The following is a 288,358-nucleotide window of genomic DNA, read 5'->3' on the forward strand; positions in this document are numbered from 1 at the left end:
CCAATTTATTTATCTCGCTAACTAACTCACCTCAGGTTACTTACGCTCCCGTTAAAGCTGTGAATTATGTTAGAAAAATATACATGAGCTTGTCTGTACTTTTTAAAGTTAGTCTTTGAACTACCTTGAAAAGATGAATACCCTGAGGTATTTCAGGGTATTAGTCAGCAATGTCAGGTTACCTTTACGGGTAGGCTATATGATTATGATTTCATTTTTCAGCTCGATTCTTTGCTTCAAGAGCAACTGAAACTAAGTAACATCCATGACGCACGCCTGAAAGTCTACAGAAAGCCTTTACTTTGTGCTGTCACTGTAGATAGTGCTCTCACTGCCACCTCTCTGGGGGTAAATTTTGATTTATAATTTAAGTCCTATCGGTTAAGGTAGGCTATACGTGTTGCCAGCGTAATCAACACGTAATTATTCTTAAAGCAGAGTATCATTTGAAGCCATTTTCGAGATTTCATTTATCGTCTTTTGTAGAGATCTATATTTTAAATGGCGAGCAAAATTCATCAGTTCCCCTAAGTCCTCTCGTCAGAAAAAAACCCCCTCCACGAAGCTGGCTATGAGCCTGTATCAGGTCAGTTTGAAAATGGGTATAATCGTTCCTAAACAACAAGGGAAAAGACATTTTCACAAATGTTGACTTTATAGTTTTTCACTAAATGTTACATATAGACAGGTTATTCATCAGTTCCACGTAAAGCTGTTATTTTGACACAGGTTACCAACTTGCTGTAACCAAACACTGAAAACTATTTATTTGAACTGTGAAATGTTTGAAATTATATGACGTAGAGCCTTGGTTGAACCTGGTTGCGAGACAACTATAAGTAGCCAACACTAATGTATGGCAGTGGAATCTCCACTTCGTACTGAATCGCAAAATTCACCAAATTCTGATCACTACAAAAAACTAGACAGTAAGAAATCAGATAATCAGATTCTGTTGCGGCATCCTGCCAGAATAACACAGAGTTAATAAGAATATTCAGATACGGGGTGAGGAATAACCATGGGGAGTTACTCAGATATTTCAGAGGTATACAATCGTATTATCAAAACGAAAGAAACCCGACCACTTCATAATCGTATTGTAATTTTCATATTCTAATAAAAAAGTAATTGTCCACTTGAGCAAAGTTCAAGTTGTATGGAATGCCATTTAAACGCGCTATTAAAACAGCGTGTTCTCATAAAGCTTTATGTTGACTTTGAGTTAATCCGTGACAATAAAGGCGCTTGACCTAGTTATACGGTAGCTGTGTTGCTGGCCATGGAGCAATGCACTGTAGACGCCACAATAACATTCTCCCTGTGGAGAACGAATAATCTAAAAAACTGCCACAGTGAGAAACGGCGACTGACAAACTATCTCGACGCCTCCTTTCCTCTCATGTATATGCTTCCTTGCTATTGGACCGCAGCCCGGCCTCACTTAATGCCGGTGTCTCATCGTTTCCACCAGCAGACTTGTGGTCCTCTGAATAACATCAGTGCTCTCCCTGCAGGTCCGTTTACAGACCGCCCTATCTCACAGCGACGTCATTGCTTTTATCTTGTAAGCGACGAATTCAAACACTGTAAAGAACGTCTTCCTGCAGCACTGAGACCGACAAGGTCAATCAACAAGGACCACATTTGGAGACACGGTGTTTAACATTCGCTAAGGTAATCAGTGGTTTATTGAAAGGGGTTGTTAATGGGAGTCACAATATTGATTTCACCCTGTTAGTCTGGGTGTCATTTTTTGGACGATTGGTTATATAGACACCCTTCTGTGATAGACAATGCCTCGGCATTTTGGTGGACATAAAACGACCCGAAAGTTTGGCTACATCAATCTCATTGTAAAATCGCATCGAATTCATTTCCAAAACCTTATTGTAAAGTACGCTTGTATAAAACCATGGCAGAGCCATTGCACCGTTACTTTTCGACCTTGACCTCGTCGTACCCGCTATTACGCGACAATTTAAACGAGAATATCCAGCATCCATACATAAATCACTAATCGAATTGGCTAGTTCCATCCGGTTTGTATCAGCCGCCGGTATTTGACTACAGTATCACGCTACAGCGATGGAGAGCAGCATGGGCGTATTGCATCATAGTTTAAGGCTGCTCCACATCCCCCAGTCTTCTCAGCGTTTCCCTAACACCCGTTACCTATGTCGTCTTTGGATTCGCACAGCGGAGCGCAGTTGCTAACTAAATTGAACGAATGGCTACGGAGTTACACTGTGCATTCTATAATTATCTAAGGATTTGATCAAGAGGTTTTTCCGTAAGCAGGTTTAGCAAGGGCGGAGGATGTTCCATTCTAGGTCAGCTGGTGTACTTAAATTATTACAAATGTCATGTGACATTCCTCTTGCCAAAATTGAGGCTGAACAGATGCTCATGTTATAGACTGAAAAATCTCTATATTTATTCATAAATATGAATATATAAATATTTATGTTGCAGTGTCTGAATGTGTTATTAAATAAATTTGTAAATAAATGTGTAATGACACCTTCTCTTCAAATTAGCCTAAACTTACATTCAGGAGAATGCAAAAAGCTGGCATCAATCACAGGATTAAAAAAGTAATTCCGTTTGCTCATGCCATGGCATAAATGCCAGTATGTAGATTCCTTACTTTCATTAAAGAGTGAGAAATGCTCAAACAAAGTGGATTTGAGTATTTTTCAGCAGGAGTATTTAAGATGTTGGGGAGTCAGATTGCCCATATTTGAATGTTCTTCAGTTCAACAGGAGCTCCTACTGCAAAAAAAAAAAAAATTATGATGCAACTGGGATTTAGTAATCTTATAACGCTCTTCTCTGTAACTGCCTTTTCTGTCAGGTTTAGTTAAGCAGAACAAGATATCACTCTGAATATGTTTAATCCCCCGTAATTGATTTGTTATAGACACAGCAAGCCCTACCATAATATTGAATGACTGTCAAGCTGCGTAGTGAAATTCATCCTTCATAGCACCTTGAGTGGACATGTTTGCACGTACAGCAACAGTTAGAGCATACGGGCCAAAAACTGGGGCCTGGGGCCATTAAACAACTTCTGTTTTGCCAGCTTTTGGTCATGAAGCTAAAGGGCACTGTGGAACACTTGCATTCACATATCAGTCTCCAAAAGTCACAATAAGTGTGAAACACTTAAGTGTTCAGATTAGTACAGTAAGCACAGAAAGAGTTGTCAACATTTTGCATATTATGTGGGAACAATCGCGAAGGTGATTCAAACAAATCTGACAATATCTTTTTTACTATAACAAAAATGGAGAAACCGAAAGGTGACCAGTCAGATTAAACAAGCAACAGACCTGAATACTAGAACTCTACTAAGCCACAGATATGTCATGTGATTGAATGTAGTGTCAGGTTGGTTCAATAGATAGTAATGGGAAGCTTAGATTTTAATCTGCTATGAGGAAGGAAACTGACATACCAAATGTTTTTACAGAGTCACAATACAAAGTCCAGGAAGATACAAGATGCAAGTTGCAAATGGCTTTTCTCTTTTCTGTGAAAGATAATTATGGGTATAGCATAGCAATTTTACACTGGCCCTGTTTACACTTTGCATTAGATCCAATTTTGGTGATCCAATCACAAGTGGACAGCTCTAAAGTGTGAGATGATACTTTACTGTAAGAATGGCAATGTTATGCCAGCATTCCACAGAAGACATTTACTTTATTACAAACCATACATTGTGCAGAGGCCAGTAATCTCTGTAGCATGTATGCCTGATTGAGCAGGGTTATTTATAATTTTGAAAACTATTACACGGGGATTTTATGAATAAATATTTACCAAAAGAAGTAGATGCTACAGGGAGGGAAAACTTCTGTTCTATGCATGTCTTTAACATGTTTGTGCTCGGTGCTTTACTATAAAAACATTTTTTTTCAGTATTTTTTTATACATGGAACATAAGGTTCCACTAATAACTTGCCCATTCTTCAGACAATCAGATAATATTGACATTATTTACCAATTATTTACCTTGTAACAGAATGGTCAAAGGTACAATGATTATACTGAAGAAAGTTTCTGATGTAATGCTTCTTAGTGTGTTGTTTTTCTTCTTGATAACTCATTGAACTCCATTGTTCCTCTGGGAAGTTGTGTGGTGGTGAGGTGATAGCACTAATACACAAGCCATCAAATACACCTGAGAACTCCTGGCCAGATTGTGTTTCTGTTGGTGATTTCGATAGCATGACCCTGGGAACAGAAAACAGAAACTTTTGTTTCAAACTAACATGTCAATATTGACCTGGCAAGGTTTCAGAAAGAGACCTTATTTGTTTTGCTATAGTAATTATAAACAGTTAATGATAAACTATCAACCAAAGGCTCTAAATTCAATAAAAGCTTTCTCAAGTTGTTTTTATGAAGTTAGCAACCTCTACCACAACTAGCTCCTGACTGCCCATGCTTTTATTGGTTTTTAAGAAACAGTACAACAGAGAATTTTAGTATCTGGTTTATTGATGTGAGTGCTGCCATGCTGAGTTAGGAGCCTAAAAGGTGACCTAATGGTATTTAAATCCCTCTCAGCCATGTTTTTTGACCTTTGACCCAAAATGCATTCCTGTTTTAGGAGCCCATGTGCAGACCAGGTGACATATGACTACACTGAACAAACTGTTGTGCTGATTTCCAGAGAACCATTATGTTGCTGAATTTGGTATCAGTGACAGAATAGCACCACATTGTTATCGAACACATAACTGCATAACTTGACAAACTTACATAATATGACACAGTATATCTCATTTTTCAAAATCTTGAGTTTCGTTTGTTTAAGACCCCCTCCCCTTGCTGTCTCACAGGCTTTCACTCGCTTTTCCTCTCCCTCTCATAGAGAGAAACCGGAACCTAATATGTTTTGGGTTGTCTCAGTTGTATTGCTCTTGGCAGTCTCCCTACCAAGGTGACCCTGGCTGTCCTGAGATACAGGCTACACATTGTAGTTTTCCTTGATCATGCAGGTATGCAAAGTAGGCTGTGGAGACCTTGAAGAGGCACTCATATTTAACATACCTCCTAAACAGACTTCTAACACTGGGCTGTTGTGACTGGAGTGTGGGTATGTCAGTGCACACAGCGTGACTGGACTAGAGCCACAAGTCCAGAGGTGCCCAAATCCTGTCTTGCAGGGCCAAAGTCCTGCTGCTTTTCTTTGTGACCAACTAAACATGGTCTGTCATTGGCTGAAGAGCACACTCACTTGTTTTTAAGCTAAAAATCAGCCTCTAATTAAGAGGTGAGATCAAAAAGCAGCAGGCTTTTGGCCCTCAAGGACTGGATTTAGGCACCTCTTCACTGGTCAAATTCTATCTCTCCTGCTCTTCAAAGCCTAACTGGTACAACAGTGTTATTGGGGGAATAAATAGGGCTATTTACAGAGTTATACACTTGCTATTCTAAACTGCTGACTGCCACAGTGTACCAGACTTGAACCTTTTGCAACTTAATGATGCAAGTCCGTTTGCAAACGACTCTATCAAATATGATGATAAGATATGTAGTCCACAGATGGTTAAGATATGTAGTCCACACATTGTGACATGGTTCACATTCTTTTGCAGGTTCAGAAAAATAGCAATCAGTAATTATCAGCATAAGCAGTGTATTACTATAGAAATTCCAGTGTGATAAAATATCTGTATGTCATATAAGATGGGGTTTCAGTGTCTTGTAGTTAAAAACATTGATTCAAAATACTAATGTCTGACTGGTAATGCTGTTGACAGTGTTCACCTTTAAAATGTTAAGAGTTTGGTGGAATACACTTGTATTAGCGGCTATCCCTAAGCTCCATGATTGTGTATCAGATCCTTGCCATCACCATTATGGAAATGTCAGTCTGTACTTAAGAGTAACCTTTTATAATGAGGGTTTAAAAAGTCTTTCGGAGTCAGTATTATAACACTAATGTAGAAAGTGCAAATTTGTCTGTATCTGTCCTGTGTAAAGTAAATGGTGTGGAAATCAAGGCATCAGTGTAATATGGAGTGTAAGTTAAATATTCATGATGTACAATGGCTGCACTGACTAATGGTTTGATTCCAAGGAGCTTTGTGTGTTTGACCTTGAGGAGGTGAGTGAATCAAGCAAGTGAGCCACCACCCTGCTCAAACAGATGGACTTACATGCACACATACACACACACACACACACACACACACACACACACACACACACACACACACACTTTCCATTGTTATGGACTGATAAATTGTGGGGCAGATATGAAGGTGAAGGCTTGTTTAATCTTGAGTACTGAAGTGATCAGGTATCAAGTGATCATGTGGAGTCACCTGAGCCTCTCTACAAACACTGCAATTGTTGGTTCAACAATTGGTCTAGGCTTACACTTAGTTTGACTTTGTGATTGGCTGAGGCTTTACACACCCCTACAATGGAGGGAAATCTGAGATGTATTCTGAGAAATATGGCCAAACATTTCTACAGGAATACCTGCTGTCAGAGGTCATTTAGAGAGACACAGAAATGGACAAAATGTCAGAGGATCATCATAAGCTGGAGATCCTGAATCAAGTTTTGCTGTCAGCTGATAATGTTGATTATGTGATTAAGCAAATACTGCATTCCTGTGGAATACCATAGAATATGTATTGCAGTAATGCACGGCTAATGGCTGTGATTCACAGGTCCAAAATAGACTTAAATATGCAGTGCGTTTGGTTCATGGCTCAATTTGAATCTTGAATGCTATTTGCAGGATCTAAACTTCAATACAAGACTTGTGAACTTTGTGAACTTTGGCTTGCCAATCACAAAATAATGACCTGGCCAAAGTGACTTGTAACTTAAAATATGGACGCGTTCAAGTCTTCACACTGTGCATGTAACTATGAAGCTTTAGCCATTGTTCAAGGATTTAAAGCTCCTGTTATTTCTTCTAAGCAGCTTATAGCTCCAGAGACCCCTGTCTGCTGACATGTTTAATCAGTTTCTCATACATGAGGAGAAGCATGTTCATGCTTTAATCAGATTATTGTCTCTTTTAATGTAACTGTTTCTTCAGGAGTATATGACTTAAAAGTAGCAATGTAAAGTTGTTTATTTTAAAGATTTCATGTAACACATTTTAAGAATATTTCTAATAACCCAAATTCTTATTTCAAGAGCATCTGTGATGAAGGAAACTTTGTCCCTAATGGGAAACTAGTTGATATCCTGCATCCTGCTTCTATAGAATGTACCAGCATACAGTTAACCAAAAACTTGAAAACTTGAATTTTGTTTTATAGCTAATAGCCTGTAATTCTGATTTAAAAAATTGTGATAAAGTTTTATTGATGAGAGAAGGCATTTTATGGAGAGAAAACAACTTTACCTCATGTCAGAGCTTGAATTATCACAGGAAATCATAGCAGACACTGAATGATGCTCAGTATAGTTGAACTACACTGTGTGCGTATGCTTGTTAACACACTCACGCTTACAGGTGCAGTGTGCCTGCTGATTCTCTTGTGAGCAAAGAAATAGATAGGTATAGCTACGTCTGTGTTGATGACAGAATTTGAGAACTTTTTCAACCCTTTTATTTGATCTAACAGGAAATGAAAAGTAGTTGAATGTCTGTGTAAACTGTCAAGTGCCTCCCTCCGTGTGCATGTGTGTTTGTGTGTGTGTACTGACAAATCTACACAGTGTTGCTGGGCTCAGTTGAGTGATACTCTATATAGAATATTCACTTTCTGCTTGTGATATTAATGGCAAGGTATGATTGTGATATTGTGCGTCAGATTAAAATTCACAAAAGTATTTCTGAATGTCCTCATTTTCCCATTATTGATCTGTAAAGGACAACTTAAAAAAAATGCATAGAGTGAAATAATAGAGTGCATAGAGTGAAATAATGCATAAATGCACAATCAGCATGTGAATCTCAAAGGTTTTCTTTTCTAGCTTCAGCCAATCTGTGGACAGTCTGTTCCTAAGACTGGCTACAGCTGAGTCTGAAGACTGGCTGTGGTCTAAGATATTCAAATGAATGAGAGACTCATGAAAGAGACTCACAAAATTTGACAGAAGCCATTTCAATATGCGTTCTTCTCTGTATTTGTGTTCTCGTGGACTTGTGAAACGTCATCAGTCATAGCCGAAGTACTGTTCCATCTAGCCAAGAACAGATCATATACCTGGATGTGTTCTTGATTCATGGGTTTTATCAAGGATGCATCAGGAGGTGACTTGTGTGGACTTGGGGAGTCAAGTTTCTAGGAATGTATTTCACCCCAAATTTCACAAAAAATGGTGGCAATGGCAGGAGACGAGCTACCACATAACTGTAAATTTTGTCTTATGACTGTTGTTCTGTCACCAAATGTAGTGTTAAACATCAGCCAAGAAATTAATGTTTCAGAATTTGAATATGAGTTGGTAGCGCCTCATTAAAAGTCCTAAATGTTCGGAGATGTGACATCTACTAGCAGATAGAGCTAGCTAGCTCCAGCCAGCAAGAACGTTGCTGTTTCAAATGCAGTTCTCAAGAATAATGTATTTTTGTTTAAAGATGCACTCCATTGCTATACCCTTTAGGTCAAAGGTACAGCAATGGATGCTTGTTTTGCTCTTAATTATGTGAACTTGTTCCTGAGCTGGGCGGCACGGTGGTGCAGTGGGTAGCGCTATCACCTCACAGCAAGAAGGTCTTGGGTTCGATTCCTGGCAGGCAGCCGGGGTCCCTTCTGTGTGGAGTTTGCATGTTCTCCCTGTGTCTGCATGGGTTTTCTCCCACAGTCCAAAGACATGCAGGTTAGGTGAATTGGAGCCACTAAATTGCCCCTGGGTATGAATGTATGAGTGTGTTTGTCTGTGTGTCTGCCCTGCAATGGTGACCTGTCCAGGGTGTTTCCCCACCGTTTGCCCTATGAATGCTGGGATAGGCTCCAGCACCCCCTGTGACCCTAATCAGGATAAGCGGCTTAGATAGTGAGTGAGTGTTCCTGGGCTTGTGGGAAGAGACATTTGTATATTCTATCTCTAACTATCTTGTGTATTCTATCTCTAACCCTTTTCGTGATAAAATTCTATGGTGGGCCATGTTCATTGACAATATATTTATGATTTGGTCAGGTTCTAAAGGGGAACTTCATATTTTTCATAATTTTATTAATGATACGCATAATAATTTGAAGTCGACTTTGGACTATTCTCCATACACTTTCTTGATTTGCAAAGAACCAAAAACCCTGGTGGTAATCTTCACACCTCTCTTTTTAGAAAAGTAACAGACCGCAACACCATTTTTAGAGCAGTTCCAATGGCTTAAAAGAATTTGTGACTCAGAGAAGGATTTCAAAAATCAGTTGGCTGATATGTGCCACAAATTTCACCAGAGAGGATATGACCCACAGATTCTCTTGAAAGCTATTTCAAAAGTGAATTCCAATAGTAGAGAACAATTATTCAAGAAAAAATTAAGGCAACGGCAAACAAAGAAAGTACATTTCATCGCCACCTGCAGCCGTGAAGCAGATAATAATTAAGCAAATAATAAAACGCAATTGGCATATTGTTAATGGTGACTATAATACTATTCTGTGTTCAGTGATGCCATCAGTGAGCTATAGACAAGCACCTACACTTAGGGATAAATCGGTTCGTACTTACCTCCCAGCCCCTGGAAAAAGAACATGGCTCAGTAACCATGCGGGCAATTGCAGTTGTGGAAACTGCAACCTTTGCAGTAATATGGTTAGGACTAATGCATTTTTGGATGTTTTCTCAGGTAAAGTTTTTCAGATGAAATCTTTTATTAATAGCAGCTCCTCTTATGTTGTCTACAGATTGGAATGTGAGTGTGGCTATTTCTATATTGGACGAACAAAAAGAAAGCTGAAAACAACAGTGGCAGAACATAAATATGCAACTAGAACTGCTAACTTACAGTATCCCATGGCAAGGCATTATAAGGAAGCTAACCATGGCAGTGAGAGTTCCCTTAGAGTGGTAGGTATTGAAGTCATCTCTGACTGAAGCAGTTATTACAACATGAGACTTACTGGATTTACTCTCTTCAAAGCACGATTACACCGATTATATATATATATGGACATTGATGTATGCATTATTTGTTTCTTTTTTTGGATCGGTGTCACTCATGTATTTTTGTTTGTTCTTTGGGTTTCCTGTTCTGGTGGTTTGTTGGTGGACTTGGGGCTGTGGTGCTGATCGGCTGGGGATCTGCAGAGAAGCTAATCAGCCATTAGACAGCTGGTTAACCATTTGCACAACAATTGATTAGCCATTAGACAGCTGATTCATAGTCACATGCTTTACTTAGCTGTTTTACTGGTTGCAGCCATAGTGTTGTGTATGTCATAGAGAAAGCACCCTGTTGAAGGCTCAGAGTAGCCAAAATGCATAGGTGCATTTTTAAATGTTTTGAGCTCATCAGAATAAAGACTTTTAGGCTTTTCTCTTCTATTTTTGACAGCAGATCATTTTCCATAAATATTTATTTAATAGACTACTGTTAATAATTGACTGAACAGTACGGACACTACAGCAAGCTGTAACCTAAACCAGTAGCATTATTTAACCATATAAAACATACAGCTTTCTTTTTGATGAGTGTGCAGTAGCACTATTTTACACTATTTCAATATGTTGTGTTTTGTATGGTTTGCTCTTGCTGGTGAATGTTTCCAAGTTCTTCCTCTGGTAACAGTCAGTCAGAGAGGAGTGCACTGCTGATTTTGCGAGTGTTTGCGTATGTTACAATTTAATCAAGACAGTGAAGTCAAGTTTTATTAATATATGAGAGGAAACTTTCACTATAGAAATTTTGCAAGTATGAATCAAGGAGAAAGTAAAGGTTGAGCAGTTTATTGGAACATTTAACCTTGAAGTTCAGCCAGGCTTTTAATTAATCATTTCTTATGGATGACTTTGTTTTTCAACCACATATATTTTAATACTGCTTTCCAGAGTTTCAATTGCCATATAGCCCAATATTTGGTTATGTATATATGTCTATATACATAACATGAATTGGATGACAAGATGGTGAGGGGTTTGACTGATCATCAGTTTGAATTTTGTCACAGTTTTTATGTTTTCAAAACAATCGTAGTTTTTATTTCAGTAAGAATAGTATCGTTCCAAAAGATTGTAGGACTTTTCCCAATATTCAAACAAAGCCTAGCAGACATTGTGATAGTTGCAATACTGTTCTGGAGGAAATGGTGTGGATTTTCAGCACACAAACAAAGCTTTGTCTTTATAGAGCCTTTGTTCTAGATTTTTTGAAGTTGCTCAATATCAGAGGTGGCGTTTGGTTGTTTGTGTGTGAGTTTGTTATTCACTATGATGCGTGTACGTGTGCGCGCACACACACACACACACACACACACACACACACACATACATACACACAAGCATGCATGGATGCATGCCCATACACACACATAGTCCTCAAGAGCACAAGCATCAGTTTCACATGATAAGAATCTTAAGAGGTGTGTTTGGTTTGTAAATACGACGTGACTTGGATACCAGTACTTGCTCAACTGTTTTTTCCATTACTCCACAGCAAGGGGTGGTGCCCAAGGTTAATTGTGGGAAGGGCCTAAACGATCATAGATAGCATGAGTACACACTGTTACCATGGTCATAATACTTCCCTGTATGACCTTGCTAGTTTGGCTCAGTGTATCAAACCATGCCATGTGAAGTGTTGTGTGATAACATACAAAGCTTAAAATGATATCGGCGGCATTTTCTCAACCCCATATACCTCTATACTGTATTTTCATTAAGTGTTGCACTGGGGGCTCCATACTTGCATGTAAATTTTAAGTTTAGTTTAACAGTTGAAAAGTAGTTGCAAGGTTAACCTTTTGCTTTTTTAGTAGTCATCACAGTCTTGAAAAGCCCCTTATTTGAATTGTTGAAGAGAGGTATATCTATACCCTCAGTGCACTATACAGATAAAACTGGTCCATTGTGTCCGCTGTGCTCACTGTAAATTTTTGGAGCATGTTCCATTATTACTAACACTTGTATTGCAGAAATAAAAATAGATGTTGCATTGGATCTGTTTAAAAACTCAGTGTTAATACTTAAATTCAGACTGTCATTTCTCTTCCCCTCCAGTGATACCAGGGTGAAGATGCCGCCCCCAGTTGGTCCACCTACTGTGCCCCCACCTGATGGAGGCTGGGGCTGGGCTGTAGTGGGTGGAGCCTTTATCTCTATTGGCTTTTCCTATGCCTTTCCCAAAGCCACCACTGTCTTTTTCAAGGACATCCAGAGGATCTTTGACGCTTCCTACAGCCAGGTGGCCTGGATCTCCTCCATAATGCTAGCAGTCATGTATGCTGCAGGTAAACAGCATTAGTCATAATTCAATCTTTTGACCTATTAATTTAATAAACATGAGGGCACTGGACTGACTGTGACACAACCTTTGCCTGTTTGTTTATGATCTATCACCCTGAAAGATGATGTTGTAAAACAGTGTTCTGTATTATCTTGTGCAGGCAGGGGATTGCTGTTAGTTTCCCATGCTTATTGTGGATGTGGATGAGGTAGTCAGCGCGTGGGGCAGTGATTTTACAAAATATGAAACCTTCAATGATCCTCACATTGCATGAGTCATTCAAAGAAATTCATCACTTACTATTTCTTAGGGATTGCGTCCCCTAATTTCCATACACTTACTTTTTTTGGTCAAGAGAATAACTTGTATTTATAATATTGTCAAGCGAGTGTATATTTGAACTTTCATGAACAGGGCTTTAAATTAACACCCACATGCCTGCACGCCAAACGCGGGTAAAATTTGACAGAGGCCAAATTAATGAAGGAGTCAATCACCTCGAAAGCACATAAACATCTTCTATAATCAGGTTGACTGGTTGACTGATGGTTTATCTCTGCTCTCACCTCATGGGAAATTTAGGCAAAACGTAGTAAAGCATAGTCTGAAAAGATGTGGTTGAACAGTGGCTGAACACAATACATGCAAGACTTTAAAAGATTGTGAGGAGGAAAAGGAGGAGGAAGGGACAAAAAAAAGTAGATGCTTCAATGAAAAGTGGCAGACAGGTCTAAGCTGATGGAACTGATAAAGTTAAAAACGCATCGATTTGTGAACTTTTTGAACTTGTGCCTTTAAAATGCCCCTGCTCCTGCTCCTTACAGTAATGAAATCACACACACACACACACACACACACAGTCATTATAGTAATGAATTGTCATGTATCTCAACAAAGCAATCAATTAATACTTATACAAATAATTAATAGATTTTCTTGATGCATTTGAATTTTATAAACTACAAATTGACAGTGTGTGGAGTTACATACAGTCATGTTTTGGGGCAAGTGAAAATTCTGGCAAAAAGAAAGGGATGGTCAGACTAGCCTTCATTCACAGTATACTTTATCTAGCAGAGAGTTCCATTAGTAAACTATTAGTTAAAGTTAAACAAATCTAAGTGCCAATTTATGCCAAATCAAAAGGAATCTCTTAACCTTATCCTATGATATTTTTTTTTCTTTGTTACTGTGTTTAGTTGCTATGTTATGTCACCTGATCAGCTCTCTGACTCAAACTGCCATCTTTGCCATCTGTCCCCTCCCCCTTCACTGTCAGCAGATGATCAGTGTCACAAATCCACCAATCCCCTGAGAGAGAATAGTGCTAGAGTAAGAGAGAGGGGGAGTGTATAGGGAAATGTGAACTTGAGTAGCAGCACAGAGGACGGTTTGTAGGTGCGAGTCCAGTATAATAATGATATAGCTGTGGTGTTGAAACTTTATCAGAGCTGTGAGTTATATATTAAAATGACCTTAGTTTCTATTTGTCTACATTTTTGATAAACAGTCAGTTCAGTTCAGTTTTATTTGTTAGTGGTACAATGAAATATGTTGTATGAGAGAAAAGGGTCAACTCAGCAATAAGAGCACTAGTCATACAAAATATAAATTTAAAAAAGATTTAAATAAAAAAATGGTATGAGCGGAGAGTACAATATAACACCATATACATGTATGAAAAAGAGGATTAGTGTGCAAAAAGTAAAGTGGCGAGTATATGCAACAGTATTGCACACAGGGTATGTGAGAGTCCTGGTTCAACAGCAGCAGTCATGAAAAGGAAAAGTAATATGACAAATGTGTACAATAGTATTGCATAGGGCTGTTGTGGTATAGAAATTTCCTTACCGTGGTATTCGAAGAATGCCACCTTTGCGGTTAGCGGTAATACCACAACCAAACCCCCCTGTGTTTAATTATTCATTCATTTGACTTTATTTGTCCCACGTTCCATTGCAGCAAATTTCACTTAGCTCTCATTCAGGTTGTATGAGTGTGAAATTCACTCTGACTGGGCAAAGTAGGAGCGAATCGGTGAAGCAAGTGAAATTGAGATGGCGAATCCCCAACTTTATGCAAATAAAAACCATGCGAGAACCAATCATTTGTGTCTACATCAACAGGGGTTGTTGTTTAAATGTTACATGAGCATAGTCAGGGCCAGAGCGGTAGAAAAAAACTCTCTCAGCAGCTCTGATGGGGGCAAATAGACCACTGTAGACCTTCTTTTAAGCACTCGAAACTGTTCTGTTGAGCTGAAAGGAGTTAAAAATAAATATAATTAAAAAGACTATTTCTGCATGCCATGTCTGTCTTGTCTGTGCAGTCATGAGGATTTGTTGCAATCACTAGCGACACAGCCACTTATGGTTACATGTTACGTGACACATTCATATTTATTTGAATTGAATATTTACGTATACTTAACAAACATAGTATAGACAGGAGTTATCATACACTGAATGTTTTCCTCCATAACATTATTTGTTGACAGTTGCAATTGCTCTCTAGTTTTCAACACCAGACTCGTAAACCACTTCTCCTCAGAGTCAGTCCTCTCGTTGATAGTGCATTAATAGTGCATTAAACAGTAACCGGTGCAGACAAGCAGGTAAGCAATAGGGCTGGGCTGTATCAAGGTATTACGGTATGCCAGGGTATTTAGAAATACTGAAGGTATGAGTTTCAATACCGTCAAAAATACAAAGATGGCGACTGCGAGTGGTGGAGATAATGTAGAGCTAGTAAAAAAGAAAAATGTTTCTGCCTCTGTCTGGTTTTGGGTTTTGGGTTTTGTCCCAATGATAAAGGTGAGCCAGCCAATCCGGAGCAAAGCTGTGTGTACTATTTCCTATTTTTATAAAGATATAAAATGAAATGATTTTATTACAACAGGGAACTTAGTCATTATTATTATTATTAGTTATTATTTGTGGTGACCACTCGCACACAGGACTGATATTTAATATAAGTCACAGCGATCTCGCCCATGATTTTATGTGTTTACATTCACGCTACTGTTAGTAGATATGTTACCTGCGTTTGCCATACACCCTAGGGGGCGATTACATTGTGTGTTCTGCGGCAACGAGGATGTGGAGTGGTGTTGAAATAAACAATGGGTGATCGTTCTAATTCTTCAAAAAGGAGTTGTCTCCGCATTTCCGTAATGCTGAACTTTCACACTGGTGACCCTGTTTACGCTCAGATGATTCCTGAGTTAACAGTGCATGATGGCTAATGCAAGCTCGCTTAAATTTCTCCTAGCTTATCAATTAAATATGACTAGACAAATAATCATGAAAATATTGAAGAGGGTCCAAGGTGTGAGGAAGGGAGGAACAGATGTGGGTTTTGACTAGTCGCTTGAAGGACTTCATGATGACTGATGTCAGTGCGACAGGGCGGTAGTCATTTAAACAGAAGACCACTGGTTTCTTGGGGACAGGAACGATGGTGGATGCCTTGAGGGAGATGGGGACCACAGACTGACTCAGGGAGAGGTTGAAGATGTTGGCCAACACCTCTGCCAGTTGGTCAGAGCACGCCCTGAGAGCCCGGCCTGGGATACCATCTAGCCCCAGAGTTTCGCGGGGGTTGACCCTTTTGAAGGACCGTCTCACATCGGCCGTTTCTAGGGTCAATGTGGCGGCCTCCCTGCCCACATGAGGACACATGGCTGGCGCTGTGTCGTCCGCATCAAACTGAGCATAAAAGGTGTTGAGCTCATCCGGGAGCGATGTGATGGGCTGGACGATGTCCCTGTTTTTCCCCTCATAGTCTGTGATGCAGCACAGTCCACTCCACATGCTCCTGGGGTCAGAGCTGTAGTAGTTGGACTCCACTTTGTCCCTGTAGTTCCTTTTGGCATCCCTGATGGACTTACGGAGGTCATATCTGGCTGCCTTGTAGGTGTCAGGGTCCCCTGAGTTGAGGGTGGTGGTCCACGCTTTGAGTTTAGCACAAACCCCCCAGTTGACCCAGAGTGTCTGATTGGGGTAGGTGTGGATGGTAGCTTTTGGAACAACATTGTTGATGCACTTACTTGTGTAGCCTATGACAGAGACTGTGTATTCACTAATGTTGCCATCGGCTACGTACTGAAACACCTGCCAGTCAGTTGTCTCAAAGCAGTCCTGTAAGACCCCCTCAGCCTCTTTGTCCTATTTGTAAATGACCCTGAAAACTGGTTTTTCCTGTTTCAGTTTCTGCCTATATGCAGGCAGCAGCAGGATGGAACAGTGGTCCACCTTTCCAAAAGTAGGGCAAGGGGAGGGGTTTGTAGCAGTCATGCTAATGGGGTATAACAGTGATCCAGGATCTGTTCTCCCCTGGTGGGAAAAGTCATATGTTGATAGTATTTTGGGAGAACCATCTTCATGTTGACTCTGTTGAAGTCTCCCAAAACAATGAGTGCAGCCTCTGGGTGTAATAATAATAATAATAATAATAATATTTATTTAGAGCCCAATATCACTATTTATAGTCTCAAAGGGCTTTACATGTCTATAACAAAGTCAAATCAAAATTATATCATGCATAAGTTCGAGAAAATAGATAAGTCTTTAGTTTTGTTTTAAAGGAATTGAGAGAGTTTGCCTCTCTAACTTCTTTAGGTAAACCATTCCAAAGGAAGGGAGAGCGGTAGGAAAAGGCTCGGTTGCCAGCGGACTTCTTTTTAACTCTTGGAATGACTAACAATCCAGAATCTTGAGAGCACAGGGTGCGAGGTGGGTTATAGGGTGTAATTAAGCCAGACAGGTAGGAGGGTGCAAGCCCATGTAAAATTTTATATGTTAATAAGAGGACCTTAAAATCTGCCCTTGCATGAATTGGGAGCCAATGAAGGGAAGCCAGGACAGGGCTAATGTGATCAAACTTCTTTGTTCGGGTCAGAATTCTAGCAGCAGCATTCTGGACCAGCTGAAGACTATTGGTACTAGAGGCAGGCAGGCCAGAGTAAAGAACATTGCAGTAATCAAGGCGAGACGTGACGAATGCGTGAACAATGGTTTCTGCATCAGCCATACTTAGAAAGGGCCTAATTTTAGCAGTGTTACGGAGGTGATAAAAGGCAGTTTTGGTTGTGTTCTTGATATGAGTGACTAGCGAGAGACTAGAGTCAAAAATCACACCAAGGTTCTTAGCTGAAGAGTTTTGACAGATGATGCAGTTGTCAAAATCTAGAGTTAGATCACTAAAAAGATGCTTATGCGTAGGGGGACCAATGACCAGCATTTCAAACACAATAGTTAACAAACTATAGTTAAAAAATAGTTTCAAACAGTCAATAGTTAACTTAAAATGACAACAATATACAGAAGAAATTGTCTGTTGTGTTTCATGGTGTCTGTATTTTTCCTGGTAATTGACGAATATTGGAATACAGTAGCCCTAAGCTAAGATTTACTCACTAAACATAACGCTCAATTTATGCAGGGCACGAAGTCTCAAACATATCACGTGACCAGTTCTCCATGAGGGCAGCTGTCAGAGGCCAAGCTTTGTCCTTCAAATATGAGATTGACAAAACATATTGGGGAAAAAAAACTTGCGTGAGCAGTGTGATGAAGGAAAGCCAATAGTATTCTTATATATTCTTATTGTTTAACATAATGTCATTATCATGTTTCCTAACACCTATTAATTGGCATGATAACAACTACAATGTGAAATGCAAGCCTGGCAGTAATACAGAACATTATTCTAGTTACATACTTGCCCTACTCGAAAAGATATACACATTTCAATTATCGTTCTAGACCTAAAAAAAGATATATTTCAGCCGTTGTGTTGTGATGCGTTGTGTGTGCAAATTAGTTAAATATATGGGAGTTCACAGCAGCTATGAAAAGCTATCGTCATATACAGAGACACAACTTAGCAATGCAGATTCAGTTTAAGTAATACCACTTTTATATGTAAAGCCCAGTGGCAACACGGGTGCTGTATGTTTAGCTCTAGCTGATCATATTTAGAGGTTAGGCGGCAGGCCACCTTTATTAATGCCGTTCTTCACACTCAAAAGCACTTTGACTTTATAAGCCTTTTAAAGCATAGATCATTTGCAGACTCACTTGTTCTTGTTACCAGTACAGTCAAGTTTTCACTATGCCCCAGAGAACAGCCCTTTCTGTTCTGTATGCAAATAAGGAATTCCTGCCAGCGTATGGTCGAGAAAGGGTTATATGGGACAAATTCGATGTCTTACCTTGCCTTGTTTTAAGTAGCACAACAGATACTGTTCTATAAAAATAACACTTTCATATTTAAATGGGGGCAGTTTTTTTTTTACTTACACAAGAATTCTCAATTTATATCTGAAGACTGATTGTGTGCCTGTACCAACACCAGATATGGTTAGGATTGTTTGTGTATATGTGTCTTTGTGCATGAATATAGACCATGTGCAGTTTTGCAAAGACCAATATCACTGATATGTTCGCATAACCATGGTCAAATATGAAGTGAATAAGTGAATCAACTTACGCCTTAAAAGTGTAGTAGTATTTCACTTCTTTCTTGGAGACGCAGCACTACTTATTACAGATGTAAAATGAAGATTATTATAAATAATTTTTTTCTCGCCATAGAACAGTGGTAAATGGATGTTACTTTGACCTGACAGTATGTAATACGCTGGCAGAGACTGCATTCAGAGGCATAGCTGCCTGCTATTCCTTGCTGCTAATTGGCTTAAGTCATTAAGACAGCTTTATCTCCACTCCTTGTTTCTAAGACAGAGTGTTTGACTTCCCAAAAACTGATTTCATTTTGAACTTTTGCCTCTATTTTAGGTCCCATAAGTAGCATTCTTGTCAACACATATGGCTGCCGACCAATAGTTATTATGGGTGGTGTCCTTTGTTCAATTGGAATGATAGCTGCATCCTTTTGCAACAGTGTTCTGCAACTCTACATCTGCATTGGTGTAATCGGGGGTAAGTTGAAAGCAATCACTCGAGGATAATACAGTAAGAGCCATCATCTTCAATCAAGTGAAGAAAACAATGCTATCATGTTAAAAAAAAAAGCATGTATGTGTGTATGTATGTATTTGTGTATGTATTCATTTAGTTAACTAGCTAGCTATATAAAGCACATTTAGGTAGGATTACAATACTTTATGTTGTTAAAAATTTGAACTGCTTGTTTTTATTTATATGCGTATGTTCTTCATATTATTTCTGTAAGATTTATGTTCAAGAGTGCAATAAATACCCACTGAAAGTCTGTTGTTTGACTTAAGGTTTGGGCCTAGCATTCAATCTCCAGCCAGCTCTGACCATGATTGGAAAGTACTTCTACAAGAAACGTCCCATTGCAAATGGCCTGGCTATGGCTGGCAGTCCAGTATTCCTTAGTACTCTTGCTCCCCTAAACCAGTACCTCATCAACTCCTTTGGCTGGAGAGGCAGCTTTCTCATCCTTGGGGGCCTTCTCCTCAACTGCTGTGTTGCTGGCTCCCTGATGAGGCCCCTGGGTCCACCTCCAGGCAAGGTCCAGAAAGAGGAAGAGACTCCAGCTATTGCTTCGAAGAAAGAGAAGGCCACTGCTTGGCAAATTATCAACAAGTACCTGGATCTTTCACTTTTTAAGCACCGTGGCTTCCTTATCTACCTATCAGGCAATGTAATCATGTTTGTTGGGTTCTTTGCTCCTATTGTATTCCTATCCCCTTATGCCAAGGATAATGGTGTTGATGAGTACTCAGCCGCCTTCCTGCTCTCCATCCTGGCCTTTGTGGACATGTTTGCCAGGCCCTCTATGGGACTCCTGGCCAATTCACGTTGGGTGCGTCCCAGGATTCAGTATTTCTTTAGCTTTGCAGTGCTCTACAATGGTGTATGCCATGTCTTGTGTCCACTGGCTGAGAGCTATACGGGCATGGTGGTATATGCAGTGTTCTTTGGCTTTGCTTTTGGCATGGTGAGTGCTGTGCTTTTTGAGACACTCATGGATCTGGTGGGGGCTCAGCGGTTCTCCAGTGCTGTGGGACTCACCACTATTGTAGAATGTTGCCCTGTCCTTATAGGACCTCCACTTGCAGGTAAATGATTTTAAGTTAAGTTTAAGTTTTTATTTTTCCTTTTTTTTTTTTTTTTGGAGATCTACAGTCTTCAATAACGTTACTGTTCTTGTGGATTTCAGAACACTATAGCAGTCTATGTTACACTGACTGACCTAATGGATTTTTTTGTTGAATTGCAGGGAAATTGGTCGATGTCACCAAAAACTACAAATATATGTACATTTGCTGCGGCTCGGTAGTAATCTTGGCCAGCATCTGGCTCTTCATCGGAAACTTCATCAACTATCGGTTGCTGGATCGTGAACGCAAGCAGGAAGAGATGTACAAGCAGACTGGGACAGAGGACCCTGACCGGGACCAAGACCAAAAGGAAAGTGATGCCCAAGCCTCGCAAGAGCTTTGTGGGAATGAGGAAAATGCAGTGCAGAGAGAGACCAACATTTAGATATTTCAAACAGCATCGTCTACCTACCTCACTCAGTGGAAGGTTTCGATGTTGAAGACAGACCAATACACAACTGCCAAAGCAGCATGGCTTCAAAAAGCCTTTTCAAAAATGCTGTGAGATGATGTGTTTCAAGACAAGGGACATATATAACATGGTGAAGTTAAAAAAAAATTAATCAAATATATGCTCGGGGAATATTTAAGACCTCCAAAAGGCAGGAACTGATGAAAAAATCTGGAGGAGCATCTCTTGGCCAACAATAGAATTTCCCACATATTAGCCTTCACCTCTGTGTTCTCGAGCCAGCAATCAAATACTACCAAATTCATTTACTGTAGATGAGCTTGTTTCTGTCATTAGAACTGTACCATTTCTCTCTGCTTTACTGTTCTTGGCTCAGGATATACAAAGTTACTGGCATCAGTAAAATACACCCAAAAAGTACACTGAAGCTGATATATATTTTATGTATTATGCTGGCAATGTATCACTGTGTATATTACTTCAGCTGTTACAATCATCACCCAAAATCTACCAGCAAACACCAGCTGTCCACTGTTATGATTTGCACATCTATACACTGTATGCTGCAGTTCTTTATTCTATTGTCTGTTCAGCTAAAACTATTCAGGACAGTTTAATATGGTTGAATGTAAATAACCCTGCATTTGTGATATTTCTGTGGGCCTTAGAAGTGCTTTCCTGACCAAAATTATTTTGTGGAAAAGGGTATATTGCTGGTGATCACCAAATGCTGAAGCCACAAGCAATATTGTACACACTTTTGTCATGTTGCAAATCTATTTTTAGAGACAGGGGTACTAATGTCATCATTAATGGGAAATGGTCATTTCTGAGAGTATGGGTGTAACACTAAACTTTCACCAATGATTCATTGCCTTAAATGTATAGAAAACAACTGGTAAGTTGTTAAACAGTATTTGCTATGTATTAACATGATTATCTATGGTATTTTATGAAGATTAATTAATATTGCTAATTATGAAATGATAAAACGGCTGACAAAGAGACCTTAATATTTTTAATATATATTTCCCTTTATGGATAAGCATGCAAAGACACTACACAGATTTTATTTGTCTATTTTTTAATGTAGACTTCTTCCTGGTGGGATGCATAGTGAACATGATACTTGAATGACATCATTAATTTAATATATGAAATATGAACTTCACATAGACATTTATTGTTCAGTATTTCTGTCCCATGTTATAATAATTTTAAAGGATTGAATTTACACCAAAAAGGGATTTTTTTCATATGCACCACGTTTGTTTCCAAGGAAATTATAAGTGTTTTGGTTTCTTTTGTCACATGCAAATATTTCAAAGAATATTTAGCAAACATATAGTCATATATAAAAAGTGTTGTACTCTAACTGGTCTTAATATGCATAGCCTTCATTGTGCAAAATACTACTCGAAAAATGTAATCTCCAGCTAACCACTAGATTATAGAATACTGGACTCAAGTATATGTACAATTTGTACATAACGTTATTGCCCCTCAAAGATGTGCTGCATTTTTTCCTGTAATAATTACACAACAAAGCTGTACATGCAAGGCATTTTATGAGTATCAGTAGTCATACTGCACAACAGTTGTGTGTCTAGCTTTTTTAGCCTGAGGAAACAGTATTTTAAAAAGTATGAAAATGGTATTAGTAGCTTCTGATTTTTGTTATTGGTTGGTAAATGGTGGTCCTTACCTGTATGTATGTGGGAACTATGTTTTGTTGACTCTTTTTTTGTGTCAAAGAACACTGCCTCCTACAGACTGATTTTAAACAAGACCAAATAGACATTCTTTCCCTGCTGTTTAGCCATCACGAGCCAGTTAATACACAATGGCTACTTTTTGTGATGTCAAAGGAATATACGTATTATTTTATAATATTTTTATTTGTCTTTTTTTGGATTGTTTTGTGTTTTTGCTCATGAGCAGTAACATTTTATGAATAGTTTTCCATTTTCACCAATAATTCCAATACATTAAACACTATAATCAAAAGTAAAAGAATCTGGAAAAAAAATAGAAATGTTGTCGTGATTTCACTATATTGGCAACACTGCACCACAACTCTGTGTATGTGTTAGACATTAGAGAACACACAGAGTGTGTTTTCATGTATGGAGTCAATCACTAGGTTATTTCCCTTGGAATAAAGCCGTGAATAAAATATAACATTGTTATATATCTCAGTGTAATTACTAACCTGACTGTTATTGTCTATCTTGGTGACAAGAGCAGATGTGGAAGCCAAATGTAAGACTTTCCAAAGGCAGGAAAAACTTACTAACTTTCTGAAAAATTTGCTAATACACACACACACACACATGCATATATATCCATATCTATTAGTATCTATTTTTACTAATTTCCACAGAACTGCATCTAGTTTCATATCATAACATATTTTGCCATACCTTGTCACCTGAAAAAAACAAACAAAAATACAGCTCATTTTGTTGCATCTTTTTCACTTTTCAAAACACTAATACTTAGTCATACCAGTAATCATATCAGTTATAACGTAGAAAACTTGATTTTATTTCTGTAGATTCTGTAGTTTATTTCCGTGTTGTGTTGATATTCAGATATATTTGGCTGAAATAGTTTTGTTCCTGTGTTTACAGCTATGGTTCGAATTACGGGGGGATTGGGGGGGTCTGACCCCCCCAATGAAGACTTGGACCCCCCCCCCAAAGAGGAAAAAAAACAACAGTTTGGGGGGGTCGAAACATTTATATATCCTATGCTATATAGCCCTGGAGAAAAGGTTGACCCCCGGACTGTCATTGTATAATTTGCATTCTGTTTGCAGCCAATAAATTATTTCGCACCATGATAATAATCTAAAACAGACAATGTTCTTAAATTAAATCTCATCAATGTGACATTAGATCACTCAATTTTCACAGATTTTGCGTATTTAAAAACCACTAGCCTTAGTTAACAACACCAAGATTCATCATTTGATATTTAGCATCTCTGATGATTGCTGATTATTTGTCCCTAGCATTTAAATGGAAAATTAATTTATGAAAAGGGTTATAACATATTGCATTCCATTATGTTGTGGAAGGCATGAATAAAAAATTGCCTAGCAGCAATATAGAAAATCTAGCCCTACCCCTACTCTAGCATTTAGAGTGTCAGGCGTGGAGTGGTGGTGGACCCAAGCGCAAGACACAGTGATGGTGGTGACAAAAAAGGAGGACTTTACTTACAAAATGTTGATAAACAAACAGGAACAAAAACCAGTAACAAAAGGTGCAGCTGAACAGAGTGTATACAAACACAAACAACGATAGACAAAGGACGAGTCAAACACAAGGGCTTAAATACAGAGGAGAACTAAACAGGGGAAACATGATTGAAATTAACAAGGGGAAACCAGGTTAATAAATGGGACAAACAGGATCAGGTGAGGGGTGGAAACACACACGGAACAGGAGTACAAGACATTTCAAACTAAAAGTCCAAAGATGAGGTGCAGGCTGTGACATAGAGCAATTCTCTCACTATCAGGAACTAATCCTGCTCCTTTTGAACTGAATGTTGGATAAACACATACTTAAGAGTGTAATTATAAATAAGCAATGTAAAAATCAGCAAGCCCTAAGTAAATGAGTTAGCATGCATATGTGCCTTAACAAATGTCATTAACTATATTTATATTTCACCATACTTATGTCACACTATTCAAATTTATTTTCAAGATGTCTTGACACTTATGCAGCAGACATCATAGGTGCACTTTAGTCCTCACAAAAGTAAATGTCTGAAAACTAAAAGTTAGTTCTGTTTTGTTTTCATTTGTTAACAACAAAATTCTAAACCCAAACCAAAAATACTTTTGAGTTTTCCTCTAAAATATTGCTTCAGTGTTCCATGAAAATATTGTCAAATAATAGAAACAGCAACAGCACCTCAACAACAATGATTGCATTGGCAAACAATGAAACGCCATGTTCAGGTTTACGATTTCATCCATGCTTTTTAAGCGAACAGATTCATTGCCTGTTGCTCGAATCTTTGCTGCTTTTGACCAACTTTATAAATCTTATGCTATAAAAATAATAATTTCATAGTATTGATTTTGGTAGTATTGTTAGGTATTTCACTTCATTTGCAGAGATATGTGTCTAAGCTGTTATGATTAACAGTAATCCATTGTCAAAAACAAACAAACAAACAAACAAAAAACAGACAAACAAAAAAAAACCATGTAGAAATATAAATTTTAGCAACTGTCAAGAAAGTGTAACGGTATGACGGTGTCCACATCCAGGTGCACACTGGACATTCATGGAGACTAAGATGTGAAATATATTGTGTCAGTGTCAAGGCACCATTGCTGTACTTATACTTTCACTACCTTTGTAAATTTTAATCTGGATGGAGAGAAAATACAAAAGTACCACTGTTTGTAAGTGCAGGAGCTTCAGTAAAGTCTTACCAATAAAAAAAACCCTCTTAGTTTCAATCCCCTGTTTACTTTTTATTTACAATTATTTTAGAAGCATGATTTATTCCTGTAAGAGATTTAGTTATTAAATGACTAATAGTTTTGTGATTTACTGGTATTTTAGGAGAACACTTTCATCATCCTTTTTTAATAAAAGCCATTAACATGACTTAGATCCTTTGCTCATAATTTCAGTCAGATTTTAAGTCATCAGCCTGTGTCCCTGAGATGAGAAAAGAGTACAGTAGTGCCCACTGGGGGGTAGACCTTATTTATATGCCATGGTATTTAACTAATGCACAGATGTGTGGCTACAGTGGCTGTCCCCCTCAAGCAGAGTTTCAGGCTACATTTTAATGAGTATTGAGGGTCAACTCAGGGCATGGACAGTTGTAGTTCTAAGGTGACCTGTGACATCTGGCTAGGCTTTGGGTAACACTGAGTTAACATGGACACAACATGGGCACTTCATATTTCCCATTCAGTTGCAAACAATTAAACACATGTATTCATGGTGCGAAGCATGCTAGAAATGGATCTAAGCCAAAACCAAATTGTTTGAGTTATTTGCAAAATGACAGAAACCTCTCATATACATCTAATTATTCACAGTTTTCACAGAGAATCCTACATAGAAAGCGTCTTACAAAAATCTAACCAGTCTTACGCATGGTTTTTATTGTCCCTGAGTGTGTTTCATTAGTCAATACAATGTTGCTGTCACAACATTCAGTCATACATGGTTTTTGTGGAGAATGCACTGTAAATGCATGGAGGCGAAGAGAGTGTTTCAGCAGCACTGCCAAGGTACCTTTTTTTGTTTCTCAGCTGACACCACTTTTCACACAGACTTCATATAAGGCTGAATTGAAAATGACAAAGAAAACTGAAAAATATTCTCATGGTCATTGCTCCTTCCACAAAACATACAATATTTGAGAACCTAAATAACTTTCATCAGACAAGGCTGTGTTTGTAAAATTTGTGGTGCACCCTATAAGCTACAGCAGACGCTCCATCAGCATTCAGGCAGCACACTGCTAAACCACAAAGAGGATTTCTGTGGCCAGGCCTTGAGGCAACTGAGGTGCACTCTTGCCCTTGGGCGGCTGAGCCCAAAGCAACAAGCTGCTCGAACGCCCCGACAAGCCTCACATTAACCTTTTTCATTTGTCTAGAGTGATTGTCCGCTTTGAAATGATTCCATTTAACCTTCATTTCACTTTCCAGTCACAGAAGTCCCAAGCGCTCTGCTCTGACAACGGAAGCCTTTAGAACTTGTGAACCTGCCTTGGGGCAGGCCAAGGCATATTCCAGCACACATCTGCCTATCCTTGCTGATATCCAACCAGCCCAACTGTAGGCTGTATATCAGTTTTTAGGCATGATGTAAAATCTCTCTGCTATTTAAAATCAGCTGTCTTCAAATGCAGATGTCTGCATTTTACCTGCACGTAGTCTCAATCTGAATCAATTATTCTGATATGCTTTACAAACCTTTTTGTTTAATCTACATAATTAAACTAAATATCTATATTAAAGTAAATTCCATAATATCAAAAACAGACATATATGGCAAAACGGTTGACTTCATAAGACTGAAATCAGTCAATACTTTCGTCAGTGAGCACGCAGTATTTTTGAAATAACCATTTCTATAAGTTTTAAACATCTACACCCCAGATACTGCACCTGTATGGCATAAGAACTTACACTGTTCATTTTCAAGGCTTTGGGTGAAGTCTCATTAAATATAGATCACACTGGTGTTTGGATTCCACACTCTTGCTTTGTGTTTGTAACTTCAGTTGAGTCATTTTTATTATGCCGTTTAGACATCTACTGGTGATTATTTACTCAGTGATGAAGCACAGCTAGTTTTTAACAGGAGAGTGTGTGTATCCATGTTCATTTTTAACTGATCTTGTGGCTTATGCATGTATTGTTCATATTACAGTATGTTCCCTGAAAGGCAGTAAGTGACTCTGAATACTAATTACCCAAACATGTTAAAGTAAAATCAAGGCAAAGGATAGAAATGTATTTTGGAAAAGGATAAAATAAAAAATCTGAAAATAATGTATTTATTCTGGACTTGTTGTATATGAATATATATAACATACCAAAAGAGTAAGACTTCTGTCCTCTGATGTTACTGGCTCTCAAGATACTTTGTGAAATAAATTATTCATAGAGTAAATCCGTGAGAGATTCCAAGATCCACTGGCAGGGGGCACTCTTTTCCCTCCAATCATCAGTACTCTGTCATGCAATATACAGGAACATCAGCAAAGTTTTCAGTCTTTCATTTTTTCATAGCTTATAAATGAGAACCCCACCACCATTTCTCTCTCTCTCTCTCTCTCTCTCTCTCTCTCTCTCTCTCTCTCTCTCTGTATCGCCTTTGCCACCACTTCCTCCAAGCCTATACTCAATAAAAAAATATCAGCTTCACAGTAAACTATCATAAATAGTATCCAGTCAACAGAGGATGGTGTTTGTTCTTTCCAGAAGAAAAAAAGGATCTGAACTGTTTGAAGTTTTTGAGGAAAGGAAATTAAAAAAAAAAAAACTTTAATTGGTGGAGATATTTTGCCTTTCACTGAGTGATCAATGAGAACGTCTGATGTCAAAACATGCTCAGAAGGCAACACTCATGAATTAGGCATTATCACTCAGTTGCACTGAATAGATTGTTCTCAATACTGTTAGAAAAAAAGACAGTGTGAGCAGCTTTCATATACCATATCACAGTAATAAAATTATGAAACATGTAGAGGCCTAAATATACATTGATATAGTGAAAAACAAGTAAATACCTGAGAAAGTACTCTAAATATAAATATACCTTGACAGCAGCCTCTGTTGTTTGCACAAAAAACTGATATACACTTTCCTTTTCTATATGCCTCTTTCATGTTTTATTACGTATATTCTAATCATCGAAGAGACAAGCCCTTGTCTGTTTAATATTGCCTAGAACAAATCGGCTCGATTTGGTTTTATAACTTAAAAACAGAGCACTGATATTTGGAAAACAATAACTATTTGAGGCTTCTCATTTGAAGACTAGAAGCTCCGGATGAGTGATCAATCACTGATTATATTTTACACAGCTCAAAGTTATTCAAATGTTTTTGTAGAATCTTGTTTGCTCTTCCTATCTTGGTTGATACTGTCCCCTGTTAGCATGATGTTGTGGAAGATTCACACACAGGAACATATCCAATCAATTCTAGATCTAATGCAAATAGCAATATTAGCAAAAAGATGTGAAGCCTGTATCCACTATTGAACCAAAACATTTTGTTGTATGGTTGAATCCTGATGGAGGAGGATAACTAAAACTAAAAAGCAAAAACACTTTGCTTTATATCTAAACAAACATCATTTGCCTTGCATCTCAAATACTGAACCGCAATAAGTGCCCTCTGACCATAGCATTTCTAATCACTTTCACAAAAACAGTTACATATGTAACATCACTCACCGCAGGTGTAATGTGTGATTTTATTTTAATATTAACATGTAGCTTGATTTGGGAGCTCCGAAAACAGTTCACACACTGAAATCTTGTATCATCTGGCACTGAGCAAAGGAGAAACGTATGAGATGGCAAGAAGCTGGACCTCAGTGTGTCATCACCACAGGGCAGGGTCAGACAGAATCCAAAAGGCAGCAGGTTGTCACTCCCTCTCCACCTAATGCAAGAAAAACTTTTTTTTTCCTTGCAGTGCTGATTCTGATTATGAATGGTGGTGGTACTTTTGAGGAGAGGAGAGTGAAGCCTAATGGCTGCAGCAAAGATTAGAGCACAAGGGTTTGCATCAAGGAGTGTAAAACTTACAACACTGTGTGCATATTGCATGGACCAGCATTCTCTTCATACTTAAAGAAATATAAAGAAATGGCTCTACAGTTAATTTGACAATGTTCAGCGCACTCTTGTTGCCTTATATCCCTAATTTGTTGAATGTTGACCTTCTGTGCATATGCAGATTTATTTGAACAAAAAAGGCTATTTTGAATTTTGTTTAAGCATTATTTTTCCTACATGGTCCTGTGGTTTCTTGTCTGAGGTCTTCATTTATTAAGCAGTATTTTTTTTTTTTTTTTACATATCTGACCGCTGTGTATAAATGTGTTGCTCTGAGGAGACTGGGGTTGACAGCGAGGTAAATGTAGTGTGATGAGATGACATAGTTGGCACTGTTACCTTAGGACACAGGAAACACTCAAAGGACAGGCAAACAGGAAGGTGTAGAGAGGAAGAAAAAAGATGTTTAATCTATGCTGTTTGATTTTCTTTCTTTCTTTCTTTCTTTCTTTCTTTCTTTCTTTCTTTCTTTCTGCACCAACCTGATATATCTACAGGCGAGAACAGTACAGCACTACAAAGAGGTTCCCAGGAGAACCAAGAGCCAGGATAGAAACATAAGCCTAAATCTGAAACAAAAGAGCAAGTTTCCTCTTCAGAAAACCTCCAACGTGGACTGGAGACTACCTCACCCTCTTATTGTGCAGTAAACTTAAAGTTTATAGTATGAATCCCAAATTTCTACCCTTTGCACCCAAACTAACATATGCATCTCAAGTATGAATCTCTGTCTAATATCTCTCACCAAAGCTGTAAGGTCAACCTCTAATATATATTATGTGTGGTATTGTTTTTGTGCTTTTCACATTCTAATATCACATGATAACATTTCCAGATACAAAGGAGATGCTGTCAGATGTATGAGATGAGCAACATACAACATACTGGCAACTGATTTGAGAGGCTCTGGTAATGGCATCGCTTCTTTGGTGAAATTTAATCAGTGTGCACCATTGCCACTTTTTGAAGGAGAGTCCTCTCACGTTTAGAGATATCAGGGACTCCAAATCCATGAAAGAAGGAGGAAAATTAAAAACAAAACTTAACAGACATGACAAGTCAATAACACCGCATGTCCACTTATTCTCAACTTCATTAAAAGAAAAAAATCCCATCAATTTTTGAACACTGGACTGGAGTGTTTTGTGGAGAATGAATGATCCAAGTCCTCATCTTTTCGTCTTCGTGCTCCCTTAGGAAGGCACACTCTCACCATCACATAATTATGGCCAGCTCTTCTCAGAGTAGGTAGTACATATAAATCAGTCCAAAAGTGAATTTTTCTCCCTTACATTCTTTAACACCACTCATCTAGTAATGATGTGCTATTCCTGACTATGCATAAACTTCTAGTAATTAGTCATAATTACAGTGTCTTCGGAAACTGTTTATTACCCCTTCATTTTTCCAGATTTTTTTTGTATTATTGATTTAATTTGAAAGGGATTTTTTTGCTGTCAGTCAACACATACACCATACCCATAAACACATTTTTGCAAATTTATTTAAAACAAAAAACTGAACCTTCTTATTTTCATTGGGATTCAGACCCCTTTGTTCAGTAGTCTGTAAGACTGTCTTTGGTAGTGATTACAGATGCCAATCTTCTTGGGTATGCCTCTGCCGACTTTGCACACCTGGATCTGAGCAATTTATCCCACTCTTCCTTGCAGATTCTCTCAGGCTCTGTCAGATTGTATAGGGAGTATCAGTGAATTGCAATCTTCAGATCTCATGTCAGATTTTCTGTTAGGCTCAATGCTGGGCTTGGGCTGGGCCAATCTAAAACATTCAGAGACTTGCATCAAAGCTACTCTGGCATTGTCTTGGCTGTGTGTGTTGGGTTATTTTCATGCTGAAAGGTGAATCTTCACCCTAGTCTGAGGTTGTGTGTGCTATAGGGCAGGTTTTCTTCATAGACCTCTGTAATTGGTTCTGTTCATCTTTCCTTCAATCCTGACCAGTCTCTCAGTCCCTGCAACTGGGAAACATTGCCACAGCACAATGCTCCCACCACCATGCTTCACTGTAGCAATGGTATTAGCCAGGTGATGAGCAGTGCCTGGTTTTCACCAGTGAGCAGTGCTTGGTGTTCAGGCCAAAGAGTTCAGTTTTGTCTCATTAGACCAGATAATCTTTTTTGTCATGCTCTCAGAATCATTTAAGTGTCATTTGGCAAGCTCCAAGCAGGCTGCCGTGTTTTTACTCAGGAGTGGCTTCTGTCTGTCTACTCTACCATGGAGAACTGATTGATACAGTGCTGCAGAGATCGTTGTCCTATCAGCAGTTTCTTCATTCTCTGCACAGGAACTCTGAACTTTTGTTAGAGTCGCCAGTGGGCTCATGGTTACATCCCTGACCAAGGCCTCCCTTGCCCTAATACGGAATTTGGCTGTACAGAGAGGAAGAGTCTAAATCATCTCCAAACAAATGAATTTGCCATAGGTGGACTACAATCGAGTTCTAGAGACATCTCAATGGTGGCCAAGAAAATGGGTGCAACTATGCTCAATTTGGAGTGCTATAGTAGAGGGTCTGGAAAAAGGGTATAAAAATTTATTTTTGATAAGTTTGAAAAAAATGTACAAAAATGTGTTTTCCCTTTGTCATTATGGGATATTGTGACTTATGGAAAAATATAAGTTTTAACCATTTTGAATTAAGGTGATAATACAAAAAGTTGCTGGAAAAAATGAGGGGTTTGAATATGTACTGAAGGCGTTGTAAGTGGACAAAATCCCACATTGAGGACAACCAAATCTCAATTTTGGTTCAAAAATACATTTTGTGATGTGAAATTACTTCAAATGTAACCTTAAAATAAATAAATAAATAAATAACTGACCTCCAGTGTTTTATAAAAAATTTGTACATTTGTTGTCAGTTGCCCACACTATAAGACAAAAATGAGAAGCTACGAATCAACATCAATTTTCCAGCTTTTGGTTTTGCCAGAGGGTAAAGCAGGGAATTTTGATGATAATTTGTCCTCCAATAACCTGCAAGGTTGATATTGATGAGAAATTAATGGAGAAGACATTACTGGAGCTCGGTGCCTCATACCTAGACTGTCAGCCATATTTCAAGGTTACACTTGACATGTTAATCATGTAAATTGAGTGACTATGAAAGCAACATTGCATATTTTAATTGTGCTGATGCTACCAATAATCCATCAATGTAGAACAAAAAAAGTGTAAACCCTTATTAAATATGCAGGCATGTAATTTCTGAAATGAAGTCTTGTGTAACTCAAACAACTGATTGAATGAATGCACGTCTGTCCACCTCAAAGAGTTTGAGGTTGTAAACATTTTAAATTTAGTCCAGCTCCTCAGTCACACCTGATTCAACTCAAGTGGTCCTTAAGTCCTTGATTAATTGAATAAGGGTATGATGTTTAATACAACAGTGTATTATGTAGCCGTATGTATCAGATAAAACAGGCAGGCAAGATATCTCGCTATTATCTGTGGCTATCTGTCTTGTGTTGATAATAACTAGGGTGCAGTGGCAGTCGCTGACAGCAAAGCAAAGGTCTCCTATTGCACTGCAGTATACCACAGACCACATCTTAGTGGTGCAGTAGTGATAACAGGGCTTCAGATAGGACATACACTGATGACATAGTGAGATATGCTACTTCAGAGGCTTCAAATATCACTCACTGGATATCAACTGATTTTTTTTCCCTAGCTCTCGTTTTATCGCAAGGGCTGAACAATGTATGTTAAGTTATCTCCTTTGATAAAAAAAAGAAAGAAAAATACTATAGGAAAGAACTTGAGGGGCTGACAGAGGCTGGGGACAGTGAGATTGAAGGGGTCTAATGCACACCCTTTAAATATTAGATGAGGTTGAGCATTTAATGGATGTTAAAAGCTCATAAGTACTATTGCTTTTGGGACAGATATCTGAGAGGGTATGAATACACTTCATAATCATATTCTGTAGAAAGGTAGCCACACAAGATCACCAGTGTACTACAGTGCCTCTGCATTTCTACTGTGTAGATCTGGTGATATGCAAGATCTACACTAAGTACCCGGTTGTCTCTTCCTCCAAGCACATTCTTTCTTTCACAAAGTGTTTTCCCACATCAGGTATGACTTTCATTGACCAATAACCTTTAGCTCACCAAGGTATGCTCATTGACTACTCTGAGAAGAATTTAGAAATGGAACAATCTACTTGCAAACTGTCATTAAACACCAACTAATGTTCCAAATAAATAAATAAATAAATGAATAAAAGAAAGGAGAAACCTCATAACCTTTCCAGAACCTCGGGGAGGAACTCCATATGATCTTTTGCTTGGCATTAATGTGGGGGTCAGCGGAAAAACGTCTCATTTTAAAATGAAATTCAAGATCCCATTAAAATGCATAGTACTTCACTCATTCCAATGGCCATTAATCAAATATTAGGGCCTGGATCCATTGACTAGCACATAATGAGCCCAGAGACAGAGAAGTTAGATAGATGTGCAGAATACTTTGTCCATCTCCTCCATGTCCAGGACCTCATTAAAACTCCTTCTGCAGTTTGGTTTCAGTTTAAATCTCTGCAATTTGATTTCCGTATTTCAATGTGCCATAAGCCCATTATAAAAAGTGTTAAACAGACTAAATAGATGGTTTGAATAAAAGCGGCGGATTTATGGTAGATATTTAATTACGCTGGGAACACTAATTTTCTAAATGTTATGTAAAATTAAGGAGGGGAAAAGACAGCAACCCTTGACTTTGATGAGTGTGAAAGTTGAAAAAGGGTAACTTTTCTACTGCAAAAGTCAAATTAATTCAGACATCATGACTCATGTGTTTATGATACATTATGAACACTTTGAACTCCTAATTTGTTTGTCTGAATTCACATTGTCTAAATATAAACAGATGGACAGCCTACACAAATGCACATGCTTAATATGGAGATTCCATTAAATGCATGGCCTATATTAATGATACATCATTCCCTTTAATTGTATTCAGTGAGCATCACACAAGTTAATGTATGATGTTGACATTCTTTGCCAGAAGAAATATGATTATGGAAATGCATATACAGCACATAAATAAATAACAAACAAATTGCTGCACCACAGCTGTACTCCACTAAACGTTATGAACACATAACTGAGAAGGTACATAGCTTTCACAGTATAGAACTGGCTTTAAGCATATTAGAAAGGACCATCAAAATGTCCATAAACTCAGAACAGTGAGAAAAGGGAAGAGCGTGTGTGGTATGCTTATAAAGGATGATACTTCTCACATACTCTTTCTCTCATTAACACAAAACAGTCAGAGCACACACAGTTTAATTGCGTCCATTTAGTGCAGTTTACTGTGCTTTCCTTTTTAATATTTGCACATTTCTGACACCCCCCCCCCCAACACCGTGGCGCTCTCTCTCCCTCGATTGCTAAATCAGGCATCAATCAATGCAAACTCCGATCTGCTGCTACAAGGTTCAGGCCCTTCTTAATGAAGGGGTGCAACAGAAAACCATGCAGATTGATTTGATCTGAAGCCTAAGCCAAGCAATGAGATGAGCAAGGTGACTTGCAATTTCTGTAGCTTTGTTCTTCTTTTTCTTGTCACACTGCTTGTGTTGTTCAGGCAAAAGGTTTATAATAACTGCTATGATGAGATGATTTACTATAAAAAATTAAAAAAGCAGAACAGTTTCGCCATGTACGTTTCATTAATTACAGTTTATAATTCCCTCTGGTATGGTTATGCAATGGCTGAGGTATATGGTGTTAGATACAATGATGAAAATGTGGCTTGGTGTAGCCAACTGCTTCCAAACACCACAGCCAAACTTGACCACAATGTGCAAATCAATACTGTTTAGTACCCTCCTAAGTCTGGTGACATGATTGGAGGTTGCAACAGTGTTCACTAATTTTAGATCTGTTTTTGCTGTTTTGTGTTTTTGTTGTTTTGTGATCAACCGAGTCAGGTATTAATCTAAAATTAAAACCAGTTCATCTCCATATTTCTTCTCACAATAAGCAGAATGGTCAATACAGGCAGGTTACAGTGGTTTGAAACAACTTATGATTTCACAATAAACAGCAAAACAAAACAAAAGAAGTAGTGTGGCAATGGCGAGTAAAACAGAAACTTACATTTGTTGCATACTGCAGATGCCCTTGACAAAGCTTGTTTGAGGGAACAGCTTTAAAAACCACAAGAGGAGAGCACTTTGGGCACCTGGTCAGGGGCATTTGGATGTGGCCATTCAAATGGACAGCTGGTAGAGGATCAGTTTGGCCACATTTAAGAGCCAGGTGGGTACCTGAATGCTCTGATGAAAGTATCATTGAAAACAGATGCTGAATAAATGGAATAAGTAGTTACTGCCAATCAGTGTTCTAAATTGTGATTTGAATACGATTTCAGACCATCCAGAGCATATTTCCAAATAATTCAATGCAAGAAATTGCATTTCATTATTAAACAAAAATGTTAAATGCAAGAAATTGAAAGTGAATGTGAACTTTTAAATTTTTAACACATATATGACACTTTCTATCACTGCCCTAAAAAACCTTTCCATCTATAAAAAGACATGATAATTACATCTTAATAATATTCACTCTAATGTATCTTGGCTCATATCCAAAAATGGGGCCACACAATTAGTAAGGCACAAAGTATACCTTGAGGTGTCAGATTTATGTGTGCTCCACCTCAGAACATGCCAATTAACATGTACGTCTTTAGGTAATGTGATAATGTCATTGCTTCTCTCTGTCAAGGTGGCCTGACATTTCCTGACGAGCAGAGACAGCGTTTAAGTGCTTGTCAAGAGTGAATGAAGAGTGAGCAGTTTCAGTGAAAGCTGAGAAGTTGACAGGAAGATCAGGGGAAAAAAGAAACTGAATCACAATGCTAAAAAAAAATAAAATATGAAGAACTTTACTTGAAAAACATAGGATCTGGCTATTGAACGTTCGCCTGCAGTAAGAGGAGAATAACAAGAAGTACTGATCAAGCATATTTTTCTCTCTTGTAGTGAAGGTCAGGATTTGAGTAGAGCTAGGTCAGTGCAGTTGCCAAACCTTCTGCCTTTTCCATGAGGCAGACCATTAAGAGTAAAAAGTAAAGAACTGCTTGACTCCTCCCATTGAAAAGCTGGATCAGTTTTGGTAAGTTCCACGTGTGACATTCGACATCTCAAAAAGTCAACTATATTAGGACATAACGGCACATTAGATGATTGACAGATCGGTCAAATGACTGACAGAGTACAGACTTCAGTCTTCAAGACATATTTTGAACATGTGAAGACATAGTGGTTCCACAGATTTAGGTGACAGAACCAAAACCATAATCTTGGTTCTTTTACTTATGTTCAATCATGACTACTCTCTTTACATTCATAAAATTCTCCAGTGAATTCTGCTCCTATTGATTTATTGTGGAGTGGATTTCACATATACCTAGAGAGGTTAATAGAACCATTTTGAAGTGTATCTGGGTATGTACACTTTTCATGGAAACAGAGGTAATTTATCCAGGTCACTCGACTCAGCTCGGATTATGTTCAATGGATAACATACAAAAGAAGAGTTCAAACTGGTAAAAGTGCAAATGTCTTCTCTTTATCACATCACCTGAGCCATTAGACTGAACAAAGAAGACAAGAACCTTAAGCTGGCATTGATGTGCATCCCACAGTCTCATGTCTCCGAAACTAATGCCAGCAGCTCAGACCCTTTCCTGTGGGATTTGCTGTCTACCTCAGATGGTGCCCTCTGACCTCTTTCCCACAGTCTTTCTCTTTCTCTTGCCTTCTCTCCTCCCCCCTCCCCCGCATCTGTGTCTGGAAGAGGGCAGGAAAAGATTCTCATTATCTCCCTGTCACATTAAAGCACATAGGAGACGCACATCAAGAGTTCCTCAAGGTGACAGAGGCCGACTCCCCCACTAGTGTTTCATATGCCTTATTGTCCCCCCCCCCTCACACACACACTCCCACATACACAGACAGACACACACACACACACACACACACACACACACACACTCAAAGTCTATCAGTCATTTCAGACAACATGTAAATTTGTTCTCAGTTTTACTGTGAAAAATTACCTGCGTGTTGGGAGTTTCAGTGCTCTTATTATATCATTTGACCTCAAGACCCTTAGCGTCTTTCATGATCTGTTTCTTAACAGCGCATCACACTGACAGAATAGTAAAGAGCGAACACACACACACAAAATATATGACAAACACTAGGATAATTTTTATACCAGTTTGATTTGATGTCATTGCAGAGCAAGAAAGTAAACAAACTAATCTCATAATCTGCCATTAGAAAAGAGATACATTTCAAGTAGCTGACAGTTACCACACTTGACTGCACACGTGATCCACTAGAATTTAATGAATCACATCAGTCATTTGTATGTATATAAAGATATACAAGTTACATATAACAAATCATGGTTATAAAGAGACTAATTAAAAAAAGAAATTAAATGATGTTTATGAGCTATTCAAAAAGTATTTTTTCATTGCAATGACATTTGTATATGGCTACACAGCTGTTTTCTTTATCTAAGACAGACCTGCATGTCTTTTTTTTAAGAGCTGATTAATGATGAACACCAAAGCTATGATCTGTCCTCATCAATCAAGTATTGAATGAGTTAAAAATATCAAAGCTGATAGGACAAAAAGTTTCATCAGCTTTAAATCCACTGAAATGATGGAAATCCAGAGCCAACCGTAAGTGAATTCACACACCACATTACTGTCATGTTTCAATCTCTACCTCTACCTCATAAAGCCAATCAGAGTCCTGTTTTACAGATTATCAATCAATCACCTCATGATCTGATCATCCTGTTCGCCTCTCTCTTGTTCACTTATCCATCTGTCCTTTCTATATATAGTCCTGGTTTTTCTCTGTCTGAAGTGTGACGTCTCTCAACCCTTCGAGTGTTCTTCACTGTGTTGATCCTGACAGTGTACTTACCTGTTTGTTTTCCATGTTCCACATTCCATGTTTGTTTTTCTCGTTCCTTCTTAAGACCTGTTTTTGATTTCCTACCTTGGCTTCACTTACCTGCGTGCTGAACTCAGCCTGTTTTGTGACCTTAGATTTTGGATTGTGTTTTAGAAATAAAGACTGCCCAGCACATGCACAGTTTGTCTCAGAATATTTGTAACAATTATATACCAGATTCTTCTCTTTCAACACCTTTAACACGTTGGTGAGAAACCACTCATCACTTGTGTTATCACCATTTATCTTTATTTACAGCAATTTATGATAGTCCACAATATCATGTAGCAACATCGTGTATAAAATTAAAAGATGTTTGATAAGATTTTCCATGAATGGAAAAAAATGTCCATCTGTTTTGAAGCAGGCCTAAACACGTGAGTCAAATCATGTTTATAACTGATATTTGGCCACAGGCATACCTAAGATTGTACAAGCAGGATAGTTCTTCTGTAATAGCAAATTCATTGTCTGCAGATGACATCAATTAAATGCAGCACAAAGTATGAGCAACCATTTGCATCACAGTGTAGGTGCTCTGTGTTAAAGGACTCACCGGTTTTCATCACACCATGACTCTGGCGGTGATATTGTATACAATTACAGCTGTGTCTAATTATTATCAATGGAAATTTTTTATCTGTTTCCTCTTTCATAAAAAATGCATAAAAAAATCTTAACCGAGGGTCTTGCCGTATGTTCCATAGAACTTACTGCATTTGTTCACATTAAATGAACATTAAATCTCTTGAGTAGATCTTCAGATTATTCGTGAACAGTGAGCTTGGTTATTTCCATTATGAGTGTTTTTAGACACACTGTAAGGATGCAGGTAGTGCCAAAGCAACTAAGGTACATGATGCCTGTTTATTTAACAGTCTTGAACATTCAGCACGGACACTTCCTGAGATACTGCTTTACTCTGAATTTCTATGAATGTACTATTTATAGCCAACTGCAAAAGAATTGATCTCCCCAAGTCTTACTGCTCCACCCTGTTCATTCTATCATCTTGAATTCATTTGTTTTGATACCACTTTGGGTCTTACAGTAAGGCAAATATTATATGTATACTTCCTGTGTTATTTTTTGCATGCAAGACTTGGGCTGCTTAGGAAAATTAACATGGTACACAATCAAAAGCCATAATGTCAATGTCAAGAACTGCTGACATTTCCTACAAATTCAACATAAGAATTGCGGCATGAGGCATATGCACAAACAAAAACATATATATATATATAACGTATATATATATATATGTATATATAACATATATATGTTATATAATATATATATACATATATTATATAACATAGTAATTCCACACATCTCTATTTATAAATTATTTTTTGTTGTCATGAGTTCATCCAAATCTTGTTTTTAATACTGTCTTGAAGAAGTTGTTCACTCATAAGAATGTATTTCAAAATAGCTGGAGTTTTTTTTTATATATATGTAATGTGAATATATGTAATGCTCCTTGTATGTTACTTGTCTACAATTGAGTCATGAGATAGGAGTTACAGGACAAGATGCATGGATAAAAAGGGAGAAAAATGCAGAAATCAACATAAGTATCTGAGTCGGGGCCCAAGAGGAATCCATCTCAGCTTTGAAGTATAAAACTAATCTCTTGGACCTAAATTTAACAACCAAATTCTTTTTGCTTAGTAAGCGAACAAGGATTACCACAAATGTATGCTTTGTGTTAAATTAGATCATTGCAGAAAGGACTATATTGGGCTAAAATATTCCACTGTAGAAAAGAAGATTTCAATAACAAAAAGGATAATAATACAGTTTAATAAATCATTAATTCTTATCTTTCCTGGGTAAGTCTACAATCTTGTTGTGGAATATTGCATGACACTGGATTGGTGAGGCCCTCTGATTTTGTAGCTGTTGCTGAAATCCTTAAAATGGGGTGATTAGTGGCAACTTAAAGAAAAACAAAAATTTCTATCCCTGACCCCAGGATTATATCTAGGTAAATGAAAATTTACTCAGTACTAGTAAGGGAAGCTGTCTAGCAAGCAAATGGATTTGGTGCAGAATTCCATAAAACCCAAGCATGACAGCTCATTGATGATGTGCCCCTGACCAAATCGAATAATCTCACATTTGCTCCAGAGATGTCTGACCATTGACTTGGAGAGTTGTAATTGTGAGTAGCTCTACATAAATATACTTCAAATAAAAAACGTACTTTCAATTAGACAGTCAGCGTTTCACCTCCTTTAGAGAGAGTTCCCTCCTCAGTGTTTCAGATCAAACTCCATAGAAACTTACAGATGAAATATACATGTAGCTTGCATCTAGGAATTATGGTTCTTGCTTTCCATGCTCAGATACAAAATGACAGTCGATGCCTGGCAAAGTTTGCATGTTTGGAGTTTGTAAGTATGGAAATCTTTAACAGCATACATTCAGACATATTTTTGGCTTGAATGTGAAACCAGTCACATTAGAGTGAGTCTGTGAGGACAAAGAAGGGACATCTTTTGTTCTTTAACTGCTCAGCCTTGTGGATAATTGTACATTCATCCATTTCCAAGGACAGCAAAAGTACACAAAAGAAAAAATCTGAAGAAATGACTAAAGTGAGCTTCCGATTCTGATATACTTGATCCTATTTATAGTCTCTCAGATTGCTATCTGAGACCAGAATCATATGAGTTAAACAGATGGGCTCAGATTGGAATTATCTTAAATGTCAGCCTCTATAAATGTTGCCAAATGTCAGTGTGCTTAGGTAGATTTAATTTATAAAGGGGGAAATGTCATGAACCTGACATAACACCTTTCCTTTAATAAAGTGTGTGGGAGTGGCTTTATCCGTCCCTTGGAACTGTCTCAGATTGTCTCTTTACTAATGAAATGGTTCGGGTGACTTCAAGACCAGAGCCATACAAACAAACCCCAGTGCTGAAGGAGTATTCTGTCTTGCCTTTAAAGCAACTAATTTTTCATGGAGAAAGATTATAAGCTTAGCTGAATTACAGATGTCAATATGACTAAAAAGCAAGGCTGTCTTGCTTTGTGCCAGACACACATTCAAATACATATTAAGCTGTTTCTTATGGGTACCTTCTCTAGTAATTGTTGTACTACATCAGAGTCCACGTTGCATGACAGACAACAATAAACCCATATTAAGTTCTGAAAGAGAACTACTCTCTCTAGAGGAACTCTAACAGACTCTCTCACAGCTCAGTTTCAATACAAATTCAAATTTAAAAACAAATTGCACAGACATCTCAGTTAGTTGCTGATATATTTTGTGTGTGGTAATTCCATAAAAATTTTATTCACTGAAAGTTTGAGATAATCTTGATATCTCACCCATCTTATATTAGAAAAATTTGATCATGCTTTTCTCCGTTCCTTCCACAAAACCTCATAGTCTGAGTCATTCCTTCCCAAAACCAGCAAACTTTACTCAGCCTATGAAGGCTATTCGAAATGAAATGCTTGCAGGATAATCACAATGAAAACATGCATGGCTCGAGGTTGCACGGAATATTGAAAAACACTAGTTTTAGAGTTTAGCGCTCATGTTGACCAAATTACACTGATTTTTTTTAATCAAAACAAAGAAGGGCATATTCTCCAATTCACTAGTATCATTATACTTTGTAGCCAGAACTTCTGAATTTTGTCTGGCCTTGAATCCAAAGTCATCTGCATAAAACTGCCTACATGTCCACTTTAGTCAGCTTTACTGCACAAGTTCCCTATTCAATGGGATAAAGGTCATTGCAAGGTAAAGGTGTGGCTCAGACAGTCTCACCTCCCCAACAATTGTCACAGTTCCTTGGTGAACCCAGGCAGTAATAGTGTTTGACTCAAACTGTTTGCCCCATTGCCTCCAGGGGATGTATTAAAAAGCCATTGTGCCGATTGTTGACAGAAATACATTTATCGGAATTGGGTTGCATTTCAAGCGACAGCTGGGGACCTGCACTGCTGCGAGTCACCTCACCCACACCAGTATTCCATATCCCAGCACTTCTGTGGCCACACCATAACACAGCCAAGCTGCTCGTTCTTCTTGGAGTCACTGGGCGTTTACTGTAGCGTACCCTCTTTGTTTTTGGTTTGTATTGAGTTTATATTCTTTTATCTTTGATTCATTATTTTCTTCTGGAGTTTTCATGGTGATACATACAACTTTTAAATACTACTTTATAATTTAATAAATTAATTTAAAATAAATTAATTTAAAAATTCAAAATGTAGGGCTGACCTCACAAAAACCAAATCTGACATTTTATTGCTGTATTATTGAGAACAAAGTTTGCCATCAATATATTTCAGCAGCCAGAGGCTGGATATGATGTGATGTGATTCAGTATGGTGCAAACTGTTCTATTGTAATTGTACCATTTACTGACACTGGTTGCAAGAAAATATATAATATGAAATTACCAACATGACCAAGTTATAGGAGAGAAAGAGAGAGAAATGTAGGGTTCATTACTCCTTCATGCTTTGATGACTGTGATAACATCCTGTGTGGAACCATATTTGTTACAAAGTATGTTTCTTATCAGATGGTAAAAATCAGTCATTTAAAAATAATTCTTTCAAACTAGCCAATTTCATTAATGAATAACTGGTGCATCATAAATTTGTCCTCCTTTATTCAACATTTGACAAGACATTATCCATTTGACAAGTTCAACAATAGAAGAAAAAGTGTTTTGTGTTGAGGAGAGGGAGGACATGCCTTCTTCATGGGGATAGACAGGCAAAGAGAAGCATGAACTGGGAGAGAGAAAGAAGCCAAGAGAGAAAAAACGCTAGAGTGAAAAAATGCAAAGTGCAAAAGAAAGTTAACTTGATAATATTTTAAACAACAACAATAACAACAACGCTAATAATAATAATAATAATAATAACAACAATAATGATAATAATAATAATAATAATAATAATAATAATAATAATAATAATAATAATAATAATATTGCCATACCAGACTTTACCAAACAGAGAAATCCATAAAATAATCAACTTTGGCCTGGCACACGTATGAGTCACTGCAGTAGTATGGGCAACATTTAGCTCAGTGCACTGGTACAAATGCGTAAATCTTTACACCCCTGGTCTTAAATAGATCAGTATTAGTATTAGAGATTCTTAAATAGATCAATATAAATGTTTCTAATACCTGCTTATTCCTCACATCTCAGAACATAGCACTGGCTTGTGCAATACAAATCATAATATAAGTTCAGGCCATATAAGCCTGTGAAAGATAAAATCCAACATGTTATCGTTAATAGAAAACATTATTAGGCTTATAGCTCTGAAAACATTACACAATCAGTTATGCAGACATATTTTCATCTTCACAGTAATTCACAAGCAAACTTCAAAAATTTTGCTGAGCACTACAACTCATGGTAGCTTAGTGACATGTACTTGCCATCTACTGCCAAGAAACAGCATATGTAGGATTTTTATCTCTGTGCATTATTCAAAATATACACAATGAAGAATATACACACTGAAGGATATACACATACTTATTGTGTGTGTGCATGACAGAGAGATGGAGCACAACACATGTGTGATAGTGCTGTATCTGTGACTTTTAGTGGAGTGGAGTGGAGTGGAGTGGTGACTATCTTAGACGTCCACAAGTTGGCAGGTTTTTGTTGTTTCCAAGTAACATTTATTATTCAACCAATGAGATACAACAGTTAAACTCCTGAGTGATGAAAATCGTGTCAGTGCTCTTCTGCAAGAATGCGTAGCCAAGTTGTTCCAGAAACAACACAATTTGGTGTTCAGTTTTGTAGCCTATAAACAGACAATTCAAATGTTGTCTGTGAACATGAGGAGTTAGGGCTGGTAAGCCGTACTTGATTTTTTTTTGTTTGGTTTTTTTTTTTTTGTAGTTTTAGCTTTAGGAGTTAGAATATCCCTACATACATGATCATGTGTTTCATTCATCACTGGTGTCCTGTTTGCAGATCAGCATTCATATCATGAGTGCTGATGTAATTGACTTAGAAAAAGGCATAGTTATTCATGAGTTGGTTGGTGAGTGGGTTGTCAGTTTTTTTCCCCACTCTCTTTCTCACACACACACACACACACACACACACTAGAGACCGAAGATAACCCCATTAGGCAAATATATTATTTACTGCTTAGAGATTTAACCTGGTGTACCTGAACTATTACATTACTGATTTCATTTATGTTGATGTCACAAACAATTTTTACAATCAAAACCCTTCTGTGTGACCTGAGTTTGTAGTGTCCCCCAAGTTGCAGCAGCTGGTTATTGGTTAAATTATCTTAGTGGAAGTCATCAACTTGACTCAATCTCATGGCTATTAACTCTTCACAAAATCCCATTAACAATGTCCAAACTATCAGGACACATCAGAAAGGTTGGTAAGTTATTGTCTTTGTTAATCGACTTACCAACTTAATGTAAATGCTAGTTTTTGGTCAACTTTAAAAATCAGACTACATACAGCATATCTGATAATAAGAAAAGTTGCTAATTAGATTGTTCTTGTTATCTGAAGTGAAACTTACCTACTCGGAAAAGTTGTAAGTTTACCCAACCACAATGTGCACCAAAAGATCTGACGCTAAATTCTTGAAGGCACTTATTTCCATTCCCCACAATAAACAAAGTAATTAATAAGAACCATGAAGTCCTACCCCAGCGCTGTTTAGACCTGATTTGTAGTTTTTAAAGTACAAAATATAAAGCACAAAGTGTATCGTGTAAAGTGTAAAGTGCAGACTGTATAGTGTAAAGTGCAGAGTGTAAAGTATAATGTATAAAATGTAAAGTGTAAAGAATAATGTATGAAGTATAAAGTAAAAGTTGCAGAAATTACTGTCAGAGTATCAACCTGGTCACTCAAGTGCAGTAAAAAAGTACAGATAATTCATTACTTACCACCTGTACAGACTAGGGCAGAGTGAAAGGGTCTTCATGGTACCGCTAATTTTTTTGTCCCAGACAGCCAATCAGTCAATGATTACGTGTCCAATTTCAACACCAGCATGTTATGATTTAATAGTTGATCATCAAATCCTTGATTACTTGGTTCAGGCTTTCAGGTGGTAGAGAAGGAACACATATGTGAAATTTGCTTGAGGTCTCTGAGAATTTCTTTGGTGGTAAGCAGTGATACAGCTGATTAATGGATGCCCCATAAAACATAATGCAGCACCTCTGTCACTAGAGACAGATTAGGAATGAGGTAGATTACAGCACTTTGCCTCCAGTTCATGGTGAAGCGGTTGAATTTTAGGCAACTCTGGTTTTAAACTGAATTTGAAAGTAGGCGGGAGAAAAAGAATTTTTAGAACCAAATTATTCTCACTTCACCTGGTGCCATGGAACATTTTTGCATGTATCATAGAAGTTCATCAGTTTGATGCATTTACAGCAATTCTCTGTCTACTAAGGTCATGTTGTCCTTTTGTGTATTACCTTTTTCGCTAACTTTATCTGTTTACGTAACAAGGGAAGTAGGACAGAAATAAATGAGGAGGGTTTTTTTTTTCTTGCTGAGGCTTGAGTCTCCAATACCTCAACCCTGCTGCTAAGCTTGACTGCATCAACCTGATTTAGACTTATTGCTTCGGCACCCCACATTGTACTGCACAGTAGCAGCAGTCTCACTCTGCAAGCTCAATTCATCTCTGAGTATCCTGCTGTCTAATGAATGGTCAGAGTGTGTGTGTGTGTGTGTGTGTGTATTTTGCATGTGGTATTAGTACAAAGCAGAGCTGTAGTTTACACAGAACCTAGAACCTAATATTATCTAACTGCTGTGCTTTTTTTTCTCACTGAATTTAATTATATACCAGTTATCTCTAAAATTGGTTTTGTCATGTAAAGTACAAAACTACTCATGATTAATATCTCTCGGTAAGATAGGGTGTCCATAGTTCCAAGCTTGAATGGTGCTGCATTGCATACTTATCAGAGTGTGCTTTATTTTATTTTTTTATTTTTTTTGGAGTTATTATTAACAATTAATGAGGTTGTGAAGGAAAGATCATCCCAGCTCCTGCATGATCTCAGTCAGCATGGAAATCGATAGAACAAGCTCGTTACTGTGATTAATATCCCCTTCTCCGTCCTGATATCGTTTCACCAACTTCACCCCATCAGTGAGAACTCTCCAGCTCCCAACGTTCAGATCATTTCTAATTACAGCTAAAAGGGTTATTTTGATAGATATTAATTACATCCCATGACACCCTCCTCTTTGCCCTTCCCCAGTTCCATCACTTCTTGGTCCCATGAGTATCAGTTTAACCCAGTAAAAGGCAGTCAGAGCCATGAGTCATAGTTAAGGAAATACAAACTTGTCCTGTGAATGAGAATATGGGAAAGGGAAATTACGTGTGTGTGTGTGTGTGTGTGTGTGTGCATGCGTGTGTTTGTGCATTCATATAAGTGTGTTCCCCTCTCCTTCCTCTGCCTGAGTGGCTGCCAGATCTGACAGCCAAGCTTCCCAGAATTCCCCAGTGACCAGCCTCCTGAGGATGGAGGTTTTGGTTGCTATGTGAACCGCACGGAGAGCTCTGTGCCATACAATGGGCTGTTTTTCATCTCACCCTGGTGTCTGTTTCAGGGCAAATAATTTAGGCACTGCACCCTTTAATACGTTGCCAATTGCTCAAAACAGCTTCCACAACAAGGACCCTGGGACTGGATCAATCTCACTAGGCAGGTCACTGTGACCAGAGCCCTTTAGATCTTACAAAGACCCAACACACAGGTCTTTTGTTGAGCACATGAGTGAGCAATTACACGTGAGAGAATAGGTCCACACATGCTTCAGATTCTCAGTGAGCATTTAGGTTAAACACTGTCTTAATTTTAAACAGGTAGTTGTACAGCATACACTGTATGTGTACACTCATTTTACACAGATTCATGATGTATTAACTCTGTATAATGCAATAGAAAATAAAATAAAGACCTACAAACTCAACACAACACAACAAAATGCTAATATTTGTGGGTGTATTGCTTTTTATTCACCAAAGGTCACTGAGATGAAACTGTGGATACCATAAACTAGCTAACCAGCTTCACTGTTTAATACTTCACTGTTTGTTTATATTGCATGATATTCATGGACACATATTTGAGAGATAAATATTGACAGTCATAGAATTTTAATAGTTATTTTGACTGTAGATAGCAGATATCTGAACAGCGTTTCAGGATTTAAGATGTTAAATATTACATGGCCCATTTAGTCAACACAGATTTCCACCAGTTATTAAAAAATTCAAAGCTCTCTTTCAGTAGTTCTGAAAAAAAAATCAACTGTTGTCTTTGTTCAATGCAGTCAGAAAAACTTGCACCAAACATGCCTGCAAGAACATACCTTGTTTGATTCAGTAAATACCTACATTTAAGCAGTTTGAAAGGTAGTTAAGAGTCAGGGCAAGAACATATTTAATGCTATGGCTTTAGGCTGGTGTATGATGTTTATGTTTTATTCTTAAATATATATATTTTTCAACTATTTATACTTCCTTTTGTCGCCTGCCACCACCCCCCTCATTGGAAAACAACTTTATTTTTATTTATTTATTTATTTTTCCTAGTGGAAATTCAATACCTTCAGTGAAGCCTCTCCGTACCCACCCACCCACCCTCCTAGCCTAACCCCATGTTGATACCCGAATAGACAGACAAACATATAGGCAGAGACATGACGTGACATGACAAGAACAGGCAGAAGGACAGACAGGAACTCAAACACACAAACATGACAGGACATGACGAGACATGACAAGGCCGTGCAGATGGACGAGCAGACAGGCAAACAAACTGACATGACAGGACATATAGGAAATATTAGTACAGAAATCTTTATATATCCTGATTTGAATGCTATTCCTACGACAGATTGTTAGTACTATCCAGTGCTACCATTGAGGCTGTTTTAGGCTGGAAATCACCACATGAACTTTGAAAAGCTGGTTCACTAATAGGTCAGTGCTCCATTTTGTTCCTAATGTCACCAAGGGGCCAGTCTCAGAATTCAAAACTTGACTATTTCTGACTCACAGGTCTCAAAAGATCTTTCATTTTCCTGCCGCTTATGAGCCGGTTTGCAACCACAGGGTCATAAAGACCGTTTTAATACTGGATCTCTTAATTGCTGATTGAAGCCCGAGTTTGTTTGTTTTTTGCCTTGGAGATTGATGATTAGAGGTCATGAAAGATACATTAATTAAGTAAATAGTCCTATTAATAATAATTTCATGAATAATAAGTTGTGCTACGATTTATATGATATGGGTCAACATTAATATCGAATGGGTCCTGTATTCTACCACACAAAGAGGAGCAGATGTTATGTACTCACTTGTTCATTTGTCTGTCTGTGAACAGTTTCACATGCTTAATCCACATGTGACAGCTTTAGCTTGTGCAGGATTTGTGTCAAATGTTAGGGTCAGAGCAAGGCCACCTAAAACTAAGATTTCTTTTTTTTCTCAAATGCTCTCAGAGTGGTTTTCAGTAGTGAATGAATCATATGTATGCCTCAACTTTAGGAGTTTGGTTTGCTGTATTTTGTCATTTGAATAGATCTACATTTTAAACCATCAAACATTTCATATGCATTAAAAACAATTCAAATGTGATATCAGTATTTCAAGAAAACTGGCACTGAGGAAGTTACATTGTTTAGTCATAAATGTTGCTAACTGGCTTATATTGTAATAAGCAGCATCTAATGTAATAACTTACATTAGGAGCAAAAAGATATTACGTTCTGTGCTGAACATTTTTTACTACCTTTTTAGCAAAATATTACATTAGTAATACTAAGTAAGCGTTTTATGTACTTTCATTACATTGTGCTAAAGTAAATTATGTGTATTTATTACGTTATGACTTGCTACATAAAACAACAGGCACTGACAGACTTAATGCCCTTCACATTTTTACTTTCTGTGTTCTTACACTTGTCTCGCACCTACCTACAAGGTGATGGAAAGCTTTAAATGCAGTAATGACCATAGGAAGGCCAATTCTGGTCACATGACCACTTAATATATGAGACTTTCATACATCTGAGAGAGTACGCTTCATGCCTCAGCAACCCCTTCTGCACAGTAGCCTTTAGTCAACACGTTAATAAATATGCATTCATTATCATACGTCGTCTGTGAACGAAAACCGCTCACCTGTATAATTGTATTGCTCCTTATGGCTCTACAAACAGAACTGACTGTTTATTTTGTATTAATCAATATGCTTTATCTGTTATCTGTTGTTGCAGGATATCTGTGTTCTCTTTTGATGCTTTGTGCTGTTACAGAAGGTAGTTTAAGCTACTTTCAGTGAACAGAGCCTCAGTTTCTCTCTACTCTTTCTCTGTAGACTGGGTGAAGATGGAAACGAAGACACATCAACACGATTGTGACACACATGCACATAAGTTACAGGGACCATGTCATCTATTACTGTGCCAGCGACCTTCAGCATGGTCACAGCAGCATGATCGACCTTTATGAAGCAGTCATGTTCTCTCTGACTTCACAAATACTTCCCCTGCCCGGGGTTCTGCTAACAAGCAAACAGAACTCCATCTTAGTAAGTACATGCCGGGTTGACGCTCATATTCCCTTCTTTGTATTCCTTTTTTCATTTAAGAAGGCTTCTGTGTATGCTTCATTATGCAGCTGGATCTCTCTCACAGCAGTTAATGTGATTCATTGAAGAATATTAAACATGGGGTTGAAGAGGTTTGATATATGAATGCTAATATTGTCTATGTCCATAGACTTTTGTTGCCACAACAGACTGCTAAGTAGGTGGCTATTAGACTAAGAACCAGGAGGAAATAACACAGACACATTTGAAACAGAACTTTAAATGAGGGAATTTCAATTTGATTCTTTCTTAACAATGGACATACAGAATTTATACTTTGAATTCAACACTTTGACCAGACATTCGTTTGGTCAATTAATAGTTACATTCTGTGTACAAGAAATGTATCAGTAGAGATGTTGTAGCCAATATTCTGAATACTCTAATGTTTTATGCATTCATGAAATTTCATAGTGGAGAGTAATTAATCTTTCCCTTTTTTTTTCTCCAGATGAAATTTGTATTGCATTCATTTATTGTGGTCAGACAAGCTCTTTATCCCTTACCAGTGTTTTTCTGAAAATTATTGAGAGCAGAGAAAAATGCCTCTAATAAATTCAGTGTGCAATGATTAAATTTAAATACTGGGGTCAAGAGCCCTCATTATTCTCTCTGAAATATTAAAAACCTGTTAATATTTTATGAGCCCAGATGTAGTGGTGAATTAATTCCAAAAAAGGAAAAATGTTTGCACAGAAATAAATGCAGTATTACAAGAAATGAGCCAGGGTGTTTTATTTGAGAACAGCCGCTTGTCTTAAGCATTCAGCTCTGTGGTGTATTGCAGGTGTTTCTCTAGGCACAGGCACCCAACCAAGCAGACCGGATGAGACATTGCAGAGAACATCTGGACTGCTTGCAGTCATGTTTACTATGGCTTGTCAAAGCCATTTTTACCACTGCAATTACAGACCCAAATGGGCAGGTAGATAAAATAGAGTCTTTAATGCACTATGACATTATTATGTTTCCATTAAGTTCTAAACAAACAGTGTTGTAGAAAAATGATCAATTAAAGCTTGAAACCAAACTTCCTGTTTTTTTGGTGTGTTCTTGGTTTTTTTCTTTTTAGTTTGTTTTATAAACCCCATTGTAAGAGTTTATTTTAGTTCAGAGCTCAGCTGAGGTTCCACATAGTTTCTGGAATGTGATTAAAGTATATGTCAACTTTATTTGCATTACATCTGAACAGGATTCACCTGTAAAAGAAAAGCAGAACTTGAGCATTTATAAAACTCTTAAGAAAGCACTTTGCAAATTGGTTTCTCATAGGTTGTTGATAAGATCTAAGGCTTAGATGGAGTTAGGTTCACTCCTCACTCAAAGGAGGGAATTGTTAGTCCATAAGATTTGAGATATTTAGGCATGTTCATTTACAAATGCAAGGTGCAGGAGTGATGCAATCCATGCCATGGTGAAGTGGGGTCTCCTGGCTGTCACACTTGCTGGGAGGTGTCCTCTTCTTGCAACAGTGAATAACCAGGAGTGTGTTAACAGTTAGGGGGCCACAACTCAGCTACACCCCCAGGCTTTTGCTTTTGGCCAAATGTTGTAGTCTACATGATTAGAGTTGTGGATCAGCAGCTGCCAGACTTTATGTGCCCCAGGCGGCAGTGTTTCTTGTGCTTCCTTCTCTGAGCACATGACACTGACTGTCCATAACAGCGGTGCTGAACTTTTGAGAGGTGGCCACAGTCCACGGTCATGGACAGTACTCATTAGATTTCAAGTCATTTTTGGACTATGTTTCATTGGAGCATTGATCAGTAAGGTGAATGGGGGAGAAAAGCAAAACTAAAGTCTCTAGGAAAAGATCTTGGACTGACTGAATGATGGAAGAGATAATATTTCTGTCTTACAGTATAGTGATCCACACTGGGCTACAACGGTCATGATGTCATCTTCATACCATAGATGTTTATATTTCTGTGAAACAGTGGATCCATGTAAGTCCAGGAACAGCATTTAGGCTTATTTAAAAACAAGCCTAAGCAAACAACATTGATGCCTTTTTATTCATTTGAACTGTGAGCCAGTTCTACAAATCGTACTAATATAAAACCATGTATGTATTTTGTTTACTGAAAATATGGGAATAAGAATGAATATGTAATGAATTGTATGTATGTATGTATGTATGTATGTGTGTATGTTTTTAATTAACTAATTTATCTTACCCTGCAGATCCATATTGCATGCGATGGCTAGAATGTATGAGAAATAAAAGTAAAAGTACTACATAATAATACTATATAAATACTATATAATGAAAGTATTTGAAAAATAGTAAATGGAACAAATAAACCATTGTAGTTAGGTGGGTCATCTATCATATGAACTTCTTATATGATTGTGAGCAAATATTATGACCAGAATCTTCCAAGGACACTCATGTTGAAACAGAAAATAGATTTTTTTTCCCCTTATAGCAATCTTAGAACAGTCTGTGAATGTGAAACAATCTGGAAAACAAGACACCTGCACAAATGTACTAAATATACACCTGTAATATTGTTTAGGTGATGAGAATTGTGCCAGACCTGAATTAGTCAGGTAGAAGGACTCATTTCTTTTTAATATCTGATATTGCTTTGATACTATGGGAAAAATGCTACATTCACACTTTATCTACAGAGATATGCATTGTTTGAATTCAAGAGCTACATGTAGAAGGCAGAAGAAAGCATTAACTCCCTCCCTGCTCTTCCTCCTATTCTTTTCCTCTTCTTTTCTGCTGAATGACTCGCTGAGAAGGATGTAATGAGACAGTCTCACACAGGGAGAAAGATCAGGGAGGGAGAGACTCTGAATAAAGCTCAGGTAAACACAGGGAAATATAATCATCTGGACACTCACCTCAGCTCATCACAGAGGATACAGTAAACACGTCTTCCATTTGCCCCCTTCAGTCTTTTTCAGACATGTCACCACTGCACTAATCCCTTTAAACTGGAAATCAGGTGGAATTAAGGCACAGCCGCTATACACACACATACAACAGCATCTAAACTACTAACAAGAAGACGAACAACTAACGGTAGACAATAACAATATCCTCGTTACCTAAAGTATGTATGAATGAACAACTACGCGAGCATGAGGCATTACTCAGCTGAACTGAACTGTAGGATAGCAGAGAGTCTGGCATTTTATCTGATTTGCAGACGGGGGGGGGGGGGGGGGGGGGGGATGCCGCTACCCTTTTGGGGGTGTCTCTGCCTGAAAGGAGGAGACACTCCTTGGAATTTGGGAAGTATAAATCTGAGCTTGGTTGCTTGGTTGAAATAATTTTACATAACTTTTTCCCATTTAAGAATAGTAAAATTACGTCAGCGTACTCGAATCTACCGCATTTTATGCTCCCGAACAAGACCAAATATGGTTTCTTTACCATTAAAAACAGCACAGTTACACCGATGGTCATACAATTAGTTGCTCATGACTTGGCTCCTGGCTACTTTTAAGTTTTACCGTGCATTTATGACTATACGAACAGTTATGACTCGATATGCGTATTTAACTGATAATATCGTATGGTTAGTTTCATTTTTCTTTTGTTCTACATAGTTTGTTCCCGAGTGGAGCAATGCAGATGGGGCCTGCGACATGTTCTGAGTTCTATTCTCACAGGGAAACTAACCTCCCGAGGTGATCTGGTCTCCCTCGCAATTAAACGTTATCAGCATTTGACCAAATGGTCTGGGGTTTGCTGCGCTAAAACATCGAGCCTGGCATCTGTTAGGTGTTACCACGAGTGGGTTCTGCTTTGGTATGCATTGGTCCTACACGCAGGGAGACCTGGGCCATAAAAGAGAGAACGGGGATCAAAGGGGATAGGGATAGAGAGGCAGAGTGAGGGTGATAGAAATAGACAAAGATGGGTGAAAAAGAGGAAGAGAGTTTACACAACTGCAACTTTAATTACTAAGGAACACTTAAGGTTAACAAATGTCCTTTTCTTTCTGAAAGCTGCACGTCTGCCCGACAGATTCCATATATACATTGACACTTTTGCACAAGTACTGAATCACATTTTGTTCAATATTTCTCACAAAAATAGACTTAATTCGTGGTGATATTCAAATTAGTCTATCAAATCAGCCTGCCTGCACGCTCTCCCTCACTGCACCAGAGATTACTCAAGATGTATACCCATTAACTCAATTTAATCCTATCTCTCTAGACATGCTGTCCAAATTGGTGCACTCTGCTAAACCAGCCCCTTGCCCACTTGACCCCCTACCTGCTAAACTTTACATAGAGCTCTTCTCGGTCTTCTGTCCAACAATACACAACCTTCTAAATATGTTGCTTAAATCTGGTGTTTTACCCTCCGCTTTTAAAATAGCCATGATCAGGCCTTTACTTAAGAAACCGAACCTTGACCCTGAAGCCTAAATCATTACAGGCCGATCTCTAATCTCCCATTTCTTTCAAAAATACTTGAAAAATTGTAGCTGCTCAGCTTATAGCCCATTTGTCCTCTAAAGATCTGTTTGAAGTATTTCAGTCAGGCTTCAGGTGCTGTCATTCTACTGAAACCACGCTTACTAGAGTGACTAATGATCTTTTATTAGCCATGGAGGCTAGTGCTACCTCTGTTCTTATCCTACTTGATCTGAGTGCAGCATTTGACATATTCACACCATATTGTTGAAGCGCCTGAAAAATCAAATGGGCGTTTGTGGCCCGGCGCTCTCTTAGTTTAAATCTTATCTCTCAGAGGGAAAGAAGTGTGTCCACTATAATAATGTGACCTCTGAGTACTTTGAGCTTAACTATGGTGTTCCTCAGGGGTCAGTCCTTGGCCCTCTCCTGTTCTCTATTTACATGCTCCCTCTAAGCGACATTATTTGTAGTTTTAACATTAGCTTCCATTGTTACGCTGACAAGATTTTTTCACATATCAAGCATAATGACTGCTGTGAATTGGCTAACGTTGAGGCATGTCTTTTGCTATTAATAATAATAATAATATTAATAATAATAATATGGGTTGGATGTCTTCAAATTTCCTGATGCTTAACACAGGCAAGACTGAAATGCTGGCCATTGGTCCCCCTACACATAAGCATCTTTTTAGTGATCTTACCCTAAATTTTGACAACTGCATCAGCTCTCAAAACCCTACAGCTAAAAACCTTTGTGTGATTTTTGACTCTAGTCTCTCGCTAGTCACTCATTTCAAAAACACAACCAAAACTGCCTTTTATCACCTCTGTAATATCACTAAAATTAGGCCCATGCTAAGTATGGCTGATGCAGAAACTATTGCTCACGCATTTGTCACATCTCGCCTCAATTACTGCAGTGTTCTTTACTCTGGTCTGCCTACCTCTAGTACGAAAAGTCTTCAGCTGGTCCAGAATGCTGCTGCCAGAATTCTGACCAGAACAAGGAAGTTTGACCACATTACACCTGTCCTGGCTTCCCTTCATTGGCTTCCAATTCATGCAAGGGCAGATTTTGAGGTCCTCTTATTGACATATAAAATTCTACTTGGGCTTGCGCTGGCCCACCTATTCGACTTAATTACAACCTATAACTAAACAACCCCCCCCCCCCACACACACACCCTGCATTCTCAAGATGCTGGATTATTAGTCGTTCCAAGAGTTAAAAAGAAGGCTGCTGGCTACCGAGCCTTTTCCTATTGCTCTCCCTTCCTCTGGAATAGTCTACTTACAGAAATTAAGGAGGCAAACTCTCTTGATACCTTTAAAACTAAATTAAAGTCTTGTCTATTTTCAGCATTTGACATGACTCATTCAGCAACCATTCTTAAGAAGAAATTTGTTCTTAAAACCCACTTACGCAGTTTTCTGACATTCACCAGTGTTTCCATATTTGGGATTTGTTCTTAGGTAACAACAGAATCTATGCACATTCAAGAGTACGCTCACACATATTTGAGGGCTAACATGTTTGTGCAAAATAATTGTTTATTGCATTTTCTTCAATTCTACAGTTGTATAATATCATAGGATTTAAATTACAATAATATTTTTATCATTTATAATATTTTTTAATAATTATTTTAATTATTTTACAAAGCATTATTGTCTTTTAAAATAAATAAACACTACACAAAGACTTCACGTAACACTCCTATAGTACATATTTATTCATACTTTTGTACAACGAACAAAAAGAGCAATATGAGAATAAAACAGTTGGTGGAGACTGTGATAAGTGAGCAGTAGTTTTACATACACTACTTATGGGTTATGCCATCTGAAACCAGACAGGTTGTATAGCAGGTATGTGAGAATCAGTCAGTTTTACTTTTACATATGGGTAAATATTAAAATACCTGGACAGAGCAGACGCAGCCATTGTAGCTTTCGCTCCTGTCTGATACTGCACGTGCATTGCATTGAACCATTAAAGCGGGAGCAGAAGTGATGGCTCAAGCTACTTGTTGGTTGTTGGAAAACTCAGAATTACGAGAAATTAAATCAGAATTGCAAGGGGGAACAAAGTCGGAATTGCGAGAAAAAAAATCAGAACTGTGAGAAATAAAGTCAGAATTCCACAAAATAAAGTCAGAATTTTGAGAAATAAAGTCCGAATTCAACAAAATAAATTTGGAATTCCAAGAAATAAAGTCACAATTAAGCAAATTATGGAGCTGAACGGCTAAAATAATTATTTACACCTGCTTCTAGACAAAAATGCCAAATTTGTTTTAGTTTTTGAAAATATAGTATCAATTATGTATCAGAATCGAGATGAAAAAATATGAATGTCCTTTTGTTTTTCTTACAGGGAAGGTGATTTTGCCCATAAAGCGCTAGCATTCTGCTAGTGTATGCTGATTGGTCGGTTAAGGATTTACGACTGACTGCGAATGTAGTAGTATGCTAGCTATTCATGGTGGCGTTAATGCTCCACACAGTCATTAAAATGGTTCGAGTACTGTGGTCTTGGCATATCTACATGATAAATGAATTGGGAAATGGTTTTAAAGTGCGCCAAGTTTAAGGTATATTTTGTTAATTTATACTTCTGCGTCAAATCCCGTATCCCGCATCCCGCTTATGCCGTAGCCTACCCCGTAGCTTGACGCGCACCTCCCTAGAAATGGTCCACTTAGGATCACCCTCCTTCTGCTCAATCGGTTCCATGGTCGTATACCATCTACTCCGATGTCTTCTCTCTTTTCTGTGTTGCAGTAATTTCAGTAAAAGTAACCGTTGTTCAACATTTATTAGCTCCAACTCCAACGTGATCCACTCAGTTTCAGTCTCCATTGAAAATTTCGGCAAAATGATGACCTGAGCACTTGTTATTTTGAGAGCTCCATTTGTGTGTCAACCGAAGTTTAGAAACTAGTCCTTCTTTTGAATGCAAAACTTGTTTTACAGATATTGCTGTGCAAGGACTGAATTCAGACTTTTTATTTCACATTATTCTCACCATCGTTTGTAATGCACGAGGAAATCAACAAAGTGGCATAGAAATCCCACCGCAAACTAGCATTTTGGCAATGTAATTATAGAGCGAAGCAGACATACCAACTCAGAAGTAAATGCTCACTACACGGCGTATAGGCTCCGCGTAGAGCCTACGCAGAAGTATAAATCAGCCTTTATAATACTCGTGAGCACCCCCCCCCCATGAAACAGGAAGTTCTGGGAATGGAAGTTCTCTCCTATTTAGAAATTCTCTTACTAAACAAAAAGACTAGGAAGTAACATAACTTAATCAAAACTGACCAATAGGGTGAGCAGATGAGAGGAACAGGGTGTCACAGCGCCAAAGCTCAATTGCCATGGTGATGACTGAAAACTCAAATTCAAATTTTGGAAAAGTAAAGAGTACTCTTAATCTTATCTGTGGAAATCTCAATAACACTACTTCACCAATTATTACTATTAACATAAAATGGTTAAAACATGAATGGGTGACATTATGCATAATGTTGCATGACCAGGCAGTTATAATGTCTCTATCTTATAAACAATTTCTTTTTGGATACAGAATTTTGCCTTTGACTGTGTGTAGTTTTTGGATCAAACAATGTATACGCTGTGGTCCAGTGCATTAAGGTAAGCCAGTGCTCCCCTTTCTTTAACATTTGAACCAAAGAAATAGAATGATAACTGGAGTTGATTGGTTTCCCATGTCTTCTATATAGGAAGCAGAGCTAATTACAACATTTGATTTGTTACACAAAGACATAAAGGTCTGACCAATTAGCGCCAAATAGCTGTTATTGTTGTGCATTTCATTAGTGCTGCAGTACAATTAAACTTGCCAGCCGACATTTGCATTAACGTTCCTCGCTGTTACAAGAGCGGCACTCCGTCCTCATGATAACTAATTATTCAGCAAATGAGCATGAAAAGTAGGTAAAGCCTGTTATGGTTACGTACTGATGAATTGCACTGGGTTATAATTTCTTAGGTAATTAAAGATTATAGGGTTTTGCCTTGACTGTTGGCATAAATCACCTTTGCAGCAGTGTTTCTGGGAATGTTCAATGTTATTTGTTACAGCCTGTGTATGTCTTTTTATATTGAAGTTTATTTCTAATTGAGACTTGTCACCCACTTTTTTTTGTGAAGGTAATACAAGAAAGGAGGAATTAAAGGGCACATGTCTGGTGGTACAGCAATTAAGTGAAAAGCCAGAATTAGATGGGAACAAATGAAAATTAGTTTAAAGCAAAGACTATGGCAACAGACACTTAATGCAACACTAATTGAGCAATGCCCTCAGGTCACTTTTCCCCTTCATTTATTAAATGTACATTTAGTCCAAAGGGAGATGAGCTTTATAAAATACCATTGTGTTTACCCTATGTACATCACATTAACATTCTTACTGTCATGTAGCTATATCTAATTTATGGACAACAACCATGTTGTGTAATTTGAGCTTAATTCATAATTGCGTTTTGTGTATTGTCTATGCAAAATGTTTTTCCAGCTAAGCCATACTTTGCTTCCTTCAAGCTGTGCATCTTTATAAGCATCAGAATTCTTCAGGTTTTGCTTAAAATCTGTGTAGCATCTACTTTACAGTTAATGCGTATTAACAAGGACATCGTCAGGTTTGGTTTATTTTCAGAAACTGATCATTTGCTCATATTCTACATTGCATATGGTTATAGTTTAATTAAAGGATACAGCCAGACTGAAAAAAATAGGGAGACAGAGGCTTGGGAGATCAAATGAGCTCTTCTGGGAGTTTCCCTGTGTAACATGAGGGGCTGTAAGTGTAAGAAGATACCGGATCCATGCATAATAGTGGAACCTTTTTCTCATTCCCACAAATCCCTAGTCCTCTTGCTCCCGTCTTCCGTTAATTGTGCAGAGTGTTGCTCACTATCACACTGCTGGTTGTGTTAATCTGTGTGTTTATGTTGTATTTTACTGTTGTATTGTATTTTAAGCTTTCCTCTCCAAATTTTAATTGTACTCAGTTTGTGCATTCTATGAAAACAATGGCTCAAATAGATAGATTTCAATTTCACTTCGCATCTCCATTTATTTCCAGTTTTTTAGTTTGAGAGCTTAAGACATTCATCCATTCATCTTCTAAGCCGTTTATCCTAAGTAGGGTTGTGGGGGATACTGGAGCCTATCCCATCACTCATTGGGCGAAAGGCAGGGAAATACCCTGGACAGGTCACCAGTCCATCGCAGGGCGACCTTAAGACAAAATGAATTTTCCCCCAAAGGTCAGCCAGTCTTTTAGATTTCCTGTCATGTTTTTAAAAGAACAAAATATAGCAACATTATTAAAACGCCAGGCTTGTTTAATATTATTTGTAAGATCTGATCATCTGCCATAATAATTGGATTATATTGTTCAACAAAGCTTTACAAACAAAAAAAATGTTGTATCATACTGTGGTATCAACACATTACAAAAAGATTAATCTATGACAATTTTCATGTACATTAATAGGGCAATGATAGTGGTCCCCTGTTGTGCAGAAATAATTTGCATGTAGATGATAATGTTCAAAGCCCTATCAATTAATTTTCAGTTTATGCAACTTTATTACCTTATTAGATAGTTTTTATCAATCACTTTATGTTCATTCAATAGAGGATGTTTGAGGGTGACCATATCTATGTGTGTGTGTGTGTGTATTTTTTTTTTTCAAACGTGTTTTGAAAGTCAAAAGCACCAGCATAAAATTTTCATCAGTAAAGGAATTGTCTGCTGCTGTCACACCATTTTAATTACAAAACTCCGTGAGACAGAAAAAACGCCAAAGGCTCATAGAGCCATCTGGGACTTGATGGTCAGAGGATCCTAATGTCTGTTGATATCAGAGAGATCCCACAAAACTCTCAGCATCAACATCCTTCCATCCAGCCAGAGGCCCTGTCCTGCCGATGGCCAAGAACTGACTGCTCTCCTTCCTCCCTGCCTCTACTACACAAATCTCTGAGTGGAAAAAAAGCCTGCAAGCTCTCAGAGGAGCTTCTGAAGGTGCAAATTTTTGAAAATTCTCACAGGTTTCTAGGCTAGCTCTCTCTTTTGTGCTCTGGTACACCACCTGTTGCTACATGGACGATGCACTCAAAGGGTTTCCGTATTGCCCCTCTTTTCTCCACTTTTACATTTAACTTTGTCCATTGTCAAACCAGAGCATTTCCCTGCTGTAAAAATTTCTACTTATATATAGACACAAACATTTTAATATTTTGATGAAATTGGTGAAGTAGCCTACTGGAGTTTGCATGTTCTCCCTGTGTCTGCGTGGATTTCCTCCAGGAGCTCCGGTTTTCTCCCACAGTCCAAAGACATGTAGGTTAGGCAAATTGGAGACACTAAATTGCCCCTAGGCGTGAGTGTTTGTCTATGCCCTGCGATGGACTGGCGAACTGTCCAGGGTGTTTCCCTGACTTTCGCCCAATGAACACTGGGATAGGCTCCAGCACCTCCTGCTACCCTCATTAGGATAAGCGGCTTTGAAATTGAATGAGGGAGTGAGTGAATGAGTGAGTGAGTGAGTGAGTGAGTGAGTGATTGGTGAAGCACTGAGGAAACCTGTATTTTGGTTTCAAGTCTTTTGCACATGTACTCTTACTGTAAGATCACAAGTCATGGTGTGAGAGACTGATTGGTCAAGTTAGTATGGATAATAATATACAATAGTAGCACCTGGGTGGCACAGCAGTAAATTAAACAAAAATCAGGTTGTAAATTTGAATATAAGTATTACCGCTAGCTGCTTTGGGTGTTGCCAAACACTGTTGCCCAAGGAATGGAATAGCCTGACAGGGTACATCCCATCAGCATACTTCAGCAGAATGGGATGACAGCACAGTTGTGGGTGAATTCAGGGGAATATTTTGGGCCCTCAAATGCATTATGTTCCGATGGTGAAACATGCAAAACAGGCAGGTGAAAAGAAGCTGTGGCTGGCTTTGAGTTTATAGAAGGACACATGTGCTAGCCCTCTCCCTCCCAGACTGAGAGGGGGGTTGTTCCATGGTGGGGCCTTACAATAGAACAGTGACATTACAAACTGTGAGAAAAGGTGTAAAAATCCAGAAAATAATTTAAGTGATCTACATTTCTTTATACTCTTCAGTCCATACAAGTATAATTTGTTGTTGTTAGGAAAAAAAGGAATCTCTTGCCAAGAAAATTCATATTAGAATTCTCTAAACTGTTACCTTCACTATTACTGAAGTAGTCTAGTTGGTTCCACTTGACAGAAAATGGATGTCTTACTTAAGAGATGCTTATTGGCAGTAGTTGAGTTCTGGCTGTTGTCTAGTCATGCTGCACTATAAGCAGATGGAGACAGAGAAAGTGACAGTTTATCAGGGCTGAAGGGCACAAGTCTTGATGATTATGATTTATTGCTTGGAGTCAAAGAATTGCATCAGGTGACACTTGACAGTTCTGACACGGTTTTCCAGCAGGCGCCTGACTTCCTGCCTTGCCCTGCCTGTGACTGCACATAAAGTGTGTTACAGAGAAGACCTGTATTTTGAGGGGCCTGAATGACTTCAATTCTTCTGCCCAGAACATTCTGGAACCCAAATAAAGCCATCTAATGAGAAGGAAGTTAGGCTCAGAGAACAAAGAAAAATGGAGATACGCTGTTGAAACCAAGAGGGTTAAAAAGATTAGGGGTGTCAATCCTCGACCCCTGTCCCCTCTTGGGATTGGAGGAAAAACTGTAATGAAAGTACAGTTTGAAAGATCAAATGGGTTTTAGCAAGACTGGGATTGGAGAAGAGTATATGACGAGCAGACAGGAACTTTTGGTGAACCCACTGCAGCTTTGCGTCTGGAGCTTTGATCTAAGGTTACTGTTTGCTGAATTAGCCACATGCAGACAGGAACAAATCAGGCTGGGTCAGAGTTTCATATAAAGCTAAGGATAATGTTCTTAGGTCTGACTTTGCTCTGGATTCAACTCAGGTTCTCAAGTCATTGGTATTTTCCTCATCTTCTGACTGTTGCGCTGTGCTGGTGAAAAGATCAATATCAGCAGCAGTTCTCTTTCATCTGTCCAATAAATCTGTCTTGAACAGATGCAATAATTGTTCAGTCAAATGCATTAAGAATAGCACTAGGAAAAACAAAGTACTATGTGTTAGTCACTAAAAGTTGTGTCATCACATTGCTCTAGCAAGTGTTCAACAAGTACCAGCAAGAGGTGGAACTGGCCAGGAAATATTTGATTTCTCCATGGCCAAATTTCCTAATACCTCCCATTGTCAATGAATATACATGTCTGTCTTCATCACTATACACTACATTATGCGTATTAAATTTATACATTTATATACATTTTCATTTTTTCAGTGTGTTATTTGCAGCACTGTATTCAGTCTACAGGTAATTGCATTAAGAGGGGTCTTTAATGTACTGATGTATTGATGGATTTTTCTATGTATGTGGAAGGCTAATTTTGTAAATACATAGAGTCTTGATTATTTCAAGGTCTTTGAAATTTTATGAGTTCACAAAAGCGTAATGGAAATTGATTTCCATATACAGCCAACCAAATGGTGACAAGATCTGGTTGTACACAATGAACTGCTTTTTTATCACAGACTCAGGGATAAAATACAAAATCAAAACCTGACACTTCCAATAATGTCATGTCTGGTTTCTTTTAGATACAAAATGTAACACTTAATGAAACATTAATTTTCCCAGCAAAACTCATAATTCACAATATTTTATTTTATCCATTGTGTGTTTCCCTCCATTTAGCAACATGGGTACCAGTGAGTCACCAATAAGACAAATTTGTTGTGGTAGGATAACGTAAAATGGCAGGAATAACTGTCGCCCTGAGGATTTTTTCTCAGTATTGATTGGAAGACAGGTACTGGTTTTGGATTGTAATAAGAAGCTTTTGCAGCACTTTAAAATGACAGTGCCATCATTTCTCATTTATTTGTCAGTGTGATGCTCTGCCAACATTTAATTTAATAAAGCTCCCCACTGTTCAATTATGAGTACAATGAATGTCAAACGTCAGTCACACCCAGCACAATGCAGATTTTAAAATGAGTGAAAGTGCTTTTTTTCACACATTAATTTCTAAGAGAGTGAATCCATCACAAACTGCTTTGCAAAGGACTTCTCTCTCGCTCTTCTTTTCCCTTCTCTTCTCTCTCTCTCTCTCTCTCTCTCTCTCTTTCTGTCTTTCTTTGTCTCCCTGATGTAACTCTTCTCTCCCAACATATGCACTGTGTGCACTCACATGAAGTTTTGTTCCACAGGACTCAGCATGGTGCAGGAGCAGTTGTGACTTGTGTGTGTGTGTGTGTGAGTGTGTGCCCATGTGTGTCAATCTGCTTGATCAGTCACAGGTTTTAATTAGGTCTTCTCTCTGTCTTTGCACATGGGAGTGTAAAGCATAAGGGACACTATCCCACTAACAAGAACAAAAAATCCAATTTTGCTTAAGTCTTACTTACACACATTTTCACTCACCATTAAATGCTTTTGGGAGCTGTTAAGCAGTGTGTGGTTGGATGCTTTGCCTGTATTCTAATACCTATTGATCAGATTCAGCAAAATTTTTTTCGCTGGCTAAGCTGTAAAATAGTTTTCGCATGACTGTTGTTTGGATATGTTACTTATGTATCCCACAGACAATCTTTGTGCTGTGCTTCCAACAGAGATCAGCGGCCTGAAAGAAAAAGTTGCCTCGAAGTCACCAGTTTGTTGCACTAATCCTGCGATGTAGGCAAGTTCAACATACTTTTATATTTGCTAATATATATTGCTATCTATTGTTAATTAAGACAAATATACAAGAACGTTGTTATTATTTTCTTTGAAAATTTGTTTAGCAATGTTGTTATTGCAATTTTGTTCTATTGTATATTTATGGATGCTTAACCAACTGATTGCTGTTGGGAGCAAGGTGAGTTTTACCGAATTTTACTGTACAAAGTTTTACACTTATTACAGTATTTATATGTTAACAAGACATTTTGATACACACAATGAGACCATTTAACAAACTCTTAAAGTCTTATGAGGCTCCCAGTTTCACAGTACTGCTGAATTATTCACTGTTTTCTTGTCTGGATCTTTATAGCAGTGGTAATATTGTCTTTCTTATAATTAAGTCATGAAGCGCTAGTGCCTGTGGTTGAGTTGGAGTGTGCATAAGCAACAAGATGTTTTATTTAGTCAACACAAAACTGCACCCTACCGAAATGTTATATGAATGTTTTTGGAGTAGTAAATCAAGATAAAGTTTGATCCTAGTCATGTATGTGTGCAAACTGATTAGTTAATACAGTGTCTTAGAAGCTGATAAAAATGTTCAGTGAGCTTTTAAAGGATTTTAAGCATATACAGGGTCTTTGGTACTGTTGTGCACTAGAGATATTGCTGTCAACTCTCAACCTTCAGCTTATCAGCTTTATTGTGATGTAATGACAATAGGAAATTTAGTTTCTTGCTTTGCATTCTATGTATAATTCATTTACCGCCTGTGTGTATGCATGCTCGCTCCATTTATATTTGCAACTGTTTACCATTTTCCTGTGTAAGAACAGGACATTCTACCTCATCTATTTTTAATGCAGAAATCTGCAGGCTATATTTTGTTGTTTTCAAAGAATGTTAAACTTTTATTTTTAGTCATGTATTTGGTATATTTCTCAACTGAGAGGTTAATGCCCTTCATTGTGAAAGCAGTTTAACTGTCGTTTTGCCAGAGATGTTGACAGCGTTCAGTATATTGTAATCTTGTGTTCCCCTGTGAAGCCGTCCAAAACACATCTTGTATGATATATGCTGATTTAACATGTTTATTGGATAGGTAACTTTGTATTATTATAAACTGCAGCTTCTGTGCATTCATCCTCAATGACCCAGCGTGCACACAGAACCCCTGCAAGTTACCCCTGAGTACATGTTGTTGGGGGAAGAAATACATTCTTGCTGCGAGATAAAAATTTACCCAAATCTCCAAAGAGACAAAAGAAATTTGTGATTGGATGATGGAATGATAATTCTCTAGGTTGAGTTTTTTTCCTCATAGATAGTGATTGAGTCCAGTCATGACCAGGGTGATCGGTAGGATGGGCAAAATTCAACTTTTCACTTTCATTGATCTAGGTAATGTTTGCTCTCTGGAAGCCTAGGTAAGAGAGAACAAAAATTAGTTTTTAGAATGGTGAAGGGTCAAACTTTTCACATAATGTTTTTCTTACATCTTCTTGTAGCTAATGATGGTTGAATGTGACTGTTGCTCTTGATGCCAGTTGGCTGTGTGTTACTGAGCCATTTACAACAGGAATGCTGAAATCCATGTATTACTGAGTGACTGTCCATGGCCCTGAAGCTCTTCACACAGGTTTTCCTTCCCAGTGCCTTAAAGTCACGACAAGCACACAAGTGATTACACATTTTGTTTTTAAATACAAAAGGTCCAGATAGAAACGACTATTTTAAAAGCATTGTAGACTTGTACAATACTCATTAGAGATGACATTAACTTAAGATTGGAGACCACAAGGTCCTCATAAGCCTTTAGTGTAGCCTATGTGTAGGGGGACGTGTATGTCCGTTCAAGTGTATGTGTTCAAGGCTGTCTGTTAACATTCCTGATTCCATACTATTACACTAGCTAAACCATTTCACCAAGACACATAACATTTTATTTTATACCCTGAAAATTAATCCACAGAGATTACTTTTAAATAGCTTATTCATATGAATCCTACTGCACTTACAGCAACTCCAGAAAGGCCGCATAACACAAAGCATTGAAAGACAACCATAGTTTATTAAGTGATCACATTGTCACTTACACAGATGAGGAGAGCATTAGCAATACCACTTCACTGTTTTAAAAATTTTCAAAACATGTTAAACCTGCTGTTGTCCATCTTAGTCACTGGAAACAGTTTAACAGGCTATAATATATGCAATTAAGCTTGCATAACTTATGAGTTATATGGACGTTTCTAAATGACTCCTTCAACACCCACAGATCTGAGAGGGTACAGATAAAAATACCACAGCACCCCATTATTCATTTCTTCACAGACAGTCCATTTATCCAATATGAGCACTTTTTGTTATGGTATCATAAGTCAATAATAATGTCTTCACACTCACATGGAAACTGAGCAAAATCCATACCCAAGATTCTGAGACATGAATGGTTATAATTATTATGATTTTTTACAATGCTCACCCTGTTACCATAATAAAGCATTCAAGCAAAAGCAGCTTACCAACAAAACTGATGTATTGAAGAGAATAAAACATTGTGTGTAAGATTCACAGTTGAATTCCACAACAAGGTGTATAATGCTTGAGGGAAAAAAAAGATTGCATTGTCTGGCATACCCACAGCTATAAGGAAGTTTTTCTTCTGTAGTCCAGTGTGTGGGATTTTTTCTCTATTTTCATTCATTGTGATTTACACCATGTTTTTGACAGCTGTGAACTTGTACTCTGTTATGTCCGATTACTTGGAAAATTTGAAGTCACTGACATTATCAATGTTCTCCATGTGGAGAGATCCAGATCCCTTAGTCAACTCACAAAGCCAAAGTTTAAGGTCTAATCCACCTGAAAGAAACAAAATAAAAATGTTTTTGTTAATGAAATTGTATGTCAATGTTAAAGCAGAGGGAGTAACTAGGGAAATCTGCATTAGCTCCTGTACTTACACTGAGGTCAAGGACTGTAGAAACAATGTATTCTGTGCCACGTGATGCACACAGTGGAAATTCACATTTGAACCTGCAGAATTTATGCACGTAAGGAAGTCTGAGGCATTACAGTGGGGGTAACACTGATGACCTGACCATAAAAAGTAGATGTTGACTAACCACTGTGATTTTGTTCAAATGTATACCACAAATTACAGTGTAGTGTTGTTGTGTAGAATGCATGGATTTAATAAAGGAAACCAGTGGAGAGCTCTATTGTGCTTTTTACACTCAGAGAACAAAAGTAAACTAGTAAGTTGTTTATAACCACCTAAGTATTAAAGTCACAGTGGCACCACAACTCGCAATCCATTTTATTCATTCTGCCCCCTTTAAGAAGGGCAAGGTGATAACAGTGTGTGTAATTACAAGTCAAGTTTTAGAAAGCACCAGTGAAATCAGAGAAGCAGGGAGAACTTTCCGGCTTCTTGCTGCCACCCTGTGAAAAGCGATTTGGTGTGCAGGTGCACTCATAGGGGAGAGAGGGGGGTGAAATTCTCTGAGAAGTGAAGTGAGATGGAGATTGAGTTTTACCAGTCAATGTGCTTGTCAAGCATACACTCGTTTTCCTATCAGTGCTGCCTGCCTTTGACTCTATGTTTGCACTGATAAAGGATTCAAGTGGTCGTGCTTTGCTGCTCCTGACAGACCAAGTTTTTTTTCTGCAAGTTTGATGCTGTCAGCTAGGCTCGCTATAGCAAGGACCCGCCCTCAAATTAAATTGCGTGTCTTGAAAGTACAGTCCTGAGTGACAGCTTGTCTGTGGTGGCAGAATTACATTCTGCAGGAAGGCCTTACATTGCTTTCTTCATAAGCAACAAAAATAACAACCTCATAACAGTGTTTGTTCACACTTTATCAATTTGACCATTCTGTCAACCATCTGAGCATGTTTAGCGAGCTGTCTTAAGAAGCTGTAAGGGAAATAAGACAATACTCTCCCCTATTTGACCCACTGGTGCTGAGTTATGTTTGGCTGCTGACTGATTTCTTCAGTCACAAACATTATATTTCAATACAAACTAGCAAAAAAAATCTTTAAATATTATTGCATCCTGTGTTGGAACACTATGCTACTTTTATTAACAGTAAATTTCCTGGAGAATGTACTGTACTTGGGATATCATCTCAGATCATGTTTTTGGCTCATGTGATATCGTGGACTTAGCAGCACATTTGTGTAACCGTCACAAAGCAAATCATGCATTCTTGAAAATACCAACTTAAAGCTAAAATTTGCGCTTAAAATTACTGTAGATTTGCAGTATAATGTCCTTACATAATTGTACACCGTCATACAAAAAAAAGACTCAAATTTACAGTACTTTACCCTCGCCGCAGCAGTTTGTTGTGCTTTTGTTTGCTTACTCTATCAAGTGTTACAGACTCTGGCTATACAACCAATTACATTTTTTTTTTTTTTTACATTTTGCAGCTCCCTTGGTGAAGATAAATTACACAGTGTTATTATAATCATAACAATAAGTATAGTAATAAGCTTGAATATATACTGAATTTTAGTATAGCAAAACATACAGTAAATGGCTGGAGACCCTCTAACCTGTATATTACTGTTATTGTTAAGTCATTGTTAGCGTATGATTATCTACCTTGTTCATAGCAGAAAAGGTTACAGTAAACAGCCTACAGCTCTACTGACAGTAAATAATTGTAAATAACTCGCAGGAGAATTCTAAAACATTCAAATAAATATAAAGTTAAAAAAGTATCTCTAAATGAAGGCACATATAAAGTACAATACATAAACCTGGTAACCTTGTTGTAATTAAATTACCATATTTTCACAGTGTATCTACTTACAGCATTTGGATAACCTTGGGGTGTTAGAGTACACTGCATTGAAATACTTTGTTATTGCACTAATCACACAGATAAGACCATAGTCTCACCATATCTTTACTTTAACATGACTACTTTGCATAATTGCAAGTTGAGAATGCCATGTCTTACAGACTGCAATACATTCTCCCCCTCACCATCAAGTCATTTACATGCACACACACACACACACACACACACACACACACACAGCATTGCACAGATGTATTCAGTGCTAGAGAACTATCATGGCCCTTTCACATTTCCATAGAGGTATACATCACTTTCATATGCCCTTCACTAATTGTTATGAAAGTCCATATATTTTTTTCAGTAATCATCACCCAAAACAAGACTAACGAACATTCAACTAACATCCCTGAAAAACCTGAACTTAGGAAACTAGGCTGCAGTTACAATAACACAAGAGAAAAGCAGAGTCTTCATCAGAAAATAAAATATGTGAATTACCTCATGAGTTCAGAAGAGATGAAAAGTAGTATCAGATGAGAGATTTTACAAATATACATGCAATGAAACATCATTATTTCAGTTCTGAACATCACTTAAAAAGCCACCACTTTACCTGTATCTGATTTTCAAGCTTTAGGAGTTACCAAAGCTCTCTGTCTGGGGAGATCTGCCCAACATCAACACAAGAGATTAAAAAAAAAAATAGTGTTAGTTTAAGATTTCAGAGACAGGGATGAATACCCTTTTTGAGGTTTATATGGTTTATGACTGGATCAATAACAGCACGGTTGCAACCACAGCTAATAAGACCTTCTCCTTTTCTAAGATGCTGAATACTTTAAAGATCAATAACTAGGCTCCAGACAGGTTTGGTGTGGTGGAGTAAATAATTAATAGTGGGTGGGGTTAAGTGGGGTGCTGAATTCAAATTCGTCATACAAAGACATTTGTGTCTGGTTACCGCTAAAGATAGGAAGCTCTCAGCATGGCAGACTTAGCACCTCACTATTTATTAAATGTCCAAATCAGAGACTGTGAACAGATTGTGGATTTTCTCTGGCAAGTTTGACATTCACTAAAGTCTGATATTAAAGCCATACCTTGACCTTCGTAAACTGATGTGATTGAATATGTTAGTCAGCTTCAAGGAGTTTTGCTGATTCATATTGATGACTAGTGATGATTGTATGTTGTTTGCAATTCACACTGATATTTGGCAGTCTGCAAAACTGCTGCTAACTTTGATTATCAAAGTGTTAGCAGGCTGATCTTGATCCATTATGACTTGTCAATGCATCATGGATCTAACATTCGGATGATCTTTGGACTGAATTGATTCTGGGAATGATGTTCTTCAAAAGTTACAAAAAGAACTGGAGACTGATGACCCAGTGTTGTGGTTGTGCATATCCATATATTCACGTGTGTGTGTGTGTGTTGAATTATCATAGCGACTGTTACCTTTGTGGTCTTGATCTTGTTGCCTGTGGCGCAGCTCCAGCCTTTGAGATCTGGCAGGACTTTACACTCCTCTCCATCCAGACATGGGTGCATCTGACACCACCACTTCTGCTCCACTATAGTGGCTAGACAAAGTATGAAACACATCTTATAAGGACCATACCCTACGACCATCAGACAAATGATGATCTAAAGCCACATTCTTATTCATATTCTTGTTCTGAACTAGTCATTTGAGCCATCTGTACTGTCGGTTGTTTGTTTGTTTTGTTTGTAATTATTTATCAGCATAGTATATCTGTAAAACATCCATCATCATGCATATTGAAGTAAATAAATTAGATGACACTGAATAAATTGAATGAGTATACTAGGAGGGGTATGAATATAAATTGTTTAGACACATTGAATTTCAGAGTAGAGAACTTAGTTTAAACATTCAGCGAGTGTGAAACAAGCTATTACCTCACATAGAGATGAGAGAAGGTATAATTAAAGGTTAAGTACTGATCATTTTTTTCTGAGATTACCCATGCTGTGTTCTCAACCACAGCTATTAACACAGCTTTAATTTGCAGGGAATGTCAGTACTAAAATGTCAGCGAATAGGTCAGACGTCACTGAGGGCTAAGTCCCATCTCAACGCTCATAAATACCCTCCTCCTTTGGTCTTTCTTCCTCTTAGTGAACACAGATTTTAAGGACAAGACATGGGAAAAAAACTAATAAGATGGAAATAAGCTTTGTTAAACAGTGCTGGCAATGCAATTACTTACCTTAACCTATTTCCACTGAACTGGTTCTTGCTTCCTAAAATCATTTCAAGCTAAAGATAATAATAAAATTCATCTTAAAGAACATCTTTTGTTCACAAGCAGACTGAAACTGAACACTGATAAACAGGGTAGAGGATGGCTAACAAATTCTGTGTGGCAACAGACGGGCTGCAGTCTGTAATTGTAGATCCATGTAGTGTTTGTTTAAGGTAGGTATACTTCATTAAATGATTAGTAAGATTAGTTCAAGGTACGTGTTTCTAAAAAATGTGGACAGTGAGCATGTATGGAATATTTCCAAATTATATGAGTTTCCGACTGTTTATCAAGATAGCAAAAGATCCAGATTAAGTTCTAAAAGAGAGAGGTAGGTTTCTGATGCTGCATATTGTTTTATATACTGTAGCACATTAGACCATTCAAATATTTTTAAGGAAATGTGATTTTTTTCCCCATATTGATTCCAGACATCAAATTTCTCTGTTTGTGTCAGAACATTCCAATTTGTGGAAAAAGGTAGCTTTGTTTATCTGAAATTTGTTCAAAAATATATTCTCTTCAGCCCCCCCCCCCTCCCCCCGCCCCCAAAAAATCTCCTTTTGTGACCTTTTCCCCTTCTACTCATTTGTAATCCGTGAGACTGTCCTGTTTTTTTTCAGGAGGATGTCTGAGTCTTCCACAGAAATCCTAAAATAGACTTGACTTTGATAGCAGAATGAAAACAGTGACCACATTCATGAAATGAAGTAAATAACATTTAAAAAGTTCTTTTTTGCACAGAAACTGACTATACTGATATTCAAAATAGAATACACCCTATTAATGCAATAAGGTCGGTTATAAGTGTCTTCAAGGCCAACATCTGCCTAAAAGATCAGAAAAATCATTATTATTGACAATGTTTCCTTTATATGTGCATCTATCATGAAACTACCTTTATTAATTTAAATATTTAAACTACATGTCATGTCTTACAACCAGCAAAATCCATTGGAAAAGTTTCCATCAAATATCACAACCAAGAATGAAATATTCTAATTTGAAGTAGACCTGTTTTATTGAATTTTACATGCCAAATTATAATGAAAAATCTGAAATATTCTTTCTGGTTGGCAAACTTCCAAAGGGCAAAGTGCACCAGCATCTGGTGATGGAATGATGACTTTATGAGGAATTGTCCTGCCCACTAAACTCTATAGCACTTTCTAAAGTAGACCTCAAGTCATCTGCTGCAAGATATGTGTGTAAAGAAATGAACATTTCTAAGACTGGCTATTGATGGAAAGCAAGCCCTGATCAATTTTGATCAAATAAAGGTAATATGGAACAAAGGTTTTATAAAGCTGTAGACATTAAGCTTTTTATCACAACTAATTTCCTCTGCTTTGGTCTTGTTATGAGTTTAGTTGATGTGGTATTTGACAGTCTTCTTTTTTTCCCATATTGTTATAAAGCAGTCATGTTTAAGAATACAAACCATTGAATATTATTTTCTCAAGTTTAAGTCAATCAAACCATAAACAACTGAAGTCCACCCACATATCCCACTGAAAGTAATGAATATATTTGAATAACCCCTCAACACAAAATCACATATCAAATGAGATTACATAAAATGTGTTTCTGTATGTGTGTGTATGTGTGTAATTTCACACTTATTTCACAGTAGCACCTTCAAAACTTGCTGAAAATTAGATTGGCTGCGAAACAAGTAGACGTCACTTATAACCTTGATCTAACAGTAATTTGAGGATTAAGTCAGGTGGGATTATTGTTGCTCATGTGCCCACATTGTTAAAGAGGCAGTCTTGAGGAATAATCTAGAGGACCAGAGATTTATGCCGAAGCCTCGTCTTTTTAAGTAACTGTGTGAAGATTAATCCTCTAAATTTCACATATAAATGTCTAAATTAGACTGGGGACAGAAGATGTATTTAAGCCTTTATGAACATACCATCCACACAGGAGGGGGCTGCTCTGGTGGTTCCAGCCACTTGCCCTGGGAAGCAGGAACATTTGACTGTCTGAGAGCGTTCCTCGATTTTGTTCTTGTTGCAGCACCGATGTAAAGCTACAACTTCACAGGTGCCCGCTCTGACATGATGCACTGGGTAAGAAATGGACAAAGTCAAAACTGCTGTAATTGTTCTGAAGGCATGCTGTTGGTATAACCTAATGTAACATTGTAGATATAGACATTGCGAGTTAAAAGCTTTCAAAACCATATGGGCAATATGACTGACAACTGCCATTTAATTGGTCAATATTCTGTTTCTGGACAAAGAAGAAACAACGAACGTCATACAGACAGTTACCAGAAATGACTAATAGTTGCTGAAATGAGCAGCACTACATGAAAAAAAGCAGCAAGCAAAACCTTAAAAACCTAACCTTGGTTACCTTATGCCATATGGATGACAGCATGAGAGAACAGTATCTCAAAACAGTAACATGTATTCACACCAATCTCAAGTCTTCCACAAGGGTTTTTTTTGGAGGAAAAAAAAAAAGCAACACTGAATTTTTCTCCGCTTCTCCAGCTGCCTCTGTATTATCTGAATAATTTAGCGCCAGTGTGGTTCTGTGCACTTTTAATTGTATGTGACATTTCCTTGAGGTGTCCTCCTGTGAAAGCAATTTTTTCTCATGCAGAAAACAACTAATTAAATGAGTTTGGATACCTGCCCTAATGTTGCCTCGTAACGGTGCAGAAAAGTTTATCTAATTAAACTGCATTTGCATGACAGAAAACAAAAGAACCTGGGTGGATCTTTTTATTTTAGTGATTACACTGCAGTTTGTGTGGAGGATGTCACTTTTAGATCCATATTTCATTTAAAATAATTATTATGTGGACTGTGAAGACAAAAACGAACATAAAGCATATGTGAAGGACTACCATGGAAAAAAAACCCACTGTTCATCAAACTATAGACAAATAAATGTTTCACACTTCTTTTGCTCATAGATGTGTGAAAACACTCCGGGGGGGTTAGCATCACCAGCATCTGTCTGCTGTCTGGAGGTATCAAAGAAGGTGAGGTAAACAACAAACACAAAAGTGGTATTATTTCTCCCACTGTTCTTCCTGCAGTAGACTTAAGACCACTGTCTCCCCTGGGACGAGAGGTATTCACAGGTATGACTGCACAAACAGATAAGCTCCCAGACAGTGCTCAGCTAATCCTACCAATATTTAGAAAAGTATTTGACACAAGATAGTGGCAGTGTTTGGAGGATGTTGTCTATGTATCATACTTTTTGATGTGTCGGGCAGAACATAACCCTCTGACTATGTGAATATATAAAAATATAAAACACAACAATCTTTGTGCACTGAATGCTGCTGCACTGTGGACTAAAGTGACTCCAAGCCGATGATTCAAGAGATAGAGAGAGAAGTATACCATGTGTCTACCATCCTGAATGAATGGACTGTATACTCTGGGGATGACAAAAATTTATTTAAAAAATTTTAATATATTTTATTAGGTATATAGTCTTTAAATGAATTCCACATCTTTTATTCATATGAAAACATTCTCATTGCCTGTCTGTGATTGGTTGCAATGCAGAATGACTTACATGGAAGAAGGACAGACAGAGAGAGAGAGAGAGAGAGAGAGAGAGAGAGAGAGAGAGAAGTGTGTTGATGGTACTCGCATAACACAGCTTATCGCTGATAGAGACTGCTGATAAAAGCAAAAAGATACAAAATCAGCGCATAGAAGAATCTACATCAGCCCAGGAGCAATTTATTTCAGTCATTTCATTTTTTTTCTCTTCCATTTATATTTTATAATTTTAGGGTTTTGTCTTCCCCCTCATCGTTTCACACAGCAGAGAACAAAATGTATCTTCTCAGTGTTGAACACTTTGTGGAAGCTTCTCCTGCCCTGAATGATAATAGGTTTACAGTCCCAGAAATAAAACCCCCGGGAAATTAGAAACTGACAACACTATCAGGCAACTCTGATGTCAGAGGACACCATAGCAACCTTTTATCCTGTGGTCAATTCAAACAGCCAGTGCTCTTGCTTACATACTCTTTAAATTTTCACATTGCTTTTCATTGTAAGTCAAATGTTATTTGTTTATTTAAAAAAAAATCTTGTGATCCTCCTCTCCTCCCGGTGTAGCCTATCCATCTCTTATTACCTGATTATCTTAAATGACTGAACAGGTGAAAATCACTGTTTGACAGGGCAGGTTTTCTGCAACACTGATCCCACTGAACACTGAACACTGACAAATCAACCAGATACAACACTTAAACTAAAATACTTTAAAGGGCAAAAATTTCAAATTACTGCTCATTTATATTAGAAGACATGTTGATCCTTGGCCAGAACTGTGATTAGGATTTTTTTAATGATTTTTATATAAAACAACAGCTGCTACATTGTTCCGCACAAATAACTTGCTTAAAACAGAGTCCTAAAACAGAGTTCCCGAACCAACCCTTCCGAGCATTTTAAAAGTGCACGGCAAAAAGGGTGTTCCAAAACCCAGCTAAATCCTGATGCCACTCACCTTTATGAGCAAGGGTCAGTACGGGAGTTTCCCAGAGAGTGAGTATACAAATCAGCAGGAGAGTCAGTGTGATTGCTTTCTGTTTGTATCCCTCACTCATCCTGTGGTAAGAGAGGGAGACAGAAAGAGAGAGAGAGAGAGAGAGAGAGAGAGAGAGAGAGAGAGGATTAATCAACAGATCATTTAGAAGAGGAATGGGGGAAGTGACCAACTAAGCTTTATTCATTAAATCTCTTCAGGATTTTGTTTATCTGGAAAAAATCATTCTGTGGTCAAACAGAGAATGCATGCAAATTATATATTCATTAGAATGGATCTGTTGAGACAAACACTAGTTCAAAACCCTCCAGCAATCTTCAACAGCAAAACAGCCTGTTAAAAACTTCCCAGCAACAAAAGGATAGTTAAGAGCACTTTCTCCAAAAAACTCTTTCCATCTAAAATAAAATGTGCATGACATGTTTTTTGACACTTTGTGCATGTAGCAAAAGAATGATGATGATAAACATTTAGACAGGCCTGTGAAAGAATAAATGCAAAAACTTAATGGTGAGTCTTATGAAAGCCAACCCCATCTCCAAATACATTTTGGACTAAGCACTGACCCCCTTTATGAATCAGCGGGACAGGAATAGACAGACAACAGTTCCTCTTTCTCTTCCTTGACAGGAAATGGCTCATATTTAAAAAGAAGTGACACAAGTGGTAATTACTGGCAGACACACAGTATCACATACCACAAGGGCATACAGGGTTACACGCCTTAATGATAGCCATCATTTTTGTGTTTTAATTGACATATGGATTATGTATATGATTACAGAGGTAATGGGGTTGTTTGTGATCTTCATTTGTGGCACATTTATTTTTTTTTACTCTAAGATAAGATCTTGACAAACAAGAATTAAATCAAGAATGGCTGGCAGAGTAAACTCAAGTATAAACTCCCATGAGCTTAAGTATTTTGAAGTATTCTTATGCACTTCTTGTTGCAGTGGTGTGGCTAGATTTCCATTTTTATAAAGTACCAATGCCAGTATGAAAAGTCTTCTAATCAACATGATCCATTTGTGAAAACATCAGTTTGTGTATAATATACTAATTTGTCTCTAAGGAATCAGATGTTTGTCTTCTCTCAGTTAATACTGGGTGCGATCAGCATGATCAACAGTTCCAGTGAAGTATTCATATAAATAAGTACCCACCCAAATGGGACACAGCAAATTTAGAACATTAATACATCAAATTATTGTCTCTTCACTTTTGATCTAATCATATAGAATTTTAGTTATCTTTGTTGTGGATATTTTCTAATAGCTCTAGAAGCCATTTTCATTGTTCTGGTATTTGCTTTAAATGTTACCTTTGCAATTTTCTAATGAGCTGTTTGTGATTTGACATATTCAAATTTTCAGAAAACAGAGAAAAAGCTTAAACGTTTTTTTCTCATTAAGCAACTGTCATGAACTGCTCACAGACTCCGGTTGTGTGTTTTATTTTAATATTTCCTCATGTTTTATGCATATTTTTTGTTGAACTAAACGCCCTAAGGAAATATGCATCATTTATATTCTTTATCACTGCAAGCACAGAAGTACAATATAGCCCCTAAAACTTTACATTATTGGAAAACTAGTTTAACACAGACACATGTGGGATGTGTGTGTAATAATTAATCTTTGGTCTAACAACAGAATGTACTGGCATTTTTTACATCCAAACGATCATTTGTCTAATGAAATAAATATCATTTTACATAGATTAGTCATTTAGACCTTAGTTATATGACTCCATTACCTACATCACTTTTTCATGTTGAAAAAGTCTACTGCAGATGTGTGGAAATAAATTAGTTTTGATTACATTTTCTTGCAAGAAAGGATTATGCTTTGTCAAAAACTGTGATGAAAGCAGAAAATCCCCAGCCATCTTCCTGAATTTCTGAGTGCCTTACCCAAAAGCCTCATGCTTTTCATCAGCACCTTTGCTCCACAACAAATTGAACAGCCACAGGCCACAGTTGCTGAGCATGCTTTCAAGCACCTCAGTTTGACCTTGAAGCGTATTCACACTGGATAAGAAGGCCCTCAAGTAGCAATTGTGTGTTCAGCAAGTCTAAGCTGAAAGTGAGTGTAACTTCAAAAACAGTCCAACAGCAAAGAGATCTGTGATTTCAGAAACAAATGGAGTAGAACACCTCAGTGTGGAGTTTATACACATGTTTCTTAAGACATCCAAAAATTTACTGACCAAAGTACAAAATTCAGAATTCAAATATACAGTTGTTCATTATGCTGAACTGAATATCCAAAGAAAATGACAGAACCTGTGAGTTATGCTAGTCCAGCTTTTTTTTTTCTTGCTTGGAATAAAAAAAAATAACGAGTAAAATGATTAGTGTCCAATGATAATTTTACATCATTAAAAAAGAAAGGAGTTATCTGACATCCAGACAGTCTGGAAGTGTACTAGACTGCAGGATAAAAGTCACGATTTTAAAAGTTTTTCCTTTAAACCCCTATGAAAACTGCCTCCCATTGAACATCTTTGAGGAGTACAAGGGTATGGGGGCAAGATCAGGAATCATTAGCCCATGCCAGCATCTGGCCCTGAGGTTCAGGGAAGATTTCTCTCCTCTGACAGATTGACAGAAGTGTGTTTCACCTCTGGAGCTGATATTACCATCAACTGCTGCTCAGGTTCAGACAAGAGCAAAGAGGCATAGGAGAGGCCATGACAGAGAAAGAGACAGGAGAGAGAGTTGTGACTCACGGCACAAGCAGTCTCTTTCACTGGTCACCATGACATTTTCCAATTTCAGATCCTCTCTTTCTCGGTCTTATTCTCTGTCTCTCAAAAGTCAGGGTTGAGATAGAGAGAGAGAGCGAGAGGGAGAGAGAGAGAGAGAGAGAGAGAAAGAGAGGGTAGATCTTATGTCATTTTCCCAAACAATATCTGTAATGTGGGCTTCAAATGGTTATAAATTGTTGGCAGCTATGGAATCCAGGGTGAATTGCAAAGTGCTGGCCTATCATGCAATGATACCAGTTTGTCTGAGAGTGTTACACTTCAAACAATTTTACAACCTGGTGACTATTGATATCTGACTTCGTAGAAAAAAACCCCACAAAACTTTTAATGTCTAAAATCCACCCATTTACAAGACTAAGGGCAAGATTTACTAAGAGCTCCCAAACCAGCAGTTGATTTGATTGTGCAGTATAACCAACTGCACAAATTTGACAAACGTATTGCCCTATAGTGATTTGGAGCAAGTATTTGCAGTTAGTTGCAACTGGAATGCAGTTTCATTTTTACACTGTGAGAACATGAAGTGACAGCACCAAAACAACAAAACTAACTGGGTTAGTAAACAGTCTAAGCCTGACTACACATCCATTGTGTGTTCACAACAGTATTAATTAATTTGCCAATAGGATTTTGAAAAAAGGTCAGCACATATGTAACATTCTCTTAAATCTATTTCATGTTTTTCTTGCTGAAGTAACTGCTGTCGTTACAGAAGTTTCTGTCTAGCTCTTCTGTGTGTAAATAGTCCAAACAATTATATTTTTAATCATGACACTGTATAAATCTCATAAAATCTAACCACTCACATGACACCAATACATTTTTGAGCCCTCCACCACTAGTTTTGTGGTTTTCAACTACCACGACTGACATACCTACAGGATTTCCCCAAATTGTAGAAAACTGAATATTCTCACAAAAATCCATAACTCACACAAGTCACCAAACTTAGGCAAGTTTCAAGTTAAAGTTTATTTAAAGCCCAACATCACTGGCCAGCAAACTTCTGTGCCCCATCTTAATAAAACAGCTTTACACATACTAAATCAACAGCAAACCTTTATCAATTCCAGTATTAAACATACAGTGTATTTTTTGTCACACATAAAGCAACTTCATGGTATTTTAAACATTTTGCTATGTCCATGGGAGCAAATCTTAGATTGTATGAGCAAGTGAAATTGAATCAGAAGAGTGTGAGAGATGAGAGTGTAAGAGATGAGAGAGAGAGAGAGAGAGAGAGAGAGAGAGAGAGAGAGAGAGGGGAAGAGAAGAGACTCATAACAATGGTAGCATACTAAATTCAATCACATAACTCTGTACGGCCTAGATCTCTCTCAAGTAGGATTCGATGCAGGGATTATCTCTCCCTGTCTCTCTATCTTTCTCTCTTTCTCCTTTCACCGTGACAGAGACTGTCACCTCGGACAGCTGCAGAGAAGCGATTGCAGAGGGAAGACGGATATCTCATCCCCTGGCACAGTTGTTTTTCCTTGTTGGCAGGATGGGGGCGGGAGCCTACAACACTTCAGTTATTAGTTTACACCCTGTCATAAAACTGACACAATAACACAGTAAACATGGCATGACACCTGCCATTAGAGTTCATGACATGCGTGTCAGAGCTTGACAGCACACTACCCACATACAGAAGAAGGTTACATAGGCACATTTGGCTTCTTACACTGTAAATGTAACAATTAATTGCTAACAAACGAGCCAAATAAGGGCTCTGGGAAATTCAAGAGACCTATGTTGGTTCAGCAGTCTTAGACACTTAATTTCTGAAAGAGAATATACCTTGAATGTCTTTCAAACTAAGGACTTTCAATCAGAAATATCCTCATAATTATAGCTGTGATTTAGTAACATGATATGGCAAAGTCCAATGAGTTGTAAAGGGTTGCTGCAGCTGGACCATAGTTTGGACAAAGCTGAGCAGAAACATTGTCTGTTTGTACAATGGCAGGAGAACTAGGCTGTCTCTGCAGATAGGCTACCAGTAGTTGCACACAGAATGATAAGGCTGCTGTTAACCAGAGTTGTTCCTTCAAATACAGAACAACCCAATATTACAAACCCACAAGTATTACATACTTCATCATCTCCCTGTACAGGATTTAGTCAATCTAAGGGCTCAGTGAACAAGGGCTTTAAAGTACTGCCTGACTCCATTTTTTAGTCTTTTGACAGAATGATTATTTATCATATACTTAAGTATGGAAACCCGATTCGCTTAAAAGATGTCAAGTCCTCTTGCACATCAAAGATTTAATACTAAAGCCTGTCAAGCACAACATCACCAGGACAGTACTGATCTTAAAAGAAAAGGAACTTATCGAATCAAAGTAGTCACAAGTCATTGAAGTTTAGTTCAAGTGCAACTGACATCTGATCGCAGCACACTGTGCCCTTTTAGCCAAGCAACAGTGTAATGACATTCGATAACACTTCACCACTGTCTTCAAAGACCTAAGCCACCTGAACAGGACAGCTTTCAATCCATTTACCCATGCAGCAAACTTTCCTTTCGATCAAAGCTTTTTCCTCTCCTCCATTTAACTCCCCCTTCATTGCACCTGATACCAGTTTGATGCTTCAATCAAAAATCTAATCAAACCGAAAATCTCTCCTGCCACCATTAAAAGTTATCCACTACCACACCCATTCACATTTGTGCTCTCTCTCTCTACAATTTATCTAGGGGATACACGCAGCCTATTTTTTTAATAAGCTGTAACTGCCGTTTTTTGCAATGGTTGCATCAATTATGAAAATGGCTCAGTAAAGCACTATAGGTCTCAAGATTAACACCCATAAAAACAAAAGCGCTCGAAAGACATTATGATCCTCATAGTTAAAGTGGGTGGAGATGTTCACATTTTGGCAGCTAATATGATAAGACAGCATAGCTATAGTCTGCCACCAGCAACAAGAGTTAGACTCCTGGGGGGCTGCAACATCTACAGGTATTTAATCTAACCATGTGCCATACCACCTTATTTCAGCAATTAGTAACCTTCCTTAGGTCTGGAGTTGAAGTAATGTTTGAAATCTGGTGGTGTAGATTACATTACAGTTAGTCATGTAATAGATAAGTTTCCACAATGTCTCACAAAAGAGCATAGTAAATAGGTTCATGGTTTGAACAAACACCACACTTTATGACACCCCTGTCACATACTCTTACACACACAGATCAAGCTATCAAGACCAAATTTCAATAGAAAAAACTCTTACTTTAAGCCAGGAGACAATTAATCTCAAGTAATTCATATGAAATGTCTTAACAGTGAACAACACTTATTTGTACAAAATCATTTTGTAATTTCAGCCAGGGCTTACTTTTTTAGGCAAACAGTCTGTGTCACGACTGCATTCCCTTTGAGGTAAATCTGATGTTCTTTATGAGGTTCTGACAACCCTAAGCAACCATGTGAAATATTCATACACTGTAGCCTACTTCTATCATTCCTTCACATAACCACTCAACATGATGCAAATTGAAGTGGAGACTGAATAGACAGTGGGAGGGTACCATGAAGATCTGAATTACTCTTGTAGTATAATGAACACTTCAGACCACCCCCCCCACCCCCTCCCCCGCTGTTTAAAACCCTTTCACTCAGCATCCCTGCATGACAACTTCACTAAACACATTTTGACTTCTACAACTGTTTGGAATAAAATTTGTTGTGTGTGCATGCATGACTTACTAAAATTTGGCTTCCTCCCGCTATGTTTTCTCACTGTTCAATCCTGATCCCCAGTTCTCATTGATATTGTCATTGCCCGTCTACGTCAGAATACTTAATGTCACGTTGTGCTATTCAGTATGAAAAAGGAATTACCTGCCTAGTTGTGGTGATGAAGCACATACAAGTCTGTGATGACCCACAGAAAAATGCATCGTTCAGTAGTTTCACACTGGAGTCAAACTAGTCATTTCAGCTGTATGAATAATACGCTGTAACAATAAACTCTTATGTCACATTTGTATTTAGAACATCAGACTGTGTTTACCTAAAATTCAGATTCCAGTTTCCTTCACATGACCTCCCTGTTTCAGCTCAAAACATTCAAGGAGAGTAAGGGTAGTGGGTGAGAGAGCTGGAGCAGAGGATTTGAGCCAACAGTGATGTTTCCATGCAGAGACAGTGAGTTTCACTTAACACGGAAGGTTTGAAAAAAGAAGAAAACTGTCATTTGAATCGTAAGATATATTTACTTCTGATGACAAGATAATAAGAACCTTATTCAGAGATCTAGTATATGAGTCATTGTATCACGGTTGTGAGATTGGAGAATTTGTAAATTTGTAAATTCTGAGGACATTTTAACTAGATGACATGCAATACACTCATCATCCACCTGTGGTGTTGGGAAGAGAATTTAATCCTAACATTTGTTTACAAGTCCTGTATCACAGCACCTCAAACATTTTATTTATTTAGTTCTAGAAATCTTAGCGCATCTCTGTGTCTGACGGTTCAAATCTGACACCTGAACATAACGAGATGAATGTCTCTCTGGCCATGCAGAGACAGTAATGATCCCAGGCAATTGTGAACAGCATCTACATCTTCTACTGGAAAGTGAGAGATCTTTGACGAGAAAGAAGAGGTGCAAAGTGAGGTGTCAGAGAGGGTGTCTATTTTTAGTTCCTTCACTCCAAAGTTCTAAGTCGACACCAAGGACTGTCAAGATGTGACAGGGGATTACGTAATGCTTTTAATTAGCTTCTGAGACTGATCTACCTGTAAGGCAATTACGTCTGGAAACTAGTCTCTGTTCCCACCATTATTAAACAGAGCACACCAAATTCAATCAGGAGGTATATGACTTCGTTTCATGCAAATGAGAAAGATATTTTACGGTATTATTATTGCATCAGAACTTATCTTTGTGTAGAAAGTTTTTAAATTCAAAATGTTAATAACAAGGTAAGGCATTACCGGGGTTACTTTTACCATAAGGTGTTGTCATATAATTCTCAAAATATTATAACTGATTAATACTCCAGTTTGAGCAATTGTTCAATTGTTTTAGCAATTGTTCTCAGCAAATATGCAGAATCAATAGTTATATCTGACTATTGCAAGAAACTTCACAGAGCACATATGTAGTAAAGGAGCAGCATTTAGGTTTAGCATTTGTTCCTGCAACCCCTGGAAAAAGTATGAAATGTATAGTAACACAGTTCAGATAACTTTAATAACTTGTGATGGCTGACCTTGTAAAGACAAATTTCAAAGGCTCCCTCACTGCCTTTTTGAACAAAGGGCACAATCTGATCAGAGACTGCTATAAAGACAGATTAAGGAAAAGGCCATGGTGAAGTGGACATACACATTTCCTGGACATCTGGATTCTGCTGTAGCCCATAATGGAAACTGATGCAATTTAGGATTTTTTTAGGTTTTATTATATTTCCAAAGAATTACTTCTAGTGTGCTTTATAGGACAGTGGCTAAGAGACAAAAGGTTTTCCATGTGTGGTTTTGACAGGATGATGTTAAAGTGCAGTAAGTTGGTTGATCACACGATAGTGTCTCTCACCCTCTCTCTCTCCCTCTCCCCTTTCCCTTGAGCCTCCATATCAGTTTCTATGGAAAGTCTTCATGTCACTGCAGGCATGGCAGGTTTACCTTAAGAATGCAAAGTTGTGGCTTGATTAGGTCACACCAGAGTATGAGGATCAGGGTGCTCAGATGGAACTGCCAAAGCTTCATTATAACTGAAGATTGTGAACAAAGTGCTAGTTGGGTTATCTTAGTCCTATCTCCTACAGGAAATCTGGATTACTTGTGGGGATTCGTTTATGAACCTTTGGACACCCTGGGTCAGATGAAGTAGTTCTGCTTGGGTCACATGGACCCACATTATAATGTTTAGTGCTGTGGCAGGGTACCAATGAAAGACAGGCGTTAACAGTCAGTGTGACACTGAGGCAGTGTCTTGTCAACAGGAAAGATGTGATGGTGATAAAGTTATGTCTGAACCCGACAAGTGATGTAAGCTTTCATCCACTCATCTGTCTGAGGTAGAAGGTTGTCACTGGGTCATATAGAAAGCCATCACTGCATAATGAACATATTGTGTTGGAGTCAAATTATGTGAATATTTACTTGAACTACATGTAGAATAAGTCTTGTCTCATTTTTTGAACTGACACTCAAAAACCTATAATATGTATCCATTTTCTGATCGTAATGTGTCCATCTCTTTCTTAATTTTAGTTAAAAAAAAAGAAAAGAAAAGAAAGAAACCACATCACTCATGACCTGATCAAAATCAACTAACTGCTGCTGACTGTTCCAGTGTCAGGGGCCAGAACAAGTAATTAAAGGCAACAGAAAAATTGAGGATTAAATTAGTCCACAACTTTTCCTGTTTTGGGGCTTATGAGAGACACTATAAGGGGACAGATATGGAAATGTGGTATCTCTTCATCCACAGTGCAAACTAGGTAATGACTCCTAGACCCTGGCAGAGATGGCTGAAGGAGATTGCAAACGTCTTTAAAGCGATCACACAAATACCTTTACTGCTGTTTTTTTGTGGAGAGTGTGGGTAACTGATGAAAATGTATGTTAAAATATGTGTATGTGTATGTGTATCTTTCTTCACCCCAGTACATGCAATTGTTTTAGTGCTATTTCTTATGAGAAATGATGCAAAGGGAACAACAGGCAACATGGATCAACAATGACTGTTTCAAAATATCACGAATCCTCCAGGTAGCTGACTTCTGTTCGGAGTGGGGCTTCATTAGAATGAGAAGGAGTGAGGAGCATATTCCTCCATCCATGTGCCTGCAGTGACTCTGCTAAGACAGGTATCTGTAGGTAATTGGCTCTGGGAAACTGGTGAAAGTCTGCCAAGGCCGTCTAGCTCTACTCATTAAGACCAGTCTGAGCGAGTCCGAACTCTTTCAGTGAGAAAGACCCTCATTCATCTCTTCTTCATCCTGTTAGATATGTATCTGTACTGCAGGTCCAATTCTTAATAGTGCTGTTTTTCTTTTTGATGAGTTTGAAAAGCTGTGCTAAATGAATCTGGTGGATGACCTCTGAAATTAATTGTGGTAACTGTTTTGAATGTTGAATCATAATGTGACACTTTCTTTATAGATGCTACTATAAACTTTACAAACAAAAAAGCTTGTTAGTGTATAGTGAAATATAAAATGGGATCAGGGTTCCTGATTTGAATCGTAAGCACAGACTTTAGAGGTGGTCCTAAGGGGCTGCCACTTCTAATGTGTCGCCCCCTCATCTCTTATCCCTCACCCCAAGGACAGTGGCCTTGAAAAAGAGCACCATCCTTTCAAAGGCCCTAACATGGGAATGAAAAGATGACAGGAGAGGACGTAATGTTAAAAGTATGAATTAAAAGTGGGAATTTGTTTAGCCACTCTGATATGTCATCACTTGCAACATAAAGCCACAGACAGGAGCACTCCACAATTATGATTCAGGTACTGCTGCTCCGTAGTATTTTAGTTTTGTGTTACTCCTTTGACAAGTAATTTAATTCAGTAATTCCTTATTGTGGAAACTTAAACAGAGACCCTGTGAATATAATTTAATCCCAAATTTTAAAAATGTTATAAGGAACATTTTATTAGCTATTGATCAGTCATTATTAATATTGCAGTTAATGTTGTTCCACACCTCCTAAGAACAGCAAATAATACTTCTGACTTATACTAACAGACATAAGACAAGGCCATGGTCTTTTATAGTGTAAAATAACCAAATGCCAAAACCCCTATAAACATCAGCTTGGGCGTGTTTTGACTAAATTTCACATGAATTTATTTCATCAGCTTCATTTCATCAAATATTCAAATTATATAAATATCAGACATTCAAATGTTTAAATGTTGTACAGTACTCATCACTATTTTATACACAAGGTCATAAAAAAGAGGTGCAACGATTGTAATTCATATATTTCTCTCAGAAATATTCCTTTAATTGTGTGTTTTCGTTTTACTCTTTTTTTTTTTAACCTGCAGAGACATTCAGACAGTGTGCTCAGGTTAACAGGGAGCAACAAGGGCCCGGAGGTTAGCTTTGAACTTTCTCTCTCTCTCTCTCTCTCTCAGAAACACACACACACACACACACACACACACACATACCTCCCCTCGATCCCTCCCTGAAGTGATCTTTAATGCAGAGATTCCAACAGAATGTGAATGAACTCTCCAGTTAGCAACACATCTCTCGAAAACACAGCTGTCAGGGGTGGATTGTTTTAGGCTCTGTTTGACCTTATTCAAGGTATTCTTTAGAACTTCCATGTTTTGAGGGGCAATCATAACAATTTATCTGTCTGTCAAAAGACTTCACCCAGAGACTGACAAAGAAAGGGGATACAGTAGCCACAGTAGGTTACAGGTACAATAGACTGCCATGTCAAGTATTGAACTGAAATGTGCAATTTAAGGCAAGTCATCTTCCTAAAACAGCCTTCAGACAGCAGTCAAAAACAATAAAGACCTCAAATATTAAGGCTCCCATAATACTTCCCATCCCTCCAAGCCCTTAAGTCTTTGGAGCACACAACAATAAAAGCGCCTGTAATCCTCACCCGAAACCGGATTAGAAATTACTGACATGCTGTAATTAGAGTTCCTGTCTTCACCAGTCTCATGACCTCCTGGATCCTGATAGCAATATCACTGACTCACCAGGGCTTGCCTTCAGATCTCAGCTTTCCAGTGTTGGGGGAGAGGACCATAGCAACCACTGCAGAGTTTTTAAAAGAGAACTTTGACATGGCTTCATTAATCTTTTATCTTACCACAGGGGTGAATAAAAATGTTACACACATGTACGTGTGATGATGAATTTTAAAAAAATTAAAAGCTCTGTGATTTTTTCGATTTGTGGTAATTAGTTTTAATGAGGATAATATCGAGTGCCAACTTGTTCTGAGAGTTCAGTTTGTTCAGCTGGAAGTACCAGTAAGTGTTTTAAGAGATACTTCTCATATATGTTTATTTTTTTGTTAATTTTCAAGAGAATTTAAAAATACTGCACAAATTCATGACATTATTCATACTTGTATTAAGGATTTTATGAATGAAGTTGTGCTGAAGTCTACATCAAAGCGTATAAGTCGATAGACACTAGAGTAGTAGAGGAGTGCACTCCTTGAATCAGAAGTGTACGTTAGGCCATGCATCTCCTGACTATAGTTCTCTTTACGCTGGACCCCTGTGGTTAAACTGTGCCCAATCAGAGAGTCATTGCAACAGCATGACAACCAATTCTGTTTCATGTAAACACAGATACACAAACACTCTCACATAATTACACATATTGACAACACAGTCAAAAAAACCCAAAAAAACTTGACAACAATTGTGTTCATATTAACAGATTTCAAGCATTCAATGTCAAATGTCAATTTTTTTTTTTTTTTGAGCTCATCAATATTCACCAAAAGAATAATCTTGCTTCAGTTTATCATTAATTCAAGCACTGACCCTTAAAAGCCTGCAACTTGGCACCATAAAGACCACCCTGTTTTTAGAATCAACCCCACCACAGCCTGAGGTCTAGAGAGTGGTGGCGGGGAGACGTGAGAGAATGATAGTTGAAAGAAGGACTCGCAGGCTTCCTGGCACCATGAAACAGGATCACTGTCACTAGGCAGATTGGGATGGGTACAAAAGGGTCACCCCTACTAAACACAGCCTTTCTGAGCCAGCCGGGACTGGCAGTCAACCTCCCTTTGAAATGAAATAAAAAATTAAGGACAAGAAGGGAAAAACTGGAAGAGAAATGGGGAGGAAGCAAGGGACATGAGTCAAGAGTAATAATGGGGAGAGAAAAAAAGAATGTGTGACCATGAGAGAGATGAAGGAAGAGAGAGAGTATAACTCACTCATGGTCAGCTACACTGACATAATGGGGCAGATTTGTTGCTAACAAACTGGTGCCTAATACAGGCTAGGGTGTGACTCTTAAGGTTGGTACGGTTACTATAATACTGGCATCTTAACTGAGCTCACCTCAGTCACACATATTTCACAAAAAAAAAAAAAAACCTTTGAAAAAGAAAAAAAATTGAAGAGAAAGGGAGAGACAAGGAAAGCCATGCTTTATGAATTACATTTTAAGGAAAGTTGGACAGACATTTTGCCTAACGGGAAAGCTGCATACAATCAACTATCAAGATGACAGATCCGTGAAGCTTAACTCCACATGTGTCTTAACATTTCAGCCACCTTGGAGACATTCTGATGTCAGTCTGTGGCAACGGTATTGGCCTCATATTGTCATAAGACAATATTTCCTCTGAGATTCTCTTCTTTTTTTTTCTCCAAATGTAATCCCCAGTTAAATATGAGGATACAGATATGGTGCATGCATAAAAAGTTATCCTTTTTTGGAGATTAGCTTGATTTCGCTTCTTACCGTGTTGGGACAAAAGGAAGGGAATATTAAGTCAAAAACCTTAATGATAAATGCAGAGTGTGTATGGCTATGTATCTGCCATTGTTACACATGCGGCACGTGATCCCTGATATCCTTCAATCCCATAAGATCAGAACTTACTTTTAACACTCATGAGTAAATATACAAATTCTTTAGCCTCCATATCCCTTAAAGATTCCCTTTTTGGCACAATTAGTCCCTCAGTTGTTCATTATCACTGCTATTTTAGCTGACTAAGAGAGTCCTTTGAGTCTGATGGTCAATGAATGGCACCGCTATTTTGCATTCTGACAAAATGGAACTAATGTGGCAGCCAGGAAGCTAAAGTGAAGCTAGTTTCCCCTCTAGATTATTGTAAACCTCATTAAAGCAACAATTTACAAGATTTTCTATTCAAGCACACTCTGTGTCTCTCCTTTATAAAATGGACAAGAGGAATTCATACAGACCATTTTTAGGAATTCACAAAGTTAATGACAAATGTGAAAGTTTTCATTAATATTGTGAGAGGTTCTGAAACATTCTTTAAAAAATAAACTCTTTGACCAGATAGAAATTCAGACTGACCTCCTTTAATTTTCAAACCTAAAACTCTATTACAAGAACACAAAATAAAGAGGATCAAAAATCTAATGTGTGGTACAGAAACCAGCATAAACCATTCATTTCTCTGGTCCTCTCAAGTTACCTAGGCCTATTACAAAGTACTACTGATTACAAAGCACTTACAGAACGCTGTTTACAAAGATCCAGTCCAAGTAAAAATATAATAATAATACTTGACATTACTTTTTTGAAGACGCTTTGTTCAAGAGAATGCTCTTTCTGTATGTGCATGTATCCATTTATTCTCACTGGCATTAATCATCGCATCCCCTAGTAGCTGACCCAGATACCTGATTTAAATTAGATGTGTTTCGGCTTCTCTTTCCAAGGAATTGAAGAAATCACAGACTTTTCAAAGCGCGTATGTGTTTCTAAGATATATTGTCAGCTGTCAGGCTATCAAAAACGTTTACAATTTAGATTTCATGTTGCAGCCGGAATCCAGTTCGTAAATAATCAAACGCAATAAAAAGTAGTCTTTTGTTTTTATTATTCACATAAGTTAAACTTTTTCGTTCAGAGCAAAATGGACTGAAATACTTAGAGGCGCTAAAATTTACAAACCAGTCGTGCATTTGAAAATTACATGAACACTGCACTCTGTCGTTGCACTTCATGAATCAAATTAATGATTTAAACAGTCTGGAATTCAGTTTTCTGCTACTCTGTTCAAGTTATGCACTTAATGATGCTATTTCTGTATTATAATATTAATGCACGTTGATGAGGGGGCACAGAGAATATCCATACCTGCTGCACCGCTCCCTTCGCGCGTCTCCCTGTTTCAGTAAAGTGTTCTGTAATCCATTGACACTGCCAGAACTTAACCGTTCGGCTGCGGCATCAGCAAGCTGTGACTTGGGCCAGACAGGTCCACTACCGTATGAAACAGAATTCGTTCAATCCATCTAAGTATATCCGTCAACTGTGTCCCGATACACTGTAGACCCGCTGTCTCGGCTCTTGGAGCATGTGCTCTTCTGGCACTTATCACTCCCCTCTTTAGTCCTTGCCGCCTTCGATCAACCGATAAAAGTTTGCCACCAAAATTTAGACGAAATAGGAGATTATAACTGTTATGAATCAATAGCTGAAAGCAGTGCAGTATTGACAGATGTCTAACGAGAAACGAAGATGTTTATGACAGCGCACGGACCCAGGTCTTGAAAACGCTCCTCTCTCTGCAACGTTTCGCGGTAGACTGAGTCATTTCGTGTGCGCAGTGTCAATGTATCTTTTGTGTGCTGTGTGCTCTGTCTCCTTCAATATCCACAGTCTTTTGGGATAATCGTACTTGCCCTAAAAAAAAAAAAAAACCCTCACACATACACACGCACACGCACACACACACACAAAAGATGACACTAACAACAATAACGTCTTCTATCACAATTAGTTTTATTTCAGCACGTTTCAAGGTATGTCCCAGCGACTTGTCTGAAATTATAGACTAGTGTGTTGAACACCTTTCTTATGCATTTACATGCTTGAGATGTGACAGGATCTGAGTGAGGAGAAAACAGATTAACTATCCACTCAAATACAAACAAGATGCAATTCTGTCTACCAAGAGAGTATAACTGAGTCGACGGCGCCACCGTGCGTACACCCTGAAAAATTCAGGCAGTTGTTTCTCAGTCCTCTCAAACGTCAAAGAAGAGGCAATGATATGATGTTAAGAAGATAGAAATGATAAATGTGTCATTTAAAAATGTACTCACTTCCTCACTTCGTGCTGTAAACAAACTGGAGGAGAGGGCGCGATTTGGAGGCTAACTCGTCCCAGGCAACGACGCAGATAAGGGCACACAGGTGAATTTTGTATTAAATGCTTGAAAAGTAAATGTGTTTTCCCATTAGGCTGAGATATTGACATTAGTGCAACCTAATGGAAGTTATAATTAAAATCAGTCATAGGAAGTGATGGTCCAATTAAGATATTCGTATCTCCAAGTCTTCCGTGACCCGAGCAGGCATAAATTCCAGACTGAATAATTTACTTAGAACATGTAATCATTTAGACGTTTATAGTAAAGCAAGGAAGGCTCAAGGTCAGTTACCTGATTTCATCCCTTTTTAAAACTCAGGGTCTGTTCTCTGCAGCTAGGCAGGACCTCGTTGATAGTGAAATTTGGATAGTGATGACTTAACCAAAAGACAGGATAAAGAGACAATAGCAAGGTGTATGTGCAGGTCTAAGAGGCAGGTAAAACACAGATTGTCATCTTAATTATTTGAAAGTAAAAAGGCTGAGGTTAGAGGTCACTATGATCATGAAAAAACATTTATTGGAATGGTTCATGAACAACATAATCCACATTGTGGATCCACAGTGTGGTAATCCATCCACACTGTGAGCTGTGTTTGATCCAGATGACTGAGTACAAACCGATATAGCTCCTGGACTGATTCTTTCCAGGCCTCAGAGAGGTCCAAGCTGTCAGTGGGGTGTTAATATTCTCTTTGTAATCAGTAGTCTGAGTGAGTGTAGACTAAATATGGAATTCCAACACACCAAGAGACACTAAGACACTATGACCAATTGGATCACTTGTTACTCTTTACAGACTAATCTCCTGAGAGGAGATCTTATTCCCTCTGCTTTGTCCCAGTGGAGTATATGTAATAGCCCTGGAGTGTGTACAATGAGCGGTTTAGGTACAGGAGTTAGTATGAAGAAAATATCAAGAAAAGAATCAGTGACCTTAATGTAGTACAATCGTACAGTATGTGTGATGATGTCAAGGTGTCCGTTATCGCATTACTGCTTCTGCACTGCAAGACCTTTACAGTAATTACAGTAAAATTTTAGAAATAACTTAGAGTCCCCGCAAACTGAGATGAAAGGTGCGTACAAAAAGGAAAAAGATGTTGAAGTTGACACAAGTCGTCTGTTGAACCTGAACCTGAGAGAGGGCAGATTCAGTTTAATGGAGAGTGACCTGAGCAAGAGTAATTATGGCAAAACATGTCTGCTGTATTCTCCACAAGATTGCAGAGAATTCTCATTTGGGAAGAATTTGCAATACATGAGAAAATCCTTTGTCAGTTATTTGCAGGAACGGCCAGTTCTGGTTCCATGACAATATGAAAAACACTGTACAATGGTTCTCTATAGCAGTTGTTCTCCTCACTTAAGATGATTCAGTGCAAGTGTTTGATGTCTGAAATAGGTTCAAGGAGATGAGGCTTTTCTGCAGCTACCGGCAATCACCAGGAGTTCCAGGATCATCCAGTGCAGTGCTGTGTTGCTTGACAACGTGAAGTTGATCTTTCAAAAGAAGAGAGCTTTGTTCCCTGGATATGTAAGCTGATACATAGTGCTGGCATTTAGCAAATTCAGTTCACAATTACTATTAGAATTGTGTTTACTTGTGATCTAGTAGCATGGTAATATGAGTATGTTTTGTAGAGCATTGAGTTGTTATTTGTATGTGTGTCTTCTTTCTTACTTACTTCTTTCATTCACTTTGTTGTGAGGAATGGAAGGACGTAAGGACAGTGATCAAAATGAGCTTATTGTCCAACACTGGGGACAATTATGTTAGTAGCACTGGCATGACAATATTGTGTGCTAGGTTCAAGAGTACTTATAGCAGCTTGGACATAGAAACTTCTTGCTTTTTCTTTCTTTCTTTCTTTCTTTCTTTCTTTCTTTCTTTCTTTCTTTCTCTCAGGAGCCAGACATTAAACCTCTGGCCAGACCACAAAGGAAAATATAGAGTGTCCTCCTAAGTGTTGTGGGGTGACAGGATCAGCAATCACAATTTCTGTGAAGCTTCCCTGCTTTCTGTGAGTGGTTCTCTGCTTAAGGGATAGGTCTCCATTGGGATGGCCTATAAAACAGTAGCAGGAAGGGGATTTTTTTCAGCTTGATGGCCAGAGTATAACGAAAATGTTTTAGGCTATAAGTGTGCATTCCCACTCCCCAGCGTTTAGGCTTTGCGAGGGCTAATATCACAAACATCATCACCAAGTATCCTTTCTTTCTATAACTTATCACTTATGTCAAGGTCAAGTACACCTCTTTCACCATATGATCTAGATGGTGTTCAACATCAAGTTCAAGTTCAAGTTCAAGTTTATTTAGAGCCCAATATCACTGTTTACAGTCTCAAAGGGCTTTACAGGCCACAACAGTCAAATCAAAATATGACGGCACCCCCTGACTTAATCCTCATGGCGGGCAAGAAAAAACTCCCCAAAAACCCAAGAGGGAAATGGGAAAATGGGAGAAATCTTGAGGAGGACCACAGAGAGAGGAGACCCCTCCTTGGCCAGACAGGCGTGCAATAGGTGCCGTCCACGTGGGCAGTTACAATTGAAAGTAAATTGGGGCATGAACAAAGGGGATGGCGATGTAGACAGGAGGCTGACGGGGGATGGAAGATGATAACACCAGGATGGATCAGTCCACAGGGCGGGAGGAGTCAGGATCACTGGTGTCTCAGGAGTAGCATGTGTGGCTCGACAGAGAGAGAAAGAGAGAAAGAGAGAGAGAGGGAGAGGGAGAGGGAGAGGGAGAGGGAGAGGGAGAGGGAGAGGGAGAGGGAGAGAGAGAGAGAGAGACACACACATTGTCAGATGTTCATTTCCACATAATGGTAAAGGTAAATATACATCGTGTGCCGAGTGCAGGCAGGGACTCCAGCAAGTGTCCTGTCAACTGGGTGTGGCAGTCTATCTGTTACCTGAGCAACCAGAACTGTTCAAACCACTTGGAGCATCTGAAATGATGTGGTGTGTTACGTTATATATCACATTTGCCTAGGTTAATGAAGCAGCTCTTTTGATCTTTTTGTTCAGTTATTCCAACAATGAAGGAGCTGATTTATTTTTATTCATAGTAAGTCCTACTATTACTGTGTTATTAAACAAGAAGGTATTTTGTTCACATTTAGATGTCACTTACAGGAAGTTTATGTCTTTCCCTATTGCTGCCAGTGTGTACTGTCTTCAAACTACATACGATTTGCTTCTACTACAACTGGTTATGGCTTAACATAGTTGGTTGAGCAGAATCACTCATTTTTCAAATTTATTCTCAAATTAAATCACATTCTTGTTCTACTTACATCATCTCATTTACACAAATTGCAATTTGTCCTCTTACAATATACACAAAAACAGAAAAACCCAGAATCTTTTAAAGTGAAGAACACAAACTCATTGATTTTCACCAAGCAAATTTACAGAGAAAATTAAAAAAAAAAAAAAAGAATCATATCTTAAAAGTGATTGTCATAGTTTGCTGTTTTTAAGTTTTAGAGTTGAAAAAAAAAATATGTCATCAAGAATTATCATGAAAAACAGTGCAGTGAGAAACCATGTCATGTCTGGAGTTTCCCCACAGTTCATATGAGCACTCTTGGTTCATTTTGCTTGATTGTTCACTAGTCCGTTAGGTTTTGCGTGGTGTTGCAAAGCCATCGATGCAAAGCCTGTAGCAGTTTTTTTAAATGGACTTTGTGTCTCAGCACTCTTCCTTGACATATACTTGATCATCCGTATCTGACTCCAGGTGCTCCAGTCTGTCCGTCTGGCCACTCATAATCTCGTCTGGTGTTTTCATGAACCTACAGATATCCACATGCAAAAATCTGAGTTATATCACAAAGTGCAGAATTATGAGCGAAATGAGGGTAACACATCAAAAACGTATCTAATCTTTTGGTGGTACAACTTGGTATTTCAGTGTTTTATTTAAAAAAAAAAAAAAAAGCTATTAAAGGAGAAGACAACAAGATAATTACAAGCAAAATCTTTAAAATTAATATTAATGTTTTTCCTCTTCACCTGAACAACAGTCTCTGGCCTGGCTCTTTCCTGATGATGTTTAGTTTGTAGTAGTGTCTCAGTGCCCTTGACATCTTCTCATATGTCATATTGGTCCTGTTCTGTTAATATACAAGCAAACACACACAGAAAGACCACTTATCTAATCTTTACATCAACAAAATAAACTGTGAAATACAATACTGAAAAACTATTTAGACAAATTATAAATTATACAACATCTCTCTAAAGTAGAGACATACCTTATGGTTGCCCCATAGCCGTGCCAAGCCATTAGGGTCCATGATACGGAAGACTTTGGTTTCACGGTCCTCCCAGCGGATGTAGTTTTCATATCGGCTATCAGACAGCAGCTGGTACACATAGTCCCAAAGCAGCCTGCAATCTGAGAACGAAGATGACCATACTAAACATTTAACATCTTTCAGAGGAAATCCATATAGAGTACAAAGTTTATGGTTCAAAAAATTATTCTGGAGAACCCTGCTAAGTTTTGCAGTTATTTGTGCAAATCACCACTGTTCAAGTGCTGTTTAAAGTTAGCATTTAGTACATGTTATAATCACATTTGTATTTGGCATCTTACAACAGAATGTCAATCAAACTCTTCACACAAACAGGTGCACAGTTTATCACCTGCTATTCGTCCAATGGGCAGTGCTTGCTCCTCAGGTGGTGAGACTGGCATGATGACATGGTTGCGGTAGCGCCCGTCTTCCTGAGGATGTAGGTGCTGCTGCTGGTGCCCTGCCATGCTTAGGTGCTGGTGAGGATGATGAGGATGGTGGTGATGAGGATGATGATGGTGGTGGTGCCCTTTATTTTCGCGGCCGTTCTCCTGAGTGGTTGGACGGCTGTGGCGGAAATCCCCCGGTACCCCTCCTCGGCCAGGACTTAACATTAGTGGGTGCATAATGGCACTGGGCATTAACTGGATGACGCGGGGTGGTGCCTGTTCCTCTTGGAAGGGGCTACCAGGGCGAGGCGCCTCACGGGAGGAAGGACAGTGCCCGTTTGGAGGTGTAGGTGACACTGAGAGTGGATATGCGTCATCCGGCAGGTGATGGTTACTATCAGGCACCTGTGAGGATGTATGGTGGGAGTCCTCAGCTGAGTTTGGGTGATTCTGCTCAATGGGGGAGCGTCGTGGGGCATGGTGGTGTGGTGATCGGGACCGATGTCGCAGTTCAATGGTGGGAGGGTGCAAGGGGAGGGCATCTGTACCACGCGGGGTCCGTCGTACCGTGTCTATAATGAAAAATTGCGCTTGGAATGAGTAGGCACTGTTTTTCCCCTCACTGAAGAAGCCACCTAACTGTAAAACTTCTTTAAACACAAAGCCCAACTCATCAGCTGTACATCACTGGCATTATTCAAGTTAATTTGGCAAGTACAATGTCATTACACTTAACTAGGTAAACAGAATAGTAAAACATGCAGGTTCCAGCCTGAGAAACAAGATGTTGAAGAAATATCTGGTAAAAAATTAGGACAAAGAAAACCAGTAAACAAAAGAAAAACAACAGCAGCAATAACAACAAAAAAGAAATCCTCACTTCAGTTTACTTACTTTCCACTAGGGGTCACCAAAGTGCCTTGTGGGGTACGTCGCAATACAGTGAATGCAACTTAGCAAAGTATAATTTAAAGTGTTATTCTGAGAGACAGGTCTACAATTAGTGAATTTAAGAATTAACAGCCAATTAACAGTCGTACTTCTTTGCTCATTCTGAAGCATTCCATCAAGTGTCAAACACATACCAACACTCAGCTTCACACATTCAGTAGTTGAAAATGCAAAGTCTAAGTCAAGTATATGTATACAAAAAGTCATCCAGAGGATACACAGAGAACTTTTGTGACATTGGTCTTAGAATCCAAACATACAACAAAAGGGACTAGTGAAATGGTATTGATAAAGGTTATACAGACTTTTCACTGCTTACTCTAATCTCAAAAAAATCATAGAGTATAATAAACAAGCTCTGGAAAACTTGAGCACTGCATTCACCTACAGCTATGTTCCCTTGTGCGTTAAATTTAAATAAAGCTGCCTTTTCTTGTGGAACAGGTTTTCCCGTCAGCATAGCAAACGAACATTTTCTGTCCCCTCGTTTCACCTGTTGACTTAAGGTACGTCAGCTTTTTTATTATTACCTTTTTGTCAGTCATCTGCAACAGTGAGTCCAAAGTCAACCGCCAAACAGGGAAAGGGGCAAACTCTCTGTTTACAACAATGATTGTTTTTATGGATACAGATTAGGTTTCTAACTTCCTTCAAAGCTTGTGCCATGTGGCTTGCTGCCTTTATAATTATGTGGCAGCTTTTTAACTATTCCCTCTGTGAATACTTTGAACTGCTTAAAACTCAAAATAGAGTTTGATGCCTCTCATTCCTACAATCTATTTTTTCCTTTATGTATTTGCAGTTATCTCAAATTTCCAGTTCAAGTTGGATCTTTATTCATATTTGGGAAGAGATGCATTTTGGGTATACAAACTAAGTCTATAGTACCATTGTGTCACTTTGAGGTAGACTGACCTTCAAGTTTGTGGTGCTGTAGTGTTGCCTCTGGCATTGGATGGAGAGAGTTTCCTGGGAAGTATGAGGAGGGGAAGGATGTGTGGGGTTTCCTCTGCTTTAGAATGTGCTGCAGGAGCTCATACAAGACGTCTCCTGTGGACACCAGAGATGAGAGCGAAGGGGAGTTGCTAAAGAACACACCACATGGAACACTACCGTGACCTAAGATATTGCTGACAAAAGTGGCTGTTGAAAATGACATATGGAAGGACAATCTGATAAACTGTAGCACAAATAGGACCACAGACATATTTAACAAACAACTGTAGCCAATACAGCTTGCTACCAGCAAGGACTAACGTATCCTTTAGACAACACTTAAAATTGACAAGAAGCAACCTTCATTATGCTAATCAAGCCAGTTAAGCAACATGATCTTTACACGTATGCATGACCCAGATGTGCGAGCATGTAAAATTCTCCTGTGTGCAGACATTCAACATACCTCTTTAATTACTCACTCTAAAGGAAACTTACAGTGTATTAATACCTCACATTCTTATTCACTGAGCCTGCAGAAATCTCAGACACTGCACCCTGAGTAAAAATCTGTAATCCCAGCAGGTTAAATCAAGGACACTCATTAACAAATGTTTGTGCTTGTTTTATGGTTAATATGCACGCTATGGGAACACATGTTTGTTATGGAACCTGAGTGCAATAAAAACATCCCATATACTATATAATAGTATATATAATATATATTATATATACTATATAACTGTCCTTTCAGGAACTTCTCCCTTATCATGTCCTCTTATGAAAATGTGCTGTCCGATTTTAAAAGGCTTCCCATCAGAACTTCAAGGAAACAGCTCACAAAAAGGAACTGCACACAATCACACACACACACACATACACTAGCAGAAACACACCTTTCAGTTCTCACTTTCTGGCCCTATTGCTGAACAAAGGGAAATTCCTGGTACTACCAGGTGACAGTTGTGGCCAGATTACGCACTCACACTTCCTTATCAACGGTTTATCCGGCTCTTTTTCAACTTCCTCTACTAAGCAACACAGACAGAAAACCCCAAGCTTCAGTGAGCGTTGCCTGTCATTGCTTGTTTATTCTTGCTCCCAGAAGAATGGGCTTCATGTTACATGTAAAGATCTTATTCAAGATATCTTGACAGAAAGCGTTTGAACGTAAATGCAAACACTGCAAGCGACCAAAGTGAGCAAAGAATTTCTTAAAATAAAATTTATCTTTTACTGTTTAAAAATGGCACTACCTCATGAGAGTTGTATACCAGTTAAGCAATACACCATTTTTTCACAAAATAAAATTCCTTCCTCAAGTTCAAGTACTGGGGAAAGTAAACCACATAAACCAACAGCTGTAATGAACTGAACATCTGTAATCAGAATTTTTCAATCTTAGTGTGAGTAAGATAAAGATGTTTTACTTTTTTTTTGTTTTGTTTTGTTTTTGTTTTCTTTGGCAAATGGCATTTCACTGGTGAGTAGAGAAGAAGCAGATTGGCACAGGTGTTTGTATGTGGAGGGTTTACCTGAGTGAGGGGAACGGTAGCGGAAGTCCTCCTTGGTGAGCAAAAGAAGGGCCTTGCCGTTCATCTGGAAGCTTCCACTGGTGATTGGCCGCAGTGCAAACTCACGCTCGGCCCAACGCAGCCACTGTGCCACATCATCCCTGGACCAGAACACTGGCTGTAGACCTGAAAAGGGGGAGTAAAGGAGTGAGAGAAGGTGGAGGACGAAAAGAAGTCAGTAAACAAAACTGTCAGGGTCCAAAATTATTTAATAGTTATTCACAGTGTGGTTTGTAGCAGTAGCATGCTGTGAATGGACACTTAATACTGACTTTAAAATATCTTTTAGGCAGTAACTGAGCACTTCTAGTTATTGGTTGTTTCGTAGAAAAGATTGCTGGTTTAAGTCAAATGTGTTTCAACACTTTTAAATCACCAGTAAACATTTAATCGGCGGAGGCCTGTTAAACATATGCATGTACTGCATAAACTGAGACCCAAAATAACTTTTCAATTCTTTTTTTTCTTAAAGTAGAGTGTAAAATACACTGCTCTGCTTGTGGCACTCTAATTGACACTGAAAACCTTTTTGTAGCTCAGATGTTTTTTCTGTTTGTTTGTTTTCACCCTCATGCCGTGGGAACGTAAGGAAGAAGAACATCTGCACTTGTGAGTCACCCAGAAGTCACCACATAGGAAGACCCAAAACGTTGCTATTTCGGATCCACAGTAATGACAAATTGTGCATGATATGATATTGAATATAATGTTTTCCTATAACTGAAAATCACTGCAGCCTAGACATCACTGACGTGTAGCAAATGCATGCATTTTCCTTTACATTTTGAGGTTAAAAAAATGCTAAAACATGCTAATATCAATCATTTCAGCAGGACCCACTTCCTCACACCAATGTCCAAAAATAATCCCTCTCATTTCTGTCCAATTACTGCATATTTTCCCGTTAAATAATTTCAGTGAAGCTACTTGGCATTTCTTTAATTCAGACAGCCATCAAAAGCACTCCAACTGTGAGTGGACAAGCAGTAACATTACACATATCACTTATCAGTGGCCCTCCAACATTTCCTCTTGGAGACTAGCCACTGTTATCTGTGGTGTGCAGCACGTGTGTACTGTCACTGTCACAAGAGTAATCGGAACTCTTATGCATTCATGATCCCCCCTCTTTGATAACCTCCTAAAACACAAGATCCAAACAAAGACTCTGTTCACTCCACGATGTCATTATAAAATACATCTCCTGTGTGAAAACATCCGCCTCCATCTACTGACTTCTCCCTTCCCTGTTTGCACTGTTTGAGTGGCTCGTCTGGCTTGACTAAAGGCTGCCTCGTTTCCAAGAATTTGACAGCTTTGTAAAAATGCACTGATCCACCTCCTGGTGAGTCATTTGGAGGAGCTCTTGCCTGGACGTGTAGGAGCACATGGTGCCTATGTATTTTGACTTTCAGTCTCTTTATCTTTCTATCTCTCTCTCTCTGTGCTTCTCCCTTTCACAAAACAACAACAAATGAGGGAAAACGGTAATATCAACAGATCCTATTAAGAAACCACTCCGTTTTTGCAGATAATTTTAGATGCTTAGAAAGAAATCCTTAGAAATATTTTCTCTGTCTGTAAACGTTTTAGTTACATCTAAGACCTGCAAAAAGACACTCTGCTTGTTTCCAAATCTGTTGGTGTGCCTCAAATGTACCTATCAGTATACACAGCTGTGTGACAGTCTCCAGTGATACCACTGCTTCAGAAGTTAACCATCTGGTCAAAGGTCTGTGAGTTAATACACGCCTGGACTCCTGAGATCCGACCTAGCAGTTAAAAACGGCCAAAGGCAGGGAGGGGGCATCTATACTGGGGCCCGAGAGACGGTTAGCCAGCACTAGCAGGACAGGAAGAAAGCCCAAACTAAACTTCCCACAACACTCTTGGGCAGGAAGCTGCCTCCCCCACTCTTCAGGGCCGGTTTCAGAGCAGGAAACTTCCTGCGGTAAGGTTAGGGTGATGCTGTGGGTTTTTATCAACAGTCAGCAGCAAGTGAGGGAGGAAGGGGGGAGTGGATGAAGGAGAGGAGAGTCACAGTACAGAGAAAAATACATTTTTATAGAAAACAAGAGAGGGAGAAAGCAGAGATGAACAAAAGAAAGCATTGAATGTATGTATTTACATAATATGTCACTGCAACACATTTAAATGAACTGTACCAACTCCTACAATATCGCTGTATGTGCCTGTAACTGACAAATGGAAGGACATACCAACATAAACCATCTTGATAGAGAGGTGGGTGACCATGAGTCATCAGAACTCCTTCAGTGCACTATGACATAGATTCTATAGGGGTTTGGAATTCCCCTGGAAGCATGTTGGAATTCCAACTAATCAACACTTTCCCATCCACTAGAAATTCCATCCTTTTGCTAACTTGTTGGTGGTAGAAAGCAAAAGTCACAGGTGCTGATCCAGAATCCCACATAAGTATCACAATCAAATTGAATTCAAGTGACTAAAATAATTATGGCCAATGGCTTCCATTGTTTTCATACTCATCATACCACTGATATCTCACACTTTATGGATAGGAACAAGGTCACCCTCAAAGAGACCACTCCTATGCAGATTTACTTCACCACAGGACAAAGCACATGTGATATATGCACCACTTGTTGACAAGAGAGTGAAGGATGAAGATAGGAATTTTCCATTGCTTAGTAGACCAGTACCTGTGTTCTATGCACCACTTTACTCAGACATGGGCATTTGTAGGTGTAATGATGTACAAACTGCAATCCAACCATATTATTCCTCTTTCTAAAGCCCTTGATGGACTGTTCTTTATAAAGACCACTTGCTCACACTCTACTCTGATATTTGCAGTCAACTTAATCAGAGATGCTAATTTTTCTTTTTCTATTGCTTTGTATTATGATTTAATGCACAGTTTACCACATTTTACCAGAGCTAAAGTTGTCTTTCCCTCAAATGTCCCTGCCAATTTCAATTGAGCCACCTCATGAAAAATCAGAAAGTCGAGCAGTCTACATCACTGAAGCACTGATGCCAATCATGCCCCAAAGATCATCCCTTTCTGAAAGTTACTGAAATGTCTTCCTCATATCATCATAGTCAATGCCACTGGCAACTGGGCCTGCCTAGCATTTTATGCATGACCCTGATTTGTATGATGTGATGCTCATTAATTGAAGAGCCAAAAGCTTTGTGACAGCACCTGTTTGTGCCCTTATTTACTCAAGTGTTTCTTTCAATGTGGCAGTTACCTCTTTATTATCTAGTTGGAACCTTCATCATTAAATTAGTTTTTCTTTTAGCTTCCTTTTGGTGGCTTAGTGTAAAGAGTATCTCATTTTCATTTTTTAACAGAAAACAAACAGAATCCAACACAAAGGACCACCCCCAGACCAAAACCCAGTGACAGTGTTGTGGGCATCTAATCCACTGTGATAGCATAATTCTCGCCCTACCAATGCATGGAAGTCCTACAAATGGCAGGCACTTCACTGGAGGAGGTGCACGGTGTTGCCGAGGCAACCCTGAGGTGCCTGAGATGAATGGTGGAGAGTGGAGATGAGATCACTCCTATCTCATTTCATTATTGCCCTTGCAAGTCCCCCACAACCACAATGAGTGCACCACAATGCACAATGCATAAATTTTCACCATATCTCAAGACCTCATCTGGAGTGTGCATGTATGTGTGTGTGTGTGTGTGCGTGTGTGTGTGACAGAGAAAGAGAGACAGACAGACAGACAGACAGACAGACAGACAGATAGACAGAACTCAGAACTCCTTCTTTTGACAAAATTCCTATTTTGGGCTATTTTTCAGGGTAAAATGGGAGGAAGAAGAAGTCAGAATCACACAGAAAAGGTCAGTGTATAATAGGAAATGGGAGACTAAAACTATCAGAAACTTTACAATCCCTTATAAACCTCTGATGGCCTTGGATCACAGAAAACTCTACACCTGTGTCAGCTTATTTGAACATTTGAACAAAAATTACTGGGTGAGTCCTTCAACGTCACCCCTAAGTGTCATCTTCCCAATGTATTCTTTGCTACTGTCTGCATTGACCATCTTGCCTGAACATGTGTGTGCGTGCGTGTGTGTGTGTGTGTGTGTGTGTGTGTGTGCCTGTCTGTCTGTTTATCTGTCTATCTGTCTGTCGCTCTGTATGTGTCTAGCTTGCAATGTTAAGGCTCAAATAGATTTGTAACATTAAAGAGAATCAATTAAGTCCCATCTGTGACTTGGGTCACAATAAAACCTGGTTTGATGAACCACTGCAGAAAGCAAGTTCACACCTGCAATCGTTGTAAAACAAGTTCCTACTCTGCCAACAACATACCATTCATCTACATCCTGAACAACAAAAGGTGTAACACCCACACTGTTGTTATGAAATCCATTAAGAGAAATTTACTTTCTAGGAATCCTGAATATTAACTATGTATACTGCTGACTCAAAAAATGTCCATGCCCTTTCAGAGATCCTGTTCTACTGGTCAAAAGATGATCTTGTATCTTGTGTGTTATGCTTCTGAGCGTACACCAGGTCCACTCTAACCTCTCGCATGTATTTCAGCACAATTTTCACTCCTCTTCTGTAACTGTTTAACCCAACTGCCATTTGGATTTTCAAATGAGCAACCGAAATACACTAGACTATCAGCTCACTTCACATTTGAATAGTTAATCAGGCATTTCAGCTCCACTAACAACTTCCCGTTAAAAGCTACACCTGTTCAGGTATACTCAGACACCTTATAGAACAGTTTCAAAACGTGAATGATGTGACGTATGGAGGTGGAAAAATGTTCTAATACCATGGGCCTTTGGTGAGAGACCTTTCAGCCTTCCAAACACAGCTCATTTGAACCACACACCACAAACACACACAGACTCACATACACACAACACACACACACACACACACACACACTCACACACATACACACAGACAAACTCAGAGCAGATGGGGCAGTGAGCTTTCTGGAGCAGACCCCTGCTTCTGCGTGGCTTTTTGGGTCAGCCTCTCTCTCTCTCTCTCTCTCTCTCTCTTTCTCTCTCTCGCTCTCTCTCTCTCTTAGTGACATGTGGAGCCGGTCTCAAACAGGAAGAGAAAAGACTGCACTCATTTTTTGTCTGTTGGCATGTGAGAACAGTTTCCCTTTCAGAGCGATGGGGAAGAGAAGAAAAAAAGAGAAAAGAAAAAACACAGCGTTTATTCAGGAAGCACTGTCTGCCCACTCAGGAAATTCCTGAGGATGAGAACGGCTTCCAGGCGCAGGAAATTTCCCCTCTGAAAAGAGTGTGTACACACACAGAGAGACATTCAAACTAACCATGAGCCAATCAAGAGACAGCAAGGCTAATAAACGATGAATATATCTATTAATGGCTCAACTATTGTCCACAAAAATGACTATGATGCAGTACAGTGACACATTAGTAGCCCATGAAAAATCACAACGAGTTTGAGGCTACTATCCTGAAACCATCACTAAGGGAACATATGATGCAATGCAAAAAACCCTGTTCACAACAGAGAACTAATGATCATATCATTATTCAAACTGTAAACCTAACCACCTTGGCCATTATAGTTACAACAATAAGGCTATACACCCTAACAGTCTTTCCATGGTGCTTTGAAACCACTACTATTTAAATTGGTGGAGTGCAATACTCAGACCAAATTTTGTTACACATTTATTTGATCACAGAAAAACTGAACTCTGATAACCATTTTGTGTGACATTCAAGAACTCTTACGAATTTAGCTCATGCATGAAGTGACACTTCTTTTTATACTTGCTCATACATAATCTTAGACATGTATAAAGATAAACAGCATCTCTGGAACTGTATGTACCCTCTGTCAATGTCTGAGACTAAACCGCAGGTTGAGCCTTGTTTCAGCGCACATGGAGAGTGGAGGAATTGAGTACTAAAAGGGGTTAAGTGCAAAAGGCATTCTTTATGAGTGAGGAGCACACTGATCTAATCCACACTTCCCTTCCAGGAAACCAAGGAGGTGTGTTTCTGCCCACTCTGCAATTTCCTCTCTCATTCTTTCTCTCTCTCTCTCTCTTTCTTCCATCTTCCTTCCTTTCCTTCCTTTAGCAAAATACCTCATGGATGTGGGATTGATGGCAATTTTCTTCTCCATCAGATAGACCACAACACACAAACACACAGTGAGAGTGGGACAGAGAGAAAAGAGAGAGAGAGAGAGAGAGAGAGAGACAGAGAGACAGAGAGAGAGAGAGAGAGAAGGAGAGAAAGAGAGAGATTTAAATACAGATAGTACATATAAAGCATTGACAAACAAGCTTTTCCATTTGAATAAAATGCTTGGCATAATGAGAAAAAAATAAAATGAAAAAACATCAGTGTCAGGAAAGGACAAATGGCTTGAGGCCAAGAGAAGTTCTCGGAAGTTCCCTCTCCCTCTCCCTCTCCCTCTCTCTCTGCCTGTCTCTCTCCCTCTCTCTCTCCCTCCCTCCCTCCCTCTCTCTCTCTCTCTCTCTCTCTCTCTCCCCACCTTAAGGGTAATACAGAAACAGGGTATCATTAAAAAGAGTTTGGTCTAGAAAGTAAGTGTACGGGGCACAAACTCACATGCACTAAAGGCATGTTTATGCCTCTGTGTATTTGCTGGGAAGAAGATTTTTTGTGAGAGAATGATAATTTAATAGCAACAAACATATGCTGAAAGAAAAAATACTGATTGGGTGGATTCAAAAACACCCATAAATGCCAACTGTCACCTGGGTTCATGGCACCATGACATGTATATATTAAAATACACTGAGGTAAATATCACACAAAAGGTGCTATTTCTGATTAAAGACTGAGACTGTAATATTATGAAACATACTCTAGTACTGATGCCAATGCTGAATATTGCTTGATTATGTGTCCCAGAGGTCTAGGGTATGGTGATTGAATTTAAACCCTTTACAAAACTAAAGGAAAGTCCTCAAAAACAAACAATAAACTTTTATTTACTTCCAAATCTCATAGCTGGCATTCATGTAAAATAGCCAGGTTAAATATTGATTTGTTTAACACATGGCAGACCTGGGTGCACTCTCACTGTCAATGTTTCCTGGCACCAGTCCAGCTCCACCCTTTACTTTATTGGCTAAGGTACGAGCTGGCTGAGACCTGCCGACAGCCTAGTGAGCCACCATTAGCATACACACCTATACACACACACACACACACACACATATTTCTTCCATTGCTAAACTACAGTCTAGTGAAAGATTGCACCACTACACTCATTCTGAAAGACAAATACACAGACAGCCCTTCATTCTTCCAACTGGTGGTGGGATGGTGACATGGATAGGAATCAAGGAGTTTGGCAGCATAAGCACACAAACACAAACATACCCCTTATGAAACACATAATCCAAAAAGCCCACCTTTTTCTATGTCACAACACACTTATGTCAAACAAAGTAGACAAGGAACATCATTACTCAAAAAGAAAAGCCATTCTGGAGACCTAGATGATTTTAAGGAGATGAAAATGATTAGGACGTATGTTTTACGAATGAGTTACAAATGGGTGCCATTCCACATCGTGTAGCCTACATGTGTATGTGTGTAAAAGGTGACTTTCAATGGACCAAAATGTGTAGGCACTACATTGATTGACTAACTTGTAGGATATCACTCACTCTTTTTCAATGAGTTTTTTTTTTTAGTTTATCTTTGGCAATAATGAGTGATATGCCTGCAAAGTATATGCCTACATAAGAAAAAGTGTGGGTGTGTGAATCTCTTGCATTTAAATTGAACTGTTAAGTTTGCAGTCATGTGTGTCTCTCTGATGGGTAAAGGGTGTGCTCTATGTATTTATCCACTTCAGAAAAACCCACAGTCTGTCTTACTCAATCTTCAGAGGAAGGTCCCCACCTCAGCTAACACTATGAAGTAAATATGTAAATCTTTGTAATTTTGTGTGTGTGTGTGTGTGTGTGTGTGTGTGTGTCTGTGTGTGTGTGTGTTGTGTGCGCACATATTTGCCTTTGAACCTTGAATAAGTATCTTATAATTCATTTTTAAAGTGTGTTCTTTTGACCAAGTACATTATTTACATACGTGTGAGCACAATGGATTGCTAAGGAATAAATCTTTGTGTGTGTGTGTGTGTGTGTGTGTGTGCGTGTGTGTGTGTGCGTGTGTGTGTGTGTGTGTGTGTGTGTGTGTGTGTGCGTGTGTGTGAGCACGTGTGTGAGCATGTGTGTGTGTGTGTGCGTGTGTGTGTAGGACTCACGCAGGTATGCAGGCAGCCTTGCTGGCTCATCCTCCATTCTGCTGGTGGGCGTTGGAGCCGGGGCATGGACAGGAGAGGAAGTGGAGTTTGGCAGTGGACTTGCAGAAGGGCTGAATGAACTCCTCTCCTGCTATCAGTACACACAGGACACAGGCTTAACAAATACACACACCATCACATACATTATCACACACTGATCTGTCTTAAGAGATTTTTTACAGTGAGCAGATATTCTCTTTGTAGCCATCTCTGTTTTGAGTTTATAAAATCATTAAATGGATATAGTATATTTAAAAGTAAAAATGATCTTGTCCATTTTGCACCATTTCTCAATAAGTGATTAAGCCAAACATGTATAATCCTTTTTTACTGATTACTGAAAAATAATGCCAGCAACCAAGTTTTCTGTTTTTTTCCAGGTGTGACATTACTTTTAACATATATCCAAGATGAACATGAAAAGCTTGACTTTTTTGTTCTTTTAGATGTCTTTAAAATTCTGTGAAGAGAGAATGTCTCTATAAACATTCTTTTGTCTTAGATTCCAAACATTCTGGAATTCAGATTCTTAATGTGATTCGGTAATTATCTGATGATTTGAGTGATTCTGTGCTGATAATAAATGTACAAACCTTTTTAGACCATACAGTGCTTTTGATTAGCTTATTTTAGCCTAGCTGATCAAACAGGTGCAACCATTGGTACTTCTTGCATAATTTAAATCTCAAAACTTCATAGACCATGTTAATGGCTAACATACCTTGCTTGTCTGTCATTAGCTCCGTCAAAATACCACAAAAATGGCAATTGTGAGAAGACGTGTTGCTAAATATGACATGTTCAAGTTACTTTGGTAAAAATCACCTTATACTGTGAAACATATTCCTTGATAACATGATAACACATGAATGCTTGTGATTGCACAAGGAATGTGGCTATTATCTGTTTTGTGAAATTAAGAAAAAACAACAGAGTGCATCATACTGCAATTCTCAATCTGGTAACTCCGTGAGATACTGTTGTATTACTGTCTTCTTATTTCTCACTGTTAATTCTCACTTTCACAACAAGCAAGCTTTACCCTCTCGAAACTTGGAGTAAGCAACAGCCAGATTAGAGGTCAAAAGAAGGTCAAAAAAGCAGATGGGCTGTCATGCAAGACAAGCTGCAGTGATCCACAAAAAGTTTCAATCACACTACATACTGTATGTTTCATATGGCTGTGGTGGTGTCAAACTGAATGAGTGTTGTTCCTTGGGTAGAAGTCAAGATTCCGCTGTCATTAAGTTTACATAACAGAATCCAACAGAGAGCAAAGTGAAGTAATAATATTTAAATATCAGAGCAACTACAGTGACACATTCAGATCAGTGTTCCAGTCACCTTCTTTGCCTTTTGTTTTTCATTATTTGTCTCCTTTCCTCTTGCAAAACATTGCCTGCCCCCCCCCCCCCCACACACACACACCCCTCCTAATCTTCCTAGCAGTGTGGAAAAAATCATTTTTAAGTTTTGATATTTTTAATCTTTTTTATTTTTTGAAAAACCATAGAGGATTAGGTCAGAAAACATTATGATTTACTATCAGCTGAGTGAACACTGTTCAGAGAGAATGTAAACTGTAACTTGTCTTTGAGCATGTGTGATTCTCTAACACAAACAAACGAAATTTGATTCAAATCATTCTCATTCTCCATTGGACTCTGTGCAAATGAAAGGATGCAAAATCACAACTGATGGACTGGAACCACATTTCCACAAAAAGAGATTTGCATGGCACTTAATGCAATGCTCCCTTAGAAAAAACACACCCCGCTCCCTAAAAATTGACATTATGTGACATTAAGAGTTACCAGGCTACAGCATGTGATGACTAACAAACTCTAAAACATTTTATTCCATGTATAACTTTTTCTTGCATATGTTTTAATTTTGTGAGATACGTGCTTAAGTATTCAAAGTACTTTAAGCTACGCACTCTAAAATCTTGATCAGTTACTGGATTCTCAATAGAAATCCTCGAAGCACCTAAGGTAAAATTTCCACGTTACTCCTCCTCGTCTAGTTCCTACTGATAAGCATAGCTAAGGATAGACTGGTTTTCTAGGAACTGGGTTTGTCTTTCAAAAACTCGTCACACTTGATTCGGGTTCGTTATCATGTTCACTGTTACCGTATATTACGGTGACGTACAATGCCAATCTATAACCCATCAGAGAAGTGTAAAGTCTGTTGTGTTAGAGTTTAAGAAGAGTCCTGGGGGCATAGTCTAATTTCCTCTCCTAACCATTAGAATATGCACCAGTGCCAATATATACCAAAAGCACACCAATGTGAGACAATTTACAATAAACTATTAATCCTCCCATAACTTTAGTACTTTGAAAACCATATATCAGACAATATGCTGTTCATTATCATAAAGTTTGAAGTAAACACGAGTATGTGTCTCACATATGCTGAGTTCGCTCGACATGATCTCAGACCAAGTTTGAAACTCATCTTCAAAATCTTTGTAAAAATTCTTGGTCGTTTGGATAACTAAACTCATTTCAAACAGGGTAGTTGCTATACACCAATGTATCAGAAGACAATTCTTCGTACCGTTCGGAGGTCCACTAAGTTAGTCAATGGGCTGTTTAAAGTGGACCATGTAAATTAAAATAAATAGTCCTTTGTGTAGTGCTGTCTATTCATCTAATCCTTGTCATTTTCAGTCAGATGGATCTAATGCTTTCACAAAGGGTCAGATAGTTTAAATATTCCAGACTTCTTGTGTTAGGTCGCTTTTTACTGAATAACGGTCATCGATAAGAATGCCTTCCTTATCACAAGTGAATTTGGGAGAAGCGTGGCTGGGCTGTATTTCCATAATTTATCACGATCCCTAAGGAGATTAAACCCCCATTTCACCGTGCGGGAGAGGTGGACAACACGACTTGTTGTAAATGGCGAAAACTGTAGTAGAGCACAATCGCAGTAAAATTACCGTCTTGTAGACACGAACACCTAAACTGATGGTGGGACGGGGTTCGTAGTCCATAATAGCTCTCACTGACCACCGTTCGTGGAACTGTCTACAGCACGACAACAGAGACCTTCTAGCAACAGATGATAATCAACGCAAATGCGTCTGGTGTCAACAACAACAATAATATGACTACACTCAGCGCATGTCGCTCTGGAGTCCATATATCCTAGTTCAAAATATGGTATGGAAAAGTATAAATACCTTAATAATGATCTGCGACGGGGAATCGGACATGTTCAAATTCAGGAAGTTCTCCTGTTTCCACTTTCCCCTTTTTCCTTGTAATAACCCTGTAAAACAAACTACATCCGACCTAAGCCTTTGAATAACGTTACAGTCGCGCTACGCCCACTGCTTCAATTTGTTGATAAATCCATTGTAGGCGTACTTGAGTGAATATGCATGAAACTTCTTTGTTTTTTTCTGTTTCCGACTGTGCGCTACATTTTGGCGACACGATGGTTAATAGCTTCCTGGAAGACTTCACTGTATGAAGCGGACGGTGCAGCGGCAAAGCTCATTGATTTGGATGTGTTAGGGGCGAAATGACGTGAATTCCTAGCACTAAGCGCAGCCCCCTTAAAGGGAAACCGGACTCGGGAAACAGCCGATCGTGTTCAACATTGTGGATGGACTCAAGAGCTGACACTGTTAACAGTGTTTGGATCAGTGTTGCTTTTTTACACGTCACTGCTGGAGTGTTGAGTAGAACCATTTATACTGAGTTTGACACAGCAGCCTGAGAAGGCACTCATCTTCCCCGCGTGTGTGGAGGAAATGAGGGGTATGAGTTATTACACTTGTTTACATGCAAGTAGGAAACGACTTTGGTAAGAAAAGTCGTCAATGTGTATTTGAAACTTTCTCATCTGTTTATCATAGGCCGTTTCCACTCATATAGGTTATCATTAAAACACATTGTTATATGCTTGGCGACCCGTTCATAAATGCATTTTAACGCATGGCAGTATATTCGGGTGAAAAAGAGATGCCCATGCCCTCAACACCAATGGCAAACTTTCACGATGTAGTTCCCTATTCGACCATAATGGTAATGTGGTTGTGAATGTGTTAGCATAATTTTGCTCCTTTTCACCTACGGTTTCGTGTACATATGGGTTAACTCATGTCTACCGAAACATTTTCCGATTTTCAAGTGTTTTAGAGTGAAAATTTGCTAACGGTTTTGTTTCAAAATAAGGTCATAGTGACCATTTACCAATGGACAAGGGGGTCAAAAAGAGCTTTGGTGACACCTGCTGGCTGTAAACAACTTCAAGGGTCAACTTAACAAAGATCTCTTGAAATTCTTAAAAGATTTTTTTTCCCTCGAAGATACTCCCAAGACGGTTTATAAACTTGTATTATTTCTTTTCTTGAGAAGTTAGTTAAGAGGAAACAGAATTTCTTATAGCAAACATCCTGTTTTTTTTTTTCTTTAGATACTTCAAGACAGGTCTGCATCTGTCCCCACAAGTGTGAGGGCATCAAGTTTTGTCCAGTGAACTGTGATATATAGTTGTTAACTAGGCATAGGATCGTTACACTTTGTAGCCTGATCTAAGACATACTGTGTATAGGAGGAGTAAATGTCTTATTTTTCACAAAGAACTTTCTGAAGAAGGATACATCTGCTATCAGATGATTATGTGTGGTGCTACATTTAGAATAGAGGTCCTCATATTAATAAAATACCTTCAAAGATGTCTCAAAGACAGCACAGATCTTATAAATGTAGGCACAGAGTAGACTATATTCCATTTATCAAGAAGTGGTAACTGAAAGATGCTAAAGCAATGCATAACTTCAACATTATTTTATTTGGAATGATTTATGATCATACATTTAGCTGACATCTATGCCTGATTCTCATTGTTTGAATTTTTTCTCTCTTACATAAACCACTGTTTTTGTGAAGATAATTAATTAACAATGAACCCTATATCACACAGTGTCACCTCATGGCCATGTTCCCCTCCCTACAGTTACATAATATACTGTACGTTTAAGAATGCTGATATAAGTAATAATGAGTGTACTGTCCTAAATAAACCAGCACAAATACATCAGTTCAGTTTCAGGAGATCTACATTTACATTTTCAGTTTCAGGCGATCTAGATTTACATTTGTGCATGAGTACATTTTACTCTTGGGATCATCTAGGCTCGTTCAGGATAATTTAACATGTTAAAATGTTACATGCATGTATTTGGCAACTTCCTGTGTGATACCATCCAACAGGATTTATGTCTTTTGTTCGCAGAATACATGATCTTGAAATAAGCGGAAACTTAGTGCTGCAACATGCAAGCAATGTTCCTCAGAACCTCTCCCTTAACAGCTTGTTTTGAAGCCTTAGTCTTTAAGTAGCTCTAGAGAATGAAATCCACTGTGTAGGGATAGTGGGATAGAATCACCTGGATGGTTGTATCTTCTCTGATGACAAAAGCATGAAGGAGAAGCAAAGACGAACCTTTAAAGAGACAGAGTCAGTGCATCAGGGCATTCCATCATACGTCTGAACACCCACGCTTCAGCACAATAAACATCATGAGTTGGAGGATGGGACAACATGGAAGGGAGCTCATTCAGATGATATCTTCAAGCATGTAAAACAAGAGCACGGGGTTCTTGATCTACTGCATTCCTTTGTAACTCTGTACAGGTCCAAAATGAGGTCCGAGAAGCGCTACCACCATCTTGTGTTTCACATAATGGACTTAACTGTGTTTAAAACATGGCTCATTTTTTACCAAGACTCTGTGGATTGTAATGTTGAGAATAGTTGCAAACACAAGTATCCTGAAAGTAAGGTATGGGGACAGTTCCCAATGCCTAAAGTGTAAAGTATATCCTTACTTTGCAGTTGATTTCTATAAGCATTGGGTTCAGGTGCATCAGAAGAATCTTAAGTGTGATGATGGTCAGTAGCTGTTAGTTGTTATTTCATGGCACAAACTCTCCTAGAAATGACAGAGTTTAAATTAAGCAAAGTTATGTAACAGAACTGTAAAATATTTAACTGTGAAGTGTAATGACAAATATTTTTTCAACAAATAAATCTGGAGCTGTCGTGGCCGTGTCTGTACCTCATTAGCCACACTTCATTATGAGATGATCACACACACCTGTCTCGTCTTTATTTACTCATTAGTCCTCTGTGTATACAGTCTCCTTGTTTTCTCTTTGGGTTTAGAAAGGTCTGTCTGCAGTCTCGCAGACTACACGACACATTCACTTTACTACATGACACACCCACTTCAGTACACAGCACACCCCCTGTCACAGGCCCCTAACCCTAACCCTAACCACAGCCCTAACCCTTACCATAACCATAACCCTAAGCTCGGCTCTGCGAAGTGTGTATGCAGTAGGCGTGTCGCGTAGTATTGTGCGTCAGAAGTTAGACCAACTTGTTTGTGTTTGCAGACACTGTCATTAACCAGAGTTTACCGAGCTTCCCTGTTCCTGTTCATCATACCTCTTCCTGTTTATCATACCTGTTCCTGTTTACCATACCTGCTCCTGTTTACCATACCTGTTCCTGTTTATTATATCTGTTTTTGTGTTATTGACCATCGCCTGTGTCCTTATTATTCATTCCTTGTTTAACTTTTAGTTGTCTGACAGTCATGTACCAAAAACTGTTTTTGCCTGAGATTTGGATTTGGTTGATGATTTGACCGCCCAGCACATGCATCCTGCATCTCTGAGCCACTGTGACAGAAGTATTTTAATAGAAATTGTGGGCTCCACTCTTGCCATTATAGCACATTTGTTACCTCAAGGTAATAAACCCAAAAATGATCCCTCTAGAATAAACTTAATTTTTTTTTTTTTTAATAATTTGGTCCATTTTATGTCACAATATCAAGTTAGTCATTTTTAATGCATCATTTCCAAAGATAGGTCTAAATCTGAGATGGCATACATTTTGGTCAGTTTCACACAGTATGACTCTACATGGAATAACACAGGAATTTGAATGTAAGCTCTGGGCAGACTCAGCAGTTCATATTTTGGGACGAGTGGGAACTGATCATGTATTTCATGACGGTTATCTGGTACGAAACAAAGGAATATGACACTATAACAACAGCAGCTAAGTCTTATGTTGACGCGGTCTGACACCAGAAACACCCATATTTGTTGCTCTGTAGGGGTCGCTGTTTAGTGGAAGATGACTAACCTTCAGCCTTTGCTATCCAAATAAAAAAGAAAAATCTCCTCCATGCAACTTGGAATTATACCCTAACGAAATTAAGTACCGCTATTGTATAATGTGTCGTCTCAAAGCTAGAAAGTAACTTCAAATAGTCCTATTTTTTAATATAAAAGCAGGATGTTTTGCCTATCAGAAATAAGCAAACGTTACACACTGGTCTTGGTTTCGTTTTCGTTTCATCAAAAGTCGCCTCATCACGGAAAAGGGGAAAGTCTGATTGTGGCTCTCTTTAGCACTCTCATAGAAACAATGGATTGGGGTTGGAGTAGTTTCGAGGTCACAGAATCCACAATTATAAAACTGATTTGTGGGAATAATGGAGCAATAAACTACGATGAACTGTTGTCAAATTTGACTTACGGCTCACTGGGGAGCATTGCATGTACTATTGAAAACAGTGACAACTTTGCCGTCGTTAACTCAAACGGAGAGAAGAGGGTGTTAGTAAAAACTAAACTTAAATTATGTAAAGTCCTGAAATGTGCTGGATGCGGAAATCTACACCTCTGTAAATTATACTTGTATGGGAATTGTCGAAGGTAAGGACATAAATACATATGCGTGTGTTGTTATTGTTAATAGCAAGACTAGTCCTTGTTTAATCGACTCCTGAGAGGTGATTTACCATTTTTATTTTCCCCCCCTTAATTCATAACGAAAAGCTGCACCATGTTTTGCTGTTCAAATTTAACCCTTTCTGCTCTGGGGTAAAATAAAAATGTCGCTACATCAATATTTAGAACTCACGTCCCTGTTGTTCCATAACTGATCTTAAAGTTAACGGGAATTTGGACTGTACCATTAGCTTGGGTGGAGTGTTTAGGCCCCCCCACCCGCACCTTCCCGGAAATGAAAAGAGTGCTGAACATTAAGATGATGGTTATGTACGGACCATTCCTATCCTCAGTGAGCAAACGTTATTTAAACAGAAGACAAAAAGGTTGAAAAGAAAGACTTTATTTACATGCTAACACAAAACAAGATAGGCCAACGGACCTAACCCACGGACCTATGTTCATAGCAGATGGATAAATATATTTTAAATATAAAGAGTAAATTAGATTGACCGTTAAAGACCTTTTTCAGAACAAACATATTTCATTTATTGGTTGCTCAAAACATGTATTCACCTTAATATGTTGTCTTAATCTGCAGGCGGGTGTGTCAGTTTAGCCATGACCTACATTCAGGGCACAACACCATACTGCTACAGGAGCATAACCTGCAGGACCTGCTCAAAGAGGAGCTGCGTGTCCTGTTGCTTCAGAGTGACACTTCCTTACTGCCAGCGGTAAATTTTACTCTCTATTATATATACACACCACATTTGAGAGTCAACATTAATGGTAAAAAGAAAAATGTGGGCTCACTGAATGAAATGCTCTTTGCTGTATGCTATGACCTCATGCCTCAAAGTAGTACAGAGAAATGAATTTGATGTTTGTCTTATTCTGTGTGTGAGTAACTCACTATGATATTACACACTGCATACAAAAAGAAATCATGCAAATATAAGTCAAACATGAGTGAAGAATATAAAATACACCACAAAAATAGATGTTGAAGTATACTGAAATATTTTACAGTGCTGTTCCAGTGTGCATCTTCTGAAACACTATTGCCACTAAAATTGTATAATGGCATTCATTGAACTGTTTCTCCCTCTCTTAGGTGTGCCATTCATATAATAACGGAACAGGAGAGTATGGTAAATGCCAGGATGGAGAGAACTGCAAGAGGCTCCATATCTGTGAGAAGTACCTCAGAGGTCCCTGCACATGTACTCGCTTGCATGACTTCCACGCTGCTCATCCATGGAAAGCCCTGAGGGCCAAAGGGGTACCCAGTGAGCTTCTGACTTCTATGAAGGCAGTGTACACCAACATTGAGGCTCTACGAGACTTCAACAAAGGCAAGAATCCGAGGTCTGGTCCAAAACAGGGCGCCGGTGCTGCAGGTTGTTCTAATGCTAAATTTGGCTCAAGGCCCGGTAAAGGCCAGGGTTCTGAGCCCAAGACCACCCAGAACAGTACTTCCATTCCAGGTATGGTCATGATTCAGATACCATTCAACCTGTTTGTTATAAGGAAAGTTTAATTTGTTTAGCTCATATCAACATAGAAATCTGGAGACGAATTTGGGAGCTCGGCAATAACCGTGACTTTATCATTTTAGATTTTGGACATATATCTTATCTTTAGCTTTAACTTTGTTACGTCTATCTCCGTCTTGTTGGGTGTATATCGTATACTTGTGAAGAGACAGAGAAGTGACTTGTAGAGTAATTTTATTAACTGTTTAGATTCTATCAGAAAGTTATCAGAATGTATTTTACCCAGGCATTTCTCCAATTAATGAATTAATTTTGAAAGACAAAATGTTGTGACAAACTAAAGGCCCCTATTCTTGTCTTCTCCCCAGAGATTTGCATGTACTTTGTCAAGGGAAGCTGTAAGCATGGTGGTAAGTCTAAGATGAATGTATTTGCTTAACACAGAGTCATATTATAGAATAGTTTTACCTCAGTGGTTTAATGTTTCAGTCATGTGATTTGAAACGTGCAAGGTAAAATTTCCATACTGAATTCCAAAATATGAAATCCCCTATGTTGACTGAGATCAATGGTTCATGAAGAAACTAATGTATTGTACTTGCAGACAAATGTAGAAGGGAACATTCAAAACTCCCTTATAAATGGGAGGTGATGGATGGTCAGGGGTGGGCTGCTCTTCCAGACAATGAGGAAATTGAAAAAGACTTCTGTAATCCAGCCAAAACTTACAGGTACAACTTTTCTCTTCACATGTAAACAGTTCAGAAATGGAGTGCTTATCTTGAGTGATGATGATGGTTCTCTTTTCTTCCCAAGAAACGTATGTGGTGGTATGTTGAAGTGGTATGTTGAATTAAATCGCATTTTTTTGTTCTTTGAAGTACGGGAATTGAACCAGTGTGCTTCGATACAATGACCAAGGGATTACGCCGTGTCCGGCGTCTGTCTACTGTCTCCTCTGTGATCCAGCCCACTTTCATCCTTACGACTGAGTGGGTCTGGTACTGGGAAGATGAGTATGGCAAATGGATCCAGTATGCATCAATAGTGAGTTACCACAACTAGAATGCTAATTTAGAACAGCACAGTGACATATGTGAAGAAATTCCTGTGCTTTAGAATGTTCCATGGGACTCTGTATAGACTATCATATCATATCAAATCATATCATATCATATCATATACTGTTCGTGTCAAGTCCTGATTGACATATCTATGTTTGTTTTCACAGTATGGGGTGGGCGTCACCCCTAATATTTTATTTGGTTGTTATATTTTACAGAAAGGGGGTCACAACATGGCCTCTCTTGGCTGTGAGGACCTGGAGCAGAAATATCAGGAGAACAACAATGCTGTAGTTGAGTTCACAGCAGGGTCACAGACCTATGAGCTCAGCTTCCAAGGTATTGTTTCCTCCACACATGAAACTTGTTTTAAACAATGCACAAACAAGCCAAACAACTGTGTTATTGTGTTATACGTGTGACGTGTTGCACGCTAGCAAAGGAGTAACTTAGAATTTGGTTTAAAAAATCTACTTTCTTAGATATGATCCAAAAAAATAAGCGTTATGGCACCAAAAAGTTGGTGAGAAGACGTCCTGTCTTTGTATCCTCAGCTGATGCACAAAAGATCAGAACAAGGTAATCAGCCAAACGTTCAAGCATACATGTAGACACCCCCCCCCCCCAAAAAAAATACAGATACATACTCTGTTTTTTGAATTTACATTTTTATTCATCAATGTGTGGTTTGAGTCTGTATTTTTTTATCCTGTTTGTTCTCAGCAAAAAGCCATTGAACAATCAATTAAATTTCAAAGCATTGCCGGACAACTGGGATAAGTCCTTGACACCTGAAACGGGATACAAGGTATAATTGCATTATGTTCATCACTGTTGTTATGAAAATGATATTACAATATGATAACAATAAGCTATTAAGCATTGTTTAGGTACTATCCCAAGTGTCCACTTAAGATAGAAATTCATTCTCTCAGATTTGCTCATATGAATTATATATATGTTTATGTGTGTATGTATATGTGTGTGTGTGTGTGTGTGTGTGTATAATGAAATGCTTTAATGCTTTAGTTCAATACATAAGAACAATAGAGACAACAGTGTACTGAAACCCCAATTCATTGATTTCTGAGCTCTAGTTTGGAATTCTGGTTTCTGTAAGAGATGATTCACTTGATATGGAGCCTTTAGGTGAATGTTATATGACATAAAGTTCTTTTGTCCCATTCTTTATTGCTCTCTAGAGAGTGACCCTGCAGAGAACCAGCAGTGAGTATAAGGAGATCCTGGCCATGTTCAATAAGACCATGCATGACTTCAGTGTTGTGCAGATTGAGAGGATTCAGAATAGGGCACTGTGGGAGGTCTATCAGTGGTAGGTCCCTCTGCTTCTCAGTTTCAGTTTTTCAGTTTCCACTTATTTTAATTTAATAATAGTTTACCAAGTGCTAGCGTTAGAATGAGTATGATTCCAAAACCTGTATGCTTGTAGTCTTTCTCTGCTATTTATAAAAGTACCATAGTAATTCTGTTGCACCACGGTGCCTGTTTGTCAAGGTCACATGGATCTGTATAAAACAAAGTGTTTTTTATAAATTCTTTTTTTTTTTAATTATTTTTACAGGCAAAGAGATTTCATGAAAAAGCAACACTCAGACAAGAATGTGACAGAGAAGCAACTCTTCCATGGAACTGACTCCAAACACATTGATGCCATCTGCACAAACAACTTTGACTGGAGGATCTGTGGAACTCATGGGACTGCGTATGGGAAGGGTGGGTGAAAGAGCATGTTTTTTTTTTTAGAGGTTCTTTAGGTTTTGCACTAAGGATTTGTTTTGTTATTGTTTTTGTTTTCATGTGCAATATCAAAGCACACTATTTAAAGCATATGGGGAGCCACGGTGTTCATATGCTCTAAAAACCTGTTATGATATTGCACTTAATTGAACTAACAGACCATAATTTCTAACACCACATATTTTCATTTCCGTCGTCTGCTTTTCGCCCTCTTTTCTCTCAGGAAGCTATTTTGCTAGAGATGCAAGATACTCTCACAGTTACACTGGTCAGTCTGGAACCAGGTCTATGTTTATTTGTCGGATTCTGGTTGGAGAATACACCAAGGGACACTCAAGCTACCTCCGCCCTCCCTCCAAAGATGGTGGGGACACCATTTTCTATGATAGCTGCGTGGATGATGTGTATAACCCCTCCATATTTGTTGTATTTGAGAAGCATCAGATATACCCTGAGTACCTCATCCAGTACAGAGAGGTGACACCAGCTTCAGCAGTGGACAGCTTTTACTATCAACCCGTGACCAGACAAGCAACAGTGTATAATCCAAAACCGGCACCGGCACCAGCACCAGCACCAACACCAACTTACAGACCCCCAGCACACACTTACAGACCAGCAGCGGCAGCCTCAAGTCCTGCTCCATCTGTCTCTTCCTTCACTCAGAGCTACAGTACTCCAAAGGCCAAGTCTGATAATTCCTGTATCATCAGCTGATGAGTTGAGACAGTCAGAATTTTAAGTGAAATGAGAGAAAGTATAAATTGTGTCTTTAACATTGTTTAAAAACATGTAGTGGCATTTGCACTACCTTGCCTTATGCTGTTGTAGCTTGAAGGAGTTTGTTGTTTATTTCCAAACTTAAACCTGCTTCTTAGGTTGTGTGAAGATTTTGAAAGTTATACATCCAAGTGACAGAAATGGGCCTGAGCCACTATTTCAAGCATGCTTATGTGCTACTGTCTCAAAACCCTAATTTTTTTCAGTCAATACTAATGAGCACTCATTTGAGAAATATTGTGTCACACAACAACTCAATGCATTTTGCCAATGACTCAATATGTTTTGTTCAATCAATATTGTGTCAGACAATAGCATTTTGATTGAAACTGTTTTCATTCCTCTTTCATATTTTCTAATTTTATGTAACGCAATGTCTAATCAGTACGTTCAATCTATAACACAACACCAGACACATTACAGCATGGTTCCTCAGCCCTGTTCCTGAAGATGTGGAATCCCATTGGTTTTTCATATCAACTGAACACTCTAGTCTCTGATTGGCTTAAGCAAACACCTGCTTCCCCAGTTAAAATCTAGCTTCTAATCTTAAAATAAGGGCAGAAACCAGCAGGGCTTTGAGTCTGCAGGAGCAGGTTTTAGGAACTTTGCATTATGGTGGTGAAAGAGAGTAACAGGCTTGAGGTTTCTAAAAATGGCTTGAATAAAAATGCATGTTCACGAAGGTGCCCTCCTCTCAGTTAAGCACCAGTGACCATACAATGAGAGAGGTGGAAGCTGATATACAGCATTGCTTTTGAGCCGTTTCAATGCTTCTTGAAATTATAGACTATCACCTCTTTTTAGGACAATGAAAAGGTTATTAGGTCAGGATCATATTTAGCAAACTTGTTTCAATACAGTATCTGGAAAAAAACATTTAAATGATAAAACCAAAACCAAAAAACTAAGCTATAAAGTTTATTCAGATTTAAATGGACAATTTGAATATTTTCTTTTGTTTTGATAATTGCCGTACATTTCCCTATAATTACATCAATAAAATCTCATATAGATACTAGAAAGCATCTTAATTGGAATGCAAGTTGATTATCCAGGTCCTCTGTAATATTGGTCTAAATGTGCGGTTAAGTGATCACATTTTGAGCATGTGAGCTCACAACAGTTTGTCATTTTATCTTACTGCTCTGCAGCCTAAAATTCAACAAAATAAATATTTACTAAAAGCTCTGCCAACTATTTCCTTTTTGTATTTTTTATTGCAGTGGTGTTGCTTATAGTTGCCATGTTATAATATTTAATCTATATATATCTATCTATATATATGTATATATATATATATAGATAGATAGATAGATAGATATTAATGTTTTCTGTACGAGCATTGAACATATGAATTCATTGGTAACAATTAATGATAATGAGTGACCAAAAACAAAACATAACAATCAGTTTTCTTATGACACCTTCAGTGTAACGTGATGTTAACCCGATTCAGCCCAACCATCGGCATGATTTCCATGTGATCTCAAGATTATTACACATTTGCATAGAATTTGTATAGTCCAACTCCAGTCTCTCAGTTAAATAAATAGGTGTTGCTTGTGTGCAAATGCTTTGTCATCCTGCATGTTTATTTAGGAGGGCTAGGAAATGGACAGTACAGGTACTATAACACAATGCAGAAGGACAAGGAAGAGTTACATGTAAAAACATATCATGGTACATCATAGCCATGCATTTTGTTTATGATTTGTACATGGCATGAATTTTATGAGGGGTGGAAGTAACAAAAAGCAACTGATGAAAATGGACTTGGTGACAATACACTTGAATTAAACCGGAGTCAATAAAAATGCATGCAAATTGAAAACTTGAGGGATTGATAGTCATTTCATTTAAAAAATTCAAACATTATTTGATGAAAAAGATGTAGATTTGATAAAAAATGAATCATACTTTATAATTATAATTTATCACCATTTTCTGCATCTCATCTTTTATGACAACATGACCATAGTCATTTCAGGTGGTCTCAAGCAACGGTTGAGGTACAACAAAAAAAAGGGTGATGAAATTGCTCATGAATTGAAAATTAAAGGGGTATATTATCAAGTGATCTGGTCTCTTCAAAGGGAATTTGATTTAAAAAATCATTAATCTTTCATTGTGATCATTTTTGTTACCTCTGCCAAACTGGTTGCTTCAAGCAAGTAGTTTTTTTGTTCTTTTACCTCATTTAATGTGTGTGTTTTTTCTTACTTCTGCCTCTCAAGGCTAAATGTCAATGTCTAGTGTGTTTTATAGCTGTGTGACTTCAGTGCCACCACTAAAGAACACTATAAACTAATCAGGTGTGTTCCACAAATAAAACAACCTTACAGAACCCACTTTTATGTCTATGTGTAGCCAGCTGCCAAATAATTATAGAAGCTGAGTGAGAACATGATGTTTTTTTCTGATGATCAGAACATAACAGTTAAATGTTTTCACACAATCACAGTGATTTCTAAGGATTGTAAACATCTGACCGAATGTAGACAGTCTGAAGTTGAACAAGCTAGAGAATTAAAGATGTTGGAAAATCTGTAGTTAAAATATATATGTAACATAAGAAATGGATGTTGCTTGAGGACACGTGGATGTTGTTCCATGGATGTTGAGTTTAAACTTTGTGTTCCATGGCAATGTCAAACTCACTCATTAATTACCAAGCATGACAGAGGTGATTGATAAATGCATAAAATACTACTTTGATCAGAGCTTAACACAGGCAGTTCCACTCTGTAGCTTGTTCAGCTACAGACTTCCTACACTTAGTTACTATGGTCCTGAAAAAAATAGCGAGATATTTAACTTGAGATCACAATAAAACTGGTTATGCTGTGATTTAACTGGCATGACCAGCTCACACACTGGTTTCATTTCCCATTCAGTTGGGTTGCCGTGCGTAATCTATTTCCACAGATAGATTATTATTTCAAAGCAGGTGTAGAACAGCCGAGGTGAGAAAATTATGTAAGTATTCTCAATCAGTTCACAAAAAAAATCTTACAATGCAAAATATGACGTTGGAAAAAAATATATATAATTCGAGTGTGATAGACATTAGCGGAGGAATCCTACGGCATCTGGCAACCTTGAACAATTTATCTCCGAGTTTCGTTTTCGCCCACGAAACTAAACATGAGTCATGAATGTCCCGCTTATTCTTTCTCTGGCGTCGCAAGTTAGTATAGACAGATCGTCCCACAGTAATGGCAGAGGAATCTCTTATTCACATTTTATGCGGCCATGGCGGAGCAATGGATTATGATAGTTTAATTGATATTTCGTCTGGGATGCCTGATTTGAGTGGCCTTTTAGAGACGGTTATTCAAAATAAGGAGCTCTTTACAGTTGTGCAAAACGGCGAGAGCAAACGAGTCATAGCCAAAACTAATTTGAGAATTTGTTCATTAAGCCAATGTGTAGGTTGTAATGACCTGCATTTGTGTAAATTATACCTTTTGGGGAAATGTGGAAGGTAAGACAAAATGTTTGTTTGTTAATTTTGAAAACATTCATTTTACATGTGCTAGTTATTTTTTTAACACATTAGATCTACACATGCTTTTACGTATTAAAGAAATGTCATCAGTGCACAGCGCATATTTGGGACTTTGGGTGCATGCGAATAGTCAAAAAAAAATTACGTCCTATTTTCTCTCCTGGCCACTTTTCCTTGACCTCGAAAACGTCACGTGGTCAAGGAAAGATGGGAAGGAGAATTCATAGGGACTTAGGAAAAGACTAGAGCCAAGAGAATCCGAGTGCGCCTACACTAGGCTACGTAATTAGACCTACGTGACGGTGGATGTTATTGACTTGGGTCTGCCGTGGTAAAACTACAATGTTCCGAAGATGGACTACTAAAAGCGCATCGTAGGTACTTTGCTCCATGCGTTCTCACCGTGTTGTTTCATGCAGGCTTTATAAACGTCGACAACCCGGTAAATATATAACTTCATTACCAAGGTTGGAATTGATGTAATAAAGGAATATAGGCTACCAGTCACAAAAGTGAACGAATGGTTGCTTACGCTCACCCTCCTGCCCACTTATATTTATCGACATGAATCGCAGGTAGTATGATTGTATGAAAATAATTGTTAAATTTACGCAAGATAGGCATAGCATGTTAGGCCTACAACTCTACTACTGTACATATCATTATTCATAAGTTTCAAACATGTTGCGTTAAAACATCATCTGGCTATAAACGTCTCATATCCCTTGTCGGTCATGTTGATCTTATCCACTTTTAGGAAACTAATTTGTTTTGCAATTACTAATGCTTGTAATTCAGTACTAAGACTTACTTTCAATCAGAAATATTTGGAAATATGTTATTCAATTATTTATGTTCATATTGTGAATTTTATCTGTTTTCTGTTCAGTATTTAAGTAAGAATGCATGGGCACTTTGCGGTTTGCGCGAGAAGTAGGGCCGGCTGCAGGGTGCATGGACTGAGGGGGCATTTGAGATTTGTAAGGGGGCAAATGTGTACATTATGACAAGGCTCAGGGCTGGGCGATATAGCTGAAAAAGTTATCACGATAAATGTCTCATTTCAGTCGATATCTATAATTACTGATCATTTTTAATCATCTGTTTTTAATAGTTATCAGGAAAAAAGGTTGAATTTAACCACTTTTGTACGACGGAGTAGGCTCTTAGAGCCACATTGAGGAATAAATTGTGAGATTTCGAGAATAAGGTTGTAATATTACGAGAATAAAGTCGTTAAAAAAGTTATAATATTAAGAGAGTAAAGTTGTAATTAAATAAGAGTAAAGTCGTAATTAAATAAGAGTAAAGTCGTAATTTTACGAGAAAAAGTCAAAACATTACGAGAATAAAATCGTAACAAAAGAGGCAGTTTCTCCAAGTCTGCGTGGTTCTTTCTTCAGAACAGACACAGTTTCCTGCACAGTCTTTTCAAAGTCCGGATACGTAGATATGGTGCTGATGTGCCAAAAGATGAAGTATTTCGTTATTTGTGAAAGCTATACTAGAGCAAACTTCACCATATGCTCCACGTTCCACAGTTTAAAGCAGGCGGCTGGCTGCTCTTTTGATATTTCCCCTCTAAAATAACACGTAGACTGACGTCTCCTCGAATTACGACTTTATTCTTGTAATATTATGACTTTTTTCTTCTAAAATTACAACTTTATTCTCGTAATATTCCGACCTTATTCTCGAAATCTCAGATTTTTTATCCTCAATTTGGCTCTAATACTCCGCCGTAATTTTGAATTTTACTATCTTACTTTTATCAAAAATTTCCTCAACGTCTGCACTCCTTTTCTCAGTCTACGCTGTATCTGTTGTTGTGTCACACGTCGATGGTGCAACAAAACGAGACACCTGTTCAACGATTGGCTGTTTGCGTGTCACTGGAGGCACCTCCATTGTCAAGGGATATGATAGCATTTTTATGACCCTTGGTGGGGGCGGGGTTAGGGGTTTGTCAGTGCGTTTCATCGCATTCGTGAACGGTCGAATGGTACGTAAATGTTGTTGCTAGGAGTTGTGGGACGAAATTATCTCCTCTCCTTTCGTGAGGATGGTCCAGTATACCCTATGCTAAACGAGATAGGAAAGGAAGCATTGACGCACCTTTCCTTAGCATTTAGAGAATTCGACCAGTTCTTATCATGGCTGCCACTTGGATACTTTCGGGTCATTTCACTCAGTTAGGAACCTTCCTGAGCAAAAAAGACTATCTGGATGCACCCACTGACCTAGGCTGTTGACTTCAGAGGTGGAATTGAAATCATTACTCTCTATTTCAAAAGCCAACAATGTGCTTGACTTTCCTCTTTATATGTAGCACAAATTCAACACATTGCTGATATCTATTACATTTGTAGTTACTTTTCCATCACAGAAGGAAGTGCAGTTACAGTCATGACTTCAACTCAGACCACAATACTAGAACATTAAGGGAGAAGCAACTGCAAAGCCTCAGCAAAACCGAAATTCGACAGCTCCTCCTTCAAAATGATCGGACTCTGCTTCCCAGGGTACGCTTTGCTTTATTCTTGGTCACCTGGATGTTGTCATAGCAAGAATCTTTACCCAACAAATGGCAAGAATTGGAACAAAGCGAGGAATGGTCTTTTCTATTATACATCTAAGTGATTTTAACTCATTTCGAGGTATCACATGCCTCATAGCAGTTTTCGGTGGAAGAAATATTTTTGTCATGTAATGGAGCGGTCTGGCCGGATTGGCTTGCTTTGAATTTCTTGATATAAGAACATTTGCTGTTTAGAGCATTAGTTGTCACTTAGGGCTATGCTGGATAATGTATTTGAGATATATGTGTATGTATATATATATGTCATTTGAGACATATATATTTATATACTGAACAGAATGATTTAATCTTCATTTGCAGGTATGCGTCTCATACAACAAAGGCAGTGGTGAGTATGGAAACTGCCCAGATAGAGAAGAATGCAAAAGACTGCACATCTGTGAGAAGTACATCAGAGGGAAATGCCATGCTAGCAATGAATGCAGTCGATCCCATGACTTCTATGAGCCCCACCCAAAGAAAACACTGCACCAGAGGCACGTGCCCAATGAGCTGATGGAATCCATGCTGTCCATCTACCAGAACATTCTGGCCTTGGAAGACAGCAATCAAACCAGATATCATCCTGGCCCCAAGCCTAAAGAAAATACCAAGGATAAAAAGGCAAATGAAGCTTCACAGAGAGAAAATCTGCAGAATGCAGGTATTCAGTGGCTTAGCCCTAAATGTGCTGTTTTATCAATCCTTTTGTTCTTTTTTCATAAACTCAACCAGTACACACTATCAGATTGTATCTCAAATATTTGAGACATTAGCAGTCTCCATTTACTTTAAGAGAACTTCAGGTATAAAAGTTAGCATTTATGGACCACACTGAATGAATGAACAGTGCTTTCCCCTCCCTCAATATGCACGGCTGAAGTGCCCTTGAGCAAGGCACCTAACCCCCAACTACTCCCCCGAGCGCTGCAGCCACAGTGCAATGAATGCTCCGTATGTGTGTGTGTGTGTGTGTGTGTGTGTGTGTTCACTGCCCCCTGCCCCTAGTGTGTGTGTGCTTACTGCTTACTGCTGTTAGTGTGTGTGTCACCGCTATCTCGGATGGGTTAAAATGCAGAAGTCAAATTTCCCTGTTGTGGGACTAATAAAGGGATTAAACATTAAACAGACACTGTTTGGTTTTTTTTTTTTTGAATAGGAGGAAATATTTCTGATTCACTGCATGCTTATACTGATTGTCTTAATGTTGTTTTTCCAGCCTCAGATGAGATCTGTTTGTCTTTTGTGAAGGGATTCTGTAAATTTGAAGGCAAGTTCATTTAGTTGACTAAATGTCTGCCTGTGTGTGTGTATGTGCATGTATGTGTGTGTGTTTTTGTGTGTGTGTGAGTGCATGCGTGTGTGTGTGTGTGTGTGTGTGTGTGTGTGTGTGTGTGTGTATGTGTAGAATTGAAATTACAATAGGTATTTAGTGACTCATAATGTACTATTAGCCACTGATCACTATGTATACAGACATTTTTCTTTTTTTGTTTTTTTTGGAATATATACTACATTAAATTTCAGTGTTGTCTAGTCATGATTTTAAGTCTATGTTACTTTTGTATTTAAAATCAAAGACAGAATATTTTGGATTTCTAAGTCTGAATACCAGCGTTACTACTTTTTGACCTTGTAACTATAGATAAATGCTGGAGAGTCCATTTCAAGATGCCCTACAGATGGCAGGTGCAGACAGGTGACACCTGGGTGGATTTACCAGACAATGAGGGCATTGAGAGAGACTTCTGTGACCCATCGAAGATTCACAGGTATGTCAAGTGCAAAATCTGTGATTGTAAACCAACATGAATGTGTAGCCACTAATACAAAACACTCATTTTCTCATTTGGTTATGCCCATTTTACCAATATATATGATACATTTTTCCATTTACAAAATATCTCCAGACCTATCAGTGGAGTTTCTCCATTAATACACTGAATGTATTCACAGGTTTTAATTGCAGAGACTTTTTCAGCATCTCTGGTTACTTTTCCGGGTTGCAGGGAAAACTACTGTTTCATTGTTCTATGAAATAACTTCAATCCATGTTTAAAATCTGGAATGACAAAGTGGGTCTAAAGCTGGTGGCAGTTTGAGAACTGTGGCTGCCCTATGTCTAATGTCTTTCTTCCATTTCAGTACAGGGAATGAGCCAGTGTGTTTTGATACAATGACTCAGGGACTTGACAAAGTCCGTCGTCTCTCTACTGTGTCCTCTGTGATCCAACCCACTTTCATCCTCACCACAGACTGGGCCTGGTACTGGGAGGATGAGTATGACAAATGGATCAAGTACAAATCTATAGTAAGTAAACTATTTATTCAGTTTCTTGGCATCATTATATGTGATTGACCATATTTTTAAATTATTCTCATACACATATATCATGAGCAGTGTGATGTTACAGATAGATCTGAAATCTATCATATTTATTGTTAAAGTCTAATATTTAACACTGAGGTGTATTCTGATCTTAGAAAGAAATGCACAGGATGGCATCCATTAACAGTGCTGAGCTGGAGAAAGAGTACCACAAAGACAGGGATGCAGTAGTCCACTTCACAGCAGGTCAACAGTCATATGAACTCAGTTTCACAGGTAATTTGTCTCTGTAGGGACTGTATTCTAAGAGGTATAGTCATGCTCTGTTTTTGATTTTACTGACTTTTTTTTTTTTTGAAGACATCATGCGTCTTAATATACTGCCTCTGAATTTTCAAGTCTCCCATGGTTGTTAGTAGATGAGTCTTCAGAATTTGACTTACATGTGCTTATCATACTAAAGATAGAAAGTGAGACATTTGTACATAACTATATTTGATGTAAATTTTAGGTGATATGTGATGAAATACATAACATGTTTCACAGATATGACCCAGAGAAATGAAAGGACTGGCATGAAACGAGCAGTCAGAAGACGGCCCATATATATGTCTTCAAAAGATGTACAGATGACCAGAAGCAGGTACAGTGAAATAACAGTGATGTTATTCATTATGAAAGCTATGAGAGCTCTGTAAAACAAATCTCCCAGAAGGAGAAAAACTGTCCCCCATGATGATATTTCAAAGAATTTTAGTTGAATAAGTTAGAACTTTATAAAATAAACTGTGGAACTCCCTGAAGAAATATAATGTTTTGTACTGACACTAATACAACCAATACCTTATCCATAATGCACTGTATCCATTAAGTGCTCGTCTGTACTAAAAAAGACTTTGACTAGCTGCAGTCAAATATAAGCATTACCCACATGAATTTGGACAAGTATATTTTTCAGCCACCTGTAAATGGAAGAACCACAACATTTTTTTTCCTTTGTAGCAAAAAAGGGGCCTACTCTACTTCTCGAAATACCAGAAAAGTTCCACCATCTTGGGACAAAACTTTGATTCCAGAAACTGGATACCAGGTAGACCTCCAAAAGCCTCCACACTGTGGAATAAAACTACACTCTGTTACCAATGGTGCTATCAAGTTCCACTTTTCACTTGCCATGCTTAAATTTTCCTGCAATATTTTGTTTTTTCTTATACAGAGAGTTCACCTTCATTGTTCTGACCGAGATTACCAGTGGGTCCAGGAACGTTTCAGCAAGACTATGAGAGGTTTCAACATTGTCAGCATTGAAAGGGTCCAGAACATGGACCTTTTGGAAGACTTTCAAACGTGCGTACAAGGTCACATAAATATTTACTGTTGTTAGGAAACAGACTCTTTGGCTCACTAGTGTTTTGTTTTCTTAGGAAAAAGGAACGCATGAAAAAAGCAAACAAGGACAAAAAATATGGAGAGGGAGAACAACTGCTGTTCCATGGAACTGATCACAGACACATTGATGCAATTTGTCGTGAAAATTTTGATTGGAGGGTTTGTGGAGCCAATGGAACTGTCTATGGGGAAGGTGAGGTACCGAAAATGTTGAATGTAGGCAACAACCTGCCTCTAGCATTCTCTGCTACACACACAGTGCAAATGCTGATTACTGAATGCCGTGCAATATTAGTTATTGGGACTCGCCTGCCTATTTCATCTTGAAGGTTTATTAGATGTTTTCTTTCTTGTGATTTTTGTTTTGATTTTAGCAGTATTATTTTGAACTGAAACTTTTCTCTGACTCTCTACAGGGAGTTACTTCGCCAGGGATGCAAGTTACTCTCATGGCTACATCAGCAAACAACACAGTGAAAAGGTTATGTTTGCCTGTAGGGTGCTTGTTGGGAGCTACACACGAGGACAGTCTCACTATCGCCGTCCACCATCAAAAGAGGACAATACCTTTTATGACAGTTGTGTTAATGATGTCCGTGACCCCTCAATTTATGTAGTGTTTGAAAAGCAGCAGGTTTACCCAGAGTTCCTCATAACATACAGAGAGTATGAGCCACCTCAAGCACCAGCTGCCGTAAGTTCATCTTCCCGGCTTATCATGGATATTACAATCCAATCCTTTAGTGACACAAATCCAGCAAACACCACTCTACCTGCTCCATCTGCCACTGTCCCTCATCCTGGGCAATCCACCGTACCCTCTAACATTACATCCATGGCTTCTAGCCCAACACCTTCTCCTTCAGATCGCAGTTCTCCCTCCCTCCCCTCCATGTCACATTCGGTTAATGACTTACCCGCCATCAATTCTAATTCGAGATCTCCCCCATCAAAACACGGTCCGAGTTTACAGTATGAATCTACAGCCCAAATGATCCCAGTCCAAGTCGCTGACCTGAATGTCTCTGGGTCATCTCTGACACCATTAGAGAAATCGTCTACCAGAAAGACCATTACATCTAGTTCTAGTTCCCTAAGCTTCACTAATTCTACATGCCAGTCCTATGCAACCCCTGGCATCAGCACCTCACCACTGTCTTTTCAGTCTCGCTCACATCTAACCTCAGACTCAAGCTCAGAATCCTTGAGGAGATCTCCTAACCTTTACCAAACCAGTCTCAAATCCCATTTTCACAAACCCATCCGCAGGTCCAGTGAAAACTTATACAGGGTGCCCCCAGTCATTCCAAGACAGAACAAATCAAGTGAGAAAAATGAATGTGTGTTGCTGTGACCAGCTATGATTCAGACAATGTGCTTGGCCATTGTTATAACCTATTACTGTTCAATCACTCTTTTAGTTTTGTAATTTCTTGAGTGTGTAATACAGGGGGAGCTTCATTTCATGGAATTGATGGGACATAATTGTTATATTTAAAAAAAAAAAAGTATGCTTAGTATCTGTCTTGGATCAGCCTGTTTAAGCAAACTAGCACAATGGTTGGTAATATTAAAAAAATTAATCAAAAAAGTAAATTATTAAATTATTTATCTAAATTATGGGTCTAACATTGCTACAAGAGGATAAGTGGTCTGTCACATGCATTACTTTATTTCTATATATATATATTTGCTATAGTGAAACAACAGTTTAAGGCTATACAGGTGTTTGAGACAAACCTAAATTAAGAGAGTAGAGTGACATTTTTTCTTGTTTGATTAAAAGGGTCTTCAGGTATTAGACACTCATCCAAATGGGTGAAAAATAAATAAATAAATAAAAATCTCTGTGCAGTTGTATTTGAATACTGTGGGAGAGACTTCCAGGTCAGGGCCAAATGTGATTGGGTCCCAACACTACACTTTAGTCTTACTCTAATGTTACATCTTTAGTAAAATTCTAAGTCTCAAGAACTAAGTCTCGATGAGTCTGATGCAGTATACGTTTATTGCATGTATTCAAAGCATACGGCAAACGGAGCCGTTCCCGGGAGTGGCTGGATGTACTACAGAAAATCACTTACTCATATCCAAAAACCTTATCAATGTACTAAACCTAAACATCCAATGAGCACCCGACACAGTTGCACAGTCACACCCCTTGCATCAATTACTCAATTTTCATCCGACCCCCTTATTTCCAGAACTTTCCTAGAATTCACTATGTTATACACCACTATTTCTCAGGTTTTTCCCTTCTTAATAATAAAAAAATAATATCTGACCATGTCCTCAACTTACCTCAGATAATCTACACTTAATGCAGGTGTTAGCTTTTAAGCGATGGGGCTAGTCCATGTGAGGCGGATACTGATGCATCTGTATCCTGGCCATTACTTAGGCCTCCCTGTCACCGTGACCTAGTATTCCCTTTTTCATATTGCCTCCATGTCAGCATGACATTACATTTTCCCTTGTAATATACAGAGGCCCTTCTTCTATTTCTCCAACAATACATCAAATATTTACAATGATGAGATATACCTCAGCTTTTTCTACTCCTTTTTATAAATGGTTCCACGACTTTGTTGGTAATTGTGTATCAATCAGGACACTTCGGTTCTGACAACTGTAAAGCACCACATCGTGACTCAACACAGTGCTGGGATGAAAGTACATAAAGAGAGAAGGACTTGTCTTTACCTCCATTCATCAGTCATGCCTACAAGGGATGAACAGAATTTAATTGACTGAAAGCTGAAATATTCAGCCTGGCTTTTAAGGATGAGGTACAAATTATCCCATAAAACCTAGCAGCTCCACCATCACCTCTAGTTCAGATGAAAATTGAGTAATTGTTGCCAAGATGAAAATGAGATTGTATAGACTCATGGAATACACTGGATGCAACAATTATATTTTTGCAATTTTTTTCCTGTTTCAAGAACATTCAGAAAAGGGAGGTAGGATATTATTGTTATAATTAATAATATTTTGTGTAAAGAAATGGGTCAAATGTTCGCTTAATGACAATGTTATTTCACAAATACACAGTTTGCTGTTTGTGGTTTTCATGTCAATGAGAGACTGATCCAGTGGATGACATGTCTGAAGCACCTGTATCCTGCATGGATGTGGGACTTTGTACCCTTATGTGAGCAGGAAAACTGCCACGCCTAATACATACATCAATAAATCAAATTCAGTGAGAGAATACATGGGTCCTTTACTAGAAGAAGTGGAAAAGGCTGGGTACTCTGAGTGTTGATGTTTTTGAAAAATTCAGAAAATAACTTGGGGGGGGGGGGGGGGGGGGGGGGGGTTCATTTTTAGCACATATGCATCAGCGTTGACATAAATAGTTGTGTGGTGACACGCTGTGAGGACTGATCCCTGATTTCAAGGCCTAAGTACATGTGGTCTAGTTTCATGTGGTATGTAAACAACAGCTGAAATGTATTATGTTTAGATTTGCTTTTCCAATTTAGAATACAACCTTAAATGTGTTCAGCAGATTAGAGTTGGATTTCTAGCAAGTTAATCGGACTGAAGTATACAACACAGGTGGATGCAACTAATCTAAACATCTTTGTACATAATTCATAAACCCATCACATCCATTTATGTCCCTTCATTGATAAACATACCTTTAAGAACTCTTAAGAACTCACCACTTAGCGTTTGACAGCTTAGTATAAACTAAATTCCCACATAAATGCACCTCCTACTATTAGTTGACATTGTCTCTAACATTATTCTTGGTAAACAGACTACCACACTGGAATAGCATTGAACTGTCCTCTAAGCACTATACCAGCATTCTGTGTACTACTGTGTATACCACTGCTTCAGAGCATCAACATCTTTCTGCCTCAAATGATATCCCAGCAAATGCTATATTCTTTGGCAAGGACAAAGTCACACAGGAAATTCACAAACATTAAATCAATATTTATAATAATTATAAAATGTGTTATATGTCACATGGGTAGATTACATTTCAAGGCAGATTTGTTGAGCAGTCAACAGACCAGTGCTAAAGTTACGAAGTTTGCACTAATTCATTTGTTGACAGTAGAGTATAGAGAATCTTCAACTTTTTATTTTCAGCATTAACATTTAATGCAATTTCGGAGAGGTCAGAAACCTTTTTTCACATCACAAAGTTTTTCAGCAGTGTGTCTTCCATCAGATCCCTCAGATGTTTCGGTTGTGAAACTGAGACTTCCAGCTGGTGGCTTTAATGCTTCCAGTGAATGGAAATGCTGAAATTGTGGCCTCTGGAGGTTGTGAAGAGCAGAGCAGGGCCATTTTGCAGTTGCAGAAGTTGCAGTTCGCTGAAAAATGACTCAACATCAAATAGCCTGATTTCAAAGCAGTTTGAATTTAGAGTAGACTGTTCTTTTGAATTTATTTAGTAACCTCAACCTTACAGACTGAAAGATATCAGTGGTAAGTTAGCAACATGTTTTACTAATGTAATTACACTGGCTCATTGGTCACAACTCTTCAATTTCTGAATCCACCTCCAAATATTTAGTTATTTGGAATACTAATAGAATAATGATTAAGCTTTGAACTAGTGTTATTTATAGGCACTGCCATGTTGAACTGACTGTGTTACACTCTTTTAGTATCATGCTAGCCACAGTTTCAGTAAAATAGTATTACACAAGTGCACTTTTACAAGGTGATATTAATCATATATATTCCTTCATTCAAAACCACCACCGACTTCTGTATTATGCTGTATATTTGTGTATATTTGTATTGTATATGTGTATGTCTAGACCAAAGCCCAAAAGCCCCTTTTGGCACTGGATGGTATTACTCTTCCTGATTTTTATCAGTTATTTCCTTACATTAGTATGTTTTATTGCAACCTTACCTTTACTGTACAGATTGTATTCACTCTATGTTATTGTGTCCTCAAAGGTCACTGCCCTGAGGGTGGAACGGTGTTGTTCTGCTCTTTTTAATGTCACAGGTCTAACAGAGGTCCCGTGCTCTCAGAATCTCACCTGTGGTCCAAATGGATGCTATCACTTGAGCTGAACCAGTGAGCAAGTGTTTGAGCTACTCTGCAGGCCTGCTGGACTGTAGTAGCAACGGCCTGGACAGGCTAAAGATAAGAATCAGGTCCTCCAACAAAACTCTGTGAGGGTTCAGTCTCACTACAGTGCCAGGAGCCAAGCTGTCTTTCCATATGTCATATAGTCAAAAGAGGGCAGGACAACACTGCTCTAACATCCTGATTCCACCACTGCCAACATATTCTTAAAATGTTTCCCACTTTTTTGCAAATTAAATAAGAACCTTTGTTCTTATTACATTCAGGGCTCAACTGATCAGACATTGCACATTAGCAATGAATACATTACCAAAAGGAGCCTTTGCTTGTGAGTACTTGTCATTTGCTGAGGCACTTTTACTGTCTATTTGATAGTAAATGCGTGTTGACTAAATGAACTTTGAATTTTGGTATTTGCAGCTTTTTACAGAGAAGTGTACTTTATTTTAAGTTTAGGGACTTATAGTATGGTAAAATGTACCTAAGTAGATAAGTGAAAAGTATAGTACAGTACATACAGTATGTATTTATATGTAGTGTACACCTTAATTTCCACCAGTTTCAATGCACTGTGACTTTCGTTTCCTCTGAACCACTGGCAAAGAATTCACATGTTCTTTTGAAAGCAAAGTTGAGCCACACCCTGTAGATAAGTGCTCCACCAGAGACAAAAACACATTCAGGAAGCAAGTAGGAATGAGTGTGAGAGACGATCATCCAAAGTGAACAAACATGCAGACAGCAGCTCTTGTAAGGCGACTTCTTTGTGCTCATGATGGACGGATGGAACTGAATGAACTGAAAGCCCAAATATCTGGCTTGGCTTATAGGGATGAGTTGGAAGCTGTCTTGCAAAACCTGGATGTTTGTGTCATTACCACCAAGTCAGATGGAAGCAAAATAGTTGTTGCCAGGACAAATTTAAGGTTGTGTAAAACCAAGGAATGCAATGGCTGCAATAATTTACACCTGTGCAAACGGTATCTGTTTGGAGAATGTCCATACAATCAAGGAAGGTAGGATATCAGGGTTACTGCCACTTTTGGCAGTGGATGTTAATGTTTTTTTTCCCCCTTTTTTTAATATCAAAGATTTTTCTTAAATACTCAAACTATTTTATGATAGAAAGCACTTTAATCTAAATAGATGTGGTTTTTATGATGATGAGAAACTAGCTTGGTGCATGTCAGACATAATTACGTGCGAATGGATGTAGGACTTTGGACCCTTTGTGCAACCAGAGAAAATTTGTAACAGCAGTTCACTAGAAGAATAAAGTGTTCACGTAATTTTCGGTAACCTGATATTCTGTATAAATGTTCTTATACTTATACTTAAGATATAATTTGATAAGATTATGATCTAAATATGATTTTAGTTGCCTCAAAAAACACAAACAGAATTTAACAACTTAAATGGTGATTTTTTTGCTGTGCTAATTCAGCTGTAATAAACAGGGTGTATATATGAATCTGAAGTATGTTTTTACACAACTTGTGGCTATGGCAATCAGGAGCTTCATTACAGATGAATATGGTCAGGGCTCTGTTGTGTTCAAGAGGCTTATCAGCACTAAAGCCCTCTGCATTCCGTTGGCTCCTGTCATCTCTGTAACAAAGAGAAGGTGACTTTCTGATGCATGAAAGTGGGTGGTATTAAGTCAAAATGTTACATACATACATACATATACATGCATATATATATATATATATATGTGTGTGTGTGTGTGTGTGTGTGTGTGTGTGTGTGTGTGTGTGCGTATATATCCTCCAATGCTGATGCGGCTGCAGTTTGTCAGTTATCATTGGCTCTTAATCTAACATTAATATTTTAAAACAGACGACCATGCCGATATGGCCATGACCTGATGTCTGGACATAATATTAGTGTCCTAAGACAACATGAGCTCCTGGAACTGGACCGGAGTGAGCTGTGTATACTACTGCTCCAGAATGATAACAGTCTTTTGCCTCAAGTAAGATTCTAGCATACACTTCAAACTGTTTCCCATAGACAAAGGTCTGCCAAAAAAAGCAGAAAAGATGTTTTGTTTTTTTTTTCTGAAGTGGCTGCTTATTAATTAACAACTGTACTTGAGTTCAATATCTAATGTGTTCACAGGTATGCTTCATGTATAACAAAGGCAGCGTCAGCCAATGTTCTGACGACTGCAGAAGACTCCACATTTGTGAGAGGTACATCAGAGGAAACTGTGATGGTAGCATGAAGTGCCTTAGGTCCCATGACTTCTATGAGCCTCATCCATCGAAAACGTTGCAGGATAGGGGTGTACACAGTCAGCTGATGGAATCCTTGCCTTCAATCTACCAGAACATCTTGGCATTGTGGGACAGTTCTAACCAGAAAACTACTAGAAGCACTAGACCAGCTAATGCTAGGGGTATGCATTGTGCGCTAATTCGTCTGGTGACTGCAGACTATTCAAAATCCCCCCCAAAATTTTATAACCTTTATTTCTACTGTCAACTCGAAATAATAAATTAATCTTTTTTAATCTATATAATTTTAGACAGGACAGAAATCTGCCTTTTTCACATCAAGAATTACTGCAAGCAAGGAAGTAAGTTCTTTTGCATAGGCATATGAAAATACATCATGTGTTACTGTGCCAACATTGTATAACAGCTAATTATAACTATAACTCTTTTAACAGACAAATGCTTTAAAGTACATTTCCATCTGCCCTACAAGTGGGAGGTGAGAGATGAAAATGGCTGGAAAGTTCTACCTGACAACGAGGAGGTAGAGAAGGCTTTCTGTGATCCAGCTAGGACATACAGGTACAGTTTACACCCTTTTACACAATAATGTAATACTCGTGGTCTCTGGAGAACAAGTCATTATGAAGGAGCAAGTTAAAAGTATTAAAGGGCAATCTTATTTCACGTTGGTTAAGATCATTTTAGCTTAAGCCAGAGAGATTTATGCACAACCACAATGACAGCATATTGGTCTCTGGCATTGTCTTTCTCTATATAAAATGAAGACTTTGCATTTTATGGTCGAAAGTAGCACTACACTCACATTAACTGAAAGTTTTCCAATGTCTTCTTAAGTGAGGGAGCTATGCCTGTGCATTTTGACACAATGAGGCAAGGCCCTAGAGAGGTCCGGCGCCTCTCAACACCCTCATCTGTTCTTCAGCCTACATTCATCCTGACCACAAAATGGACCTGGTACTGGGAGAATGAATTTGGATGCTGGACACACTACGGGTTAACTGTGAGTGACAGCTCAGACTACCTCTAAGTAACATATGCCCCTTTGCTCCTGTTTTGTCATTTAGCCTATGACAAAGCATGGATTTGTGTTTTGAGTGCTTTAGAACGGTGTTGTAGTACGACAGACACCATGTTGTCCATCCACAGTCTATTATTTATCAGCCTCTGAATAGCCAATATACACAACTGTGAGTGACTCAGTTTTGTAAGTAACAACAGCAATGACATATCACTGACAGGAAGGGGCCCATCATGCTTCCACCATCACCAGTGAACAATTAGAGAAGAAATACCAGGAGGATAGCAGTGCCACCATAGAATTCACAGCAGGCAAACATACCTATGAACTCAACATGCAAGGTTGGTATGAAAAGTGTTTGTTTTTAAGCTCCATTTAAAGACAAAGTCCTTGTCTCATTCTGCCAATTAGTGCTTTCAAAATGTTTGTTATGCCAATTTCAGACATGATTCAGACAAACAAACGAATTGGCACTAGACGACTTGTGCGAAGACGCCCCGTGTTTGTCTCAGCGACAGATGTACACTCACTCAAATCAAGGTAGTTGCAAAGGTCATATTTGATTTTCAGTAACTTAATAATATTAAGTTTTGAAGCAGCATTACTTTAATCCTACTTTTTTAGTAGCCACTCACACCACACAAGAGGATTGCCACGGTATTGGGATAAGAGCAGTATTCCTGACACTGGCTTCAAGGTAATGCACACAATGGTATCAGCTGGAGTGTCAAATATCTCTCTGTACTTTAACATTTGTAGGGAATGTGCACCATCTGCTTGTTCAAAACAGGTTAATCAAGTTTTGACAGATTGTAAAATCACTTCTCAGTAACTCCAAGAGCTTCATAGGTTAGCAATGTGCAATTATTCATTTATTTTGAATAACCGTTCACATATTTACAAACGATGCAAACATAATTTAAAATATTTGAATTTTCTTTGCGTGGTATGTCATTTTAATTCAATAATTGCTCTGAAGAGGGTCGTCCTGCGCAAGTCATATGATGAATATCAGAAGATTCTGGATCTCTTCAAACAAACTATGTCTGGATTCACAGTGAAAAGCATTGAGAGGGTACAAAACAGGGCTCTATGGGAAATTTTTCAGTGGTACGTCCATCATTAAATTCATTTACACACAAATATTTTATGCATTAATGCATGAACATACTGATTCTTCAAAGCTGCTAGAACTCAAATTTGTGCAATATTTTTTTTTCCTTTTTTTGGATTTTGTAAATTATTATTATTATTTATTTTTATTCTACACATGAACTTTACATGATTAGCTGTTGCTTTTAGCTGAGAAGTGAATGAAGATGCTGAAATCATGGAATCCTCTATCTCTCTCAGGCAAAGTGATGTGATGAAAAAAAATGATTCAAAAGGAGATAGTGAGAGGCTTCTCTTCCATGGAACCAACTCTAAACACATTGATGCTATTTGTCAGCAAAACTTTGACTGGAGACTGTGTGGAACTCATGGGACGGCATATGGAAAAGGTTGGTGCATAGAAAAGACATTTTGTACATTTAAACACTAATCACATCTCTCTGTTAGGTCTGGTGCATTCTGTCTTGGAATAGCCAACTGGCATGTCAACCATGTTCATTTGTACATATACACATCAGAACACAGATCTAATGCATATGGACGTGTATACATGTACACAGTGTAAAGCATTGCCATCTTTTCTTATTTCAGGGAGTTACTTTGCCAGGGATGCGATATACTCTCATAGATATACTGAAGACTCTGAAACCAGGTCTATGTTCGTTTGTCGTGTTTTGGTGGGACAATACACACAAGGACACCCCAGCTATGTCCGCCCTCCCCCCAAAGGCAATGATGACAACATTCTCTATGACAGCTGCGTGAACAGCATCAGCAATCCCTCCATATTTGTGGTATTTGAGAAGCAACAGGTGTACCCTGAGTACCTCATCCAGTATGTGGAGGGTGTGGAGCCAGAGCCTGAACCTGAGAGCATTCTCAATCCTGTCCGTCCAAGGACAAGATCCCTGTCCAACTCCTCCCACATAGCTAGAAGAACTCCTCAACATTATGTTAAACCAGACACCCCATTCTGGAGATCCCTACCACAATCTTCCCCTCTTACAGGAAGAATGCACAGAACTCATTCAATGGAAGCTATACATCATCTCCGTTCTCTTATGGTAGATCGGTTAAGTGTATCATCTAACCCCTCTCAGTCTTCTGCTCACTTAGGACAAGCAAGGGGCACAAGGCTCCAGCCAAAGGTTCCCCATAATCCCCATCTGAAACCCTCAGCTGCACCGGTGATCAGCAGACCAGCCCAGGCAGGTACAAAAATGTCCTGGATGCTTTAACTCTTCTCTAGTGATGAGAAACTGGTATCAAGCTATGAAGGTGTCTCTTTGCTCCATCAGTCTTATAGTTTCTGTTATTAACATAAAATATGTCACAATAGTTTTCTCATTTCATCATTGTTGGGCAGGAAGGAGCCTTTGTGTATTGTATTGTTTGATTAGACAGTTTCGGACTGATATAAAAACTACATTGCCACCAGAAATCTCTGATAATGAACAGAATAATCAAAAAAATGCACTTGTTTGTGAGCTTGCTTTCAAAGGCAGGTTCAACTTACTACTGTGACTGTGTAGACGATACAGAATTCACACAATGTTTTCCTATCAATTTTGTTTATTATATTGTCTTAAGTTGGTGGCAAACCTGTAATACTTTGTGTTTAAAAGATGTGTGTGGTTATTTATGAGCATCTCTGTCCTCTCTTTACCACTGTGTTTACCATAAAAACTTAAGAGTCTGGCATCAACCATGTTATTAAAGTCCTTTTTTTAACTGGTTAATGATGCATACAGCTCATTTTGTTCAGCTTTGTTTTCTGTCACCACTCACTGACTGCTCTAAATGTGCATTTGCATTCAGAGGGAGACAATTTCATTAAGTGCATTCCTTCAAGTTTTTTTTTTTTAGTTTAAAAAATGTTGCTTCCTTTGTTAGAAGTGAGTTGCAAACTCAGATTTAGCCTTTGTGTTCCTCATGTTAAATCACTGATTCTCACAGCTCTCTGTGTTTGGATGATTAAATCATAGGACATGTAATACTGTATAATAATATATCAAAACAATTTACACACACTTCAGGACTAGATGATGTAAGTGAGATTGCATGCATTGGTCTACAAGGGCAAGACAGAAAATTCACACAAATTAAATGATTACATTTTTTTTTTCAGGAATTGATTTGATTGTCTTTAGTTGGAAATGATCTCTTTTTTCAGTTTGCTACATAGAGGAAATTTTTTAAGAACTCATTAGCATAAATCAGAAGGTTACTCTTTCATCTTTAACATGGGCTGTATTTATTATGGAAAGAGTGCCGGCACACATAACAATACCACTGTCTCTCCATATTACCAGGACCACAGAGTATTTCAGAAACATTTGGCCGGACTCTTCCATTCTCCATATCTCTCTGTATTTCTCTCTCTCTCTTGCTGTTATGCCCCACCCCTCAAAGAAAATCGAAGGTGAATGAAATGTATGTCATCAGTGTGCTCTGTGGCAAGGGGCAGGGAGGGGAGGGAGGTTTTATGGGCAAAACAACAAAAATCCAATCAATATGGAAGTCAGGCATTTAAAAATGTGAAAATTCATGCTTCATGTTGGTTAAGCAATTCAGTCTGGATCTCTCTGTCTCTCTGCAGAATTAAACTGCTGCTGGCATCGTCATTCTTAGGGTGCAGAGCACAAAGTATAATAACTATACAGAGATAACTATAACACATTTACCAAATATTTCATAATGCTGTTGTTGTATTACATAGTATGACTTAGCATATTCTTTCATTCTTTCATTCATGCTATTGTTGTACACTGTTCTCTAACATTAAAGTATAATCTGGGTCTTGTTATGAAATAACACAAAAATAACAACTGCTTTGTTTGTTCGTATAGTGTCTTTCATGTTGCTCATACAATGTGGTAATCCAGACATTTTGAGAAAAAATACAAAATCAACAGTCTGGATAATTTATCTCTGAAAAGATAGCAGAACAGTAACAAGTGCAAGCACTTGATGTAAAACCTTATGATCCTGAAAGAGTATGATGATAATGAGTTCAGACTGCTTTCTCCAGCATGGAATCTTTAATTGATTGGTTGCTATAAAACTCAGCTGGGTCTTATCCATCCTGGGGGAAGTAACTAGTTCTTCCTCTGCCAGCAAACAGCCTTTGACATTAAGCATCACTAATGGTCACCTCCTTTTCCACTGGCAGCTGCTGTGCTCTGAGCCTTATGTTCTATCTTAGCAAATTGCTGGATGTGTACCGCTTCATGGAGCTCACTGTGGGATGCCAGGGAGGAACAGCATGGAGTTGACACTGCTGCAACAGTATGAATATTTAAAAAATTCAGCACCGGTAACAACTGAAAATCATTATATTACCCCTGTGCTGAATCACTAAGTCAGTACAGTTAACAACCGGTTAATAATCTGCTGTATATGGCAACTTGTAAGCCTTAAGAGACAGCTTCCATTACAACACGGCACATCTTTTAACCCATGCAAACTGATTTCGGGCAGCTGTATTATTTCTTTCTATGATGTATATTTCGTGGCACTTGCTTATAAACACTATCAGTCTATTCTGATGCTTACACTGTCCCGTGTGCACTTACTTGTATGATGTTATTATGTTATTTGTACTGTGCTGTGTATTGTGTGATGTATCTGTCTTGGACGTCGCTTTGGATAAAAGCGTCTGCAAAATGAATAAATGTAAATACAATGCAGATTTCCTTCCCTCTATGACAGGTACTACTTCATACTTATTTTAGTGATACTCCTCGCCAGAGGTACACGATAACTTATATCATGGAGCTATAGACCCATTTGTATTTGTCTGTTGTTCACTCTCTTATTTTCCTGCAACATTTCTTGCATTTGCACCTGATCTAATACTGAACCTAGCAACATCACTTATTCCACAGACAGCTTCTTAATGGCTCCATGCTTGGTTTGTGTTCTGCCTGTCTTAGAATTCACTTTGGATAATAGCGTCGGCTAAATGAATAAATGTAATGTAATGCAAGGTAGTGAAATCTGAAGGCACAACATCATACACAGATTTGTTATATAAAATAGGTACATCTATTAAAAGTATTTGTTGTGCTCTAAATGTATTGATGCGGCTTATCTGATTTCCTTTTAGCATTTATGAATGCACCATAGACCACAAAGAGCCACTGAAACAATGTGAGCCAAACACGAAGAATGTGTTGTTTCTGTTGTAATCCTGCATAGATTTGATAATTCTAAATATGAACTCATCCTTCATCTGTCTAAACAAATCAATCATAACACACAGTGTTGATTATATAATTCACAAATTATACCATAACACAAAATCGAAATTAAATAGTCCAAAATTTCTCTAATTGTTTCGGCTCTGAATGGAATTGCAGCAGAGCCACTGTACTACAGATTATATCATCCAAAACCAGTCCTAACACTGGGCATAAACAGAGCAATTACTCACTCACACATCCTCAGTAATCTATAGAAGACTGTATCCATGTGAGCAGTACAGAGGAACAGGCAATAAGTAATTTTAAAATTAAAAGTAGGCTACAGATATTATGGAACGTGTTACAGTCTCATGTAAACACAGAGGTGAAATACAGGCATCCTAATATGCAACGAGTATCGAAAACACTGTGATAGGAAATTACACTTCAAACATAAAATAATCAGTTGTCTTTAAGTAACGGTGAACATCAGCTGCTCTCACGTGTTAGTGGTCATCGTAACGTATACAAAGTAATATCATTTCCTACGCTGCGTATCTGAGTTTAGAGAATTCGCGTCTTCTAGACATCTGAAATATTAATGATCTGCGTCATACAGAAATGATATGAGGCGCGTTTTAATTTTACTGGCTATCTGGCCAATGGGGCTGGAAGGGAATGTAACGAGACGTTGATGTTCCCGGCATGCATTGTGAAATACAGAACCTGATAGAGAGAGCTGTCGCACCAATCGGACAAGTGTTGTGGCACGAACGCAGGGCATCCCCACGAACACTCAGTAAAACCGAATCTACGGGATCTACGTTGAGGTAAATAAGACAAACAAGCCATTTGTATACCATATTGTACCTTTGCTTGTTAACCTCATCGGAAGTAAAGCGATAATTGATTATTATGTGCCACTGTTAATGTATTTTATCACTAGTCGAACGAACCAGTTATCAGATGTTGGACGCAGCTACCAGCACAACCGCTCCCTGCATCTATTTGGGATGCTTAATATCCATTTGAAAGACTAGTAGCAATGGCTCAAAATGCGAAATGTATCCTAAAATACTTACATTTTAGGAAACAGACATTGTCTTGGGCGGTGATGTTTAGATGATTGTGGTAACTGCATGAAGATCCTGACGTTGTCCAGCACTGATTCAGGGTGCCGCTCACGATTTACAAATCGGTTTGCAGGGAGAGGAAGTGGGCATGGGAATTCCCAACCTTTTCATCCCGGCAAAACGTTTTATCTCTGCGACTCCTCCTTTCCTGAAATTAGCAATACCCATGTCAAATTTGAAGTATGACGTACCTGCACTGCGATGCATTTCAGGTTTAGTACATTGTAGCCACAATTTGTGGCAGTTTCAAAAAGGAAAGAATTAAAACAGTGCATGTGTGCTGATAATATCGTTGCTCTGTCCGTTCAGTCATGGGAGAAATATGGATGCATCGATGTGAGTATATGCCTGTCATAACTGATTAGTTCTTTCATTTTGCGCCTCTATGTAGTCTATATGTTGCGACCTTAATCAGTTTGGAGGCTCTTGTATTGCAGAACGAAATGCTCACATCTTCTGTTGATGATCAAAAGGTTGTAATGGTGATGCACGTATTCTGGGTGGTTGATCAGTGAAAGTTACAGAGCAGAAGCAATGGCTTTCGTTCATCCAGTGTCACTTGTGTAAACAAAATGAAGACTGTTAACCCAAGGTATCTTAAGAATAAACATAAACATATTTGATCCTCCAGTTTGCTGCAGATCCTTTGCATAGGTCGATTTATGTGTTTTAGTTAATGTTTATTTCATAACACATTTGCTTTAAAATTGAGTCACATATAAAGTAATCTGTTCCTAATTTGCTAAGGGTCTCTATGACGTTATCTCTGCATTAATAATGCATTTCTCTGCTCTGATCTCATGGACTTTGGGGAGTGTCATTTCTTAGGAAATAATGAGTGAATTTTCTAGTTCTTCAGAAATGTTGTCAACAGTCTTAGCAGGCAAACTGGATAACAATAACCTATTTTCAGATATTGATTGGTGGCTATTGCCGACCACATAAGAGTAATTTAAGGGGGGAGGTTGAATGACAAAGGAGTTTTACGATTATTTAGTATCAGGTCACTGTCACCGTGTGTCGCTTCAACTGAAATATCACTAAAGGCATTTTAGTGAACCTTATGCACCCTGGACATGTGATCCCAAGAGGCTTTATAGTAATAGCACATTTAAAAATAAATGTAAAAACATTTTAAACAAACAAATAAACAAACAAAAAAATAAATGTGCTTAGTATTAGTTCTGACATGGTCAGGTTTCAAAGGTATCCGTTTAATGGAAATATCAGTGGCTTTACGAAGTCTTTTTTCCCTTGAGTGGTGTCGCAGTGTCACTGACTCAATGGGAGATCTGGGGAGACAGGCAAAGCCCTGAGTCATCTAATCCTCTGAGCATTTAGGAATCAAACTGCATTTCTATATTTTTAGCCCATAATGTGCAGTCTTGGTGAGCTGGTTATGTGGTTCTGGCAAAGACATAAAATTCTCATTTTCCTCTCCAATCCCCAGGGATAAAGCCACTGCAGACACTTCTTCTCGTTTACATTTTCAGACGAATGTGTGTAGTGTTTTGTGTGGTTAGAAGGTTTTGCTGCTAGCTGGGAGGTGGGATGTCAGGACCTATGTTATGTCTCCGCTGAGATAGGTAAACCAGGTGGATGCCACACAGTAGAGAATTTGTGGCTGTCGATGGTAGTGAGAGAGGGCATGGTAAGTGATAAGTTATGACTGAGGTGTCTGTTGAACCCGTGTCACTTGTGCCTTTAGGCTGAGTATTTTACTTTAGCTTAATACCATCTGTTACCACAAAGTGCAAAGTGCTTTAGGTTGAATACTGTGTATCTGTAAGCATTCTGCAGTCTTGATTCTGATTACTTTGGTAATCAGATTGAAAGAAATATTGCTGAAAATACGCTTTGAGAATTATGCTCATGAGAATCGTATACCTGACTCAGACAACTAGTCAAACGCTCCATTTATAGATGTGTCCCAAATCCTCATTTGTTAGTTATGTTGTCCTGGCCACATGATGTCTTAAAATGTTTGGGAGTTTTCACCTCACTGCGAGGGCTCAGACAGGGTGATGAAGTAGAACAGTGATGACAGCTCCTCTGAGGTATAGTGTATTAAGATTTAGATTTGCAAAGGCAAAAATGCAGTTCACATTACTGTTAGTAGTTTTTCCCCTTACATTCATGGAGACTTATTCTTTACATTTCTAGTGCTTGTATCACAAATGAACAAGTTGACATTCTGTATAAATTGTTTTTAATGTGCATATTTGTTGGAAACAATAGAATCCAACATAAGGCATCTTTGGCTACTCTAGACTTTGGCACGAAAACATTTGTGAAATGGCAGAATCAGGAAAGCTTTTCTCACTGTTTTTATGGTAGACCAATATAAGTATATTGAATTTCTTAAGTTTTTTGGAGAGACAAGTCATAAAAAAGAAACTGGTTGCTAAGCGACTGATTTGGCAGTTTTCACATGCTGTGAGAACGTAGTCGTGCTGTGTCTGTGCATATGTGCGTCTGTAGCTCCTTTTTCGTCTGTATGTTGTTGTGCTGCATATTTAGAATCATCTCTGAGCTAGATTGTGCCATGCATGTTGGCTTAGATTTAGGAAGGAGGCAACGCTAACTGAAGATTTTGGTATGCCACCTCTAAGAAAACTGAAACTGTAAGCAAGTGAAAGCAGAACAGCATAGATGGTGTCTGATGATCCTCTTTGCACTATAATATGCTTTCCCTACTGTTGACTTGAGATACATAACATTGCAATTCTTGATGGACTGAAAGACCCATATGGTCTTTAATTTGTCCTGTAATGATGGTAAATTTAGGAGTCGAGATTTAGGAATTATGGCGAACTCGGTCCTCCTTGTATTGCCAGCAGTAGCCTCCCATATTTTTATAATGTTCTGGACATCTGCCATTTGTAGATATTCTTTGGTCCTTTGGTCAGTATACATGGAAACAACAAATGGGGCATTTGGTATGTTCAGGGCAAATTATAGTAGTTCATTCATTTTTGCACAAATGAGGTGAGAGTAGGTTTTATCTACCTGGCCCTCGGGTCCTCTTATGTCCAGCTCGTGCTGTCATGTTCTGTTACATCACTTTTGCCACATTTTGAAGCATTACTTGATATGTAAATGCAACTCTTACGCACAATATCCTCTTCGTGTAACCTGGTCAAAGCAACCGGGCCCTTGTTCCTGTTTTCAGTCTGTATCCTTATTATCAGTGTATCACAATAGCACTGCTATACTAAGTACACTCTCACTTTTATGTTTTTCACAGTCACAAAGTCAGAGCAATAGTTCCATGACCAGCACACTCTGTGCCAGGGCCTTTTTCACCACATTACATCGCATGTAAGAGCGGGTGAGAACCAGGGAAATGATCCGTGAGCCATTTGAGAGGATCAGGTATGTGGAAGTCCTGTGGCCTGTAATGAGTCCTTTGGCCAATAAGAGGTTCCCCTCACAGGCAAGGCTATTGTGGGCAGTGTGTTAGCAGAATGTCCCCTCTACCAGAGCTTAATGTGGTTGTCGGGGCTGCCCTTCTCTTAGAAGAGAGGTTCTCCACGGAGCATTTAGTAAACTCATATGTGTAGAGGTGATGAGAGGAACCATGGTTATGGTTCTCAGAGAGGATTGGGAGTAAAAGACGGGGAGAGAGTTCTGTGTTTGTATGCTTTTGAGGATGACTTACAGTGGTGAGCCACAGAGTTTTCAGCACCAGTTATAGTGGACAGCTCCTAATATGATTTTCCTGTGGAATTAGTCATATATTAAAAAAGAAGACTATGTTTGGACAAGAACCTCAAGCATTTTTTCTTTTTTGGAATGCCTTTATATCACCTGTTGTCTTCGTATTAACATCCACCATTTTCATACACATGCTCCTTGTAACTTTATGATATTACACGAATTCCTCTTCTTGTACTTTTTTCCATGCAATATTAACATTTTCAGTCTCAATTATCCTTTCCATTATTGGACATGCAGATGAGACTGAAGCAGATAAGACCTGTCAGATCAATTCATGTGTCCAATGAAATCATGCTTATTCATTCACAATGTATTACATTTTCACACCTCCTTGTAAGAATCCTGTGGAATAGGAATTCTGTGTAATATAAATTCATGAACACTCAAGTTCATATGTTCCTCAAATCCTCAACTTATGCCATTTTTATACCCTCTCCAACAAACAGAAGGCATCTGCACATTGCTTTCAGCTCTTCCTGAATGATCCAGTCTGGTGTTAATGACCAGCTTATCCAGGAACTCCCTCTGCTTAAAAAAACACAATTGCCTTATCTCTGTCAGCAGCTCCCTGCAGCATTCCAGTCCTTTATTCATGAGGCTTATTTAGAGTGCCATAATTCAGCAGCTTCCTTTAATCTCACTTTTTTTCTATTCCATCAGGAGAAGCTACTACTTCTTTTCCCTCTGTTCAATGTGATGAATGCAGTGTAATATCCATTAGCTGATTGACTCTAAGAAAGAGCTCCATCCTTGGGCCTGTCTTTGTTCTTGTCCATGGCCAAAGGCATTTGCTAATCTACATGTACATTTCTGCCGTAGTAACATTACAGGTTATGTAACGCCTTTTCTGTCTGCATTTGACGGCGTTTCCAGTGTAAAATCTCAATGATTTATCCTTGTGATTTGCATCAGCATTATAAGAGATGATTACAGAATGTGAGGAAAAGAAGAGGAGAAAAAAATACTCACTGCAGTATGCTGCAGAGGGCAGAGGTGGTCCTCACTGGATGTAAAAGGATCTGAGACAGAATAATTCTTCTCAACCATAATGGATGCACCTCTGTGTTGGCTTTCAATAAGCCTAGCTGTAATATAATAGACCTCTGGGGTTAAGAGAGCTCAACGATTCAGCGGTTTAGGTAATCAGAGAGGTATTGGCTTGAATACCTGCTGAGGGTTATGAATGTTTATCCTTCAAGCAATGCATTTGACCTTACTTACCACATTAGACTTATAGCTGTGGGGAGAAGGAACATGAATATGAAATGGCAGAATATACACACTTGTGTAATGTGTAACTGATTTGATGTGGTCAGTTTGTCCTCCAAACTCTCCAGTATTTTTTTTAATAAATACAAATGCTACTTTAAAATCTCTACAGCTTTTCCCAGAGTATAGAGACAAGCCTGTCATTACCCTTCCACTGAGTCTCATTTACTGATCTTCATTTACTTTATTTTTTGTTGCATCTGCACACCATTGCACAATTCATTAGTTTGTGTAACATAAATGCATAAATAGTAATCAAGGAGTGTTCATTTTGGTCAGAGAGCTAGTGTCCATTAATTGTCTTGTTGTGATGTAATGTTTGGATAATAGTGTATCTCTGTTTGTTTGGTTCACTGTTAAGGGAGAGACACTATATTCTCTGTCTGCGCTGTCAGACCCGTACTTGTCTACACTAGTGTTTCCCCAGTGTCTGTCCTCTTGTGTAATATCTGATTCTTGTTCTGTGTCTTAATTAAGCTACGTCTTAATTAATTTTGGTTGCCAGGGTGTTTGCTTTTATCGCTTTAGCTGTGTTTTGTTTGGTGATGTTGCAGAAGTACAGTTTTTTTATTTAAAATCGGTAAGACATTAGGGGCAGAACATAGCAATTTCTTGCTCTCCTGAAATTTGTCACATGAAGGTTTTAACCTTGATCCTCATAATACCTAATATACATGGCCGTCAGACAGGCTTAGACCGTTTATTGTGCTGTAGGTTTATAATTGACCTGTAAGGCAGTCAGTGTTCCTTTACCATACTGAAGTGTTCTGGGTGATATTTTAGTGTTGTCTGTCCTCTAAACAAAATATTTCTGCCCTCAGCTCAGGCCCTTGCTTATACCCGGCACCATGAACTACTTGCGCAGACGTCTGTCCGACAGCAGCTTTGTGGCCAATTTGCCCAATGGTTACATGATGGACCTGCAGAGACCATCCAGCTCCACCAGCTCTCCAGCCTCCCCGGCCACAGAGAGGCGGCAGCCTCCTGCCCAGCCACCGCAAGCCCAACCTCAGCCTCAAGCTCAGACCTCCTCACCTTCCCCTGGAGGTTTTCTCAGCTCTTTCTCCAGTGTGGTGAAGACGGCTCAGATTGCTAGTGCTGTGCAGGCCAAAGCTGCAGCCCATGCTGAACCTGCTGCCACAGCTGCTCCACCTCCCAAACCAGTCATACGCAAGCCCAAAGTGCTCTTGGTCATTGACGACCCACACACAGATTGGTAAGAACATCACTGAAAATTTTGTACCTTCCAGATCTCAGGGGCAGTCCTGACTCACCAAACACGTTTTAGTATTTCAGACTAATTAATTAATGTCACAGGTTCAAGATTTTTGGTGTTGGTGGTACATCCAAAAAGTTCAGCGGTTGAAAAACCATTCTGAAATGCGTGAATGCGTGAGCTTGATACGACAGCTCAGAAATCTCAAAGAATAGATGCCAAGTTGTTCATCTCTCCTGAGTGGCACGAGCAGTTGAAGTATTTGAACGATTGGTCATGTCCAAAGACACTCCAAATACTAGCTTGAATCCTTACATAATTAATTATTAATTAGCTGAAATTCAAACGAGATGGAGTGGGTTTTTATGCAGTGCCAAACGATTAACACATGAATGTGTGACCACGTCTTCATCGGAAGTGTCATTTGTCCTTTTCATTTTGAAAACAAGATCACGAGGAAAGGGAACACTCAGTTGTTCAAATACTCAAATACACTTATTTGACTCAGGTCTGATGCTGACATCAAAATGCTTTCCTGAGGAGTGCTGAGACTGAAACTGGTTCTGAAAATGTCTTTGGGTAAAAGTAAAATGTAGTGCCGTTTTATTACTTACATCAGACTGAAACTTATATTTCATGACCATGATGATTGAATCTGTGCCTTTGAATCATGAAAGCGAAGATATGTTGAATTCTTCACGTCAAGTTTGTCCTTTTGAACAGGCCCTCAAAAGCATCAGATCAGTGTGCTCTAGTGTTCATGTTCTAAAAAATGAAGCACTGCAGCAGCTTTATACCAAGCATGGGTTGATGAAGAGTACAAATATTGAAGCGCAGGGTTTTCAGAGAGTACAGATGGTGTTGACAAGCTTTATTGCCAGATAGTCAAATGTAATATGCTTTGGTCAAAAAACAGTATAACTAATAATACAGTCATTGTGAATGGGAGAAGAAGCAGTTTGCTTTATCACAGGATAATGCAGAGAAACAGTGTGTTATTTTGCTCTGACTAGCATCAATTATCACCATGCAGCTTGGCAGTTACAGCTGTGAGCTTAGAGCATTTAATTGTAAGCTGTGCTATTTCTGTAATGGGATGTTAACCTATTGTAAAGTCCTTTTTCCTGAACTGTTTTAGTTGTTAGTACATTTGTTTTAGGTGACAAAGCCACCTCTGATTAACCTTTTCCTTCTTAATTCATTCTCCATTATAATTTGAGACATTCAGGCTTACGCATTTATCATTATCATTTTTAATATTGAATGTTAAGAGCAGAGGGCGATTTGCTATTTTTTACGGGGGGGATTGCCCAATGGCCAACAGGAGAGATGGCCCACTGATGGTCACTGACACTACTCCATAGAGTATATAGGGGGATGGCAAGTTAACAAGGGGGATGCATTTTGGTAACAAGGGGGATGGCATCCCCCCTCATCCCCCTACAAATCGCCTGCTGGTTAAGAGTTTGCGCTTTCTGTATTTTTTGGATTTAATCTGTTCAATTTTATGACTTAATGCACTAGCTCTCACTCTGTCAGCGATGATGCTAGCCAGCAGGTATCTGTATTACATTTGTTATCAAGTCATTTTCCCTTGAGTCGGTGTAACATTCACATGTAAGCCAGTATTTGGAATGACTATATTTGCTCTGCTGAGTCTAGCAAACTAATCCACTTCTGTACCCTTGCTTCCTAAATTCAAAGCACTCTGAAGCTCCTTTCTGACATCTCAGAGTTGCTTATCCCTGCTCCCGGGGGACCTATCTGTCTCTGCTGCTTACAGTACTGCTAAACTCTAGTGACGGCGCTTGTGCTCAGTTAATGCCTCGGACCAAAGTTACGGAGGAACGTAGGGAATATGTGTATGATTTGAACTGAAGACTTTCCCAAAGAGAAAGAACATTCATGCCATACACAGTTTAATGAATGTTGACAAAAACAGGCACAGAACAAACTTAGACCCCCTACAGTTTTGGAAATGTGTTTGTGAAATGTATTTTTTATGACTAAGGCAAAGTTAAGTGATATTAGTCACCCGTGGAGATTGTTTTGACCATTTTATAGTGGTAAAGGATATGCTGCTTTTCCTCTTGTTGAAAGAGCTAAGCTCAAAACCACCCTTTACGGCCAGTGTTCACCCGCAGGTTTTGAGAGAGAATCAAATGTGGGAACCTGGGTTTCTTTGATGATGGTGTTTATATTCATCCACTTTGGATTGCTTCTGTAGTTTTTTCTGTGGTTTTTTATTCCTGTGAGATGATCATGCGGTTTTAATGTCATAGGCCAGGGCCATTTAACTATGTTGCATTATTGCAGAGATTCCTCTGTTTTTTGTTTTCACTAACTGCTACATGCCAGTGATTGGATGGAGAATTTGGTTGTATTATTGTTTCTTGAATGCGGAAGCATTTTTTTTGCCACAGGATGGCAGTATAGTTTGATCAAAACTCTGTCAGTACTTTCTTTAAAAAAAGTGGAATGAGCAGCAGATGGAGCCAGATGCTAACCTTGGGCATTCCAGTAAATTTCAGTTTGCATTAACGCCCACAGACTAGTTACAGATCTTTTGAGACAGCTCTTGCAAAATCCACTGGTTGTGTCTGTTTGAGACTGTGCTGAATACAGTTCAAGGCATCATCACCTAGTATTTTAAGTTATTCAAATGTGTGTCTGACTCTGACTGCTGTATGAAATTAAACATCTATACACCTGCAAGACATCAGTGGACTGATTCATTTTGATGATTTATTATAGATGACTCTGTAATGGTAGTAATTTATTAGTAGTGAGATAAATCTCAAATATGTCAAGCAGACCCCCCAAAAAAAAAAAAATATCTTTACCTCTGCGTTCTGCTTTTAGGCCCCTGATAAATGCAGATATTTTGCTTAACTCGTCAGTCCATTGAAATGCAGTACGGAGGTAGCTTCTTAGGAGGTTGTTAGGAAGGTCCACATCATAACCCAAACATAGCAAAAATAGACAGGTGTTATCATACTGAATTACGTGAATGTGTAACTGATCAGGCTGCTGATTTGGACTGCATCCAGATTGCATTTTCTCAGTCAGTTTCTTGATTTAGTCCTGTGCCAGATTGTAAGATATTCTGAAATAATCAAAATAAAGGAAACTATTTTTGTTCAAGGCATTTAAAGACAGTGGCTCAATATATAAGAGTTGACGAAGTGCTTTAAAAGGTCTCCCATAGCCCATAGGAGCATTGCTGAATACAATGCTGAATATTAGCCACCATGTTGGCAGCATGTTTTTCTGTCTTTTAACGGTGCCCATCCCTCTGCATTTGTTTTAAGGTGGGTATACACTGTGCAATTTTGGGCTGTCCCAGACGAAAGATGACAAAATGTGGTGATATCTTTGGTCGTGGTTCCAAACGGTGATCCTACGTTGCACTGTGAGAGAGGTTTAAAGATGGCCATTGTCACCATCTTGTGACCAAAGATAGCCTGAGACAAAATTCTGACAGTGTCAGAAATTTAGTATGACCATCTCACTATGTGACTGCTGCTACGACCTACGTCTACTAACCAACTAACTACCAGTGCTACATCAAGTACCGCTGATGTGTTATAATCTTGTATATTGACTTGCGTCGTAGCCTATGATTCAGTAGGTGTTGTCATCGTACAGTCTACATACATCAAATTTGATGTTCTATCCAAGTTTACTAGATCCATGTCGCACAGTGTGGCTTGCAATAAACTTATAAGATTGCTGAAATGTCACAGTGTGTAGGTGCCTTTAGGCAACATGATACATGTATTTGGATATATATGTGTGTAGATAAACTCAGGGACATGTGCTAGGAACTTGTTGCTACCATGCACTGTTGGGTTATTGGCTTAGAGTTTCACTGGATCTTCAGCTGTTTGGAACACAGTTGCAAGTCATTTTTTCCCTTCATAGTGTCCTCAATCGATACATTTGTCTTCCCTTTCCACACACAAGCTTTCTGCACCAAGCTGACCTCTTATTAAACAATGGAGACCACTATACATGCGTGTATGCTCACTGTGAAGTGCACTTGCTCTCTGTCACACACTCACATGTACACACAAACCACTCATTACTTTGGACAAACAGATCTGGGTAGGAGAGGACACCAGTGCAGTTCTGGTCAATGAGAGATCTGTGTCAGTGTTTACGGGAGTTTGAAGAATGGCATAAAACCCTTCTCAGCAGAACAGAGAGAGATTTAACTACATCACACACAGGCAGTGCTGACATTTTAACAACAATGGAGCTTTATCGACTCCAGTATTCCACTATTTGGCCTGTAGCCCCATAAAAACAGCTTTCCGTCTCCACTGCTTTTCTCTTCAAACACACAGTAACTGTGAAAGCTGAACTGAAAAATAGGGCAAGCTTCACTTGGCGTCAGACCAGCTAGCTGCAGGATCGTGCAAAGAGGTTGGTGCCTTTAGGGTTCTCCAAGTCATTTGCTATACCTTCCATCTGCTCCCAGTTGCAAGTAATTCAGAAAACATGGCATGAACTAAGCACTCTCTTAAAGCATTAAATGACATGAAGTATTTATGAATAAATGTATTCATAAATTTCCTGAATCCTATCAAATGATTAATCTGCAAAGTTATTGAATATCTGGATTCATTACTCCTCAGTCACCACCTAATCCCCAGTTATTCATCTTTAAACCAATCATACCAGTAACCTCAGCATTTCGTTCCTTGTTAAATTTCTGATTGCTTTTTTCCCCAGTGGTGTTGGATTTCATTACAGATGTCCCTTGCATATATAATATATTCACTATACATATCCTTATATCTGTATTATTTTCAAGTGCACATTGCAGTCAGAATGACATTAAAAGAGCAGAGACAATTATCTCAGTTTATTCATTTTGACATACAGTCGTCTCTCATGGGGCAGTGCATAGATGAGCAGAGACTCTTGGATCAATACCCCTTTGATTGGAAACCAGACGTGCTCATTCTGTGAGAAAGTATCTGTTGCGTTTGTTGGGATGCTGCAAGCATAAACACACTCAGCATTTTAATACTTGGAAGCAGTTAGATCTTAAATATATTCAGATGTATGAAGATATGGCAATTTAATTGATCATTTTGTTTGTATGATAAAATGTCAAAAAGGAGACTGTGTTGTGTTGAAAGATTGAAGGCCTTTTTATCTCTGCAGTTCAACTCAGCGGCAGCACCACCTATTGGCTAGAGCATATTACTCAAGAATCGAGCCTCATTACTCAAAAATCGCATGTCAAGAACAAATCCACTGCTCAAAGTTGAACCAGCAACTCTCCATTTGTTGCCCTGGCCTGTATAGCACCTGCCAAGCCCAGATTAATTTATTATTTGGTTTATGAACATGTATGCTCTCATGGTGTCATGTTCATAGGAGGCCCCTTGAATGTTAGTGAGGCATTTGTTGAGACTTTGTATGAGGGCAATATCTCTGGTGGTACAGTGAGAGAGCAAATATGGAGGCCTGTGTCGGAGTGCACTTCCTCCAGGGCATTCCTGAGGAGTTGCAGTGTGTAGCTTGGGAAACCCTGCCTTCCCCTGACAGGCCTGGCCTCTTTCTCAGCTCTCATTCTGTAGAGGGCACAATGATGCTACACAGCTTAGCTTTCACTAGAGCATCTCCATCTTTCTCTCTCCCCTTCTCTGCTTCTTGCTAATTTTTTTCTGTCTCTTCCTCCCACCCACTTTTTCTTGCCCTCTCTCTCACACACTCTTTCTGTAACATGCATCTTCAAAGTTTGAAAACTGTCCCTCTTACTCTTTCAGAGTGCCATCATCAATCTAACTTTGCATTGACAGACATTGTTACACCCTATAGTGTGTTCTGAAATGGCCGTGCTGTTTGTTTCATTCATTCTATTCAAGCCTTTTTTCTTCCATTTAAGACACTTTACACTGTGTGCCTGCCTTTGTTGTGTTTGCACTGTTTTAGTGTTTCAGACTGGATCTATGTTAACCCTGGTTCATTCACACGAACGGCTAAACTGAGCTAACGAAATTTGACTGGAGTTAGCACTACCAAATGAAACTGCAGTATATTTTACTGGGCTGTTGTGTCTTTCCTACAGGATGTCAAAACAAAGCTAAGTCATATCAGAGGAGATCTCTTTCCAGTTTGCCCATTCTCAGTCACAAAAACTCTCCCTCTCTCTCTATGTAATTTGTGCTCTCTAGCTAGACCTTTCAGTCTTATGGGAGACAATTCTGGGAAGAAAAAAATTCTGAGATATTATATAATTGTTCTGCTCATGTGTGGTTGTGAGTAACCACTATGAGAATCTGGAACGCAGTCTTGCTTCCAGAGGGAGACAGATCTCACTGTGAACATGCCCTATTTACCCTGAAATATTTCCAAATGTGTCAGCAGCCATAAATTGAAATGATTGTTTGAAGTGATGACAACCTGTGCAGTTCAGTAAACACATACCAGAAATTCTTCTGCCGTGAGCCCCTCGTATGTTTCATGATCAATACCTGAACCAAATGTGAAGAACACCTAGGGCACTGGTTTAGCTCCATAAACTACACTGTTTAGGTCACTTATTCCCAAGGTCAAACACTTAAACGCAAATCACAGGGTAGGAGTGAGTTAATCTGAGACTCTTCTCCCATAGCAGCTGGGAAGCATTAAAGACAAGATGTTCCAAGTGACAAAGTGACAGGTCAGAACACTGAACTATGAACTATGCTAAGACTGAAGATGTAGGTCAGAGAAAAAGAAAAACATGAAGGTTTACTTAAGGCAATTACAGAGAGAGGATTTAAAGCAGTTACAGAGGGAGAATATTGTAATGAAAGTCAAAGGGAGTAGTTTTTTGTTTGCATGAATTCAAGACTACTTCTGTTGTGGGAGTGAGTTTCTGTTATGTTCCAAGAATACGTTTTTTAGAATGATCCATTTCTTCAGTTACCATAAAAAGCAGTATGATAATACAGCCACAGATAAAGAGACAGAACGTCATCTCTGGTGTTCTTGGCTACACTCTTGTGCCTCTGAGGACTTGGGATCAGCCCAATGATCCAAAATCAATCAGCAGAGTTTGAGATGCCCATTCTGAAGAAATCTCTGTCCTGGTTTGTGCCCACAAGACTTTACAATAGTATGTGGTCCTTTGAAACGGTTTGGATTATTTTTAAAATCACCTGCCATAGCAACCGTAGACAGCTTGTTACGTACCCTGGTACTGGGAACGTGGTTCATGCATGTTTACAGTACTGCAAGAAAAAACCACAAAATTTCCATGTGAAAATTACATCATTGATCTGTAACTTATATAGATCACATGAACCCCTGCCCAGTGCATATGTGTTAAGTTCACAGTATTCCACTGGAGTATCAATATCACACTGATTGATTTTCAGTTGCACAGCCAATCTTTAAAGATGTAGTGATCCACCACACAGAGTTTCAGATGGTCATGTACAACATTTATTCCAAAAGTGATATTTTCTCACTTTCTTCTTTCAAAAATCGTTTAGGATGTGTGAGACTGGTTTAAAAAGGTCTACTTCACATACTTTTCTCTTCTAACTTGTCCTCACTTTTCTCTCCTAGGGCAAAGTACTTCAGGGGTAAGAAGTTGAATGGAGAATACGACATCCGCGTTGAGCAGGTTGGTTGTGCATTGTTTTTTTAAGTTCTTCTATATACAGTAACTCTGTCGTATGGCCAAGTTACTTGGTGTGTATTTGTACTGCCAAACTCATTTGTTGACACAGAGGTTCTTTTGGGTTACATGGAAGTCCATACAAAACTTTTAGGTCCACTGCTGAAAGGTTATGCCTCTGTTTGTTGCCAAGCTGAGTGTCTCCCATCTGTTCTCCTGATAAGAAACCAAATAACAGAATCCAATTATCATATGTAGTCAGCAAAATTACCGACTTACTAACATGTTAAATTGTGATTAACATCATTGTTTCTTAGTCATGGTACGATAGCTGGAAAAAGTCTCTAATGCAAAGCAGATCTCATAATCATTATAATATCCTGAAAAGTTTGATTAATGATAAATGATTAATTCAGACTACAGTTAGGAATACGGTTATCAGATGAACTAAATGGTAAACTTCAACTCGCCTAATGGAGAAGAGCAGGATTTAGCTATAGTTACGCCCCAGCAGTTAATGTGGATCTGTGTACAGCTCTGGCAAGGAGAAAATAACTGAATGAATGTAGTTGTTGGGGCATCCTACAGTGTGTGGCAACATTTAAGTTCCACAACATGTAAAGCCTCAGGGGCCTTAGATCTAAGGCAAATCAGATGCATTTGCAAGTGAAATTGTTAATTGTAAATACATCTGGTACCTTATCTGAAAAGCACAAACACTAAGATTATCCTGTGTAGAAGATACACTTTTGGTAATATACATAAATTTACTGATATTTGAAAGGGGGAATAGGAATCCCTTTATCCCTGCCTGTGCTCCCTCTTCCTTTGAAGGTGACTGATTCTAGTATAATTAATGCAGATGTTGCTGCTCTTTTAGTAGCTAATAGTCCAGCCAGTTTCATTAATTCAGTGAGGCAGGGCACGAGTGTTGACTTGATGCTTAGAGCATGAGAACAATGTAAAATATGCATCATTGTTGTCTCAGTCAACAGATCTCAACCCAGTTAAAAATTTACACGATATTCAGGAGTGGTGCCTGAAACAGCATTTCCATCACCATCAACACAGTCTTTATAAGAATGGTAATACATCCTTATGGTCATTTAAAAATACAAATTCAGTAGTTCACTTCAGTATATCGCACAGGTGGCCTCTCAAGTGAATCTGTGTATGTGTTCCTGTTGCCTTGTAAATGTGTTCAATACATTTGACCATTCAACGGGGGACAAAGCAGTTGTACCAATGCATGTAGAAGTCCATACACAAGTCTAGACAAGCAGTGTTTCACTGAGAAGATAGCATCTTGCAGGGCTGCTATACATCTGCAAGCCATTGAGCAGTCTTGATTTGTCTTTGAAATGAACTGGTGGGATTTTATGGGAGAGAAAAAATGGAGCACAGAATCAGAGGAACGGCTTTAAAGTCTGTCTGTTTGCTCACGTCTACTGTTGTGGTCACATCTCAATCTTTGTGCTGCAGTAATGTTCCTTGGATTTTAGAGGCAGCCGTATAAATAAAAGGAGTGCTCAGCACACTGTAGCAGCACAGTGGACCTCCATAAAAACATGTGGCTTTGCTAATGAGCTACTCTAAATCAACAGCGGAGGACTCCAGTTGGGGGTGCAACTGAAACCCCTATGGCTTCCAATTCCGCCGCCATCCTTTCATCCTTTGTCTAGTGATCCCCTCGTTTTGTTACTAGGGTAACAGGTCGCTAATAGCTGCTCAGCTAGACCCTTTGGTGGGGTTTTTTTCACGTTACACTTCACAAGTCCTCAGTCCAAACAAGGTGAGTAGAAACCTGATCACTGTGTGAAAACAGTCAATGGGAGCTTTGAAAATTAATAGTAAAAACCCTATGCTTTCTCTGCTGCCATATTCTGTCTCTCCCTCTCTCCCTCTCACACTCACTCTCCCCTGAACTCATGCCCACATGCCTAAAGCGTGCTACCCCATCTCCCTCAGGCCTGCTGCCATATAAGGTACCATCTGGCGGCTGTAATGGATTCAGTCACAGACCACCCAGACTATACTCTGGTGCCTCAGCGACTTCTGTCTGAACAGCGGGGGGTTGTGACTGTTCCCCATGGCGATGAGTCAAGGAGAGAGAGAGAGAGTCTCCCTTGAGACCCACTTTCTCTTCTTCTGACACTGTATATGAAGTGTGGCTATTGTCCTTGATTAGTCCACAGTTCACAGAGAGCCTTTGAGCCTTACATATGACAGATTGTGTTTCTAGCTGGAAACAATGCCCAGGTCATTATAGCTGCTACGTTATGTCATACAGTGTTGATAATGGCGTTTATTAATTGATGCCCCATCAGTGTCAAGATGGCTTTTCTGCATTCACCATAACAGCGCAGAGCACAGACAGTAAAAGAAATGAGGAGTGTTACGTTGAATGGTAACACAGTAATTTATTATCATTCTTCCATTACTGCATTACATGGAATCTGTTTTTGGCTCACAAATATTTCTGTTTTAAATCTCTGGAAAGTCTTGGTAACACACTTTGTCTGCCGTGATGAATTTCTGGCTTACAGCTCATGGAAAATGCGATACCTGATTATTGCACAGAGGCTAATCGCAGGAGGTGTGTTGCACAGGTGGGTTTAGATACATGTTTGGTCCATTTGCCCGAAGGCCCTTCCAAGTTTTACTCTGGTACACTCTGACCTCAGATGCCCTCACTTTGCTGAGTCCAGTTTTACTTCTCTTGCTCCCAGATTATCTTATCTCTTGATAAGTGACCCAGATGCTGTTTCTTCACACAGCTCATCTGTTATCTAAGCACTGGAGTAACACACTTTACACTCTATCCAAGAGAGAGACTCTGCCAATGCACTTCTAATAACCAACTCTAACATCTGTGAGCTATCACTGTCAGTGCTGGCATCTCCTCCTTTTTAAGTCCAATGGATGTGCCCCACTTAAATCCATGGTAGTGCTTAGCAGTGTCCATGTAACTGGGTATGTACTACATATTTATCTGTTGAGCTGTGTGTGATTAACCAGTGACGTCAATGGGCAAAAACTGTATCCTAACGGATGCGTTGTACGTTTCAAAATTTACTCTAATCCTTGATAATGTGTTTTTAAAGTGGACAATTCCTGATGCTTGTGCATGAGAGTAGAAGAACTGTAATTTGGTCGATTGGACTTGTTGCTCAATTAAGAAGTCCAGGAGGTCCGATTGTTGGGTTAGTTGCCCCGTGGGTAAGCCTGATGTTTTCTCACTTGTGCTCCCTGGGCAGGTTGTCATGGGCAACATCTGTTTGCCAGACCCATGACCTCAGAGAGGACAGCATTCCTCCCCCCCCAAACCACCCTCACTGTTTTTCTCTGCAGTCATGGCAGCTTAGAGCTACTAGAACCTGACTCATTGCTTCAGGCATCTCAGAGGTACTGGGCGTCTGTGCTGATGGTCTGTGAAATGTCTTTGGTAGAGCTTGGCACTGAACAGTGTGATGTGCCCTTGTGCCTTCTGTGATGTTTAGTTCAAATGCTGCCCATACCACAAACACACAGCAAATGCTCCCTTTCCTTACGATTTTATTTTGAGCATGATTGCATTTCACTTGTGAAAGTTTGCAACATGTTTCAAATTGATCAGCATTTGATTGCATTTAATACAGAAACCTGTTAATCTCGCCAGACCAGTGTCCGTTCCTTGAGGTGCTACACGCCCATTTTCACGAGGTACTCTGAAAAAACAAATGTTTCCAGACTGAGTGCATAAAAACATAGCTATTTTTGGGCACTACACCGCAGGAAAACAACATCTCCACCCCCTTGCTTCCAGTTGTGCCGCATGCTTTTCAGTTTATATTCCAGCTCCCATTTTAGGTTTCCCTCTCCAAGAACTCTGTTTGTAAATATATGACTAGGAGAGGGACAAAAGTGTTTATTTTACGAGAGACATAATGGAGCATTAAATGAGACAGGTGGAGGGAGGGGGAGGGTCAGCGCTAAAAACAGCTCATTTGTATGGTGGAAATGGAAGTAGTCTCTTTAGAGGGAAAACAGCTAATGGAAATCCTGCTTTTTAACAGTCCATTGTTTTATTCCATTTCAGTACATTTCATTTCCTTACAAAGAGAGCAGGATTAGATTTTGGTGTGATATAAGTATTAGGTAATGTGTCTTTAAGTCCACACAAAGCATAGATCTTCTTCAGAAAAGCATATGCATGTTTTCTTTCCAGCTCTGATCACACGATGGCAGGAAAGGCACCTTGTTCACCTCAACCTAATGCCACCCATTAGTTAAGCTCCAAAAATACCCACCAGGATTCTGTACGGGCTTTGGGAAGTCACTGAGGACTATGAAAGAGGCAGGCAAGTGTGTGTGCGTGTATGTGTGTGTGTGTGTCTGTGTGTGTGTGTCTGTGTGTGAGCGTGCATGTGCCTCTGCCTGAGTCTGGTTGGCAGAGGACTTGATTTTCTGTGGTGTGTGTACTGAGAGCAGAGAGAGCCCAGGCTTGCAAGAACTCTAACCTTAGTGTTATACTCCTCTCACTGTCAGAAACCAAGAGAAAGAGAGTCAACAGATATTGTAGATAGGAACAGGTGTATTTGAAGAGACACAAGTCTCGATCTTGTATTCTCTGTAGATCTTAAATACATCCAGCAGTCCATTTAAATCATCATGATTTTGACGGCGATTACAGTAATTTCTTGACTCATCAAGGATGCTGTTTGTGTTCAGTACAGTCCTGTACATTGCAGAACAAAGCATTGTATCCCTCCATTGAACTGATACATTTCACACTCACAAGGTGCTGATGATCATTTGACTGACCAATGCTTGAATGCATCCTTATTAAAGATAAGATGTTTTTCTTTATCATATGCCTTTTTAAAAGAGCTCTGATCCTGACTCTTTCCAAGTCTCACATTAGTTCTGCCAGCACAGTAGTCTGCCATTAGATGACATCAATACACATAGCATTGGTGGGCAGAGCACAGCACTGGGGCATTTGTCCCATGAACCTCTTCCTGTTTTCCTTTCCCAAGGCAAGACTCCATCCAAAACAAGTCTGAATGTGTTGCCCTGACAGTAACCATGGCAGTTTGAAACAGGCCCAGGTCTTGCACTCTCATCTCATGCTGCTCCACTGCTCATCCTAAAATGTCCATTGGAGTTGACTGATAGCTCTCCCTCAGTGTGAGCTAGCCAGTCATTGTGTTCTTTAGACTTCTTTTTCTATTCCCAAAATGGGCCCACTCTCCATGATCACTGTAGTCTTAGAAAATATCATTATGTCTGCCTTCCAGGGGATTGTGCATTATTGCCTGCTGTGTGTATGTGATATGTTTGTATGCCTGTTTATGCATACATGTAAGTATATGTGTTTGTGCGACTCCGTTGCATATATCTAGGGTACTTTGTTGACAGGAAAATGCAACAGAGTGCACAGATGTTGCTTTCAGTGCTGCGGATCTGTTGAGAGATGGAAAGGAATGGGGCCAAGTACATGTCCTTGAGGCACAAGGAAAGAAGCCAACAAAGCTGTGTCCTCCCCTTAATGTGATTTACAACATTTACTTATACTTCTTCTCTCTCTCTGTGCAGAACAGTGGTTATAAAATCGAGTGTTTTTCCTTTTATCCATTCACAATCTCTTTTTCTGAATCTTTAAAAGTGGACATGCTGGTCCATTAATATTAAGGACAACAGCTTTTCAGGTCTCAAGTAATGCTCACATAAATGGATTGTTTATGGCTTTATTGTGATGTGTTGCTTATGTTATTTTATGCATTTGGGTATTTTGCGTAATAGATCAAATCAAGTCGATATAAACAAATGTAGGCACTCTCCCTTTTTTCCTTTACATGCACCCTAGTTAAACATAGTGCTTACACAGACACATTTCCATGCAGCACTTTCTATGTGCAAAACAGATGTCAAAGTGACGCTGACCAGTTCATTCATTCATTTGTACATTAATTCATTTACCCCCCCCCCCCCCCCCCCCCCCAGTTAAATGATGTAAGGCATTCTACAGTTTGGCCTCTCTTCAGGAGAAATCTAAATTCCTTCTGATTACTGTTTCACTCTATCAGCTGTTTTGTCTCCTCTGCCCAGTGGAAGACAGCCTAAATAATGAGGCAATCACAGACTTGGCTACTGTTTAGTCTTCACAGTAACAGGTTGGACTTTTTGCATTTTTGTATAATAGTTTTGCAGAATGATTTTGCGTGTACAAAAGCTCTGGTGATGCGAATTCGGTGCTAACTTGGTCTGTTGATGCCATCCTTGGACTTCTTCCTTTGCAAGCACAGCTAAAGACAAAATTAGGGAGGGGCTCGTTATAGACCTTTATCCCCAGGATTGAAGGCTTTTCTTCAGCACTTACCCTTTTCCCCCTTTCAGCTTGGCTTGCTTTGCATTGTTATGAGCTTGGCTGGTGTCCCTGCAAACAGAACATGAGGGAGGCATATTCAGTCCTGTAAGAGGGCAGTCAGAGCTATGGCTCTAATGTCAGACTCAACTTCTCGGTACAGACATAGCATCTTTTATTAATTTCTTACATTTGGTGGATGTGTTGTGGGGGATGTAATGTGTTTTTTATATGACCATAGAGAGTACACATCATGCAGAACAAAATTTCCGTGTTTCAATACAGCCTTCCCCAGGGAGGACCACTCCCAGAGCATTCTCAGCTCTTAGAAGTCTTTATGCAACACAGTGAAAGCAGCTCCAGAATTCCAAACTGGGTGTTGCGTAATGATTTTGTCATTAGCTGCCTTAGAGAAAATGACTTCCGTATTCCAAACTGTAATGCTGTTAATGAGAAGAACAGTCACCATAAATGCACCGTTGCACTTGCTTATGCAGCGTATTTCAGAGATATCAGTCCGTGACCTGTTGGCATCCTGAGGTACCTCTTTCGTGTGATGCTTGAATTTTTTTTCTGTGATGATTTATTTTGTATTTCTCCATAGAAGTCACTTTTCTCTTTCTTTTAATCCAGGCATTTCCTCTGCTGTAGTCTTTGTCTGTCTAGCCAAACTCTCCCAGACAGTCCCTCCCTCTTTTTCTTCCAGAGCATTTCTGGGAGATTGATTAAGTTGTTAAGGTTGCCCAGCTACACCCTTTCACAAGGCCGTGGCCGGCCTGAAGGCAGCATACAGGGCTAACTCAGATTGTCCTGCTCCCTGACGTTGAACAGCTAAAGAGCCCTTGGAATTGTGAGAATTTGTTAGTGTTGTTTGGGCTCCTACAAATTATTCTTTTCCTCTGACATGGCCCCAAAGAGTGTTTCATAATGTGGTACTGTTTGAAGTTTTGAAACATGCTTACAAGAACTTGTACTGCAGCCTATTTATTTTTCAAAATTTAGAGGAGTTGACTACCTATTCAATGGCTACCTTTTCAGTTTAAATGGTATAACTACCTTTTCAGTATATCATGTTCACATATCAGTGCTCTAGTTTTCACATCTTTCTTTTGCTACAAACAATCACAGTGTTTAAGACAGGTTGCGTAAATCTTTTGAACCACTGGTTGAACTGATGTTGAACAAAAATGAGTACATGAATAAATATGTCTTTTTTGGCCTCAAAGCCTATTACATTGTAAAGAAAAAATCAGCAGAGGGTGAAATTGTTCCTCATTTTTTTTTATTTACAGTCTGCTTAATTAAGGTATATGGATTGCATTATTTTTCTCTTGTTTGTATTCTAATCTAGCAATTCTTTTTCTGTGCAACATACTTACGCAAATCTCACATTTCCTAGGCAGAGTTTTCGGAGATCAACCTGGCATCATATGTCAACACAGGGTGCATGGTGGACATGCAGGTCACCAGAGGAGGAACCAAAGTGGTTAGGTAAGAGCCGCCGTCTGAGTGATCTAGTGTAAAAATTAAACTTGCTCAACAAGAAAGTTTACCTCGATTTGTTATAGTTTTTTAAACTTCAGTCATTTAGCTTTCAACTCAAATATACCCTGAAAGCTTCAAGATATTCACATGGAATTCATTTCAGCATTATTTTGCATCTATTCTCAGGTCTAATGTTACACTTATGTGGAACAGGGTGCTGTTTTTAGTGTTCTGGTAACTGCATTTACCGTGGTGAGTGTGCATCACATAAAGAATAAAAAGTGTTTCCTTATGCAAAATTGCTCTCTTAGAGTTGAAGTTTGAGAAAATTTGTCATCACCTTTCGGTCAATGACAAATTCAGCATTGTCAAAGCTCAGCTTTCCTCATTGTGACAGTGTTAATTCAGGCTTAACCATGGCTCCTCTGTTTCTCATATCCATTCTGAAATAAACAGTCCCATAGCCCAGTGGTTCTTAGTCATGCTCCTGGAGACCCATAGCTTTGCACATTTCAGGTCTCCCTCTGCTCTAATGCACCTGTTTTATCGAGTTAAGAGGTTGATGATTACCTGATGAATTGAATCAGATGAATTAGAGAGGGGAGACATCTAAATATATCTCATCTCTAGCAATGCTAATATGACATTCAGGCTGATCTGGGACTCTTAGAACCCATCTCTCTTTGAGTTACTTCTTGTGATTAGCAGCAGTACAAAGTTGCTCAGAAGAACCTGGCTCACCACTGCGGGAATGGTGTTCGTAGCAACTTACATCAACTCTCTAAGCCCTTTTTTGGAGATGAGTCCACAAATGGTTAATTCAATAAGCACATTTAACGCATGCTGTTGAGCTTGTCTCTTAAAGTATCAGCAACATTCTTGTGAATGCTCACCCTTTGATCACAGAACTGCACTGCATTTTTCTCTCTCCCACAATGGTTTAAAAATAAGCATGGAATATACCATATTTGGTTGGTTGTATTCATTTTCAAGGGAACTTTGAAGCGGTCCCTGGCCTTCCTTCTATTAAGTGCTTTTAAACTAAACCAATTCACTTTTGTGTTCATACAGTCTACAAATGAGCAAATGGAAAACTGCCCGGATTAATAGCCACTCAGGATTTTATTAAAAGTTATGATATTAGTTTCTATTCTTAGGTCTTTAAAAAGTTTCTGTTATAAAAAAAGTCCACTCAACCGACAGCTCCATCCATACAGTGAGACACTTTCCCTTTGATAGAAGCTGGATAAACTTGTGAGACACTTTCCAGAGGTTTCAGTCCTGAGGCATTGGATTTCAGTGCATATCTGAGCTGTTCCATTCAATTTACATTGTTCTGTGTGTAACTGTGCTGTCTGGCAGTCTATTGACCTTTTTTCCTCCCAGTGGCAGGCGTACTCCCTAAGTGCCTTTTCTTCCTCTGCTACCCAAGTGCAGCAATGCAGTTCTCACAGTTATGTGGTTTCACAAATGTTTATTCATTATTTCATATTTCTTACAGGTTTTTCAAGTAATCTTTGACAGAAAGACGTAGGATCCTGGTCCATGCACAAACACATAAGATCCTTATGTTACAAAGGACAGAAAATGGTGTTATGAAGGAGAAAGAAATGATTTGTTTCAAGGTGGAATTAAAATTTAGGGAAATATGTTACCAAAGTTTTTGGTACTCCACAAACATTTTCTTATTGGTCTTGCACGTTGTGATATGTCGGCGCCCATAGCATCCCATCTATCCAGATAGCAAACATTTGTTGTTGTTGTTGTTGTTTTTCACTAGATCGCTGATGTTATTGTATTCCCACATCAACACAAGTTTTCCACCCAGCTAAGATGATACATCCAAACCTTGCTTTCAACCTTTTTGATTTCTCATTCTGCCTTTACTAGCTTTGAGTCAGCAGGTTCCTCAGCCTAAAGCAGATCCTCTGGCCCGAGTCACTGTTCTCTGTTACAGCAGTGAAACATAAGTAGTCATAGCTAAAGGAGTGTGGCTGAGTGACTTAATCACACGGACATTATAGCACACTGTTGATACTCTTAATGAGAAACTTTTCCCTAAATTTGCTTACCTGTGTACCTTTTAAGCATAGATATTCTTATACTGGAGCTTATCTGCTTTAGGTGTGAGAGAATATTTGCTTTTTAATGTATAAGAATAGATGTTTTTTTTTAAATTGGTGATTGTGGGTTTTTGTAAGCATCATGATGTCTTGTTTTCTGTTGTTTTGTTTTGTTTGTCTTCTTTCTGTCTGTCTGCCTTTCCGTCTCTCTTTTGTTTTCCTGTTTTTTGCAGAATTATCATATGAAGTTGTCACAATGCATGGAGTCACAAAATATCAAAATATTTTTGTCCCCGTATAACTACATACACAATTTGCAATATTTTGAGATCCGGAATCATAATACTTTATGTGTCAATGTCTTTTTTAATCCAAACTAATGTCAACATAAACTAAAGATATAGCAGATTCAGACAGAGGCAGGTCATGTTATGCATGGCTGCTGCCCCCATTTCTTACTGCATTCCTCCCCCAGACTTGGAGAAGGGGGAAACAGATCACAAAACCAGACCCTGTGTTTTCCTCCAACTTTTCCACTCTTCTGTTTTTTTTTTCAACTTCCTTCCAAAAGACAGATGAAACTCAAAGTACCATGAAGGGAATCTTTAGGGTGAGTTAGGATTATTGGCCAAGGCCACGTCCCCAACATGCATGCACACATGGAATAACTCACCGCCTCTTTCCAAAGTGTCCCTCATTAATACACCACATGATGTCTGCTACCTCAGACATAACCCCACATACCAGCTGGTTCTGGGTACTTTACTTAAGAACAAATATGCAAGTCTACTGTGAACCTGTCATTTGAGACGCCGTATTAGTAGAGTCTTTCCCTTAGCGGTAATAAAAATATACAAAAAAAGAGCTTGGCTCTGATTTTATCGTAGAATATAGAAGTAGCTTGCCTAATCCATTCTAGTCCTTTCAGTGGCCCTCCTTCCAGTGGACACATCACACATGCAACTGACTTTGCCAGTGTACCCCGTGAGGTCTCAATGGAATGTCTATCTAGTCTGGGAATTTTACTCTCAGTATTTAAACTTGTTTTACATCATTGCTATACTAGGTTTGGCTCATCTGTTTTTTCATACCCCGGAGTATCTGAATTTGAACGAGAGGATTTCCTTATTGGAGTGCAGTTTTATTTTAGCTATACTGTAAATATATGTTGATCTGGACTTCATTATTGATTAAATCTATATTTTATAATGAACGTGCCCCCTATATTTATATCAGTCTTTAAAATGTCCAACTTAAGACCTCCCAAAGGGTTGTGCTCACAGCACCTTGCCCTCACAGTTATCCTTTTGTTTTTACAGTGATTACATTCTCATCTCTTAGACTAAGTATGTTTTTGATATGTTGTTTCTCCACTGATCCCGTGTGCTGTGTAACCTGTGCGTTTGTCCCTGCAGGGTCGCTGGAGTTTTGTTTTGCCTGCTGTCTGTGTAGCTGACAGTCACCAACAGTACCCAGTCTTCTCTGACTGGCCAACAGCCGTAGCCCCTGCCAAGGTCTACAATGTGTGACAGAATGATTCCACTTCTCTATTCTTAGGAGAGGTGTCTCTGTCTGGGCTGCAGTGATAAACCTACTGTTTGGTCCTGGGGCAAAAATGAATAGTTCTCTCATTTATTCATTATCTGCATTCTTTGTGAATGGCCATTGAATAACCATAGTCAAATCCCAGTGACCCCTTTGTGCTTTGCTGTGCTTTACAATTCCGTGATATCCAGCGGTGCATTGCAGCGCACGTACACGGGTCTACTGTCTCCTTCGGGGTCTTTCTCTATCAGCGCAGAGCAGACTGAGGGGCAGGGCTGGTACAGTCTGAAGTTTGGTTGACGACAGAGGAGACATTTTAAAGACAAACAGCTATTGTAGAGCAGAACTCCCAAAGGGCCTTAAGAAGGCTGTAGATAGGGTATGAATAGAGCAGAAGAGTTCAGTGGCGGCCAGAGGGTCATACATAACAGATGACATGAACCTTCCTCTGCTTGCATCTGATGAAAAACATCATACAAATTCTTTTAACAGTTATTGTAAATATGTGCAGCCTTTCATGAAGCAGTGGAACCTCAGCCCTGACCTAGATTTGCATGGTTGATATCAAGCTATCACTAAAGCAAATCATAATTAGGGAAAAACAGGTAAACAATTTAAACGTGATATTTGTGAGATAATGATGAATCATAAGAGGACAGAAATAACTTTTTACCTAATCCACATACACTTACAAATAATACTTACATTGGTCTGGTCTTTTGATCATCATGTATTGTATTTTCTGTGTATCTGTTTTATACCTGAATGTTTCCACAACAGCAAATAAATGAACAGAATCATAAGTTAGTTAGGGCAAAGTGATTACTGAACATCATTTTTTAATATTATACTGTTAGCTTTCGTTCTACTGCAGTCCATATAAAGTCCATATAAAAGTAGTTTCAGTAGGTGATATAAAATGAACATTATTGGATTAACACTTTCCAATCCACTGTAAGAATTATATGCAAGCATATTTATACCACAAAAAGAACTATCTTTTGTATTAGCTCTACCCTTTTACAGGGTCTCATAGAGTAGGTTGAAGAGGTACTGCTTGTTCTCCTGCCTGGGTGAGCTCAGCTGTTCACCCGTTGTTCCCCAAATCACGACATTTGCCAAATCACGACATTTGCCGAGTCGTGTAGTCATTGTCGAATTGGAGCACTTTGTCAAGCGGTACTCTGTATAAATAGACAGGTTACAACGAGGTCACACAGAAAAGAAGCTGTTGCTTCCAGCTCTGTGTGTGTGTGTGTGTGTGTGTGTGCATGCGCTGCTGCGTGTGTGTGCGTGCGTGCGTGTGTGTGTTTAAGGTAAGAGTTGGGCTATTAGGAGTTTGAGAGATGTGGTTTTCTGAAGACTATGTGGAGAAATATAGATGGGTCTGAGATGCCAGAGAGTGTGTGAGGTATGTGTAGTCTATCCATGATGTCATGAAAGTATTCAGGATCCTCGGTATAGCAGTCCGGTTCACCAGATATGGGCTGGAACGGATTCATATAGGAGTATAGGTCTACAAGAGAAGGGCAGAAACGGAAGGATATTGTGAACCTCCTTTCCGCTGATACTCATGATACTATTGCTCATTTTGTATGTTGACATTTAGACAGACTTCAGGTAAAGAACTTCGATTGTTTTTTTGTGTGTTTAGTTTAGAAAGCGCTTTCCCATGTGCACCAAACAAAGAGACGTTCTTACTCCAACCGTAATGCCAAACATGAGAAACAATGTCCAATTGTGGTCTGAAAAATAGGATTTGCCTGGTGCATACTTGCTTGAAATTTGACATTTTTTCTCCTCTGAGAGTTTTATCTTAATCAAACCCAGATGTAATACAACACTCCCAAATCCCTCACGGGCTACCTGGCCCTGTTCCCAGAACAGTTTGTAATGAGAGGGATTAGGCTACGTTAATTAGATAGATCATCCAGAGAGATTAGCTCTCTGACATGCACAGCCCCCTCCTCCTCTCCTCTTCCTTGCTTTTTGAATAATGGAGCCCTTCTCTGTAAACAGTCAGCTGTAACGGAATGTGTTAATGCGCTGACAGATATGATCAGTCCAGCTTGAGGTCCTGCAGCCGTTTTGCTGTTGCCACAGTAATACATCAACCAGTGATCTAAATACTTTTGATAGTTGCTTGATTGTGCAAAATTGTGCCACATGTTGAAAAATTATGCCTATAGCAAAGGCATAAATGGAATTATGTTCTGTATGTTTAACAAATGGCCTTGTGCACTCTGTCTTAAAATGGATATTATTGTAACATTGCTTGAGGATTTGGCAGGAATTAGTCAAGTATATGTGACATACCAATCAGCCAAACTGTTTCTTACTTCCTTTGACTTCCACAGATTGTATGACTGGAGTTTGCACAGCCCTCTATGACCATGCCGTTTTCCTTATCAGATACAAGTGTAAGCAGGCGATATCAGTCAGACATCAATGCTTACAGAAGATATACACCTAAGAAAAAAATCACTCAGTATCACAATCTTGAATTCTGTTTTTGTGTCCAGAAAAGCAAACATAAAACAAGAGAAAAAAAAAGAAAAGAAAAAAAAACCCTACCTCGTGTCAAAATCCAAATTCACTGTCTGTGATTAAAAAAAAAATAATTAAGGCACTTAGGTAAAAGCAAACATACTGTTGTGATATCTACGCCGTTCTACATTTGATCTTAGCAACGTTCTAAAGCCTCTGTGGACTCTTTTCTTCCATATTATGAAGGTTTGGATTAGCGTAGTTTTTATATTGGTTCCAGTCATTTTAATTAATGATTTGATGGTTTTATTATTGTTTAAATACCAGAGTGCTTTTGAGAAGTGTAATTTTTCAAATATGTGATTGACACATGAACCACATGTATGTACAGCATTTGAAATATTGGCCATGCCCCAGCTCTACACAGCAGCACTCCCTGCCCGTGTGACCTCACTTTCTTAATTAGTAGGTTCTAGACATTTTAAGTTCATGTCATCTTAGGATACATCTTGTTTTGTTTTTCCAGGTCATTCAAGCCAGACTTTGTCCTGATTCGTCAGCATGCCTATAGCATGACCCCAGGTGAGGACTTTAGGAGTTTGGTGATTGGCCTACAGTATGGGGGCGTGCCTAGTGTGAACTCATTGAGCTCCATCTACAACTTCTGCAGCAAACCCTGGGTGGTATGTATCTCTCAAAAACAAAACAAAATAACAACAACAAAAAAAAAACAGTTCTAACATATTCTGTGGAGCTGCTCAGTGAGAAACCAGGCAGAGCTACACACACAGCACTGCAGTGGCAGCTCCACACTGATTTATTTGTGTTTATTTGTTGTGTTTATTTATGTAGAGCTGAAACACGTGTCTCGGGGCAGATGCAATAGCGCAGGCTACGCTCACACTGATGCTCTTTCTCCAACCTCTCTCAGTAAAGAAAAAAAAATGAGCTGGTTCAAAAACCAGCCAGGTTTAAAATGTTTTGTTAGACCCCAAACCAGACAAAACATGTTTTAGATTTAGACAAAACATGGTGGAAGTGAAGGCTGGAGGATGGGAAAAACAGGGTTGGAGCTCTGAGATTTCATCTTGATGACTCTTCGCTTGCCAGGCAGATATCTCATATTTCAGATTTGCTTTGAAAATACTATCCTCAATGGACTTTGATGCGTTTTTATACCGTGATGTAGAGTGATGCATTCTGAGTGATTATCCCCATATGTTTTTATATGCAGTTCTCCCATATGATCAAACTCTTCCACACCTTGGGCCCAGAGAAATTTCCTCTGAATGAGCAGACATTCTATCCCAACCACGCACAGATGGTGAGTATCTCGGTTTCTAGATTTTCTGTCTATGGTTCTTCGTGACTCCAACTTCAAGAATAGAATCAAGAAATAGTTTACTATATTCTTATTGGATTTGAATCTGATTATATACACTTGAGACTTGGAGGAAGGTGAGTGCTTTAATCATTCCAGACATACATTTTTCATTAAACCTTTATTATAAAAATATAAAACACAGAAATTAAAAATCAAACATCTGTATGTCCTATAAGAAAATGAACGCCCCTCAGGACCCAGTTTATACACACACTGTACATGAAAACTCAGTACTCAGTCTTGTCCTTAATACAAGTCCTCAACAGGGTTGACCAGAGCAGGGTGTGTTTCTGTGTTAAGAAGACAGTATATTTACACTAACATGAACCACAAAAATAAAGAGACAAGTATGATGGCTCAGCATTTTAGAGAGAACCTGGCTAAACGAGTAGAGAATGCTTATGTTAGGAGACTGAGTGACAGATGAATGGCACATGCATCACTCCACTCCAGCAGTAACTCTAAGCAAGGCTATTAATCATCACGTCAGACGGGAACTTGGTTTGAGTTTGCCACAAATCCATGAACAATCCAATGTGTGAATTATGGCAGTTAACCTGCCTATAACCTGAAAAAAATACCAATTCATTGCCAGTGAAGTCTGGCATGTTAAGTTCTAATGGCTTTTGACTAAATTCATGACTCAAGGTATCTGAAAGCTTTACCTTAACCCGAAGGTGTCATCTAGAACAGAGGGATTCAAACAGATGTGAAAGACATCAGATAAGACAAAGGTAATGATGTACTAAGTTTAACCAGTGTTCTCTCTTGCTGAGCCACCTCAGTCTTGGACAGAGGAATGAACTGAAGATACTGTGAATACTCCCCAGGCGGACAACAAGAGAAAAAGAGTTTAGTGACAGAATCATTATTTTCAACTGTTCTTCTGAAATAGTTTAATACTTATACACATTTACAGAAATACTTTTTTTTTGTCCTTAACTATAACCTCTGACTAACTGGTGAAGCTTTGAAAAATACCCAGAACATGAGTACCAGAATGGTAATGCGTCAAATCAGTTAAGTACCATCAGACCAGTATGTATTCAGACGTGTTGGTTTGAATTTAGCGTTTGATAAATTCATTCATTGTCATTAAATGAAATAACTGGCAGTGTAGGTAACAAAATGGTGGATTGTGAAGGCTAGTGTTATTTGGCTGATTTTTGATTCTTTAAACTCCTTAAATGCACCATGCTGGACATGAGCTTCACCATCAGTACACTGTAATCATGTTTCAGAGGTTTTAGTCAGGTTACAGTTTCTTAGCTTATATCATAAACAGCAAGGAAAAAACAACAGAAATAATAAATTGCATCGAAATCACTCTGCTGAAGAATAAGTATCTGTCTGATTTGTGCTGCAAGGTTCGTTTTTAGCCATGCTAATAGTTGGAAAAAATATACATCTTTTTTTTGCTGCTGTTTGTGATTAATAATAGGAATATATTCTTTGTGTGATTATAGTACTAAAAATGAACTCTGTAGCACAAACTGCAGGTGAAGCAGAGATGTTCCATAAATAGGTATTTTACAGTATAAACTGTGAGCAGGTGTATACTTGTGTATACATACATGTACAGTTAATTGTATAATTAAAAATCATTAAATATCAATATTTTAAATGAAAATAACTTCTGTGACAGGTACAGGTATTGCTGCCATAATTATGTAGACACAGACATTTAATCTGAAAGTGTGTGATATAGCCAGGCATTACTGTGGGGATACTAAGAACAGATTTAAGTCTTTTATATTGTGTGTACATCAGTTACTGTGAGCGTTACACACAATACACTGTAGAGTTTTACTATTATTGTAATATTATATTATTACTCCTGTATCATGCTCATTTTATGAGTGAATGAAGCTATCACAGTTGTGAAAGTTGTTAAAATATTCCCCCCGAAAAAATTACAGTAGAAGACAAGGAACCTAATTTCAAGGGCAGGGTGGGAAATGGTTGAAAAATAGATTTTCTTGTTCACTGATTTTTATTTATTTATTTTTTTTTTTTTTTGCAATGGAATTTATCTGATTTCTGTTGTAAAATTGTTACTAGTATTATTACATTATTATTCCATTGACATTGACAGAGTTATATCATAGATTTACACACATAAAACTGCTGCACTTTGAAAATGCCAGATCTTGTTAAGCTATGTTTTGCGCATGATGGCTCATATGTTGAAGTTTTAAAACATATGAGCATAAATGGATATGTCGGTTTGAAAATGATGCTGACGATCCATAAATCCAACAGACCACCTTAAAGGCCCTGATTCATCTCTTGTCTCCCACTATAACTGAACTCTCTGGGTACAGTAACTCTCTTTACTTTGTGTGTGTCTGTATCTATAGTGATAGAGTACTGCAGGCAAGAGTGGGCAAAACCATACAATTACACTGTTGTCCTTAAGTACTGTCTACATCAAAAGTGCTACCACTGCAGAGAGCGAGGCACTGCTAGATTGGTGTAATCAGCAGGACCATGGATAATAAGTGGAGTGAATGAAGGTGTTTGAAAGGATGGAAAAAGAGTGGAGGAGAGGTGGAAAAAGGGGATGAGCCTAAGCAGAGTGACTCATTCAAGGGTCGGTGGTGTTTATGGTGGTTTTGTCACGTGTGGTCATGCCCCGGTACCAGCTACAGTAGCCCTCCTTCTGCTGAATGCAGGCGTAGTGCCGGGACTGGTAACCGGGGTAGCCGAAGTGGGACAGCATGTCCGTCCACAGGCACTCGTTCTTTGATGTCACAAAGCAGGGCAGGTAGTGACAGGGTTTAATCTACAGAGAGAGGAGCGACACTACAGATGTAGCTTTAAAGCAGAAAAAAAAAATAAAAGTCAACAGCTCTGTAGACTCACTGTGTTAGCTGGCCCTTTTCTGAATGGCATTAGCTAAAAAAAAAACAAAAAAAATCAAACAAACATACAAGAGATCCCTTTTTTGTACTTTGTTTTCATTTTTAACAATTTCTCAGAATCATGAGATTTTTTAAGTTCTTCATTTTCACTAAATTACAAAAAGAGCACTTCATTTTTTTTATTTAACAAAATGAGTCTACAATAAGGAACATATCAACAAAGAGCAGAGCGGATGTAGCTGTTTGATCAAGCATTAAGCCAAGTCATTTTCTGTTCATCGAGACAACGTGCTGACAAAGAGAAAAGTGATTGTATGAGAGTACTTTGCAGGCACAGGTTTGCACTGGATTACCAATGTCAATATGTGTGCTTTGCCATTTTTCTTAAAGGACTGTTTTTCTGAAACTCTTCTTATTTTTAGTTTCTTTTTTAAAGTTTATAGTTGCAACTATACCAAGTCATTTTAGGACACAGATTATCTTAATTGGTTGCCTTTCTTCTCAAAGGATGAAATTCTCAAAAGACTTTTTTCCACTTGTGTTGTCTTCGTTGATTATTGGGGGGGAAATAAATTAAAACCCCAGATGTAATGAACAGCATATGGGCGAGAGGAGTATAAAATATGTGAAGAAATGTATTACTGTAATATAAATACATCTAACAAATGTGTGAATTTAATTTCACAGCCCCTTCAGTTATCATTTCCTATTCCAGGTGTCATTTGAATAGAAGCTACGCTAGTTATGAGCCTCTTGTTGAGCTGTACACCTGCACATTAAAAAGGGGTACCATTCCACGCTTGCAGTTTGAAAGGGACTGCTGCTCTAGACATGTTGTATAATAGTAGGCAGAAGAGTTAAGTGCACACTCAAGACAAACATAATCAGCGTGCTGTATTTTTGTCTATTGTGAATACAGGTAGCTCTAAACCTGTGGATCTTATTAACCATGAGGATTCTTAAAAAAAGAATGTTGGAAATGCAATTCATCTAACTTGGTTAAAGACTGAGGCTGAAGAATTCTTTTGAAAAGAAAGTCAGATACGTTTAAGTTCGAGAACTGATTTTATGCATGCACCATGCACCATCTTGACTCAGTTGAAACCTAATTAGGAGCTTAGCTCTGATCGCTTGCTTGCTTGTATATTTCTGTAACATTATGCTCTGTGTCATTACAGAGTTTCATATAAACATGGCTCGCACACACCAGCTGTAGATCATCATCTGTCAATGCATCCGTAGCATGTCAATGTAAGTGTGATGATTTGACTGCGACTGAGTTTGACAGTGGCATTGAGCCGTGAAAAGAATGCAGAAGCCAGCTTGTGCACACCTATATGCATACATATACACACACTCTCACTCTTTCTCTAACACACACACTCACACATTCACAACCACATTAACACCAGGGACCCACTGGAAGGTCATCACTGCTGACTCAAAAGCTATGGAGACGAATCATTTTGAAGGGGTGCCGAGGCAAATTCCTCATGACAGAATCATTTTGATTGGCACAAGCTAGGACCTTAGCCAGTGTGGTTTTGTTCAGGCCTTTTTGCTTATTTGTACAGCATTCATTCTGGCGAGGAATGAGTATTGGAGTGGAGAGTGGAAGAGGTGATATCCCAGTTAATTAAACACTGACTATGTGTAAACAAATATAGTGTCCGTCATTACCGCTCCACATGTTTTTTATAGAGAGACAGTGCACAGTTTGCATGGTCTTCAATCTAGAAGCTTGTATGAGTTGTCTTGAGTAAGGTATGTATGCTGGTCATGTAGGCAATGGATGCAGATGAGGGCATAGCAAAACCCTTAAATACAGAAAATTACAAGTGATAGCTGGAGTGTGTATGAACTGGTTGCACATTGAGTGGGATCTCCAATCTGGGGAATTGTGGTCTTGGACTATCAGGGAAAGTAATTTCAATAAAACCATTTCATATTCCCGAAGGACCTATAGATCTTTCTCTCACATTACAAGACAGAAACATCTGCACAGATTGCTGTAGTGCTCTAGGACCTTAAAATCTGATTATGAAAAAAGAGCTTTTAGTCTGTGTTCAGTCTGTCCTTTATGTGTGTGTGTGTGTGTGTGTGTGTGTGTGTGTGTGTGGCTGTATGTGTATTTCTCAGGCATTCCAGGGTAACTACTGCAGTCCGCCCTCTATTGCAGAGCAAACAGAGGTGTACATTCTACAGCCACTAAACTGCCAGTTATGCCAAAATGCCTCACATCTGGAATCCAGAGCTTTGTAGTTTTTCAGGATCATTGAATGATGCATACAATGTATAGAGGACTGACCTGAATTAAATTACCTCAATGCTTTCAGAGAAATGTGGAATAGAGAGTATTAAGCAGTCATCAGAATCAATAACAAGTAATAATATGTCAAAATTGCAGCAACGTTTTGTTTATACTGCTGTAACTGGAAAGCATTTAACAATTTAACAGTGATGCTATCGCCTTTTGTATCTCCGTGATTGATATAAGGCTGGCTTTTGAACTTGTCTTCTAATGCGTATAGTTTCAGTTGTCATCCAGTATTGTGGAAGTTTTCAGTGCCAACAAATTGCCAGAGCCCAGTGAAAGAGTGTGTGTTAGTATCTCAGAGCAGTGTCATGTGTTGATAGTGTAGCAGTAAGTTGTTCCTAGCTCTGCCCCTTCCCTGGCCCCTCCTCTTCATCTTGTTGCGGTGGCCCACACGCCCACCATGTTGACCTCTGTGCTTTTTCTGCTCCCAATCAGAGGGGGTGCAGGACCTGCCACTCACCCTGCAATTGCAACCCAGTTGGTAGCGGTGGTTGATGCCTTTCTTCTGCGCCAGAGAGAGACGTTCCCATCGCTCGTTAAAGTTGCACAGCCCTGTGTAGACCTTGCCATCATATACACGACCTGAAAAGAATAATGATGATCTGATTATACCGCACAGTACTGATGGAATATTCACATGGGTTAAACACTGGCACAGTGACTAAATGTTAATGTTTTCTTGTGAAAAACAACCTTACGTTTTCACGTTTGCTGAAAATAAGCTCTTATATCACTTACACCCTGCCTTCAGTCAGCACTGAATACTGCATCTCCAAAACGACTGAAGATCAAATGTCAAGTGCATATTTTAGCTCATTTCATAATCACTTTGCTGCATTCTAATCGTTCTCCACTGCTCCAGCAGCAGCTGCAGCCTTGAATGGCTCAAAAAGTTTAAACTACAGTAAAACAGTGTTGCATAGAGAGCGCATATTAAATGTCTTTCTATATCTGAATTTGCAAAGGTCCTTTGACACCTATTTTTAGATTTTGCCTGTTTGTGGCTTACCACCACTGTCAGGATCACAACCTCTGCAACAGGTGCACTATGCCAGCCTGGAGTCGTAGCACGGCGGTATTCGAACGAATAAAAAAAAAGGTTGGTGGTACGTTATATCCCCAGTGCTCTCTGATCATCACATACAGATTATTTTAGGCGCTGGTAAAAAGAGATGTTATCAGGCAGTCATGTGTACAGCATGCTCCCACGCAGTTAATCGTGGTGAGGACATGCGGTCTTGATCAAAGCGAATTTACTAGACTGATCTGTCGTATTTAAAAGGCTCATAAAGAATGCTGATTCCCAGCACCCAGAGACCAGACCCAATTATAGAATCCAAACGAGTATGGGATGACTGTGTGACTCGATCCTGCTGAGATGCAACAAACAAGCTCTTATGTTGCCTGGCGATCCTCTGAGAGGCCTCCTCTCCAAACCACCTCATACTCTTGTGTTTACTGTTTCACGCAGTGAGAAAGTACGCAACAGAAAACAGTTCAGAAACCTGCCAGGGATGTGACAAATACTGTCCCTGGACCCCAAATAGCACACGATAAATGCCTTGGTTATACTTTGCCAGAACTTCCTGGAGATTATTAATTATGAGCGTTTGAGAGTAAAGTGTTTTGTTTTGTTTTTTCCAAATCCTATTTTTTGCCCAGAGGATAGGAAACAGCCGTCAGTAAGACTTGCACAGTAGTATGCTGGAGCTGCTAAACAGTGGGAAAGTTTGTGTCACTGGGAGCAGTTAAGCAGCTCCTCGGGGGGCCTGCATTTAAACCAAACAAACTTCTGCTGCCGCTAGCAACCCTGCCATTGTGGTGGTGCGCTCACTGCAGAAAGACAGCACAGCGAGTATGCCCACAAGCCTGAAGTGCCCCTGGGTTCAGTTTCATGGAGCATTGTCACTCAGATTTCTTCTGTTGATTTTCTTTTCTTATTTGTTGTCTTCATTGCTCAGTAATATGCAAACTTAGGCTGCCCGTTTTGCTAATAAAAACTCTAATTGTTTTAGCATATGCAGATTATTAAGTTGAGATGTCACTCCTGGTATTTTATTGCTCACCATAAAATGATTCACAACTTTTTCACCATAAATATAATTACTTTGTTCTGAAGAGTTAATGGTTTTGTCTAAAGCAAGCATCATCTGCTTGCACACATCAGTGCTACTGAAATGCAGGAGTGGCTTACCTGTGATCAGGTACTGGTATTTGTTGATGTCAAATTTGACTCCGCACAAACTCTCGGAGGCATCTGTGTAGATGTGCTGAACATGCAGCATCTTGTTGAATCCCTTGTACATCTGTAGGACAAAATAAATATTTATAAACCAAACAAAATAAACTTGGTTTATTGAAGTAAAACAATATTTCAGTGACATCGTTAACAATTAAAGTGGAGGATTGATATTTCCCTAAACTTCTAATAAAATACAACAGTACTTTTCTTGTCAACTTTGTTTTGTACAATGCTTTGAATTTGGACGAGGAAGCCAGTGAGGTCACAGAAAACCACATCAAAGAATTACACAATTGCAATAACTAAGCCGTTATGGCACTGGGACTATGCATCATGACTTTAATCCTTTTTTTAAGTACACAAGTAAACTCAAGATCAAAACTTGAGTAAAACAAAGCAAATGTTTGCATTGTGAATTGCTGTTTTGTCTGTTATGATTTATTTGTCCTGGAAACAACAGGAAATCCCTGTTTAGACACTCAGAAAAACAAGTACAGACTGTTAAAACTGGACACTGTGACTAGAAACTTTGAGTTCATGGGAAAACTAAAAATATTCCACTCAGACAAGTTTTCATGGAAACTTTATTGGCAACAATGCCCATTTTTTGTGATTTAGTCCACAGGCAGGCAGTGACTATAGATCATCACAAGGCTGTTAGCCCAGTAGCACATTCAAAAGGTTAATATGGATTAAATAAAGCAAACTCAACAGAATTCAAGAGTTAAAGAAGAATGTATCAGAATTTGTACATATTAGATATCCCTTAGCAATTCCATTTTCAAAATTCACCTTCAGAAAAATGAAAAGTAAGTTTTTCTTAGAAAACAACTGCGTACTACTTCAGGTTTATATTGCATGCCTGTTATGTCAGAGTAATGTTGTCACAGGTTAATCATGAGTGAGAACTGTTATGTCATCCATGAAAAAAAATATATTCCTGCACCAAATAGACCAGTAAGTTAACAGTTGAAATGCGGCCCATTCCATTTACTGGGCAATATTAATTCTAATGGCAAATGCTGAGGTTGTAGCTAATCTGTTACTCAACACCAATGCTGCAATGTACCCCTTGACATTGCATTTCTTATGGTTTACAGTGTAATGCAGAGCTCTAATGGAGGAAACTTACCTTCATCTGTTTGACAGTGTAGCGCATGGTGCCAAAAGGCCCATCCTTCAATAGCTTTTTGCCCACCACTTTGGCCCGGATCACTGCAAAGAGAGCACATGGACACTGCCTGGTTAATGTCAGAGCACCTGGGCCAAACTGTCAGAGAGACAACTAAAAGTGATTGGCATATGTCCAGGATTTCGTACAGTCTGTAAACACAACTTTGCTTTATGACAACTTGTCATTTCTGTGTGAAACTAGGGCTAAAGAAAAATGATAAATGGCTATACTGAAGTGTGTATTCATTACACAGATAAGATGACAGTATTTAATTTATCTTCAGGGCACTCAGAGTTCATTTGAACGGAAAAACAGACACATGGTGCATGAGGAAGTATGGAAAATTTAGTTACAACACTGCCTGAGACCACAGAAATACAGCAATAGTTTAGGCCTACTAGCTGTCTTTCTTAGAGACACATGGATTGAGTAAAGGGATAACCAAGACAGATGAATAATTATTGTTCATTTACTTATTTTTCCCTGTAATTGGCTAACACTTATAAGGAACTCTGTCACAGCACAGTTAGCCAAGGGTCCGGCATGATGCTGGCCAATGGGGACTAATTTATGTGCATATGAATGCCTCTCAGGGGAACCAAAATGAGGCCATGTTAGTTTTATACCATCTTTTCTCTATCACTGCAGGGCTTCACCATGTGTTTCTTAACCCATGTGTGTTTCCTTAGGGTTGCTCTCAGATTGTGTAGAAACCCAATACATTGATGATATCAGGCATGGCCCTCACGTAAACACCAGTTTGGCTTAAAAACCTGATTTGTTTGCTCTTTTGCCTGCACAAAGTGGGTGGGTCTATTGTGAATGAGCAGATTTACTTGTAAGGGCTCATTTGAGCCAGTGAAGAGCTGTTCCCCTGAGTACCTATTTCAGCTCTGTTTCCTGAGCAACATCTTATGCAGCACCATCAGAGTGTGAAGTTCACCTGCTCCCCCATCCTTCCCTTCCCCCAGCGGGAGGGATGGAAGGGGATGGCGGACATAACTCATAGCGGAGATGTTTGTTATTGTTCCTGCTGGAATTTCCTTCCCACATTTCTTAGACGCTTGCATTCCACAGCCTGCACCACCAAAAAGAGAAAGGAACTGCATTCCTTTGAACGTTTAAGAGGATGAAGGTTCCAGCATCTTCTTCAGTGTTATCTGTTGGCTTGCTCTAGTCCCCAGAGAGAGGAGTGGACTGTCACAATGAAGGAAAAGCCACTGTGGTTGGGCTGATCACGTCACATTATCAGCCACACGCGTCTGAGAACTTTACTGACTTCAGATTAATTAAACTCATTTTCCATCAACTGGGATGAACTGTACCCAATGGAATATATCCCAATTGTTGAGGGATGAGTCAAAGTTATCCTAAGTCATTCAATGCCAAAAACAGATCTCCTCAGCAAGGTCAAGTGTTCGTCAAGGGCCCAGCATCAAAGTACTGGGTTCAGAGTTCATCACATTGAACAAGAACACAAGACAAGAAACTCATTAGATGTTTGGTGTGCTGCAGGAGATGGCAGTCTCTAATTGGGAGGTGCCAGTATCATTGGTTCGTGGGAATGTGTGGAAAGCCACAGCTGCTTGCAAGACCAAGGATTTGCATCATTCCCTCCTGTGACCTCTCAACCTCTTATACTCTGACACTCTTATTGGTCCCTGCTGGCCATGTGTATTTACTCATGACCACAGAGTTTCCTTCGACTGCAGCTCCACTGCACCCCTGAACTAAGTGGCAAATAAAGAAATGACAAATATTTATATAACCTAATTTTAAAACCACAGGGACAACATATGATATCCACCTGACCAGCAGGAGTTACTTCAGTCCTCCAATGGGTGCAGCAGCTAAACTTTAACAGCTATATTTAAGTTACCCTACTCTTTTCCCTCCACAACAGAAACATCCATTACTGCCAGGTGCTATGTACTCACTGCTATGGCAAACATATTCATGCTTTGCAGAGCAGTTCACTCACATTGTGGAGTGTCAGTGGCACTTTGCAACAAGAGGTAACTAGGTTACAAGAAAAGAAAACCAAAATGTGAAGGATATAACACAATATAATGTACTGCAAGGAATATGACACAAACCTCAGTTTTTAGAAACTGAAGCATTGACATGCTAATGTCTACACAGGTGGCACTATAATTTAGTCTCCAGAGGTAGCACTTGAAGGTGCTCCACATGCAGTGAAAGAGTCTCAGTCACACGACAAACTCATCAAACTGCATGTACAGAAAAGAGAAAAACAGGCAGCCTGGCACTGAGCAAATTGCCTCTGAAAGCAAGGAAATGGGTGGTAAGAGATGTAAAATGGAAATCCATTTGACAAAAATGGGTAACATGTATTTTTGGGGAGCAAGGCACATTTGCATGTGAATGCCTATGTATATCAGCTGAACTGATCACATTTCAGGAACGAGTTTGGTAATTTTGAGCTAAAAGAGTATGCGAAAGAATATGTCAGTATGTTTGCTTTAAAAGTAAGTTCAATGTTCTGTGGTATTTAATTTGTTTGAATTTGTATATATGTAAGGAAAAGAGTTTATGTTTCTAAGGCAGAAATGCCCTGCTTGTGGGCCTTATATGGAGTGACTAGTAGGAGGACAGGGAGCCTCTACAGCATACGCACTAGTGTGGGCACTCAAAGAGCGTCACTAATCCTTTCCCTGAAATTAGATTGCCGATGTAAAGGCCTCCTCTGTGTTACTGCACTTGACCTGAATAGAGAGATGTGTAGTGTACACCCACTGCTTTGCCACAGACCAAAAACCTGCAGTGTCCTTTTGCTGTAAATGGAACAACCTGATCAGAATATAAAACCAATCAAAACATAACCATGTGTTGCTTACAAAAAGTCTCGTACGTTTGTTTTATGGGGTGTAGATACTGACCATGCAGCTTGTGATCAGTAGACCTATTTTGTAATAGAGCACCACAGAGTGAAACTGACTGCTGTGCTGATCCACAGTTACCTTCAGGGCCTCAATACTAGACCACCGTGTCAAAAACTGATCATACCAAATGTTAATTAAGTATGTCATTGCAAATGTGTTTCTCTGTCTGAACTGTATAGAACTGTCTTACAGCAAATCTTATCATAGTTCTAGGGGGAAAAAAAGTCGTTTTTTATGCAACCTAGAGTTGCATGAATGTTCAAAGGTAGGAGGTACTGGAAAACACATGCCGGCTAAAACACCATCTTTAACAGCTGTAATCCTTTGTGCCTGTGCGTTCAATGCTGTGACACTCCTGCTTGGTACAGTCTGAGCACATCCAGGTTGCTACACATAAACACAGCCCTACCCACATCTCAATGCCTTGAGAACCAGGCACATTAGTTGGAATTTAATCACAGAGAGCAAAGTTTAGGCTGCAATGCTAATCTTGCTAATGAAAGCCCCTTAGTTAAGCAGCACGGGGTGAATGGCCTTTTTCAGTGACCTCTACAAATGTGGCTAAGTGGGTCACAAAATCAACATTGTGAAAGTCAAGGCTTGAGGTATGCAGTAATCATTTGGGGGGGGGGGGGGGGGGGGGGGGTTCGACACACGCCCCCCCCATCTCTGGAGAATAGGTGCACTAATGGCTTGATTGAGGAGAACTGCATTTAAAGTTCTCATCATTTGAATGCTGGTTTAGAAATGTGGAATGTTCAATGTACTGACAGAAGAAAAATCACGGCAGAAGTGTGAGAAATGGGTTTTTGATCTGCCTTTTTTCCTCTCCCTCTTTACTGTCAGATCAGAATTGTAAGGCAAGATTGCATATGACATTTCTGATTCAACGCCTCACTGTTGATTACAGACTGGGTCTCAAATGGAAATGAGTCATCACTGCATTGCCTTTGAAGTCAAAAAGACAAAATGAGCAATTTTCCTCTTAAAACATCCAAGTTAAAGAGAATGTCTGTCTTTAATTTCATTCTGTAAAGAGCCGCATATGAGCACTATTCTCTCTTTATGAACTACAACATAACATACTGTAATTTAACTCCCAGGGACAAGGTGATTGTGTCCTATTAAAAACTTTTTAATTTTCAATATTTACTTTCTTAAGATAAACATGACAGGTGGATACTTGGTGTGTTTTTAGTCATTACTAATCACATGTTACAGTCATCACATGCTAGCATATCATTTCAGAATGGGAATCCTTTGAACATTTATAAGGTTTATCCTAAATAATGATGCAGTATCAAAACTTTGAGGTCTGTGCCAAATGTTTCACATGTAGAATCCATGATGGCAAGATAGCTCTGATGTATAATATATCTGTGCATGTAATGAGATTACAATTTACGTCTGTACATCTTATATCTGCATATTTCCAATGAAATGATCATTATTAATGTGTTATTTTGTGTGCTTAATCACCAACAATATACTCATCAAAAGCAACCCTATTTCTCCGACAAAGCCTTTTTTCTAATCTATAACTACGCAGGAAAATTAAGAGACATAAGAGAGTTTTATTGTCATTGTTAAGGACAACGAAATTACAAATTCAAGTTCTACTGAAGATATCTTTGAGAGCTTGATATCTTATATACTTGAACTCTTGCATCAAAATATAACACCGATGACATATTCTGCAATTTACATACTCGAGGTTAATTACAGATAATTGCTGTGCAGCTCATATGAGTGTGACTGCACATCTATAATGAGAAAGGAGACTGTCCTGACAGATGCATTAAGCCAAGTGCATCTGATTTAGCCTGATCCAAGTGAGGAATGCATACAATGTGTGGCTGCTTTTAATCCAGCCGTGCTGTAATGCTGCACTGTGGGAGGGAAAGAAATCATAGTGTGGGTTGTTCAGCATTCAGATGAGCTGAGGGTCTTGAAAACGGGATTTTTTTTTTTTTTTGCTAGGCTCACTAGTCTTTCTGGCACTTTACAGAGAGTCCCAGTTTTCTGGGCTGAGTCTGGCTCCTATTCTATGAGATGAGCCAGATTAAATCACATGAAAGATGCTGTTTGATTCGGCATCGTTCAGGGAAAGCAAGCACAGTCACTGTGTATTTTCAAGCCTTGCATTTCAGTGCCTCAGGCTTCCATCTCATGTTATGGTAATGCTTAATGAGCACTTGATGCTGTATAAGCCAAACGTCCTTTACTGGTAAGTCATAAGGAAGAATGGTATTTTAAAACAGTTTCTATATTTAAGAAAAACAAAACAATATATCCCTTTTTTCCCCCCACTCCAGTCCTGCCTCAAACATGTTTTATCAGCTACAATAGGGATCACTGTCAGACAGAAAACCCCCATGGTAATGTCACCACCCCACCCAAAAATGCTTTCCTCTTTCTCTGAAGGAGTGAACCAACCTACTCAATCAAATGAGACAAATGTTGTTCTCTTAATGACTTGCTCTCTGTTGCTCTGACCAGCAGTCAGAGATAGCCCATTATAGGCATCAGCCTTGAATCCCATCTTGCAGTGCACAGGGATGGTTGAATACACATGTGGGATGGTTGAATACACATGTGGCCCTGTCGGCAGTCTCATTCTGACCACACAATACCTCCTCTCATCCAGCAGCCACCCATGCTTCCGTCCTGTTACATTTACATTAACCTCCTTTCCCTACTTCTGCCCCTACTCCTCCACGTGGATCACCTTCAGGCATTTGTCATTTAATCCTCATCAAAGACACCCTTGTTCATCCAAAAAGTTGGTTTCAACTTACAGACCAGGCAAAGATAGTAGTAGACATTCAAAATGGGGCCTGAATACCACTCAGACTGTTTAGTGAATATTTTTAATGGGTATTTCTCTATAGCATTCCCTGATAAGACAGCTGATAAACTTATGTTGATATCAGTGGAAGTCTTGCTTTGACATTCACTCCTCTTAGATGAAGCAAAAGCAAACTCTACTTCAAGAAGCACAGTATGACCACTGCAAGGAAATACTCTTGGAATTAACACAGTACAATTGCAAAAAGGCAAAATTAATAGATAACTTCATAAGCACTACTTGGGTGTGTACATGGCCAGTTTACCTCCTAAATAACAATAAAAATGTTAACAGCTGTTGTACCTTCTTAAAAAAATTTAAAATAAGTAGGTCAAACTCATTTGAACATGCAATTTATTTTTCAAAAACTAGAGAAAAAATAACATGTAAACAGTATATCCCAGCTTTGAATTATTAGACTATACAGTTACTATACTTTAGATTTTTTTTCACAGGTTCATGGGGGACAAGATTTTTTTTTATTATCATCACAGAATTTAGTTCCATAGCTGGTTTCTGCTGACCCATATTCTGGCTGTAAAATAATGTATGGTAAACAGGTCCTCTAATACTCGGGCAGTAATTGGGGAATTAAGTTCAGATGTCTTCGTTGGTAACCTCCACACATGGGTGCAACATTCAAGTGGCAGTAAAATACTTGGCCAGCCACTGTCTGCTTGCTCTGTTTTATTGCTCAGCAAGAGGTCATTTGCTCTGAAAAACATTATGCTCGCTAGGATCTGTTTCCATGGTTACTGTTAACTCTTCACTCTCTCCAGAGACAGCACGGAACTTTCACTTTTGTTTAAAAAAAGAGAAAATTTTAGCATTTAAGGTAACTTTAACCCCCCCTAAAATTAACCACTCGCTACATTTGTAACATCGTTTTGGAGAAGTTTTCGAACTTCTCGGTAGCCATTGCCACGTTTGTAACGTGGCAGCTGGACTCCCTGGCTAATGATATCCATTGGACCGCTCATTTATTTTAGTTGACACCGGTCAGAAAGCTGCTTGTAGTTTTTTGACACTTTACACTAATTGTCCTAAACTAATTTAAGATTTTTTTTAAAAACTATATCTTATTTCAGTCATTATTTATAAAGGTGATTTGTATAAGCAAATACGCATCAGGGACCAACTTTTAATAAACACTCTTCACACACATTACAGAACAGGGTCAGTGTCATGATTAGCAGAGACATTGGAAAAGCTCCAATGACCCTTCGTTTTAAAGCACACTTGTCAATAAACATGCTCTTACCTATGTCAGAGTTGCAGTACGCATCTTGTGGATGTGACGGCGCGCAAGAACAAGCTTCTGTAAGCTGGCTGATTTGCAAGCTGCTGAAAACAAACAGAATGCTTAACAACCGATGGTGAAGCGTCTTCATTTTGTTGCAGGTTCTGGGAATGATAAACTTTCCTTGTCGCTTGTTTCTGGTTGTTGCGAGTTAATCTCAGCTCCGCTGCTTATGTCCACTCAGCTTGTGCTGACTTCAAGACTTGCCTGTCAGTGCTACTCGGTCCGCGAATCACAAATTACATATAGTGCGCGAGTTCAGAACGCCACCCACTACCTCTCCAGATCCACCGCACGACGGCCAATCACGACACGATGATGCCATTTAAAAATAACACAGGCATGACATACTGGCACCGACTGTACAATGAGCGATTTTTTTTTTTACTGAACCACCTCTTTTTGATTCTCTGGTTGCATTTCTCCATTGTGAGCAAAAGCTACTGGAAAATTACTACTTTATGGATAACGTTATAGCAATATGTTGCTCGGAGTGTTTTGGGTTTTTTTTTTTTTCCCTATCTAAAAGGGGCACATAAACTCCACACACACCTATTAACAATCAGTCAGAAATTCTAGTCTTTAAAAAATGCTACTAATTGTGATCTGTATACGCTACAGACACTTACAGCACAAACAATTCAGCCTCTGTCACTAATGACTTGTGTTAGATGTTTTGTTGAAATGAAATGCTTCTTGTGGTGAATGGAATATGGTAATATTTAACGGACCATGAAGCAGGAAAGCAGTGGTGAGGATTACTGAATGTATTTAACTAAATCATTTTATGCTACAGGTTAATGTATCTTTTGTTTTCTTCATTTCTTTCATTTGTGTGCCTAATGGCAAATTAGACATTCCTGAGCTTGGAGATTTGTGTTCATCAGTGTGATTGAAACTGATGAAGCACCTCAGTTTTCTGACAGGGACATGTTTATGTCTAACAGTGCTCTTTGCTGTCAGAACTGATCTGATAAACACGGATCGACAATGAGTCGCACTCTACGTGTACATACATCATTGACTGTGATAGCATGCATGTTAGATTCCTACTCTGACAACTGATTTCCAGTCTCATTCAAACCCTTGGCTTGTTCTCTCCAGTGAGCCTGGTCAGAGTAAGGCATTTGGGCAGTAGGCAGAAGGGATTGTTACTGCTTGCTGTATATTCATAACAATAGTGATTTGTGGCACTGGCTTCCACAGGACTAAAGAAGTAGTGATGGTTATCAGGCAAAGGCTGGTTGATCATCAGAGTCCTGAATGAGTCAACCCTGTTATTGTGGTAAATGTGTAGACCTGTATTTGACTATAAAATGCCCTTTATCACACTGTACTCTTTCAGACTATACAAATCAAATGTGTTCCTTTACTTAAATCTTGTAAAAGAATTTCAAATATGTACTATTGCGTTTGCCTATGTTTGCTTGTGTATTACTATTAAGTATTGAATTAAATGCTCTTGCTCTTTGTGTCAGTTTCACAACTTATATTGTGGTTTTAAAAGCTCCAGCAAATATAGACCGTGAATATACTGACTGCATATCAAACCATCGTGAAAAACAGCTTTAGCACCCTCATGGAGTATTAACACTTAAATTAGCCACGTAAAGCTTAATCTGTTTTTTTCCCCACTCCCTTTTTATGTAAGCACCCTGAAAGCAGCGTAGAGATATTGCCCCACACTCTGATCCTCTCAGATTTATGCAGTAGCCTAAGAGTGGTTTATGCAATAAAGCTCACATAATCCTAGGTTACTGACCTTTCACCTTCCGCTTTACTCTTAATTAACTGGTGCTGTCTAATATACTGGTCCTGTCTGTGATATTTTCATGACCACTGTGAGAGCATGAAATATTCACATAATAAAGTTTGCAGTTGCAACCCCTAAGTTTCAGTATGATTACTGTGTGTGACTGTCATTTGTGTAGTGGTTTCTGACCAGATATCAAATGAATTGTTTGGTAAGAGCTCATGCTGCCTGTTTGTCTGAATATAGACCTGAATTCTTTTGTGGTGTGCAAGTGTTCTGTTTTACACGAGGAAAATATGCTGCCATCACATACACAGTTGTTTTAGGTACATTACTTTTGTCTAATTAATAAACATTATAAACATAGGGATCAAGGTTCCCATGAGAATGTATTCATCTATTAATTAGTATCAGAATTCTACTGCCACTTCCTCCCAAATGCCTGAGCCCTTCGTCCATGCCTAACAGAGCATATCTAGATTGGAATGTGCAATCTTTTGCCAATACATATAAATACATAACACCCTAGTTCATGAATAACCTGAGGACTTAACAGAGTAATTGGAGCTGCTGTCTTGTGAAGTTGCAATCTCAGTATTTCATGGTAAAATGATGGAAAGATTGCATGTATGTAGAGCCAAAGAAAACACTAAATGGCACTAAGACATGTTTAATTCTTAAATAAATTAGCCCCTTCTTTTTTCTTTCTCTGAGAGAAGACCAATTCAATTCCCATGGTAACGCTGTATAAGCCATTATTAATACTGTCCCCTCGTTTCTGTCCTTGGGTGCTGTTGGTGGTGATATATTGCATAATGGAAAGGTTTTTTTTTTATGCTGTCATCGAGGACACCAGAAAACAGTGAGGTGAACTTCCGTGTCATTTTCATTGTGTTTCTATAAGACCCAACCAATGGGACAAAAAGGTTTAAAGCAGACTCTCAGAAACACATTGGTTAAGTGTGCCGAGGAAGAGCAAAGCAGCGCAAAATGCATGTCATTTCAAAAGTCTAAGAATAGAAAAGAACACGCGGCCTGCTATTCTGTGTTCACTGTGCGTTGCCGGCTTGAGGGAACAGGTATTGTGTTCTAGAGGTGCCTGTGGCATTCATGGCTCAATGGCGTGTAATGCTGGGTGGGTGACTCAGAGGAAATACTTTCATTCAACAGACTAGTAGCTACAATCACACTGGCAGATGTTACAGGGCAGGCCGAGGACCTGTCGAATGTGACTCATAATGGATTGTGCTGTCCCTTCGTTTCCACGTGTGATATTGCTGAAATGGACCATAAAAAGACTTTTCTCTTCTGCTGTTGTTTAGTGCATCTCTTAGTGAGGAGTAATTGTAGTCGTAGAGATGCGAGAAGGAGTTTCCAGTACAAAGTACTTGGTTCAGTTGACTTACAGAATCTACTCTCTCTTCCCTTAGGGTTCTTTTTTTCATTGAACTACCCCACTGGCTTTCATTGGAATCTCGGAAGTGTGATGTTTAATTAGGTTTATTAATTTAGCGTTGAGAGGCTGACAGAATGCAAGAACGAATGCTCTGTTTGGAGGCCAGTGTCTCTCGGATCGAATCAGTAAACAGAATGATTTCTGAGATGACAGTAAAACCTGACCATCCTGAGTCCTAATGAAAAGAGAACTTTTAGCACTTTGCAAACTCTGGTAGTTATATAAAAAAAATCCTTTTGTACTTTAGACAGGCTATGTGCGAGCTGTCACCAATGTGTTGATTACTGTGTAACTGTGCTGTTTGTGAAGTTGCACATAAAGATAAACCAAAAAATGTTTTCTTTTGCGACAACATGGAAATGTGGTTGGGACTTTATTTATCATCATTGCATTAATCGACTTCCTCCCTGAGCACATTCCATGGTGAGCAGAGATGTCTCACAGTGTGATCCTTTGAACCGAGGGGCTGCTGCTTTCTGATAACATTCTGCGGGGCTTTTTACGATTTTACTGGAAGACTGAAGCCAGTTCCGAAAAAGGAAATCTAAACAGATCAAGGCATTTGCCCTGACTCTCAATGGGAGTCTCTTTGCTAGAAGAGATGACATATGGGCAACAGAATGTCCGACAGAATTTTGGCTGTGTCCAAAACCAAACCACTCGCTTCCTCCTTTTCTGTCTTTTCTGTACATATTTAGGTTGTGGTCAGAAAGGCCCCGAATGACTATATATGCTTCTGCTGTGAGACAATGAAAAATGGGGCCAGTCATGAGCGTAAAGAGCTTGATGATGTGGACATATTCCCACGAAATTCCAGTGAGGTTTGAGAATGACAGGGTTTGGACTCAGTTTGCTGAGTACAGTAAAAGTGAGGATCTCTCTCTTTTTTGGTTTAAATACTTAGTGCCCAACTCTCTCTCACCAAAACACCCTGTGATCCGATCTACAGTTTTCCTCCTCATTCTAATTGAACTTTGTACTCCCATGTTCCACCAAGAACACCAGAAACATTCCCATTCTTCATACCATCAGCCCTCTTTGGTCAGCAGTGCCCTTGGGCCCTGTCACTGCCTGGCCATTACCTCTCTCAGTACATGTTGTACCTTTCCGCTTGGTTACTTAATATTCATAAGCAGAGATTCTAGTTTACAAGAGGGTGACTCTTTTTTAATGGTTTTAATAGGCCTTACCAGTAAATGAAAGCGGCAATGTGAGAAGAGGGGAAGGTGTGGGAGGGAGGAACAGGGGGGTGGAGAGGTTAAATGAGGGGGTGGTGAACTAATGTTAGTGACTCATACCCCTGGGATCATTTGGGGTCAGAGATCACTGGGGTACATGCATCTCTGTAACTCTTTTAGAGGGATCTTTCCTCAAGAACTAAATTTAGATATTGAGATCATACAGTGGTTGTAATCTGACCTATCAGAATGCAGGCAAAAGACAGTGAATCGCATTCAGCTATTTAGCTCAAATGTATGTAGGTCTATGTTTAAGGCCTATTTTAAGGAGGAACCTGAGTTAGTTTTTTTTAGGAAATAAATATTATTTATGACTGGGGTTGTGAGAAATTCCTGTCTATTTTGTAAGCTGCTGTCCCTTTGTACCAGAGGATCATTAGTGTATCTACATGGTGAGACTATGGTGTTGTCTGTTCCATCCAGGCTTGCTTGCATAATTTTAAATCAGAAACTCAACTAAGACATGGTTGATTTTACTTTGTTGTACAAGGTAACAGCTCACTATAATCTCTCTGAGACTCACCTCAGTTTACTCATGGAAATACCCCAAGGCATAAAATTCACATGAAGTGCCATATTTTTCCGAAGACTCCTTTTACACAAACTTCAGGTATGAGTGTTTGTTTGCCGTGAAGTGGAAATATTTCCCTGTCAGCTTGCCTTCATTTACTTTGGCTTCTCATAATGAACTCTGGTCAATTTTCACTGTTGACCACACAGCAGATTTTTGGGTGTGTTTGAGCATCACTATACAAACCACCATGAATGTACGCAATTTAGCGTCACGTTTTTATTACGAGAATCGCCCGCACTTCCAGCGAACACACAGATTTACTTAAGACATCTTAGAACTGTTTTTGAAATTTTAGAGAAAACGTCCTTTGAATCCTTACATTTCCTGGAACTGATGACAGTGATGATACAGCTTCTTTATTTGGTGCACTGCATGCGATAAATGAATTAAACTGCACTGGAGAACTGTACTGTGCTGTAATAACAATCTTGATGTGTTTATTACTATTACATTAATTGGGAATCCACAATCTTGTTTATTGAGATCCCATTCAGAAGGGTGGATCTTTAATGAATGTGGCTCAAATTTGTTTGTCATGTCTGAAAAGGGAAATAACAGTTTGGTCTAGACAAAATGAGAGTTAGTCATCATGTAATTAATGGCCAGTATTTGACTCAGTTGTTTGTACAGAGGCTTCTTGATTGTGAGAAGGCTGTAGGTGTTCCATTCTCTCAGAGCCTTGACGTATGGGAATCATTCGACTTTCTTAACCATTACCGCCGTTTTACCTTCTTGTTTTCGCTGCTGCTCCTTCCTTTGTCCCTACTGCCAAAGTCTGTCATTGCTTTGGACGTGCGGCTGAGTTCTGTCTGCTCCATATCCTTCTCTGAAGATTCCATTGTTATGACTGTTGTTGCCAGGTAAAGAAAAGAACCTGAGGACAGGTGGACATGCAGACCGAGTTAACAGGAGTGAGACATCAAACAGCCGGTCTGGGCGACATTCCCATCTGCCGTTAAAAATAGCACCAGGGTGTGCTGCCATCCAGCTGTTCATAAACACTCCACTGGCCTGTGATGTTCCTGCGATCCTGAGCCGGTCCTAATTGAAAGCAGCCAGCAGCAGGGCCTAACTTTCTGCTCCCTGTCCTTTGTGTAGTCTGTCTAAGACTTCCCTCTTTCCTCTCCAGAGAGGATCTGGCTGTGCCGTCTAGACGAAACACACACTGCTTGACTTTTAACAACAGCAAATTTTTGGTCATGTCGGCCGCCTTTGCTTTCATACACGCAATGGCACACCCATTTTGCAGGATATGAAACCAGATGCAATCGTTAAACATTCCCAATCTAACCATAAATAAAGGAAATTCACCTGACTGAGGAAACACCTTCTGTTAACACCCTCTGGAAGAACTTCTTCCACTGTTTTTCTGAGTGTCTGTTTTGTCAGGTACAGAGGGAAAAGCCCTTATTATTATTATTATTATTATTATTATATTTACCAACTGGTTGTGACTTTGTTTTAGACATTTAAACTTGTATCCGTTGCTTGAAAGTAATAAGAAACTCGCTTCAACATTATGTAATGTGTTCAAGTTGCCTTCAGTCATGAAATGCCAAGGAAACATGTGCATTTCATATGCCGTTTTTACAAACTTGTGACGGCTTAGGAGTTAATACCAGAACATCTTTGACACTCTGTTTAACTGTGCTGTGTTTTTCTCCCAGCATCTCCATAAGGAGGCATTAAAGAAGTCATAAATGATGACCATCATCATCATTCCTTGTAGCTCTGTTAATTTTCACTGGCTTATCTCACTTCACCTTTTCACTCAACCACAAAGCAGGTCATGACCAGTTTATCATGTGACATTCACCTTCAAATTCAAAACTGTTTGTTCTGTTACGGAAATGAGTCCAAATGTATCACCATGGCAAAAGGAAAGCGTTTCAGTGTAAGATTAATTTAAACCCTTTATAATGTGTTAGTATCAGTGTATGTAGTGACTGTCTTCTACTATAAAAACTAAATTTTGATGTTATCTGATCAATCTGAATGTTTTAATGTTCCTGTTATGCTGTCCCTATATCTGTCTAACCCTCATGGATAGGTCAGGTTTCCTGTACTCTCATCTTAAATGGCCATACCCATCATATTTAATCGTATTTGAAAAAAAAGAGAGAGAGAAAGCGAGACAAAGATGTAAACTCAACTGCATGAACTGACACCTCTGGTATGAGTAACTACTTTTTCTGTTTTGTCCTGTAAAAGTAAGCCATGATGGTAAAGCCTCAGATACTATCACACAGCATTAAAACAGTCTTGTTGACATTACTATCTGGACAGGGTTTAAATCCATGGAATTACTTGGAGGAACCTTGGAGATGATCCTTTTAAGGTGCTGGTGTAAGGATTTGTAAGGCCAGTCTTGCATTCTTCAATTCAGGTTCATGCTTTTTAGCACTGCTTCTGCTTTTCCCTGACATGGTCATGAAATCATGTAGGTTTAATCTGCTGGCATGAACAACCAGTCAATAGGTTTTGCTGGAACAGCTTAAATCCTCACATGACTGCTTGACATGAAACTACTGTGGAACAGAGTCTTCCTCAAGCAACATATGGAATTTCATTTTGGGCGAGGTAATTTATATATTTTATGGCTATTCAAAGATCTTTTTTTTTCTTTCATTCTTAAAAATTCATGCGTTCAACTCCAGCCATTCATGGTGTCATGGTATGGACACAGTTGCAGATACCATTCTATTTACTGAAATCTTTTAGTAGAATCAGTAATCTGAAGTAAATTCTTGTCCTGCCATACACTCCTCCCCTTTATTTCATCATTACTCACCTCTGACTTAGTCTTTGATTAACCTGTCTCAGTTATTTCATCATTACTCATCTCTGACATGATCTTTGATTAACCTGTCTCAGTTATGAGAATCCTTTTTCAGGACCCAGTTTTAGTGAACTTTTGTTAACATACAGTATACAAGTACATATGTTGTAACACATTTCATAAAACTCTCACTTCGTGTATATTTTATGTGACATAAGAGACAGTTTTCTCTCATTTTACACATTTTTACACCTCTTTCTAGCCTGTCAGTTAGATTTATGACATCCTTAGTGTTTTTAACAGTATCCCCAGACACTTATTGACACAAACTGAGTTTGTTCAAACCCTTCCATGGTCGCATAACACTGCTGAGTGTGACTGTGTTAAACATCTGAATGGTGTTTAACACTCTCTCGAGGGGGAAAAACAGACTGCAATCTCCAGAAAGTAAGACAGCAAGATCATTTGGATTTTCCCTCACAGGCAAAATGGAATGTGGCGCAACTTTGATGGTTCCACCAGAGTTCTTTCACTCATACTGTAAAGGGCTTTTCAATAATGTAGTTAAAGTAATTTGACTGTTGTAACCCCTACTGTAAAAGTATGGAGAAATCATAGAGGAGAGTGCCCTTAAGTAGACTGAACTGTGTCTGGACTTGTACTTAATGTGAACTTGTGGAGGAAGTACGTGTGTCAATCAAATATATTAGTATTCCATATAAATGTATATTAAATCAACTAACACAGCCACCTGCTAACAAAACCAGAGATCAGAGTTTCTGTGTAACCATTTTTTTTTATCTTTCTGTGCTCCATTTCTTTGAGTTTCAGTCACAGGATGTTGTCTCAAGGCATTGTATTAGCACTTTGTGCTCTACATTGTATAGTTTTAATGTCATTTTGACTTTTTTTTTTTGTATTTGTTTGTTTGTTTTTTTGTGGTGGTAATGTATTTGCTTCAGGTGATTCATAAACTCATCTTCATTTCCAATCTTATTTTTATATGGTTCCTTTTCATGTATGTTTTACATGGTTTCCTTATCCTTTTCACTGTGGAGCCGAAATAGTGAGGTGTTTGATATTCTCATTAGCACACAGTTATGCTTTCCTTTTCTGTGAGCTGGATAGCCACATACTATGCTTATTTAACCTTTAAAGGAAAACTATAGGTATTACACAAGGGCTTCAAATTTTAGAAGCTACTCTATCACAAAAATATCACATAGCTTAGGACAATTGTGTTCTGGAAACTTCCATCCACTGATAGTAGAGACTTTCTTCCTGACAGCTGTTTCCCTTGTAGAAATGGGCTCAAACAGGTTGTAATGGATGCCAGATGAGGGCAAATTCCATGACAGTAATTACCAAGGCTCAGAAGGGCTTAGTAAAGGAGTCAGAATGATGTAGAAAAACATACAGGTTTCGGAGAGCAGTAGCACCAGGTTCCAGATTACTTTAAAAACAGTCCCTGGTTTTCTGGGAACAGTGTGTCATACAGTTGTCATGCAATGGAGCCCCTTTACAACCACCTCAGTTAAAACTGTCTTTACTGTCTGTGAACAGTGAATTTACCAGACACCAACTACAGAGCATCTACATCAGGGCTAACCAGTCGTCATGGAAAACTGCCCTCCCACAAGATTTATCTGCAACCAGCTTAGTCCAGTTAACTCTAACAGTCAGATTCTCAGTGACCTTCATGAGCTGGATCAGGTGTGTTAAATTAAGCTTGCACCAAAATTCTGCTACATTTCCAAAAGGAGGACTGAGTACCTCTGAACTACATCCACTTATTTTTCAAATCTATGAGCAAAAAACACCCCTGTGAACACAAACACCTCTTGTCAGCAGTGGTTTCTATCATCACCCAATCAGGGTAAGGTAATAAGATATTTGGAAATCATGAAAGTACGGGAGATTGTAGTATTGCAGGCATAAGACACCAGGAATTTCTTCATTTGGTGATGATATAATGCACCTCTGATTTTAGTTTTTGATTAAGTTGTGCCTGGTTTTGTGGAATTATATTAAGTTGAAGCATTGATATATTGTATATTTTGGCAAGAAGGCCAACAGCTGTCAAGTGTGTGGGCTGCCTTTTCTAGCTCATCTCCATTAATGGACCCCTTAATATTGACAATGATGGGAGATATTTTTTGACATTGCCTTGGTTCAGTGTCTGCCCATCTCTTTAGGCTGCTTTGTGTGAATGTTTGATGTGGTAACTTCATAACGATGAAAAAAGTAGGAGATTATAAATGGTGGGTGGATGGAACATGTGGGTGTCATGCTGGCTTCAGACCCTGCGGTCATTTGTGAAATGATCCTGTATCAGATGGGTTTGAATTGTTTTGCTTTAACACTGGTGGAATTGACAGAAAATTGCAATTAGAACTAGACTGATCATCGCTGTTTTGTGACCTTCTTAAATCATCGTTTTTTCTTATTAATATCTGTCGTCTTTCTAAATTGGTTGAAAATGAGTGAGTGTGTGGGGGAGTGAGTGAAAGATATTCACTGTTCATACTGTGAAAACCACGTACTCTTTATTCACTTAAATAAACAGAAACAGACAAATTAAAATCCATTTTAACATCCAAGCATCTGTATCAGCAAACAGGTCCTGCATTCATCTGAATAAGCACAAGTGGACCCACAATTTTAATGTCAAAAACAGTACCACTCTGTGCTTACATTAGTTGTGCTGCTTTGCTGTGTTTGTTATATGGTTTGTTATGTGGTATGGTTTGGTATCTGTTATATGGTACCTGTTTCTGATACAGCATTATTTATTATTTATACTATGTTATATGTTAGGTAAGGTTCATATCTCATGATGGTGGGCTTACACACTGCTTCTATGTTGTTGTCATTTTTGTGTGAGTCACATTTCCATGGCTTTTATTCATTTTTTTTTCCCCTACGGCCAGGATATGGAAAATTCCAGATGCTCAGGAGAATGTTAGAATGAAAAGTTTCAGGTGGCTGAAGATATTTAATCATTAGCCTATTTGGGTCGGTTTCTACGGTCACCAAAGGCGCGTGTTTTATTCAAGGGTCTGGAATGTCACACAGAGGTGTTTAGAGTTTAAGGGAATCATGAGTCAGAGATGCCTGGAGATTGAATGAACCTTTTGTGTTTCTGACATACACTCAATGTCTCCCTCTCACTCTTTCTCTCTCTCTCTCTCTCTCTCTCTCTCTCTCTCTCACACACACACACACACACACACACACATACATTCTTTCCCCCTTTCTGTCTCTCACCCCCCCCCCCCCCCCTCTCGCACATGCATGCAGTCTCTCTCTCACTGTGACACACACGCACATATGGGTGCACAAAAACATATACAATATAAATTGAGTGTTTTTGGCTCTGAGAGACTTTCCTAAACTATTTTCACTGTGTACCATGTCTGTCTGTCTGGCACGTTTTAAATGATGGAAAGTACATTGTGAGACAAAACTCAGACTGGTGAAGTCATTGCCCATATAATTCTCTTTTTAGTGTGTTTTCTCCATTATTAAGCCACTGCAGTATTTTTGTTATGGCAAGTACAGATAAAATAAATAATTTTTATGCAGCTGCTGAGGAAAACATAAACTCAAGGCATAAATTCACACCCGCTTGCAAATGAGAACATTTAGTTGACAGGCTTTGTAATCATCTCATAAAGAAAGGAGCCTTGTATTGTTATATTGAGCGAAGTGGAACATTTCATAGGTTTTCAACAAACCCCAGAATTAAAATTCAGTTTCATAGGTTCATTATTGCTACTAAGAGTTTTGCTCTTACTGCTTATTTTGTAACCAGAGACAGTGAGTATGAGAACAGTAATGATGGTCAAAGCACCAAATAGAATTAAAAAAAAATGATCAAATGAGATCTTATGATCATATCTTTCCAAAACAGTCACAAGGAGCCCTGAATTTAAGCCAACAGCTGGGAGTTGCCTTTTTTCCATTTTTTTTTTTTCCCCACGTCTCTATTTTTCTGTTTTTGTTTTTTGTTTTTGTCATTTGTGTGTGTGTGTGTGTGTGTGTGTGTGTCTGCTTTTGTATGACCATTTTGTGTATTTTAACTCATGAATGAATCAATTAAGCACAGTCAGGGAACACCCTTGTCTTTCCATCATTCTAAGTGTGGTGTGAAACATTCCCAGTTCTCTCTTAGTTCCTGCCACTCTGTGCGGAGACAGGGATGTGGTCTCTTCCTAGCTAGCCCCCACAGTGCTGTCGTCGTCACTGTCGTCATGATAGTGGGAATGCCCGTGAGGAAACCCTTTCAGACAGAGTGGGCGGCGGTGGCTACAGTGATGCAGTGGATAGGCTGTGTATGTTAGACTACTCTACACAGGGATTGCCCTGTTGTGGTCAGACTGCAGGATGGACTGTTCTTCCTGTCTGTCTGTTTGTGTGTGTGTGTGTGTGTCTGTGCATGCTGTGTTCTCACTCCTGTGTTACTCACAATGAGCTGACTTTATTTACCCTCTCACACTGATGACGTGTGTACATAAATATTCACTGACAGTCCTTCTTCCTGACTGGCTTCCAAACGACTGAGGTCAACTTCATGGAAAAAGAATCTCTGATGTTTTTTTTTGTCCTCATGTAGGTGACCACCTGTTAAAGGAAAAAAAATGAAAGCACCTGTTGAATGGGAAATGGCGAGGCATTTTTACTAATACGAATTACTAGCCCCTGCAAAGAAAGAAGTTAAACATATTGAATAAGATCTTAGTTGTAGAGCTGTTGACCTCTGCACATAAAAGGATTGCATGGTATACCTGCTAAAGTAGCATTTAAAGCATCATCTGGATACGTTTTGAATTCCACTGTTTACAATAAACTGTGCTCTCGTTTTCTTCTCTTTATCTCACTCTCACTGCCTCAGGCCACAACACCAATGAGTCAGTTTTTTCTATCTCTGATGTCCCAGCAGCATCGCTGACTTAAGCAGCCTGCTGTTTTCTTGCATATCTGGCATAGCTTCATTTGGTCTCATTGTACTGACACATGTTGTATTTATGTATGGTAGATTGAAAAAAGCAAGTTTTACATTACACATAGATCATTTTTATATCTGGTCTCTGATATGTGGCTGCCCATTGTGTGTTGTGGGATCAAAAGGACTGTTTACTCAAACTTGCAAGCTGAGCATTCTAACTATGTCTGATTAGTAGTTCCCATTAAATCCATGTAAATATCAGTGTAAAAATAACTACACTGTGCAGACAAAATTCTGTAAGTTCTGGAAGACTGGAACAATGGTGCATATGAGGTTTACAGTGGTTTTCTTGTACAGCCTCTCCAATCTATTGAAGAGATTGATCAGTGTGGCTTGTTTGTTTTAAGGAACATTTGAAGTCATCTGTTGACATTTAGTGCTTATTCACATTACATGAGATGAGAAATCACCAGGCGTCTGTCTGCGGTTCCTCCTTGCTCACCCAAACCCAACCCATGTGCTGTGGTCTTCCCTTCCCATTTCCCAGAACATTTCTTTTGTGCAGTGATATAAAACCAACATTCCTCCCAGTGTACCTCATAACTCAAACATTGGGTTGTTTTAAGTATTCTTAGGTCACCACATAATGAAATAAGTTCAGAAATCTGGCTCTATAATATTGAAATACACACATAGACTTTCATGTACTTTTTTGAGCGTAGCGTGAGATGTCTGCTGGTTCAACAGTCTTTATCGACACAGGTTATGAGCAGGTAACTGCTAGCATGTCCAGCATAGTGTCCTCACGGCCCACTAAGCTATGGCAGACCAAACGTCCTTTTGGCTCTCAGGCCTGCTGCTCTTGCCTGATTCACCATTCTCCTACATGCTGTTATTGCTATCACTTGTGGCTAACTTCCACTGTGTTTTCCTTCCAGCTCCCAACGCCAACGTTCCCTGTGGTGGTGAAGTTGGGCCATGCCCATGCTGGCGTGGGAAAGGTAAGAACTCGGCAATGTACTGTCATGTTTTAACTCCCCACACTCTCCCAAAATCACACCCATCTCTGTTTCTCTGTTTTGCTTCCAGCTCCTTTTGTTGTCTCTGATCTTTAGGGTATTGTAACAATATACACATACATCATAGCGCTGTACCCTTTGGCATTGGTTTTGTGAATGACTGCCTAATTAAATGGCTGTTAGGTAGATTTGACAGCTTACAATTAAAATAAAAGGTAGATTTAATGTTTCATTCAACACAAATCATTTGCCAAGAGGTTTGCCAACAGTTACACCAGCAATCATCATTTTTAATATTTCTTCCCTGAATAGAAACCATTATAGCAGTTTGCTTAGATTTGCCCCCTGGTGTTGTGATGCAATGTTTAACTCCCCAATACAGTAAAGTAATAGTAAATCATTTAGTTCAAGGTTGATTAATGATCCTCCTCACATTCTCCCCTCGGGGTGTCCCTGGCTGTCCAGTAAGACGCTGCTCTGTTCTGAACGGTGTGTTTATCAGAGATGACTGGGCGCTAAAGGGAGGGAGCGTTGGATGTCTCCCTGTCTACACCCATGATCTCAACTCACCCTGTCCCTAAAGGGAGGAGGTTTTTGGGGGGGTTTCCATCTCAGAACAGACTGGATGAGGATGGTGAGAAAAGACAAAATTGAACTGATCAACGCAGCCTTTTCGTCATAGACTACTCTGAAAAAAAGAAAAAAAAAGCTTTGTGAAGAAGAATTTTTTTCACACTACATTTTAGGTTTTGATTGATATCAGCAATTTTGGGTTTGATGAAGCCATTACTTAGATTCTGGTCCTATCTTTCAAATACCAGATTCATTCGTAGCTGCCATCCGTTTTGCGCTCGCCAGCCATTCATCTAATGTGTCAGAATACTTCAGGCACTGGAAAGCATAGTTTTGACAATCAGCAACAAATATCAAAACAATCGCAGCACTGTATGACTAATTAGTTCAGTCACGCAGAGCCAAATGGAATGCCGGTCGGTGCGCAAACGTCAAATTTCAAAAGAGTTTACTCAACTGCTTCCACAGACTTGCACGCAGGAGTGTGAACAAAGCCCAGGCCAGTCGGACGCCTCTCAAGTGGTGCTTCAGGGGTCCAGTGAAGGACCTCCGGGCCAGACCTCTGCGTTCACAGTGGGAAGCATTTCCCATACGCTTATCCTCTTTCTATCAAGGAGGCAGTGCTTCCTTAAGTAAACATGAGTCTGAAGTGCTCTAGGTTTCTTCAGAACGTCCCAGGGTGCTCAGCTCGGCTCTTTGTACAACTAGACCTCACTTGACCCCTGTTGGCCTTGTGGGGCACTGAGAACTCAGGGGAAGTAGAGGGAAGAGTAAGGAAATCTGCTGGAGGAGGGCCATCTGTCTTTGAGACTTTCTTTGCCCACTGAACTATATTGTGTTTTACACTGCTGTTGAGGGAAGTCGAGTGACCCTTGAAATGCCCTAAAAGCCTTTTGACTCTTTAAAGCTATTATTGTAAATTCCTACACGTATTGTGTATTGGACTGTAACCAAAATGATGGAAAATTCCATTTCTTCACATTGTAATGTTTCTCTTAACTGTAATGTGTATGTGTGTGTGTGGCTGAGGTTTCATAGTGGATTTGTTAGAAAAGAAATTTAGAAAAGGGCTTCATTTAAGATGTAAATCAACAGCACAATGTTAGTGGGGATAGTGGGAGACTCTCTCAGGCAGCAGGTTTTACTGTTTTTAATCCATGTGGTTTCTTTTCTAATAATATGTGGTTCCTTTTAAAACCTTCACTTTACATTCTGCTCTGGTCCGCTGCTCTGGGGCTTTTTGGTTTACCTTCCCTTATGGTTGAGTGAAACCACCCTGCGGGATTTCTGTTTGTCTTACGTCCCTTAAGGTTCATACTGGAAGAGCGAATTTTTGTTTTGCAGCTTCTAAATGAAGCTTGTCGTCCAAAGTCACTGTGAAAATGGTCTTTTAAAATGTGATTTCCCCATGTTATGATATGAAAGTTTATTTTTAGCTTTAATCTTACACTTGCACATTGTTGTACATATCCTCTGTTGCCATTAACTGTTTTCTGAGTCATTGGCATAAAGCTCTACAAAGACAGTTGGTTCCAGTACACAGTTTTGTGACTGTCTTAACTTACACAGGTTTTAGATATGGCTGAAACACAAGTCTTGCTGCACTAGATCTACAGTACATATTTTTGTGATATTATTGCTTTGACATTGGCCCAGACATTAGACAAAGCAGGTTCTTTTTAGTTTGTCTTGCACATGTATCCTTGGCCTTGAATTGTGCTGCGGTTACCACTTCTTATTTCAACTCCAGATATTCAGAGGAAAACAGTGTCCCATTCTCATACTCCCTCTCTTGTTCTGTTTCTCTTCCCTTCTCTTCTCTTCTCTTCTCTTCTCTTCTCTTCTCTTCTCTTCTCTTCTCTTCTCTTCTCTTCTCTTTCACTCATTTGTTCTTTTTTTCTTGTATATAGCAGATAGGAGACTGCATCACTTCATTTTTTGTCATCTACTCACAGCCTTCACTACCCCCATTCCCCTCCTCAGCACTGTGTGAATCATAGCTCTAGTCACAGTCATGGAGGTGGATGGAGGACTTATTATCCGTAGGGGCCTTAAAAGCTACTGAGCGTGCACGCATGCCTGTGGGGTATGGCAGGAACTGTAACTGAGTCAACTCTTAAAGCCTGTCAGTTCCCTTATGAATAGATAAAGAATGCCTTTTTATATACAGAGATATAACTGTACACAAAATGTAACGATGTCATGCTTTTGTAATACACTGTTTACTTTTTTCCCTTTTTTTGATTTGATTAATTTGGAGGATAAGGATTTGCTTTTTAGATAATGAGCAGTACAAAGTAAAAGATTGGATGCATGAGTTGTGTTCAGTTTTATGCAGGTATTTGTTTGTCTTTAAATGAGGCAATAACCTTCAATCTGAACTATCAATATTATATACTTTTGCATGTTTCTTTCCACAATAGTTAAATTTAGATTCTTGAGTAACAGAGTTGCGTGTTTTGTGTGTGTTTTGCTGGCAGATAAAAGTGGAAAATGCCAGTGATTTTCAGGATATCACCAGTGTGGTAGCTCTGGCTAAAACGTATGCCACGGCTGAACCTTTCGTCGACTCCAAGTACGACATCCGGATTCAAAAGATTGGAAACAACTACAAAGCTTACATGTAAGGACATGTGAATACCAAGATCTTTGCCTATCTTTGAGTACCTCTGTTTTCTACTCTCTGTCACTCCATCAGCTTTTTCATCTCTAATCTTTTCCTTATCATTTTGGTTATGTCTATGTTTGGTCATGTGTAGCAAGTGAAAAAATCACTAGAAAAACATCCTAACTTTCTGAGTACAAGAATGGGCGATGAAAGGTTCATTGTGTTGAGTAATAGTAAAGAGTCAGTTCATAAAGAGCATTAGAGTACACTAACATGGATATGGGGAAGACTCAATCGCCCTGTGGGTCTCTATAGGAAATCTTTGCCTTTTTTTCCCTAATGCACGACTGTGGGAAAGGCTGTTGCTGAATGCACTTGCACCATGGAGCCACCCCAACACCACAGCATTTCCTTCCATAATGACGGGACCTTTTCACCCCACACCAGTCTCTCCCCACCACACCCTGCTGTGGCATCCAGTCCGGCTCCGACAAGGAAGCTGAGCTGTCTCCTCGCTCTGGCCCCAACCATCGTGTGGGCAACCTCAGTGCCCAAATTCTCTAGCACCATGGCACTGGTCACACGCTTCCACGAAGCTCACTAAATGCAAGTGTTGTCAGAGCACCTTCTCTGCTGGCCATGTAGAGGCTTTTCAGTTGACTGTTAAGGATTTCTGGCTGTTGACTCTTAAGGAGCCAGCAAACTGTTAAAATGCTAAACTGCAAATAAAATATAGCGGTTTTCTTCTCAGTTAATATGAATCATTTATTATCAAACTTTTTTTTTACTTCTTTGGACAAGCGTGACTTCTAAATTATTCAGTCCCTTAGCTGATGTCGTTATAAATACTTATTCTTTCTATCCATTTAAGTTAAATGATTTAGATGAAAACCATATGGTGTGAATCACACTTCTTTCTTTCTCCAAATAAATAATCAGTGTTTTATGTTTAACCCCTCATCAGTATCTGTTCCCATCTTGAAAACACTGACAGGAAAACTAGTGCAACACCCTTTCGTGCTTTTGAAGTTTTTTCTTTCCGAACATTGCCAACAATGGGCTGACTGAGAACACTTTTAATGATTGCCTTATCGCTCTGTTTTCTTCCTCACTGGTTTCCTCAGTACCAGTCATAGTGAAAGCACGTTGCAGCTGACAGCAACACATGTACATGTAGGAGTGACTCTTCCTCATTCTCTCTGATTGCAGTTTGGGATCTCTGGAGATGCTTGAACAAAAACACTGAATGACTAAGGTTTTGACTGCTGCCTAATGTTATCTTTGTAATTGTTGGAAATAAGTAGTGGTTTGATTCATTTCCCCTCTTTTGTGTATTATCTGCAGGAGAACATCCATCTCAGGCAACTGGAAGGCCAACACTGGCTCTGCCATGCTGGAGCAGATAGCTATGACTGACAGGTGGGTTTTCGGAACTCTTGTTGGCATCCAGACATCATGAGTAACTATGTAGAGAGCAATTAACATTACTGGCGACTTATGCTGTCGGTTTCAAAATGAGAGGGAGAGAGAAACAGTAAAAGTGAAACTTTTTTGGCCTGGTGTAAGTATTATGTCCCCAGAAGGCATTTTTAAAAGAACAGATTATTGGGTAGGTGAAGTTATTAATGTGTTAATGAATGCACAGATAGACTGACTACTACAGACACAAATGAAAAGATATTAATTAGTCAAAGTTAAATGGATCAACAAGTGATGAGATGCATTTGTTAAACTCTTCTGTGGAGTTTGTAAAGTTGATCAGCTGGATGTGTAATTCACTGAATGGAGAAGAATCCCAACAGTTATCATTGTGCCGTAGATATCGTCTGTGGGTGGACTCCTGTGCTGAGATGTTTGGAGGCTTGGATATCTGCGCTGTAAAAGCAGTCCATGGAAAAGACGGAAACGACTATATCATAGAGGTACATTACCCATTACCACAGTTTGTACAGAGCACACAAAACATCATTCATCAGGCAATGCAACATAACCTCATATGGTTAGCAAAATATGGGATTGTGTATGATTTGATCTTATTTTTCTTTAAACATAGAATCATTTTATCTACACATAAGCATGCAGACATCCGCTTCTGTGATTAGGCCAAAACAAACTATACCATTGGCATATACTTACATTTGCCATGAAATGGCTCTCTATAGGATGACTGCAGGAGATTTGATTGACTCCAGACTCCCAAATGAACTCAGCTGTGTGCATGATGCTCATTTCATAAGCAGAGTGAAACCGTTCAAGGCAGCCCGTTGGACAAAAGCTGTGAACTGAAACAGAATATCTGTGACTGTAACTGAGTAGGAGAGGGTGATGAAATAACACTTCAGTTCTAGAACATTCTCAGACTTCATCATGTCATTTAAGCATTGACCTAACAGATTGTCTTTAAAAACACAGTCAGGGAACCTGATGAATAAAATGGGAGTAGCCAGAACAGATCAGCGGACGTCACAAGACATACCAATTATCCATAAAGGATTCTGACAAATGGAAAAGCACTAACCATAATTCATAAGAATAACACACAGGAAGAGACACCTGGCTAGTCCTTGGTGCTTAATCATGTTTATCCAACCTCTCCTGATTAGAGCTGCACAGGATCTAGAGACTGGACCTTTGTCAATAGCTTTAAATCACTAAAAAAAAAAAAAAACTTTTCACAACTGTATCATTGTTATAACTCTGATCGAATGGTGTGTGTGTGTGTGTGTGTGTGTGTGTGTGTGTGTGCGTGTGCGTGTGCGTGTGCATGTGTGTGTGTGCGTGTATGTGTGTGTGGGTGTGTGTATGTGTGTGGGTGTGTGTGCATGCATGCATGCGTGTGAATGTGCACAACTGACCTTCCATAAGGTGATTAAAATTCAGTCTGAAGAAAGGAGCTCTATGCTGGCTTAATGTGTTGATTTATGTGCAGTCGCATTGTATTAGAGCAAACTTGTTCTCTTAGGTCGAGGCTAGTCCATCTGTATGATTTAAGAGAAAATATGGTAAAGTGGAAGGCTCCTTAAAAGGGCAACTTCAGGCAAAGACTGAAATAGCCTGATTATTGATGGTCTGTTTGCGTTGACCAGAACATATGAGGGACAGAGTAATGTTAGTACCCTGACCATGCCAATATCCATTTGCCTTCTTGCATCTCTCATGATTTTAACGAGAAGGGCTAAAAAAGGAGTGGAGTTGGAATAGGAGATTATCATTTGTTGCTGAGTCATCTTGAGGTCAAACATATGCTAACCAGCTCTACTGTGGATGAATGTGATGTCATTTAACCACACAAAGAGTGAAGACTCACTCGTGTGAAATCTAAAAGTCCACTACCGTGGTCTGGTTCACTAAGACATTTCGTCAGTATTATTTATAGCACAGCAGGTCACTTAGCACTTGTTGTGAGACTCCTCTGTTTAGGCTGTACAGGAGATAGTGTCGACCAGTTGTTTCCTGTTGATGTAGTGAGCTCATGGTGTCAGTGCTGGCCTGGAGGTTCTCCTACCCTCTCAGTGAAGACAGTCCAGCTGAGATAAGAGTGATGTCCCTGAGGGAGCACAGAGCAGTGATGTCATGGGTTCAGACATCTCTCTGTGCTGAGCTCTTACCAGCTCTGCGTGCCAGCTCTCATGTTTCCTGCAGACCTGTCTGAGTTATCTCCACTCAGCCTCCTAGGGCCACCCAGGCCCCTGGGTTTGTGGGAAGCATCAGGAGTAGGAGTGTGTGTGGGAGTGTGTGTAAGAGAGAAAGTAAAGGAAAATTCCAGAGCCATGCTCACCTGCTGGGAGTATATCCACAGCCCAAGACTTTTGAGCAAGAAATGCTATCATCAGCTACCAATTAAGCTTTTACTTAAGGGTAATTCTTCAAACATTGTATAAAACAGCCAAAAAGCACAAACATTTTTGTTAGATAGAATTTAGATGCCAAATGATGGTACTCAGAGCGAAAGAAGTCTCAGCTCGTGAATTTTCTCTCTCGCCCTGCGGTGTGTTTCTGAACTGTTATTGGTCCTGTTGGCTGAGCAATAGGTCATTCAGTGTTCCACTGGTTCATCAAGGACGCTAGAGGGACTGAGGGAAAGCACAAAATGCTTTCCCAATATCTGTGTGATTTGCCTCTTTATCCATATATTCAGACAACTTTAGATAATCAACCATTGAGGCGTCTCACATTGTACACACAGTGTACCACTGCCAAGGACTAGAGAAGAAACACATCCAGTAACTCTCTATCTGACTCCAAGGCCAACAGGTAAAAGTGTCTAACCCTTAATTCAAACATTTGGTCTTCAATGAATGTGTCTTACACTAGTCATTCAATACCTACCTTGTGAGTACAGTTAAGGTAAAGGTTTTTGCAGTATTTCCATATTTGGTCAGAGTCCTGACACTGCATGGAATTCCCCATACACTACACCTCTTTCATTCTTAAAAAGAAGACAGCTCATCCTCTTTCAACTCTCCAGAGTATATGACGTTAAACATTCTTATTCTAGATTCTTCCTCAGTTACAGCCACTCAACTCCCATGAGACAGTGCATAGAGGAATGTTTCGTGACCGGGGCCATCCTCTCTCACACAAAGCTGCCCCCGACAGTACTTTAATTAACAAAAGGGAAGCTCTGCAGCACAACAGTCCCTCCTGGTTCAAGGCTGTTTATCTGTTTGTTTGGGCGAAACGGGCTCTGACGCAAATGATCATGGAAAAGCATTTTTATGAATGTTGAAGACTACTGATAACAGTGTAGATTACCTTTGGCAAATTTTGTATTATTATTCGTATGTTGTTGATAGATAATTTTCTCTTTTAATTCAGTTTAGATCACAGTTTAGAAACAGTGTGGTTAGTGGAAAAAAGGATAAGAAATCACATGACTGTTCTTGAACGGTGTCAGTTGTTTTTGAGTCAGATGTCGTGTTTGCTGGGACTTGTGCCAGTGATATTTTTACCCCACAAACAAGTTTAGTCTTAGCTTTTGGATCTAAAATGTATTCGCTGTAAATTGGAGAAAAAAAACCTCTCTTGATTATACACCCACTGCCATTTATCATCCGTCACCATTTACGTGCTGACTGTCAAGACTGGAGATAAATAGTTGCAGTTTGTATATAGACATCAGTCCAAGAGGGTGATTGAATTGTTTGACGTGGATGCCTCTCTTGAAGGCTTTCCAATGACTGCGTGGAGGCCCAGTGAAATCACACAGAAACAACTTAAGCAAAGTGTTTTGCCATGTCATGTGTCTCTTTCCAAAGTGTCAAGGAGACGGAACGATTAAACATTGTGCTGCCAATAGAGAAAAAAAAAACCCAAATCACTGCCACAAGCCCACTGTGGAATGACCAGAGGGATGATCTAAGCTAGTCATCTGCTGGATGACTCAGTAAGAGAGTAAATTAAAAGGGTGTACTCAGGCAGGGACCTCAACCACACACACGTTTGAAGTCCGCCCTCGCTCGGGGCTGCCAGAGCTCGGGGCCTTGGTCATCGTGGTTATGACTAACGGGCAACACCACCCAGTCTCTCTCACCGCTCTGCTTCTTCTTCTTCTTCCCTCATCTCTTTGCTCCAAGGCTCTGTTTACAGCAGAGCAACAAACATACGGAACAGGCTTGCTGTGTTTACTGTTCTGGCCCGTACACACGCCGCTCACTATGACTCTAAGACACGCACTCGGACCTGCCCTCCTATAAAGCAGTTCTCTGCTCAGTTTGTTTTGGTGCTTGTTTTGAAGTGGAAAGCTCTCTCCACTGTCCAACTCATTCTGGGCCTTAAAGAAAATCAAACATAAAGAATGTCTCTTTTATATCACTGTTTAATTCAGAAATGTTAAGAATCATCTGTAAACGTAGTTATGACTCACGTTTTTTTTTTCATTCTGTGTCACCAGGTTTTTGGTTGGCTTTTATGTCATGAGTGTATTTTAATGTCTTTGGTGAGGTGTTTTCAGAGAGGGCTTTCTAAGTGATGAGTGATCATTTAGGCTTTATCCTACTGAAAACATAGAAAAGTCAGTACACCACTTATTGCTGTGGTCCCTGAATGCAGTCCATGTTTGTCATCATTAACATAGTTGAACTGCATGACAGTTTGTGATGCTCTTCTTGAAATATGCAACACTGCCTCTTTGTGGTCAAACTGGTACACTGCATCCAGGTAACACAAGTCATAAACTCGTGATCATAAACCATGACAGTGACTCACTATCTAACAAAAGTTTCCCACTGACTCCTAAGAAATGAGGACATACCGCTGAATCATAAATTATTTTATCTATTTGACAACATCAGCTGATATTAGATGTTAAAACCTTTTACTACACTAGCGCACCCACAGGTGTGCCTGGATGTGCTTGTGCCATCTAAATCTAAAGCTGGCACACCTAATCAAAAAGAATGTATGAGTTAGCTGCAAATTATACAAAAAAAAATCTTAATACTATTTCATATTATTTCTTACACTATTGAAATTAATAGGAAAAAAATTGACTAATGGACAGAGACTTCCCGTCACTTGTAATGAGAGTTCAAAGTTCAAATGAGCACAGGGTGGACAGTCGCAGACGCTGCCTTTATGCTAGTCAATGAATATGGCCGTCAGTCACTGACCCTGATTATGTATCAAGTTTATGTAAATGGCACGCTGTCAGTTTGTTTGTTTTTTGCCATGTAGTGGCATTGCGCAAATAGCTTATAAGCTTAGCCCAAAATAAATCCCTTATGGTTGTGTGGTTACTCTTTCTATGAGAAAATCTGATGTGATGTAGGCCTAGTTGCATGTTCGGTGCTGCAGATGTTCAGTGAGTAGACCGTTGCAGTTGCCACAACTCCAGGTTTGACATTGCTTTTATGCAGCACTAGTGTTATAATGTTATTGGGGAAATCATTGCAGCATTTAATGAAGAAATAATGTTCTAGCTCGCCTCCACCACCTCGGTTCTTGGAACTGTCACGTTGCTAAGCAACAGTAAACAAAACCAGTCGCCTGCTATCGATACAATGCGTAAAACTGATAGAAGGCAAATACTCTGAGTAATGTTTTAATGAGATTGTAAAATAAGGGTAAAAAAAACCTGTTGATCTACAGATCACTTTTCGCTTTGGTTCTCGCACACATTGTATCCCACAGGCCAGCCTAAATCAATATTTCTGACTGTGCTACTGTTTTGATATTAAATTATGTCCTAGCACATACAAACAAAGGGACAGTAAATAAATAGGCAGAGAAGTAAAGCAACCGCCAAAACCTTTGTCAAATTTATACTGCATCTGTCTGCCCTGTGACAGTCTGAAATGTGGAAAGTTTCCATTGTTGATTAAAATCTTAATCAAGCAGCATATTATTGAACAGTGTGTCTTTTCTGGTTAGGTCATGGACAGCTCCATGCCTCTGATTGGAGAACATGTGGAGGAGGACAGACAGCTCATCACTGATCTAGTGGTGAATAAAATGACAACAGTTCTGCTTGGTGTCACATCCCCTCAGCCAGCCTCAGCAAAGGTCATTCTCGTCAGCATCGTTTTTTCATACACATTTTTGCATCAGTAAAGCAAATAAATATATGAAACACCACAGATATTTTTCTCTCCCCAGAATCACAAATACATTTTAAAACCCTGAAATATGTTAGTCACTGATTTCTGTTTCCTCCATCTGGAAACAGGCCCAGCCAGGCACACAGACCACCCAGCCAAGACGTGCCCAAGGTGAGTGAGTTCATGTTCATGTTATTGCTGTGCTTGCTTATTTGTTCAAGTAACATAGACTGCAAGGTAGTTGAACCTGCAGTTCAATTTTTTTTTTTTTGCGTTTATATTTGTCTATCCGTATAATTTTGCGGTCATCTCATGCAGACTCTCTGTGTTTCTGCACTTCCCGCAGGAGGTCCTCGCTCAGCCTCTGGCTCCCCTTCCAAGTCATCTCAGGGCTCTCCTCAGCGGGCCCGCTCTGCCAACACCTCTCCGAGTCAGGCCTTTCAGCCCGGGCCCATCCCCGCCTCGGCCTCTGGAGGAGGATCACAGAAACAGCCTCCTCAGCTCAAGTAAGGGTTGTTTTCACTCTCATCTCCCCACGCCAAGTCATGTTTCTGTATGCGCTCCATATGCCATCTCATCTCATGCACGACTGTCTTCCAGTGCAAATGAGGTCAGTTATATTGGAAACTAACTCAAAAGCTGTGGCACTGAGCTCCGATGAAGTCTTGGAATAATCTAGCCAGTGGATGGGACAGCCCAGTGAGGGCTTAGTTACTGCTCCACAGAAAGTCAGGTCATAGAAAGTTTTGCCCTGCGGGAACTCCTATGATATGATTAATTGATTATGGTCCTCCACTTTTCTTTTGGAAAGTAATGCATAACTGATCTAAACTTGTTTGAATATCAGTGAAATATTCGTGCCAGATAAAGTTAGGATTATGGTTGAGTTGTAAGGATCAAAATGGAACATGTGAGTTTGCTCCAAACATGTTACATCAATATTTGATTTTGTTTTAAAAAAAATGGTTAGGGCATGAAACACTTTGTTTAACAAATCTCAACAGCCATGACATCAAAATCACATTAGCTCCCGCTGTTGGTCTTTCTTGGTCTGACCTCTGGGTTTCATTAAAAGTCATTCTCTCTTGTCCACCTTGCTTTCAACAGCTTCAGGTTGTACAATAGCTGGCACCATGCCCTTTGCATGCCACTCCGCAAACTTAATTGCTTGACCTATTTTCCACTCAAGCTTGTGTCTCTAGATTTCAAGAGGAGCTAAATCTGCCTCTGTGTGTATGAACAGTTTGTGGATTTGAATTGGTTGGTTCATAATGTAAATTACTGCCACAGCTGTATAGTTAGTACACATTAGTATTTGCTTAACTATTCAAATTTTCAAACTTGTCAAAAAAGTTCACCGTGTCTGCCAAACCATCACATGACTCATGTCTTTTGACCATTTTGTCTGCCTCTCCCTCTCTTCTCCACTAAATAATAATACAGATAATTCAGTGTTAACCTCTGGCTTGATCTCACGCTTTGTCCATTGCCCCTGTAGCAAATCGCAGTCACTGACTAATGCTTTCACGGAGACATTACGTGGCAGCACCACAGACGATGAGGCCAAAGCTGAGACCATCCGTAGTCTGCGTCAGTCCTTCGCCAGTCTTTTCTCTGACTAACAGACGCACGACATTTCCAATCAGCAATCAGCGTTTACAAGAACCCAAAAGAGGGTACCTGACAGTGGGTTTGTTCCATCTTCCTCTTCTCGACCCTTAAAGAAAGTGGAGTGGGTCCGCCACTAAAGATCTGTTCTTGGACAGCAAAGATGTGCAAAAGATCATTCCTGTATTGCTGCTTGGCATTCTGGGGTTGTTTTGCTCCTGTCTTCTCATTGTTTTGATTTGTTGACTATGTATGTTGTTCTGTAGTGAGTGGTAGTTTAAATGTTGAAATTTCTAGCTGTTTCATGTCATGTACGAACTTGCCAAAATTCAAGTGTGTGGACCTCCCTACAGATGTAGTTTGGTTGTAACAAGATTTTGTAAAAGCTTTGTTGTGTACATCTGTATGGGTGATTGGTTACGGCATAATCGGACTCTCTCCTGGGAGTCGAAAGCCACAGGCCTTGTAGTTTTAACAGTTTCCTGTGAAAGTTATGTTTTTAGTTTTAACTGGAAAAATGATGCATTTATATATGTGTTAAGCTTATTTATTTATATTTACCTTATGTTGTTTTGAGTTTCAGTTTACATGTGTTTGAAATGTTGGTGTTTACACTCCAAAGCCATTGGGCATGTACAATGCAACTCATAAAATCAGGCCAATAATGTACATCAAGTGGCAATATTCCCATACTTGAATATTGCAGTAACTTTTCTAAATTGATCAGTCTTCCATCTCAGCTGAATCTTCCCTTTATAAAAGGTGACAATGTAAGTACCTGATACTGTATGTAGTGTATATAGTACCCTTGGGCCTTTCAGTCATTTGCTTACATAGCAAATGTATACCTTGCTTAAAAAGGCATTGAAAGCATACCACGCAAACGAGTACATCTTGATGTTCCAAAGGCTTTTACTGAATTGCAAAAAGATCCTATCATTAAATAAGCAATTTTTATTGTGTGCGACAACTTCTTGATAATCCGCCTATATTGTACTGACTCTGACAGTGTTGTGTACTCAGAAAATCATTAGCAGGAAATCATTGATGAGTGAAGTACATCCCTCTTTTATGCAGTAAGTTAAAAACAAAGAGCCTTCTTGTCAAATGCCTGGCTTTCAGGAGGACAAAGGTTATGGAGTGCCGAGTGCTTACTTGTCACAATGTTTAACTATGTTGAATTGTTATAGCGTGTCACAATACTTTCACTCCATGGAGCTGTTTTAAATACCATAATACACAAAGTCTGTTTGACACTTTTTATTTTCTGCTATTGATCTGAAAAATCTGATTAATTCATTCATCTACATGTCCTGATAGCATAGGGGATTACTTCCTTGGAAGTATTCTGAATGTCTGTCAGTGTAGTTTCTTCTTAGTTCCTCCATTTTTTAAAAACAGCTTATCTAAACAAACTTAATGATTTAAGATGATTTTAACGTTTTTTGTGCAGTATATTGTTTATTTAAGCTATTTAAATGTCTTTGCTTAGCTCTATATGGAACATCATCCTCAGTATGCCGCTTTGAGTCATATTGTAATGCTTTTTAACAATGCTTGTGTATGTAATCATTTCCTCAATGAGACGCAGTATAAACCCTGGCTGTATAAACCCAAGTCTGCCTGCCTTGTCACCCTCCCTGTGTTCCATTGTACAGTAGCAGGTTACACATATTGTGTTCTTGAACTTTTGTGTACTTGTTTTTGTGTAGTATATGATTTGAATCATAATTATGCCTTTTTACACCGTTCTCTTTTTAACATTTTTAAATAGCATAGATTGTTAAAAAGGACCAAATTCAATGTATGTAATGTGATTGCTTCAAAGCAACCCCATTTATTTATTTATTTATTTATTTATTTATTCATTCATTCATTACATGCATCTATCTTCTCAGCGGCCTACTCAGTACAGTTAGTGCACAATGAAGTGCATCGAAAAGCCATACAAGTGAAGAACTGTCTATTCAAAATTAATGTTTTCATATTTAAAAGGAGTTCGAGTATTGATTTATAAGCTTATTTCCCATTCTGCACAAACTCTAGTTTACTGCATATTTATTAACATTAAGTTACTTTTGACTTTGCTGTTCTGAGCATAAGTTCAAATGGAGATTATGTAGTTGTGTTACATATTTTGAAGTATGTGTTGCACATAATGACTGTTCATATCCCACATCTTACTTCAAGAACATGAAGATTTACAGTCAGAAGAGCGTAGGACAAATGTATCTCACATATTGAACCAGTCATAAAATCATAACGAACATTGTCAGTTGTGGTCTTTATCTCTTGGGGTCAAATGTGTACACATCCATTCCTATTCGTTCATTCATTCATCCATTCATTCGCACAGAATGAATATTAAATCATTTCCATATTCTGCCTCATTTTTTCAATCATGTACTTCAGGTACTAATTACCTGCGTTAAGTTATTGTCATGACAGTTACATTTAGAAGAAGGCTGTTAAGTGGTCCTAAATGTAATTTCTTTAGGTTTTCAACAATTGTACATGTTTGTACTTAAATAGTTACATCTTGTCTTCACAATCTATTTCCTTTTTATATTTGTGAGGGGTTTTTTTTTTTCCTGACTGCAGTCTGAGGCCACCTGGGATCTGCTGATCCTTGCACACACAAAGTACAGCAGGATAAGCCTTGACTTTACTGTAAGACTTTACATATCATTTTAGTGGATGGTACCATGTGTTGCTCTGAGATGGTTTGTTACATTAAAGTACACAGAGTCTAATTTTACTGATACATATTTCAGTGGCTCTTTCAATGGTCTATTGTAATTGGATCCCTATTTTTAGCTGCTTGATATGCAACGTAGAATAGATTTCTGATTTTATTACATCCCCAAGAGATATTAGCAATATTGTATCTTTGGAATAATCTGTTCATTTGAAGTGCTATTTCAATACGCAATACTTCTACAAAACATTCTTTGACTCTCAGAACATGATTCTCAAGTGTTTTGTTAGCCATCCTTACAAGTCTTAAATAGATTCAACTTGTGTTGATTATTTTGCAAGCTCATGTTTCTCAAGGGTGCGAAATAATATTGAGGGGTACTGTATTTTTATGAATATAAGAACTTTACAGGCAGTTTCAGTAACTCTTGGGTAAAAAAACAAAGATGTCAGTTCCCTATCAAATAATCCATATGAGCCTATTAGCCTAGTACACACACACTCACACGTACACACACACAGAGCGCACACACACACACTCTCACATAGACACACCCACAAACACACACACATAAAATATACTCACATCTATGCTTTTCCTTTTGCCTTGTATGCAATGTTGTGTGTTTTTATATACAGTAATTGTAGCATGACGATTAAGCCTTCTCTTGTGCCTCTGCTATAGTTCTGTGCTTAGTCTTACTGTCTGACTGCTTTCTCTAAGAGGTGTGACTCAGTAAATTTGTGTAATGGGTGTTAAACATGTCACTTTATCCAACTTTTTCTTCTGTGCTTTGAGTAAATGAAATGTAATTAAAATTGAGATTGTTTAATATAAATGGAATGAGTTTTAATTGCATTAGAACATAAGTGATTACTTTTCATCAAAGTATATATGGTATTTTGTGAATTGCGCATGATGTCACTACATATGTCTATATGTGATGAACACATTTAGGTAATAGCAACACTGTCATTATTATAGATGGTGTTTTGTTTGATGATAAATCCTAAATCTTTTAAAATGTAATGTAAGAGCATAGTTGAATTGAATTGATTTTCTTGCCATGTCATGTATGTAGAAAGAGGCTGGAAGCAAGTATAGGTCAGTTGTCCTTTTATTTTCATCAACCATAACAAAAAGACTTCAAAGAACTTAGAATAAGTAGGTTCAGGGATTCAGACAGGCAGGAAAACCAACGTGACATACGGTAAGCACCAAACAATTCAAGACAAAGAATAAGTGGGGGGGATGTGGGGGAGTATCTATACAAGTCTAAATGAGGCAGAACTAACTGAAAACAGGTGGAATCAATGATTGAAACTAACAAGACTGAACAAAGAAACCAGGAAGCAACAGAGAATTCAACCAAAACTGACCAACAGAGGGAGAACGAGAGGAACAGGGAAACGAGAGGAGCAGGGCATGACATGCTAGTAGTGTGTGCATGGACATTTGAAACAAACAGTTTAGTTCAATACAGCATACACAAACTGGCTACCCTAACTTAGCCCTTTGGTTGTGATAAAAAAAAATAGCAAAGACCTTGTCATTTCTGTTGTGTGTAACTCCCTGTGTAATCATTCTCATATTTACTAACTTCTTTATTTGTGTGATTTAGCTGTTTAATCATGTAATATGTATCATCAAGAGCACCAGATTACACACTAAGGTAGCTGAGATGGCACCAAGCAAATAGGAGATTGATGACAATTTAAGTGACTAGTCAGCTGGATGCTAAACTTGTGTGTGAGTGTGTGTGTGTGTGTGTGTGTGTGTGTGTGTGTGTGTGTGTGTGTGTGTCTGTGTATGTGTGTTTATAAATACACTATAGAAAGTGACCTCTTGACTTTCAGTTCCAGACGTCATGCACATGGCTTTAATTTTATTTATTTTTACTTGTTGATTTCACGGCCAACTCTTGGTGAAGGGCGTTGAGTAAATCACTGGTTCGGCATTCGGGTATTTTGGGTTTTGACGTCAAATGGAAAACAAAGCAATACTTTTGCAGATGATCCACAATCAGTAGTTATTAAGTTTGCTGATCAAAATGTTACTGGTCTCTTGCAGTCAAACTCTGGAAAATGAAACATTTTCTTCAAGCCAATATTCAGCTTCTGTTTTCCATAAGCAGAAAAAGCTGTAACATGTAAAGGTATAAAGCAGTTGTGTATGTTCAGTTAGACATGTCTCCATTTGAGAACTGCTTTGTCATATTAATGTCATACAAGTCATAGTTTCAGCAGCAGTTATAGCTGTAAAGGGAAAGGTGCTATTATTAAAGAGAGGGAAAGAGAAAGAGAGAAAAATACTCTACTTGCCTTTGGTTGTTTTGCCTGCATGATAAGTATCAAGCTTGGGGCTAGCGAGGTCTTGCACTGACATTCTTTACAGAAATGACTCCTGTCCTCAGTCAGTGTGCTCCTGCCTCCAGCCAGTCGGGGAATTCAGCTTTTTCTTTATCACCCTGGTCTTCACTCCTCATCTACTTCACCTCTCACATGTCTTTAGAGGGTACTTCCAAAAGGTTTAAAGGTTATCTGGTCTTTGCAAAGTGTCCTCTAGGCCCTGTGCAAGAAGTGTGTGTAGTAGCGATAGTTTAGCGAAAGTATGAATATCTGACTATATGGTATTTAAGATGAAAACAGCTGAACAGTTAAAGAAGAAGGGAAAGTGGAAAGAACAGGAATTGTAGATATTAGAAGCTAAGAGTGTGGGCAGTCAATATTTGTTTTATTTTGTAGCAGGGGTTCTCAACCTTTTTTGCTAGTTGAACCCCTTCAGCCCAAATTATTTTCTTTAAATACCCCCTTGAGGCTTTAGCTCAGTGAATTTAATTTGACATTGATATTTCCATCACAATCTCACAAACCCCCTGCAGCATTGCCATAAACTGCTATGTTTGAAAACCCCTGAATAGTGACCTTGATTGAAGTAATATTGCGTGGCCAGTAGAGGGCACACTTGTGAAGCAAAATTAAACACTTGAGTGCTGTGCAGAATGAAAACATCAGATTTTCATCAAATGCTTTAAATAGCATGACATGCCTCTTGTTTTCTTTGTATGTTGTTTACTTCTGGCCTTGCAGGGAATCAGATTGAGTCATTTGTTTCTGTTATCATTGTAATTATACTGAAACAGCATTAAGAGGAAACCGGACTAAAGATTCTCTGGTAAAGTTCTGGTGGATAGTTTTTATTATGCTTATCACATTATCTTCTCCCAGGACAAAAGAATGTGAATGTTTCAGTTCCTCCAAAAATATCTAAAACACTTTTTATCATAATGACTACAAACTGCATCTCACAATCATATCATTCTTCTCACAGTAATTCTGTCACTATTCTTACTCTCAGTCCTGAGAATTAATACACTGTCTATCACTGTTAAAATCAGCCCAAATAGAGATTTTATTTGTTTATCTCATTATAAAAAAGATTGCATCAATTTATTTGTTTTCTTCTCGAATGAATTTCAAATTGAATCACTGCATATCAGGTTAAATGTAAAAATACATTTAGCTGGACTGAAAAAGGCTAGCTGCGTGAGGTCTATTGCTCTACAATAATAAAAAATAAACATATGTTTGTGAATTACGCATTTAGGTGGCATCAACTTTTTAAAGTGTGTTCATAGATTCTAAGTGTACCTATTAAATACATGCACACATACATACATACATACATGCATGCATGCATTCATGCATAAAAATGAAAATAAAGCTAAAAACAGAAGATATGCCACATCCATTATGAAGAGAGATCTCAAATCCTCTTTTTTGAATGTTGCTACATTTCCAAAGTTTAAGACATTTTTGGGGGGCAGGGGGTCGGAAGAGAAGTAGGACATAGCATGAGAAGAGTCTGCAGATGAGGTCATAGATATGAGAATCAGACGAGTGGCAAGATGAATTTCTTTTTAGTGATAGATAAATTTCAGTGTAAGGACAGATAAAGTTCTCAGTAAGAAGTGATACATTTCTCCTTGTTCACACCCTGAAACTGCCAAACAATCATCTGATAAACACTCACTAGCAATTTGCAAGCCTCAGAATCTTATGACTGAATGCAATATCATCAGGGAGGACAAGAGGTCTGGTGTTCCCATATCTAGGAGGGCAGGTTAAGCTGCCTAACAAACAGATTAACAAAGCTTCAATTTTAATTTTCCTGACCTTAATCATAGGCACTTCAGGCTTACTCCTGTGCTCACACACATTGTATTTTTATAGAACTCTGCTCTTACTTATCAGTCACCAATATTTGATCTGATAGGGTTGGAAGATGGCGTTGAGACATTCAAGGCGAAGTTTAAATAGTTTACATTCCAAATAACCTGATATAAGAGAAAAAGGCAACTGGATTTTCATAACATAGAAATGAGGACTTCCTATTCCTCTTTGGCACTGTGGTCTACTAGGTATTATACAGAGCAATCTCATTGGTCTTCATTCCTTGGCATAGATTTTACTTTTACATATATCTGTTTTGTGTCTTGAAGTATAAATTTGTCTTTACATCCTGACTCATAGACCTTCGCACTCAAACAAAATTGAACAATTTAACCATTCTGTCTATGGAATGCTTGATGCAAGAGAATCTGCTGTCTAAGGGTTTTGTTGCTGTCAAAAGTTCCGCTTTATGATCTTTCCTCCTTGTCTTTGACAGAGTCTAAACCTTTCAGAGACAAACAGCTGCTCAGCACTCTAAAGTAAGCCCATCTGCCATCACATCTTGAAGGTCATCTAATTTTAAACCTTTCTTTGGCTTGTCTTCTCTCTCCATTCATACGCTGTTCAAGGTTTTACTTTGCGTCAGTCAGATCTTTATTGTGCTCGGTGAGGTTTTTATTCTTTGTGTGTGTGTGTGTGTGTGTGTGTGTACATGCTCACTTTTGTGCGTGCATACATGCCTTGTACATTATCTGTGGACCTGCGTATTTTCTTGGTCACCATAGTGAAGTGTGTGTGTGTGTGTGTGTGTGTGGGGGGGGGGGGGGGGGGGGGGGGGGGGATCAGGGTCTCTTTAGGTTGAAAACAAGGAAAGGCCTTGGTAACCATAGCAACAGCAATGCCTGAGAGAACACAAAGCAAAAGATGAGATAGCAGGAGAGAGAAGGCCGAGATGAGAAGGACTATCGTGGGACACAAAGGCCACTGAGATTTGAGTCATCCCATCATCATTACTAAGGTTGTGTCTAGGCAAGTACCTTCTTTTTAGATACAAGATGTTTTTAGATACAAAGGTGACCCCAGTCAATGGAAACATTCATACAAGATGTCATTATTTTTTCTGTGATGGCCATTCTTGTTTGTACAAGAATAAACCTAAATTTCCCTCGGGATCAATAATCTATCTATCTATCTATCTATCTATCTATCTATCTATCTATCTATCTATCTATCTATCTATCTATCTATCTATCTATCTATCTATCTATCTATCTATCTATCTAACAAGCATTTATTTGTAAGAAGTTTTGGTGTTAATGTCAGACTAATTATTACTGACTTAGCATCAAAATTCTGGGTTCTTGTATCTATCGCCATAGTAGATTAGCGTGCTATTGTTCTATAAATTGTACAGTTCTATATTTGGTCTTGTAATCTTTCTGAAGTCCACGGTGTCGGGGCCTTAAACCTATGTACTTAACCTTCAGTGGCACTGAATTCTCCTGTGTCAGTCTCTCACAGAGGAAGTGATGCTTCTCCTCCTTCGTGGTTTGGGAAGCTTGTTTCACAGCCGTGTTTTCTTTTTCTCTTTCAAACAGGGTTTCCTGATACTGAAGGAACATTATCCTTCCCTGCTGAACTTTAATTTCCTCTGCTGTGTATTTCTCTTATCCTCTGTGCTTTCTGTTCACTTTGTTTTTTTGTCGTAGGATCAAGAATGCATTTTTGACCAAGATTTATGAATGCTTGTGTGTGTGCGTGTGCGTGTGCGTGTGTCTATGAGGGAAACTACTGGTATATATGTTTGTGTATACCATATGCACTCTTGTGTTTGGTGTAGTCCTCACAGTAAGATAAAAAAAACTATGTCCAAATATCTTCAAGCTCCTACTGTACAGTAAAATCTGAAGCATTTGACTATTACTCTAATCTGCTTCAGCAAAAGAAACATGATGTTACTTCTATAGCCTGATCAATATATTTTTTACTTCTAGGGGTAATCTCATGCCTCACGTCACCAAGGCAGAAATGCATTTTATCCAGTAGGTTCTGAGTTTATTACAAGGCTATTTTCCTCCTGGCTGTACGACTAAACAGGATGTATGGCCTACATCAGCATTAATAAAATGGTCCCCTTTTAGCTCTCCTGTCTGAGATTGGGTCATTAGGCTTCACCCAGGACAACATGTCACTCAAAAGGGTTCTTCTCAGAGCCACTACCATATTGTTGCTTAATTGCTTCTGTATGTATGGCAGTCACATCTCCAGACTGAAAAAGGACATGCTGTTAGTGTGCTGCACTCAACATTCAAAGACCAAGAATCATTTTACCTGTTGACAATGATTTGCTTTTCAAAGCCACAAATATACCTCTGTGCATTACATGTACCTTTATTGCACCATAAGGAGGCAAAAGGTCAAGTGTGCAAATGTTGCATGCAGACCAGAGAAATAACAGGTACTGATGACATCACGACATGCACACTCACCCTCACAATGTATAGGTTTACTGCTGTAGGATAATCTGTATGCTTTTCAGATCCGTGATCTCAGCCCCCACCAGTAGTCATAACAGAAAGATGTACACACACTTTTAGACAATATGTCATAAATAAACAGTGCAATGGCAATAACTGTAATGAACGTGTGATGGTATTTAGGTGGCTGGAGACACGAGTCCAAATGCAGAAAACTTCTCCACTGCGATTTGCCTGTGTATGGAATAATAAGTCAAATCAACCGTCAGATTTTAGTTCTGTGTTTGAGATATGAAGCCACAAGCCATAGAGTATGGCTGTCCACATCTATCGGTCCAGAGCAAGAACACGCAGCAGGAGACTTAGAGTTGACAGCCAACAAACACATCCTAGAGCACAAACTGAAATTTGAATTAGGGAAAACCTCTGCAGGTGCCTTTGTTGAAAACCCTGAGAATGTGGTTTCCTGGGGGGAGACACAGGAGGGGAAGCCACAACATCAGCGGGAAAATGTGCCAGTGGCTTCCCAGCCTTCACAGTGACAGCAGGACACCTTCTTGTCCTCTGAGACATTTCACAAACAGCCCCAAACACACTGATCCATCTTTTCAGCGAAGATTTCAGCTGCCTCACACCTCAGAGGGTGATGTGCTCATTTTCCCTTCAAGTTGGCGAAAAGCATACCATAGCAATGGCTGTAATATAATATAAAAACCAGTAAAGAAAACCAGTAAAGAAGTAATTTTCTTCAAAATAAAAAGAAAATTTTGGAAGGTTACCTGAGGTTTTAATGATGCAGAGATCTCTTGATGTGACATGATATTCAGCTGGAAAAGTGTAGCGTGTATACATACACAATATGACACAATTCTCCCCTTCAAACCCAGATTTACTGGTATACTCGTTTAGATTCAATCATTTAGACAGGGCTCCCTTGCAAAACAGGTTTTTAATCTCAATGGGACTCACCTGGGTAAATAAGGATAAATAAAAGTAAAAAATAAATTCATTCAGCAGCTCTGTCATGGCAGTTTAATGGTCTGTCACCCCTTCTATCTCTCATTTCCTTTCACTTAACAGATGCGATGTAATGCTTCTATCTTTTCCCATCTGAACATATTCTCCACCAAAATCTAATAAAGGTCAGGGACTGTCTGTTCTTGACTCATTCAATAAGCTTCCAGATTCCTCAGACTTTGCAGTGGACCCGTGGGACTTTGGCATTCTTCTCCCAGCATTCTGAATTAAAAAGGTCATGTGGCATTAGCAAAGGTTGTTACATATATGTCCGTTTAGCATGTGTGTAAGTTTGGTATCTATATATGGCCTCTAATATACAAGTGAGCAATTTTGTTTAAGATGTACGTTACTGGTCAGGGAAAACAGGAAGAGGAATTCTGGGAGTTATGTGGTCTCCCATGGCAGCTATTCTCAGTGATGTAGTTGTAATTATCCGCCCTTGTCGACAGCACACCCAGTTCCCGCCCAAACCCAGTACATTCTGAATCCGGCCTTCTCAACTTCGGCTTAACCCAAACTGCTGAGATTAGTCCCTGTAATTTTGTGTCCCATCTGTCTGTGAAATTCTCTTTCAGATCAAACTCATTTCATTTTTTTACATTTAATAATACTAAAACGGTGGCTTGGATTTAAATGATACACTTAAGCAAATTGAATGTCATCAAATATATTTAGAATTAGAACAGCTTAACTTGAAAGCATGAAAAAATGGTTTAAAATAAATCATATCTAACAGTGAACTGGATTATATATCTTCAACCCTTATATTTCATTGAACCCTGTCTATCACTTTGATCGCCAGGCAGAATGCAAATGTGCCATTTGAGATCTGAGCATTGATAATGAGGATCCAGTTTCTTCAGAATAGAGAAGGGAGTGAAGAGGTAGAACAGTACAGCCTGTCTCGATAAAATCAAAGCGCTCATACGTATAATAAGAGTTGCACTTAAGTTAGTGTACAGATTAAGGCTAAGAGTCAATCAAAAATACAAAATTCATGTAATGTTTGTTAATTAATTCAGACTGTTGAATTTCAGATGAATCTCTAAGAAGAAAATTTAGAGCACAGTGTTGGGTTCCACTGGTTGACCTTAGTCATCCATACCACCCTTTGGTTTCCTGGATATTTAGGGATACTCTTTGTAATTTGTAGTTGTGAGCCTTCTAATTCAATTATTTGTCATAGCAGTAGTGATACATATTCGGAAAACGTTTCTGAAATGCCATATTACCACAATGAGTTCATTTATTAGGAAAGGATACTCCAACATCTTCTATGCCTTGTCATGATAAATTTGTTTAGTTTCATAGGGAGGACAGCATTTACCTTTGCAATGACCTTAGGCAAAATTCTTTGGGTCCATCTTGTGTAGTGAATCGAGAATAGCTTGGTCTCATCACTACCTATCATGTGCACCCACCTGTTGTCCTTTACCCTTCAGATGGGGTCAGTAACTCTGGAACATCTGCCTTCAATTTATCCTCATCCTTTAGTCTGATCTTGAATTAAATAAAGTTGGAGCTGTATTTCAGTGTGTGTGTTTCACTTCAGAGTTGAATGCAGAGCACAACGCTTCCCTAACTTATACCTTCTTTAATGTTCTGCAGTTCAGTGGGAAGTGAAGTTGAGATACTTTACACCAAAGCTGGTCAAGTAACAGAAAAGAGCGTACATTGCAGAGGTTTTGCTGGACCACACATCTTTCATTCTACACTCAATATACGGGCAAGAAATCTGTTCAGTGCTTTCACCATTTTGCAGTGTGGGTGGTAAATCAGTGAAAATGGTGTATTGATCATTTACGGTCATGTAGATAGTCACAGAGATGTAAAGTCTGTAATCTGTCAGTGATACTGATATTTAGCACTCTTAGCAGAGAGGGTTATTGATTATGTATGTAAATCCACACTTCATAGGAATCTGGTCTTCAGATGCCTAGTTAATGTTTCTCAGAGGACTTTCCATAATTGATTGCAATGGCCCTGGTGGTCATGGCTATGAGCGCAGTGAAAATGTGCTAATGAAGGTGCTGGTTGAAACGGGGGTGCTTGGTCATTAGGAGCACATTCATTTTTCCATGAACATTTCAGTTACTATGTTGAGCTATATCTGTCTGAATCAAAAATCAATAAATGTCAGGCAAATTCATATCTATATAAACAGAGAAAAATGACTGGCAACCATTTCTTTTCATAAGTACAACATTTATACATAGAGATAAAGGATCTTCATTACAACTGCAATTACAATTAATCTAATGTTACAAAAACAGGGCATTTGGTTCAGTGTTACACTGACCATTGCTGGTACAGCCCCCACTGTATTCACAGTCTGGGGTCAAGAATACATCTTCAGACAACAAAGTCACTCATCTGGGACACTCAGGCTATAAAAGACAGGACAGGTTGTAATATAGTTTACAATTAAAGATACACTATTTTGATACTTATGAGGAACATGTGTGAATGAACACACGGAAAGACGCCTAACTTAAAAAAAAGAAGATCATTTGAATTGGCCACAGACCTGGAAAAAAACATGAACACAAAAGCTGCTGAAAATATTTGGCCCCTTGGATATTTCCTGGGCTTTTCTGAGGGAGAGGGTAACCTAGATATGATCTCCCATCAACTTGGGAACAAATATATGGAGACATTCCAAGATCTTTGGAAAGCAGAGCTGAAGACTTTATGCAGTTTCATGTCAGAGTGCAATGATGGACTTTATTATGAGGGCATACATTGGTTTATTTGACAACCTGTGTCTCAGCTCAAAGGATTTCTCTAGGTCAACATGTGCTGAACGCCAAATGAAATCTGCTGGTTATGTAGTGATCTGCCACCATGATAACTATGTTGATGTTTTAATGAATCTTTCAATACATTCTGAGAACAAATATACAACACAGGGGCCCCCAGAGCACATTCCTCTACAAAACATGCTATGCAGCAGGAACTATGAAGCACATTGTCTGTCATCTTGTATTCACTGTACAATGGACCATGGTATGTATATACAGAGCGCTGAGAAACATATGAAGCTCATCATTTAAGACTGGGAGATTGGTACTACCCTGCTAGGTTGGGAAAAGAGACGCTATTTCTTAGAATCTCTCTCGGATGAATCTCCTTTTGTGGTAAATTCTAAAGAATGTCTGAGCTGCTGAGTGTCTGAGGAGTGTCTTTCCAGAAAATCTTTGCAGTTTAAAGCAAATAGATATTGTCCACATTTTTTTCATGCTTTTAAAACTGCAGTGTAGCTTCAAAACAGACTCCTTTTCCTCACAGTCAGACTGAAATAAACAAAGTCAGTGGCATCTCCATACCCCAAACCTTACTCATCCTAGTCAACAAACTTCCTTTCAGTTTTGTGCTTGTTCTCCGTTACCTCTCCACCTCTGACTGTTTTTTTATTCTTTTGTTGTTGTTGTTGTTTCTTCCTCGGCAATGGTGCCACCCTCCTAACTGCTGATCTTTGTCAGCATCTTATTGATGGCTTGCTTGACGTGCGTGGTGGAGCTGCGACGTCGGGCTTTGCCCTGCACGGCTCGACGACGCCTAACTTCACGGCACAGCTCGTGAAAAGCCTCCGCTACTCCGCCGCCCTGATCGGAGCACGCAGAGCACTCGTAGAAAGCACAGGCCATGTCTGCGGCTAGCCGCTCGCCTTCTTCGGTGGCCACTTGTCGGGCATGCTCCAGGTCAGCTTTATTCCCTATCAGAACCAGGGGCACGTGCTTGGGCTTTTTCACCTCCTCTAGCAGGCCTCGCAGAGGAGCCACTTCTTCAAAGCTGACACGGTCAGTGATGTCATACACAATGACAAAGCCATCACCCCAACGCATGTGACCTTCCCTCTGCTGCGTGTCTTCCTAACGGACAAAAAACAGATATACAGACATTCACGACCATTTTATCTTTGCAAAGGCTTATAGCTTACATGAGTATGTATGAGCACTTACATGTCTTGATTTAGCTTTACGGCATGATAGTGTGCAGTATGGTTTTTACGGTTCATTTGGATGGCTTTAGATACATATGTGTATCACAAGAAGGAGGCAGCATAGTGTCTCTCACTGAGTTGAGATAATGACTGGCACCTATTCAAGTTGTGAAACCCTTCCAATCACAGCTCTCCCAGAACTTAAACAACTTCCTTCATCCTGATGTATTGGAATTGCAGAACTATTGAAGCTGAAACTGCTGTTGGCAAATTAAGTAAAAATAACTGAACACTGACTGATGACAAAAAAGCATGACAACTCCAGCAGCATACAGATAAACACAACTTTTCACCTGATGTTTAATGGCATAAGGAGCCCTTGGCCTCTAAAGAATGAGTTGTCCTCAGATGTTTTAATCTAATCAGGTTTAATCAGCATTTTTCACCACTTTCTGGCACCTTTAAAAGCACAGGAAAACTGACCCCTTGGCTCTACGACACATGTCTGGAAACACTTTATTCTTTACCAAAGCAGACCTTCAAAATAGACTACATGTAATGAGAGATGTGTGACTTGGCAGGATTTTCTAAGGTTAAACCAGCAGCCAACAGAATGCCAAACACTATGCCTATGTTCTGTTTTTGTAGAAACCTAGCAAACCTATGATATTTCCCAAATGCATATGTGCGATGTAGCTGTGTGCAAATGCAAATAAAGCAGAGTAAAAAATAACTGCAGATATTTGAGTTTACTGTACCTGTCCAGCTGTGTCCAGTATCTCCATACTAACCATTTCATCATCGATGTTTGCTTGGTGGCGATATGTGGACTCTAAGTATAAAAATAAATTAAAAAATTTCCATGAACAAACTGCTGGAACATCTACACGTATGAAGTGTGAAACAAATGTGGGTGCTAAAGTAGTAAAAGTCTCCATTCAGTTAGATGAGCTAAGCACTGCCCTTGTGGCAGCGAGAACAGGAGGTGAAAGCTTGGACACCTGAAGGACACACAACTGAAAGCCTACTCTGACCTCTTTAAGCCAAAGTTTTTCACCTGGATGTCTCACTCCCATCCAAACAAAGACCCACCTGTGTAAACACATCATAAAACACCCCAGAGACATGTTTTATGATGTTTTATTCACTTACGAAGGATAAAAAATTTTGCCTCTTTAGCATAGCATTATTGAATTTGCTAATCTCCTGTGACATCAACAAAATTCCTCAGAGTGACTCATCTCAGAATAGCACTCTAATGCCTGCATTCGCTCTCTGCACTCATCTGGTAAGAGCAGTCTAAAATAACAGCCATGCCTTGACCCAAGTGAGCTCTGGGAGGTAAATCATTCCTTGGCTGCATGTGGGGTATCATTGGATGCTGTGCGTGATTAGTCTGTATTGCTCCCTCATGGTGCCTGGTCATGGATCAGACATGCTGTGCAGCCCAAGAAATTCTATGTGAACACTATTTACCTCATACGCTCACACATACATATGCACTACTAAGCTAGATAGGAGACCCCTAACAGTGTATGTGAGCTGACATCTTGAACATGAGAATGAATGACTAGACCATTATATATATTTCTCCATCTGTGTGAACCCAAAGGTGTGTCATTTTCCTAGCATCTGATATTTTATTCAAAAGTACTTGAAAATTCAGGGGTCTTTCCTGTTATTGGAAATGCTGAGAAAACCGGGGCTCCATTCCAATCTTCTCAAATCAATGAACAAGCCCACAAACCCAAAACATCACTCTCTTTAAATTTTACCCCCACCAACTCTGCTGCTTCATATCTGTGAGTATTTCAGTTTCTTAAAATCAGGAGAGAACTGGATGAGCAAATGAGATTAGGTCCGAATGAGTTCAAATGTTTTGGGATGTCCAGCACTGTCACGGAAAGAAACTCTAAAGCTTATCCCATCTCTTTCAATTTAAATTCTTTCAGCATTCTGTCTCACATGACTCTCTTTGACTTCAAATAAGTGGCATTTCCTTCTCTCTCCACTTCAAGATAGACATTTCAATGCTTATTAGAGTGTGTGTTCTCTTTATAGAGGTTATAGGGTGCCCAAGGACAAAATGCCCAAACAGTAAACATTCCTGACCTGATTACAATAGTGATAAAAGCTTAGTGATGCACTCTAAATAAAGTGTCACTGCATTTAGTTGGTGGAGAGTCCATGGCTGTTTTAACCTCCTGATAAACATTTCGTTTGGTCTTAGAATCTGAATACTCATTACTTTAATTTTTACATTGCACAGTTGGCAGTTTACCAATTCTTGACTAAGAAAAAATATTACATAAATGTGTTAACAGTTTAACCATGTCAGTATTATTGGAAAAAACACTCTTCCAATTTCACCAGTTAACTACTTGTGGGAAGATGGTTAATTCAGAGGGCTGACATGTGCTGCAGACCTGATGGTGCACTGTGAAATTGCTCTGCTCATGTTTTGCACTCAGTGTGTGAATTTAAACTGCATCCTCCAAAAAGATGATTAAACTGAAATGAAACTTTTCAGCACTTTGGAAATTCATTTTTATGTAATTTATGCTGAGCAGGAAATCCAGTTATGTTGTTTTCATAAGAGATATTTTGCTACTAGGTTTGAATAAAAAAGAAAAAATAGTACAAAGGTTGATGATGATGATATCTGCTGTCTAGAAAATGCTCTCAGTTACTGATGAAGGCACTGAGGCATTGAAGAAATGAAGGGGAAGACACACATATAGCTGTGTTGTTTTGTCTTAAGTGCATACCAGGAGCCTACTGGTATCCTGCTTCCTATGTAACTAGCTCAGAACTCAGGACATACCACAGAAACCTTGAGGCTTGTAGACCAAATATTATTGTCTAAAGAAAAAAAAAAGAAAAAAGAAAAAAAATAACAGGTTTGAGCTGGCACTTGGTAGCCTAAGGAATGAGAGAACATGCCATGGTAAGTAATGACTCTTAGTGTAGGATTATGTTCTGATTAGTCTGTTGAGTATAGAGCTGTCTGTAGACCTGTTACAGAGATTTTGAAGCTATCCTGCTGGAAAATTCCCCTGGATTAAGACACACATTCTTCATTCAGTGCTGGGCACACCTTCAGAATTATAAACATATTTCTGGGTAAACTTCATTGGTGTTGAATGCTGCCTTTCCTTAAAACCTCTCTCCCTGCTAATCAAATCGTGTTCATACCGTCTTGGATCCCCTTGCAAGTTTGGGTTGGAATTATACAAATGGAGGCTGGCTGTACAAGAGAACTAATCAAATAACACATCAGAATGCTGTAAGATTCTGCGGACCTGGACTAGCGGGGCATGCCAAATTATGGCAGGTGGTAATTTAAACCATCAAAATACTTAATGTGGCACGACAAGCACTGATAAGCAATGGCCAACTTTAGCTGGCTTAGAGGTATGAGGGGCTTTTATCCACGTCTCCAGATCTGAAAACTGCCTTTGATATGGAAACCTCAGGAAAAGAGCCTGCTTGGCTATGAACATATGAAAAGGTTTTTCTCTCTTTTTTACTGTGGTTCTTAGTTCAGAAGTTCAAAGTGATAAGAGCAGATGAGGTTGTTTCTCTAATACTCATATGCCCAAGGAGACTCTTACAGTGAAAGCATATGTCATATAAAGGAGTGAAGGATGTCTCACCAAGTGTGGGGTCATACTCCCAGATGAAACGTTTGGTCAGGAGCCTCACTACCAGAGCTAGGAGGAAAAAGAGAAAGAGATCAGTATTTCTTTCTTTCTTTTTTTTTTTTTTTTTTAAAAAGTCATTAGATTCAGTTTTTGATTAGTGATCAAATTCATCTCTGTATCAAAGATTTAAGTGTGCTCTAATTGTCAGATGTGCTCCATAAGTTCACTGTATGTTGTTTCTGATGATACGTTGTATATTGATCCAAACACTGTACAGCCTCTTAATAACACATCACATTATGGTGACATTAAATAACACTTCCCTTTGCTGTACCATAAACCTATCGAACACGTAAAATACCAGTACACGTAATCACTCTTACAGCTAAATAAACATCCACCTCAAGTATGTGAGATAATCAAAGGCCCTTTATTGCTCTTATAACTCATTAAGCATCTACTAAACAAACCATGCAAGCAAATTATTTTGCATACTCACAGTACTGTAAACTAAACTAAACTTTACACTATAATACAGTATACAAAAAACTAATGTAACCTACAGTACTCTGACTTTATAGCAATAATAAAGCTTAATTTGTTCTCTGTAATAGTGATGGTCAAAAGCATTATCAGAGAAATGCAAATGAATTATTGACACTTTCTCCTCCAACACAGCCACATACAAAGGCAAAGATATATTGTCCTCATTTCAAAGATGGGTTAGATTAGGACTCTGCCTGTTTGGATGTAGTTTGCTTGGCTGTTACTCTCTGTCCCTAATGATTAATGTCCTGGGGCACAAGCAGATTGAATCATTGACTTTTCATCATCAAATGAAAAACATATTGCATGAAGCTACCTCTGCATGGTCCAGCACCAGTACTCTGTATGGAGAGTAAAACAAGTTTTGGTAATGCTTTATTTTATAGTCCAGGTATTACCAGGTATTAACTTGGAAATGAGATGGTAACAAAAAACAGATATTAGGAAAGGAAGTACTAAATAATGTCCTGGTAAGTACATAGAAACCCGCTAGGAAACTATATGGCAACAGCCCTAACCCAACCCTAACCCTAACCATCTAGTTTCCCAGTAGGCTTCTATGTACTTCCTAGATAATAACTTAGTACTTACTATACATTTCTAATAGTTACTTTCTGAATAACTATATTTTGTTGCCATCTAGTTTCCTAGTGGATTTCTATGTAGTTATCAGGACATTTTTTTGGCACTTTAGTAATAACTGTATTTTTATTACCATCTCATTTCCTAGTTAATACCTGGTAATTAGTAGACTGTAAAATAAAGTGTTACCCAAATTATCTATGCAGAATAGCATGTCATACAACCAGTGTAGGAATTTTTCTACACCAGTTTGTGGAAGCTGTCTAAAAAGCATGGCTTCAATATTGTTGTATCTGCTTTTGAACAGGATTGTTTATATATTATGTATACAGAAAGCACTGGGATTCCTCCAGATATTGTGGGTGATCTCAGTGAGATTCTGCTCTTGTATAAATGCTGTTATGTTTGATTTATGCACCTGATAACATGGTTTTCTGCTTCAAACTGACAAAGATAAGAAAATAACTTTACAAAATAATACACGTATGTTTTCTTAAAAAAGTACGATGACTCATGAGCTGTCACTCAAAGTGACTGACGCTTGTAACACTAACACAGCCCATTCCATATCAGTGGAAGCCTAGCAAGTTTTTTTGTTTGCCAGTACTTCAAGTCCAATGCACAGAGATGCCAGTTTCATTTCATTCCAATTAACATTTGCACTTATGGCATGAATTCTAATGAGCATAATCTCGCTGGTGACAGCTTCCAACACACACTATTTGCTCTTCCTTCTTGTTCCACGGAAGCACAGATTTCGGTTTTCAATACAGTCTCCTTATCAAGAACTCACACTGTGTTTCTGTGATGATTAATTATATCATTATTCGCCAACAGAGCAGCACCACATAATCTAATTAAGACTCGTGAGGACCAACTTCCTCTGCCTTGGTTGCCTTCCACGTGGAAACTCACTCCCGATGACAGGTCTTGTTTGTTCTCTGGCTTCTCTGACCATTCCCAGCCAGTTCCTGTGTGCGGTACAGGATTATATGTGATTGAGAGAACTGTTGAGAATTGCTGACCACTTTTTTATACAGACTAAGGTCATGTATCATTTCTCTAGTGACGGCTCACATCCCCAACTTATTCAGTATCCTCCAGTCAGAGTGTAATGAAATGGGAACGTGGAGGGTCCTCAGAAGAGCCACAGTCAAAACAGTTAAATCCTTGTACTGTTACTGTGCACTAATGCACTTTATGTAATCACAAAAGCCAGCAGGAGGAGACCCAGAGGTCAGGTACACACAATGCACTCTTACTGCTCGGCCCATATTTTCGCGTTGGATAAACGAGTATTGGTTGTTGGGTGGATGATTTATCTCCGGCACTATTCTTGCACAGGGCTGTCATATGCCTGAATGACTTCAAATGGACTCCAGTGGCCTACTTGTGGCTCAGGGCCTATCCCTTTTCCTGGTGTAAAGCCACACTGTTGCTCCTTTTGAAAAGGACAATAGAGGAAATTGCTTTACTTTGAGCAAGAAAGAACATCCATCTTCCCGTGACCTGTTTTCTCCACTAAATTAACCACTCTGTAGATGAACAGAGAATCTATTTACACTCATTACCTTATTGCTGGATTCAACACAGATGATTTATGATTGAGTCAGCATAAGAGCAAAATGTACTGATGTAATGCGTACATGATGAAATTATTTGCACATGCAAAAACAATAATGTTGTCACTGATTGGTGTATTACATGTACCTAGGCTAGTCGCTGGATGTAGTAAAAAGGCTCACTAAAAACTGCACATGATCCTGCGACTGAGGAATGGTGTGGGAGAACAGGACATATTGTATCTTTCTCTTGTGTTTGACGTAACCAGGCCACGGTGATGTTTATTTTTCTCTGGAAGCTTGGCAATGGAGCTGTTTTTCAGTCAACAAGTTGGGAATGCTATGTTTGTATATTTTGTTTCCATTCAAATAAGGTGCAAAGGAATTTGTTAATGTGGCAATTTGATGGTTCGAACTCACAACTGGCCACATTTCAGGATCATTTGGGTTTTGGTTTTTTTTTGGTGTGTGTGTGCGTGTGTGTATATGTGTTTATGCATGCATGTATGCGTGTGTTTATGTGTAGAGGTAAGTCAACGTGTTCAGCATTCATCCTTGGAACACCCACTTTGCTTCTTATGTGCTGCCCTGATTGTTTCACCACTATCAAGGTCCATACTGTTGCCTTGTGAATTTCATAATGAGCGGGCTATGACAGAGGTAAGGTAATAGATTAGCTTGATGATGGAGAGCTACACACCTAATATACCAGTGCAGTTACTTTCAGCATGGTCCATTTCCTGTTATAGTTCATGACCAGATGTATTAATGAGAGATTTCATATTCAAATTCAATATGTTTAATTTTAATTTGTAATCTGAAAAGAAGAGACATTACTGAAGAGACTGAAAGTATATAATGGATATTTTTGACGGCCCTCAAGTTCAGTGTGCACACAGGAGTCATCCTTCTCTGAGCTGATACTCAGATTAGACCATGAATGAATGCCATTCAAATCTAGTAAAAACATGTCCATTAACTTCCTCTCCCGTGTTTCTGTGTTTCATATTGACAACAGTGTACTCTGTGGAGACACTGCTGCCCAAATGAAGCCCTAGCCAGTTTTTTAATCAATATTATTTCATCCCACAACAGAGCTCACAGGCAGATGAAATACGAGTTTTATGACCAGGGGGCCCACTGAGAACCCTTGAATCCCTTCAGCTTGAGCCAACATGGCAGCTGTAAGAGGTCATTACCATCAGATCTCTTTTGTCTGCTGAAGAGCTAATTACACTGAAGAATTGTAAGTCTGATAACAAACAAAGCAGAAGCAATTAGTGACTCCAAGGCCTTGGTCTGGAGCAGTGCCCAGTGTTACTGATTGAACAGACCCTATTGATTTTGCCTCAGCAGTGAATCAGACACCCTGTGGTCCTGCAGTTCCTGGTTGGCCTTCAAAAAAAGAAAAAAAAATCTGAGTAACTCTTTGTGGGAAGAGTTGCTGGCTGGACTTATTGTCTGTCTGGAAGTTCTCTTCATGCCCAGACACTTGTTATGGCACTTTTTTTATGTGTCTATAGTGATTGAGATTTTACTACCTCCAGGCATGGTCTGTGAAGACTATATAATGGGGTATTGCATTAACCTATCCTTTGAACCAATGAAATTATTGCTGTTTGAGTGGTCATTATACCATTCGGTGGGAAAGTCATTCTGCTGCTACATTGCTGGTCATTTTAGCTCAATGAAAGGAATGGCTCTATCCAATTTTACCTCCTTTGAAGTCAACGTAATGAAAATGGACCAGCTCTCTACCACTCCTTTAAAGACCACATCAAACATGTTTTCTGGTAGATGAAAAACTTCAGTCACACTCGTTTGCGTAGTCCTAATGCAGAAATCCCATGATGCTCCATATGTCACTGAAAGTGGGTGACTGAAAGTGGGTGCACCACACATTGACAGTTCTTCATATGATTTAGATGCCTCTGGAGTTGGTGGTGAACCCTGTGAAGCTTTATCTGTTGACTGGCCAGGACAACATGCAGACAGTGTAGGAAAACAAAATTGGAGATGGAGCTGGAAATGCTGGAGATGGAGCTGGAAATGCAGCGGGTCTGTCTCATTATTGTCCATTGATATCTGCTATCTCTGCTACCCCCCCCACCCCCCCCACCCCCCCTTCACACACCTGTTATCCAGTACCTCATGGAACTAGACCAAGAACACTTTTGGTGTCATATGATCCCAACGTTTCACAAGGCTTCTGAAACGTGAGAGGGGAAAGAGAAGAGTATAGAACAAACATGACCCATCATGTCTTTCATGTGGTAGCCTTGTGACCCAACCTCATCTCTCGTGTCAAATTGATCAGGGGATCAATTAGTGCTGGGGGTCCATCAAGGCCTCCAGACAAGACCATGTTGGCCGTATGGAATGACTGATGTAATCGTGTGGCTCCACTGCTCTCAGGAACCAGATCCACTGAAATCAAATGAGGTCCCATTTGGGAAGAAGGAGATTACAGCAAAGTTTGTGTTGCAAAACTGGGAAATTATCATCAGGCTTCTTTGCTGTCAGCATAAATAATCAACAGCTACCGGTAGGTCATTCTTGTCACAACAGAGTGGGGGTTTCTTGTATGTCTTAGGTTTTTGGGTTTTATGACATCTTCCCATTTGTGAACAGCATTGATGTGCTCGAGACTTCAGCAGGCCCTCAGTGATTTGAACGAGTTGAATTTTTCCGCATGTGTCAACACACTAAATGACACTTGCTTGTTGCTGTAATCACTGCAATGAGAACAGAATGGTCTAGTAACTATCTCTTCTCACGTACTGTTTTATGGTTACCATGCATAAACCACTACTTTCGTATAATTTTCATATTTACGTAAAGAGAAGAATTTCAAAGAAAACATGTTCACAAATGGATCAAATCCCGTGAACCATATCTCAGTCTGTACAAAGCATAAACAAGTTTGCTTCACAAAGTCTCAGAGCTACTTCTCCAAGTAAGAGGTCATTGCTCTGTGTCCTGACCCCAGCAGGACGAAGCTTTCCCAGACTCCCTTTCTCCAACAAATGCACTCTTGAGCACATTCACAGTCCCTGGGTAATATCTTTCTCCATGAGTGTCTGATAAACAAGTTCCACAGGACCACAGTAGTGGCCAAATGAACAAAACTTTATAAGCAAATCATATTCAAACAAAAGGGGGCTAAATAGAAACTTGACTATGAATATATTTGGTCAAGATTTGCTGCTAGTGAGTTGATGCTGCTGCTCTCAGTCCAACATGCAGCCTAGTTATGTGATCTATGGTTTACGAAAACTAATGTCTTTGTTACTACTATTTTTATCCCTTATCATTTAAAACCTTTTACTGTGATGATATGTTTTCTGAATACCTTTTTACTTGACTTCTTGCTTGACCTGTCTAATTTTTGGGTATTTCCGTGATAATTAGAGTCCAGTGTGTTTTCATTTATAAAAGTTTTTACAGTCTTTATTTGCACTTACTGTGAAGATGCCTTAATGCTAATATTTTTGCAGTAATATGTATTATTTAGATTTATGCAGCTACCTAGATAATGCACAATAGTTATTGATAGAATAAGTACAGAAACATATTCTTTATGAGAACTGCCACCAAGCCTTGTAATTCCTTTAACACCAGAATAAGGACAGTAAAGAAAATTAGAACTCTCTCTGTTAAAAGAACTGTTGATGCACTTCTGTAAAATCACACTTGAAGGACTTATGATTCAACTAAAGTGCCTGGCAGCAATAGTGTTTCTCGAGGTAATCTTGCCTCTGTTCTTCTCCTCACATGGATAAAAATAATTGTTTCTATGATTACCAGCCGCAGTACAGTAACAAATCAACTTTAAGTATTCAAAATGGGATTCTCAATTTTAAACTCATACAGCATTTGCTTCTCAACAGTGAAGAACTACTGCAATCTACAATATTCCACATTGCCTCTGGTCTTAATGTTGTTTCTGATTCTAAAATCTCTCGTGTTTACAGCTGGGGTTTTTAGCAGCTCAAACATTTAACTGAATCTGTAAGAATCCTTCCCCACTGTTGCCTCAAGTTAGACTCTCCTAATAATTGATGCAGTATGAAACCATTGGGGATCAGAGCCAGATCTGATGAGCAATTAAATTCATTATGATAAAGGTTTGGCACCGGATGCCCACATAGAGACCAATGATACAAAGATATGACTTGTTTTGAGCAATAAGGGTATGAGGTGTTTTGTCTGTCTCTGTCCCTTTCTCATTCTTTTCTGGACTGTGTTTAGCAATCATTCATTATTTAAGTCAATTAACATAAACAATAAAGTCATTTTTAGTGTGGTCATGCTCAGACTTCAGAAGCATACAGTCCCTTTTCCCTGAGGGGAAAGTTATGATAGACTAGCCATTTATGCTGAATCTCCCATGACTAAATATTATACTGCCGGACTCAGAACCTTTGGGAACATGATTATTAAAATATAACGTCACTTTAATCACCTGATTCTGATTGTTTTTCTGTTTTAGGAAATTTGTCTTTTACAAGTGTGAGCAGGGCTTATGTACAATTCAATATGACAAAGACAAATATATATAGCATTAGATTTAAGTGTTTATGCTGATCAGTCCAACTGATGTTTGGATGTTTTTGGGCGTTCTGACAGTTTAGTGAAGTAGAGCTTTGGGTCTGCATCAGGATAGGAGAATTTCAGTGCCCTTACTCATCTGATGAGCTCTAATTATTTCCTGTGTTGTATATCATGGTAAAATGTCTCAACCTTTAATTCTGCAGATTTTGTAAATTTTTATTTCCATTTTGCTGGTGAATTTCAGCCTCCCGAATTGGGTGAAAAAAGGAGTTTTCATATCTTGGTGTTCCAGATGAACTGAGAGTCACTCAAAATATTTTTTGGTTTTGCTCCATTTTGAAAATAGCTTCATTCCCCGATGTGAGCCCTATTATTGCTATCGTAACTGTGAATTTGGTGATGTGACAGTTTTCACAGTATAACACTGAATGCCTCCATTATGATAAACCAAATGTCTGTTGCATTTTCAGAATCATTTAATCACAGCAGGACCAACAGTTAGTAAAGGGCTAAATGCTCAGCATGGCCACATGAAACTTATGGAAGCTGACTATGCACTTCAAGTAACCCACAAGAGAGAGCTCCAGAAACAGCTTAAACATATAGTTAATAAATATTAGTGCTCATTTCAGCTTAGTGTATGTATAATAACTCACAACTTGAACAGGTTTAAGCATTCTCAGTCCCATTTTCAAGTAATGAATCTCAAAGGTGGATCAGCCTCCACTGATTTAAATCACTACCTGAAAAACTGGGAAGTCCCCTACCTGTGTCTGACTTCTTTACATGTGCTCCAGCTCTTTGTCAACAATACAGAGAGAGTGACATCTATTCAGCTAAAATCCCACTTGCCACCTTAAAGTGGGTGGCCTTGAAGGGTACAATTTCTCACTTTTTAAAGGTGCAACACAAACAACACTAGTGTTGTCATGGAGATTGGAGATAGAGCTTTCTCACACTGCTGTGAACCCCTATTCTTAACAATGATACCCTATTTCTATTCATCTAGCTATAACTGTTTTCGTTATAAAAGCCTGCTTTGACATGGTATATACCCTGAGGTAATAAATTTAACGTCACAGTAGTTGAGATGTTCATGATTGACCAAGTCTTTATGATAATAATAATCCTTGTTATTATTCTCCCTGTAACCTTAAACTCATTATTTGTCTTGCTTGGCTGATGTCCAAGCATCGGATTTTGAGTTGATGATTGTTATAAAGTAAGCCAATATCTGCTAATGAATACGAGATGTGAAACTTAATCTTCAACATAAGAAAGAATCCACAAAAGGTTCTGCTTCTGAGGAGTTTAAACTTCTAATATCACTGGACTGCCCCCATGTTTTTTCAGTTCAGTCTGTGAATGCTACTTGCTGTATAAAAGAGGCATTTATGGCTGGGCAGAGGAAAACAACATCGCCAGATTTAAAATTGTCTGTCAGTACTGCCTGGATCAACAGATGTTAGTCTGCAAATAACAAAGGCTAGAGACAGGGCTGAACGGAAGGCTGAATCCACTTAAAAGCATCATCCATTAGCTATCTATCCATTTACTTAAGGTAGTCAAAGAGCTTACTGTGATAGAAAAAAAAAAGAAAAATATTTTTAACGTTCAGCAATTCCATGTACCCATGTAGTAAAAACTAAAAAAAAAAAAAAAAAAAAAGTGCTCTATGAATCCGTCATAAATTTTTTAGGGCTTTCTGATCCTCAGGAGAGAGGAGAAGCAGAACGTCTGAAGACACAAAAACGATGACTCACTCAAACTCTGCTGGATGGGGTAATGGCATTGTGAGCTTATGAACTGAAAGCAACACACACACAGAGAAGAAAAGTGAAGTAGTGTAAGAGATCTAAAAATACCAATTTAAAAAGTAGCAACAGGCAAAGCTTCTTGTCCTTTTTGAGGCAACCACCTGGGATGTACCATGCATTGTGTGGCTACCTGTGAGGGTGGAGGCAGGTGAATGGATCTGCAGGAAATGCTGGGGTTGATACAAGACAGCAGGCCTTTAAAAATTCAAATAGATAAGGTGAGCGGCAAGGACATCCTGTTCCATTACAGAACAAAAGGATGTGTTGGGCTGGAGATTATATGCTCTGAGAGCAAAGAGAGGAGGTGGAGATAGGGAGGGCAGGTGAGGGCAGATGGAATTTATGCACTATGGGTTTTCCATTAAAACTCACTGGAAGTCAATAATTCAGAACCTTTTACCAAAAGACACGGCATCCTATTGTGCCCCAAAAAGGCACTTTTGTCCAAGATTGGGTCTTAATGTAGTCCAGTGCCTGCATTGTTAAAAACAAAAGAAAAACTTACAGGGCATGTAGAGGCATACCTGTACTGAGGAGTAAGTGGCATTTTTGTGCTGTCTGCTATCACATACAAACATACAGCACAAAGATGACACAAAAAGAGATGTGAGATGGAAAGATATTTAACAACTTTCTACAGGCAGAAGCCTGGTCCAGACTTGTCTTACAGTCAAACAGACTGAGGACTCCAAGGTGACCATTTTTTCACACCCACAGCCCCTATGACGATAAGCCAAAACGGGCATAATTTCCAGACAGTGTTTCCCACTCTCTCTACTCTCTCTGTCACTCATGACAACATATGAGGAAAAGTTGTCTTTAAATAGAAAGGTACTCATTAAGACTAATGTTAATTAATGATGATTTTGATGGTCTGAACTTTAAGGGGGCAGCTTCTTCCACAGCTGTCTCTGTGTCTCTATATAGCGTTCAATGATATATCTTTATCTACTTGATCTTTGCATTTTAAGTGACAATTTTACAACATTCAGAATTTAACAGGAGAAATGGCACTGCTAACAAGGCACATTCACAACACAAAAATGTTTTGCTCAGTCTTGTTTTTCCAAAATGTAAATATAACCAAAACAAGAGAAAATGAGAAAGTTTAAAAAAAAAAAAACAGAAATAAGCAGAATGAGTGCAAATAAGCTAGGATAAGACTAAAAGGAAAGAAAAATATTAAATAAAGAAATAAAAAATAATCATGGCTGCTCCTGTGTTTAGTGCTTTATTTAAACAAGGCGCATTTGTATTCATTATCTGATATGTCTGACGAAACTCCACAGCAGGCCTTACACGTAATTTCCCTGCAGTATTTATTCTCAGTAATATGGTGTCTGGAACGTTGCTGAGTATTGCCCAGCCCGAACAAATCCTGATGCCAAATCTTCACTGAGCCTCTTAAGCCTGTAGTCTGGCAGGTGTCTGGCCTTTATTGAGAGTAGACAATCTGCAAAGTGCCTAACCTTCCAGTCAGCCCCTCACCTGCACAGAGTCTCGCCTTGAGGCGCAAGCTGAAGAGTGGTGAGAAGAAGCTGGCTGTAAATTTTACTGACATTTACAAAGTGATAGGAGGGTGTTCTCATTCCAGGCTGCTTTATAAAGTCAACCCTTTGCTCTAGGCCTTCATGAAAAAAAAAAACCTGTTTTAGAAATAGTTCCTCTTATGACCTTGATTAGCAACTTCAATAGAAAATCACACAGAAGTCAAGGTATGTCAGAGCTTCGGGGAGAACATGTTACTCTGTGGGTAAAGATCCTCTGTACTTATTGCTTACAAATGTCTAAACATCCAAACTATTCAAGTAGTAATTGTATTGTACTTTTAAATTGTCCTCAAATGTCTTATAAGCCTGTTAGTCTGAATCATCTATAAACCATTGTTAATGATATGTAACCATTCCCCCATGTGGTTTATGTGCAATCTGCTGTTCACTAACTGATGCATCATTGTGAAGAGATGCCATTCTAGCCCATAAAGCTTTATGCCTTCATCAGCATTGCCATCCACATGCTTTGCCTGTGTTCTTCTCTCTGTCTCCTTTGGCAGCTGGAGGCTCTTATCTCAATTTCAAGAGCGGTGTTTAGATGATGATTGGAGAGCCTGGGCCGTGCAGTGATAATACAGATGACTAAGGAGCCTACACCCACAGGACTGCCGAAGCCTTCAAAATTTGTCTGTTTGTCAATATGTTGTAGAGCAATTATGTTTTACATCTCTCATGCATTGGCTGAACTATCACTGAACAATTGGAATAAGTCTTTTTCATGGCATGATTAGTTTGTCATAGAGGGAATCAGCTGAAACTCGATGTTTTAGCTATGAGGTGCTATTGATGTTTTTTACCATAGTAAAGGTTCCAGTAGATATTTTAGCTCAGGTTTCACATTGATTTGCACTTACTAATATATAGCTATATATAGAGATATAGCTCTTACTAAAACAAAACCAGAACCTGCACTTGAACTATCACACTGATTGATTCTTGTCTTAAAGGACACACATTAAAATACACGTTTTAGATGGAAATGAAAGTCATCAAGGCATCTAAAATAATTATATTCACAAAAGTTGCAATTGTGACTTGGATGCAGTTGAAATATTCAGTTTATGTATTGTAGAACCTATTATTCTGACATCTCAAGTAACGCTGTATCCTCCAAAATATCAGCTATCAACTATTTATCTAATATTGGACAAATGTCTGATCCTTTCAACTTTAATTAACTGCTGTCTGAGTCAAACAAATCATACTTAATCAAGGTGCACAGCATAAACACATCATTTAAATGCAGATAGTGTTCTTCCCACTGTTGATTATTTCCCTGAGAGTCAGAAACAGAGCCATGGAAGTATTAAGACGAGGACAGTGAGACAGCAAATCTAATCACAGACTATTACTTTTGAGACTTTCGCTCTCCTCTAAATACTTCACTGATGGGCCTCATGAACTCAGATAATGGATCCTTTTGAAAACATTTTAATGTTTTTAACTTATCTGAACTCTCTTAATATCATGATCATCCATTAAGGGAACTGTTGGGTTTTTGCAGATCACCCTGACTGACGACAATTTCTCTCTGTCCTTAAGCCAGGAGACCAAATTTGGAGCACCATGTTTTGATTTGAGGAGATTCTGGCCTCACTCCACCATGCCCATTCACAATCAAGAAATACCTCCTGATGTTATTACTCACATAATGTTATTACAGGGACAGTATTTATGGAGTAATACTTTAAAAGGTCTCAGACTCAGATGCGCAACTCCCTCACTGAAAAAACATAGGTGGTCCAAAAAATTGCAAAGCACACTTCATTTCTTTTTTATTTTTTTTTTCAGAGAGATCAGATGTTTTCACCATGGATCTAATGGATGGTTTTTTGGGGTTTGTCATGGCGCGTTTATACTACGCATCATTTATCAAGAGACCTCTACCCGAACACCTCCTTCATCACAACTGTCAAACTCATAATAATCAAACAACTCATGAGACTCTCATATTATGACATTGTAGGCCATAAAAAGTTTTAAGCTAAATTAAGGAAAAAACATTAATTGATCCTTGACAACTTTGTAGGAGAACAAGCTAGTTGATTGGCCCTTTCATGGAGATCCTTTTTTAAGTCAGTGAAGCTCATTTATATTCTTCTGTCAAATTCTGTCAAAGTATCTATCATATTCTGTTCAATAACAGGATCTGTGTGCATGGGCATGTATACATATGTGTACAGGCATTAGGGAGAATGACATCTCTAGATAAACATGAGAGTTTCCTCTGCCGCCAAACCACAGTTCAATAACCCTTGAAAAAAAAAAACCTTGAACAAACTCAAGCCACCTAGTGAATGTCACAATAAAGATTTCAACAAAAAGGAATGCCTTGTGTTGCTATGAGACATTTCTCTTCAGTTTAATAAGAGGAAATATCTTTTTCCGCTAAAGGTATTCAGTCCATGTCTGCCCAATAGTGGTCACAGACTTTCTTTTTTTTTCTTAAAAGCCACTGCACATAACGTTTGTTTATGGCCCATATTAGACCTCATCTTGGTTTTTGTACTTCTTTTTGTGCGGACCAAAGAGGGTCATGCCCTGATCTTAATCAGTAGCAGCTAATCATAAGTATTTACAAATACCATCTCTGACTCTGGAGCCATGCCTTCCTAGAACTGATGTCCTGATTAGGGTGGTAAATGATTGCCTCGGATATGCAGTAAACTCCCAACTGGACTGTATGGAGTTAGCATTTGTGCTCTGTTATGCCACATTCCCCTTTCAAAAAGAGACATCATTAATAATGCGGCTCCAGAGGCCGGAGATGGAAACATTCCATCTGTACAGACTGAGGTAAAACTGATTGTCTGGATATGTCAGCGGAAAACATTCATCTTTCCAATCAGCCATCAGACACAGTACAATGGAAGTGCTGTCCAGTTCTAAAGCAATGTAAATATCTGTAACAAGTCTTACACACACACCATGGAGTACCAGTACGTGTGTGTGTGTGTGTGTGTGTGTGTGTGTGTGTGTGTTTGTGTGTATGTGTGTGTAAATCTCTGTCTTATGTTGTTAACATATGACCCCAGATAACCAGCATTTAGGTTTCACTCAGAAGTCGTTTATAAGATTTGAAGCACAATTCAGACGAACCTGAATATTTCCTCCAGATGCATCTGGTAAATGAGGAGTGAAGTGAAATGGTGATGTTATATGTCATTTTGTTCTCAATCTAAACTTGCTATGGCACCAGTTTTGAGTGATTGATTGTGTATCTATTTTAGGAGAAGAGGAGGTGGAGAGGGGACCCTGTTGTGGCTGCAACTGTCTGTACACTCTAATCATAAGTGACAAGTGACAACTAGATGAAGCAATTACTGCCCAAACTTGTCACACTTATTTCACAGTTGTGTGTGTGTGTGTGTGTGTGTGTGTGTGTGTGCATGTGTGTTTAAGGACCTTTCAAAGACTTTATGAGAAATCTACTAGTGCATCCAGCAATACCCATGGACTCATTTTATAGTAATCATCTATCACACCTGCTGGGCAAAAACAAGGCAAATGATTGATTCTGTGAAGGCAATCACAGTGGCTTTGGCTTGCGCAATTGTTTTCACAGTTCTGACTGAGTGAAAGAGCACTCTTTCTTTCTGATGAATACCCCCTGTTCCTTCTGAAAGTTATCCGATTCCATATCTCCTGAGCCTCAGATTTTAAACTGCTTTGTTTGTATGTTGCATGTTTGGTGTGTGAAAAATTCAAACAATTTCGAATGAGCCCCTTGTGCATTTTAACATATGTAACAACTACATTTTTTGTTTATTTAATGTGTGTGTGTGTGTGTGTGTGTGTGTGTGTGTGTGTGTGTGTGTGTGTGTGTGTGTGTGTGTGTGCGCGCGCACACGTGCATGAGTGATGAGTGTATGTGGTGTGGTGCTGAATATCTTTTGCTGTATTTCCTCCCATTTTAGTTTTGTGTCAGATTTTCTTACAGTCTTCTACAAATGTCGATGAACATTTTGGGTTAAAACAGACTGATCATTGTTCAGTACAGCTCTTTTGCATGAAACTTATCACTTTTAGTGTCTCAATTAAATGCTGAAACTGTTGAACACACTCTCAACTATTTATTGTGTCTGCTACTCACTTGTTTGCTCTGTTTCAGCAACTTCTCTTAAGAATTTTTATGACCATTGTTCTATTAAAGAACACTATGTACCCGTGGATTATTTTCTCTCGTTCCTCACTACAGGCTATAAGTCATATTTAATCCTTCTCTTACTCCTTATTTTTATTTCCACAAGACAAGAAAATGGGATAATTTTCAGCCAAGCTGACCATGTCTAGGAAGATATATTTTCAGTTAAGCACTGGCACTCATCAGAGCTTGAATTGTCAATTATGCACTCTAACTGTCAGAGCAGAGACCAGGACTGACAAAAGCCAACACATCTAAAGAGTGTGTTACCAACCAAAGCAGAACGTAACACACATCCAAAACATGAGGAAACAAAAGCCATTCCACAGAGCACACATCAAAGGCTGTCTTTTATTATGAAATGATTCCGTGAGTAAAGAAAATACCATGCTGAATCAATTTATATGGCTGGTGACGTAAGGCCAGTGGCAAGGCTTCACATGAACAGGCAGGAAAAAATTATTTTCTGTGCTTTCATATATCATCAACCAAAGTATTGACTTTTGTTTTGTGAAATATTATTTGTTATAGCGATATATATATATACATACACATACATAAATTACGCGGTTACTTAGAGGTATTATGTATACTGAATGGGTACAGCAATATAATAACATGGTGTAAATATAAATTATGCATATTTTAACACCGACTATCTCAAGATACCCATATGAAGTGACCACTATAATTTTCCATATGGTCCATGTTCATAGTAACAGCACTGAAGTCTTATATTTATGTAGACTATGATTTAATTATTAAACAAAGTCAGGCAGTTCTGTGCTAAACACAGAGCTATCCTTTTATTTTGTAATAATAGGTTTTGAATGACTGTTTGAACTCACTATTTGAAGTGTGATTATTATCACTTACTAGCTGCTGCAGCGGTCGTTTTCATCAGTGGGGTTATTTGAATTTAGCCAAATATGGTTTGCAGACACAAGGCAACTGAACTCATGCACAGACACGCTCACATGCACACACACCGGCCTACCTGATTTTCCCACTCCGGCTCGGCCAAAAACAGCTAGCTTCACCTCTGGGCTCTTCGCCATGATAGCCGCTTGCCAATCACAACAACAAGCCAATCACAGAGCTGACGGATTTAAAGGAGGTGACAGTGAAACTCAGGGCTTACGGTCCATCTCTGGGTTGGCACTCTGTAGCTGTATCTGAAATTCCAAATGACCAAAAAAAAAATTATATTTATATATATATATGTTAGCACGAATTAAAGCACACTGGGCTTTTTTTGTACTCTTAAACCATATCTGTGAGACTGAAGCTATAGTTATATATTTAGAGAGCCACTCACTTCTGCATGCACACATTATAATTCTAACAGTACAAACTGGGAGGACCTCATGTTTCAGCTTAATGACCACTCTCCACACAGCAAAGATAGGCTGTGAAGAGAGCATTTAGTGTTGCTACTGGTGACAACAACATCACCAATATGACTCACTCATTTGTTGTGTGGGCTGCAGGGGCAGATTAGTAGTGTGTGTATGAGACTGTGTCTGTGGATAAGAGTACCACTGAATTATTCATTCAGAAATAAAGCAAATAACGGCAGACTCTAAATAAATTGCGCTGTCACGTCTAATCTGCTCTGCTGTTTCCAGCCAAACCAGTGGGTGTTATAAACATGGAATCTGATTAACATCAGAGAATTATTGCTTATGTAATTACCGAAAACACATAACTGCGGCAAAATGATCATTTATCAAACACAGTCACTAAGAGAGGTAATGAAACCATTTAACGGCAGAATGGTATTGAAGAGCACTGAAAGCCTAAAAAAAAAAAAAATCCCCTGCTCCATGTGTGTCCAAATGGTCATACTTTGGCTGAACATAACTTTACAAAAGGATGCCGTCACGATATCGTCCTGTTACCAAATATGGTCTTTTATTCCCTCTGTATCACTCTACTGAAAATGCTCAACATGTTGAATAGCCTATATATTTTATTATAACTGATGAAATCGCTGATGTCAAGATGGGAAAAGGTGCCAAACCATTATTAAGACATGTAATCAGTGAATTAATTATCATCAGGATCCCACAGACATGACACACCGCTGGGGAGTAACTTGACATAACGCTAACTTTATGTGGGACACTCATGCTTGTCAAAAGTCCAAAGAATTAGACTTGCAAGATGCTATGCTAATACATTCACAGCTAATGATATCATCTCCACCACCCATGTTACAGTAGTTTGTTTTGGCCTCACAACTCCCTATTACTTCTGAGGTTTCTAAGGCTAAGGCCGCTGTCAGATCTCAGTGAGGTGTATGCCAGACAGTTTGGGTATATATCATTTGTGTAAGGTAAGCCCCCCTAGAGCAGCTCTTAGTATATCACAGGTGCTTTGGAAATAGCCTCTGGATATGAGCTGACTTCTGTTTGACCTTAACTGAGCAGCAAAAACTACTTAAGTTTCACTTTTCTGTCCCCCTTTGATGAGACCCCCGACATGTTTCTGCAGTGTTAAGAACATCTTTTCCAGTATAATACTGAGTCCAACCCACCAAAGTTTCTCACTGTCTCTCCTCTCCTTTCTGTCCCTGCTTTGGCTTCCCACCTCACAATGAGCCCTTATTTGGCAAATGTGTGCTCAGACAGACCCCTGGTAACTTAACATAAGGGCTATGTATTAAATGAGTACTTCTCTCAGCACATCTGATGCCACCCCTGCTGTGAATGCTTGAGAGTGTTACCCCAAAAGGCTTCATAGCAGCTCAGAGCTGCAGAGGAAAAGTTTACTCCCTTCCTGCCAAAAATGCCCTGCATGAGAGTGTTCCAGAGCTAACCTGGCGGGGCAAGTGTTGTCTGTCACTGCCCAGCAAGCTTCCAAAACACAGCAAACTTTCTCTCGCTCTCTCTCTCTCACACACACACACACACACACACATACAGACATGCATACACACACACACATCACACACAAACACACACACATTGCAGTAGCTTTCACATGTCTGAGATAACAAACCCAAGAAGGACACAGCTGAGAGTCCACAAGATTCAACCCAGCAAAACTGACTGGAGTCTTACTTGGTTCTTGATCGCTGCAAAACTCTGTTATGGCAGCTCTCTTTATAAGGTATTACACCCACTCATGTGGCTGGTGAATAGAACAGTAGATGAATTGCTTCAATAAAGGTGATGATGGATCGAGTTAAGTGGCTGTTAAGTGCTATGAGTGGGTGGGTGGGGGGGGGGGGGGGGGGGGGGCGTGGGGCATCGTGACAAATTGAACACATCTGGAGCTGTTAAAAGGGATTCTGGCTAAGGCCCCTGGGCATGACATGAGATACAATCAAAAAGCTTCCTTTTTTACCTAATCCTCTTAACAGAGAGTTGCGCCTGCTCGCAGGCACCATAGATTTCTGCTTTTTGCCCCCTGATGTCCTTCATGGGCAACAAGGAACTGTCCCCATACAATTTTAAGTCTCAAGAAAAATTCTTCAGTGGAAACTAATTTACATTAATTGTGACCTGCAGTGTTGATTTTTTTAGATGTCCATGTGAGTGTATAAAATGTATTAACTGGCACTGAGGATATACAGCCTGCTACATGCTGAGTGAATTATTGCAAATAGAGGCAGACTAACATTTATGTCAGCAGGAAAGGGTAAAACAAGCAGCTCTGGATCAGAGCTGGATTACAGGCTTCATATGTCCACATCTTGGGTGGAGACTTTACCACACACACATACACAGAGGTCCAATTTCTGGGTGGAGATCTTACCACTACAAGCACACAAAAATGAAAAGAGAAAAAATGCAGGTCTTTAATTAGTAAGCTAAACTTACATTCTGGGTCTGACTTTGTTGGCTCCTCAAAACTGTCAGAATGAAAATGCAAACAGAAAATGCATTTTGCCTTGGGTTCTGTGACTGAAATATAACGCATAGCTCATTCTTTCAAAAAAGAACGGATTTCTACCTAAGTGGTCATCAAACTATAAACACAGTTTGATAGTTTTCCATTTTAAATAAGTAACTTTGCATTATATGGCTGCTTTTCAGCATTTACTGGTCCTGCGAGACGAACCCTGGGCTGCAAATAGCAGCTCTGTTACATCACAGAGCTTGACGCAGGCAGGCTCTCCGGTTGCGGACATGAATGCAGATTGGGGACGTCTACGGTCCGAAAACAGCACTGTTTGGCAGGACGCGAGTGAGTCTAGTCGGATGTGATGCAGGTCACTCCGGCCGTCTCCAAGGACACGGCTGCAACGCACAGACCTCGCTCGAGTCGAGAAGGGCAACTTATGCCAACATCTTGAAACACTACTCTTTAGCTTAGCCGGTACCGCTGAAAGTACATCACTGATCCAGGGCTAAGTCCGTGCATTTTCCTTGTGTTTCGTTTCACTCGAGCAGAGCTTGTTAAGAAAAACTGGATGGCAAGAATTCAGTGTGTGCCAAGACACCGACGCGGAAATCTAAAATGAATGTTGCCCAAAAACCTCATGTTAAACTTCAGAGTCCGAAACAATCTTCTTTCTATAATGTGACCTTGAATTTTATTTACTGCCACTTATCATTTTGGGCAACAGGTTTGTTTTGGTGCCATACTCTTAGAAATGTCATTGACGGCAACTGACGTGGACATCAATGCGTCAGAGTGAAAAATAGCAGCAGAAATACAATGAATATCTGTAGTATGTTACACTGATATTGAAGGACAAGAATTGCCGATATATTTATGATTCAACATTTTCTCCGATATCGCCAGGAAACTGCAAATTCTCACTGTCTATTTAGAATAATAATAATTCAGCATTATATAAAATCAAAAAGTATTTTCTTTTTCTGTAATTACAAAGAAAAGTCAACTCACCCTCTGAGATCGATCGGTGTGCTGCAGTCCAAGATGAAAAATAATCGCTCGGGAGACCAAATCAAAGTTCATGGGTGTCTTTTAGGCTGGCAGGTGATACCGTCCAGATGTGACCGACACACCTCTCGTGGCGCTTGTTCGATCTGGGTAGATAATGTAGTGATCAGCGGCACGCACTTTCATCGCAGAGCCGAGGGTTGTCGCAATACACGGAACGGAGCCACTGCCTCTTAGTTTTTGAGGACAGGAGGAGACGTACACCCCGTGGCTTCGCATACCACTGCATTACCAATTTCATATACAGTGAAATGAGGCCCTCTATCGGACCTGACGTTGAATGCACTACCGGGCATTATTAAAACAAATGCCCAAAAATGTTTGGAGTGGTGGGATACTCTCGTGCTTTTCAGTGTCTTTCAGTGAGGCTGACCTTTTTAAGTTATAACTGTGGTGTGATTTGCTGCAGAGAAGCTTTTTTTTTCAAACTTTACAACCGTAGGGTGTTTGGGCTAACGTAACAAAAAGTCATCTAAAACTTGGATTGAAATTATCATAAACTGGATACATACGTGCCTTTATATTTTGGGAGTAACCCCAGGCATTGAGTTTACTGCTTTCAAGCTCACAAATAAGTCACTATGAATTCGATTTAGGCTATATTTGTCGCCTTAATAACTGTCAGCAATAATTTGAATTTGAGAGTTTAGTTACTTCGAGACTTCTCGCAATCAACATTTTAACACACTACACTAATGACGTGACAACAAGAACAGCTACACCTGCTATTATTTGTAATAGTAGTAGTAGTAGCAGCAGTAGTAGTAGTAGTGTGTGTGTACTTTATCTCTAATGTGTTCATTTAAACAAGTCACCAAATGATGTAGTCTTTTAGTAACCTATGTTTTGCCACTGGATGGCAATCAAATGCCTTATTACAGAATGAAATAAAGGAAAAGATCGAACAGAAATTTAGCACATTCGCTCAAGAGGCATTAGATTGAACACATATCACTGCAATATGAAAACTTGGTCTAATACATAGAGAAATTGTAATATGAGAATGTTCTCGTTTGGCTCAATATATGAATAAGAACATAACGGCTTAACCCACCAACCAAGCAACCAAATAGCCAACCAACCAACCAAACAAGCAAATAAATAAAAAGATAAAACACACACACACACAAAATGCACTAATTCTATAGGGGTTTAAATAATATCTTTAAAACATTATTCACATTATCAGTTTTAATGTGCCAGTTTTAAGGTCTTAAAAATAGCATTCGCGAGATTTGACTCTGTGTGTAAACACAGTATTGGCAGTATTCACAGCATATACTCTCATTTGCTATTAACAGATTCTGAGAAGAAGATCACATGTGAATTCATTTAGTTTTTAATCATGTCATTTTTCCAATGCTTTTGCAGCACATATTTATATACTACCACAGGGCCACTGAAAAGGGGTGATTTATATTTTTGGGAGCCTATTTGTATCCTTAAGCAAATTATCATTTATTCTAATAATTATACCTTTATTTTCAAACTCAAACTAGGCTAAATATTAGATAATGTAAAAAGACATGGGGTGGCACAGTGGCGCAGTGGGCAGCTGTCGCCTCACACCAAGAGGGTCCCCGTTCAATTCCCGGCCGGGGGGCTAGGGTCCTTTCTGTGTGGAGTTTGCATGTTTTCCCCACATCTGCGTGGATTTCCTCCCACAGTCCAAAGACATGCAATTCAGGCGAATTGGAGACAATAAAAAAATTGCCTCTAGGTGTGTGAGTGTGTTTGTCTGTGTGTCTTCCCTGCGATGGACTGGCGACTTGTCCAGGGTGTTTCCCTGCCTTTCGCCCAATGAATGCTGGGATAGGCTCCAGCACCCCACGCGACCCTAATTGGGATAAGCGGTTTAGATAATGAGTGAGTGTGAGTGAAAAGACATGACATTGTGATAACAATCATATATTAAATGACTAAATAATAAATTAACTTGGTTTCAATGAGTAGATTTGTCAAGTTATCTTCCTCAGTGCTTTAGATGTAGGAAGAGCCTGTAAACAATCATCAGAAAATCCCTGTACCCACATTCGACCAGACTGGTGATGTGTCAGCCAACAGCAGCTAAGCTATTGGCTGAAAAAAAGCATCTTAAACATGACTGGTTGATTGTTCTCTGATGCTGGTTGGGCTGCTCTTAGCCCCTATCACTTGGATCAGTTTCTTCTCAGCAAAAGAGACAGCTTTCACAAATTAAACAAACCACAAAAACTGTCAGAAATGCACCTCACATTAAACCAAGTACACATGGAGATCTGTTATCAATATTCCATAAAACTTGTGATCAAGAGATTCAGTAAATGGATCTCCGCTTGGCATGTATCACCTGGATAACTGTTATCTACGATACTACGATCCTCATCTAAATAGAAAGAGTAAAAATTACGAGATTACCATTTCCAAGATAGAAGTGAATGTTAGATTTTTGGCATATATACTTTTATGTAACCATTTAAAAATGTAGTGACTGGTGCTTTGTATATCTAATTTAGTTCTTACAATCATATCACTGTATAACAACTGCTTATCAGTAGTTACAATTATATAACAGTAATTATATAAGTCATAATTATATAACAGGTATTTTATTCTTAAATTTTTTAAATTTATCTGATATATCTTATCATTATGTCAGGCATGCACACTTAACAACTAAACATGAAAATAAAGAAGCCCATGTTGCATGCTGGGCGTATGGTGGCGCAGTGGGTAGCTGTCACCCTCACGCCAAGGAGGTCCCGGTTCAATTCCCATTCTCCCCACATCTGTATAGGTTTCCTCCGGGAGCTCCGGTTTCCTCCCGCAGTCCAAAGACACACAAGTCAGGTGAATTGGAGACACTAAAAAAAATTGCCTCTAGGTGTGTGAGTGTCTGTGTCTTTCCTGCAATGGACTGGTGATCTGTCCAGGGTGTTTCCCCGCCGTTTGCCCAACGAGCGCTGGGATAGGCTCCAACACCCTGCGACACTAATTAGGGTAAGTGAATGAATGAATGTTGCATGTTGGCACTGCTGGAAATTATTTGAGGCCGCTGTGGTAATTTTAAGATCTGTGCATTTCTGAGAGTGTTAGTGAAGTAAGCCAAAGACCAAAGAGATATTTTATGAAGAATGTTTTAAATGACTGTTATAAATTGTTTAACCTTGTCCGTACAACACATTATGAAAACAGCACCAAGAACTTCTCTTTGAATATTAAATCTAATCTCTAATTTGTAGAAATCAGAGAAGCTATACACAGTCCTCTATATTTAAAAAAAAAAACGATAACTTAAATATTTTGTGTTATGCTCTAGCATTTTCTCTTCAGCAGCATTAGAAAAATCTAACCATTCCTGACTGTCGTTGCTACCCAGCCTTCAGTCCAAACATTAATGACGTCCAGACCGTAGCGTTGCAACACTTTTCTACAATTTACAATTACAATTTGGTATTTAGCAGATGATTTTAGCCAAAGCGACTTACAATTTCTAACAGGTATACTAACATAATTCCTTCTCTCCCCAATAATACATCTGCTGCACCTCTTTTAAAAAAAATTCCCCTGTGTCAGGTCTACCTCATACAGTGAGGTGTCATGGATTTGGAGAATTAATCCTGCAATGGTGGGATGAGTCGCTCTCTGTAGTCAATATAGTCCAGTTACTACCTTTAATTCAACAAAGCCATACAACTTTTTCAAATTCTACATTGACTAGCACTTAAAATACAATTCGATGTGTGTTTTCAGCAAGTGACCAAACAATAATGAAATGTGTATGAAATGTTTTTTAAAGGAAATAGAAATTGAGAATTTACTAACAAATAGTTCTTTTTGGGGGGGTGTTCCTGATCAAAAACTGACAGCTCGCATCAATTTCAAATGGGTCAATTCATCTTATCAATTATTATCAATTATAATCATTTCCCAGATATATTCTGATGTGGATAGGAATGATAGAAGAGTGGCCTCTGTTTGTTTAGAATGAAATCCCAACTAGGGGTCTTTGAAAAGGCCACCAGCTTTGGTTACAATACCATGGAGTTCACTACAAGGGTCAGCAAAAGAATGGAAATACCAAAAAGTATATGAATGAATTATGAATTAGATTTTCTTTTGTTTTCAAAAGAGCCTCAGTCAGTTTTGGAATACTGTTATGCAAATTTTCAGCTGCGTCTACCAAAATATCTGACAATTTTTCAAAAAGGAAAGCATTGGGCTCTTTGACATGGAAATTTACTCCACAGTCTGCGCTCTAGAACTTTCAGTTAAGGTTCAGTGACGTTTAGATCGTGTGACTAGGGTTGGTCATGTGCGGCGTTTGTACTTGTCCTACCCTTCAATCTGTTTAGCAGATTGTATTGTCCTGTAACAGAGAAACATATGAAGAAAAGTTTACAGCAGAGGGTGCACCTTGACATTTAATCTAAACTTTTTTTTTCTGCTTTTATGCCACCATGCAGAGCACTCATTGGGACCAAAGACTCTCATGAGAGTTCTGTTCACAGCAGGCATATATATTTGTGCCACTTGTTGACTTGCAACCATCACTCTTTTTCTGAGATATACTGAATGCTGGTTTTGCCTATACTGCCATGATTTAATACACCCTTCCACTTGCCACATTTGCAGATATAGCCGTTTTTGTGACAACAGTACCTGCAGTTTGGGTACCAACAATTTGTATGACTTGATAAGTCTCTGTATGACTCTTTTAGTCATGTCATGTTGCTTCTAAAACATACATGTGAAAGTGCTGACTGTCAGACTTCTTTCAGAGACACATAATGATAATCAATATTCATGTTCAACTCGATCAGAGTCATAGAGAGTGTTGTTTGTTATTTTATCCACAATTAAACACTTGTCCCAACTCCAAATAATATTAATCTGTGTGGATGAAAGGGCATTACTGTGGCACTTACAAAGATAATCTGTGCTGGTTTTTAAATCCCTACACATTTAATTTTCAATCCAAGAGACACATAAGGTGTATTGGAACAATAATTGCTTAAAACCACACCTAAATCTGTTTAATCTGCAAAAGAAAGCATAATAAATTCACATATGAAACAATGCTAAGAGCAGTATACCATATAACATGTTTGCTTCTTTAGAGATGTCCTGACAATCTTGTTCACTGCAAACAGAGAAAGCAATCTTATCTCAAAGAGTGTGCTCATTGGCACAGGTCCAAACAGTATTTGATTCTTGCTTCTAAAATGAGTAGATTCATCCTCTTCCTAGAGGCAATCACCACCAATATATCCAAACCAATGAGGGAAATATTGAACTCAAAATATTGAATACTTCAACACGTCTACAAGTTGTTGCTCACATTTTCATGCTTTCATTGTTCCTACACGATGTCTACACACCACACAATGTGTTTGGAGTGTGGCACTTTGAATCATGAGGCTCAAGTATTACTGTAGCTATTTTGTGGTTGTTTTCACTATTATAGCAGCGTGTTTGACTGATTAATGTTAAACACTCTGTTGTGAAACTGCTAATATCAGTGACAGGACACATGTATCTGTATGTCTTTGTATCATTTGGATTTACGTCCCCTGGCTGTGACACTCTGTATTTCAAATATATTTTTACATTTTTGTCTCACGTCACCGAGGGGTCCGAAACATTTGAAGACTTTAAAGTTTGATCGTTTTCAAAAACGTATCGTTGACTGATTTAACAAAGGAGTATTTTGCGCATTCCCTTGAAAATAATCTTTGTGTGTCATTATACATTATTTTATACTTCTTTTAATGACCACAGCTGACCCTCCTGTTGATGTGAATACTATTGACTCCCATGTGTTATATCAGATAACTGAAGCGAGTGACTGGAAGCCTGTATCCTTGGTGAAGAGAAAAGTGAAGTTGAGATTCTGCCGTCTTGCGTCAGTCAGTGAATGTGACTAGAGCTTCTGTCCAAGGCTCTGTCGGAGATAAGGGCGGGGCGTTTGGAACAGTGGGAGAGAGAGAAAGCCTCCTCTATGCATGTGTTGTCTCGTCCTCTTAACGATGGGCAATGCCACCATCTCGCCATCCATTTCACCGACCTGTCGCTGATGCTCAGACCATAAAATACCTTGGACAATTCAGTCAACAAATGGCCGGTATCAGAGTTCCTTGACACCGGCAATTTGCCAGAAACAGTTGCACATCTACCCAACATAGGTGAGGCTGGGGGTAGACTTGGGACCATTGTACGCTTGAGGTCGGGTGAAAGCGAACGAAGCGCCAGCAGTCTGATGCTGCAGAAAATTCGCCATTGTTCGGATGTGCAAACCACCGATTAGAGTTGCAAATAAAAAAAGTCCTGTTCCCCATCGAATCATTTTCCAACGGGCAAAGCTATGATGACTTCAGCACTGCCTTGCGTGTTATATGTGCTATTCAGCATCCAGGTACGTAACCATCCAATTTCTCATAGCGTTTTTGTTCATATGAATTCGAGGCCATATGCTCCGCTTGTCTAGGTCGCCGTGCCAAGCATGATCACATATTTGGTAGGCTTTTACGGAATATGGTCGGGTGAGCATAGAACAACAATGTTTATTTTGTGAAGATGTTAAGTCAAACAATTAGCCTTTTGTGCACTATATCACGTTACGGCTCTCCTCATTGTAAAGATAACACGCGCTGGCATGCGGGGTCTGTTCTCGTAGCCTAATATTTCTTCAGGCGAAATTAGGTCATCTGGCTCAACCTATCCGTCGCGATTCGCATGTATGCTACTGTCACAGTGAAGAGCAGTATTGTTATATGTGTTGGAAAAATGGAAGAACAGAGCACTTTACGGAGAGCGAACTACAGTACCGTTATCTCTTGGTATTTTAAGACAATCACTTGCCATCCTTTGCCATCAAGTACCACATCCACCTGTCTTTATGATGGATTGCAACATGAGACAATGGGTCTTGCTGCTGCATTTCTCACAATTTACTGACAAGTTGTAAAATACTTCGAAGACATGTGTACAAAATAGACACTGTAATCTCACTGACAAATTGTTATTGACAGTCATTTTCGTCGTTTGTAAATGATGTAGTTATTTTGAACTGACTTGGATCCCAAACCTATTCACTTAAGCACTGAAATACCAGTTATTTCACAAATCTGTGGGACATGTTACTAACATGGGCAAACATTAACTTTTACCATTTGAAACTTAAACTTGATCCTCTCAAAATATATGGAGTATTTGAAGATCTATTCTGTTAGAACACTGAGCTATTACTATTATAATTTTGCAATTCAGTAACTATTATAATTTTTGCAATTCAGATCTGTCTAAAATCCAGCAATTGTTACAACAGCCATGTTGTTGGCTGAGGCAGTATATAAAGAGAGACCATATTAGCATTTGTTAGCATCAGAAAATGTGATTGAAGGACTTAGTAGGGCCTAAGTTTTTTTTCCTCTCAGTTTGTAGTCAACAAAACTCATTGGCTGCTGCAGTTAAGGATGTTTGGTTAAGGAAGGCTGACAAATCTAATTTCACAGACTAGCATACTTATTGAACTCATTAATATTGCCTTCTGGCTGTTGTCTTCACATTGATATTCCCATGTTTAAAGATTTAGAAGCATTTATTATGTGGAAACATTTTATTTACAAATAAGACCCACAAAATGAGATTGTAACTAAACTGGCAAGCTAGCATGCAATTTGAGGCAAGTCAGTGAAGAAATATCCTCATTACACGAAGACATACAGAGTAGTTAGGGGTTTAGTGTTGTGGGTTATTTAAATTTTGGAAATGGTTTTATCTCATTTGCCTGTATCTCTGTTAGTGACAGACATCATTGTTCCCATCTTCTCAGTCACACCTGAGCTTAGTAACCATGGTGATAAAGCAGAAGGGATGCATTAGGCAGTCATGTTCAGATGCACATCAGGGCTTAGCTGGTAAGGGGTCAGAAACTGCCTAAGTATTTATTTATTTGGTTTTTTTACTTGTAGCTGTCCTTAGTCAGGTTACTGAGGTGTGTGTGTTTGTGCCTCCATGTATTTGTTCTCAGCTCAGTGACTTTTTCCAGGGACTGCATTCATTTGTCGTTTATGTTGATGCCAAGATAATGATTTGGCATTCTTGATAAGTAAGAGGGACTGAGTGTCCAAACTCATCCCAGTTTGCCCACAGAACATGAAAAATGCTTATTGACCAGAAAGCACATGGCTTTGACTACTGTTAGAATGCTTCCATCCAGCAATCACATTGCATTTCAATAGTATTTGATTTGTTGATAAAATGGTCACTCTGATTGATGGAACTTTTTGGAGCTCTGTAAAAGCTAGTGGGGTTGCTGTTTGGAGAGGCTTTGTTGGGATTACTTGGGTTGTATTGCATAACAAAAATAATCATCTCCACTAGCAAAGAGTGATTGAACTATGGTTGACAACAGTAACATAAAATGTGTTCATAGGTCATCCAGGCCTGAAGACTGAGTGCTTACTTTATTTTGTCTTAAGCTCTAAGTAATCAACTCCAGTGTACACTTTGAAAAATGAATTTGAACAACTACTGATACTTCACAAGTCACCTCACAAATCAATGTATTTCCTGAGCCTAAAATTAATCTCTTTAGCACAGTTGCAAGTTTCCAAAAAGTTTCTGAAAAAGCATTTCCAACAAAGTAAACTAGAAATCTAGAATTTAATCCAGGATGTTTTACCAGTCTTGCAGATGTCTCCCTCTTCCTCACTGTACTAACCTTTATTTTTCTTTGAACATGAAACAAATTTTGGACTATTAGAACTGTCTTTTTAGTGGTGTTGTACAATGGTTTGGATCATCCTATTCAGATTTTCAAGAATTGTTTGGTTGTCATCTTAATATCATTTCAAACTGTAATTACAAGACGCAGGGTTATAAATTGCCTTTAAGCTGTGGCACCTAACCATTACAGTACAATCATGTGTATTTACGAGAGCTACTATATCCACCCAATCATACAGACGTTATAAAACAACCAAGAAGCCTTGATTCCATCTTTACTGTTCATTCTAAAAATATCTGGCTTTCATGAGGTCACAACCTATAAAGCTTTAGAAGCACTTATGGCGAGGCTGTGTATACAGGTAGAATAGGTCATGGGAACCTGGCATCCTGTGGACGGTGACAGTGGTTTCAGGCGTTGCCTCAAACCAACCTTCACTCTCACTCCATCTCCTGATCAGAGAAAACATGTTTACATAATGGGTGATGGCAACTGGAGCGAACAAGAGACATTCCAGCTGGTGTACGTCTAATGCTACACTGACTTCAGGAATAGTACGGGGTTTGCTGATATAGGATTTTACAGTCACATTCATGGTGTACTGGACATGTCAAACTGTAGTCGGGGATGGTCTCACTGACAGCGGAGTTCTTCATCTGCAGAAGTTTAAGAATTACAGGCCTAGTCTGGCAATACTGAGATTTGGGGGGTTACACACTCCCATCCCCCACTCCATCTTTTCTCAGGGAGACACAATTCCAAGGGCGCTTTATCTAATGGATTAGCAATACTCAGCAACATTAGACTAAGACTAGTGGTAAAACAGATAGAGAGAAAAAAAAAAAACAAAGGCAGGTTTGGTACGGCTTAAAATATTATGTGGCTGAGGCCACAGACTGTGTCCTTGATTAATTCCGAGGATTCAGCCAACAAGCATTGTGGACCTTCTCTGTATTTGTATTTTTTTTTTTTTTTTTAGGTAGTCAAGATCTCTTTTTTTTTTCCTCACAGATTCATCTGATAACTGCTCACTGATAAGGTTATGTAATGAATGGCTTTTCTATTCTTGGCTGCCAATTACAGTACACTGAGTGTCTGATGTGATTCTGTGAGCCGGATATCAGATATTGCAGTGATAAGCACTAATGGCAGCGTACAGTTATAATGTATGGGCTCTTATGTCGCAAAGTGCCAGGGGAATTTCAGTTCGGGCATCACGGAAGGTTGTTTTCATTTGTAGTACTATAACAAAATGACACTTAGCATAACCACAAACATTTACTTTCAAGCGCTGCCTCTAATCAATTCAAAAACCATAAAATAGTCAACTGTCCTTTCTGTCCACTCTAAATCCTTTGTAGCATGGGATTATACTTTTAAGGAATAGGCTGGTTTGTTTGTGTTTGTTTTATAGTTTAGGTGTACTGAATTGTTTTCCTTCAACATCTGATACTGTTTCACTTTTTCAAGTCATGATGTGACTTCTTTAGGGTTTTCAAATTTAAAAGGGAAGGACTCATGTGTTGACATAGCAGCCTATGTTGGCAAACAGTTTCAAAATGAATGCTTTCATCATGTAAGGTTTCATCATGCAGCCCTTACAAATTTAGATGAAATTTGATTGCTTTGGTTCACTTTACAGAAACAGTGCTCTTTCCTCATGAAACTTGGTCAGAATAATTTACAAAAGCATTCGTTATTTTGAGTATTTAAATGGAGATGTTATGTTTTCTTTGCTTATCCATCATACGATTTGGATGATAACAAACTGATCAGATCTTCCTAAATCCACATCAGCTTGCTAGACCTCCTGTTAAGACTTTCCCAGATTCTGTTCTGCACATGAAAACTTCATCAAAGGCTTGACCCAGAAGAGCCATAATGTCTCACTCTCCCTTTGAACTCCACTACCAAGCACTATTTAATCTTACCACATTAAAAGCACATATTAAAAAGACAGAATATGATATCCCAGCATGAGATATTAAATGTTCGATGAGGCACAGAAAATGATGGTAAGTGAATGTTATAAAGAGGCGTTTCATGAATATCTTATGCAGCTCCAGCCGTTTTGGCCTATCTCAGTCAGAATCTAGGGGAGGCAGATTAGAGAGAATAGGAGCATTCGTAAAGATCTCATCAACACTGCATTTCTCTGAGTGTTTATCACAGGCATCTGTTGCTGTGATCTACTGGGATATGGGTTGTCTTTCATGTGCAAATGCTTTACATAGATCATCCAATAACATGATTCCCACTTGTCCCTCGTGTACACTACAGTATCTCTTTAAAGTGGATCCCTATTTTTCAAAATGTTTCAGTTACCTCTCCTGTTTTATTTTATAGTACACTGACTCTGTGATGACATTGGAGCGAAATTGTCTGCATTAACATGATTAACCATCAGAAAGCATCTGGGCAAAGCAGTGTGGCCACTAGAGATGGACAGAAAATCCCTTCTTTACTACTGACCTATGTGCTGTTGTACATCTTTTTGATTGTCTGGTTGATGACATCCCTTGTTGTTTGTTATAACGTTGATCTGCATTAGGTTGTTGTTGTTTTTCCATTTCAAAATCAGATCAGTATAGAATTTGTAACAACTGCAAACTTGGTGAACAAACCAACAATTCGCAGAAAATACATGTGGAAAAATTTTATGTCCATCAATTAGTACAGGATAAAAATCAAACTCTTCTTCAGCTACAGGTGTAGGATCAGCAAGCAGAACATTGCTTCAAGCATATTCCGTCTTCCGCAACATGCCTCATTACATAAAAATCACACATCCATAGGGTATTTGTTATTTCCTGTTAACAAAACTGGTTCCTAGAGTGCTCCTCCACCAGGTATGCTATAGTAGGGCACATTTTTGGGGGCTGAGCCATTACTTCGCCACTTCCCCAGCTCATAAAGACCAACTGATGGCCATTGAACATGTCTAGTTTGTCTAGACATATTATCCCTCCTTTGTCTTGGTGGGAATTGGCAAAGCAAGCATGAGTTTGAGTACAGAGCCTCTACACAGAAATCGTTGGCAAAGTCTGACAAAATTTTTTGGTCCTCTTGCTCTGTCTTGCTTGTGTTGATGGGACTTAAATGAAGGTTGTTCAAAGTCTCAGGATTTTGAGCCCCATTAAGAGAACATCACATTTTATTGCTTTATCTGCAGTTAGCTGTGCTTGCTTTTACATTTACAATTCTGAGATATAATTTGTAACTAAACTGCATTATGCGTGAATTAACTTCTGGGTGTGTTTTTTTTTTTTCCTTAATTCTCCTGAGAGATTCACCTCGAATCAGTGTATATGAACATATAATGAATTATGTGTCCCATCTCAATAGCGGTTAAAATTCAAGCTGTTATGAATGTTTTTGAGATGGTGCTGTCGTATTAAAGTCTTTCATAAGTGCCATATTTTTGAGCATTGCTTCATAAATCTTTTGTAGAAACGCATCAGAATTCTTCACTGAACTTTCACATGGATGAATATGCAGTATATTGTCCTGATCTCTGCAGGACCTTCTTCAAACTGATCCATATGAGCTGCTGGAAATGTGCTGTATTTTCTTAACCCCAGGATTCTTCGAATAGATGCGTACAATGGAGTCAAGTAGCTCTCAACATATACAGAATCCTGGAGGGCATGTTCCATAGGGAGATATTCTAAATACCCCAGAGCTCTCAGAGGCTTTAGCAGTGCTCTTCAGTGACATACACCGCATGTATAAATTTCCCGGGCAAAAAGTAAGAATAAAAAAAGTGCTGACTCATGCAGCTGCTAATCAGACACCCTCATTGAGTGGGCCATCAGTTTGATTGGAGTGTTCTGTCAGTGAGAGGAAGTGGAATTAAAGGAGCCCAAATGGAGGGATTTATGGGCCATCTCCTCTCCTCTCCCTGCTGGGAGTCTGATTGAATCCTGTTGGGAATGATGAGCTTGCAAAAGGAGGCATTGTGGTCCCCCTACATTCTGTCTGACAGTGGGCAGCCAGCCACTTCCATTGAAGGCTCATTGTTTTTGCAAGGGTGATTGGTGGGGGGTTGGTCTTGTACTCACTTTGTCCAACTGTCATTGTGGTGTGTGGTGCACATTCCTCCATGTTTACTTTTAATTAAACACCGGAAGGGCTTCAACCTACTGCTGGTGTCTACTCTTGCAATTAAAACATCATAAACAGATGCTTCATCACATTCTCTGGGTTATTGGAGCGTTTTGCTATAATTGCAAAATGAACAGCATGGCTGTGTTAATGTAGCTATGTCTGTTGTTTTGCTAGAGGTAGAAGAGGGAACAGAAAATGCTTTCGAAAAATCTCTCAGTGCTAATCTTGCTTAAGCGTCTCTGCAATCGTAACTGTTATGTGAAATGAGAGAGTTACTGCTTCTGAAATTCATTGCTTATTTTGTTTTTCATTTAGTTTTGATATTAAAGGGCCTCAGTTGAAACTAATGGTCTCCAGTGGTGCTTATACAAATTATTAACAACATTATGCATTAAAAGCAGTTAGTTCAACGTCATAACATAATGTTCTGTGGTTTGTCCATTAGCTTTGATCCTTCTTTGTCATTGCTGCTAAGTTATACACAATTAACTGTGAAACCATGGAAATGGGAAAAAAATTGTCTAGAAAGAGAATTGGCACACTGACCTTGGGAAGACTCTTTTGGAGCAGAAAAAAACACAAAGAGCTCAACTGAAGTGTGAAGTGGTTCCTTGTTTCACTTTGTGACAGTTGCATTATCTTAAAGAAAACTAATTGGTTTTTGAGTGTTTATGTGTGTGTGGTTTCTGGCTGCGTTTGAATGTTATGAAAACAGAAGATGTATTGTTTTTCCTTTGTCCTTAATTGTATTAGATTTGCCTACTTGCTTGGAGCTATTAAGGCAAGTGCCAATAATCTCTGGCATTAGTGTCCTTGACTTTGACTTAACAGTTTGGAGTTGTCCCAAAGCACTGCACACCAGCCCAGATTAAGAGTCAGATTATTAGTGCACTTTCACTTTTTAGGGATTAACACAGCAAAGATAATCCAAACAAAGCTTAAAAGTGTTCATCTTATAATATAGTGGCTTTAACGTGTCATTTTGCTCAATGAACTATTGGAGTTTGACTTTTATGATTAACATGACTGTTTACTTTAAGAAAAGTATTCTCATTGTCTTTATCTTTGCACAGACTTAATGTCTCTTCATCCTGAATGTTATGGTCAGTATTTAATATTAATGCAGGTCAGCAGCAGGAAAAATACATTGTCTCCCCAAAAATGAGCCTCAGGATGGCATCTCATTCATAGGCTAATTCGTTTTTAGTGATCATGTTCTTTGGCTGGCTGCAACCTATGAAAATACCTCTGGTGGGTTCAGGAGAGGCAGCTTTCCCCTCTCCAGATTCCCAAGACAGGGTTTTGGCACAGGGCTCATGCAGAATATGCATAAGTTTGCATGATAATATTGGCAGCTGTTGGAGGTTGGTGGGTGATGCCTCCTCTCTGCGGGTGAGTGACCCTTCATTCATTTGTTAGGCTAAGGTTCTGCTCAAATTTCATTTAGCCACCAAGCCACCTTTTGTCTTGTGTTTTCTCTGTGTGTGTGTGTGTGTTTGTGTGTGTGTGTGTGTGTGTGTGCGTGCGCGCGTGCGCGTGCTGAACAGTTACAAATGTCCTCTGCCAAGCCTCTGTCTCTTAGCTTCTTGAGATTTTAAACAATGTCTCCTTTCACCTTGTGCTGAGGGTGTCACACACTTAGACATCACATGAGTTTCAGCTTACACATGAGGTCTGTACAGAGATCTGCTTTTAAATCTGAATGTAAGTCTGTTGGAGACTGGAGAGACACTCTTTGATAAAGTCTTATTTGTTTATTGAAGTGCAGCTTAGTGTCTCAGTAAGAAAAAAAGTCTTTAAAGGATCAGTGAAAAATTAGTATTTATCATCCACATGGACATGCACGCTCACAGACAAACACAGTCAACAAGCAGCGGTTTTGATCATTTGATGTTTCCAACTCTCCCTATAGGGGTCCAGTTTTCACAAATGATTATGAATAAATCTAAATACAAAGTATTTATGCCTTTTCTAAGTGTGATGCATTTATGGTGTTCATAACTGCAGTTTCCGTTCATACTCAACAACTGTTGCTTCCTCCCTGTCCAAGCACCCTAATGAATTATATATATATATATATATATATATATATATATATATATATATATATATATATATATAAATTATTGTTGTTTCTCTCTTCATAACAGTTGTCTAGACAATAAAGGCAAAGTATCTGTAATTATGATAAATAATGCACAGACAAGAAGAGGTAAGCATTCATAAATATGCTTATAGCATAGTCTGTGCTCACAGTGGAGGTACTGCTCTATGGTGCCTTCTGACCAGAGAAGTCCATTTCTGAAAGGCACACTTTTCCTATAATGTATTAAATCTGTATATTCTTTTTGCATGTGAACATGTGTATGAAACTGGCTTTTCTCTGACTGTTTAGCTCATCCAACCACAGATTTCACTTTGTTTTCTGAATCTTCAGCTTGCTACAAAGCACTCAACCTTGACAAGATAACAAAGGCATCCGAATATTGCTTTTGTGCTGGTTCAGCCAAGGATGTCACTTCCCCGTGCTTTATTTCACAAATGAGGGACTAAAGCCATTTGACAGCTCATGTCAAGGAGTGTTTTAGACCATGACAATAAAAGCACAGACAGGGAAAAAAGGCAGAAAACACAGGGTAAAACTTAAATCTATTCTGGTGTTGCTTGAAAAATGGACAGTAACTGCACACCAAGATATTTGTTGTTTGACAGTTGGTGGATGGACAGAGCTTTTCACCACAGCTGTGGAAATGGAGCTACAGAGACCAGTCTCACAGAGTATGCTGGTGTTGTGACAAGATAACAGTTATATGATATTCAAAGATGAGAAGAGGTGTCTTTATGTGACATGTATCAATATTGACTTCTTTAGACTGTGAATAAATATTTGGATAAATGTGTTGCGGCTCTCAGTTACCGGGATGTCTCACTGTGCCCTTTTTAGCAGTGATGAGGAAAGTTAAATCATTTGTCGAAGCATTACATTTTTAATTCCTTTTAAGCAGAGGGTGTAGCAGTGGGTTTTTAAATGGATGCATATCCTTTTTATTCATTCTGTGTTTAAGTAGAAGTATTTAATTCATGTATGCCTACATTCAGTAGAGCTGGACTCCCTGTTGTGGTCCTGGCATTTTGATATTAACAGTAGATTAGCTCATTATAGACACGTGAACAGATTGTTTGAGGGTTGTTTCAGTGCAATCTGCTGTAAGTTGCGTAAAAGCCAGTGCCTTTAATAAAATGCCAAGACTAATACAGAGATATGGAGTATGGGTCAACTCTCAGTCTGCTCGTCATAGGAAAGTAGAACATCCAAACTGACATTTTTCAAAATTCTGTTTCTGTTTAAAAAGTGTCTGGCTTGATAGTGGCACATGTCATGAACTAAGGGAACTGTGTTAATTTTTTCCTCACACAGTCCACAGGCTATGGCTGGAATCCTCACATTGTCATTGCCATTTCATTTCATCAATTTTTGGAATACTTTTTTTGAGTTTCGGTAATGAAATTCAAGAGCAGGCAGAATATATTAATGTTTGGGGTGTAAGTAGGTCATGTGTTGCAGTAAAAAATGTCTAGGAAGAAAACAAGTGCTTTTTAACAAGGCAAACAGTTTCCTACATCAACTGTCCCTGGGGCTTTGGAATATTCATGTACTCCTCACTAGTTTTGTTTTCATCATCTTTGTGAACAAACTTGGAGAGCAGTGCACTGAGGACGAGCAGACAGAAGCATACTGTCATGATGAGTGTCCTCACATTTTGATAGGATCTAAGAATTGGTTTGATAGAACAGATCAAACAAAAGTAAAAAGTGTAGAAGAGTTTCGCTTAGTCTTAGATATTTGCAGCAGTGACAAATGTTAGCTCATCTAACCTCTTCTTTTGATGTGTTTAAATGAAAGAAAAGCATTAAATATTTGCTGAAAATGAAGTGAATTGCCTGTTACCACTCAAAGAATTTTTTAACCAAAAACATTTTTGCAGTGTGGGCTTTATTAGGTTCACCACAGTTTGTCAATCATGTCAGTTGTTAACCAGAAATCTACATTGCTTCATTTTGTCTGCTCTTATTTGGTAGAAATGAAAAATACCTGGTCCTTTGAAGTGAATATTGAACAATATGTTATCATTTTGGATGTGCTGAGTTTTTCTTTAATTGGTTGACACACTTAAAGTGTAGTTTTCCATATCTGTATATTTGAAACTGAATTTTGTTCATCTTTAATGTATTTAAACTCTGTATTTTGACATTTGACTGCACAGCTGATGTACTTCATCCTCTGAATGAAGAAGATGGCCAAAGTCCCTTCATGTTGTTCTGCCAAAGCTAAGCTATGGATTTATTGTGTCCTGTCATTGCCCCAAGGCCTCACTTTTAAACTTATGACCAATATTATGACACAGTGTAGTGTGTGTCAGATATTTACAGGGGGAGGAGATGCAACAGCTTGGGTCAAGGCTTTGATCTAATGAGAAATGGCTTGGAAAAAAAATAGAAGGCAGTTGCACATCTAATATATTGAATATGCGGCATCTACCAGCAATATGAACTATGACTAGACCATGTTTGGATTTACATTTTGATTATCTAGATCACACTTTACCCCAGCGGTACCCTTTTAGTGTGTAAGCACTGTGTGCAGCATAACAAATACTCTAATTGATAACAGTATATTTTTCATTATACATACCATTTTCTGTGTTACATTAAAATAAAAGTATGATCACAGTGCTATAATTTGAGTTCACATTTAGGATATTTTTCTTTAGCCTCATGATATGTTCATAGTAGCATGTTGATGTATGTATAGTAGTAGTATGTACGTAGTAGTATGTACATAGTAGTATGTTGATGTACGTTCATGAGAAAACAAATGGAAGGCGTTTTATTTCTTAATTTGACTTGAGGAGCTGGAGCTAGTGGTTGATTTTAGCAGCACAGTTCTAGGGCTTTACAGCACATGCACACTATTGTATTATTGTCACATGAATTTATATTTGACAAACCACAACTTATTGGCCTTTAAACACACGCACTTGAGTGATGAAATACATGTTAAGCTCTTGTCTGTAAAACTTAGGTACTGTTAGTTCTGGTGTTCTCTCTTATTTTAATGAAAGTCAGAAAGCCCTCTGTTAGTACTGCCCTTTCTCTCAGAAGGGTTAGGGGCCTAGAGATGTTGACTGACCAGTGGATGCTCTTATGAAGAGCTGTGTTGCCCTTTTAAAATGCCACTGCTTACTGCTTTATTGTGGATCAGTGGTATATTATTTGGCCTGTTCCTTTATTTTTTTGAGGATACACAAGGTAAGGAGGTTATTTTCAGGTTTGTCAGTAGATAGGAAACTGAGGTAGAAATGTAATTGGTAAATTTGGTAAATTTCTCTCTTTGTATTTAATAGATCTACAGTTGAGAACTTAAGTCGTGGTCCTTATTTGTATGCTGTTTTTCAACTGGCCAGGACTCTTGGTCCTCAGCATAACAGCAACAGCACATTAAGACCAGTTTGTAGGCTTTCATTGACATTGTCCTGGGGAGATTATTCTGGAACAGGAATCTGTACTGATATATTTCTTTTGCCAGTCCCCTAAGAGCATAGCAGCACTGTGTATTTCTTAATACTTTAATGGACATGACTAGCGCTCTAATGAAAATAATGCTGAGATGCACAGCATTAACCTTCTCATCTATTTCTTTGTGTCTGCTTCCACTCTGACAGTCTTTAGTAAGATGATCTAGCTGGAATGGATGTGATTTTAACCCAGATGTTTTCAAATCTGTGTTGCTGTGCTGTATGTGTGTCAGAAGGTCTTTCTACCCTGCTACTCAGACTGTTGACATTAGAGATGCCCAGATCCCAGGGTTATTGACATTAGAGATGCCCAGATCCGAGGGTTATTACAGCTGGGATTCACTGTCAGCGTTCTGGATTAAAACCTTATTTTACTGTAGCTTAAACAGAGCTTTTTTGCTCCTTTATCAGTGGTGGAAATTGTGGGGCTTGAATTCAAATTTTTCATTCCATTTGGAAGAAATAATGTAATGTACGGTGGATAAACATCAAATGTCTTCTTTAAGTCATCAATCCATATGAAAGGTGATAACTTGTCAAAAGTGTCGTAGACTAAAAAGTTTTAATAATTGAAGAGAAAATTAAGAATGAATACCATATAGTCAATGCTGAGTGTGACTACTAAATGTCTCTAAGAAAATAACAACAACGAAAGGGTTGTTTTTTTGTTGTTGTTGTTGTTGTTTTTGGGTTTTTTTGGAGGGGGAGGGTATTAAACGTAACATTTTGGGGGGAAGTTGCTTTTAGTCATGTATATTATAGGTGCAAGCTTGCATCCATATGTAGGTTTTTTGCAATCCTAAAGCTGATTAAGGGAAAGGGATGATGAAAACGTCATTTCAGTCTTTCAGCTCTGTTCTCATGTTCTCTTCATGGTGACATTAAAGCTCCTTCATAGCTGAGAGACTGACATGAAGGCTCCAGGTTTAAAGTCTGGTCTTGTGTCCTTTATCTATTACTTTCATTTCCTCCAGCCAGCACACATAATCTTTTATGAGGACCGGGCAGCTGACACACTGCGCAACACTTTTTCTATGACTTATGAGAAATCAACTTCACTCACTCACTCACTCATTCACACACGCACACAGATGCATGCACACACACACACACACACACACACACCACATAGATTCTTGAACAGCACAGTGTGACATTAATTTGAGATGTCCTTTTAACTCCTGTGCCATCAGAAATGAGGTGCCTTAATCTAAGTCAGCAGTCCACCCAGCCATTGTCCTCATTCCTGGGGGCTGAGGTATAATGAAAAAGCTTCCTCCCACTTCCCACCTAATGTGTTACATGAGTGCTAAACCTTTTCATGGTGATGGAGACCTTCAATGCATTTCTTTGTTTATAGATGCCAAAGTCAGGGGATATAAGGAACACAATGTTCAGCCTCTGTTTTGACCTGTGACGCATGACAAAGGAATGATAATCTGAAAAATGTTTTTTTTTTCTCTCCTTTTTGTTAATTCTGTTATCTTCTTTATTCATACAACAAAAATGATATGCTAGTTGTATGACAAAAATTATTTGCTTGGGTTGTTTCAGATTTGAGTTTTCTTTTCAGTTTTGTTGCAGAAATGGCTCGAGTTATTTTCTGAATGAGAATTCTCTCGCCGTGACAGCGTTTTGAACAAATCAACTCATCAAAACACATCCATAGTTATTGCCTTCACAAAAGGCAGTTCCCTCTCAGTGTAGTCACTCAGTGCATTCTCATTTTTTCTGCATCTAAGACAGTTTGGTCTGAAATATGAGGATTGTTGTCCCTCTGTACCTCCTTGGTACGCAGTGCAGTTCTGCTGTCTTGATAAAACTGAATGTCCTGAAGCTCACTTATTTCAAAGATTCTGTCTTTTCACTCACAGTATTGTGCGGAATGTTCTACATCTTGAAGCTCCCATTGGAGGGAACACATTGCTGTGTTCAAAGGGACATGGACCATGAGAGATTCCGTTAGAAGATTCACTCTTGTCCCAGTCCATCATTTAACCTATCCATCAGGAGAGAGTTGGAGAGTGAGATAGGAGAGGAGGATTGGATAGCTGATAACCCTTGTCTGCCTACGCACTCTCCTTTATCTACTGATTGCCGTGTGGAATCTCTCTTTGGGTTTAATGAAGCACCAGTCAGTTTTGCATGGAAATGTAAAAACATTGTTTTTGTGCAGCATTGCTTGTGAATCCCATAAGGGTATTATTAACCTAATTCCTCAAGCTTTTGTCTCAATTTCACTATTTCTTGTCTCGAAAGGGAGAGCTGGATTCCCTGCCTTGTTTTGTTTTGGGGGTTTTTGTGTTTAATTACTGAGATTGTCAATATAGTGTATAATTAAATTCGCTGGTTTAATACTATATTTAGTTCTTGATCGATCTGTAATTTCTTGACCCCCTTTTTAGTTTAAGTAAGAAGCAGCGTGGTGATCTAGCTGTTTAAAACAGATGCATTGTACGTCTGATGACAGTCACACAGTCACTCAGTTGGCTTCATTTTTTTGGCACCTCCTGCTGTGGGTGAGCTGCTGTGACCATCCCCACTGTTAGAATTAATGAAAGGCTGCCTTATCCAGGCCCTGCTCCAGACTCCTGCCAGCATATGTCACAGAGGAATTTACCTTATCAAAGTAAAAATAAAACAGCATCAGAGTGGAGTCATTTACCATAGCATTAGCCTGAGACTGGGCAGTGTTTGGCTTTATCAGAACAGATGATGGATTCATGGCTAGCTGTCTAACAGGCACAGATGCTGTGTGCCTGTGGCTGTTCGTTAGTTGTTTAGTGAACCAGCATCACAGTGGTGAGTCTTGCTTGGCTTCCACTTTGGATGTGGAAAGGAGCAGACATTGTGCCTCACAACTTGCCTAAAATGTAAATATTGGCATTTTGGTGGGAAGCTACATGGAAAGGGCAGCAGGGTGACCTTTTCTCCGTGGGGTGTGGGTTTTTTGAAGGTTTGAGCTCAGGCTACACGGAGCTGGGGAATGATCCTGCAGGGAGAGTAATGAGGCAGAGTCCTCCTGAATGAGATGAAAATAAAATTCTGCACATTAAACATGCAGGACCGTTCAGTGCACATACAGAGCAGGAATAGTAATGGTAAGCTATGCTGCTCCCGCTGTCTGCTACGCTTTCCAATCTTTGACTAAATCTCAGGCCAGTAGGGTAGCGCTTGTCATCTCCCACAATATCACAGAATTACATGTGCCTATAGTGCTCAATTTTACGTTTGCCTGAACAGCTTTTCTCCAGTTGTTTGAAAGGTTGACATGCCATAGGCTATTTTCTAAATCTGCTCATGGAACTCTGCACTGTGTACTCTAATATATTACCTATATACTTAGAATACTATATCCTTTTAAATATTTTATTCTTGATCAATACTTTTATTAATACTTTAATTTTAATATTTAGTATTTTAATATTTTTTATATTTAATATTTTTACTAATGTACCCTTTGGAAAATCTGCAACATTTTTCATGACTTAAATGCAGATTGTATAGAGTAGGGGTCTCAAACTCCGGTCCTGGAGCGCTAGGGTCCTGCTGTTTTTCTTGTAGATCAACTAAATAGAATCTCTGATTGGCTGAAGAGTATCCACACCTGTTTTCAAGGTGAAAATCAACAGGTAACTAAGAGGTGAAAACAAAAATCAGCAGGACCCCGGCCCTCCAGGACCGGAGTTTGAGACCCCTGGTATAGAGATACATTTATTTTATTTTATTTTATTTATTTTAGGTCATATTGAATTCTCCCGGATTAACAGCCAAGCAAATCAGATAACCCGTGAAAATCTGAGAATGTGTTGGATTTTAAAGTCATAGGCAGAAATTGTAACTCAAGAAGTTATGTGGCTTTTTATTGCATCTAAAACAAGCTCTCATTGCTTCTGTGTGTAACTCTCTTGAAAACCTTGTAAATTACTTAAAAAGACTATCATTAATGAATTTGTTCGCAGAATCTAATGAGTATCAGTACCATCACTTTGCACTGTCTGCAATAACTGTGCATAGGCTGATTTTACAAGTTGACTCATTTACCCTCTACATCTAATCACCTCCCAGGTCTTTTGCACTTTCGTCCAAGTGGACATTGAATGGGATTCGGTGCTTATTTCATCTCAGATGTTTCCAGTAGGGCTACAAGTATGTGGAGTTGTATCACTGATTTGAATCGGTAAACCGTATTGTTTACACTCTTATCTTTCTGAGGATTTTACAGGCAGGCAGATTGTAATGGTCACCCATTAAAATATATATAAATATATATGTTTTAATATGTCTATTTTTTTCCGTTCCTTCCTTGTATTCTCATTTGAATGTCTGTTTATAAAATTGCCTTAATAATAAACAGACAGTTGGAGGATGGGACTTTCAGACAGCCTGCAGTAAAAGAAAAAACACGGGAAAAGGACTAAGGTCCCATCTATTGGCCTGCCAATCAGTTGGAGGTGTTGGTGGGATGGGACAAGTTTTTTTAGGTACTGCCAGTAGGTTAGAGGGAGGCAGAAGCGGCACAGGCGAGAGGCGGCATCACCTTTTGATTATGGTTGGACACCCTTTGTGTTGATACGGGTCGCACATGCGAAGGATTACTGTTTTTTTTTTGTTGGCGTGGACGCACGCAAGCGATCTTTTTTCACCTTTTGGTCCTTTTTCCTTTTTTTACCTTTTGTGGGGCAAAAAATCCTGGAAGCGGTCGCCAACCTGGTACAGACGGGTGAGACACGGGGTTTTTAAACAGGACCGCCGTGTCCCAATCGGAGAGGTGTAAGCGTATCATTGGTCGGTACGCTGCCGCGGGAGAGACTATTCAAAGATTTGCGAAATTACAATGTATATAATGTAAATCATGAACTTTTGTTGGGGAAGTGTGGTATGATTGTATGGTGATGTCTGTTTGTCGGTCGGGTGCACTTTATAAAATAACATTAGCAGTCATTGGTACGCTCTTCTTCTTTCTTTCGGGATAAATGTATGGTGGGGGATTTATCGATCTGTAAACGGATAAATTCAAATCTGTTGTAAATACGGTCAGTTCAAGGGAGGTTTGTGTGTATACTAATATGTATTGTGTTCTTACTGTGATTTTAAAGAGTACAGCATAGTTTTTGTTATCGCCAGCAGCTGTAGTATAGGCAAATAGTCCGCCCAGACCTTTTATGCGTTTGTAGCCCCTTTCTATTCGGAGAGATAGAGAGCGTTCGTTACAGAGTGGTGGCCCGTACGGGGAAAACACGGACTTTACCTTGTTATGCAGTATTTTGCTAGGCATAGTAATAGCGCCCTAGTGGGGAGACTTTGTTATACATCTCATTTAGGTCCTTAGCTTTGCAGTACACTTACATTGCACATTTTGTTTTCACTAAATATTCGTACTTCGTTAACATAAACACACAACATGACATCCAACATTGTGAGAGAGGCCTCTGTGGCTAATGATATTATTGAAGAAGGTGATTTGTTAACACCCATATATAGTCAAGAGAATGTCCAGACGCAGAATGTCAGCCAGCACCGCCATGTGACCATTAGAGCTGAGCGTAGTGCTGTCAGTGAGCTTAGCAGCCTGCTGGATGGTCTGTACTTAAATGATCCTGGGGAAGCACAACACGTAGAGGGGGAAGATGAAGTAAATGCTATAGCTGAACAGTTGGAAAGCCTAACAAACCGTATGGACATCCTTGAGGAACGACAAAAGGAGTCAATTGACAGTACCTTGAATCGTGAAGAGGGGATGCGGGCTTCAATACACAGGCTTGCTGATGAGCTCAAGGATTATGTGGACACAAAATTAGGAAAACTTGATGAAGCTATTGTGGCTTGTTTACAACGAAGGGATAGGAAGTGGGAGGAGGAGATGAAAAGGGCCTTGAATAAATCACGTTTGTCCTGGCGGCCCCCTGTTTTCTCCACACCTTCTCTCCCTGTCAGCAATGCTGATGGTGCAAACTCAGGTCTTCAACCTGCCCGAAGTAAACCCCCCGTCCATCTTGAATTTCCCCAGTTTGGCACGTCAGGTAAATCAAGCTCTGTTGATGTCACAGAGTTTATAGAGCAGTGTGAAAACTTCCTGTCTCTTAGACCACTGAGTGACATAGAACTCATAAGTGCACTTAATACAGTTCTGAAAGGCCCTGCACATAGCTGGTGGGTAGCTGCTCGGTCAACTATTTCCAACTGGGATGATTTTAAGGAAGCTTTCTTAGAAGCCTTTTTGCCCACTGATTATCAGGCAGAGCTTGAAGAGCAGCTACGGACCATGGTGCAAGCCCCATCTCAATGCTTAAGGGATTTTTCTTATGATTACCGAGCATTGTGTCTCAAGTGGCGTCCTGATATGCCGGAAGAGGAGATTGTGCGTCGTATTCTAAATGCCTGTAACCCAAGATTGGCTAGTGGATTACGTGGGATTGTACGCACAGTTGATCAGCTGGTAAAGGTAGGGTCCTTAATTGAGAGAGACTGGAGTAACACCAAGGAGTATTGGTCCCGTGTGCAGCAAGCCAACCCAGTCAGCAGAAATGTAAAAAAGCCATCAAAGAAAGGGCCTGACAGGAGCAAAGATGCTGATGTTGCTGTGGTAGTAGGCATTCCGGATCTCCTGGTGGTTCCTGTGGAAATTAGGGGTGTAGGAGGGGATGCTGTTGTAGACACAGGATGTACTTTTACTCTTATGAGCAGAAGCCTGTGGGAAAAAATCAGAAAGGAAGGAGAAACGCTGTGCACAGGCGTAGATCAGAGGTTTATTATGGCTAATGGGCAGGAAAGTAGAGCTGTTGGCCGAGCAACATTGCTGATTCGCCTGCATGACATACAACTCTCTTCAACTGTTCATGTCTTGGATGACAAGCACCTGTACATGCCTTTGTTGCTAGGCGTGGACTTCCTGTGTGCCAGTCAGATGGTCTTGAAGCCGCATCTTGGGAAGTACAGCCTACCAGGCGGGAAAGAATATAAGTTTACACGCAAATCTCGCGCCGCTCTCCAATGGGGCCAAGGGGTGCCAAGAGTTAACTTTTACCTGGCTATCACTGAAGATACGGAAGCAAAACCAACCATTTGCTCACTGACAGAGTCTCAACCAGAAGTTGTGAGACCATTGCTGCAGAAGTGGTCTTCTGTCTGGACTGAGGCCAAGGGTGTCACTAACATCCTAAGACACAAGATCCTAACTTTGGATGAGGTGCCAGTGAGACAAAGGGCGTACAGAGTGTCACCACAGAAGCAGCGCATCATAGCAGAGCACATCCAGAGGATGCTGGCGGAAGGAATAATTGAGCCATCGTCCTCTGCATGGGCATCCCCGGTGGTCTTGGTTCCAAAAAAGGATGGCACGTATAGATTTTGTGTGGACTTTCGTAAATTAAATGCCAAAACCCATCATGATGCATATCCAATGCCTCTTGTGCATGAAATCTTAGAGTCTATGCAAGGTGCCAGGTTCTTTAGCTCCTTAGACTTGCAGAGCGGATACTGGCAAGTGGAAATGGACGAGAGCAGCAAGAAGAAGACTGCTGTGATAACTTCCATGGGTCTGTTTCATTTTAAAGTCATGCCTTTTGGGTTGAGGAATGCTGGTGCCACTTTCCAGCGACTCATGGAACATGTCTTAGGTGAGTTGAGCGGGAGAATCTGTTTTGTCTACATTGATGACATTGTAGTGTTCTCACAGTCCAAAGAGCAGCATCTCCATGACTTGGAGGCGGTGTTTAAAAAACTCCATCAAGCTCACCTCACTCTTAACATTAAGAAATGCCACCTGTTTCAGACCCAGTTGATGTTTCTGGGGCATGTGGTGTCAGGCAAAGGAATTGAAGTGGATCCAGCAAAAGTGGAGGCTATTAATAATTATCCAGCACCCACTGACCTGAAAACATTGCAAAGATTCCTGGGCATGGTCGGATGGTATCATAAATTCATCCCATATCTGGCTGAGGTGGCCACTCCATTGAATAAACTGAAAAAGAAGGGGGTTAATTGGAATTGGACAGCGGACTGCCAGTCTGCATTTGAGCAGCTGAAGCTCGCGCTGCAAGCTCCACCTGTGCTGGCGCATCCTTGCCTCTACCACCCGTTTCAGGTACACACTGATGCGAGTGATGTGGGATTGGGTGCCATCCTCACCCAGAACATCAATGGGGAAGAAAGGGTAATTGCATATGCCTCCAGGGCCCTGAAAGATGCTGAGGTAAGATACTCCACAGCTGAAAAAGAGTGTCTGGCGGTAGTATGGGCGGTGGAGAAGTGGAGACATTATTTAGAGGGAGAGACCTTTGATGTGTTCACTGACCATAGTGCCCTTGCATGGGTTTTTAACTGTCCCAAGACTTCTTCCAGGCTTACACGGTGGACCTTGAGGCTGCAGCCTTTCTCGTTCCGAGTCCATTATAAGAAAGGATGTTGCAATGTGGTCCCTGATGCCCTGTCACGTTCACCAGCAGGTGACCTTTGTATTGCTGTGGCTAAGTCTCACTGGGCTGATCTGCCAGCTACTCTGCAGGAGATTGAGAAAGCACAAGAGACAGACCCTACCTGTGAAGATTTAAGGCAGGCAGAACCAAGAGCAGTCCCAGGTCGAGTTCACTATCAACTTCAGCAGGGAGTTCTATATCGGGGAGTGCCCTCCAAATACAATGGTTTTAATTATCAGCTGGTGGTTCCAGCAGAGATGGTGCCTGAGTTCCTTGCCTACTTTCACAACAGCCCTTTTGGAGGTCATCTTGGGAGGATGAAGACCCTCCTTAGGATCCTGGAGGTGGCCTGGTGGCCATCAATACGGAAGGATGTGTGGGATCATGTCCGCTCCTGTCGCCAGTGTCAGGAGTATAAAGGGTCAAATGAGAAACCAGCAGGTAAATTACAGCAGACCGAAGTGAAGGCTCCTGGGGAGATGATTGGTGTAGATTTCATGGGTCCTTTCCCACTCAGTAAGGCTCGTAACACAATGCTTATGGTGGTGGTAGACTATTACACCAAGTGGGTTGAATTATTTCCACTGAGAGATGCCAAAACACCACGTGTTTGTAAAATCCTAAAAGATGAAATCTTTACAAGGTGGGGCGTTCCAGCCTACATGGTCTCGGATCGTGGACCCCAGTTCACCAGTCAAGTCATGACTGCACTGTGTGAATCGTGGGGGGTGGTGCAAAAGCTGTCAACAGCGTACCATCCACAAACCAATATGACAGAAAGGGTGAACAAGACTCTGAGGTCCATGATAGCGTCCTTTGTAGGGCAGCACCATCAAGACTGGGACAAGTGGCTCCCAGAATTCCGTTTAGCAATTAATAGTGCTACACATGAAACCACCGGTGTGACTCCTGCTTTGGTGATGCTAGGGCGTAGTATCAAAGGGCCATTTGAGCGTCTCATCTCAAAAACACCAGCACCCACTTCACTTGCATACACAACACTTCACAGACAGCAAAAAATTCACCTGGATGTTCAGAGACATGTAGGTTTAGCCAAAACGAGACAAGCCAGATATTACAATGTACGCCGCAGGGATGTACACTTTGCGGTCGGTGATCTGGTCTGGGTTAGGGCTCACCCACTGTCTAAAGCAGCTGTAAAATTCTCTGCCAAACTTGCACCCCGTTGGTCAGGGCCAGCTAAGGTGGAGAAAAAGTTAGGTCCAGTGAATTACCGTGTGCGCTGGGTGTCTGATAATTTAAAAGTAGACACAGTTAATGTGGTGGACATGAAACCCTTCTTTGGCCCAGAGAAGCCGCTGGCTGGGGGGGGGGGGATGTAATGGTCACCCATTAAAATATATATAAATATATATGTTTTAATATGTCTATTTTTTTCCGTTCCTTCCTTGTATTCTCATTTGAATGTCTGTTTATAAAATTGCCTTAATAATAAACAGACAGTTGGAGGATGGGACTTTCAGACAGCCTGCAGTAAAAGAAAAAACACGGGAAAAGGACTAAGGTCCCATCTATTGGCCTGCCAATCAGTTGGAGGTGTTGGTGGGATGGGACAAGTTTTTTTAGGTACTGCCAGTAGGTTAGAGGGAGGCAGAAGCGGCACAGGCGAGAGGCGGCATCACCTTTTGATTATGGTTGGACACCCTTTGTGTTGATACGGGTCGCACATGCGAAGGATTACTGTTTTTTTTTTTTGTTGGCGTGGACGCACGCAAGCGATCTTTTTTCACCTTTTGGTCCTTTTTCCTTTTTTTACCTTTTGTGGGGCAAAAAATCCTGGAAGCGGTCGCCAACCTGGTACAGACGGGTGAGACACGGGGTTTTTAAACAGGACCGCCGTGTCCCAATCGGAGAGGTGTAAGCGTATCATTGGTCGGTACGCTGCCGCGGGAGAGACTATTCAAAGATTTGCGAAATTACAATGTATATAATGTAAATCATGAACTTTTGTTGGGGAAGTGTGGTATGATTGTATGGTGATGTCTGTTTGTCGGTCGGGTGCACTTTATAAGATAACATTAGCAGTCATTGGTACGCTCTTCTTCTTTCTTTCGGGATAAATGTATGGTGGGGGATTTATCGATCTGTAAACGGATAAATTCAAATCTGTTGTAAATACGGTCAGTTCAAGGGAGGTTTGTGTGTATACTAATATGTATTGTGTTCTTACTGTGATTTTAAAGAGTACAGCATAGTTTTTGTTATCGCCAGCAGCTGTAGTATAGGCAAATAGTCCGCCCAGACCTTTTATGCGTTTGTAGCCCCTTTCTATTCGGAGAGATAGAGAGCGTTCGTTACAAGATGTGTCGTGAAAGGACAGTTTGTCAGTTGTGCGGCTTTGCGATGAGTGTTGTCATATCCTCACAGTCGCCCTTAGTGTCATCCTTATGATATCAGACAGCATGAAAAGCTGTCTTGATGACACCATTCAGGCTCTCATCTCTAGCTTTGAAGCGACAGGCTCGATGTGCTCGCAAGGTGCTGAAGGTGCAACAGTGAGAGATGCCAGGCAGGTGGCAAAGTTTTTCACACGTTTTCTCAGATTGGAACTTTGTTCATTAGCAAGGGCTTGTAATTGTGGCTCTCTATTAATACCTTGGCTGTGTAACTTTTCATTTGCTTTTTTCACGTGACAGATGGTACAGCAGAAGGCTTTGTCTCTCTTCTAAGACGACTCCAGAATTTGAAATACAAATAAGTAGCAGTGTTAGTTATATTGATAAAATATTCAGAGCAGTATAAATGCATGGCTTCAAGATTTTTTGGCTTCACAGGAGGAGAGTTTTATTCTTTACAGTTATAGTCATATTGCAAGGCCTGTATTTTCTCAGCGTGTCTCTTGCAATCAAACAACCTGATGAATGGTTGTCAGAGTGTTTGTGATTCATCCAGGCCGTGCTCGATGTATGGTGTCGTGAGTGATTCAGAAAGCCTAAACAGCTTAGTCTTCATCTTGCTGTAAAGGTCACTTTCATTTCCCATCAATATCATTAAAGTCTCATAGTGTCCTTGCAGCCTGGTGAGAGACCATAAATGGGAAACAGGGACCAGCATTGCCCGCAATAACTGCTGTGTCATCCTCATTCATATTGTTTCGCATGCAAGATACAGCTTATTTCCCCTGGCATTTCATCGCCCGCAGCAATCACTTAAAGCACCGAGACTGCTAACGGCAGTGAGAGGAAACAGAAGTTGTGTGAAACAACTAAAGCAGCTCACCAGGAAACCAACAAAATCAAGAAAAAGGTCATCTGTCACAACATGCGTTTTTCACAAGGAAATGATATCACTGATTTCAGAGAACATGAGCAAGGCGTTCTCTACGGCTCGTAGATGCTGCCTCCAGCTGACCTTCGATGACTGAGAATGGATCATGTTTTGATTAATAGATTATTTTACGCATAAACCTAAAATTGTCATTGTAAGGTCCCAAATCTGTACTCTTGTGTATTTTCTCTGTATGTAATTGCATAGCTCTCTATGAACATGTGAAGCTATGTTATTCTGTGTTAGCGGTCTTACTTCACAGACAGCGCCATGCTGATTCTTACCATAGTTTTCATATTTCAGTCAGAATCAGAGATGATGATCATAAACACTGTTGTGACAGTGGGTGATGGAATGACTTCATTAATATGCCCATGTTAGAGAAAAATAAGAGTCTCTGTGGTATTGAGGGTGTGTTTGTTCTCTCATCAGTGTGAAAGGTTTTATCAATTTGTTGTGAATTTCTTGCCATTTAGGTGGCAACGTGTCTGTTTTGATAAACTGGTAATGTGTGGTATGACAAAAACCGGATAAGCATGTCACTGCCGCACATAGAGGTTGAAAGTCTGTTTAAGATTTTTTGCTGGTGTGTAATGTCAGTGTCCTTCTCATTGATGTACGTTTATGGAGAAAAGAAAGCGCCCAGAGGCAATTATGGTTATCAGAATGAACCAGACCATTCTTATAGTATCGTTCTAATCCAAGCCTAGAGGTGTGCTCTCCATCAAACAACATATCAAAGCGATCAGTACACGTTAGGGAGTTTGGTTTAAATTCATGCTGTGGGGAGTTGGTTGTGTTTGATGGGAAGATGGGGAGTCACTCTCTGAAGTGTCCACCTGAGGGTTAGGCAAGTGTCTGCTCCATGCTCGCAGATTGTTATGCACAATAAAACCTGCAGGGAGACAGGAACTGCTGTTCAAGTGCTGTAAATATGAACCTTGTTGCTATGGAAACTTTACACTGCCAATAAGGCAGTCATCTCTGTTGTCTGAGTCACACAACTACTGAAGTATTACTGATACTCATTTGAATTAAGTCACTATATAATGGGCTCTAGTGTGTGTGTGTGTGTGTGTGTGTGTGTGTGTGTGTGTATGTATGTGTGTGTGTGTGTGTGTGTGTGTTTGTTTGTTTGTGAGAGAACATGCTGAGAAGACTTGTGCAGAGAGCAAAAAAATCAATTACTGCCATTGCTGATGTCACATGAGAGAGATAGTAGTCTGACAATCATAGACCTAAGGCAACTCAAACTGCTGACATTTTCAGTGCTACACATTGAACTACACAAAGACTGTGCCAGCTCTATTCCAACTTTGGAATGATATGGTTACTGACAATTCAAATTTCTGTCATTCATTTATCATCTTTTTTCTGCTTGTTTGATGCAATGCTTGGCGCTGTTGACAACACTGATCCAACTATATTGTGAGTCTGTGTATGTGAATGAGTTGTGAAGATTGACTACACTGTTACAGATCAATTTCACTGCTCCACTGTGGGCTTATCTGCCATTTCCCCCTCAGGGTGTGGCACCCTTCCAAGTGATGTTGCGGGATGAGAACTGGATTGTGATGACTCTGGAGCAACAGGATATGAGAGAGAACATCAGCGCATATGCAGCCAGAGTCTCCGGTGAGCCGCATACACACTTCCTGCCTTTCCAAAACCACAGCCAGCCAGCCCCTCTCTCCTACAACGCCACCTACCACGGCCTCTGTTACACCGTCAGCCTGGTGCTAGGCAATGACTCTGGCTGGTCCAAACCAGTTGCATCTGTACCTGTCCTCACGAGTAAGCAAAATGTCTTTTTTTTTTCATGGCTTGTGGCTCAGTGTTGAGAAATTTAATGTAACTTGGAAATGTTCAGAATGTCCTGATGTCCTGGTGTTTTTTTTTTTTTAATCTTCAGTGTTTTTTCACTGAATAGGTTTAATGTTGAAGAAACATTTAAATGCCATTCTTACAGAATTCACTTCATCACCTTTCTAGTAATCTCTATGCCAGTGGTTTACCCTCAAATCCTTGATGAACCTACGTGCAAGGTACCTGCTTTAAGATTTTAGATGGTCATTGTTGCTCTTTTTGTTCCATTCCCAGAGCCTCTTCCCTTGGAAAATGTGCAGATATCTGACTATAGTCCTGCTCCAGAGACAGGGGTAGTGTTTGAGATCAGCTCCCCAGACAACAATGTCTTCAGCAGGGTGAACATCAGCTATGCAGAGGGAAAAGAGCAGCGCTCCATGCTCTATAAAGGTTAACAGCTACCTACTTACTGCAGGCACAGCTAAATAAATGTCTAAATTTTAAGTGTCTCAACATTTTAGGTAGTCTTTTGTGGGTGTTCCTATAAACTTGTATTTATGTTTTTTTGTGAGCTAGAACTTTTTTAACATAGTACATAAATGATTCTGGTTACCTTTTATTTTCATAAGTCTATTGCTGTCACACATTTTCTTGTTGTGCCTCTTTGTAAATGCACGAAGTTTTATTCCCTCTCCCCCAGATTTCCTCAAAGGGAAAACAGTCTTCAAGCACTGGCTGCCTGGGACATGCTATAGTAACATCACCTTTCAGCTGATATCAGAGGCCACTGTCAACAAGAGCAACCTTATCCGAAGAAGTGAAGTCACACATGAGCCTCGACATCACAGAACAGGTACAACAGACTGACCTCAAATCAGTTTTTGAAATTATTAGTGTACATGCTACTATATTTGTTAAAAGATTGATATTTCATGCAAATTACCCACCTAGATGTAACCAATTATAATATATGATAACTGAATTTGGTCAAAGATTCAGACATGAAGCCAGTGTAATCATGTTCAAATTAAACTTGTGACGTTATGCATCATACTGAAGATTTTTATGGAGTTCTGAAAATATTAGATGTGAACGGACAGAATAAAAAAAATGTAATTGCTTGCCGGCAACTAACTGCGTCTGATTAGCGTGTCAACTGCAGAAAGTATCTCCTATTGTTTCTCTTGAACCTCCAGCTCCTTTGATATTAATTAATTAAATGCCCATAACTGTGAGTACAGTTATAAGTATTTACCACAGTTTTATTGAACTCAGGAGTCATTTTTACCCACCTGATATTTATTGTTTTCAGTTCAAGTCAGTTCAGCCCCGTGAGGATATTAATTGTGAAGTTGTCTCTTCAGTGGAATCGATCTGTGGTTTCATTGACGGTGTCTGTTTCTTTTTTCACCTGCAGTGCCCAACCCCCCACTGAACGTCACACTGAAGATAGTTCACCTCAGCAGCAGGGATCCTCCCAGGCATGTCCTCAGAGAGGGGCTTCAGGAGGGAGCACGTAACACACCTCTTCCACGGAGAACCCGTGACGTCCCTTTAATAGATGAGCAGGAAGAGGAAGATGATCAAGAGAAAGGGCTAGACCTTACTCCAGGGGAGGTAGAGGGTGCACTCACCCAGGAGACCCAAAGCACCTCCCCAAGCCTTGACAACAGCACCATTCACATTTCCAGTGCACTGGACAACATCAACAGTGCTGATGACACTAATGTTAACGGTAATGACACAGCTGAGTATCAAAGCACAACACAATCCTATTGGCCAGATGTAACAGGAAGCCCCTTGCCCACTGAAGGGGAGGATGAGTTTGTGAATGCTGTAGTTTCCGAGTATGAGGATTCAAATGAGCCAGGCTCAGCCATGGACCTGTCACCAGATCCCACAGTCATGCCGACCCGCCTACCCCCCATCCTGCTGGAACTGCGCTGGCTCCCACCTCGCCCTCCGACAGCCTTCGATGGCTTCAATATCTATATCTACCATGATGGTAAATCAAGTTGATTCCATTATCCTATGAAGCCTAGGTCATCTGAGCAATTTGCTTTTAGGTATATAGTTACTTTGTAGAATCCAATATAGATAAAAAAAAAATTTCATGTAAAATGAAAGGGCAGGAATTGAAGTCACTGCTGAAAATAATGATTTTTTTTTTCCAAGCTTAGGTAAATGATCTCTTACCCTGTTTTACAAACACTGTATGTCAAACAATTTGTTACACGGAAATATTAACCACTTTTACAGGCAACTCAACAGAGACAGCCACTGTTGATGAGAATACACATGAGTTTTTCTCTGAGCTGTCTGAGCCCGGGACGTATCATGTTCTGGTGACGACCCTCAGCTCCTCTGGGGACTGTGAGCCTCGAGAGAGCACCGCTGACACTAGTTTCACCTTCTACCTCAGTAAGAGCTCTCTTAACACTCTTGTTACGTGTATTTGCTCCAAGACAGAGTGCAGATCTTTACAATATTGCTGTTTGTGCCCTGCTCATTGTGGTGAAAAGGAACTTGGCTAAACCGTCTGACAGAATCAGTAAATAAACTTATGTATTCTAACCATATTTTGCTACACCGCACTTGAATCGGAATTATGCTGTAATGTACTAAAGGTTGAAAAGAGAATAGATAAATGACAGAGGGCAGTGTCAAGGGGAATGACTGGGCT

At 39.1% G+C, this 288,358-nt stretch overlaps 8 protein-coding genes and 1 pseudogene across 12 annotated transcripts; 5 read left to right on the top strand and 4 right to left on the bottom strand.

The window, feature by feature from the left end:
- The first annotated feature begins 1,638 nt into the window (after positions 1-1,638).
- LOC115816895 (monocarboxylate transporter 2) lies at positions 1,639-20,862 on the top strand. The gene is made up of 5 exons (XM_030780071.1): positions 1,639-1,677; positions 12,157-12,386; positions 19,183-19,326; positions 19,635-20,435; positions 20,597-20,862. The coding sequence occupies exons 2-5, from the start codon at positions 12,173-12,175 to the stop codon at positions 20,860-20,862; spliced, it is 1,425 nt and encodes a 474-aa protein (XP_030635931.1). The 5' UTR covers positions 1,639-1,677; positions 12,157-12,172.
- A 46,635-nt stretch (positions 20,863-67,497) lies between these two features.
- LOC115806528 (chemokine-like protein TAFA-2) lies at positions 67,498-75,800 on the bottom strand. Its single transcript, XM_030767324.1, has 4 exons — positions 75,701-75,800; positions 73,122-73,274; positions 70,392-70,516; positions 67,498-67,617 (listed from the first exon to the last, which is right to left on the bottom strand). The coding sequence occupies exons 1-4, from the start codon at positions 75,798-75,800 to the stop codon at positions 67,498-67,500; spliced, it is 498 nt and encodes a 165-aa protein (XP_030623184.1).
- An 18,966-nt stretch (positions 75,801-94,766) lies between these two features.
- Positions 94,767-111,281, bottom strand: etv6 (ETS variant transcription factor 6). 3 transcript variants are annotated; one of them, XM_030774142.1, is made up of 9 exons: positions 111,013-111,281; positions 107,781-107,910; positions 99,469-99,633; positions 97,913-98,047; positions 96,199-96,618; positions 96,007-96,117; positions 95,613-95,755; positions 95,371-95,471; positions 94,767-95,150 (listed from the first exon to the last, which is right to left on the bottom strand). In XM_030774142.1, exons 1-9 carry the CDS (start codon positions 111,043-111,045, stop codon positions 95,048-95,050), a joined length of 1,341 nt encoding a protein of 446 aa, XP_030630002.1. In that variant the 5' UTR covers positions 111,046-111,281; the 3' UTR covers positions 94,767-95,047. The 3 variants fall into 3 exon arrangements, with proteins under 3 accessions (XP_030630002.1, XP_030629994.1, XP_030629986.1); XM_030774134.1 differs by having other exon boundaries at positions 96,007-96,618; positions 107,781-107,907; XM_030774126.1 differs by having other exon boundaries at positions 96,007-96,618.
- A 4,005-nt stretch (positions 111,282-115,286) lies between these two features.
- Positions 115,287-121,571, top strand: LOC115815070 (protein mono-ADP-ribosyltransferase PARP12-like). Its single transcript, XM_030778040.1, has 12 exons — positions 115,287-115,576; positions 116,193-116,328; positions 116,709-117,081; positions 117,459-117,500; positions 117,695-117,821; positions 117,972-118,137; positions 118,373-118,493; positions 118,637-118,733; positions 118,878-118,962; positions 119,357-119,487; positions 119,737-119,888; positions 120,136-121,571. The coding sequence occupies exons 1-12, from the start codon at positions 115,287-115,289 to the stop codon at positions 120,627-120,629; spliced, it is 2,214 nt and encodes a 737-aa protein (XP_030633900.1). The 3' UTR covers positions 120,630-121,571.
- Positions 121,572-123,910: 2,339 nt separating this feature from the next.
- On the top strand, positions 123,911-131,853 carry LOC115806598 (protein mono-ADP-ribosyltransferase PARP12-like). The gene is made up of 12 exons (XM_030767449.1): positions 123,911-124,179; positions 126,590-126,725; positions 127,103-127,445; positions 128,001-128,051; positions 128,427-128,553; positions 128,927-129,092; positions 129,266-129,386; positions 129,657-129,753; positions 130,113-130,200; positions 130,327-130,457; positions 130,535-130,692; positions 130,916-131,853. Exons 1-12 carry the CDS (start codon positions 123,911-123,913, stop codon positions 131,851-131,853), a joined length of 2,625 nt encoding a protein of 874 aa, XP_030623309.1.
- Positions 131,854-136,302: 4,449 nt separating this feature from the next.
- LOC115806675 (protein mono-ADP-ribosyltransferase PARP12-like) lies at positions 136,303-141,182 on the top strand (annotated as a pseudogene).
- A 9,916-nt stretch (positions 141,183-151,098) lies between these two features.
- Positions 151,099-216,156, top strand: syn3 (synapsin III). 2 transcript variants are annotated; one of them, XM_030768879.1, is made up of 13 exons: positions 151,099-151,466; positions 159,039-159,096; positions 166,836-166,927; positions 173,543-173,699; positions 174,251-174,340; positions 203,735-203,797; positions 206,869-207,011; positions 208,341-208,415; positions 208,816-208,918; positions 214,368-214,499; positions 214,663-214,705; positions 214,881-215,040; positions 216,033-216,156. In XM_030768879.1, the coding sequence occupies exons 1-13, from the start codon at positions 151,099-151,101 to the stop codon at positions 216,154-216,156; spliced, it is 1,608 nt and encodes a 535-aa protein (XP_030624739.1). The 2 variants fall into 2 exon arrangements, with proteins under 2 accessions (XP_030624739.1, XP_030624747.1); XM_030768887.1 differs by having other exon boundaries at positions 214,681-214,705.
- On the bottom strand, positions 176,988-190,223 carry LOC115807753 (metalloproteinase inhibitor 3). The gene is made up of 5 exons (XM_030768899.1): positions 190,010-190,223; positions 182,956-183,038; positions 181,776-181,887; positions 180,042-180,163; positions 176,988-177,185 (listed from the first exon to the last, which is right to left on the bottom strand). Exons 1-5 carry the CDS (start codon positions 190,137-190,139, stop codon positions 176,988-176,990), a joined length of 645 nt encoding a protein of 214 aa, XP_030624759.1. The 5' UTR covers positions 190,140-190,223.
- Positions 216,157-229,970: 13,814 nt separating the features above from the next.
- rerg (RAS-like, estrogen-regulated, growth inhibitor) lies at positions 229,971-249,912 on the bottom strand. 2 transcript variants are annotated; one of them, XM_030788936.1, is made up of 4 exons: positions 249,852-249,912; positions 234,109-234,165; positions 231,211-231,284; positions 229,971-230,381 (listed from the first exon to the last, which is right to left on the bottom strand). In XM_030788936.1, the coding sequence occupies exons 1-4, from the start codon at positions 249,910-249,912 to the stop codon at positions 229,971-229,973; spliced, it is 603 nt and encodes a 200-aa protein (XP_030644796.1). The 2 variants fall into 2 exon arrangements, with proteins under 2 accessions (XP_030644796.1, XP_030644806.1); XM_030788946.1 differs by lacking the exon at positions 234,109-234,165.
- Positions 249,913-288,358: the final 38,446 nt, after the last annotated feature.

Source organism: Chanos chanos, chromosome 1 (assembly GCF_902362185.1).
Source record: "Chanos chanos chromosome 1, fChaCha1.1, whole genome shotgun sequence".
Lineage (NCBI taxonomy): Eukaryota > Metazoa > Chordata > Actinopteri > Gonorynchiformes > Chanidae > Chanos > Chanos chanos.

Coding starts and splice junctions, on each gene's coding strand:
- LOC115815070 (XM_030778040.1), top strand. CDS start 115,287: ATGGATTGGGGTTGGAGTAGTTTCGAGGTCACAGAATCCACAATTATA. Junction 118,963..119,356: donor CACCTGAAACGGGATACAAG/GTATAATTGCAT, acceptor ATTGCTCTCTAG/AGAGTGACCCTGCAGAGAAC. Junction 119,889..120,135: donor TGGGACTGCGTATGGGAAGG/GTGGGTGAAAGA, acceptor CTTTTCTCTCAG/GAAGCTATTTTGCTAGAGAT.
- LOC115816895 (XM_030780071.1), top strand. CDS start 12,173: ATGCCGCCCCCAGTTGGTCCACCTACTGTGCCCCCACCTGATGGAGGC. Junction 19,327..19,634: donor CTGCATTGGTGTAATCGGGG/GTAAGTTGAAAG, acceptor GTTTGACTTAAG/GTTTGGGCCTAGCATTCAAT. Junction 20,436..20,596: donor TATAGGACCTCCACTTGCAG/GTAAATGATTTT, acceptor GTTGAATTGCAG/GGAAATTGGTCGATGTCACC.
- rerg (XM_030788936.1), bottom strand. CDS start 249,912: ATGGCGAAGAGCCCAGAGGTGAAGCTAGCTGTTTTTGGCCGAGCCGGA. Junction 234,166..249,851: donor AGCCGGAGTGGGAAAATCAG/GTAGGCCGGTGT, acceptor TTTTCCTCCTAG/CTCTGGTAGTGAGGCTCCTG. Junction 231,285..234,108: donor GGAGTATGACCCCACACTTG/GTGAGACATCCT, acceptor TTTTATACTTAG/AGTCCACATATCGCCACCAA.
- LOC115807753 (XM_030768899.1), bottom strand. CDS start 190,139: ATGAAGACGCTTCACCATCGGTTGTTAAGCATTCTGTTTGTTTTCAGC. Junction 180,164..181,775: donor ATACCAGTACCTGATCACAG/GTAAGCCACTCC, acceptor TATTCTTTTCAG/GTCGTGTATATGATGGCAAG. Junction 177,186..180,041: donor AACTGGGTTGCAATTGCAGG/GTGAGTGGCAGG, acceptor CTCTCTCTGTAG/ATTAAACCCTGTCACTACCT.
- syn3 (XM_030768879.1), top strand. CDS start 151,099: ATGAACTACTTGCGCAGACGTCTGTCCGACAGCAGCTTTGTGGCCAAT. Junction 166,928..173,542: donor GGAGGAACCAAAGTGGTTAG/GTAAGAGCCGCC, acceptor TTGTTTTTCCAG/GTCATTCAAGCCAGACTTTG. Junction 215,041..216,032: donor AAACAGCCTCCTCAGCTCAA/GTAAGGGTTGTT, acceptor TTGCCCCTGTAG/CAAATCGCAGTCACTGACTA.
- etv6 (XM_030774126.1), bottom strand. CDS start 111,045: ATGTCCGATTCCCCGTCGCAGATCATTATTAAG. Junction 98,048..99,468: donor CTACCGTTCCCCTCACTCAG/GTAAACCCTCCA, acceptor TGGTGTCCACAG/GAGACGTCTTGTATGAGCTC. Junction 95,472..95,612: donor GGCTATGGGGCAACCATAAG/GTATGTCTCTAC, acceptor GTATATTAACAG/AACAGGACCAATATGACATA.
- LOC115806598 (XM_030767449.1), top strand. CDS start 123,911: ATGGCAGAGGAATCTCTTATTCACATTTTATGCGGCCATGGCGGAGCA. Junction 124,180..126,589: donor CTTTTGGGGAAATGTGGAAG/GTAAGACAAAAT, acceptor TTTCCATCACAG/AAGGAAGTGCAGTTACAGTC. Junction 128,052..128,426: donor GGGATTCTGTAAATTTGAAG/GCAAGTTCATTT, acceptor TTGTAACTATAG/ATAAATGCTGGAGAGTCCAT.
- LOC115806528 (XM_030767324.1), bottom strand. CDS start 75,800: ATGAGTGAGGGATACAAACAGAAAGCAATCACACTGACTCTCCTGCTG. Junction 73,275..75,700: donor ACTGACCCTTGCTCATAAAG/GTGAGTGGCATC, acceptor TTTCTTACCCAG/TGCATCATGTCAGAGCGGGC. Junction 67,618..70,391: donor ACAAGATCAAGACCACAAAG/GTAACAGTCGCT, acceptor TTCACTTCTCAG/AGAATTTCACCCCCCTCTCT.